Source organism: Camelus ferus, chromosome 2 (assembly GCF_009834535.1).
Source record: "Camelus ferus isolate YT-003-E chromosome 2, BCGSAC_Cfer_1.0, whole genome shotgun sequence".
NCBI lineage: Eukaryota > Metazoa > Chordata > Mammalia > Artiodactyla > Camelidae > Camelus > Camelus ferus.
In genome coordinates, this window is record NC_045697.1 from 110,819,473 (window position 1) to 111,083,941 (window position 264,469).

Sequence of the window (264,469 nt, forward strand, 5' to 3'; positions counted from 1 at the left end):
GTTTTAGATGTACAGCAAAGCAATTCGGATTTGTGTGTGTGTGTGTGTGTGTGCGCATGTGTGTATTTCAGATTCTTTTCCGTTACAGCTCATTATAAGAAATTGAATCTAGCTCCCTGTGCTTGCTATATAGTAGGTCCTTGTTCTTTATCTATTCTCTATATAGTAGTGTGTATCTTTAAAAAGTTTTTTTTTTTTTATCAAAACTATAGTTGATTTACAATATTAGTTGAAGGAGTACAGCAGTGTGATTCAGTTATACATATACATACATCTGTATATTTTCTTTTCAGATTCATTTCCATTGTATGTTATTACAAGAAATTGAATATAGTTCCCTGTGCTATACAGTAGGTCCTTGTTGTTTGAGATGGCTGCTTTTTTTGTTAATTGAGTTATAGTCAGTTTACAATGTTGTGTCAATTTCTGATGTACAGCATAATTTTTCAGTCATACAGTGAATATACATATATTCATTTTCATATTCTTTTTCACTGTGAGCTACTGCAAGATTTCGAATGTATTTCCCTGTGCTACACAGCATAAACTTGTTTATTCTATATATACCTGTAAGTATCTAGAAATTTTGAAATCCCAGTCTGTCCCTTCCCTCCCCCCCCCCCCGCCCCGGCAACCACAAGTTTGTGTTCTATGTCTGTGAGTCTGTTTCTTCTTTATATTTAAGTTTGTTTGTCTTTTCTTTTTTTTAGATTCCACATATGAGTGATATCATATGGTATTTTTCTTTCTCTTTCTGGCTTACTTCACTTAGAATGACATTCTCCAGGGACTTCCATGTTGCTGCAAATGGTGTTATGTTGTCAGGTTTTATGGCTGAATAGTATTCCACTGTATAAATATACCACATCTTCTTTATCCAGCCATCTGTCGATGGACATTTAGGTTGTTTCCATGTCTTGGCTGTTGTATATAGTGATGCTATAAACACTAGGGTGCATATGTATTTTCAAATTAGAATTCCCTCTGGATATATGCCCAGGAGTGGGATTGCTAGATCAGTAGGGTAAGTCTATTTTTATTCTTTTGAGGAATCTTCACACTATCCTCCATAATGGCTACACCAAACTGCATTCCCACCAGCAGTATAGGAGGGTTCCCTTTTCTCCACAGCCTCTCCAGCATTTATTGTTTGTGAACTTTTAAATGATGGACATTCTGACTGGTGAGAAGTGATACCTCATTGTAGTTTTGATTTGCATTTCTCTGATAATTAGCGATATTGAGCATTTTTTCATGTGCCCATTGGCCATTTGTATGTCTTCATTGGAGAATTGCTTGTTTAGGTCTTCTGACCATTTTTGGATTGGGTTATTTGTTTTTTTGTTATAAAGTTGTATGAGCTATTTATATATTCTGGAGATTAAGCCCTTGTCAGTCGCATCTTTTGCAAATATTTTCTCCCATTTCCTGGGTTGTCTTTCTGTTTTGCTTACGGTTTCCTTTGCTGTGCAAAAGCTTATAAGTTTAACTAGGTCCCATTTGTTTATTTTTGCTTTTATTTCTATTCCTTGGGTAGACTGCCCTAGGAGAATGTTGCTAAAATTTGTGTCAGATAAGGTTTTGCCTGTTTTCTTCTAAGAATTTCATAGTGGCTTGTCTTATATTTAAGTCTTTAAGCCATTTTGAATTTATTTTTGTATATGGTGTGAGGGAGTGTTCTAACTTCATTGACTTACATGCAGCTATCCAGTTTTCCCAACACCATTTACTGAAGAGATTGTTTTTACTTCATTGTATATTCTTGCCTCCTTTGTCAAAGATAATTGACCAGAAGTCTGTGGGTTTATTTCTGGGCTCTCTATTCTGTTTTATTGATTCATATGTCTGTTTTTATGCCAATACCACACTGTTTTGATTACTATAGCTCTGTAGTATTGTCAGAAGTCTGGGACGGTTACTCCTCCAGCTTTCTTCTTTTTCTTCAGTATTGCTTTGGCAATTCTGGGTCTTTTGTGATTCCATATAAATTTTAGGATTATTTGCTCTAGTTCTGTGAAAAATGTGTTGGGTAATCTGATAGGGATTGTATTAAATGTGTAGATTGCTTTGGGTATATGGACATTTTGAAAATATTAATTCTTCCAATCCAAGAACATTTGATATCTTTCCATTTCTTTAAGTCATCATTGATTTCCTTAATCAATATTTTGTAGTCCTCCACATATGTCTTTCACTTCCTTGGTCAGATTTATTCCTACGTATTTTATTTTTTCAGATGTGATTTTAAAAGGGATTGTTTCTTTCCTTTCCTTTTCTGACATTTCATTGTTAGTGTAAAGAAATGCCACTGATTTTTGTAAGTTAATGTTGTATCCTGCTACCTTGCTGAATTATTTTATCAGCTCTATTGGTTTTTGTGTAGAGCCTTTAGGGTTTTCCATATGTAGTATCATGTCATCTGCATATAGTGACCATTTTACCACTTCTCTTCCAATTTGGATCTTTTCTATTTTGTTTTCTTGTCTAATTGCTATGGCTAAGACTTCCAATAACCCCCTCCACCTGGCAACCACAAGACTATATTGAATAGAAGTAGTGAGAGTGGGCATCCTTGTTTCATTCTGACTTTAACAGGAAAGCTTTCAACTTTTCACCATTGAGTATTATGCTGGCTGTAGGTTTGTCACAAATACCTTTTATTATGTTGAGATACGTTTTCTCTATACCCACTTTGGTAAGAGTTCAGATCATAAATGGGTGTTGAATTTTATCATAGTCTTTTTCTGCACCTATTGAGATGATCATGTGATTTTTGTCCTATCTCTTGTTGATATGGTGTATTACACTGATTGATTTGCATATGTTGAAACTTCCTTGTGTCCCTGCGATGAACCCATGTTGATCATGGTGTATAATCTTTTTTGTGTATTATTTGATTCTGTTTACTAATATTTTGTCAAGGATTTTGCATCTATGCTTATCAACAATATTGGCCTATTGTCTTCTTTTTTTGGTAGTGTCTTTGCTTGTCTTTAGTGTCATGATAATGGTGGCTTTATAGAATGAGTTTGGTAATATTCCCTTCTTGTCAAATCTTTTGGAAGAGTTTGAGAAGGATTGGTATGAGCTCTTTGTATGTTTGGTAGAACTCCCCAGTGAAACCATCTGGTCCTGGACTTTTGTTTGCAGGGAGATTTTGTTGTTGTTGTTTTTATTGCTGATTCTATTTCACTTCTAGTGATTGGTCCGTTCAAATGATCGATTTCTTCTTGATTTAGTTTTGGCAGACTGTATGTTTCTAGAAACTTTTCCATTTCTTCTAGGTTGTCCAATTTATTGCCATATAGTTGTTCATAGTATTTTCTTGTGATTTTTTGTATTTATATGGTGGTGTTTATAACTTCTCCATTTTCATTTCTAGTTTTGTTTATTTGTGTCCTCTCTCTTTTCTTCTTGGTGAGCCTGGCCAGAGGTTTGTCTCTTGTTCTTGTAATTGGGAGTGGTTCCTCTGCTTCTTCATTTTACTTATATTTCTCTGGCTTTACATATTTAGGAGTACCAGTTATCTACTGTGGTCTTGAAGGGCTGTTTTTTGTTTTTGTTTTATTTAAAGTGGGAGCATTCCTTTGTAGACTCTGCATGTCTAATAGTTTTGCTGCAAGGGTTATTTTTAGTATGGATGGTTGCAATGTCTGTCTTCCACGTGTGTTGGCTGTTATCCTTTTCATTGGGGGTGTGGTTGGTGATGTGGTGATCAGAGCCTGCCCTAATTGTTGTTGTCGAGTGGGGCCTCCTTTTTGTTCTGTGGTTGTCACAGCCCTGACAGGGGTTAAGTCTGCTCCCCTGTTGCTGAATGGCTTTTAGATCCATTTCTGGGCTGCAGTGTGTGGTAGGTGGGGTTGGAGCACTTCAGCTGAGAAGAAGAGCTGCCAAGTATACCTCTGCAGGAGTTGTCCCTTGGGAAATGCCCTCAGTGGTGTTGTCTGTCACTTGTTATGTGGGCTTACAAAGTACTCTTTGTTGACTGTGCCTTTGTCCCTGCCTTAGCCGTGGGAATGTCAGCCACCCGCTCTGGTGTCCCCCAGGTTTCTGCACCCACAGAGCCACCAGTGCAGATCCCCCAATGTCAGGTGCAAGCACCTGCTGTGGCGAGTGTGCAGTCACACACCTGAATCCACAGTGTGCCACAGGGTCAGTGCAGAGCCCAGCCCCACCTCTGCACATGGCACGGTATTCTGGCCTGTTGTAAGTGACATACCTGTACCTGCCTCCGCCGCACACCAGAATTCACACTCTCTGCCTGTCCATCGCAGAGTCGTGAGTCCACAAAGGTACCAGCAGAGCGAATCCAGCCCCTCTACCTGGGGCTGTAAAGAAATCTGAGTCCTGCCTGTGAAGTTGCAGGGCCCCTGGTTACAGAATCAGGTTTCAGCGCCACCTGCACCCCAGAGCCATGCAGCAGTGATGTGACAGCTGTGACCGAGCCACCTCTCTTCTCGTGAGAACGCACCAATGATGGAGCCAAGCAGAGACAGCAGCTATCGCACATCTGTGTTGCGCCCCTCCCGACAATGTGCACCGGCAATGGTGCTTTTTTTGGACCAGCTGTTCTGATCCACTCGCACTCCCAGCCATAGCTCACACCACCCTCCAGTGCCCTGAGGCTGCCTCTGTGCAATGGGCCTCAGCCCTCTCCCCAGGCTTGTTGCTGATCTCCAGCAGCCAGTCCTGGCCCATGCCACTCTCTCCTCTGAGCCTCTGAAGCTCTGCTTCTGTCCCTGCTGACCCTGCTTGGAGAGGAGGCAGCCCAGCATGAGGGTGGCTTGCTTTCTTTGCTGCTCCCTCCCCACGGGACCTGTCCTGCACCGATTTCCTTTTTTATTTTTATTTTTCCTGTCTCCTACCAGTTTTTGTGAGGAATCCTCTTATATTTCAAAGCAAGAGACACTCTGCCAAAGCTCAGTAGGTGTTCTATGCGATTCAGTGGGTCTGTAGATGTAATTCTTGGTGTACCTATGGGAGGGGGCAAGCTCTGAGTCCCTCTACTTGCCATCTTGGCACTTTCAGCCAGAAATGTAAAGAATGACAATTATTCTATAAAAGTATTGACAGTATTAATGGTCTCTTTCACGGAATGAAAAACAAAATCACAAAGCCATTTTAGGTAGATCTTTTTTTTTATTTCTTGCAATAAATTTGTACCTCCTCTGAATGTTAATGTTTCATTTATGTTTGTAGAAAGGACAAACATCTCACATGATACGTTCAGATAAGTGACACTCAATGGGTTTTGTCCCTGCCAAGGCCTAAGCTTGTCCCTTCTAAGGGCAAGTACAGCAGTAATGCAGTGAGCTACACTGACTGGAGCCTGCACTTTCCCTAAGTGCTCAATTCCAATAGAAAGACTTCAGTACTAGGAGCAAGCTGCACCAAGGGGTCCACAGTAGGACAAAGAGATCTACAAAAAGAGTTAATGATCAGCATGTTATGAGGTTTTTTTCAGTTATTAACAATATAAGATAACGTATTGTTTTATGAGTAGTCACTTCAAAGATTTTTTTAAAGTCATAATAAACTCTATCTGAAAATGTCTTAGAAATAATCTAATCAATTTCCTCATTTTGTAAATAAATAGAGGAGCAGAAATCTCAAAGATTTATCAAGGCCACACAGTTTACAAACAGAAGTGCTCGAAAAAAACCACCCCAGACTCCTGGTTACTAGTTCAGTATTTTTTCCACTTTGGTATCTTATTCCAATCCTTGTAGTAATTTGGTTTATTCTCATTAACAATGCCAGCATTAAAGATGGCAAAATGTAATCAGTCTTGCATTAAAAATGAAGGCTGTTCTTTGTTTTCAAAGAAAAGCAGCCATAAATAATGATCAGAAATAAGAAAAAATTATATTTTAGAAAGTAAGGGTCTGCATGCTTTTCCAGCGGTGGAAGGATTTTCCCACCTCACCAAGTAACTCTCTGCCACCAGCTAGGAGTCCTACAAGTCAACTCAAGCTTGATGCTAGCTACCTGCGGGTAGCATTGGACCCACAGGTTAAGGGCTCAGTCCCACACCCACTTCAGATGCCCGTCACAATTCAGGTTATGCTTGTGCTTCTGATCCATCGGCTGTAGATGTGAGGTTCCAATGACACCCTCTTTGGGTCTGATCAGTTTGCAAGAGTGGCTCACAGAGCGCAGGAAACATTTTTACTCTCTAGATTGCCAGTTCATTATAAAAGGGTATAACTAAGGAACAGCCAGATGGAAGAGATGCCCAGGGAAAGGTAAGGGCAAAAGAGCGCAGGAAACCCGTGCCCTCCCTAGGCATGCCGCTCTGACTAAGTCTCCCCTGGGGAGCTCTCTGAACCCTGTCCTTTTGGGGTTTTATGGAGGCCCTATCATGTAAGCACACTGATTAAATCATGGCTCACTAGCAATTGGTTCAGCCTCCTTATGGATATTAATGGTTATGTAGTGGTTTTAGCAGCAGCCAAGCCTCATATCCTCCTGGAAAACTTCAAAGTGTGGAAGAAGGGAGCGGACTCTTGTGAGAATTTTGCAGAAGCCTTCCCTTCGAGCCCTGTGGGCCAGCATGGGTCATATGCCCAAGCTGCAAAAGTGACTGAAAAAGCAAATAGATGGGAGGTAGGCTCTGCCAATAAGAAAGGAGGAGGTAAGAGTAACCTTAAAACAGAAGGAACTGCATCACTACCTGTTGCTTCATAACAGACTACTGCAACATACACTGGATTAAAACCATCAATTACTTACAAAGAATCCGCGGGTCGCATGACCTGTGCCAGGGTCAGCTGATCTTGGCTGTCCACTAGTGGAGCCGCTTTTTGAGAGCTTGTTGGAGGCTCTAGTAGGGGAGCGCAGCTACTCGTACACCCTTGACCGAGAAGAACGGTCCTCTTCTGTCAGGGAAGGTCCTCCTCTTCCACCGAGCAGCGCAGCTTTGGGAGGGACGCACGTGGAGCGGTGATGGAGGAAAGGGACACCCGCCTAGCCAGCCAGATCTGCCAAATCAACCCTGGCGATCAATGGGGTGACAGATGGCACAGCCAGATCACCCTCACATCCGTGGACTAGCTTTTTAAAGCTAGTAGAGAACCACTGGGAGCCCTGGATCAATCTTCTCTGAAGAATTTCTCCTTATTTTTCTTTTCCGTCTTATCATCTGGTGCTGAAACCAGATATGGATGTTGTGTTGCCATGAAGCTAAGAATCCTGGCCACCTCATAACACCAGTCCTGGATGAAGCACTTGGAAGCTTATCTTTAGTTCCGGGGCCTGGCGTTTAGTGGTAGGGTGGCTGTCTTTCTGGGTGGAACAAGCATGGATCAAGTTCACTGCCGAGTTGCTGGTGCGCGTCTGATCGTACTGATGAGTGTGTGAAGGAGGACTCCTCTGGGAGGTCTCTGATGACCTAGTTTGCTTAAAGAACTGAAACATGTAAATAAATTACACCTCAGAGTGGAGGCTTACTATACTAACCACAATGAACAGGCAATATATTCCCCATGAAATACATGCCATTTGAGAGAAAAACTAGTTCAACAGCTTTACTGCATGACTTACTTATGGTTTATAGAATTTTTTGCTCCCTTTGTCAGTACACTCTAGCATCTATGTTTTAGAATATATTCATAGGCCTTCACTTATTAGTGCCATGTGCACCTTTATTTCTGTGTGGTCTCTGTCTTCGATCACCCTGTCTGTAGCAGGTTGGTGTAGTTTCGGTTAAGTTTTACTACTGGACATGGAAGTAATTTGGAGATAGAGGTCTTGTCAAATTCCAACACAGCTGTTCAATTAATCTCCCTTCTTCATAGACAGGAGAAAGCTGAGACTCATTGAAAAAGTCAGAAAAAGGCTAACTGAATCACCTAAGATTCAATAGCCAAATTATGAGAGTATGGGATTAGATTTCAAGAATATCCTGTCTTTTGCAAACAATACGAAAGGAGAACGGCCATCAGTGAACACATTTCTCTCCATGGATATCCCATCCTACTGGTCTTCACACTGTGGACTCAGACCCTAGTCACAGGAGAGAAAAAGGTAGAAGAGACTGTCGGTTGCTCGCTCTAACAGGTCAGAATAAGTGACAGTCTTATAACTTCTGTGACTTCTTCACCAGGACTGAGTTTTCGAAAAGATGATTTACGTCAGGAGAGGCGGCATCTGGTGGGGGCAATGAGAGTGCCGTCGTCACAGGGAGCCGAGTCTTGGGTATATGCTGTTCAGACTGGAAGCTGTACCTTCTCCAGGTTGTCCTAAGTAACTACTTACCTGCTTATGAATTTTAGTAAATAGAACCCAAGTAAAACACTTCTCTCCTCTACAGCCTCATGTCGATGTTATCATAATAAACTGCCATTGAAAACACTACGCTAAGAAGACACTGTATTTGAAAATACTAAGTATGTGGGAGTCTGGATAAAAGGTGTGAGTTTGGAGGAAATCTTCAGACACAAGAGAGCTGATTCTTGATCACTGCTTCAGTGATGTGAAATAATCAGTGCTCTTGTATTTAGCCAAAAGGAAGAGAACTGAGCATCAAAATCATAGATTGTAAGAACAGGAAGGGAGCTTTAAAAATATGCTGGCCCAACTCCTTTCTTTTAATGATAGGAACTTAGGCTTGGAGAGGAGTACAGAACACTCAGTGTGAGACAGGAGCAGTGCCATCGATTGCAAGTGGTTAGCTTTTTGTGTTCATTCATTAAAATATTAACCACTTCCTAAGTTTAAGAGACGTAATCTTAAACGAATTCTGAGGAAAATACACAAGAATCTTCACCTGTCTGTCCAGCCACATATCCTCCATTCCTCTATTCAATCAGCATCACCAAATGTCTCCTCCTATTTACTCAAACCTCTTTGTTTTTGCTTATATTGCTGGTACTTTATAAAATAATTTATACTTTACAATAGCGCAGATGAGTACATGGTAGAAAATTCCAGAGGTACCAAAGGGTATATAGAACGAAAATTATGTTTCTCTTTTCCCTGTGTCCCCCTCACTCACTTCCCCTTTCCGGAGATAATCAGTCCCTAGCGTTTGTGCATCTGTACGAAGGTATTCTGTGGCTTTGTAAATCTACATCCGTGTATCAATGGATAATCTTTGGTTCCTACCAAAAAATTAACATGCTCTGCATCCTGTTCAGTATCTTATCTTCCGGAACTTAAATTTCTGAGTTGAATCCTAAATTTGATAGTAATTTGTTAGATTAATAAATTCTCTCTTCACCTGGGCTTTAGTAGACTCAACTTTTAATTTAACCTGGGTCCTCCCTTGAATTATATTCTACAATCCAATTACAGAAGTTTCACCCGGGCATTCAGGGGTCTTCAGAGCCTGTTTCCATGTAATCTGTAGCCTTATTTCATGCCACTCCCCAACTTACGCTTTAATACCACCCTGACTGTTTCCTTATGGCTCCTTGGAGGCTGAGGCCCATCCCTGCTCTGAGCCTACTCCCCCTGTGCTCCTGAGAGCACCCCCTTCTAATCTCTCTGCACTGTATTCCTTGAGACCCAGTTCAGTTCTCATTTCCTCCATGGGGACTTCACAACGATTCTAGCACATCCTTTTCTCACCCTTCATCAAATTCTCTACTAATTTTTGCATTTTGGGAGTCATTTTTACATACTCACATACTTTCCTTTATTTTTCTTCAATTATGTTCAACTTTTATTCAAAGAGTATTATTAGCTATGTTTGACTGGCTAGTGAGGGTTTTCATAAATCATGTGACATCTCTGGACTTATTTCCACATCTACAGAATGAGAATGTAAGTAGCTGCTTTCCAGAGAAGCAATATGAAGTAGCAGCAATTTCATGGAACTTAGAGCCTGATAGATCAGAGCTGCATTACTAAATTTGCAACTTACTTTATCCCTTGGGCCAATTAGGAAATTGTTCTGAATCCACTTTTTTTAATCTTCAAAAAAATCTTATGAGATAACTGGTGTAAGATATTGATATAAATCTTTAAGTGAAAGGATTCAGAAAAAAGAAAGCAAGCTAAAACAAACAAAAAACCCAGATGGCCCTAAACCAGCTGGGAACCAAGATGGTGACACATTTGACCTCCAACAGACTGTGAGTCTCCTTATACACTGATTTTACTACGTTAGCATATTAAATGGCACACCCTCCAGTGACCAGAATAGGACACCAAGGACCAAAAACGGATAAAAAGGGGGTGGCACACTGCTCCAACAGAAAAAGCCCCGCCCCTTCTTCAGCAGGCAAATGCACATGCCTCCCCATCATTAACCACACTCCTCCTCCCTTTGTCTTTACTCTTTAAAATAAATTCTTCTCAGCAGGTGGGCAAGAAGTTGATCTGTAAACTTTGTTCCTGCTCCGCCATTCTTTGGCCACTGAATAAAGCACGTGCCGTGTCGATCTCAGCTTCAGTTTTATTATTTCACTGCTCAAACCCAGATGGAAAAAGAAACCTCCCACTGAAGCAAAGAGCCCCAGCTGCACTAGGGCCTGAGCAGGGTCCATTCAACTTAATTCTCAGTTTGGTAACAGAATCAATTTAACTTGGAGACCTGCAATATGTGATGGAGAGGGAGCAGTCAATGAGGAATTCTAAGGATCTGGCTTGTGGGACCTGGAGGGGGTTGTGCCAAGTTATTTGCTGAGATAAGAAGTGAGGGAAGAGACTGAGGTCTGGGAATGAATTACAAGGGTAGGTAAGGAAAAATGGGCCTGGGGATGTTACTGAATGCAAGTTCATGTGCCTGACACACAAGCTGAAATGTCAGAGTTTGGAGCAGAGTGTTTATTGCAGGGCCAAGCAAGGAGACCAGGTGGCTCATGCTCAAAACCACTGAACTCCCCCATGGTTTTCAGGGACAAGTTTTTATAGGCAAAATTTGCGGGGAGGGCTGCAGGGTGTGGGACGTTCTTCTGATTGGTTGGTGGTGAGGTCACAGGGCGGTGCTCCAGGAATCTTGTGCTCAGCCTGAAATAACACTTGGCCAGATGATTTTACTAAATGTAAAATAGTTTGGTTTTGATAACACCTTCTTTTCTGGTTTTCAGAACAAATCAAAACACAGCACATCGAAGTCAGATTTATATCAAATCGCCAGCTTTACTGGTGGAGCTAAGCTACAGAACAAGACTGGAATCCGTAGCCCACCGTGCTCATCCTTCTGGTCTGGGTTAGAGAGAGTCATCCATTTAGTCATGATACAGAAGAGTCCCTCCCACTCCCTTTGTGACGCTTCATCCTACCAGTACCAGAGAGGAGTCAGGACAAGAAGGAAGCTTAGCTAGGAATCATCTGACTCCTTTTCTCTGATCTGCTCCAGCAGATTATGGAGGAGCAATGATCTCCGCATACTTACCCCTTCTGAACTGTGTGGTGGAAGTTCTGTAACTGCAGTGAAACAGGGGGCCAAGTGCTCTTCCCTAAAAGCAACACAGTAAACTCCCTGCTGAAATCCTGAAGGGTCACATCTCCTCCCATCCTAGCATATCCCCCAAAACACAGCACAGTGCCATGAACATTCAACACACATTTGTGAAAGGAATAAAACCAAATGAATAAAATGACACTGGCCCTATTATCTTTAGCCATAAATTATACAATTCAAAGATATGCAAATAAAAATTCTTGCGATTAAAGTGTTGTGTAGATTCAAAAGGGCAACTTCTTTTTTCACATTTTACTTTCTGTGAAATTAGATGCATCTTATATATATAATTCCTGTGTGTTTCAGCTTAATCGGCAGTTTTCTTCTTTCTTAGCAGTACATAAAATAATGCTGTATCTTTGCTATGTCTTACAATTGAGTTTTAGACCCAACAGAATATATCTGAAGAAACTTAAAATTATTTCCTTAACACACACGCGCACACACACACACACACGCGCACACACACACACACACAATCACACCTAAAGCAAGGCCTTCTGACATCCCTGCTCAATATGGTGATAAATTCCTCTTTCTACTGTTTTGAGTTGAGTCCTGACTATGAGTACTATTATTTGTCATTTTTGCTATTAACACCATTTCCTAGTGTTAGGAAGCCTTCCCTGATGCCCTCAGGTAAACTTGTGTGCCCACTTTCCTGTGTTCTTATTCCCCACTGAACTGTAATGCCTTTGCTATGGCCTGGATGTCTGTGCCCCCAACCGATGCTTGTGTTAACCCGAAGGTATTAGGGAGTGGGGCCTTTGGGAAGTAATTAGTTCATGAGGGTTGAACCTTCATGAATAGGACTAGTGCCCTTAAAAAGATGCTCTGTGAGCTCCCTTTCCCCTTCCACCATATAAAGTTACAATGAGAGGTCTGCAACCCAGAAGAGGGCGCTGGCAGACCATGTGGGCACTGTGATGTCAGACCTCAGCCTCGGGAGCTGTGAGAAACAGGTGTCTGTTGGTTACAAGCCGCCCAGTCTGCGGTACTTGGTTACAGCAGGGCAAGTGGACTCAGACCGTCCTGGAGGACTGGTGCTAGGTCTCTGGACTGTCGTAGCCTCACTTACCATCACAGTGAAATATATGTTACCCACGATGAATTGGGTGGATAAATAAAATGATCTGCTAAGGAACAAACGCTGAAAAATACAATGAGTAGGAAAAGCATTACAGAGGGCTCAATTTATGCCAAGATTGCTTTGAGCACTTCAGGTACAGGAACTCATTTAATTGCCTTAAACCCCTAGTGGTGGTTCAACTACTGTCCCCATTTTACAGATTAATAAAATGAGAACAGAGAGGGCGTGTGCCCATGGACCTAAACTCTAGCTTGTGGGATTAAAGCAGGAGCACCCTGACTCCAAAATTCATGATTTTAGTCATTTTAATGTTAAAATTTAAAAAAAATACCCTGTAGAAATTACTTTCTACACCCACTACCAATGTGACCATTACCTGATAAAGTGAAAGAGGTGATAATTGTACTTTTTACAAAGGATAAGCAAGAACAAAGGAGACTTTCAGGTTCTAGTGTTTTTGTAAAGCATTAAATGACACTCAGCGATATCTCACCACATTAAAAATATTAAGTTCTAAACTTTGTAATAAAAAGTCTAAAACTTTAGAGAAAGATAAAGCTAAGCTCATGAACCACATTCCTTCTTTCATGAATGGCTCATTCATTTACACATTTATACATTCAAATACTTAATGAATTCTACATGCTAGGCACTAACCAATAGCCTCAACTTTTTTTTTCAACCTGAATAACATACGAATAATAATTTTAGTGTATTTTATACCAAAATTCCACTTCCAGAAGCACTGTCAAGTTTTCAGAAAGAAAAAAAGTAAGTCTACATATTATCAAAGTGCTTTGTTTTATAATCAAATGTAAATGACTACCTATTTTGTCGATTATTTTAATAATACATATACTGAATTGCAAATGGTTAGCAATTGCCTAAAAATACAGTATTGCACATTTAGAATCCTGGTGCCATCTTGTGGTCAAATACAGTATTTCCCTATTTGTTTTAATTTGTCGCAGGTTTTTTAGAAAAGGTATTAAATAGGCAGATTATTGCTGATTATCTACCATAAAGTTCTAATTACATACTTCTATATATATCGGAATAATTTTTAGCTTCTATAAACAAATATATGTATGTATACACATGACTGGGACATTGTGCTGTACACGAGAGATTGACACATTTTAACTGACTGTACAATTTAAAAAAAAAGTGAGCAAAAATGTAAAAAAAATTTAGCTTCTATGATATGCTCACATTTTCTTATTAATCTAATGAAAAGCTTTTCAGAATCAGGACAAACATAATCCACAAAAAGAGGTTTCTAAACTCAATTAGGGCCAAGGAACACTGCCTACTCTATCTTTCTTGAAGAGTCACTTGTGCATATTTCTTTATTAATGGCTCCAAGAAGTTCTCTCATAATCAAATCAGTTTAAAATTTCTATGACTCTGTTTTCTCCTTAATACCAGTGAACAAACCATGGAATGTACTTTGGGAAATGGTGACATACGGAATTAAATCACTGTTTGATTACATTTCCCTTCTCTGCATTTTTGATTCTACTTGGTACACTGGGAAGGTGCATTTTAGCACGTTAATTCTGTTTCTCATTCAGCCTTGTGCTTATGTTTTTGTAGAATTTTACAGTTTGAGACATACTTTAGTAGATTCTTAAAACAATTCCGTAGGAAGGAAGGACAGGACCCCCCCTCCTCATGAGGACAGTAAGGCTAACCCTATCTTTAATTGACATCCAGTGGCTTTTTCCCCACTATCCCTGCTTGCTCATATCTTCTCCCCACTTGAAAGTAGATGGGATAGTGAGAGTGGAAAAAAGAATGGGTCCTAATACATGGATGAAATAAAGCTCTGCCTGAGGTTACCAGTGCTATCTAATACGTAAAATATGAAATACTTACCAGTACCATATTTAATGATGATGTAAAGGAAAGAGATTTTTATTAAGGTTAGCATCAGCTACTATTTTTTTCTATGAAACAGAAAAAGACTGGAAAACCCCCAAACCCTTAAGCTTCCACGCCCTTCTCTCTGCATGGCAGCCCAGGGGATGTCACAGTGCTTGGTGACTGCTTTACGCCATCTCTGCTGCCTTGTGCCCAGAGCTCAGTACAACTGTGGAGAAACTATTGTAATATCACACCAGGAAATTCCCCTCAGAAAACTGAGGTTTAGCAGGTTTTCCTGGGGAACAGAGAAACCAAATGGAGATTCTCTTTTCTTAAGGAAGGTCCAGAGGCTTCAACCGTGACGGCAGCGACAAAACAGCCCCTTCAAATACACAAACGTCAAACAAATATTCTGGCAAATAGTTGCATGGAAATGACTGTTTTAAGGACTCGCCCCAATGCTGCTATAATCCTCATATCTGGAGTGTGAGATGAATTAGAAAGGACTCCTTTGTGGCTCCACTGCTAAAAACAAAAATGGAGCTCATAGCCTAGGCGAGGCTGGTCCCACGCGCTTCGGAGCCACAGCTGTGGATGACTGAAGGTACTGCGGCCTCCCGTCAGCCATCATCTGAGATGACAACACTGAATATACAACTGGACATCAGAATTATGGCATTTCTCTATGGTTCTATTAATTTTGATTTATAGCTGTAAAATTTTAAAAGCCTGATTTTTTCCCTATTTACTAGCTACTATCTAAAAATATTTTGTGATTGATTATCTTAAAATAAATTCTCAAGAAATGCAATTATAGTATCCTAACCAACTACCTGGAGGTGAGCTTTTGATTGGAAGTATTCTGGGTTTAATTTCTGTTTTAATTTGCTCTTTTTCAGGTTCTTGTTGTTTACTTTGAGATTCCGATAAGCGATTCACCGCCATGTCTTCACCTCCAGTGGGTGCCATCTCCTCATCGTTTCTGATGGAGGCTACTGGCTCAAATTGCCTCACATCATTGTTTGATTTCTTGGTTTTCAAAAAAGACACTTTTGGAGAATTCTTTTCTTCATCATCTGATATATGAGAATCATTTATGTTTTTCTTAAGTGAATTTTCATCTACTGAGGAGTTAGAAAAATCACCTAAGGGAATCAAAAAATAAAAGAGGAAAAAATGCTTTCAACAGAATATTTTAAAGTTTTAAAGGTTACATTAATCAAAAAGATTACCTTAAAGACTAGAAATGAACTTACAACTATGAATAGATTTGCAGCTCTAAAAAACAGTTAAAGTAGGCAGTTTTTATTGGCATTTATAAAATAAAAATTTCAACTTCATTCATTTATTCAAAACATACTTATCAAGTGTGAATGGTATGTCAAGCTAAGCAGTGTGTTTCCTCTGAGAAAAGTCATCCAAAGGTTCTTCAAAATAACAGTCATGGAGATTTAAATTAGATTTTGGACTGGAAAGCTTTTATTTGCAAAACTTCATCAAACAAAATCAAGAATATTCATAAATGGAAGAATTTGCTAACTATATGTTTTTCCATAAAAAATTTGGAACTATAATTCCATCTATACCAGAAGATTAGATTTTACTATGAGAAGACTAATAAAGAATGCTAACCTAGCTATATAGCAATGAGTTAACAATTGTTCTGATTACTTTTACAGAGAGCATTGAGTTTTTTACTTGAATATTAAAGTATAAAACACTGAAATTCCAATTTAGAATTTCGTATGTTTATCCTGAAATGCAACATGTTAGTATTTTTACATAATCAAAAGAAATCAAATTAATCACTATAGTACTGATTGAGTTTTTAAAACAGATCCCCTTTCACAGCCAAAACACGTGATTTATAAAAAGCACTATAAAAGAGATTCTGATGTGCACCAAGTTTAGCTCTATGGGCCCTAGTTATGGACTCTCTGTATGTCTCATAGGGTTGACCTTTAAGATGAACTTGTCCTCTCCAGTGCGGTTTATCACTGACAAATCAGTCTGCTGTCAGTTAATTTTCATTTTCATATACACATTCAGAAACAACCAAGGACAATCATACAAATTCTTGAAAATTAAGAGTGGCTTTTTACTCATTAAAAAGTTGGAGATCTAAAACCAGTGAATTCATAGGCATTATTTTAACCTAGTGATTTTCTTGGAGGGTTGGGCTAAATGAAACTACAGAAGCAAAGAGAAGAAATGTGGTTTCCTTTCCCATCTTCTCATGTACCAGTCTCATCACTCAAAGTCATCTGCGTATTCAGAACTCCTTTGTCTGGCCGAGCGAGCTGTAATTGCTTTTATTAGCTCATCTTGAAATGAGATAATTAAAATCAATTTCCCTTCAGATATGGAGGTCTCATATTTAATTCTTGAAACAAATAATGCTTGATTAATATCTGCTTTAAAGCTTAGGTTTCATTCATCTAGCAAATATTCACTGAAAGCCTACCTTATTCCGTGCACCCAATCCCTCAGACTCAACGCAGAACATCACAGACATGATCCCTCCCTCATGGCGCTTACAGTTAAATTAAAGGAGACCGACAATACCAAGTAAATTCATTGAGAAGCTCAGTTCCGACAGAGTTCATCATAAACTGGCATTTTGGGAGAAAATGGTATTCTTTATGATCTTTTGTTTCAACTGTTTTTGTTAGCAGATATAATCAATACTACAAATTTAGAGGCGGAGTTCAACACTGTAGAGACTGGACAGAAAAAGCTTAAATATTACTATGCTATACCAGAAAAAAAGATTTTTAAATTAATATGAAAATAGCAATTTGAAGTTGTTATTCAACTTTTAAAAGCTAATTTAACTTGTAATTTAGTAAGATCCCAGTATTGATAGTCTTAAAGCCACACAGAAGAGTCGGTAATCCTGGAACCCAAATACAGTCAACTGCAGAATCTCAAAAGAAATGTGAGATTTACTCCAGCTTTACATAGGGCAGCTCTGGAATCACTTTCAAGTCCAAAATTCCTAGCACAGTGTTTACCTTGTAAAACCATTCAAAATAAAAACCACTTTACCTGGAAAGTAGTCCTTTTGATGACTTTTGGACTCTTTGTATATGCCAAAGGTGTGCTAAAAACTTCATCAGACAGTGTGTATTTCTTTGTTTTAATTCTCTACCTTTATAAAATGGCTAACAAATGATAGGACTATTTCGTACTCCGATGGTGGCTGAAATATATAAAAACAAATCAGATTTTTTGCATGCTTGAGAATTTCTATTACTACATTTATTGCTCCATCCCCTTTTCAAAAAAAAAGAAAAAGAAAAGCATCATATGAACACTGAACTACATCTTCACTTAAAAATGTAGAGTTCTTGTAAAGAAATAGCAAATTCTACTAAAAACTTTGCTTAAAAAAATTCAAATTGAACTTGTCCTAAAATAGTTTTACAATTAAGGATGAACAAATAAATGAGTGCAATAGATTGTTACCAGTTAAGACAGAAACTTCCTCTGTTCCATTCAAAAAGGATAATATTGCCTACAAAACAGTCATACTTATTTAAATGGCTACCAAGACGACTGTTGTCAGCAGAAAGTATATAACTAAGACCAATCACCACTAAAAGCAAGGGGGAAAAAAAAAAGCTTGCGCACAGCGCTAGGAAAGAAAAAGATTATAAATAGGGATATTCTTCCAGTCACTCTTCCCTCTCACAAGAGCGTTGATAATACTAGATGAAACAAAACGAGGCTTCCGCGATGGGCTGCATTAAAGTCCCTGTACAAACGGTCCCGTGAACGTTTCCAGTGCTGGAGACCGAGCCCAGAGCCCGGGCCCCGCCGCCCGCCGCCCGCCGCCCGCCGCAGCGCGCGCTGGGACCGCTCCAGCCCGACCAGGTGGCGCCGGGTCCCCGCCTGCCCCGCCCGCCCCGCCCCGCCCCGCACGGCGGGCCGAGCGCCCTGCACCACCCAGGCGGATGCACAGCCGAGGGCCGCCGACGCTCCGATTCTCTGCGACGCCCAAGTCCCCAGTTGTATTCACCCCGCATTCCCGCGGACAGCTCCCCACGGCTTGAGAACCCAGCGGCGGGCTTCGGGCAGGAGCCCGTCGCCTGGGCCTGCGCTTGGCTGCTCTCGGAGACCGCGCTTGCAGGCGGGAGGTTGCGGGGATGGGAGGGGGACGGGACGAAGAACAGAGGTGGGAGGCGGTTGCTAGGAAACAGCGTCTCCGGGAGGAAGTGAACTTCCCTGCCACCAGGTCTCTCGGGCACCTAACACCGCCCTACAGCCCGACTAGTCACTGGGGCAACCGCCCAGACTAAGGAAATGATATCAGCCCTCTGGGTCTGGGGAGAGCGATGCTTTATTCGTGGCCTGTGTTTTAGTCGTTGCCTGGGAAACAGGACCTGCCAGCTCCCACCCCGGCGCTGAGAGCTGGCGCCGGCCAGTGGCTTGACGGTCTTCATCCGCGCTGCTGTAAAAACCAAAGCACATCCATCCTTTTGTCACAGGACATGAAGTTCTCTGAATCGGAGTGTGTACTGAAGGAATAGTGCACTGACAGATGGGATAGAATAGCACAGTAGTGATGTTTGCAGGCTCGGGAGTCAAACTGCTTATTTGAATCCTAGCGCCCCTCCCTCTATCCGTGTGATGTCGTGCAAGTTGATGTGCAAGTTAATGTCTGTATACCCCAGTTTCTTCCTCTGTTAAAAAAAAAATAGCGTTTCTGTGAGTATTGAATGAAATCATACAGATGATTAATTGGAAGAGTGCCTAGGATTGCAGTCAGTCAATGTTAGAGAAGTTCTTTTTGATACTCAGCCACAAAGGACCTGGACAGAAGTCATCCCTTGTCGACACAGCGAAAACCCATTCCTAGCGTTTCTTTAATGTAAAGTTTCCCCTTTTTTTCAGTGGAAAGTCTGGCTAAAATCAAAGCAGTCAACAAAATGATCTAGTAGGCAGAGGACTCTGTGTTGCTAAAGTAACCAAAATCAGCACCACTTAACTAGCATAGGTAATCCTTAAACAAAAGACAAAAATACTTCTTTAAAGACTCTAAGATAGCGAGAGGGGAATATAGCTCAGTGGTAGGGCACATGCATAGCACTGGTGAGGTCCTGGGTTCAATCCCCAGTACCCCCATTAAAAAAATAAACAAATGAATAAATAAACCAAATTATCTCCTCTCCAAAAAATAACAAGGACTTCTACTATTTCGAATTTAAAAGAAGCTTAAGCCTAGTTAAATTGTCTGAATGAATTTATTTTTTTATTGACCAGTAATTAAATTTGTTAACAATATTTTTTCCTTATCTCTGAAATTTATTTTCAGTTCAACGATTATTTATAAACAAATCACATTGAGATATATGTTTAATAAATCAACATATTGAAAAACTAAATGTATATAACAAGAAATAAGAAATTTAGTAAAAAAATATACTTTTAACAATATGTGCAATGCAACTTTTTAAATGCTGTGTTCAGTTTATTCTCAACTTGTCCTTGTTTGAAAAACTCAGTTTGATCAACATTTGTTTCATGTTGATGTTTTCAAACATTTTTAAGTAAGACTCTGCATAAGAAAAAGATTTTTCATTCACCACTTACCATTAACTTTCTGACCAGTATAAATTACTACTCAACAAATATGATTCCATCATAGTACTAGTGTTCACCATGAGAGGACAGTATCCACATTTTCCTTATATGTGCAATACTAATTTACTCCTGTTGAAATATTTATATTCATTCAAAAATCTCAACTGTCTTCATTTTTTCCATCCATTTGGCTAATACAGTTTTCACTTAGATATGGTTTAAGAAAATAAAATGCAAAAAAATTAATAAAAAGAGCCTTTAAGGAAGGAGTCTACATTTTATAGAACCCATTAGATTTATATTTTCAAGGTAATTCAAAAGAATTTTACAGTATGTCAAAGCTATGCCATACATAGTTACAGTGAAGACAGCTGGCTCTTTTCTCCACAACCCTAAAGCACAATGCCTTTCCACAGATATCTTAAGCAGCAGAATATTATGCACTTTCTTAATATTTTCAGGTAGCTTCAGTAGAATATATTAGTAGTATATAAAATCTGAATTAATAGTATAATGTTATCTAATGTATAGTTTGCAATAAACAATTATTGAATGAATGAACTCAAGAATAAACAAACATCATTTTAAACCAAAAAATAATTTTTGAAACGTTCCTTAAAAAGCTCACAGATCTTCAGAAAATGAAAACACTTCAACACAAAATTTCAGTAGTGTATGTAACATTTTCACTCTATTTCATTTTTCTGAAATATATTTGATTACAGAAGTATTTACCTAGCAAACATTTTTTAAGTTTAATAATCTTTTCACTTCTGAACATCATTCATTCATTGGATAAGTAAGTATACCCATATCAATAACATTCTAGGTCAGATTTGGTGAGTTCTAAGGTGAAATAGACTTGTTCCCCACACAAAAACTGTTAGAACTGATAAATGAATTCAGCAAGGTACCAGGATACAAGATTAATATGCACAAATATGTTGCATTTCTTTACACTAACAATGGAATATCAGAAAGAGAAAGTAAAAAGAAAATCTTGTTTAAAATTGTGTAAGAAAAATACCTAGGAATAAACCTAATCACAGAGGTAAAAGATGTGCTGAGAACAATAAAACATCAATAAAGGAAATCAAAAAGATTCTAGGAAATGGAAAGACAGCCTACCTTCTTGGACTGAAAGAATTAATATAGTTGAAATGGCCATATTACCCAAAGCAATCTACAGAGTTGATGTAATCTCTATCAAATTACTCAGACATTTTTCACAGAACTAGGACAAATAATCCTAAAAGTTATATGGATCCACAAAAGACCAAGAATTGCCAAAGCAGTCCTGAGGAAAAAAAGAAGGCTGAAGGCATAACCCTTTGAGACTTCAGACAACACTACAAAGCTATAGTAATCAAAACAGTGTGGTATCAGCACAAAAACAGACATATAGAATAATCGAATTCAATAGAGTCCAGAAATAATCCTACACAGCTACTGAACCTTCAACAAAGGAGGCAAGAATATACAATGGAGGAAAAAAAAATCTTTTCAGCAAGTGGTGCTGGGAAAGCTGGACAGCTGCATGTAAATCAATGAGGTCAGAACACTCCCTCAGACAATACACACAAGCAAATTCAAAATTCCTTAAAGACTTAAATATGAGACATGACACCATAAAGCTCTTAGAAAAGAATAAGGACAAAACATTCTCTGACATAAGGGTAGCAATGTTTTCTTGGGTCAGTGTCCCAAATCAAAAGAAATAAAAGCAAAACTATACTAATGGGATCTATTCAAACTTAGTAGCTTTTGCAGAGCAAAGGAAACCATAAATAAAGTAGAGACAGTCTACAAACTAAGAGAGAATATTTACAAATGATGCAACTGACAAAGGCTTAATTTCCAAAATACACATACAGTTCATACAACTCAATATCAAAAAACCCAACAACCCAATCAGAAAATGGGCAGAAGACCTAAATAGACATTTCTCCAAAGAAGACATACAGATGGCCAACAGGCACATGAAAAAGGATAAATTAGGAGTATAGGATAACAGATACACACTGCCATATATAAAATAGATAAATAACAAAAATTTGTTTTATAGTACAGGGAACTATATTCAATATGTTGTAGTAACTTATAATGGAAAATAATCAAAAATAATATAATATTATATATATAATATATATGTATATAACTAAGTAACTTTGTTGTACACCTGAAACTAACACAACATTGTAAGTCAACTATACTCCAGTTTTAAAAAAGCCAGACCGAAAAACAAAACAAAACAAAATGAAATAAAAAACATCTGTGGGATGAAATAATTATATATATTTATATATAATTACACACACATGGTCTGATACATGAATAGATTATCTCTAGAGGAACATAAATAAAATAGGAAAGAATAAAAAAAATCACCATCCTAGTTGTTCTTTGCCAGACAATGTAATTTGATTTTGTCCTTCGAGAGTTGTGTGTAAAGGTGAACAGAATAACCTAGATGTGGTTCAATGTGTGCAAAGGAATAATCCCTTTTTAAGGTCTGAACAATGCAGACACAGTCTGAGCTTACGTTAAAATTTTTCTAGGAGATGGGTTTCACTTTTGGTTCATGTTGTGGACTTCTAATCAACCAAAGTTTTGTGATTTTTCTAGGTGTCATATGATTCAACAAATTCTTTGAACCTAAATGTTGAATTTGCTATTTTAATTTGTTAAATATCATCATCTGGTTTGGGGCATCACTTTTCAGTGTTTTAAACTAAAGAAAATTTTGAGTTTTATTTTGTCATCCAGCAGATCATTTTCAATTTTTGTTTTATCCTTAAACTTAACAAGTATATGTACATGGCATGTTTCTATACAAGTCATTGCTAAAAAAAATAATTAGGATATTTAATTTATCTACATTCATGGATGACATTTTTGTTATTGAGGTATAGTCAGTTTACAATGTTGTATCAGTTTCTGGTGCACAACACAATGCCTCAGTCACACATGAATCTACATATATTCATTTTCATATTCTTTTTCACCATAAGCTACTACAAGATATTGAATATAGTTCCCTGTGCTATACAGTATAAACTTGTTTATCTATTTTATATATACCAGTCAGAATCTGCAAATCTCAAACTCCCAGTTTATCCTTTCCCACCCACTTCATCCCTGGTAAACATAAGTTTGTTTTCTATGTCTATGAGTCTGTTTCTGCTTTATATATAAGTACATTTCTTTTTTCTTCTCTTTTTTTTTTTTTAGATTCCACAGATGAGTGATATCATATGATATTTTTCTTTCTCTTTCTGGCTTACTTCACTTAGAATGATGATCTCTAGGTCCATCCATCTTGCTGCAAATGGCAGTATTTTATCATTTTATGGCTGAGTAGCATTCCACTGTATAAATATACCATCACTTCTTTATCTAGTTATCCTTTGATGAACATTTAGGTTGGTTCCATGTCTTGGCTATTGTATATAGTGCTGCTATGAACATTGAGGTGTAGGTATCTTTTTGAATTAAGGTTCCCTCTGGATATATGCCCAGGAGTGGGATTGCTGGATCATATGATAAGTCTATTTTTAGTTTTTTGAGGAATCTCCATACTGTTTTCCATAATGGCTGCACCAAACTACATTCCCATCAACAGTGTAGGAGGCTTCCCTTTTCTCCACACCCTCTCCAGCATTTATTGTTCATGGACTTTTGAATGATGGCCATTTTGTCTGGTGTGAGGTGACACCTCATTGTAGTTTTGATTTGAATTTCTCTGATAATTAGTGATACTGAGCATTTTTTCATGTGCTTATTGGCCATTTGTTTGTCTTCATTGGAGAATTGCTTATTTAGGTCTTCTGCCCATTTTTAGATTGGGGTTTGTTTGTTCGTTTGTTATTAAGTTGTATGAGCTGTTTATGTATTCTGGAAATTAAGCCTTTGTCAGTCTCATCGCTTGCAAATATTTTCTCCCGTTCCAGAGGTTGTCATTTTCTTTTGCTCATGGTTTCCTTTGCTGTGCACAAGCTCGTAAGTTTAATTAGGTCCCATTTGCTAATGAGGACCTTTTGTGCTCATTTCACTCAGTTCTCTCGGTCAAGGCCTGCTTTGCACAGATCTGAGCTTCAGAGGTTCCCCCTCTGTCCCTGCTGACCTCTCAGCTGGAGAGGGAGCCCCAGCATGAGAGTGTTATTTGTCTTTTGCTGTTCTCTCCTCACAGAACCAGTCCCCCAGTAATTTCCTTTTTTCTTCTTCTACATTTTTATTGTCCGCAATGTTCTGTCAAAGTTCAGCAGGTGTTCTGAGTGAATGGGTGGGTCCGTGTATGTCTCTCTTGGTGTATTCATGGGAGAGGCTGAACTAAGAGTGTCCATCTACTCCGCCGTCTTGGCCACCTTCTCCATTACTGTATCTATTTACTTTAAACTGATAGTTATATAAGTTCAAACACATCCTAAAAAGAATGATAAAATGAAAAAGAAAAAGTCTATATTTTCTTGCTCCCCTCTCCCACCTTACATGGTTCTGATATCCTTTTTTACGTCTTCATTATTTTATGGCAACTGTAGCTATTGTATTTCCAATTATGGTTTTCCCCTTTCCATAGCATCCTGCTTCTTTTCTATTTAGAACAGACTTTTCAAATTTCTTTTAGCATAAGTTTAGTATTGCTAAATTCTTTTAGTTGTTGCTTGTCTGTGAAATTCTTTATCTCTCCTATTCTAACGAACAGTCTTGCTGGATAGAGTGTCCTAGGTTGCAGCTTTTTCTCATTCAGGACTTTGAATATATCTTGCCACTCCTTTCTGGCCTGCAATGTTTGTGTTGAAAAATCAACTGAAAGCCTTATGGGGGTTCCCTTGTAACTATTTGCTTTTCTCTTGCTGCCTTTAGAATCATGTCTTTATCTTTAACCTTGGCCATCTTAATTATAACGTCTTGGTATAGGTCTATTTGTGTTCTTGTTTGGGACCCTCTGTGGTTTCTGTACTTGGATATCTGGTTCCGTCTTTAGATTTGGGAAGTTTTCAGTCATGGTTTCTTCAAATATCTTTTCAATTCCCTTTTCTCCTTCTTCTCCTTCTGAGGCCCCTATTATGCATAGGTTGGCATGCTTTATATTATCCCATAGGTCCTTTATATTGCTTTCATTAGGTTTCACTTGCTTTTCTGTCTCTTGTTCTGATTGTATGATTTCTGTTTTCCTGCCTTCTAAGTTACTTATTCATCCCTCTGCATTATTGTGTATGCTTTTTACTGACTTTAGATCGCCTCTTATCTCAGTCATTGAGTTTTCTATTTATAATTTGTTCCTCTTTATATTTTCTGTTTCCTTTTTACAGTATCCTGCATGTTTATTCATAGTCTCTCTTATTTTCTTCATCCTTTTATCATCCCTTTTGATTTCTTGATCTAATAGACTGTTAAGTTCTATTTCATTGATTGTTGTTTCAGGGGACATCTCTTGTTGTTTTATTTGGGAGTAGTTCCTCTGCTTCTTTATGTCACTTATATCTCTCTGGCTCTCTGGATTAAGGAGTATCAGTTTGCTACTGTGGTCTTGAAGAGCTGTTTTTTAAGAGAATGCATTACTGTGTAGACAGTATGCATCTAATAATTTTCTCATGAGGTCTGTTTGTAGTACAGATGGTTGCCATGTCTTTTTTCCATGTGTGTTGGCTGTTATAGCTTTGATTAGGGGTGCAGCCAGTGTTGTGGTGATCAGAACCTGCCCTGGTTGTTGAGCAGGGCCTTCTTTTAGCACTGTGGTTGGCACAGCCCTCTCAGGGGCTGTTCCACTTTTGCTGGAATGGAGGCTTCCAGATGTGTTTCTGACCTGCAGCGTGCTGTAGGCGGGGTTGGAGCACTTCAGGTACCCTTTGTTGATGCTGCCCTTGTCCCTGCTTTAATCGCAAGAATGTCAGTACTCTGCTCTGATGTCTCCCAAGTTCTGTGCCCTCAGAGCTACCAGTTCAGATCCACCAATGTCAGGCACCAAGGTCCACTATAGTGTTTATGCAATCAGACACCTGAATCCATGGTGCACTGCTTGGTCAGTGCCATCCCCAGACCTCATCCATGTATAGTACGTATATCTGCTGAAAACTCTGCACCTGCACTTGCCCCTGCTGTGTTCCAGAACTCCACTCCTTGCTCATTTTTTCTTAGAGGTGTGGGTCCATAAAGGCACCTGTTCAACAAATTGGTCCCCTCTGCTTGGGGCTGTAAACAAATCTCAGTCCCACCTGTGAAGTTGCAGAGCCCCTGGGTATGGATTCAGGGTTCAACCTCGCCTCTGCCTGGGATTGATGCACCAGCAAATATGATGGCTATAGCTGAGTCCTGCCTCTCTTCTCGGGAGAGTGCACCAGCAATGGTGCCATGGGCCTGTGGAGACAATGGCTATGGCCCAGATGCTTTGGGCACCTTCCCCCAATGAGCACCAACAGTGCATTTTTTTATGGAGGACCATGCTGTTCTATTCTGTATACACTACCAGCCACAGCCCACAGCACACTGCAGTCCCTTGAGGCTGCCTCTGCACAGTCAGCCCCAGCCCTCTGCCTGGGCTCAGGCAGCCCGTCCTGGCCCACCCCTGATGGCTTGTGCCCAGGGCTTGGGATTGCAGGGGCCCTTTGTGCTGGTTTCTCTCAGTTCTATCAGCCAAGCGGCTGCCATGCACTCCTCCAAGCCTCGGAGGTTCCCCCTCCATCCCCACTGACCTCTCTGTTGGAGAAGGGGTGTCCCAGTGTAGGAGTGCTATTCCTCCTTTGCTGCTCCCTCCCCGTGGATCAGGTCCCACACTGATTTCCTTTTTCTTCTTCTTCTTCTTCTTTTTTTTTTTTTTTTTTTGGCCCTCCTACCAGATTTTTGAGGAATCTTGTCTTTTAAAGTAGGCAATGTTCTGTCAAAGTTCAGCAGGTGTTCTGGGTGAATGGGTGAGTCCATGTATGTCTCTCTTGGTGAATTCATGGGAGAGGGTGAGCTAAGAGTGTTCTACTCCACCATCTTGGCCCTCTATACGTTTAGTTTTTTGAGGAACTTCTGTACTGTTTTCTAGAGTGACTGCACCAATTTACAATCACACCCTCAGTGCATAAAGTTTCCTTTTTCTCCACATCCTTGCCAACATTTATTACTTGTTGTCTTCTTGATTGTAGCCATTCTGACAGGTGTGAGGTAATATCTCATTGTGATTTTGATTTACATTTCCCTTATTATGAGTGATATGGACCATCTTCATGTTCCTCTTAGCCATCTGTATGTCTTGTTTGGAAAAATGTCTATTCAGTTCTTCTGCCCATTTTTAAAAATTGAACTGTTTGTTTTTTGTATTGAGTGGTATGAGTTCTTTGTATGTTGTAGTAATAACCCATTGGCAGATATATCATTTGTAAATATCTTCCCCCATTCAGTAGGTGGTCTTTATGTTTTGTTGATAGTTTCCTTTACTATGCAAAACTTTTTAGTATGAAGTCCTATTTTTTTTTTATTTTGCTTTTTCTCGCCTTGCCTGAGGAGACATATTCAATAAAATATTGCTAAGACTGATGTCAAAGGGTGTACTGCCTACATTTTCTCATAACAGTTTTATGGCTTCTGGTCTTACTTTTAAGCCTTTAATCCATTTTCGGTTTATTTTTCTGTATGGTGTGAGAAAAATTTCTAATCCCATTAGTTTACACATAGCTGTCCAGTTTTCTCAACACCACTTATTGAAGAAGCTGTCTTTTCCTCATTGCATATTCTTCCTTTGTCATTGATAATTTGACCATATAACCTTGGGTTTATTTCTGGGCACTATTCTATTCTGCTTACTGATGTGACTGTTTTTATGGCAATACCATACCGCTTTGATTACAGTAGCTTTGAGTATACTTTGAAATTAGGGCACATGATACCTCCAGCTTTGCTCTCCTTTCTCAAGGTTCTGTTTTCTATTTGGGGTCTTTTGTATTTCCATACAAATTTTAGAATTCCTTGTCCTAATTCTGTGAAAAATGTCATTGGTATTAACTTAGGAGTTGAATCTGTAGATTGTCTTGGGGAGAATGATCATTTTAATAGTGTTTATTATTTCAATCAATGAGCACAGTATATTTTTCCATTTGTTTGTGTGTCTTCAGCTTCTTTCTCAGTGTCTCATAGTTTTCCAAATGCAGGTTTTTACCTCCTTGGTTAGATTCATTCCTAAGTATTTTATTCTTTTTAATTTAAATGTAAATGAAATTGTTCTCATATTTTCTCTTTTTTATATATAGTTTTTTGCCAGTGTGCATAGATTTCTATTTATCAATTTTGTATCCTGCAACTGTACTACAATCATTTATTAGTTCTAATATATTTTTGGTAGCCTCTTTAGGATTTTCTTTATATACTGTTATTTCATTTCTAAACAGTGACTCTTCTTCTTTTCCCATGAATTCCTTTTCTTTATTTTCTTTTCTTTTTATCTTTCTTTTTTTCTTTTCTTTTGGTCTCATTGCTATGGCTAGGACTTCCAATACTATGTTGAATAAAAACAATAAGTGTGGGCATCCTTGTCTTGTTCCGGATCTTAGAGAAAATGTTTTCAAATTTTCACCATTAAGTATGATGTTGGCTGCTGGTTTATCTTATATGGCTTTTATTATGTTGAGGTATAGTCTCTCTATACCCATTTTCTTGAGAGTTTTTTTTTTATCATAAATGGATATTTTGTCAAAAGCTTTTTTGCATCTATTGAGATGATTATATGGTTTTTATTCTTCAGCTTGTTAATGTGGTATAGCACAGAGATTGATATGCAGATATTGAACCATCCTTGTATTCCTGGTGGAAATCCTGCTTAAGCATGGTGCATGATCCCACTAATGTATTATTCAATTTGGTATGCTGGTATCTGTTAAGGATTTTTCATCTGTGTTCTTCAGTGATATTGGTCTTGTATTTTTCCCTTTTTTGTGTGTGATGATTTTGTCTGGTTTTGGTATCAGGGTGATGTTGGCCTTGTAGAATTAGTTCAGAAGTATTACTTCCTCTTCAATATTTTGGACTAGTTTGAGAAGGATAAATGTTACCTATTCTTTAAATATTTGATAGGTCTCACCTGTAAAGCTGTCTATTCCTGAATTTTTGCCTATTGGGAGATTTATATTACTAATTCAATTTCATTACTGGTAATTGGTGAGGTCAGGATCTTCCTCCTTTGCCATCTTGGTCACCTCCCTAGGTGCTTTTTATAAGATTATATTGTTAATTTTTGCTGTTAAATGATTATATGAATAAATATCAAAATTCTGTTATGCTATCCCAGCTTCACTTCCCATCTTGAGAATGGATAATTTTGTTTATAAGCTGAAAATATTTGACTGATTCAAAATAAGTTATATTATACAAAAGTTGAAATTTTATAAAGCACAAATGCAAGGAAGAAGACAGTGGATATTGGTATCTTGTCTGAAAGTCTAAACCACACTGTTTGGAATAATTCCCCACAAATGGTAGTAAAATGCACTCAGATGTTTCATATTACAATTATGCCTTATATATGTGAGACATGCTCAGGGCCTTACATGTTTTTTGGAATCACCCTACATTTACCTCTGCACCAGGTAGGTCTCATGGTATTGACTCAAATTATGTGATAAGTCTGAATTCAGGTCGAATACACTTGTGCAGAGTGAAAGGCAGGCTGGTTGAAGGCAAGACAATTAGAAAGCACACATCAAAAGAAATTTTGGAGATTAATAATATTTCACACTGTATAGGAGCCAGCCTTTCCATCATTTCCTAAGCTAAATTTCTCAACGTTATAAAAATAGCACTAAAAGACTAAAAGTTAAATATTCACTAGCAACTGTTAATTCCTAGGTATTTTATTCTTTTTAATTTATTTAATTGCAATTATTTAATTTGCAATGAAGGTAAAAAAAGCTTCAATTTATTCATAGACCATCATTTTTTTCTCTTTGATAAGCTGTTAACATTTTTTTCCTCATAAAACAGAAGGCATTACTTCATTTTAGGTTATATAGATTTTTACATGGCCATTGTTTTTCTTGTTTACCACCTTCTATGCTGGCTTTAACAAGTGGTCCTAAAGGTTTTCCTTCATATAAAATATTCTCACTAAAATAGAATTGTTGCTAAATAAAATTGCCAACCATTTTGATAATTGCTTTAAGTAAAAGTTATTTTTAATGTCACACATGGCTATAGTTTACTAAATCTAAGAAAATATGGAACAAATGTTTCTTAAAAAACTTTTACCCTTGTGAAGAATAATAATTAGATGCTTTTAGAGATTTTTTAATGTGTGAGAATAAAATTTCATTATTTGAGGCTATCAAAAATATAGTAATAGAAACCAAATAAAAGATACCAAGGTATTTAAAAATAAAATTGGACAGAATTTGTATCTGAGATTGTGATATACTAAAGTTAACCATAGATAGCAAAAATCCAGCCAATCCAGGCAAGGGACATTTGGGGACTTTGGAAATAGGATTGCTGTTTCACATATATTTATTTAAAATGTTCTTTTGTGCAGTTATGTTAAGTCATGATCTCCTCCATAAACTAGATTAATAGTCAAAATTGACTTTTAAAAATAATTTAATAAAATCATTAAGTGTGAGCAGTTTTTTCCGTGTAGTCAGTGAGGATTTTATAGGAGTTAGAACTTTGGCAAATAGAGAGCACAACCAAGATGAATGTAGGAGTTGACATAATGGTTAAAAATAAATTTACAAAACTAATAAAATGCCTGGAACAGTAATTAACAGTTATGAACAAAATAACAATGAAACTGTACTTGAATTTAACAACACACTTAAGCCAAAGTTGAATTACTATAAAAATAATATACAGTGAGCTGATATCTGACATAAGGTACAATAAAAATTAATGTTCCCATTGAAGTCCTAATTTAAGACAACACCTCTGTTGTACGCCTTTTAAATACTTCTTGTTTGTATCAAATGCAGCTCATTGTGGCCTAAAAAGATGTCAACCAGAATATCCACAATATTTATTAAAGTAGAACACTACACTTCTCCTACCACACCAGATAAAATAATTTAATGTATTTATTTTAACAAAAGGCCCATAGTTACTAACTCTAGACTATCTAGTAATTTTTTTTTTTAATTTCTAGTACTAACTGTGGTTCTTAAAGATAGCCACAGTTGATATTTGACTTGTCATGCTATTACTGAAAAGAACAATGCTTATCCTGAAAGTTTTACTGCAATGCATCTCTAAACTTGACTTCACCTGTAGAAGTTTCATCACAAAAATATATCTACTACTGATGTATGTCAAGATTGATTCTACTATCTTTTGTAGAACAAGCACAGATTTGTATATCAGACAATCTGGGTTCTAACATCTAACTTTGCACTGTGACCCTGCGAACATTATATACCTTCTTTGAACCTCAGTTCCTAAACAAAGTGAGAGCATGACCACAGTTCTCAAAGGGTGGCATAAAGTTTAAAGAGAGTTAGTGCATGTGCCTACTACTGGGCTGGATACAGTATAGTGGCTAGGGTTAACGCTTTTTTTCACCTCTCTTTCCCATTCCTAATATTTTGGCTAATTGGAGATTAGTGAAAAAAATGTAGAAGTTGTTACTGGAATAAATCAGCTCCACTAAAAAGCTCATTATATTGCAGGCAACGGTTATACATTTCCAAAGTAACATTCAATAAGATCGAAAAATTGCTTTTAAAAATGTATTTACATATTACAATTCATATGCAAGAAGAGCTTTTTCAAGGCAACAATGACAAAAAACAAATAAGCTAAATCTGTGTGTATAGTTTAATTTTGTAAAATGAAGACAAATTCTCAATTTTATTAGATTTTGAATGTTCATGGACAGGTAACAGAACCAAAGCTATTTCAATAGCAATCTATATCAACATCAAAAATATCAAAATAGAGTTTCTCTAAAGGAAGGAGCCTTTTTTTAGATGGGTTGATGATAATTAGAAGTTTCCATTATTTGTCCATGAAACATCCTAAGAAAGGTGCAAATTCAAATAAGATTCTAGTAGAACTTGGCACATAAACTTAAACTTTTCAATCACCCACTACTTTTCACTTTCTTGTAGCTTCACTCACTCAATCTCACATATACAGACATTAATATTTAAAAAAAAAAAAAAACCCTGGCTTTAAAGCAGAAAATTCATCTTCTACAGTAAAAGCAGGTCATCATATTTATATACAATGCTCTCAGTCACAGAAATGGATTTTCCTCATAGAGATGCTAATTAACATAGACTATTATGTTCAACTTTCAAAAAGTGTCTTTTAGGAGGATCTGCTCGATCACGTGACAGAATTCTAAGGCATTATAAGTAGTTGTTCCATAGGACAGGGGCTGCCCTTGCAATGATATCCTTTTGTTACATGTAACAAGTCTTGAGTCTTCAAGTGCTACCATCTAGACAGAGAGAGACGTTCATAGTCTACAGGTGGTTGGCTCAAAGGTCAAAAACTTTGTTTAAAAAATGTTTATAGAATAGCACCATAGAAAGTCTTTCAGAAACAAATCCTTTTTTTCCAACATTGCATTTTTTAAAAAACTGATTCCTAGGAAGAGAAAGAAAGATATCTTTCAATTCTTACAAGGGTTACTTTCGCTTCATTTCATTTCATTTAAAAAAAAAAAATACAACATTAACCATGACAACACCAACAGTAACAACTACAACAGATCAACAACAAAAGAAAGACAATAGCAGCAGTGGAACTTGAGTAGGAGCCATCCAGGCAGTCACTTGGAAGAATCCTGTTCACACCTGTCGGGAGTTTTCTCATCATGTTCACAAGACATCACAAGGCTTCTTGGATTTGGTGGGAAAAGGCAGCAGGGAAAAAGAACTGAGTTTACCTATCATCCGGGCATTTTCCAGCTCTTACGTAAATGACGTCTACAGTTAACTTCAATAATAGATACTACTGACATTTCAAACTTATCAAAATGTCAGTAAAATGAAATGGTCTCAAGATCTTTTTTATGTTGCAAGGAGGTTAGTTTAGCCTGCAAGTGAAAATAATGAAGCTGAAATATTCCAGTTTCCAAACATTGGGCACACCCACACTTAAAGTACAAGCCACCCTGAAATGACTCCCGTTGCACAGCACTTTAGATAGATCTGGTTTACGTTGTCTTCGAGATACCAAGCCAAAGCAATGATCGTAAGATACGAGGTGAGGGTTTTCCAGTTTATGACCTGCAGGGTCATTATATTTCTCCTATATATTAAAAAATTGTCAAAAAGAACACTCTTCAGGGTCACAGACCCTGAACAGAACTGTCTGAATTGTGAAGCATCTATGTTGAGCTGTGAATAAAGGCTGCGAAGTCTTCTTTGAAGCATGAGATGCTCGTTCACCAGATTTATTTATACTTATACTGTCAAGAATAAAGTTCAAATATCCTGGCAATGCTGATCAGGAAACTGGAAACTTCTCTTTTAGTTCATAGATAATTCTGGTCTTGCAGTTTCCTTCTGCTCAAACTTGTCATATAAAACATTTGTGCTAAAATCTTCATTTTAAAAAAGAAATACATCTTCTCTCCATTATGCACATCCCTTTAGGTTCTGATGGAGGTTTTCGTGTTAGTTTTTGGTATGCGTGGTATCTGGATATCTGATGCTTTTGTATCTTATGTGAAATCCTTTCTTGCTGATGGTGTCATCAGTGTGAAAATGAATTAAAACTGTTTCACCAATTGAATAGATCGCTTCTGGTGGCTGAAGACAAAAACAAACAAAGCAAATAAACAAAAGGAATAAATTACTTTTTCTTCCATGTAATTCATGTTTGGGAATTTTTTTTTTTTTGGTATATAATTTAATCCTCCCAACAACCTTGAAAAGCGGTTAAGAGTGACTTTATTTTACAGATGAGAAAAACCTGAGTTTCAGAGAACAGATGATATACTCAATGTCATAAGGCTGATCAGTGATATAGCTGGGCTTCCAACATACTTAAGTCAGTTTCCAAGTTCTGGAACTTGATGTTTTTTCCAAAATGTTAAGCCAAGTTCCTTTGATTTACAAGTACATAGTGTGAAATTCAGAGGGGATCAAGGGACATTAAATCTGTTTCAGAAGCTGCTCCAAGGAAGAGCCACTTTCAGAATACAAATCATCTATTCCTTCTTGTTTTAATAATCTATGTACCGAGAAGCATTTATATTCCATTTCAGTTGCTACTTGGACAGGAATCCCAACTTGAATATTATTCAAGTTCAGTATTATTTAAGCAATATATACTGGTAGACATTTCAAAAATAAGATTAATATCTTCAGGAAAAAACGTATTCAGAAGAACATCTGACCATAATCCAGTGAATCTTGGGGATAAAAAGCACTGAGAAAATCCTAAGCTTTTCTTTTTCTTATTTCTCATGGTGACACCCTCTGACATGTTTCTGGCACTCTGTCCTGTGCACAAGTGACACACTGCAATGCAACAACATTCAACAGTACTGGCTAAGTGGTGGACCCTGCCACTTATCAAACAGATTGTTGAGAGGGGAAGGCCAATTTGAATGGTGTGCATATGCTTTTTCTCCTTTAAGCTTTAATTTAGGAAGTTTACAAAATTGTCAAAGATGTATGTTTAGGTACATTGCTTTTAGATTATTAAATATTTAACTTTTTTGCACAATGAAAACATGAATTTAAAAAGATGTGGACAGTAATTAGAAAGTATAGCTACCAAATTCATCTGCCTTGTTTGATATTATCGAACAAATTCACTAGAGATGGAGAAATAAGGGAAGAAGAGGCATGTTATAATTTGTCAAGCCATTAATAATATGATGTAACTTTTTTTTTGGTAAAAGTACTGCTGATTTGTATATGTTATGCATATCAATCATCAATTGATAGGCATTTTTATCATGTCTATGGTATCCTGTACTGTATTTACCCCTGATCCACAGAATCGACCAAGCCCCACCTGCCGTTGAATTGAGACCGTCAAAGAGCTCAACATAGTCATAGCCACAGTCAGCTTCTTCTTCCACTTCAAAAATCTGGAAGGATAATTCGAGTCGAGAGCCCCGTTCTGACACTAACAGCCATTCACAGTCCGCTTGTCCCGGGTAGTTGTTATCACCAAACTGAGCGTGCGAGTACAGATCTCTGGGTTTTGATTCTGCTCTTAGTCTGCCACCACACTCTGCCAAGGAAAGGAAAATGAAATAAGAGCGCCACGAGCTTTATTTAACAGTTTATTCCAATTTCGCTTTCAATGTAGTCTAACCACTCTCTAAGTTTGGTGTTTATTTCCACCATTAGTCATTTTCCCCATATTGTAAGATTGAGATGGCAGAATGAATACATCACAGGCCCTAGAGAAACTGCGGAGTCGGGATCTCACCTCCCACACCTACCGGCTCGGTGACTTTCGATAAGTGACATCACTTCTCTGATCTGTAGGGTAAAGTGGTCAAGAGTAAAATGCAGATGATAATAACAGTACCAATCTTAATGGCTTTTGAGAATTTAAGTAAAACGTGACAATCACTTAAAACAGTTTCTGCCATATGTAACGCTCAATGAATTTTTTTTTTTATTGTTAGATCTCACATTGTTTTCAGTATTAAATTACTGTTTTCATGGGGAAAAGGTCAATGCCTTAATTTGAGTTTAATCTTAATAATTTAATTGAAGCATCCAGAGGAATAAGAGATAACTTAAAAGCAACAAAATATATAAAACTGCTATATGTGTATACATGTCATAGAGAACTCTCTACAAAGAATATACAGAACAGTTTTACTTTATTTAGAAATATTTATCTAACTTGGTTGGGAAAACATACACACATCATTAATTGTAGTTACCATTGTAGTTCCAGAACCTAGTCAGTTATATGTTGTGTTTTTAACAAACAAAAAATTTAAGTGCTCTTTTTACAGCTTGTTTCTCAGAGAGCTAATAATAAACATGCACTTTACCAGTTACTACTTTTGTCAGTAGAGGTAAATTATACCAAAGAAATAAATACACTTGCATGAAAATTTACATTTAGTGTAATTTAGAGAATAAAATTTTCAAAATTTTCTCAGGAACTGTGTGTGGTCTGAGACCCCAAATTTTACAACGACTAGAGATTAAATCAAAGTAAAGGGAATTTGCAATGCTCCCTCCAGTAAGTACACGTGCAAACATACATGGCTGGGGCGAGGGAGGAAAAGAGGGCTGTGAAGGGTGTCAGGAGAAGGTAAGAGTTTCCTTCTACCCTTATTTGCCAAAGACTGAGGTTTCTGGGAAGCAGGAGTTGCAGTACTAAAACCAGGAAAGTCCCCAGAAAACTGGGATGAGTTGAGAGGAAACAAAAACAAAACTCCAGTGTGGAAAGATTTGGATGGCTAAGCCACTGGTTATCAACACACAACTGTATCTGTGGCATGGTCATCTGTGGCCAGATAGCCCTTGGCAGCCCCCCGTGAGGATGCGTCAGGACAGCTAAAATTCTTAGTTGAGTTTTTTGATTTGTATATGGTATACCCACATTGTGGTTTGGTGATTTTAAATAACAAAATATTTCTGAATCCCAAGGATGGAATCCAGTCCAGCTGTGTCTGAATACACGTCAGCCCAACCAAAACTATGGTCATTGTCACAGACAACTGCACATTCAGAGACCTTTGTGTGGCTAACATATGAAAGGGCTTCCAACTAGGGTTTCAGTCATGAGAATGGCTTTCCTCACCATGTGACATGATGAATCTAAATGTCCCTTTGTCTTCCAGATGGTTAGGTGGGGTGTCTTGCACAATCTATTGATATAGCTACTACTATTTCAGATGTAAACATGTGACAAAACACACGTGCTTAGAACCACTATGGGAAGCTGGAAATCTGATCAGTCTTGGGAATCATCTCATGAGTCCCACAGACTGGAAGCCAAGCATCCTTCCTTTCCCACCATGGTACCTCTCTGCCCTTTCCCTGTGATGCAACTCCACAGCCAAATGGCTTGGATACACAAATCTGAGCTCTGCTCTTCATTAGCTGTGGGACTTTGTCCCCGGCTTCATTCCTAAAGTGGAGATCATACATAGTACCTACATCATAGGGTCTAGGTGAAGAGTGATGGGCTAAAATATGTACAGTTCTTGAAGGACACCTGGCCCACAGGAAAAGCCATCCAAGTGTACACTGCCATCATCATTGATATTTTTTTCTAGTGAGGACATTTAAATGCCATCATCTACACTTTTAGGCATCCACTCAGGTATGAAAAGAAAAGCCAGAAAAATTGAAAAACAATTTCAAGCACTATTAATCTGTTTTTCAGAAAGGAGGGATTATATTTTGGAAGGCTAGTAAAATATTTTGGGAAAATATTTCTGAAGTCAATAGGTGAATGTATAAACCAGTGTAATCTCATTTACAGATACTAAAAAAAAAATCTATTTATTCTCAAAGTTTGATATAATTGAGTGATTTTTTTTTATTTTCAAGTTAAAAAAAAAATGTCAGCACTCTAGTTACTTTTATTTCACAACCCAGGAAGGGGTGGACTGTGAGATAGGACAGGCACTGGTTTCCGTGTGCCTGCTTCAAACAAAGCAGCAAAGCAAAGACCAAGATCCAGAAGAAACGATTCTGTTAGCCTCCGCTCAGAGCAGAAATCAGGAAGGAAATGAAGTATTTGAACAAAATGGGGAAGGAGATTTCACAAAGCCTGTGTGAATCTGAAAATGACAGTGAGGCATCATTATTTGATTTTACTGAAAACTTCTAGAAAATGACAATACTCAAAATAAATGATGTTAAAAATGACTAAAAATGTTTCAGAAAGGGCAGCCTTCATTTTAATTTGGAAATTAAATTTCCTGGTAAAATGTTAAATCTCTGAGAGTGCCAAATAAGTTTAGGCATTATAATTTAAGTTACATCAAAATAGTTTCTTTTTTTGGAACTTATTAATGTAATATTTGATTTTTAAATATCATTGACAAATAGGATGATACTTTATGCTGCAGAAAAAAATCCCACCATACATGGCATATTTTAAATTATTTTCTCTCCACATTTCCCTTCTTTTTCTGTTTTAGCACCATATCCTCTGAAAGAATATGCTATGTTTTTATTGAAAGAGCTGGGTTTTTCTTTTTGGTTGTTACTTGATTAAAATAAATTTGGCTTAGAATTTGGACCTACTTTTAGAGGAAAAAAGGACTCTTTCCAATAGTCTATTTTCCACGGATTTGGATAGTATTACTTGTGAAAAAATAGTCATAAAGCACTGTTAATATTTCTATTTACCTAATTTCAAAATTCATAGTATTAGAAGATTTTCTGGTGGATAAAATTTAAATTATATGCAGAAATATAAATTTACTCAATGTATATTGCAGGGCCCATCAATAACAGTTACATGTATTCTAGAAGGCAGTAAACATTGAATAAATGCTTTATACGTGTAGTGGAAATTGACATACGTGGTACTGGCTTGGCTGTCTTGTTGGTAGAAACTAACTAAAAAATCAGAAGTTCAGAAACTTCTGAGAATCAGAAGTTTAACTTACCATACTATAAGATGCCAACAGGAAGGATTCCTTCCATTTTTTAAATAAATTCCCACAAAATATCTACTTTTTTCCTATGAATTACAAATACTTCATAGCGCCTATTCAAAACAGGTACCAAGTAAATATTTGATGAAAAACTGTGGAATAAATAAACTGCTAAAGAGAAAGCTTTCAAAAGAAATAAACAGTAGGCAGTACAAAAGAATATTTCAGCATGTATGTCTCCTCAAAAGTAACAGTATAAAATGAATCTGCCCAGAAAATTCAAAGACAGCTGGTTAAGTGACGGCAAAAATTTACACATGAAGAAAACAAACAAGCAAACAGATAATGCCAAAAATTTTGACAAGAGCAGGTGGACAGGAGTTGGGAGGTCAGCACTCTAACTCCAACTGTTATTTTTTTTGCACTACTTTGGTTGTTATTTAAGTTTTAGTCTCAAAATCTTCATTTCTGAGATGACAGAATGGGATCAAACAACATCCAAGGCATATTCTGCCTACAAAATGTGACTGAGGCTGCTCACATGGGGATTTGAATGAATGTAAACTGAACAAATAAATAAAATGAGCCTAGTCGGTTGGGTACTTTGGACAAAGGATTTGTTTAAAACTTACATAAGGAGGCATTCAGTCTCTACATGTTGCTTAAATAACAGAGATCCGGTTTTGTATTGGTTTTCTTCCTAATCTAAAGTTTATGTTAAGAGAAAATATACCATAGTGGAAAGTACACGAACTCCGGAGACAGTCAGAATTAGGGTAAAATTCAAGCTTTGATATAATTTTAGAAATCTTTGCCAATTAATTAAGCCTTCAGATTTTTAATTTCTTTATTCTGAAGATGAAGATAGTTCCTACATCATATGGCTCTTTCGAGGACTCAGTATGTGTAGTTTATGTTAAGTAAATGTATGTGCCTGAAATGTGAATATATACCATTGGATTGGATTGGACATGGTCTCTAGGATAATATAATTAGAGCCTACCAATGGATTCTTAATGGTAATACAAACACTGTAAATAGGGTCCAGAGCAGAGGCTGTGCAAATTAAAGAGTCATGGAGTTTTATAGTTGTAAGATAAGATAACAGTTTTATAGCTGTAAGGAAATATATAGCTTGAGATTTAAGGTAAAGGTAAAGATAAAAAGAGAAACTGTAAAACTAAGTTTTTATTAAACTAAGAAAAATTTATAGGTAAGTAATTTAAAAATACTCTATCAGCTTTCACTATCAGCTTTCTAGAGTTCTGATAGCCTATTTTCACACTCCGTTCTTGGAATCTGTGACAGCCAGGATTATTTTAAAAATTATGCCATTAACTCTGTGCTGTCAGAAAAATATTGATGAAATAATGGGATTCCAATTTTTCCATTCCTTCAACACATGACACATTATCAAAAAAAAAAAAATTTCAAGAGTAAATATCAAACGTATGAAAAAATCTTTCAACAGTATAAAATTTTTTTAATCCAAGAAAGATTTTTCTCAAATCAAAATAATTATATTAATCATGAGAAGTAATTATTTTTGTATTACTGAGGAGTCCAATTAATACTAGCATGGATCAGACCAATATCCGGACAATATCCACTTTCTTACAAATAGACTTCAATATAAATCTAATGCTCATAATAAAATATACTAGAGTGGCAAATGATACTGGACTATGGAATAAATTAAAGTTCTGATTCTAAAACAAAATGAAAGTCAAAGAAAAAACAATAATTAGAAAACCATGACAAAAATGACTACACTAAAATTTCTCTGTGGATGAATTTGTAGACTACCATGCTTTGTTTTACAACAAGATAGATTTCTCCTGGTGTCTCAGTAGTTTATGCACTGGAAATGCCACTAGGTGTCACTATAAGATAAATGATTTCAGTGAATACCTACAATTAACTGATTTCTTTTTTAACTAAAAGAAAAAAAAGGACATTTACTAAACATTTATGGAATATATTATTAGATTGGCTTCAAATTATTAAAATATTAGTATACACGTTTGTCTAAAATTTTCCATATTTTTCTAAATTATATTTTATTTCTTAAAGACTTCCATTACAGCTGGAATCTATAAGCATCAAATTAGGGATTAGGATTAGGGAAAATATTGTGTTGCATATTAAATAAAAGGAAAAACAATGAGGCTCTGTAAAACAGAGAGATAAATCCCAAATTTGATTTACAAAAATATATTAATGCAAAATTTAGCTAACCAGGTCAGATTACAAACAAAATTTTGAAGACTAAGCCACAGATTTCTATCTGCTAAAAATAACCTATAAATCAAACCACTAAAGTTAACATGGAATACATTATACAAATATTTAGAGGTAGTTCTGCTTGATCATAATAGCACATTGAACGTGAACCAGATCAAACTTGCATTTTTTTCTAAATGTTCAGCAACTACAAAGATATTTAGGTAGGATGCTATGTGATTCTCAAATATTTCACACCGTGCTTCAGTGAGATTTCTTCTGATTCATTTATAATCCTGTTATAGGATCCCCTGCACGCACCAGAAGAGAAGGCTGGATCTTCTTAGAAAAGAGCAGCACCCCTGATTTACTGACCTGTAGAATGTGTGGCTTGAAAGCCTTTTCTCTGAACTGATGCATCAGAAACAAACCGAACAAACATTTTATTTCCAGTAGCCACAAGGGGCTCTGGTATCTTGTTGCCACATAATCGTCCAAGAATTGGTGATTCTTCCGTTTCTCCATCAAATACTTCCAAGTGATCATAAGCACATTCTTGATGCTGCTCAATCTCAAACTCACTAAAGGCCTATTTTAAAAGAAAGGAAAAAAAAACTCAAAAAACCACATACCACTGAAAATAGGTTCTCTTCTTTGGAGCAGAAACACGGAGCAAAAAACATGTTCAGGCCATGCAAATGATTTAATCCTGTAGTACATTACTGAAAGGGGTGTGAAATCAATAGACTATAAATACAATGAGGAAAACAATGTACTAACAATGTAAAACCGTGAAATTCTACTATTTGACTATTGCAACTAATTCTACTATTGCCATTGAATCTACTCCAGAATTTAGACCAATTATAATAAGAAACTGATATTTTATTCAGAATGTAGTCTTCATGCATCAGGAAAATTTAAACAATTATATTAAAAGATGATTCCTTCTGGTTTTGATGATCATAAACTATTGAACATCATCCTACTTTTGAGCATTTAAACTAAGAAGAAAATCCCATAAAGTAATTTAAAAAGTAATTATTTTCACAAAAAAATAAATGTAGTAAATCTTAATAGAATGCCTAAAACAAAGGGATTTCTCATTATGTATTTATTTATTTAGATCTTAAAGCTCATATTATTAGAAAACACTAATATGACTTTAGGTTAGATTATTTTTAATTAACTTTTCAGAGAGATAGTACACATGTTAATATTTGGAGTCTTGCAAAATTTAATATGTTTTTTCTGTGTAGGTGTTTTAGCAAATTCTTAAAATAAAAATTTATTAAATGTAAAACATTAAATACAACAACAGAAAGTTTAATTGTGATGGACTGAAAATAACTATTACCCAAACTATTAATAATTCCAGAGATTCCAGATAATTTGCCAATTGCTAATTAAGGCTTTTTCCTTTCCTCAGAAAAACCATCATACATTCAAGAAATAGACCACTGAGTCTTACTGAGTCTACAGAGCAAAGCTAAAAAAAATAAAGGAACTAAATTTGTGGAAATATAAAATATGCTTGAAAATGTATTAATTTTGCTACAATCACTGCAGCATAAAATATTTGCAGATACACTTTTTACATACAAGTTTTCTTTAACACAGTTTTGTGAAGTGATCTTAATTCTCAATTTAAGACATACATTTTGTATTTTTGTAAGAAAAAAAGTGACTAAGAATGGTTCTCCCTCAGTGCTGGCCACAATTATCGATTCCGTACCACACCACCACTGGCTCTCACTTTTGACTTTGGAGGAGTAAGGGACAAAATGAAGAAAGCAATTTATATTAATTAGGGAACTGGAAAAAGGAGTGAAAAGACAAAAGAAAAGGAAGAAAGCTGATCTCTCATGTCTCATTCCACTGGGCCCTACTTAAAAGTATAAATTAAAATGCTATAACCAATAAGCATTAGAGAATCATCATTTATTATAATTATTATGAGTGAAAAGGAATATTCACTTCATTCAACCAAAGACACTGGATAGTGCAAAAAAGATTAAACACAGCACAAAAGAATCTCACTGGAAACAAACTAGAGCAGAAAAATACAGTGAGCAGGGAAACTTCAGCAGAGTTTATTTAATCTGAAGCACGGCATTCAAAGTACATCATCACTTAAGGTTTGTCACTAGATTAATCTCTGTAATCTAGTAGCAGAAAGTGAAGCAAAGTAGACATGCAGGGCCTGGAATATAGAAGACCCTGAATGGATGGCTGGCTGGATATCTGAATAAGTCTGTCCATCCATCTACCTACCTACCTAAGCCCTGTTTATGGCCAATCCCATGGATGGGAACACTGTGGATACGGCAAACCGAAACTTCTGGTTTTCTGCCTTTCAGGAGATGCTAACTCAGTCAGCTTTTATTATCTTTGTGTACACATAAACAGTCTTAATATTCATTTATAACTATTAAGAAACTAAGAAGAGAAAACTGGCTTAACTGCACCCAGAGTTTTTAAAATTAAACATGAAACCAAACTTCTGAATAATAAGGTAATTATTGTTTAAAGAGAAAAATAATAATATCTGAAAACCACTGCAAGTCGAATAATTGTCTCTTTCGAATGCGCCTTAGAGTCATTCATCTATAAATATAAAGAGCAGAGAAATCTATTGTGTAGAAGAGAAATTTTAAGAATGATGAGGGTGATGGAATTCTAAACCGTATCCTTTAAGTAAAAGCTGAAACTGGGATCAGAATTTCAGACCACACATGTTCAGTCCACTGAAAACTAAGTGAATGAGCTAACTAAGCGGCTACTTCATTCTCTAATGAAGTGCAGGGTGTCTGGAGTACATCTTAACTTCTGTTTTACAGAACAGAGCGACACCGCACAAAGTGGCATTGAACTGGTGGGTTGAGGGCATGCTGACACCTGGTCTGGAACCAGCTGGCTCCAACATTTTATCAAATTACTAATGGAATCAGACTGATTCTCTAAGAGTCAGATTAGGCAAAGGTTTTGTAGCTGACACATTCTCAAGCAACGCAAATAACTCTCATTCGTTAAAGTTTTATGAATTTTCCTCTTGGAATTAGCAGAATTTTGTTAGATCAGCTGCGACAATTGGGTGGTCCTTTTGAAGTCAGTTTAACCCAAATGCTCCACCATATCCAAGCAAAATGTGACTAATTCACATGCTGAGATCTCATAAATCTGCCCTGTAATATCACATAGAGACACCTCCATACATAGTGACTTGGCCTTAACAAAAAATACTTCTAGGCCACAGAAAGGTATGATAGGAGTCCAAGGGAAAACAGACAATTTTTAAGGACAGTTTTCGGAGTTCCCAAAGATAAGTAAGATACACAGTTTATTACTTTATTCTATCACACATTCTGAGCTATGCCTATGTCTAAATTCCCAGCCACCAAGAACCAATGCCACAGAAATGTTCCTCCAGAAGACACTTACATTCCTAAAAAAGATTCCTCAAAAGTCCTTCAACGTTACAGTGGAGACAGAACAGAAAAGCTGATGTGTGGAGCTGTAAGGAACCTGATTTCGGCCCTCTTTGGGGGAGACTTTTAAATATTTTTCCCATGCCTTTACACTAAGACTTTACAGACATTCTGATATTCAAATATTTAAACCTTATTCACTCCATGATTATATTTCTATGATCTTAAGGTTAATAATCTAGGTTTTAGAGAAACCATAAAGAGTGAATAATTGTACTTTTAAGCTCTAGGGAGAGTAACTATGTTTCTCCAACACCCAAGCAAGCTCACCTACCTACCTGGCCACCAGCCAGGCTTCCCTGTGAGGCCCCCTCCGATGAACAATGGTAGGGGTTCTAAAGGCACTGCCTAGACACCAAGGTCTTAACCTGCACAGTCACCACACACATTCACAAAGGACAAGATAATAAAACCGTAACACTTAATGCAAAAAATAAAATATAGCCAGGCTGACCATGTAAACTTAAAAGAATTAAAAAGATTGATACAATGTGAGCAATTTTGAGAGGACATCCAGAGGGTCCCTCATTCCAGCCATCCTTTGCCTTTTCCTGCCTTCAGTAAGAACTATCATTTGGTTTCCCACAAGATATTGGAAGGATTAGAGGCCCCTGGAAAAAATGGCTACATTTTTTAGAATACAAAGCCCAGTCCTCTGATTCAAAAGAGCTCTTCTTTTCCATGAATCTTCTATAACTGCAATCCAATATACATTTAATAGATTTGTGGTGGAGAATTATATAACACTTGTGGGTGTTTTTGGTTTCTAAATATCCCATATATGAAGCTATAAATTGCAACTATGTAACTTAGCAGAACTTTAGGATATGATAAATCAAAAATGACATAAACATATTAGCTTATTGCTGTGTATTCCTGCCTAGAATTTTATTTGCTTTGTTTTGTTTTTAACGAAGAGTAACTCAGAATATGAAAAAAGTACCAAAAACTTAATGATCAGCTGAGTCTCTCAGAACCAAGATGAGATGAAGCCAGCAATGATAAACCCTTTTCTTCATTCATTCAGAACTTTATCTCCTTTCTAGTAGGAAGACTTTTTCCAAGTATCTTTAGACCATGGTTTCTTTTACTTTAAAGCTATTGTCGTGCAGTCAGCATCCCATGATTAAACACACATACACACACAAAACATGGCAAATATACTAGTTTCCTATTGCTGTTCCAGCAAATTACCACACACTTAGTGGCTCAATGCAGCCCACGTTTATTGTCCTAGAGCTGTGGAAGTCAGTGGTCTAAAATGGGTGAAGTAGCACTGTGTTACTTGTAGAGGTCCTAGGTGCGAATCTGTTTCCTTGCATTTTTCCAGCATCTAAAGGCTGCCCTCATTCCCTGGCTCAGGTCTCTTTCCTCCATCTTCAACTGTGGCTTTGAACCAACCATAACAGCTCTCTGAGCCTCTGCCTCCCTCTTGTAAGGACTCTTATGATTACTTCAAGCCTACCCAGATATTACAGGATAATTTTTGCATTTCAAGACCCTTAACTTAACCACAGCTCCTTTTGCCATGTAAAGTAATATATGCACAGGTTCTGGGGATCAGGGCATGGTCATCTTTGGGGGATGGGGAGCATTATTCTGCCTACCGTAGAAGGTAAGGTCAAATATCTTTATTCTCTGTGATTTTCTGGGGAAATGAGGACAAACATTTATTACTACATAATTTTAAACTCTTTTACTTCTGACTTTCTTAGCTCGGGTCAACAAACTAAGTCCCACAGGAGACATCTGGGCTGAAGACTGTTTTTTGTAATTAAACTTTTACCAGAACACAATCATGTCCATTCATTTGTTATTGTCTATAGTTGCTTTGACACTAAAATGGCAGACTGTTGCAATGCAGACCAAATAGTCTACAAAGTTCATAATATTTACTATCTGGCCCTTTAAATAAAAAGTTTTCTGATCACTAACCATTAGTCACATTTGTTAGGATTCAATTTCAAAGGGATTGGCCAAAATGGTTGAGTAGAAAGACCCTAAGCTCACTTCCTCTCACAAGCACACCAAATTATAACTGTTTGCACATCAACCATCATTGAAAAAGACTGGTGTCTACCAGAAAAGATCTTCTACAACTAAAGACTTAAAGAAGGAACCACAACGAGACAGCTAGGAGGGCCAGACTTGCTAAGATCCAGCTCTGTCCGCCAGTGAGAAGAACCAGCCTCACAATCCCCTAGGCTCTGGCCCTGCCCTCCAGGAAGCCTGGGCTAGCCTCTGGACTGGCCTCACCCACCAGAGGGCAGACACCAGTTGCAAGAAAACCAAAACCCTATAGCCTGCAGACCTAACCTGCCCACAGCAGGCCAGATCCTGCCCTGGGACCAGCTGGGCCCTGCTCTGCCCACTAGCAGGCTTCAGGGCACCCTAGACCCTGTATCTACTTGTGTCAGGGACTGCCCTCCCTGGCCCAGCAATCTGAAACCAGCTCTGGGACTCCTGGGCCCTGTAACCAGACTCCAGGACCTGGTTCTGCCTACCAGTAGTTCAGCAATAACATCAGGACCTGGCTTCACCCACCAGTGGGCAGGCAACAGCCTCGGAATCTTATGGATGCTCAGTGAGCCAGCATTAGCTCCAGGCCTCCTGAGGTTCTGTAGTTAGCCACCTCATGACTAGACCCCACCAACAAGCAACTGACAGCCTCCACACAAGGGAGAGCTGGGTGACCAACCAGATCAGGGCCAACCGAGCCTACCAGACTACCCAAGGAGCCTGTCACAGCAGAAGGTCCCATGCAGTCCTAATAGTGAGAACCCCCTGGAGCATATGACTTGGGTGATGAGAAGGCAGTGCACTGCTGGGATGCACAGGACATCTCCTACAAAAGGCCACTTTCCCAAGACTGGGAAATACAACCAATCTACCAGATACACAAAAAATAAAATAGCAGCTTAGGCAAAATGAGGTGATAGAAGAACATATTCCAGGCAAAGGAACAAGATAAAAACTCCAGAAGAAGAACTAAGTGAAGTGGAGATAAGCAATACAACCAACAAAGGGTTCAGGGTAGTGATCATAAAGATGATCAAAGAATTTGGGAGAAGAATGGATGCACAGAGCAAAAAATTAGAAGTTTTTAAAACGAGTTAGAAAATATAAAGAAAACCAAACAGAGATAAAAAAAAGATTGTAACTGAAATGAAAAATATACTAGAAGGACTCAACTTAGACTAAATGTTAGAGAAACACATTAGTGAGCTGGAAGACAGAGTAGTGGAAATCCCTGGTGCCCAACAGAAAAAAGAAAAGAAAGAATGAAAAGAAATGAGGACTGTTAATTTCTGGTCAAGATGGCAGGGTAGTAGGACCATGAGCTTGTCTCTCCTCATGACTACAAAAAACCACAACTGAGTGCTAAACAAAGATGGAACCTAGCAAAAAAGATCCTCTTCAAATGGAAACATACAGAGGGAATCTCAGTGGGACAGTAGGAGGGGCATGCTTGTGAAATGATCAGGCCCTATACCCCCAGGTGGGCCACCCACAAGCTGAAGAATAATTAAGTTGCAGAGGCCCTCCCACAGGAGTGAAAGTTCTGAGCCCCACATTAGGCTCCCCAGCCCAGGGTTCCACCATTGGGAGGAGAGTCCAGAACAACTGGCTTTGAAAGCCAGCAAGTCTTAACTCCAGGAACCCCACAGGACAATGGGAAATAAAGACTTCACTCTCTTGAAAAGCACACACAGAATTTTGCATGCACCAGGTCCAAGGGCAGAGGCAGTGACTTCATAGGAACCTGGGTCAGACCTGCTTGCTGGTTTTGGAAGATCTTCTGGGGAGGTAGGGGTCACCTGTGGCTTACCCTGGGGACGTAAAAGCTAGTGGTGGACATTTGAGGAGTGTTCATCTACATGAGCTTTCCTGGAGGCTGACATGTTGAAATAAATGATGAGGATATAGGCAACTATCTAAGAAAGAGTTTAGAGTAATGGTGGCAAAGATGTTCAGAAAACTCAGGAGGGATATAGATGCAAAGAGGGAAGATTTTAGCGAAGAGTTGAAAAATAAAAGAATACCTAAACAGAGTTGAAGAACAAAATCACTGAAATGAATAATACACTAGAAAGAATCAAGAATAGACTAAATGATGCAGAAGAATGGGTCAGTGAGCTAGAAGACATATTCGTGGAAATCACTATCACAGAACAGAATGAAAAGAAATGAGGATAGTTTAAGAGATATCTAGGACAACATGAAGCACACTAATATTCACGTTATAGGGGTCCCAGAAAGAGAAGAGAGAGAGAAAGGACCTGAGAAAATATTCAAAAAGATAATAGCCAAAAACTTCTCTAACTTGAGAGAGGAAACAGTCACCCAAGTCCAGGAAGCACAGACAGTTCCACATAGGATCAACCCAAAGAGGAACACACAGAGGTACACAGTAATCAAGTTGACAAATTAAGGATAAGGAGAAAATATTAAAATCAGCAAAAGAAAAGCAACAAATAACATACAAAGGAACTCCCATAAGGTTATCAGCTGATTTTTCAGTAGAAACTCTCCAGGCCAGAAAGGAATGGCACAGTATATTTAAAGTGATGAAAGGAGAAAACTTACAACCAAGAATACTCTATTCAGCCAGGAACACATTCAGATTTGATGGAGAAATCAAAAGCTTCACAGATAAACAAAAGCTAAAAGAATTCAGCACCACCAAACCAGCTTTACAACAAATGTTAAAGGAACTTCTCTAGTCATCACACCACAAGAAAAGAGAACAAAAAGAAGAAAGAGGAAAAAAAAAAAAAAAAGACCTACAAAACAAACCCCAAACAATTAACAAAATGACAATAAAAACAAATGCATCTATAATTACCTTATATGCAAATGGATTAAATGCTCTAACTAAAAGACATAGACTGGCTGAATGGATACAAAAACAAGATCCATATACATGTTGTCTACAAGAGATCCACTAGAGCTAGACACACATGCAGGCTGAAAGTAAGGAGATGAAAAGAACATTCCATGCAAATGGAAACCAAAAGAAAACTGCAATAACAATATTTATATCAGACAAAATAGATCTTAAAATAAAGACTGTTACTAGAGACAAAGAAGGACACTACATAATGCTCAAGGGATCAATCCAAGAAAAGGATATAACAATTGTAAATATATATGCACCCAACATAGGAGCACCTCAATATATAAGGCAATTGTTAACAGACATGAAAGGAGAAATCGACAATAACCCAATAATAGTGGAGGAACTTAACACCCCACTTACATCAATGGAGAGAGCATCCAAACAGAAAATCAATAAGGAAATACAGGCCCTAAATGACACATTAGACCAGATGAACTTAATTGACATCTATAGAGCATTTCCATCTGAAAGCAACAGAGCTCACATTCTTCTCAAGTGCACACAGGAACATTCTGTAGAACTGATTACATTTGGCCCACAAAGCAAGCCTCAGTAAATTTAAGAAAATTGAAATCATACCAAGCATCTTTTCTGACCACAATGTTATAAGGTTAGAAATCAGCTACAAGAAAAAAACTGCAAACACGTGGAGGCTAAACTTTATGCTACTAAACAGCCAAAGGATCACTGAAGAAATCGAAGAGGAAATTAAAAAATACTTTGGGACAAATAAAAAAAAAACCACAATGATCCAAAACCTTTGGGACGGGGCAAAAGCAGTTCTCAGAGGAAATTTTATACCAATACAAGCTTACCTCAGGAAATAAGAAAATCTTAAGTAAACAACTTAGCTTTTTACCTAAAGCGTCTAGAGAAAGAAGACCAAACAAAACTAAAAGTTAGTAGAAGAAAAGAAATCATAAAGATCAGAGCAGAAATAAATGAAACAGAGACTAAAAAAATAGTAAAAATCAATGAAACTAAAACCTGTTTTTTTGAAAAAGTGAAAAACAGTTGATGAACCGTTAGTTAGGCTTACCAAGAAAAAAAAGGAAGAGGGCTTGAATCAATAAAGTCAGAAATGAAAAAGGAGAAGTCATAACTGACACCACAGAAATGCAAGGGATCATAACAGGCTACTATGAGCAACTATATACCAACAAAAAGGACAACCTAGAAGAAATGGAAAATTTCTTAGAAAGGTACAATTTGTCAAGACTGAATCAGGAAGAAATAGAAAATATGAATAGACCAATTACCAGCACCAAAATGGAGTCAGTAATTAAAAAGCTCCCAACAACAAAAGTCCAGGACCAGAAAGCTTGACAGGTGAATTCCACCAAATGTTTAAAGAAGAGTTAACACCTCTCCTTCTGAAACTATTCCAAAAATTGAAGAGGAAGGAACACTTCCAAACTCATTCTGTGAGGCCACCATCACCCTGATACCAAAACGAAAAGCAAAGATATCACAAAAAAAGAAAATTATAGGTAAATATCATTTGTGAATATAGACGCAAGAATTCTTAACAAAATACTAGCAAATCTACTTCAAATGCCTATACACCATGGTCGAGCAAGGCAAAGCAATCAATGTGATACAGAACATTAACAAACTGAAGAATAAAAACTGTTTGATTATCTCAATAGATGCAAAAAAAAAAAACACAAAGCTTTTGGTAAAATTCAACATCCATTTATGATAAAAACTCTCCAGAAAGTGAGCATAGAGGGAACATATCTCAACACAATAAAGGCCATATATGACCAACACATAGCTAACCTCATACTTAATGGTGAAAAGCTGAAAGCATTTCCTCCAAAATCAAGAACAAGACAAGGATGCACATTCTTGCCACTTCTATTCAATATAGTTCTGAAAGTCCTAGCCATAGAAATTAGTGAAGAAAAAGAAACAAAGGGAATTCAAATCAGAAAAGAAGAAGTAAAACTGTCACTATTCCCAGATGACAGGATACTATACATAGAAAATACTAAAGAAGCGACAAGAAAACTACTAGAGCTCATCAATGAATTTGGTAAAGTTGCAGGGTACAAAATTAATATACAGAAATTAGTTTCATTTCTATATGCTAACAATTTAATAGCAGAAAAAGAAATTAAGGAAACAATTGCATTCACCATCACACCAAACAGAATAAAATACCTAAGTATATACCTACCCAAAGAGGCAAAGGACCTGTACTATGAAAACTGTAAGGCACTGATGAAAGAAAATGAAGACAACATAAAGAGATGGAAAGATGTACCATGTTCTTGGATCGACAGAATCAATATTGTTAAAATGGCCATACTACCCAAGCAATATACAGATTCAGTGCAATCCTTATTAAATTACCAATGACACTTTTCATGGAGCTGAAACAAAAAATGTTAAAATTTGTATAGAAACACAAAAGACCCCGGACAGCAAAAACAGTCTTGGGAAAAGAGAACAGAGGTGGAGAAATCATGCTCCTTGACTTAAGACTATACTACAAAGCTACAGTAATCAAAACAGTATTGTACTGGCACAAAAACAGACACATAGATCAATGGAACAGGACAGAAAGTCCAGAAGTAAACCCACACACTTATGGTTAATTAAGCTACGACCAAGGAGGCAAGAATATTCAATGGAGAAAAGACAGTCTCTTCAACAAGGGGTGCTGGGAAAACTGGACAGCTACCTGTGAAAGCCTGAAATTGGAACATTCTCTAACACCACAACAAAAATAAACTCAAAATGGATAAAAACCTAAATATAAGACCAGATACTATAAAACTCATAGAGAAAAACAGGCAGAATACTCTTTGACATGAATCACAGCAATATTTTTTTCAAACCAGCTCCTAGAATAATGGAAATATAAGCAAAAATAAACAAGTAGGCTCTAATTAAACTTAAAAGCTTTTACACAGCTAAGGATATCATCAACAAAACAAAAAGACAACCTACAGAATGTGAGAAAATATTTGCAAATGATATGATCAAAAACGGACTAATTTCCAAAGTATACAAACAACTTGTACAGCTTAATTTCGAAAAACAAGCAACCCAATAAAAAAAGTGAGCAGAAGACCAATGTAGACATCTCTCCAAAGAAGTCATCCAGATGGCCAACAAGCACGTGAAAAGATGCTCAACATCACTAACTGTTAGAGAAATACAAATCAAAACTACAATGAGATATCACCTCACACCAGTCTGAATGGCCTTCTTAAAAAGTCCACAAACAATAAATGCTGCAGAGGGTGTGGAGAAAAAGGAACCCTCCTATACTGTTGATAGGAATGTAAACTGGTTACAGCCATTATGGAGAACAGTATGGAGATTCCTTTAAAAACTAGTGAGAGTTACCATATGATCCAGCAATCCCAATCCTGGACATATGTCTGGAGGAAAATGTAATTTAAAAAGACACATGCACCCCAATGTTCACAGCAGCACTATTTACAATAGCCAAGACATGGAAACAACCCAAATGTCCATCAACAACTGACTGGATAAAGAAGATGTGACACTGGCATATACATACACATATACATATGCATATGTATAATGTAATACTAGTCAGCCATAAAAAAGAATAAAGTAATACATTTGCAACAGCATGAATGGACCTGGAGATTGTCATTCCAAGTGAAGTTAGTCAGAAAGAGAAAAAAAAATGTCATTTGATAATGCTTATATGTGGAATCTGAAAAAGGGGACACACATGAACTTACCTATAAAAGAGAAACAGACTCACAGACATAGATAACAAACTTATGGTTACCAGGGGTTAAAGGGGATGCAAAGGGATCAATCAGGAATTCTAAATCTGCACCTCTTGGGGAGTGATGGAAATGTTAGCTATCTTTATTGTGGCGGTGGTTTCATTGGTGTACACATCTATCAAAATTCTTCAAATTAAACATCTGAAATATGTGTAGTTTACTGTACAGGAATCATACCACAATACAGATGTTAAAAAAAAAAGAAAGAAAGAAAGAAAAGAAATGAGGACTGTTTAAGAGACCTTTCGGACATCATCAAGTACACTCTTTTTCACACTATAGGGGTCCCAGAAGGAAAAGAGAAAGAGAAAGGTGCTAATAATATATTTGAAGACATCATAGCTGAAAACTTTCCTAACCTGGGAAAGGAAACAGTCATCCAAGTCCAGAAAGAGCAGAGAGATCTATATAAGATTAACCCAGAGAGGAACACACTGACACATTGTGATTAAATTGACAAAAAGATAAAGAGAAAATATTAAACGCAGCAAGGGAAAAGTAATGAATAACATACAAGGGACCTCCCATAAGGCTATGAGCTGATTTTTCAGCAGAAGAATCTTCCAGGTAATTCTGATGCATGCTAATACTCAGAAAGCCTAACGTAGACTGTGACTACTTCTACAAAGATCACAAAGTCAAGTACTGAAAACAAAGATCAATAGTTGCATTAAAGCCTTCATTTTCCTTCTAAAAATTACCTTCTTACGATACTAGCAGGTATGACCACTGTTGAACTGACTGTCCTAGTCCTCAAGTGCAATATTTGCCTATAATTTGTGAAGAAACAGACTGTCCTAGAGTTGGAAAGGATGCTCAGAAAGCTGAATGGTATATAACTGAGAACAAATAAATTACTGCCATTCTTCAAATTGAGATATATTAGGAGTTCTATTTCCCCTTGGTATAGAAAGCTGAGACTAGTGTTGCTAGCAAGAAAACCTAGCAAGAAAACCCATGTAAACTAAAAAATAAAAATCACAACTTTGCTGGACACATCAAAGAGCTGAAGTCACTAGTCAACCAAGTAGTAGCAACTCGACTGACTCTCAGGCACAACCAAAGAGAGAGGAGACACGAGCACCTGCTCACCCACGACCAACTACAGTTAGAAGGGATGCTGGGTGCCATACAACTAGGTAAGATGCATTCAGCTACAACTGTAATGTCCTGGTGCAGGTCAGGTGTGGACTAAGGTAAGAGCTGAGAGCTGTAGACACAGGAGTCAGCACCTGCTTGCAGGCTCTTCTCTGTGGATCACAATCTCCTCCTCATGAGAAAGACGGCGGGAAGAGCAGGAGATGGGTAAGTGCCTTCCTTGGTACTGCAGGCTTGGAGGGGGAAGTGGTCACTGCCGGGAGAAAAGCATGAGGCCCTGCTGCACCCCTTCTCTGGAAAACAAAGCCTTAAGTCTCAAAGGGAGAAGCAGAAAACTGTGTCACCACCAGGGCACACGTACAGACACACTGTAGCCCAAGAAAGCTTAAATGAATAAACAAACAGAGAACACTTCCATCCCTGGGGAAGTCTTGGACCCAGGAGTCTACACCAATAACATTAGAGACCTGCTACAACTGGGAGAGGGAAAAGAAATTCTCCCATCGAAGACCAAACAGAGATATAAGATGGAGTCTGGCTTCCAGGAAGAGAAGAGGCAGGACCACTGAGAAAGGCCATCTCTAAGACCTAAAAACACAGATCCCATCTAAATGGAGTCTGTTCTAAAGCAGTAGAGAACCCCTTGCACTCACCACCAGACCACTAAGCACCAAGCAACATGTAACTGCAGTCTGCCACGGTTGAGGGAAAAAAGTGCGGGGAGGGATACAATTTGTGGTAGAGATGAATGGGGAAGCTAAAGATGAAGGAGAAACATTGAGAAAATGCATCTGAAATCCCAGCTTCCAATTTAAGAAAAAGGAATTCAAAGCCGATGGTTCACTGAAGGTAATCATAGGAACAAGACAACCCAAACTCAGCTAGTTACTGACTACATTCACTCAACAACATCCCCTCCCACATACACACATTCACCAACAGCCTAACAGAAGAGGTGTGTCCACTTCCGGACATGAAGTCTCTACTATTAGATACATAAAGTCTGATGTTTAATCAAAAATTACATGAAACACAAAAAGGCAAGGAAAAAAAGCAGAATGTTAAGAGAAAATAATCAATAGAACAGACTCAAACATGACCCTCATGTTTAATCTACCAAATGGAATGTAAAGTAACTAGGATTAATATGCTAGACATTCTAGCAGAGAACACATAAGAATAGATGAGAAATTTCAGCAGAGAAATGATGTTATGAACTGAACTGTGCCCTCTCGCCAAATTCATACATCAAAGCCCTAATCTCAATGTGATGTACCTGGAGACAGTGGCTGTATTTGATTACCTTTAGGGAGGTAATGAAAGTTAAATGAGGTCATAAGCATGAACCCCTAATCCCACAGGCTAATGTTATTATAAGAAGACGAAGAGACACCAGAGTTCCTTCGTTTGCTCTCTCCATGTACACACAAAAGAAAGGAACAGTGATAAAGCTGCCATCTACAAGTCAGGAAAAGAGGCCTCACCAGATACCAACCCTGAAAGCACCTTGATTGTGAATGTCTAGGCTCCAGACTTACGAAAAAATAATTTTTTCTTGTTTTAGCCACTCAACCTGCGGTATTTTGTTATGGCAACCTGAACAAACTAATATACAGGGGAACTATAATAATAAATCAATGGAACTTCAGAAATTAAAAAAAAAAATGACAAGAGAGATATAGTACACCTTTGACAAGCTCATCAGTGGACTCAAGTCAGCTGAAGAGAAAATCATTGAACTTGAAGACAGGTCCATAGAAATTATCCAAACTTAAACTCAAAAAGAATGACCAAAAAACCAAAGAATTCAAGAGTTTAGGATAGGATGAAACAATTTCACATATGTGTAATTTGAATCCCAGAAAAAGAGAAACAATAATTAAGAATAATTTTGAAAAGAATGGTCAAGAATTTTTGAAAGTTCATTTCAGACATTACAATACAGATGCAAGAAATTCAGAGATTTCTCAGAGGGATAAATTACTAAATATACAAACAGACAGACATACACCTGGATACATTATATTCAGACTGCTGATTTAGAAAATGTTGAAGGCAGCCATCAAAGAATCATTACTTCCACAGCAATAAAATTAAGATTTACCACAGAGTCACTAAAAACCTTGAAGGACAGATAATGGAGTCAGGCATTTAAAATGCAGATAGGGAAATAAAATTGCCATCTTAGAATTTTATACCCAGTGAAAATATCTTTAAAAAGTGAAACTGCACAGGTACACTACACTCTACACAAATCATAAAAGGAAATTCTTCAAGGAGACCAGATGTACCAGACAGAACTGGGATCTACACACAAAAAAAGTCTTCAGGAAAATCTGTTTTCCCAACACCCTTAGCTACTGCACTGCTGAAAAAAAAGGCAGCCTCTGTATCTCAGCCCATAAGCTTCCGAGAGTGGTCTCAATCAGGATCTTGAACAGGACTGGAAAGTAATCAGGTTCCTACAGTGTTGTCTCAGCACCTAGAATCCTTCTGAGAGTGGCTGAAATGAACTGACATCTCTATTTGGAAAGTCATTTACTGATATCTTACAAGTATGATTGGACGGAACTCCATAATAGGAAAGTGATGTCTCAGTGACAGTCTCCAATATTATTATTATGATGTTGCATGTGAATAAGACATATTTATTGGCCAAAATAAATTCACTGAAGGAAAGGGTTCAAACAGAATTTTAAAATTAACTTTATGGCTGGACTGGTCTAGTTAGGACTGGTAACCTCACTCTCAGGACAATTTCTTTTCCTTTATAGTAAAGGACCATAATGGTTCTCGCTAACCTATCCTGAGACGTGCTAGTTGACATTCCCTCCTGCTTTTGACAAGAGCATGTTGCAGAAAGTTCTTAAAATGTCTATATTCCCATGTGTCTGTTTGTTTAAGTTACGCTCTTTAAGTATTCTGTAGCTTATAATGAAATTTCGTATATACTATCTGCTTATTAGCAGGAATGTGCAAGACTCAAAGACTACGGGAGTGAAGACCAACACTACATTCATATTTGAATTTGGGAGAAATTGAAAGATATCACTATTCATCTAAAGAAGGCAATTATAGTATGCAAAAGTAGTATTCCATAAACCACAAGACAAAATTATTTTTATTATAAAAAAGAACATATGTTTTGCACATGAAGCATGAGAATGGACACAACCAGTGGAATTTACTATGCTGGGTTGAAGTGAATACTTACTGCTTTCTTGATGAATTTCTGAGACTTTCATTCCTTTGTTTATACCTTCATTTGGAAACGTTATTTACAACACACTGGTAAGTAGAGCCTATGGTTGTGCAGTGATTTTGGTGATGCCTTTTAGAGCATCCCATCCAGCATAAGAGCACTGTAAGAGTGCCATGAGGCCACCAGTGCTATCACCTTGATTTAGGAAATCAGGGATTTATTTGCTATTAGTAGGAAAACAGAGAAAGAAAGTCTCTTCTATCTGCCTACTAATTCAATTCAATTCAACAGATACTCATTTTATTTCCACGGTACTAGCTGTGCAAGACATGGGCAGGCATTTTCACAGAAAAAAGAATATCGTGCTCACTTACTAATTTGACCCGATGACCAGGAGTGGCACTGATCTCCCACGTGCACTCCTTCCTGCTTGGGTACTTGTCCGGCCAGTTGGGACTAGTGATGAAGCCACTCGGACTGTGGATCTTCTGTTCGCACTCAGCTGTGCCAATGACGGTAATATCAGTTAGTGTGGAAATCTAGCCCAGGGTTGGGCCGGCAAGGAAGCAGCCTATTTATCCACTATCCTGCTGAAAGAGTTTCCTGAATAACCAATCATCACTCTAGTCTCCATGATCATATTCATCTGCTTTGGCAAACAGGTTTCAGTGCATAATCATAATCATAATCATAATCATAATCAGGCAATGTTTGTTTTCTGGTTCACATGAAATTAAGTGTTTACAATGAATTAGATAAATGCCTACAAGAAAATGAACTATTTTTAACTGCTGGATCTGTAAGCTCAAATTTTAAAGGAGAAACATCAAAAATCAAGGCTATCAACCCTTGGTATGTGCAAAACATTTAATGGTAATGTCACAACAAAAATCAATGGACTATGCCATTTTCAATTCTTTTTTTTTTCCTATTAACAGAAACATCATTTATAGCTAATTAGAATCATTAAGCCACTTTATGAAACATGTCTTTTCATTTACTCTCTCCCTTTGTTAAAGTATATACTTGAATATCTAAAGCATAATTTTAGCTGCTAAAGTAAATTCTGTAATTTCATGAAAGTGCAGTGAAGCACGAAGGGGAAAAAAATTAGTGAACAGCTACTATCTTCTGAATTAATTTCAAAGAGTGTCTCATTCAATGAATGTGAAATTTCTTTTAGGTTTTTCACAATTTAAATAACTTCATCTTGGAGGGTCCATTCCATATATTAAACTTCAAAAGCATGTAATATCTTCAGATTTTCTATATTCTATACATATATATTCTATATATATTTCCATATAATTTATGAAGCATCACTCTGCACATCCTGGTTTAGACTGGGAATTCTTTGTTTTGCATTGTGTATCCCATTCTAAAATGCAATTAATTCTCTGAAATTTTGCAGCAATACAGTAGCCTTAAAGTTTGGCTACTGTCTTGACAAGGGTTTTCTAAATTCCATTATCCCTGTCCTTGCCTTGTCTATATGAAATGCGGAGTCTCCCAGATCTGGCCTAGACAAAGCCAAGGGGCTCACCACTAAACTGTAGAAGGCGCCTATACTACAGCAGAGGTGAAAGAAAATCCAGCCCCTTTACTGGCAGTAAAAATAAATTTTATTAGGGGTGCCTGAATGTAGCTCTATTTAAAAGGAAATCTATGAGATCCTTTCTTGAAAATATTTGCTGTGATGAACAGAGGCTGGATATCTAAATTTATTTGCTACGTGTGAGTCATAGGCTATATGCATACTCTGCAAAAGCTGTCTCATTTTTTTTCTTCTGAATTACCTTCCATACCTCAAAATATCTGGGCCTATTCCCCAGACTGTTGATTTAACAGAATACCTTACGAAGAATCCTCATTGGTTTATACTCATATATGAAAGTAAAAAGAGAAAAAACCTTCTTGTATATGATTCTGGGCGATGTCATTAACTCAATGAAAAAAAAGAGAGAAAAAAAAAAAAACCCCCAACATGCGACCATATTGGAATGGAACTGAATGGAGCAGGGGTCAATTCAGGGTGTCTGTACTACTGGGATGTGCGTACAAAGAGTCAGTGACCCATCTGTGGTTCCAGTCTACTCTACTCGTGCTAGTGACTAGTTATAAAATCTGCCTGAGTAATACATCCAAGCTAAATAGAAAATTCAGGAGCAGACCCACAAGGGAGGAAATAAGTCCTGAATATATATTTCTTGTTCCATGTATTATGGGCAGAAAGTAAGATAATTGTCTTTATAAAACCTTGGAATATTATAAAGCGTTGGGACCCCAAACTGGTAGGCTACTGTTGTGCTATTAGGTGCTTGTTTGTGTGTGTGGGCCCGAGTCGGGGGCAGGGGGAGGCAGGGGGAGGCAGGGTAAAACCAGGACTTAAAATTTTAAATGGCACAGCATCTACCATTTTCAAATGTCTTTCTTCTGGTAGGCATTTGAGTTTGATACTCCTGGTATTTAAAGTGACATCACTCATGTAACACATATATGAGATATTTTGGGGAGGAAAATTAAACCAAAGGCAAAACATTCAGCAGAAGTTAAGTTTAAATATGGAGATAATTATCAGGTTGGGCAATGAAGATGGAGGCATGATGCTTTTCTGGCTGGCAGATGGCATCGCAGCAGCTTCTACGTCTGTTATACAAAGTTATTCTAATACCACATGTGCAGGAAGTGCAGCACCTTTAGGTAATATGAGATTTCCAATAGTATACCTTGGGCCTTTGCACACTGCATGATTTTTCTTTTGATATTTCAACCGTCAACAATGATATCATTCATTGATATGATTAACTCTACCTGGAAGCAGTGCTTTAACCAAACTGCATGGAATTCTAGATGTTGTCCAAAAAAAGAACACTTCTTTCCTACCTTCCTTGCAATCATGTTTATTTTCATGCAGCACGAATCCATTACGGCACTGACACATGTAGCTTCCCATTGTGTTGACACACTCATGTTGACACCCGCCATTATCCTTAGAGCACTCATCTTTGTCTAGCAAAGAGATAATGCCATAGATTAGTAAGTAGCTTTAAAAACAAAGGATGTCAAAGGAGACTCATTTAGTTTTGGTTAACACTGGCAAAGGGTAAGCTTAGTCACAGCTTTCCCTTTTCCAAAATAAAACACCCCACCCCCCAAAATAAGTATCGTGTCTTAGTTCTACCCACTCCTTGTTTAGCTTGGAGCCTTGTGCCATGAATTGATTTTCCAAGATCATTTGCACTAGGATGACGGCATGTAGTCTTCACTCCTATGCTGGAAAAGTTTTGAGTAGGACAGAGGAAATGAAAGAATATTTTCCCAAATACTTCTAACCACTTATTGCCAATTTTTAAAAATAAATTAAAAATTGTGAGTAGTTTGAATAAACACAAGAAACGGCATTTAAGTGGAGGGAAATCTTTCACTATATTAACCATGGCATATAGACAGACACCAAACAAGGTTCCAAGATCTGTGTGTAACCACTTTTAAAAAAATCACTCAGTATGAATACTGTAGTTGATTTTTTCATTAACTTTGCATTTATGCTTAGCATTAATGAATCTGGGCATTTTATAATATACCAAGACAGAAAAAGGCATCATTAGACTATCCTAAAGAAGAAACCTAATTTATATATTTTAAACTAATCTACTCCAGCAGTTTATTAATAAGTAATTCCCTAAAAGAGCTTTTAGTGTGCTAGCAGTAAAAGTTAGAATAGGATATAAGAGCTTTAAGAAATAGCCAACAAATTTACTGCAGGGAAAAAAAAGCCCCACTATATTAGCAGGCAGTCAATCAGTGAGAGACGTCAGTCACCATATTATGTCACTCAACTGTCATTCCATGACTGGCTTGTCCATTAAAGTTGAATCTGACCTCTGCTCCTGACACAGACATATGATGACACATCACTCAGACCTTCATCACTCCCACAGCACAGAGAACAAAAAGGACACATGGCAGTCACATCAGAGGTTAGGCTGAATTCAAAATTTACAGTCAACTGATTTTTCTAGCTAGAATTTGTGAGCTCATGGTGGGACACAAATAGCAAATTCTATTTTTGCTTTTTTGGTAAATCAATATTCCCTCTATGGAGATAAGTTTAAGAAAGACATTTTTTTTTTTAAATCCAAGAATCTGATAGGAATTTTAAAGGATGCAAGTGTTTTTCCCATTTTGGAGACATAACATGACAGAGCACATAATTCTTCTGGAATATATTCATGCACTGGCAATATCAAAATATTGCAAATATGTACAGGCAGTCCCAAAGCTCTAAAGAACATATCAGCATCAATATATTTGCGATTGGTTTGTTCTCACCTGCCCTCAACACTTCCATCACATTCTTAATACTTAATATGGAGACTAAACAAAACAAACAAACCAAAAACCAAAAAAAAAAAAAAAACCAAAAAATAAAAACAAAACAAGCATAGATAAAAGAAAATTATTTTATAGAGAATTTTAAATTAATTTTAGAGAAATTTATAGTAATTAGGAAGTCTCATTACCATAAATGTATCAACAGTGAAAATTACAGATGATGAGCTGTGAATGACTTTTGCAGAATGGGTGATTGATGAACACCACTTCCTACTACCATGCTGTCAGCTACTTCCATTTCCTAATTCAGACAGTCAAGCAGTACATGATTCAAATGTATTATTTCATTGCACCTTTCCAGAGGCTCTTTACTTAATATGCTTTGGAAACATACTTCCTCATGAGTTGATATAGAAATATTCTTCATCATTATTAAATGAAAGAGCCAATTAAAAAATTTCTGGTGCTAGAATTTCTTACCCCAAAATAGACACATATTTCTATGCAAATGTTTATATAATGATTGTTTGGTGAACTCAAAACCTGATATAGTGAACTTTGGTTGTACTATAGGTCAACCAGATATCTGAGAACTGGTTGGAAATCTAAGAATTGTAAGCAAACTAGTTTAGAGAAGGTGAGTTCACATTTGCTGTGAACTAATAAACAGGTTGCTCAGTGACAGACCTATCAGGGCAGTGAATGTCTGAGTCACCCTTTTGTTTGGATCTGTTTACACTGCTGTACATGAGCGCTATAAAAACGTTAAAGAAAAACATGAACATAAGTTAATATTGCTGATTTTTAAAATCCGTAATCATTTTATAATGCAAATTCCAAAACCTAAAATATTTCTAACATTTAAACTTCATTTTAGCAGAAATCTCAAGTTACCAGGTTATGTTTCTAAGAATAATTATTTTCTTTGGATTTGATAGAACATAATCTGACTAGTGGTAACGGTAAATAAAGTGAAATAAAGTTGAAAATGAAGCCATTCATACTTGAATAGTAGTTTTTTTGTAGCCAATTATTCATCCTTCTATTGTGCTGGAAAAATAATACTTTAAAAATAATTTTTAGAGGAAGAACAAGAAAATGAGGAGGAGGAGGAGAAGGAAGATTTTTATATAGTCATTATTGTCTAAGAATCTATTATTTTTCAGTTTCACAGTTGATTAATGTTTCCTGTCTTCATTCCTACATCTAACATTACCTAATATAATCAATGTCAAATGAAAATTGAGAATTATTAAATACACTGCTAGACTATATGCATAGGCTAATTGAAAGCTTAGCTAAAATTCAAAATTGGACAAGTCAAAACAGTAACTAGAAGCAGAAAAGTCATCATGCCCAGGAAAGTAGCAAGTAAAACTGTGCCTGCATGTGCCAAGTAGTCAATATGAAAAGAGAAAATTTCAGTAAACATTGAAATACTTGAAATTATGCAGACTTTTTACATCATGCAGACAAAGAAAGCTATTTATTTAACTTAATATTTTAAGTTGTCTAGGGAGTAGTGAATACAGTGTAGTTATTTTAAAATACATGCTTGGATAAAGGTAAAAAAAAAACTATTCTAATTAAAGTGAATGCAATTTCAGATTATCTATGTTGATGAGAAATAGCAAGATCGTAAAAGACGAATTCCACAAATATATTCTGGACTTGTTATTATGAAAGGTCATCACACTTGGGAAAAAATTATAGCAAACATGATTGCTTTCACTTTCTTTCCTTTTCTCCTCTTAGGACACGAACTACAAATATTTTGAACAATGAAAATCCAAAGAAAGAGAGAAGGAAGGAGGATGAAGAGTTACAAAATTTTCTCAGAATGTCTGCATAAATAATTCAACAATTGAGAATTCTATCAATGATTTATTTGAAATTTTCTAGCATTTTCATACTGTGGGCATGGATTTTTAAAAACAGATTTTGTTAGTAAGAGAAACAAATGTTTTATTGAGTAGAAATAAAAACATTTAATTTTTGCAGATGGAAATTAGCCTCCTTCTTTGGAATGGGCATATCTGATTTCCATTCCTTCATGTGAGATGAAGGAAAGGTCCATTATTAGGGGAAAAGGAGGTGGCATTTTCCCATCAGAGGCCTGCAGAGGATCTCTGAGGCTATCAGAGGCCATCAGTCTATGAATAATACATACTGGACAGAACTGAAGTGGCAACCTGTATCAAGTTCTTGCAAGATTCAAAAATAAAAATTTTCTCTTTGCAGTAAGCTTCCTTGTCTGTAGGAAAAAGAAGTAAAGGTTCCACGCACCGGAACAGAAACATTTATGAACAGACATACATACAATAAATGCTCAAATATAAAATAAACAGACCACGCACCGCCATGCACACACACATACGCCCCATGCATGTGAGCACGCATACAAGGTTTCAACCCAAAACTGTTGAAAAAATAATCACCTTCCAAAGGGCGCTGATAAGCTCTACTGAATGTTATGACACAGACAATTTGCTCTTTCCAAAATATGCAAATATTTAAATATCATTAATCATGAAACTTGGAATAGGATTCAGAATCATAGGACAGTTTTAATTGTGTTACTGTTTGAAATTAATCACACTAATATTTAAAGTTTTGTTAAAATAATATCAAGTTGAGCTAAAAACATCCATGACCATTCCATGAGAGAAATGGCGTACAGGGCGAGCAACGTAAGAAATGTCTGTAAATAATGAAAGGTGGGTAAGACGAGGAGGAGGTCAGCTGAAACCACCTGAATTTCAAGGTAAAAAAACTGCACAAATGATTTTACCTGACTTCTGTATTTGTTACAGACAGAAATTAACTGGGAGTCAAGAAATCTGGGTTTTACTGCATTTCTGTGACTGTACCAGTCCCTGGGTCCATCAGGGAACGATTACATTACCGTTAAGTCACCCGTGAGGGAGACTGTCATTAAAGAGGTTTATCCTTCAAATCCTCTTTTCTGGCAACTGCAGAAGTCATCACTGAGGCCACCACCATGGGGCTGCCTCAAGGTGGACCGTCTATGCACAGTTCTCACTGCCTGAAGTCATCTGTCACATTATTCCCAAATAATGAACACTGCTAGTTCGACTGTTCCACGCACTGTCAAGTTTCCCAAATGCTAGCTGGTTTTACATATGTAAAATCCTACTAGTATTTCCTTTAAGTTTAATCCATTTTAAGAAAAATAAGTTTGTTCTGAGTAGAATACAGTTAACTTTGTTTAATCACTTAAAATTAGTAAACTATATCATGTTTACCTGTGAAGATTTGCATACTTCTGTTCAAATACAACATCATATAAAATGAAGTTTGGCTTGACTATCATATAAAGTAATTATTGTTAATCTAAAAACTAACTTCCTTCAGTCAAAGAAAATAACAGTAATATATTGTTGGACCACATATCTTTTAGAATATGCTATGCCATTATGTTCTAAATTACCTAGTAAGTTTGACACATAATTTTGTATCATGTCCAAATAGCTTTACTTTGATGTCTTAATTTCCTTATTTGCTTTGATATTATTTCATTATACTACATGATGCTGACTCGTGTAGAGGAGCTGTGGATTTTCTGCTGTATAAACCAATAACTTCTAGATTTTAAGCTATAGCACTTTTCATGGTCAATTTAAGACATTAAATAAGAATTTATATATGATATTTTCATACTTTGATGAACATGGAAGTGACAGAAATTGATATTAATTATTCTCCTAATAAGTTCTGAGAGTCATTCTTCCAATTCCTTTTCTTAGGTCTATAAAGTACTTATTTAAATTCAGAGGCTATGTGCAAAAGTAATTAAAATCTCAATATGATTATTTCATTATGTAATTATATTTTTAAAAATAATGCTATTGCTTGTTTCACTGTATTCATTAAAAACCTAAATATATTTCCTTGTTTTTTTTCCTTCCTTGATGCATCACTTAACTGCAAGAAATCTAGAATTTATTTTTAGGTAGTTTTCCTTTCCAAGTAATATGGAATCATCGAAAATAAATACTGTTTTTTTTTAATTGAATTCCTTGATAATAGTTCTTGGAAGAAGTATGTAGAAAAATAGTTAAATGTTATTTTTCTCGTTATGTTTTCATATATTCAAAACCACTTCTAAAATTTTTAGAACACTGGTTGCAAACAAAGCCACTTAAGAGTAAGTCTCATAAAATATTTCTGGATTACCACACACAATCTAGCAAACATTTGCCAAATTTTCTGTAAGATATTATAAACTAACTATAAAAATAAAAATTATAAAATTTAACTCAATTCAAAACACTTGTATTAATATTTATTAACTAATTAATAAATAGATAAATTTAAAAATTTCTTCATTCTCAGAGATCAAAGTCTATTAGGTAATGTTTTCAAATCTAGAAAATATTTGGGGTAACAGGTAGAAATATGATACGTTTTTCTTCTAAAGCTATTTTTATATTTAAGTTAGATGAAAACTGAGAAAATTGGAGAAAAACTACACTGCACTCTCTTTCCACCTTAACACAACATTCTTGGTATTTTTATATAGCCACTTTCAGATTTGTCCCACCCACATGCTTAGCTGAATGCACAGATAACTTTATACCTGGATTTTCATTAATATTTTACCATATACTACATTTTTACACCATGAAATCATTAAACCATCTTTATGGTGTGAAGGGTCCACACAGTGAATTTGAATGTTATTTCAAATTTCTGTCACTCTCATAGTGTATTGAAAATCTTTCTTTCAGATTTTGAAATATTTCTTAATGAAAGAGTCCCAAGAATGGAATTTCTGAGGCAAATAGAATAGCCATTGTAATAACTCTTAATTCCTATGCTAAATTTATTTCTAAAGAGTTTGTCACAATAAACTCAGTAATGTGTTTTACCAATTCCCCTGAGTGAATTTTAACATAAAAAATCCTGCAATTTTGTTTGTGAAATATTCCCACGATGTACATGCCTACTTCCCAATAAATATGATGAATTATTTGACTTTTAACACATGATTATATATTATACTTAAAGCATTATTAGAGCTCTAAAATAATATTTTATTTTATTTTTTCTAAAACAATATTTTAAATGTGAATAGAACCTATACACTAAAATGGGTGATCTTTTGTAAATTATGATTTGATAAGATGATCATAATCAGGACATTCAATAATCTTGCCCTCTCTCTGTTGTACCACACCAGCTCTGTTGCACAAATATGTTTTTATCTCTCCTTTTTCTGAGCAAACATCTTCCTCACTAACAGAAACTCTCAAGAGCTTAAATGTGAAATAGATCTAATTACTTATCTGGGTCTACAGTATTTTAAACGTGAATTTGAAAAACTGCCAAGACTTTTCAATGAATCAAAAAGAAAACACTGAAAGTTTATACTTAATTATCTTGGACTTTACAAAATAACAATCTAATAAAGAAGTGAAAAGTGTATCTGTTGTTTTCCAGGTCCCAAATATGTTGAGTGTAACTTGTAACTAACACCATTTGCAAAGAGCATGATCAGCTCTTATGGTTAAAACACACTAAGACAAACAGGTTTAAATGCTTTGTGACACTGAGCAGTTTACTTAACCTCTCAGTGGCTTCATCTGTCAAATGAATATAACAATAAGAATATTACAGCTTTAATTTGATTTGTTAAAGTTAATGTATGCATAATATGTTCTCAGGATGACAGCTACAGTAAGAAAGTTTAGGGGGTCAATTTTCCCTTGAACTTCATTGTTCAGTTTACTTAATTACATTTCAGTATTATTGTCTTAAAGACGCAGACAAATAACCTGTCTCTGCAATTTGGAAATCTTTGCCCGAACAGAAATAGCAGAGAATGAATTTCAAATATTTTAGGTAACTTTAAATTTAAGCATACTTTGTCACCAGTATATGTAGCATGCATCTTTTTAAAATCAAATTAAATGAATAACTAAAAGATTCTAACTATTAATATTATGATAAAATTTACATAACTTATAATTTCAATTTTTAAAATAAATATTTAGGTGCTTCTAAGATGAGAAGCCTTATCTCTAACCACTGGATCACCTAAAATTTGTAAAATACATGAAATTTATAGAATATGAAGTCTAAGAAAGTCTTCCTTTCACTGAAATAGAATATTAAAATTCTACTTTAAATAATAAATCTTAAATGAACGTCTGAGAATAATTTTTACTTTTTGTTTTTATTTTTTATTATTTACCTATTTATTTTTATTGAAGTATAGTTGATCTACAATGCTATGTTATTTGAAGTGCACAACATTGTGCCTCAATATTTTTATAGACTGGCTATACTCCCTCTGCTGCACATTACATCCTTGTAGCTTATTTATTTTATATATAGTAGTTTGTGCTTCTCGGTCCCCTCACCCTCACTGGTCCCTCCCCCTTCTCTCTCCCCACTGATAACCACTAGTTTGTTTACTATATTAGAGAATTTTTAAAAGACAATTAAACCTGAGGGACGGAATGAGAACAAGGGAGCCAAAATTCATTGGATTTGGAATGTACTTTCATATATGACTTAGACCTCAATGGAACTTGTGAACCATTAACTTCAATTACCCTGAACGCCCCAAACAAACCCTGGGCATTGTAAATCTCATTAATTTTAAACACATGGGGACTGGAATAAATGGACTTTGAATTAACTCAATCCAAACTACCTAATATTAAAACATAATTGGAATTCAGTTGCTTTAAATTGCTTGCCAGTGTGAAAGGCAGAACAGATTGCTATACTAAGGCTTATTATAATTTTATCTATTTTTGCAATTTCAGAATAATATTTTTTAGAGGCACAATTTTGAAATTGGGAAAATAAGGGAATTTCACTGATGTTTCTATCTATTTTCTTAACATTTAGGGGCCTTTAAACAAATTTCACCTCTTTAAGAGGGAATTTTTACCATGAGTTGTTTCAACTAAACATGAAATTCCAACAAACACATGTCAACTGCTAACTATATCTGATAATATATTGTTTTTAGTAAAATTATAATTTTCACATTTCTAGGTTTCTTGTTGCAATTATTTCTATAGTGATGAGGTAAAGTATGATTTTAATAGCTACCTAATAAGAATGAAAATATGATAAGAAGAAGAATAAGAACCATGTTGTTAAGCAGTAAGAATAAAAAATAGATTGCTAAAATGGGAACACATATTCCAAGAACAAAAAGAAATTATTTTGAAAAAGTCTGGTATCACTATGCCCATCCTCTTATAAAGAGTAAAGTCATTGTATGAAAATATTACCATAATAATTTTGTTATTTTTTACTAGCCTTTGAAATATTTGGCTAGAATTTATCTGATTCAAGTTTTTGACAGCTGCATTTCATTAAGGACCTTATTATTAATATCCTAACTTTAAGTAGAAAATTGTTAAAACTAGGATAAATGTTCATGCATTCTATGCACCTCCAAGTTAATTTACAAAAAACCATAAAGAATCGATAGCATACAATTTAAGCCAATCCACCTTGAAAATCCATAATATACATGTGCAGCAGGAGAAAATCAATACCTGAGAAGAAATGTGCTTTGAAGCCCTTCTTGGATACGGTATTGTCAGATTTGAATTCGATTCTCATATTGTTGACCTGGGATGTGATCACTTCGGGCACTTCAGCACCACAAAATCTGCCATGCAGTTTAGACTCAGAAGAAAGACCACTCCAAATTTCGACATAATCGTATTTGCAAACCTAGAAACAAACATGGTTACTGTAATCACCAGATCTGAAAACATCAGATGACAGACATTTATTTTTGAAAAATTTATCATGTTTTTCTCTCTCTACTCCTGTGTTAGTCAAACTGGGCTTAACAGGTAAAGACAAAAATCAAGAAAAGTGTCCAAATATGAAGCAGACAGCATGAGAGTATATATCCAAGAGATGTGTATACAAATATATGCTTATATATGTGTATTTACAGCAGCCATCTTTTCCAAAAAATACAGAGTTAAGGAAAACTGAGATGAATATTTGTTTAACAATGCATATGACTGAACTCTGGGCATGATGTGTACTTTGCAGTATGTCAACTCAAATGACTGGTTCTGTGATATTGATCAGGTGATAAATAAACTAAATTTTGCCGGAAAAATGGAATACTTTTTCTTTCTACTTGGATAGGATAACGTTACCAAGACTGAAGTTGTTTGATATTTACTTTCCTTTTGGATGTCAATATAATGAATAAGACAATGATGTTATAACTTAACCCAGTATTCTGTAAATCAAGATTTTGCTCATGCGTTTACTTAAAAAAAAATTAAAAAACTAAGACTTCAAACTGTGAAAATACACAGAATTTTGTTAACAGCCTTCCATACAGTAACCTCATCATAAGTGTAAGAATTCCAGGATACGTTATAGAGTTTGTACAGACTCCTTCCATGAATAAAGACTGCTACCATGAGGAAAAGGCTTTCAAACACAATGCTCCACTCATTTAAAACCATCTAGCTCCCTTCCTCCTATATAAAACTTCTACCCTTCTTAGGAACATCTATCGATTAGTGAATCAAAAAGTCATTTCTGGATTTCCAGTCAAGATAGCAGAGTACTAGGACCACGAGCTTGCCTCTCCTCGTGACTACAACAAAACCACAGCTGCCTGCTTTTACAATCATCAAAAAAAAAAAAAAAAAGACTGGACCCTAGCAAAAAAGATCTTCAACTGGAAACATAAAGAGGGAACCACAGCAGGACAGTAGGAGGGGTGTGCTCATGATATAATCGGGCCCTACACCCCCCTGGGCGGGTAACCCACAAGCTGAAGGCTAATTAAATCAGCAGAGGCCCTTCCATAAGAGTGAGAGTTCTAAGCACCATGTCAGGCTCCCCAGCCTGGAGTTCCAGGACTGGGAGGAGGAGACCTCAGGACATCTGGTTTTGAAGCCCAGTGCAGCTTAACTCCAGCAGCCCCATGGGTCAGGGGGAAACAGAGACTTCAGTCTCTTGGGAAGTGAACATAAAATCTCACATGCACCAGGTCCAAGGGAAAAGCAGTGATTTCATAGGAACCTGGGCCAGACCTACCTGCTGGCTTTGGAGAGTCTCCTGGGGAGGTAGGAGATGGCTGCGGATCACCCAGGGACATAAAAGCTGGTGGTAGACATTCCAAAAGAGGCTGTTCATCTATGTGAACTTTCCTGGAGGCTGACATTTTGATTGGATCATTAGCACCAAGACCCAGCCCCATACAATGGCCCTAGGCTTAAGTGCTGAGAAGCCTCAGGCCAAATAACATCCTGGGTGAGAACACAGCCCCACCCATCAGCAGACTTCCTGAGTCACAGACTCCTCTAGACAAGGCCCTACTCACCAGAGGGCCAGGAACAAGCTTCACCCAGCAGTGGGCAGGCACCTACTTACTCCTCCTGCCAGGAAACCTGCACAAGCCTCTAGTCCAGCCTTGTCCACCAGAGGGTAGACACCAGAAATAAGAAAACAACAATCCCAAAGTCTGTGGAAGGAATCCACAGACACAGGCCAGACTCTACCCTGGGACTGGCTGGAACTTGGCCCTTGAGTGACAAGGGAGGCGTGTACTGCTGAGACTTACAGGATGTCTCCCACAGAGGAGAAACGTAACTAACATGCCTAAAGATACAAACAGAAAGACAGACAATATGAGACAGCAGAGGAATATCTCCCAGACCAAGGCACAAAATAAAATACCAGAAGAGGAAATAAGTGATGAAAAGACAGGCAATTTATCTGAGAAAGAGTTTAAAGTAATGATGGCCAAGATGATGGGAGAACTCAAAGGAGCACAGATGTACAGAGTGAAGTTTCTAGCAAAGAACTGGAAAATATACAGAATATCCAAACAGAGTTGAAGAATAAAATCACTGAAATGAGTATATTTATCTTTTTTAATTAACGTTTTTGTTTTTCTCAGATATATGCCCAGGAGTGGACTTGCTGGGCCATATGGTGTTTCTATCTTTAGATTTTTTGAGAAACCTCCATATTGCTTTCCATAGTGGCTGCACCAACTTACATTCCCACCAATGGGGTACAAGGGTTCTCCCTTCTCCACACCCTTGCCAACATTTGTTATTTGTGTTCTTCTTGATGATGGCCATTCTGACATGTATGAGATGATATCACACTGTGATTTGCACTTTCCTGATATTGGTGATGTTGAGCAACTTTTCATGTTCCTGTTGGCCATCTGCATTTCCTCTTTTAGAAAAATATCTATTCAGTTCTTCTGCCCATATTTTAAATACATTGTTTGTTTGTTTGCTTTTTAATTGAAGTACAGTTTATTTTTTTTTAAAAAGTCATTTCTGACACAACTAATAGCTTTAGGGAAACTGAGGAAGTAGAAGCCATTCAATGCTTAGCTCACCTTATGTCACAGAGCTATCAGGAAGATTCCTATTTTCAAAAAGTGTAGCTCATAGGAAAGCTTTTCTAAGATTACTATGAAAATATTTTCTTCATTTTAATATTCCCCCAAATTTCAGATAATTATTAAAGAAAAATGATGTGTCATGTGGGTAACATATGTTAGAAATATAAATTATAGTTTTTCCCATCATAAAACTTACACATGATGTAAAGAAGATCTCAAAAGGTCTGTTGAGCTCTAAACTTCTACAATTCTTTGAAATACAAGTTCATGACACTTCAGACTTGAATTTCCTTTAAGGAAACACAAAAGTCTGCAACATCTTTTTACCTCAAAGCCATTGATAAGAGATGAAAAAAGGCACAGAAGTGCCTTGACTACTACAAGCAGAATTTTCAAAAATTAATTAAAAAGAAAGAAGAAAAAGTAGGAGGGAGGAAAAAGAAGCATAGATACATACACAAAGATCAAATTATGGTATAAAACCCACAAATATTACCAACATTATTGCCCAGACACAATACATTATATTTCTGTTCTCTCACTTCTTTGCAAGTATTCAACAGATATATATCAAATAAAAAATCATTTTTAGAAGGAAATTTTATCATATTAGAAGTTTTGAATCTTGTTCATTTTAAAATAAACACAGAACAAAAGTTGTTGGGGGAAAGAACGTGGGAGAAAAGAGAAAAACAAAAGAAAGTAGGAAAAGCTGAAAACAAACATTTGATACATTTTCTCTGGGCTTAAACCAGTGTTGACCAAGACACATACACGACAGAAAACTGGATCTTTATTACGGCAAATTGTATTTTGTAAAAGAAAGACAGTGTCAACTAAACGCATCTTTTACTGAGGTTAAGAAATTAATCTTTACTTGTAAACCATGAGCACATTCATAGTGAAAAACTACTTATATAGTGAAAATATACCCATTTTCACAAGTAAAATATACCAGGTTCTCCCGAACAGGTAATTTTGTTATGACTTAACAAGTGAATTTTGGTTAGTTTTTTCTAGAAAAGTCTACGTGACATGACCCTAATATTTTCATAGTGCTTTAATACATGAGGAAAATGCTGTATGTTCATACACTAAATAAAAAACTCTCCCTGAGGAATTTTCAATCGCCCAGAAACAGTCTAAAATATCACTCATTGCCAACAGGAATTATAAGCAGTTGCAGAAATGAGAAACAGAGCAAAGAAAGACTACAGCATCTATACGATTGTACTCCTGAAATGTATCTTCCTTCTCTCCCTCCCTCCCTCCCTCCTTCCTTCCATCTATCCATCCTTCCTTCCTTCCTCTCTCTGTCTCTCTCTTTCTTTTTTTCTTTTGAGTTTACCAGACTGCCTTTAGGGATTCCCGAAACACAACATAAAAAATTGCACTTATTATTCACACTTACTTCATTGCCCTCCAATTCAAAAAACTCAAACTTCATAGAAATTCTGTACTGTGTTGGTGCGACCACTTGCCACACACAGTGTTTGTTGGGCGGGTACTCTTTGGGCCAGCCTGGAGTGGTTATGGTGCCATTCAGTTTCGTAAGAAGTCCGCCACAAGCCGCTAGAAAGAAAGAAAAAGCTTTCTCTAAATAAAGTCATCCCCTTCTAAGCACCTTTCCATTGATAATCAAACATCCCAGCATTAAATTTCAACTCTCTTCTGGACTTTTCAAAATCTAGAAAGTTGCAGTCTCTCTTCCTTAGTCTTCAGGACAACTATTTTAATCATCTCATCTCATTTATAAAGGATTATTTTGTAGCTTTGGACCCAAACAAATGACGGCTGCACGACAACATTTTAGATCACTTTAAAGTAGACAAGCAATAGAAAGAAAACTGGGGGTCAGTTTTCTTATCTTTCAAATGTGTGTAATAATATCTGCTCCACATGGTGGTTGTGAAAATTAGTAAAACGATTTATGTAAAGCACAATATAGTATGATGTAGTAAGATTAAAATCAGAAGTTTAGTTCCTCAAACTCTCTTTTCCAAGACAAGCAACTCTTGGAAAGAGTTATTTGAGCTAGTAGGCAAGATAAACCATAGGAAATAGAGCATGTTTGTTATTCCAAATACTCCATTTAACAACTGGTTTTCTTCCCCTTTAAAAGATGTGCTATTGACTATACTTCAATTAAAAAAAAAGTACTATTTATTTTACCTCTCTTTCCTATTATTGATAGTGAAATCAGCAAAATTAGGGTATTCAAAAGCAAGTTAAATGAAAAGAACACATATTGTACACAGTTCCTAATCAATTCCTAGGGAGTCAAGGCTGAGCTAAATAACTGGTCTGCTTTAATTGCCTTTGTGTATATATGGATATGTATGTAAATGTGTGTATGTATGTCAACTAATATAAATATTACCATATTTATGAATATACTTAAAAAACTCTACCTATACTTTTATGTTTTGGGTAAATTTTTAAAATGCAAACTATTTATTTTTAGGAGTCCCACAGAAATAACAGCCACATTGCTTTATTATTATCTGGTTTACAATGTCTTCTGTTTTGAAGGAATTGCATTTTCTTCACAACTTGTGTGCATTTTATTCCAGTAGAGGAGGGAGGCAGAAAGAGAGAATGAGACTACACAAAAGAAAGAAATGGGCAGGGGTTTTGGGCAGGGAACATCACGTGCAAAGCCAGCGCTACCTTCGCAGGTCCTTTTGTCAGGTCCCAGCTCGTAACCAGGCTCACATGAGCACTGGTAACTGCCCAGTGTGTTCACACAACGCTGCTCGCACCCTCCACGGTCAGGCTTGGCACACTCGTCTTCCTCTATAAATGTGGCGACAATTAGAGAACAACTAGAATATTTTGTTTTTATAGATTAATGTGTAATTTTTTGGAAAACATGATGTTTAATAGCTCTGAATGAAACTAAGACAACTGATTTTTTTCAACAAAGGAGCAGGAACAATTTGCAAGCCCTTGATGGATGAAATACAAGAATCCATGTCATTGCAATCTAAGAATTGTTTAAGAACCAGAAAGACTGGGCCAACTGAAGATACCCTTATCTCAGACACAGCATATGTTTTTTCCTGAACTTCATGGCAAAGAGGATTATTAAAACTTAGAGATTTTTTTTCTGAATGGAATAAAAAACTTACAGAAAAAATATAGATTCGCCTGTTCATTTCATAGTATAGTTTGCTAGGTAGTCTAAAAAGTGCTTTTAAAGAAATAATCTTTATTTAAAAAATAGATAATGGTGACTGAAAACTAAAAAGAAAGAAAACTCAGAAACTTACTGGACCTCTTTAAATTTAAAGTATTCAGTGCTTTTTATATAGACATATTGATCCAGAAAATATAATCATCTTATATTTTTATAAACACACATACTATTTAAATTGTATATGAAAACATGAAATAGACATATGAAACATGTATACTATTTTAAAAAACATACATAACCAGATACTCCATAATCTTACTCTTTAGGAATAACCTATTGTGAGTTAGGAAAATAGCAAAGAATATTCTCTGGAGAAATTTTGCATTATCAAAACACTAAGCATTTTGATAACCAAATATATAAACATCACATTAGAGACTCTTATAGCATGTTTCTTCTACTGTAAAACATAGAGAAGATTTAAATGAACATTTTAATGAATACTTTGAATACATATAGTAAAAGCGCCAAATTCTCTGCCTTTCAATTCATATAATGAAAATCTAAGTAATGTTCAGGGGAAATCTATTAGATTGTTGCTCTTCGAATAATAAAAATGTCTAGATATTAGTCACACTGAAATCTGACATACACAACTGAAAAACAAACAAACAAACAAACAAAAAACAGATGGCAGAATACCCTAATGGAGTACCTACCCTGTGCTACAAAGCTCCAAATTTCACTATTTACTGATAATCTTTTCCATCAAAATATCTTTATAAACATACTTCACCGTTCAATATTACTTTACTCTAGTTCTTCCCTAATTCACAGCTAAATACCACATTTATCTTTGACAAAGAAAAGCTTACACTTTACATTATTTCAAAATACCTTTAAAAAAGTTGGCAGCAAATCCTGCCTTGTTCACAGTTCCGTCAGAAACAAACTTCATCCACAAGGTGTTGGAGGTAGATCTGATATCTTCAGGCTTATCATAACCACAAAAACGCCCTATCAAAGGGCTATTTTCACTGGTTCCATCTCGAACTTCTAGGTAGTCATAGGCGCAGTTATCATGCCTTTCAATCTGCAACAGTAAAACTGTGTGAAGATCTACCTCATTAATAGATAAAACAATATCTACAGAAAAAGCATTTTGCATTCTCAGTGCCACAGTACTGACATGGCCATATAACAAATTACTTACACCCAATGAGAGCATTTCTGATGAGTGTGCCTGGTAATACCTACACTTTCTGTGAATAAAGGTTGTATTAATCTGTTAGACAGAGAAAAAAAATCTATGAAAAAGTGCAGCCACATGCTTTAAGATCAACAGAAGTTAACTGCCTTAAAAAAAATACTGAGGAATAATTCTTTGGAAACTAGAATTCAAGAAAATTCAGACATTAAAATTATCATTAGGTATCTGGACTAGATACACTATTTCATCATAGTTCACCCACAGAGCCAGAATTTTATTAATAGAGAAGCTGAACTAGAAATATTGCACTGTTTTAGGTTATACATCTCTTTTGAAGGAAAATCTGATAACATGGGATTACATTTTTTCCCTAGTCTATGAAATTCTTTATCCGTAGTTAGCAGAGCTGTGTGTGGAAAGACTAGTCCATTGCAGAACCAGTACTGGCTGTCCCCGCTCAGGGTAACAGGGCTTGTTTAGATGAACCCTTTTACCTTAACACATTCCTCTCAACCTGTGCAGCCTGGAACTCAATCTCTTTCCTAAACAGCTAAATGCAAATTTTAGCTCAGACTACTGGTCTATAAAACTGTATAACGAAGTGCATGTTCACAGACCTGTGTTTTAGCCCTGAACTTCTACAAAGAACAAACCAAAATTTACAAACTGTTTTAAAAATTGTAAGACCATTTCTAAATAAATTCTTGCTTTTTAGTTTTCATAGAAAATGGGCACTAACCCTGAAGTCTTAATAGAGTCAATTACTTATTAGGTATTTGAAGCCAGAAAGCACTGTCATCTATAATTAATCAGCCATGCACAGTATCACATCTTGTCAAACATCACTCAACATACAACTCACTAATTTACAAATTCTCCTAGTTACAAAAAGAATGTCAAGAAACACATTCATCCCATGAACTAAAACCTATATGCCTGAAACTGCTGGTATTGTTGGTTGAAGATCCCTTTCCTGATTTGTGAATATATTAACAGTGATAGTCTTCAAATTAAGATGAACAGAAAAAATAGATTTTGAAGCAGATTTGATTAGAACTAAGGACTGCCTTTGCTGCTGCCCTTTTCCCAATCACAAATCAGGATTCACTCATTCCTTCAACAAATGTTCACGGCCTGTTCCCTGCTGGGCATCCCTCTCCCCTCTCACTGCTAAGTACGTGTCGCTCAGCCAAATAACAAAGAACCTCACCCTCCCGGAGCTTATCCTGGTGGGTAGAGAGCAAAGGAACAATAAACAGGGTAAATAATAATCATAAAGTACAAGAAAGCAATACATTCTATGGAAAAATACAAGATGAAACAAGACAGGAAGGATGAGAAGTGGATGCAGGGAGTGGAGGTTGCAATTTTAAATTATACTATCCATACAAGCTCACTGTGACTCATACAAACTGGGTTTTTTTCCCCTTAAAATGTATTCTCTTTGTCTGTGGAATTATGGGAAAGAATAGGAAAATATTTAACACTAAAAATATCTCATTTTAAAAGCATGTTTAAACAGGGAGATGAGAGAGTTAGCAGTTCCATTAGTAATGACGTGTCACCGGGGAGGACAAGGGCAATCTGACCAGCTAGAGACATGCCTTCTTCTCTCAGTCTTTAATATACTCCCTTCAAAATCAGGGGTCTCTATAAATATGAGAACATTTCCAGATGACCAAATTCTATTCTCTGGTCAAGGGGACATATAACATCTAAAACTCTTAGGGTACAGAGCTTGGTAAAAGAATAAGCAAATAAGCAAAGCTGAACTGATGACAGGAGATGTAGGGAAAATAACCAAAGGGCTCAGTCAGCCGACGTTTCTTCAGCTGCTTGAGCAGCACAGAATGAACTGATCCCAACTCATGAATCACACTGGGAGAGGCAGGAGAGGCTAAGTTCAAAGAGGAAAGAAAGTGAGAACACACAATAAAGAAAGAAGATGCTTGCCGTAGAGGGTCAATTAATAAAATAAAATCACAGTGCTTCATATTGGAAGCCATACCAGGTACAAAAATAAGAAGGTTAATTTGAAAGGCTTTAAATGACTATTTTGAAGAAATTACTGCTTTAAAAAAATTACAGTAAGAAGAGAACAAGATACAGACTATTGAAAAAAATTACATTTCTTCAGTGATTAAAGAGAAATAGGATAATGGACATTTCCCTGTATATAAAACTTACTCTGTCCCTTTGACAGTTATAGAATAGATCTCTTTACATTTTAATGTATAGCATAGTCACTGCTTACTCAGTAAAATTAGAGGTTCAAATATTTTATAGTGACAAACAAAGTGTAAATAGCTCATGGGTAAATGCATAAAAATGACCAATTTTAGGGTTAATTCCACCAGTACCTATGTATGAATTACCTATTACTTATATATTAAGTATTATGCACGTGGTATTAGGGGTAACACAATGGAAATATACACTATATTCCATACTAGTGAATGTCATTGTTGTTGACATAGATATCAATGACCTGAATGATCTCTGTTTACATATTGTTTCCAGTTTAATTGCCATAATCCTAATTGCAAAGCCAGCACAATAAATCTGCTCTATTGGTGTAAATTATCATTATACCTCTTCAACTGTATCTATACAACAGTATTGATGGACAGCACAAATGAGAGTCTGAGCTATTCTATTTATGTTATTTGCATATCATTTTCTCCAGTGGTATCAATTACTTTATCAATTAGTACACAGAATTGATAGAAATAAATATGGTTCAAGCTAAAAAGTGGAAAAGTCCATTGATATTATGCCAGTAATCCTAAGAACCATAAGAAAAAGAAGAGCAAAATCAATGATTCATAAAAACAAAGAAAAAAAAGCAGTTTCCTCTTGATTTAAAGCATAGACACAGTTCATAGACCTGGGACCTGAATTCAATGTCACGCACAATTACACATGTAATAAATATGTTTTGATAATGATGATGCTGGTTTATTATAGACTTTAAGGTAATCAGAGCATAAACCATATAGGCATGTGGTAAGTTTCTCATAACATAAACAGATCTAATATGTATATAGAGAAAACAATGGAAGGGATAGTAAGCTGTGAAGATCTTTTAGAAAACTGATGTACAAATGATAATGGAAGTAGATCCAAATACACAAAGAAGGAAGAACAAGTACAAAGATTAGCCAGAAGGGATTAATATTACATTTCATTACTAAGTGGGGACTCATGCCTTTACTGGCAGGTTAGAGAGGAAGCATGGAAAAGCTGAGTAATTTTATTTATTAAGAACTAAAATCAGTTAAACATAACCTCAAGTAGTCAAGCCTTTCATTCTAACACTGCCAACCAGTGCAGAGCTTTGGGGCCAGTGCACAGGGGTGAGCTGTAAGACTGCAGGAAAGCCAGCCCTGGAGCAAGAGACCGTGCCCAGGGTTAGGACCCATTCACACACTTGGCCTTTATTTTATAATCAAATTTCCAAATAAATATACCACTGTAAAAACATCTACTGCGATACATAGTTATTTGTAAAGATCTCTGAAAACTCCAAAACTTCTAGGTAATAGTTTCAGTAAAAGCTCTCCCATACTCTCTGAGAAATTGAAAATAAAATTACCATATGATTCAGCAATTCTACTTCTGGGTATATATTTTAAAAATTGAAAGCAGGGTCTTGGAGAGATATCTGAACATTCACGTTCATACCAGCATTATTCATAACAGCCAAGAGGTGGAAGCAACCCAAATGCCCATCAGTGGATGAATGGATAAGCAAAATATGGTATATACATACAATGGAATATTAGCCTTAAAAAAGAAGGAAATCTTTTCAAGTGCCACAGCATGCAAAAGCCTTGACAATATTACACTAAGTGAAATTTTTTTAAGTTATCGAAAGAAGGTCAACTATTGTATGATTCCACTTACATGAGGTACCTAGAGCAGTCAACTTCATAGAGACATAAAGCAGAAGCATGCTTACCAGGGGCTGGAGGGAAGGGGGAATGGGGAGTTGTTGCTTACTGGGTAAATAGTTTCAGTTTTGCAAGATGAAAAGAGTTCTCGAGGTTGATTGCACAGCAATGTGAATATACTTAACACTGCTGTGTCAGACACTTAAAAAATAGTTAAGATGGTAAATTTTCTGTTATGCCTGTTTTTGCCATAATAAAAAAAATACCTCTTCTATGAGTGTTAGAGTGTAATTTCAAAGTATAATTAATGCTACCAACCAGAAAAATGATTAAACTTTTATAGACCATATAACTTAAAATTCTACACACTTGGAATAATGCTCAAGTCATTATTTTTTGCTTTGGGGGAAAATGTTAGAGAAACGTATGACTAGCAAAAACAATCTAGATTAGCATTTTTTATTAAAAATAAATCAATTTTAATATAGGAAAATACAGTAAAGTCTAAGTAATAATGCTACTAATAAAAGGAATTTTGAATAAAAAGGAGAAAAGTTGAATAGATGATTATTTTCAAATGTAACAGTATCATGTTTAATATTTTATTACTTAATATTTTATTATTACTTTTTAATATTTAACAAATATTGATAAATGTGTAACTACAGCTCAAAAATGGAGGAGAAAAAAACAAATATGCACAGCCATGTGAAAATCAAAACCACGAGTCTGGGTTAGATCTATTTTCATATGATTCTGGTTTTTCAATGTTGCCATTTGATTTCTTTTTTCCTTTATGACACAATTATTTTTAGCTCACTCATAAATTTAATAAATATTTACTGAAAATCTACTATTGCCAATTAATATATACTTGATAGTGTATAAACAGTGATGAATAAACAGACATGTCCCTAATTGACATTTAGTGATTAAATGACACAAATGTACAAATGGCAATACTTATGAAGGGAACAAATTTAACTTGCTACCAAGACCTGCATGCAAGAGTGCCAGGCCATGAAATTGGTTTCAATCACAGTGCGACCAATTATGAATTGTGTGACCTTTGGCAAATTTATCTAATCTAACCTTTCAGAGTAGAATGATAACCTAAACTATAATTCTGAAGAGATACTTGTCTTTTATTGTCATTAACCAATATATATTCTTAGCCAAATATCCAAGAACAGGACAGGGCAAGCATAAAATTTTAACTCATTAAGGTCTCCTTGCCTTGGCTTCCTAGTTGATTCACAAAGACTAGTCTACTCAACTGAAACTAATATAAAACATTTAAAGGAATTAGAGGATTACTTTTAATCGGGTAATTCAGAAAGCACAATTGACCCCTGAATAACGTTGGAGCTAGGGGTGCCATGCTGGTGCAGCTGAAAAACTGTACCTTCTATCTCTGCCTCAGAAGCAAAGAAACTGATAAATGACTCATCCAAGGTGGGGAGGCTGAAACAGTTGGAAAGATTCACCACTCAAACCCTAGTTCTTTTGATTCTGTATATTGTGATCTCTAATCAAACAAAAACTTTCACCCGCACTTAGTTAAAGATCTGTAAAATGAAAATAAAGGGTACTCTGCTTATTTTTTTTTCAATCCACATAAAAGTGGGCCTCAGTCGAACTTGTGTTGTTCAAAGGGTCAACTGTACCAAGATAAAAACTTTTGGGGGAGATGGCCAAGATGGCAGCGTAGAAGGACTTGTGGCTCACCCGCTCTCATGAATACCTCAAAACTACATCTAAATAAGGAACAACTCTCACAGAATACATACTGAACTTTGGCAGACTATCTCTTACAATCAGAAATACAAAGAAAATCTTCTCAAAGCTGGGTAGGAAAAAAGAAAAAAAGAAAATTGGGGTGGGACCTATCCCTTGTGGAGGGAACAGCAAAGGAGGAACAGTGCCCTCCCCTGGGAAGCTCGCTGCCCAGTGGGGAGGTCCACTGGGACAGAAAGGGAACAGCGCCCTCCCCTGGGAGAAGCTCCTCCCACTGGGACAGAAAGGGAACTACAGAGGCTTGGAGGAGAAAACAGTGAATAAAAACTTTTGTCAGAAAGACAGAAAACACTGAGAATAGTGACAACTTCTTTTTAATTATATCAGTAATTTCCCAAATAAAATATATAAGCTGTATATTGAAAATATATTATGTAAACAAAAATCAGTTGATATAAACAGATAACTGACTAACTGAAACAAACCACGTAACAACCACTGGACCAAATTTAAAACATACCCAGTAGATTCTACGTACTCGCTCTAGTTGAGTTCTTAAATAAAGTCACTGAAAATACTGAGTTTGTGAATACTGATTCATAGCTCATAGGGAAATACATGGTTGGGTTCTGAACCCCTGGCCACAGAATTTTTGTCAGCCAATCAACACTTAAGCTTGTTTTATGTGTGTTTCTACTTAAAGACACCTTCACACAGTGGACAGCGTCCTCTACTGCCTTCTGATCACTTGGGCAGTGAATAGGCCTTCTGATCAGTAAGGGAATAATCTCCAGTTATGGCATCGGCATCTCTTAAGTCCTACCTGAACCTACTGCCATCACCTCATCATTCCTTTCCACTTCACTTTGGGATCTCAGTTTCTAGCCCGATTCTATTGTTTAAACACACTCAGCAGTTCCTGACGAAGTCCCACAGCTCTTGGCTTCTAATCCCTTACTCAGCTCTCCCCACCACACATAAAATGACTCATGAGCCAGTGCGGCGGTCCTGGACACAGACTTCTGACTGGCCTTTGGTTTATTCTGCCCTCATCTAATAATGTAATGTTGGTGCTGACCTCTCTCTCAATAATTATTTTTGATGAAGACAAAAGCTCCTAAGAATATTTAAATCTCTATTTCTGATATAAACAATTGTCTGCATAAGGGTAAAAAGCTGAAAAAATGGATTTCCCTCAGCAACAAAAGACAATCTACCTTTTAACCTCTTAGTTTACGAGAGAAATAAAAGTTCTATTATTTAATGGACCCTTCAAGCATTCTTTGTGAAAGAAGCCCCTGGGCATTTGTCAAAAGAAACTGTTGTCAGGACTTCAAACACTCTAATTCAACAAGCACAGATCATGTAAACGCACTTTAATCTTCTTGCAAATGTCTGCAGTCAGAGGAAAGAAGAAAAAAATCCCTCCTTGCTCTTGATGTTAACATTTTATAGGCAATCCGTTGCTTCTTCACTGATTAAAAAGCTGCTTCTCTAGTTCTTTGCTTCTTTAATGAGGATCCCCTTAAATGTATTGTCATTTATGGAGGATGTGCCCTGGGAAGGCTGCCTGAGGGACTTTACCTCAAAGGCCTGGAAGGTCAGCCCCACGTAGCAGCCTTCTGTCACTGTGATCTTCCACACACATTCTTTCATCGGCCTGTAGTCATCAGGGTAGTTAGGAGACTGAATCTGTCCTTCATTTTTACGTATCTCACCTCCACAGATAGCTGAGGAAAGCAAAATGAAACAAATAAATAAACCTAGACATGCCATTGCATTTTCACTTTCTTCTAAGAGAACATTTGAGTTCCATGCCTGTAGCTGAGTACCTACAGACCAGGTTAGAAACATCAAGGTTGGCTGCTTATATTTAGTTGGCAAAAAAAAAAAAACCCAAAACAAAACAAAAAAACTCCAAAACCTGGCCACTCAACTATAAATATTAGATAATAGTCAGTAGAGGAGTAATCACTGTTAATCCACATTTTTATAAAAACAAGCTTTTTTTTTTTAACTTTTAAAAAACTTTTTGAGATTTTGTCAATTTCTTCTATGTGAGTTTGTGCTGTGATTCCCCGAATTGCTTCTTTTGGTCTTTCAACCTCAGGTGAAACTGCTGTGCAGAACTCCCTGGGCCCCTGGGCCCCTGGCCCTGAGCAGACCTTGTGCTCAACACCTCTGGCTCCTTCCAATCCAGCTTCTTCACTGCCACCCCAGTTAATCTCGGAAATAAACGCTTCTGTTCTCTTAAAAGTCTAAGGGAAGCAGAAATCTTCCATCTTCTAAATTATCTTAATTTAGATAAGATAAATTAAATTATCTAGGCAGAGGCAGGAGCAAGAAAGGGTCTTCTCCACCCATGACCTGGCAAGAAGGGAGTGGTTTTGAAAGCCAGGAAACACAATGCCAGTTTATTGTTTAAAAGACGTATAGAGCAAAGTCTCTAGGAAATTCTTCTTGAATGCTGACTCTTTCATTTAGACAAAGAAAGCTCCAGAACTGTGCAGTTTTTGTAAAAGAGCATTTCAGTAGTACAGTCATCCAATACACACCAACTCAGTCAAGAGAAGTGGCTATTTCTTCATAATATTTTAATATTATCGTGAAAAAACAGCCAAAATCTAAGAACTCTTGTACCATTTGTTGCCGTTTCCCACACATCCCTGATGAGTTGGTTTTTTTCCCCCACACTTCCCTGATGAGTCCATTTATATGTTACTACATTACTGGTACCAGAAGACAGGCTGTTCTTGCAATTTAAATTTACCGAGGATTTTCATTAAAATCATCCTGCTAATAAACATTATAATACAGGCTTAGAAAACTTCATAATTAAGATACAGTAAGAAGATCATTCTAATGACATTGAGAGAAAGGACACTTTTGTTAAGAGATCTAAGGGGAAGTCATCTCTCAAACTCAGGGTGACTTGCCTTCGTAGGCAGCTGCAAACCCCTTTCCTACCCAGTTACTGCTGCTGCGAAACTCAATCCACATTCTGCTGTCTGTAGAGGTAAGAACTTCAGGCAATCTGTCCCCACAGAATCTACCTAAAAGAAATAAAAGAATAAAGAGAGACTCCTAAATATGGCTCTATATTCTCATTGCTTTCCACTTGGCTACAAACTAAACATGTAAAACCTGATTTGGTTCCTAGCTCTACCCTCAGTACTAGAGCCATAACCAAATGTGTATTACCAAAACACATCGCCATGACATGACCAAAAGAGAAAAAGTTGTAACAGGTATATGAATGGCCAGGGAGTCTGTTAAAATGCAGCCTCTGGTTCAGACAGTCTGGGGTGGGACCTGAATTTGTATATTTCTAGCCTTCCAAGTGATTCTGGTGCTGCCGGTGGGAAGGCTACATTCTGAGTTTCAGAGGAAATAGTGGGGCAAGTGTCCCACATGAACACTGTGGTCAGACTGAGCCAGTCTGGCTGGCGGTATTCCCCGCAGCAGGTGACGCTGATAGAGCTCTCAAGAAGAGTTCTCAACATGTCAGCTTCAGATTTCTTTTTCAATGTGAGTCTAATGAAATGTTCTCTTTGGAACATACATACATACATATATTACAAATTGCTTCATCTAGACAACGAAACTAAATGTTCAAGACAGTGTTTTCCTCAACCTGACTTATCAAATTAATTCAGATCTTTATTTTTCCTTATTTTTAAGCATTTCTAGAGATCTCTTGGACTTATTAAGGCTGCTGTCACCTTTAATACAACAGTGTTCATTCAGCAGGTTTTAGATGTTAAGAAAAAAAAGATCTGTATGACACATAAACGCAACTGGCCAAAGCTACTTCGAAAATAAAGGAAAAGTTACAGTCTCAAAAAATAAAAACCAGTAGAGTAGATGTTCACACACTCACAGTAGCTCTCACCTTTAAGTAAAACCGAGGGCAACAGTAAAGTGCCTCACACCAGCTAATGGTGTGGTCTGTGGTCACCTGTTGGCAGCCGACTTTTGTGAGCACCAAACCTGAGCTACAGTTTATGGCACAAACTACAACCGCAGCTTCTCAGCCGCAAAAACCTGTCTGAGAAGCAATACTGTGACATCTTCAGTAAGAGCCAACATCCTCGGTGTAGGAAGCCAGAGACTGAACATGTTCCTAATAGCTCATGCTCTACTGCCTTGGCCAACAAAGCAAAATAAAACATAACACGCACACGCAATTTATCTGGTCTTCTCATTAAAAGTCTGATCTATAAATTAAAAACACAGATACAGGCGATGAGTAGTCACTAAAAGCTCTCTACATGTGAAAGCTATTCTAAATCATTATGTTCAGATACGAGCACCACCTCATAATTTAAGCTAGTTTAAATCAATCATCTATTTATCTACCTGTATTTTTGCTGTGTTTGGAAAAAAGTATAATACAAATGAAAATGTTAGTCTCATACATTTTAAACTCTGAGATGACTCTTGAAAGAACTGTCTTCAGACAGGACAGACCATTATGTGTAGCCACGTAAGAGCAAATGATCTCTTACCAAGCAGAGGAGATTTTCTCCAGTACCCATCTCTGACTTCAATGTAGTCATACCAGCACAAGCTACTTTTGTATAGGTCCATTGTAGGTAAAATTTAAAACAATCTGCAAAATGGAACAACAGAACACACAGATTAAAAGTGACTGCAACTTCACGTGGGTGATCTGATTCCTGGAGGCTAGGAACCCGGGACTACTGTGAAAATGGGATTCACAGCAAATTCTTTTTATTTTCTTCCTATATTAGTCTCTCTCTAGTGTTTTTTCTTAACAAACATCACAAAAATCCCATTTTCTCATTCACATGAATGTTTAACAATATGGAAGCACAATGTCAATAAGCAAACTAAATATTTTAGCAATTAAACCAAAGTTTCTGTAAAGTTAATTTGCATAATTGTGAAACAAACAGAAATCTTTATTCAAATAGCTTATTTTGAATTTTCTTAGATAAATATTACTTTAAACCATGAAAACTCTGACTTTGCCATGAATTTCTACTTTTTAATAATTTATTTCAGACATCAATAATTATGTTAAAAATAACCGCCATGTGCCATCTTCTAAGAACATAATATCGTTGTGTATGTTGAAATGTTTTAAATACAGCTCTAGAATTCAAATTTGTTCATGTAACTGTAATCAAAGACAGATGTCACTATGCTTCTCTAGATCCAAGAATATATATTTAAAGAACTTTCAAGTTAGAAGATCTTGTACATGAGCCTTTATTCTGTACTTTGTTTTGAAATGGTGCTAATTTTTAAAATAATTCAAGAACAACTTTAGGAAAGACAATTTTCTTACTGCTTTAAAAAAAGACTCTACTTTCCAAATCATTAACTATTTTTCCCTTAATTACACCAAAAGTAGAGTCAGCCTAAGAAATGCATGTATCTGATGAGGTAAAATTCATTTGGAAAATATTTTTATACTCAGAAAGTTATTCTAACTCTATTCTGCTTAAAATATCTAAGATACTTATGGTGTATAGTGAACCTCTTCTTTACTTCAGAAACAGAAATGGACTTTGGCCAAAAGCAACAAATTATGAATATTTGAAATACTTCTAATATAAAACTGTAGTTTGTAACACTATTTAAATAATCCGTTTGTGACAATATAAAAAAAAAACTGAATTTTAGAGGCTTCTCAAAGAATGAAAAAAAAGCAAAAAATATATAATCAATCAATCTTGAAACCATACTTCCTAAAATTACTACCATTTTTGTGTTAGAAAACATATACTTCTCCCATTTCTTGAGCACAATATTTAACAGAAAGGTAAGTAGTAACAGAAAGGCAAACCAATCCTTACCTAACTGACTTCTTCCTAAAGTGAAAATACAGCATAACAATAAACATTTCTCATGGCATCTTATATTTCAGCACCACAATTTTCATTGATAAAATTATACATGCAGTTGGTTTTAATTGCCAGTATAAATAATCATTTCACAGAGATAGAAACTAAGAATTTGTCTAGCTATAATGAAATTCACTTATAGTTTATAATGGTGTTAACATTTCACCGTTAAATTTAACATTTATCAGTTTCTCTAAACATGTACTTTCTTGATTATAAAAGGGTGGAATCTGTTAAGGATGTGAGAATAGAGACATGCTGCTTTTTAAAATGTAATACAGTAGGCGTGGCATAATTTGGTTTAATAAAACTTCTCATTTATTTCTGTCTACATTATTACAGTTTTTCTTATTCCTTCATTTTTCTTTTCCTTCACCTGATTTTATCATGTTAAATATTCTAAAAGTGTTACAAAAATTTCCAAAATATCAAAAGACAAAAGACTAATCCTTTTTTTCCCTGTCTTTTCCAAGAATCCTCAAAACTTGATTATGAAAATGCATGGATTCTAAGCTATCTTCCTGAAGTTCCCAATATGTTTGCTTCTCTATCTTTGAATAACAATGCAAACATCAAGTTATTCTTAGGACATAAGTGGGAGATAATTTCTGGTTCACCCTTAGCTTTGTATTTAAGTCTGCTGCAAATAAGGAATGCTACCACTGTCTGATATTAAGCTTCAGTCTGCATTTGTAGTCTCCCTACAGCAACCACTGGGGTTTCAACTCTGTATGATCATATGGGAACTCATTTATTATAACAGAGATGGCAAAACTGGAAGACAGACACAAACAGTAGACCCTAAGGCTCATTTGTGGCTTTCCTCTGAGATTTAAAGGTGCTTTTTTTTTTTTTTTATAATCGTATGCAGAGTTTCAACTTCCTTCTGGAGAAGGAAAAAAATCAGCTAAATTGGAAGGATGTGTATCATCAAAATTTATTCAAAATTGAAACACTGTGGTTGGATTGCTAACAAATAGTTAATTTTTGAATCTTGGAACACACACACACACACAGTTGGAAGGAGGGGTGTAAATCTAAACAGCACAGTTTCCTATCTTGTTTTTAATCTTCTATTTTAAACTCCAAGCACTGTGGAAGAACAAAACTGGCCCACTTTAATATAAAACACAGAGTCCTTTAGAAGCAGAAAATGTAATAAAGATAGGTTTTCTAAAATCAAATCTTAGGGCTCTGATGTAGATGAAAAATGTTGGCCTTTGACTAAGGTTACTAGCAGAATTCATACTTGAATTACAAATCAAAAGCATTTGAAAAATATCTGGTTGTTTCCTATTATGCTATTTTATGTAAATGCGTTGCATCTTTTCTTTTTTTTTTAAATGATGAAATAAAAACTATCTAGCACAATTATGTAAATGTTTTATTTCTTATGGTTAAGTATCGATTTACCATTTATCAATTGAAAATTTATCATAGTTCCCTCGAAACATGGGATTGAGGGAGTTACAAAGAACAAGTCTAAGATTTCCATTGATCTGTTAGGAGCCTTGGTTGCTAGTCTGCAACTTTTAATTGATACAACTGCTGTGGATTTTGCTCTTTAAAGATTTTGTTTTACAATCCTGCAGAGCGAAGAATCTTGAAGAAAGGCAGATCAACAGTCAAGGGACCAGATGTCTGGAAGTCTCCAGAGAAAGATGTAATCACTGAACTTCTGTCAGCACAATTAAGACATTATTGACTAACCAAATTAATTTCATGAACACCATCAAAAGACCAATTCGAATAATATACAGTTACAGTGCTGGGGACGGGGAAGATACAAATCTTGTCAATTAGGCTGATACTAGTAAATAGTTCTTTAGAAAGAGATATTAGAATCAAAAGCAGTAAAATAAAATAGATGTCTGGGCTCCAGCCAGAAGTAGCTTGGACAAGTCTAATAAACTCTCTGTGGAGTCAACAGTTTTCTTCTCAGAAATCAGAGTAGGGGCAAGATCAGGGCTCAGTAAACTCTTCCCCATGGGTCACATCCAGCCTGCGGCCAGTTTTTGTAAAGAAAACTTTGTTGTACACATTCCTTTATGTACTGTCTAGGACTGCTTTAGCAATATGACAGTAGAATTGAGTATTTGAACAAACTGTTTAGCTGGCAAAGCCAAAATATTTACTACATGTCCTCTCCAGAAAGATCGACCAACTCCTGGAATAACTGATAATTAAGGTTTTGTTCAGCACTGAATTGTATCATGCTAAAGGGAACATTTGCATCTTTTTCTACAACTAGAAGCCGTTTGTGACTGGGAGTCAGAAAGCCTGGGTTCAAGTTCTAGCTTCTCAGTTGACTAGTTTACTTAAACTTTCTGAGTTTGAATGAATTTTCTTGCTATAAAATGGAGATCATCATTTCAGGCTGATCTGGGCAGGGTTAAATCAAAAATTTAATTGGATAATGTGTAGAAAAACACTAAAGTAATCTAAATACATTGTTGAGATTCTCATATATTACTATCTTCAACAGTTATAAAATGAATAAAAATTTTAACCCAATTTACTTAATGCAGCTGGGAAACATAAAAACATTAATTTTAAAGTTCCACAGGAAAATCAACATGTTAAAGAAAGGGATTCTTAATTTAAAATCTAAAGAAGAATGGACAGGTGAACTTGAGCCTCAAGTTAAGCCACTGCTTTATGATAGGCTAATTGTATGACTCGGGGATCTTAAATCCATCAGAGATTCATTATTTGACAGGTGAAAACCAGGAGCTGGATTAGGTCATGAAAATAATTTTTCTGCTTAAACTTATATATTAATATCTGGATTTTGAAGTTTCGATTTGTCACCACCAACTATTCACAGGAATATTTTTTCTACCTGCCTTTCTTTAATCCCCACTCCACCCTTATCTCTAATCAGTTACCAGTTTCCGTAGACACCCTGCGGTGTCGGTGAGACGCCGTCTTTCTCACTGGCCGCGTCCTCCGTGCTTCTCTGGATGAACGCAGCTGCTTCACAAGCTGTGCTTTGGTTTTCAGTCGTGTTCTTCTCCAATTCATCCTCCACGCTTTAGTGGGGATCATTTTAATCCCCACTAAAGTTGGGGTCCCATTATGACGTCGGTGGCTCTACATCCAACTCAATATACATTTCTAAGTCTGCGCGTCAAAGATTGTGGCTCATAACCTCCCTTTGCTGCCTCACTTTCACGATCACAAAGAATCTTCATCTCGCTCACGCCTGACTCCTGCTGTTTGTCCCGACAAAGTACGCCAGTCTCAGTATTTCTTTATTCAGGGTGCACATAATGCTACCTGGGATTCCACTTCCCCCTTCCCTAGTTTTGGAAACTCTTCATATCTTTCAGGGTCTAAATTAAATGCTACCCTTTCTTCAGTTATGCTTGGATCGCCCAGTAAGGACTGAGCTCTCTTATCTCTGCAAATCCATGACGATGTATCTCGTTTTCTTCAATTTTCAGTTTGCCTACTATATTACTAGGCGTTGCCCTTGCTCTATGTTTGTGAGATTCTTGATGGCAAAGATTTCTTTCACACACCAGAAGATGCATTTATTTTAATGAAATAAAAGATTTTTCTACAAAGTAATTGTGAAAGTTAAGCGGGCCCTTTGGCAATATAAATATTATACTATGAATTGACCCCGTATGTGTAAATCATTAGGTTCTGTGAAAAGAAAGTTTTACAGCATAAAAGTGGTCAAATGATAGCTTTTCACTGGGGCTATACAGGAAAAAAATAGAGTTAACTCTATGCACGACATAAGCAATATGCCCTTGTTAAAAGTTCAGGCAGTTCTAAGGGGTGGAAGAATCGATATTGTGGATTTCATAAGCTCAACACAGCTACGTTCTCAGAGGCACATTCTGGACCATTCCCAGCCCGTGCTGTGCACATCCAGGACAGCCTGAGACCGGACAGGACTCTGTCTTTATCTTACGGGGCTCAGTCTTAAGAAGATGTATGTGTCCATTGATAATCTTAACATTTTAAACTGTGGTTTAAAACAAACAGAACATAAAATTTAACATTTTAATCATCTAAGCATACAGTTCTGTGGCATTAAATTGTGCAGCAACACTTTTACTTAAAAAATATTTTCCTGGCTAACACAGTATGTGTTTATTGCAGAAAATAAAAGGAAGAAGAAATAAAAAACTATTTGTAAATCCACCAGGGAGAAATAAGCATTGTGTTCATATATATCCTTTCATAATTTTGCCTCTAACATACGTAAGTTAAAAATTAGATCTTTTCATGCTTGTGATTTTTAACCTGTTTATTAAATTTACCAAAAATTTGAATAGTCCTCTAGTTTCAGGAAATAGTCTTTTTTAAAAAAAATAACATGCGTAACAAAGGTGTCATGATATGTTTAGATAATAACTCATGTGATTATCTTCAGAGAGATAAATTTAGTGATAATCTTATTTTATACCATGTTTCATTCCTTCTTAATAAACATGATTTGATAAGGAAATGATCAAATAAACATTTTACTTTTACATTAGCCATTATGTATCTTTTTGTAACATAGAATATTTAATCCTTAAAAAGTAAACAATCAATGTTATTTTTTGGCTTTCAAAATTTATTTTGCTTTCAATTTTTCATTATTATAAATAACGATCTTTGCACATACCCAGATAATTGCTGTAGGATAAATTTCTAGGATAAAGTGCAGGCATGTTTTGCAAAATATGACACAGATCAACAAAGTTCTGCAGGACATTTCAATATTTACTTCCAGAAGCTGTGTACCCTCAAAATCATTTGATATTATCCTTCTATTCCTTCTTTGTTAATTTAATAGGTGAAATACAACATATTGTTGTTGGTTCAAATCGCATTTCTTTGATAAAGAATGAGAGTAAACAAGTTCATATATTGATAAATATCTGTTTGCACTGATACTTCAATAAATATTCTGCTTCCTTAGTCATTTTTATATGATGTCAATCTTTATTTATTAGCTTACAGCAGCTCTTCATATATGCATAATACCAAAGTTCTCTCATTCGTGCTATAATATTACACATTTTGATTTTTACATGTGTTTTTGCATTCTTATGAGAGATTTTATGTAAATAATTCCGAAAAATTATTTTACATTTTCTTATTTTCAACTTATGTACCCAAGACATCTTTTTCAGAATAAAAAACAAATCACTTATGTTTTCTTTAGAAAAAAAATGCCGTATGAAGTAAAAGCTTAATTGTTTTCAAAAATATTTTAAATGATTTCATTACTATTTATTGAGAAATTATTTTCACAATTTCTTTAAAAAATCATCTCTGTAGATGAGTATATGACAAAGGTCTTCTATTCCCTTACACATAATTCTGTCCTTTTTTAGATTGTTCTACTAATCTAGAAGTCTATTTTGACATTATCATAGAATTTGAATTAGTGAAACTTCATAATGTTTTTCTTACTGTGCAATTCACTCCTTTTTATTAATTATTTTCAAGTTTGCCTTGGTGATTCCAATCCTTTTATTTTAGAAATAAACTCTAGAAATATTTGGTCTGGGTACAAAACAAAAATCTGTTAGAAATTTATTTGGAATTACATTAAAACTGTACATTAATTTTGGAAAAACTGACAATTTATTATACATCTGACAACACAGTCAATTGATCTGCTTTAGATCCAGAGTAAAGTCTTCAGTTCTCTAAAATCTATTACATTTTAATAGATTTTATTTGATCACCTCTAGTCCTGTTTTCTAGTTGGTTCTTTTGAATTTCTGAGGAGGAAATAACATATCCTTCATAACTAAAAACATATAATGCTTAGCTCTGCCAAATGAAATCTGTATGATGTTAGGCAGATTACTCAATTCTTTCTTAATTTCAATTTTCTTCATATGTAAAATGTAGATAATTGTAATATTAAACTCAGTGGGGTGTAAGTAGACTAGAGAAATTTAGTACAGCATCTGGTTTAGTATAAAAAACTCAATAAAGATTAGTTTCTTCTATTTATTGTCTAAATCTAGTCCTAATTCATCTTCTAGACCTAATGCATCAGATTATCATTAAGCATACATAGTGAATTGCAGTATTAACAGCACTTATAGAAAATTTTAAAGAGTTTTTATTGTGATACTATTATTCTCCAAATTAACAGATTTTATAACATTGAACTACTCTCAAATTACCAAATCAAAACACCTGCAATTTTATAAATTATAGCGCTTGATTTGATTATATGTACATTAACATCCATGTGTTTATATTTGTATGTGAAGCATTTCATAATTTTTTCATATGAGTTGTGTGCATTATGCCTTTCAGAATTTTACTAGTTTTATAAAATAAACAGAGAGGCTACACATTGTTTCACAATGCACTTGAGATATATTTTATTAGATGCAAAGTATCTGAATTTTTAGTTTGGAAAAGTTTCTTTGAGAAATCACCTGAAAGTAGCATCAAGTTAAGTAACTTTTTGTCAACTTACTTTATATTGTTATTAATTTATGAATTTATCACGCTTATTATATCAGTTTTGATAGCTTGAATTTCCAGGATTCTGCATTAAGAAATGCTTCAAAAAAACCCTATTTCTGTAGGTTTTGATTTTTAACAAGTTGAATATATAGCCAATGAAACCATATTATTATGAATTCAGGTTTAAAAAAACTTAAAATGAAGTATATCATATATAAATATTAAGTCACTATGTTGTACACATGAAACTAATATAATATTATAAATCAACTATACTTTAATTTAAAAAAATCCACATTTCAAGCAGGAAAAATACCACCAAAACAAGCTAAATTAAAAACTAATCTAAAATATAGGCTATAGTCAGGACAAAATGAGCTTTGATTGAAGTCTGAGAAATGAGAAGGAATACTGAATAAAAATATTTGGTATATCTTCAACAAATGTTGGGAAAAATATCTCTATGTGCAAAAGAATGAAATTAGACTCATCTTAAGCCATATGCAAAAATTAACTTGACAGTGGATCAAAGACCTAAGCATAAGACTTAAAACACTAAAACGCCTAGGAAAAAACATAGGGGAAAAGCTTCATTGGATCTGGCAATGATTTCTTGGATACTCCACCAAAAGCAAAATAAAAAAAAGCAAAAAATCACTAGATCATTAGTACTACATCAAACTAAAAAACTTTTGTGAAGCAAAGAAAACAGTCAATGCAGTCAAAAGGCAACTACAGAGAAGGAGATAATATTTGCCAATTTTATATCTCATGGGGGTTAATAACTAGAATATATAAAGCACTTCCACAACACACACACACACACACAAAATACTCCAATTAAAAATGAGCAAAAAACTTGAATAAACATCTCTTTAGAGATGATGTACAAATGGCCAATAGACATATGAGAAAAATGATCAACATCAGTAATGCATCAGAGAGATGCAAGTCAAAGCCGTAAGGAGATCTCACTTCATGCTCATTACAATGGTGACGGTCAAAAGATTTGAAAATAACACATTTTGGGGAAGATGCAGAGAAACTGGACCCCATGTGCACTGCTGGAAAGATTCTAGAATAGTGCAGCCACTACAGAAAACAGTATGAAAGTTCCTCAAAAAACTAAAAATAGCACTGTCAAATGATCCAGAAATCCCCAAGAATTTATGCATGGATAAGCCTTTAGGCCATTTTACAAAGTAAGATAAGCCACTTACAAAAAGACAAATATTATGTGACTTCACTTATATAAGGTATCAAAAGTGGTCAATTCATAAAAAACAGAAAGTAAATGGTGCTTACCAGGAACTGAGGGAAGAGGAAAATGGAGACTTGTTTAATGGATACAGAGTTTCAGTTTTGCAAGATGAAGAAGTTTTAGAAATCCGTTTCACAAAATGTGCATGCATTTAACACGACTGAATTGTATATTTAAAAATGGTTAAGACAGCAATTCTGTATGTTTTTATCACAATAAAAATGTTATTAAATATCTGCATATAGTTAAATGTTAAGTGTAAAAAACAATGACTAATATCTCATTTGTCTCAGAAAGAAAACAAGCTTGAAGACAAAACGAAAACAATATAATACATGATGAAGGCTATGTGAATCATAATCTTTTTTTAGAATCTTTTTATGGTTTGGTAGGAGGATAAAGGTATTAATTACATATGACTCCATGCAGAGAGTAAGCTAGTAGAAAAAGGTACCAAAGATAGAATACACACTTAAAATTTTCAAATGAGTAGAGGGGAAAAAATGAAATGAGGGAAAATGAAACATAATTCTATACATTAAAAGGCAAAACACAGAACAAAAGAAATCAAGTGGGACATACAGAATGTAAATAAGATGCAGTAATACATCAGTAATCATAATAGATGTAACTGCAAAAAGCACTTTAGTTAAAGACAAAACTAGCCATCCTGGATTCAGTTAGAAATAAAACCAAATTATTTGCTGTCTAAAAGGGACACACATGAGACACAAGATCTCAAATGGCTAAATGTCTAAAGAAGATAAAGATATACCAGGCAGAAATATTAATCAATATTAATCAAAAGAAAGTGTAGATTTATTAACATCAGAAAAAATAATTTTAACCTAAACCGTGACTAGAGATAAAGAGATACATTATAGAATGATAACAGTCTAATTTATTGGGAAGACAATATTATAAACATATATGCATACAATTTATAACAATACAATTTATAATAGTATAGTGTAAAAATATTTTAGAACTATAATCTATCAAATAGTGGCAAATAATATTTTAATATGTTAATAACATACCTTTCTACTATTTGATAGATGAAACATTCAAAAAAATACTATAGAGAACATACAAATAGCACAATTAAAAAAACTAATGCATATATAGAAAACTTGGGACCCAACCATTGCACAAGACACATTTCAAAGCAAAGATTATTTTTTAATGAACACCGGTCAATTCCAAAGTCATACTGCCAGCCTCAAGTTATTTCAAAGACTGACATCATCGAGACTACAGTCTCTGTCCAAAAAGTGACTAAAGGAGAAATTGATAAAAAAGGAAGATTAGAAAAACAACATATTTTTGTGAATAAAAAAACATGCTACTGAAAAATATGTGGGCTTAGAAGAAATAATAAAAGATAAAGAAGATAATTAGAATAGAAAAATAACAAAAATACTGTGTCAAGCTGGTGAAATTCAGATAGACTAGTCTTTAGAAGAAAGCTTATAGCCTTAAATGTTTGCATTGGAAAAGAAAAGATATTTGAAGTTAATGAATTAAACTTACAAAGGAAGAAGTGAAAAAGACCCAAAGTAAAAAGGACCCATTAAATATACAGATCAAATTAAATTAAACTGATTAAATCTCTATCAAAATATCCATGATATTTTTCACAGGACTAGAAAAAATAATCCTAAAATTATGTAGAATCATAAAGGACCTCAAATTGCCAAAGAAATCTGAGAAACAAAGAAGAAAGGTGAAGATATCACACTCCCAGACTTCAGACTATACTACAAAGCTACAGTTATCAAAGTGTGGTATTGGCACAGAAACAGACATATAAAACAATGGAAAAGAATGGAGGGCCCGGAAATAAACCCACACACTTATGTTATGGTCAGTTAATCTAAAGCAAAAGAGGTAAGAATATACAATGGAGAAAAAATAGCCTCTTCAATAAATGGTGCTGAGAAAACTGGACAGCTACATGGAAAAGGGTGCAATTAGAACATTTCCTCTCACCATATGCAAAAATAAACTCAAAATATATTAAAGACCTAAATGAAAGTCCTGAAACTATAAAACTCTTCAAAGAGAACATAGACAGAGCACTCTTTGACATAAATAGTAGCAATTTTTTTTTTGGATCTGTCTTCTAAGGCAAAATAAATAAGAGCAAAAATAAACAAAAGGGACCTAATTAAACTTTAAAGACTACACAGGAAAGGAAACCATTGACAAAACAAAAGGACTAGCTAATGAATTGGAGAATATGTTTGCAAATGCTATGAATGACAAGGAGTTAATATCCAAAATGTATAAACAGCTCTTACAACTCAATACCAAAAAAATTCAATCAAAAAAATGAGTAGAAGATTTAACAGACATTTTCCCAAAAAAGACATACAGATGTCTAACAGGCACATGAAAAGTTGCTCAACATCACTAATTATTAGGGAAATACAAATCAAAACCACCATGAGATATCATCTCACACCTGTCAGAATGGCTATCATCAAAAAGTCTACAAATAACAAATGTTGGAGAGAATGTGGAGAAAAGGGAACCCTTGTACACTGTTGGTGGGAATGCAAATTAGTGCAGCCACTATGGAAGACAATATGGAAGTTCCTTAAAAAACTAAAAACAGCACTAACATATGATCCAATAATCCATTCTTGGGTATGTATCTGGGAAAAAAATGAATTTGAAAAGATGCATACACTCCAGTGTTTTAGCAGCATTAGTTACAATAGCCAAGATACGGAAGCAACCCAAGTTCCAATCAACAGATGAGTGGATAAAGAAGATGTAATACACACACACACACACACACACACACACACACACAGGGATATTACTCAGCCATAAATAAAGAATGAAATTCTGCCATTTGCAGCAACATGGATGGACCTAGAGAATATTATGTTTAATGAAACAAAATCAGACAAAGACAAATATGGTATAAAATCACTTATGTGTAGAATCTAAAAAATAATACAAACAAATGTATACACAAAACAGAAGGAAATGCACAGATATAGAAAACAAACTTGTGATTACCAAAAAAGAAAGAGAAAGGAGAAGGGGCAAAATAGGACTATGGGATTAAGAAATAAAAACTCCTATGTAGAAAATAACTAAGCACCGAGAATTAAACCCATTATCTTGCAATAACTTTTAATGGAGTATAATCTGTAAAAATACTGAACCCATATTCTGTAGACCTGAAACTAACATAACATTGTAAATCAGTATGCTTCAATAAAATAAAAAAGTAAAGAGAAGATATTAAAGAAATAAAATAATGAAAATATAAGAATGAAAAATGGGTTAATATTGTTCATTGGCAACTTACTAATATTACAATTTATTTGTTCATCCTTGTACACAGTTAAAAAATATAATAGAAAAGTTAATGAATTTGTTTATTTCTTCCTTTTTGCAACACTCTAGAAAATACCATTTTATTATGTACAAGAAAAGTGAATAAACTGAATGCTAATGGTATGGGTACTGCAATTAGGTAAGAGAAACTTTTTTCAGATATTATCTTGTTCTTAAAGCTGATTTAACTTGATTAATCTTGTTCCAAAGCTTTCTATATTCTATAAGGCTTTATTTTCAAAAATTACGTAGAGTTTTAAACTTTCTCTGAAGCTTTATCATCTTTTATATCTTTTTCTTCAGTATCTTTTTAATGATTTTCATGTTATATTTTCAAGGGCTTGTCCAAAGAATCTACATAGAAATTTATCAGCACCTACATATTACAATGTAGACTCATAATTCTTAAATTAAAAATAACTATATAAAGAATTACATATGTGTTAATTTATTACAAGTCAGTTGTAATAAATTTCTATGTGTAAAATCTACTTATGCTACACCAGAGTTTCATTTAGTTTTCATTGTTTAAGTATTGCAACATCCTGGACAGCTCCATACCCACAGTAATCATAACAACAGTCAGTTATCAGGAGACCAAACCTTCTTTAGCTGCATTTGCATTCCCACCAAAACTCAAAGTGTATTTGAGTCATTCCAGATGAATTTGCCAAAGGTAAAAAAATCATTTAACAACTAGTAAAAAACAAAGATTAACATCAAGACAATCTCGGTCTGGGGAGACCTTTAAGATTAGCACTCAAGACAAAAATCCAGAAATTAATAAATTTATTTTTTGTTTCTTAATAATTTTAAATTCTATAACCAGTCAAACAAACAATAAAATAAAGGGAATTTTATGACTTCCTTTTTAATCCTTGTGTGTATAATCTCATTGTCTTGCCTTAACAGGCTACTATTTCCACCAAAATGTTAAAAAAAAAAAAAGGAAGGGGAGTGGTGGACATACTTGGTTTTTTACCTAAGTCAAATAAATAATTTCAGGATTTCTTCATTAATAATGGTATTTGCACTAATTTTTGTTGATTCTCTTTATAAAATTAAGAAAGTATTCTTCTATTCCTAGTTTGCTCAAGGTTTGTTGTTGTTGTTAAATCATAATAGATTGTTTTCTTGATTCAGTTGAAATACATCTAATTGTGCATATATATATACATACATATATACATATACACACAAACATATATAAATAATATATAATACATATATACACATTTCCTTGCATCTATATCTGTACTTGAAATACATATATAATGTATTTTATGTATTATTTATATATTTATAGGCAGATGCATATATACATATAGATGCATATGTAGCTGCATTTGGTTTGGTAATTTGGGGAGGATTTTGCATACATATTCAACTGTGAGTCTGGGTTAAAATTTTCCTTTCTTATACCGTTCTTGCCAACAGGATGACTATCAAAATTTTGTTACCTATATAACTAGAAGAGTGTATCCTTTTTTAAATTTCCTGTACATTTTTATATAAGACTATACTTATCTCTTACTTGGCTGTTAGGTTAGAATTCACTGATTAAGCCATCTGAGACTGGATATTCATTGTTGAAAAAAATTAATTAATTATTCAATCAAATAGTAATTTGATTTCTTTAGTGCTTACAGAAGCATTCAGGCTTTTTATTTCTTCTTGAAAAAGAATTTAGTAATATTTTGTAGTAATTTGCCATTTCATTTACATTTTTTAAGTTAATGTTCAAAATATTCTTTATTCTCATTTTGGTGTCTAAAGTATCTATGGTTATAATAATCTTTTTATTCTGAATATTAGATAATTGTGCTTTCTCTCTTTTTTTTTCTTTCTTGATCTCTTTTCATCCATTTCTCTATTTTTCTAAGTTGTTTCAAAGTACCAACTTTGTTCATATTTTATGCTATGTTTCATGCTTTTAACTTCATCTTTCACTTTTTACTTCCTCCTTTATGTACTTTTCTATTTATTTTATTGCTCTTTTTCTAGCCTTTTTACGAGGATGTTTACCTCACTGGTTTTAGTATTTCTTATTTCCTAATGTGAGCAGTTAAGTTTATGAATTTCCTTCTAAGTACTGCTTTAGGTGTATCTTACAGGCTTGATATTCTCAGTATTTTTGTTATAACTGAAAATAATTTATTTTCATTATAAATTCTTGACTGAATTGGATATTTGATGTATATTTTAAAATTTTAAAATGTGAGGTTTTTCTAGTTATCTTTCTGAAACTGATTTTTAATTTAATTTCATTGTCTGAAATCATAATTTGTATTATTTCAACCCTTTGAATCTATTTAACATTTCTTTTAAAATTACATCTTTCAAAAAATTCCTGGAGTTGAAGTAATTTCCATTATAAATGTGCTGAGTTATTTAGTCTCTTATTTGATGAAACAAAGAAGAATTTTTGAAAAAGTAAATTATATTTGAAAAAAAGATGAACCTTTGCTTATATGAGACTGAAAGAGAACTGTTGATGAGATAAACTACCTTCTCCCCTGGGGTCACAGAAACTCTCCAGATGCAGTGTGTGTAAGAAGGGTAGCCATTGGGAAATCCTGGGGAGGAGAGGTTGCCATTGGATTCTTGTAGGGTTTCTCCACATGCTGAAAGAAAAAAAAAAAAAAACAAACATATTTTTGATTTTTTAAAAAAGCAAAAACTATTATTCTTTAATTTTTATGAAAGACATTGGCATCATAAATAAAATCTTGAGTTTTACTAGACAGAAAAGGTGTTAGTCAGGATATATATTTGTATTTTATAAAAGATCTTCCCTTTCTAAATAATTTCTTTCTATGTCTTTCTTACCAGAATTTCAGTATACTTAATGGGATCACTAGAGCTAACTATAAAACAAGATTATGAATAAATAACCTGGCATTCATAATGTTCTTCCTTTTGGAAATCTTTGTCATTCATTCCCAAGAAACCAGTAGCCTACTTATAAATCACCCATAATCAGATTCAGGCCAGTGGATGCCTAGTTGATGTGTCTCTGAGGCCACATGAAATATTCCATTAACATATTTGATGTAGAATGAGGCTAATTTTAATAATGAATACCATATCAAAGTTGAAAAAAAGAAAATCTTAAATAATAACTAATAGCCACTTTTATTGGTGTCAAAATGTCATACACAATGAAAATTTTTCTCAAGATAAAGTGGAAAAAAATTGAGAGAGAAAAACATCATGGGAGACTTCAAGTTTCTAACAAGATACAGACATTTATTTACTCTGTTTTTTGTTGATCACGAAGAGAAATTGCTGGGAAAGCAATTATATTTTTTCCTCTTACTAAGCCTGTCTGATTTCTTGAAAATAATTACCAGTCACGTGAAATAGCAAATAATCAGCTGCACAGCCTCAAGATCCGTGGGACCAATATCTCAAGGGCCATTTCAACAAAGTCAAAAGCAGAGGGTAATTAGCTCATTGGTTCAGCCAAGGTTTGTAGTCAGACACATTCTACAATGGATTTTCTTGCTGCTTTTGCAAGACATGGTAAGAGCCACATAAACCTAGGCTGTTTTAGTATCCTTAATTTGAGAATAATTCCTCTGCTGCAGCCAGCCATCTTTATAACCTTCATCAATAATTTGAATAAAAGAAACAGCTCCTTCCCTCTGAAGGAGACTGAAATAAAAACTCACATATACCATATTATACAGTCATAGCTGACAGCAGGTGAGCTCTTGTCTCATCAAATCAATAAGGTATAAATGGTTCCACGTATCTTGAGTTAAATGAAGAAGCAAAGATACAAAGATGATGACTTTGAAAACACAAAGGAGAGCTGTAAAAATAGTCTGATAAGATAAAAATATTTACATAGAATAACAGATACGATGTTTTCACAACAAATAAACTTAAAGTAATGTTTATTCTGATGAAAAGGCAAATAAAAGCAACTTGAAAATGAAACAAAAATGCTCAAGGTGAAAAACATATTATCAGCACGTTCCATGAATCATCTAAAGGAACTTGATAAATGCGACCTTACAAGAGCCCTCAGAAAAAGGGAAGTTTGTCAAGGTTTGTTAATGCAAACAATGTGCTTCTAACTAGGATCAGTTTAGATGATAGTCATTTAGGAGTTGAGTGTGTTTCAATGAAAAAAGCTGTAATTCACAGCACCTTAAAAGTAAATTCTGTAGTGACTGAAAACTCCACTAAGTCACAGAATTCTGGTACTGGATTTCCGAAAGTGGAATTAAAATAATCAAATATATTTAATCCACAAATGCAAACAACAATATCATTCTGATAAAAAGATAAAACAAAAGACTCTCTAAAATGAAGGAAAAAACCAGAAAATAATTCAAAAATTAAATAAATCTATTATAGAGCACCTACTTACAATGCAAGAAGTGCAAACACCTATTGTCAAGTTGTGGTAATCATTTGTGCGTTTTCCTCAATAAGTGTGGCTGTCCCAGGCTACCTGATCCCTATTACAGAAGATTTTCATCAATTTTCAGGGCCACTTGTTGATTTATGCCCAGATATAAAAAAGAAAACTTTATTATTAAACTTTACTATTAAAAGAATCAAAGGAAGATTAGCAAGGAAAAGATGGTACTAAGGTAAAAGCACAGTCTGTCTGTTTACTCAGAAAGTTATGTGGATGGGAAAATAGAAATTTGAGTCATGGCATTACCCCCTCGTTAATTATGTCATACAAGCAAGTCTCAAAAGCTTCAACTTCAATTTTCTCTTCTGTAAAGTGGCTGTCTTATTAATATGCATGTCATAAGGTTGCTTTGTAGGGGTCAAGTACTGCGATGCCCTTAGTCACGTTTTTAACCCTTAAATACCTCTTTTCACAGGTAGAAAGGCTGTGGTCTTAATTGTTGGAATGTGTCTCTGAGCTACAAAACTCAGTCATATTTAAGAGAAAGAAGGCATTCTGTATACAAAGGCAAATTATTATCATCACTCTCCTAAACTTCTATTTCTCCAAGCAGATTACATAATCTTATATATACAAAATCATAAAAATTTCAAACACTAAAAGATAGTTTTAGAAGTAATAAAAAACTCAATATAATTTTACAATACAAAGCCAACACACAAAAATCAGTTGCATATCTATAAACAACAAACAACATGAAAAGGAAATTAAGAAAACAACTTCACTTATAAGAAAAAAGAATAAAATATTTAGGAATAAACTTAACTAATGAGGCAGAAGACATGTATACTGAAAACTACAAAACATTGCTGAAAGAATTTAAAGACAGACGTAAAGCAATGTGTTCATGGATTGGAAAACAGTATTGTTAAAATGTTATCTATACTACTCAAAGCAATCTACAGATTCAATCCCTATCAAATTCCAAGTGGCATTTTTTGCAGAAGTAGGGGGAAAAAAGTCTTAGAACTCAGACAGAACCACAAACCCTAAATAGCCAAAACAATCTTGAGAAAAAAGAACAAAACTGGAAGCCTCAGACTTCTTGACTTCATATTACAAATCTACAATAAGCAAGAGTATGGTACTGGCATAAGGTAGACCTATAGACCAATGGGACAGAATAAAGACCCCAAAATACACCCACACCTAAATGGTAAAATGGGATCTTCAACAAGGAGGCCAAGACGACACAGTGGGGAAAGGATAGTCTCTTCAACAAGCGGTGTTGGGGAAACTAGATATATACTTACAAAAGAACAAAATTAGACTCGTCTTTCACTGTACACAAAAACCAACTCAAAATGGATTAAAGGCTTAAAAGTAAAACCCCTAGAAGAAAAAACACAGGTGAAAAGCTTCATAACTAGTCTTGGCAATGAGTTCTTGGATGTGACACCAAAAGCACAGGCAATAAAAGCAAAAACAGACAAGTGGGACTACGACTTCTAAAGCTTCTGTGCAGCAAAGAGAACCATCAAAAGAGGGAAACGTAATCTTCAGAATAGAAGGAAACATTTGCAAATCATACATCTAATGAGGGGTTAGTATCCAAAATACATAAGAAACTCCTACAACTCAATAGGAAACAAAAACCAAAAAACAAAGCAAAACCCCCAAATAACCAAATTTTAAAATGGGCAAAGGACTTGAATAGACATTTCTTCAAAGAAGATATACAAATTCCCAGTAGATATGTGAAAAAATGCTCAGCATCACTAATTATCAGGGAAATGCAAATCAAAACCACAATGAGATATCACCTCATAACTGTTAGGATGGCCATTATCAAACAAACAAACAAACAAACAACCCCCAAAGCAGGAAATAACAAGTGATGGTGAAGATACGGAGAAATTGGAACCATTTGGCAGTGGTGGTAGGAATGTAAAATGGTGCATTCACTGTGGACAACAGTGTGGAGTTTCCTCATAAATTATAAATATTGACTACCAAATAATCCAGCAACTCCACTTCTGAGTATTGTTCCAAAAGAATTGAAAACAGAATCTTAAAGAAACAATGTACACTTATATTCACTGAAGCATTATTCAGAGTAGCCAAGAGACAGAAACAACCTAAGTGTCCATTATTGGATGAATGAATAAAGAAAATGTGGTACATACATAGAATGGAATATCACTCAGCCTTAAAACAGAAAGAAATCTATCATGTGCTACAACACGAATGAACCTGGAGGACACTATTCTAAGTGAAATTAGCCAGTCACACACAGAAGGTCAAATACAACATGACTGCACTTATATAAGGTTTCTAAAGGAGTCAAACTTATAGAAGAAAGTAAAGTGGTGGCTGCCAGGGACTGGGCGGAGGGGAGTGGGGAGCCGCTGTCCAACAGGGACGGAGTTTCAGTTTTAGTCACACAAGATGAAAAAGTTCTTAAAGATCTTCTGTATAACAATGTAGATATAGTTAACAGTACTGTACTGTGCGATTACAATTTTATTCATAGGAGAGATCATGTTACGTGTTTCATCAAAGTTTAAAAATAATTGATAATAAAAAAGTTAAACTTCTAAATACTTCATCATATGACTCATCTCACTTTTGCAACAGATAATTCTCATGTATCTTTCTTCTTACTAGACAGAAAATTATGTTTGAGTTGTATAAATGCTACTTGGATTGTGTATGGCTGAGCAATTATTACAAATTCCTGTGTTTTTTAATAATATGGTTAAATTTACAGCTGATTGTATTTCCACCTACAAATATTTTCCCCAGCAAATGTCTACAACATTCAGCAAATATCAAAGGTTTAGAATTCTTTACCCATATTCTATAAAAATATATTTATAATTTTGCTAACTCTAAAGAAAACATAAACCATAAAGCAACATAAATCTCTTCCCAAAGAATCTTGATAAACTCTAAAGGCGGGGTAAAATAAAACTATATTTCATCAACTTAGGCACGACTTAATTAACTTTTTCTTATTTCCATGGATCTCTTAAACTTTTATACGTAATAAATAAAATACAGGGTTAAAGTGATTTTAAGGTAAAGGATGTTAAAAGGAATCCTAAATCATCTGAGCCATAAAGGTGAGATTAATTACTGAAACATTTAAAAATATATTTCGATAGTAACTGCCTAGCCAAGTCTGAATCATCCTTCCAGATGAAACACAATTACCAACTCCAAGGAGCCTTCCTCAGCCAGGGTGCAGGTCAAGTTAGGTCCCCTCTCAGAACTGCTTCAGTATCCTTTACTGAAGAGATTCACTTTCTCAACATGTCACATTGTCTGTATAACCCCGCAGGTGATTGCTATCTGTGTGTATAATCTGTGCTTCCTTCTCTGTGGCCACAATTTCTGGTGCAGGGCCTTTCACATATTAAAGCAACTATTTCATTCAGACAGCAACTACCTATCAAGCATCTGATTTATATCCAATTCAGAAAACCATGAGGAAAAAGCCCAACTCCAGTTCTAAAGAACCTTATACTCTAACGTGGGAAATAATCAATGACTTGATGATTATAGGAGTCAGACATAAAGGCCAGAATCAAACACGGCATTTACCACCATGGAGTCCTGGGGACCGGGGAGTTTTTAAGTCGGAGGTTACATAAGAGCCGGATCCTGAATAGGAGTTAGGATTTAGCCAGGAGTCAGTCATGAGTGCTCTGGCTGGAGGAAGAGGCAGAAAGCAAGCATACAGTGGGGTCAGGGGCTGCATGAAGCAGGGGTGAGAAACTGGCTGTCGGGGAAATACCCAGAGAAGAGGCTGAAGGAAGAGATGGGGGGAGAGGGGAGTGGGGAATCTTGAAGGAGCCGTTGAAAAGGAAATTAACATTTATCCTAAAATAAGCAGAGTAAGACTTCCATATTAAAAACTCACTTGAATAGCAATGTGGCCAGAGAATTAAAGAGACAGTCAGACTGGAGAGAAAGGCTAATGAGGAGGCATTGGAGCAACCTACATCAAAGACCAGGGACCCCGGATGAGGGATTCATTTCCACAACGTGAGATACCGAGACCAAGAAGGTACCAGGCTGACTGGTTGCAGTAAGTGAGGCAGAGAGAGAATGGAGATCGCCCTCCACAGTCCTGCCTGGGTTCCTGGATGACCTGTGTGTGGTACCAGCAACTGAACTACGTGATGTTTTATGGGAGATGAATAAATAGGTCCATGAATAAATGGAGAAAATGGCTAAATTTTTTTTGTGCATGTTGGCAATATATTTTAGCCAAGAAGTGTATGCAAGTACATATAACAAGAATATTCTAGTTGGAGTCTCAGAGAATTATAGCAGGAACTGAGATAAATATTTTAGGTAACTAAAAAGAACCTTATATGAATGAAAAAGTAAATTTAATGAAACAAGTGTTAAAAAGTTTCTAGTATCCAAACTCCATGCACACTGAAGCTGGCCTTCCATCCCTACACGCTCCAGACAGACGTGCATCTGTGTATATGGGTGTTCTGTATAGGTACTGTGTGTTTCATGACACCTTTGAATTTGTGAACGGAGATCGTATGTGTGTTCATCTACAAACACATAAGCACTTTCATATAACAGGGAAAATTCTAATCCTCAGAAGTCCCTTTATTTTTGATGCCAATTTACTTTACATTTTCCCTAGTTTTAATATGTTACTTGACATTTAATTAAGAAGATTTACTGAGTGAATATTTTGGTTGAAAGTTGGTATAAGTGTTAAGTAGTTATAAGCCAAAAAGTCATGGGACCACAGAAAAACTATATTAATAGAAAATGCAAATAAAGACCAGAGACTTTATCAGAAGAGTTAAATTTAAGTGGTTTAGAAGTAAAAAAGGAAAGCTATCCTAAAATTAGATCAAAGTAGAGGCAAATACATTCAGAAAATCAGGAAAAAAAAAAAAAAGGCCCCCAAAAAGAGAGAGAGCAAGAGAACACATGAATCATTCATGGAGAGGGGAAGACGCACCACCGCTCACAGTACCCTGGAGAGGATCTCTTTCAACAGCAGAGTCTTGACTACTGGGATAAAGGAAAGATGAAGACCGTTCTCTGCCCCACGTGGAGGTTTCATGTCGTGACAGCATGTAGGACGCAAGGAATTGTAATGTAGGGCAAGTGGCATTAACAGGTGTCCATTCAGATGCCTTTAATGCTAGAAAGGCATGGAAGCCTTTGGAAGGACATGGGATTGGCCTTTGGACAGCAGTGTCCCGACACCTAGTCAGTCTCAGGGTTGAGCAGCCTTTCTTCCTTCCCTTTCCTGATCCTTTCTGGGTGTGTGTGGTCTGGAAATGGATGACTGGGTCTTATATCATTAGAGTGTCAGGGCTGTGAAGGATTCTATCTTTTCTTCACATCGCAATGCATACAGAGACCTCCCTCATTTGCTTCTAAAAGTAAGAGCAAGAAATGGCAAGGCAAACAATTCTAAACTGAAAGAAACTTATCCTCATTCCACGAGCTTAAAAACATACCTTTATTTCTGTTTGGGGCTTTTTCATGATGCATGTACACTGACTGCACAGTAAGTAACTGAGTTCTCACATACAAATCCAATCTATATATTTGGCACATATAAGTAGATAAATATAATAATGGGTTACAAGTTCTTTATCACCTACAAAGTCCCACAAAATAATAGTTTATATTGTTTTAAGGGAATTGAAAATACACAAATTGTTATTGGTGTTCACCTTCCAGTTGATAAGCACACATTTCCTATTATCACCAAAAGAGAAGTGACAGTATTTGCAGTCTGCCTCCTATTTGTTACCTGCCTATCAGAAACTTGCCCTTTGGGACTCAGGGTCCCACCTGACAAGTCACATCCTTGTACATCTTAGTGTGAACCCAGTCAGTACTCCTTTCAAGATTACGTTCTAAGGAATAGCTTTATAAAAGACAGATTAGATCTTAACAGAGCTTTGAGCATAAACCAATAAGGAGTAAAATATTGGAGTAAAAAGTAGCCAAACACCTCTGACTGGCTGTATTCACCAGCAATTTCTAACGAAAGGAAATAAGCCAAACTCAAAAGGAATATTCAGTTGTACAACCCTGTCCTCTCTGCATTAAAACCAAGATACCCCAGATCTTAGTTCAGAAACTCTTACTCTCTTTCTAGGTAATCCATCAATGATTGGACCAACGATCAATGAATTAGATGTCATAACCCATACTGAATTGTCAACTTCCTAGCTATTTTCTGAGTTTATTCGACCAACTCACTTTTTTTCTGCTTGCACTTGAGTGTTAATTTGCTCAGCAAAAGGGTTTTATACTGTATGTCAACGAGCAAATATTACATTTTTGTTAATGAATTAGTTAGCCCCCTACTGTACGCTACAAAGATAGTTTCCTGGACTGATACCAATAATCACAGTAAACTTAATATAACTTCCCAATAATTAAATGCATGGAACTAAATCTTAAACATAAGAATCTATGTAAAACGTCAATGATTAATATACCCATCATATCTCTGAATTAGAATAGCAGCCAATAACCTGGAGATCGTCATTCTAAGTGAAGCAAGCCAGAAAGAGAAAGAAAAATGCTGTATGATATCGCTTATATGTGGAAACCAAAAAAAGAAAAAGGACACAAATGAACTACTTATTATTTATAATTTAGATGATTGATTTCTTGAATATGTGTAAGCACATTTGACTGTCCTTTATGACTGGATTACCGCATTCTGTTGATTCTTATTTTGTGGTTGGCTTTACTCCTTTGATAACTATGTAAGTTTAAAAAGCTACAGCTCTAAACTGTTCTTAGAAACAGTATATGTAACCTTTAAAATGGTTTTAATCTCCTCAATGAGTTGCTCTTCCTAGAATAAACTTTGTTTACCCTCCACACACATGCACACAATAAAGAATGGCAGCCAATTAAAATTTTATAATTATTTTACCACTTGTGATCTTAGTACCTGGAACAACATTTCCGAAAGTGAATTCTACAGATTAAGTATCAGGTAAAAAGAGGTTTCCATGGACAGAAAAACGGAGGAAAAGCTGTGTTAAGCAAAGTTAAGCGTGTATCTTTGATACAAGCTATTTCAAAGCATTTTGAGTACACAGCAGGTGCATAGAATATGCAGTATTTCTAATTTGGAAGCAGACACTTTTCTTTCTTGGACCAGTACAGCATTAGTGTTCCTTGGAACACTGTATTAAGACCTTCTTTTAATCTTTTTTCACAACTTTATCTAGTAGCAAACATACTAGCACTGTGGTTAGAACTAATTTTTTTGCAACAAAGTTATAAATTCCACCTAATAAAATTTAAATTTATATACTGTTAACGACGGTACTTGCAAGAAAAGAAATCATTCAGGACTCAATTCTGAAGTTGAAATAAAGTTCCAGAGTTCTCTCTTATTTCATTTTATGATTAGTCACTTTGAACTGAATATGTCAGTCCCTTGCCAGAATGGAGAGAGACAAGTACACAGCTGAGTAAACTGTGGCTTATTCATCTGGAAGAGCACAGTCAGGCACAGCTATGCTTCTGAGTTTGGATGGCGCAATACCTGGACATCTATACAGCTTTCTTGCCTGTGCAATATCTCCTTTGCTCAAACGCGTTCGCTGACCAATTGCTGGACGTATGCCATTATCATCACGAGAGGGGAGAATGGTGTCCAGAAACATCCCCCTGGAAAAAATCAGAAGCAAGCCACATATAAGTCACCACATTGACATGTATATTCCTTACAAATAGGTTATTGTTTTCAAACTGGAGTCAATCAAAGGAGAAACATATCAGAGTTGAGATTTAAACAGTATATCAGACTTTCAAAACACTTTCATCAAAGTAGAAAAAAACTGCAATGTTTAATGTGTATAAAGTCAGTGACAGCATTCACTTCTTCCTTAGAAATGTGTATTATATGTTTTTTAAAAATCTAAAATTCTGTATAATCCCCCATCAAGTACACTATGTTTTTTGTTTTGGTCTCTGAGGATCGAAAAAGAGTTACATTACCAATTTGTAAAACAATTCTTCCTCATAGAGATCTATTTTCTTAAAAACAGCTTATAATAAATATTTTTAGATTACTAAAATTGTAAAAGTCAAACAAAATATGTCTATTGATATTTTTTAATTAAACTGCTAATTTAACCTAAGTAGTTTTAGAAGTCCACTAATTACAGTACTTCTTAAAAGAACAGGGAAAAACAAAGTGTCAAATTTCAGAATAGTTTAAAGCAAAATAATTTTGTGACACATATACACACTCAAACACACACATATACATACAATGTAAAAACTTCATGGTAAAATTGATAAGCAAAAAAACAAAGCAAACCAAAACAACACAAAAAAGGCAAAACAACTGAGTGATGCCCTGACAATGCTAAGCTACAGACACTGGGTTGTTCTGCATCCAAGGTTGTGATAGAAACTTGCCCTTTTTCTTGATATGCATGACTGAAAATTCTGAACCTAGTTTACTAAAGATACAGTCTAATTTTGCAAAAATATCAACATTTATAGCTCTAAGGAAAGTACTGAGCTTAAAAGTTAAAAGTACTGGGAAGACTATTCCAGATGGTGAGGATGGAGTGTGTATATGAGGATTTTCCCCAAAAGAGATACTTTTTATAAAAGTATGTTAAATTAAGAGACAACAATTATTAAAAAGTCTTTTAAATTGGGATGAACGACGTGACAGGTTCTTTCCAAAATTTATACATGAACAAACTGTACTTAAACTGCAGATTAAAAGAACAACATTTTAGTTCTCCTTATTTCTTCCCTGAAGAAATACTTACTGAGTGTCGTTATAGGCCTGGATTTATAGCAATAAATAAAAGAAACAAAAATTACTCCCCTTCTGATTTTCACATTCTAACGGAGGGAGAAAGTTATTAAACGAAAGGCTGATAACTGAGAGAGTGACAGGTACTATAATAAGAAAGAGAAGATGGATATTGATTATCCACTGATGGGACAGCTTTTAAATAGAGTGATGAAGGGAAAACTCCCTTGGAAGCAAACATTCAGCCAAACATGAAGGAAGTGAAGGTGAGGGAACTGTGGGTAACTGCGAGTTGAGCGTCACAGAGAGAAAGAACGTTAAGAAATACGACACCCCTGAGATGGGAGGACCTGTAAAGGGTCTGAGTGCCAGAGAGAGTTCAACTTTCCCAAGGAAAACTCTTAACATGTGGACGATGGTAAACAGAGGTGTGACATGATCTATGAGTAACTTATGTCTAACCGCCCTAGCTTCTAGGTAAGTGCAGTGATCTTTATACAAAATCCAATAATTCAGATAGAGATTGGAACTCTTTAAAACCAAATCTAAGTCTCTAGAAAAGTCCATATGTATACTATCTGAGATGAAGGGAGGGAGGCGGAACTAAAGATTTATGGGAATTGACCATCAAAAGTGAGAGTTTGCACATGCTTAATAAGATGCCACTCCAGCCAGGCCAACGCAACTGAAGGGCAAGGTGAGCTACAGGGGAGCATTGAGAAAAGCCATTCTTCACCTTTGCTGCACAAATCAACAGATACATTAAGCAGGGAAGTTCAAATTAATGGAGCGTTACAATTTCTACAGTACTTCAGTGCCAATGAAGTATTCATCATTTTCTATTTCTACTTCTAAAAAAATATTGTAATCTGTGAAAAGTTTTGGTTTTTGCCTGGTTTTCAAAAAAGATTCCATTTAAAAAGGTCAAGGACATCTTGGGGTAGATATATTCAAACTCAGACAATAGAATGATGAATTTTGGTTCATTCAATCTACTGAGATAAGCTGCCTTCTATTTGTATGGGGGTCAATCACCCAATCTTTTGATCTTTCTGTATTGTCAAAAAATTAACCAGTCTCTCCCTCCACATCCAGGCCATTAAGCAATGTCGGCTCTTCCTGAACATTCTCTCAGACAGACCACAGATGGGGTCACTTACTAACCTTCATTTGTTTTACCAACAGTAGAAGAGTGAATTAACTATGCTTTTTATGAAACTTCATAAAATTTTAGAACTCTTTTATTAATTAGAAATGGGCAGTTCCAGTTTGCAAGCATCTATGTTACAAATTACCCATGCATATAAAGGCCCCTGTATCCAGGCCTGGTCTTCTCACAGTAAGTGGGTAAATCTGCTTGTGGTCAACACTGATGAAAACAGCTAAAACTTTTATATACTATTTTGGTTCGGAATAGAAGAAACTATAAAACTTTAAATACGTACATAAACAGAATGAAGGACAAAAGCCACATGTTCATCTAATTGATGCAGAAAAAGCATTTGACAAAATTCAGCATCCTTTCATGATAAAAACACTCAACAAACTAGCAATAGATGGAAACTACCTCATCATAAAAGGTCATGCGTGAAAAGCCTTCAGCTAACATCTTACTCAATGGTGAAAAAGTGAAAGCTTTCCATCTAAGATTAGGGTATTTGCACTCACTATTTCTATTCAGTACAGTATTGAAAGTCCTAGTCAGCACAATTAGGCAAGAAAAAGAACCAAAAGGCATCCAAATTGAAAAGAAAGGAAAGTCATTTCTGCAGACGACATGTTCTTATACATAGAAAACCTAGTCCACTAAAAAACTGTCAGAACTAATAAAGGAATCCAGCAAAACTGCAAGATACAAAATTAGCACTCAAAAACCAGTCGCATTTCTATACAGTTAACAGTGAACCATCTGGAAAGAAAAGTAAGAAAACAATTCCATTTAAAATAGAATCAGAAAGAATAAAATATTTGGGAATAAACCTAACCAAGGAGGCCAAAGACTTGTTACTGAAAATTACAAAACATCCCTGAAAGAAATTTAAAAAGACACAAATGAGTGGAAAAACATTCTATATTTATGGATTGGTTGACTTAATTTGCTAAGATATCCACACAAAATGAGCAACATAATCCTTACCAAAACCCCAACAGCATCTATTGTGAAAATAGGAAAACAAATAGTTCTAAAATTCATATTAATTTCATAGGACCTTGAATAGCCAAAAGTTTTTTGAAGAAAAAAAAAAACAAAGTTGGACTTACACTCCCTGATTTCAAAACATACCACAAAGCTAAAGTAACTAATACAGTGTGGTATTGGCATAAAGACAGACCTATAGGCCAATGGACTAGAGTAGGAATCTCCCAAATAAATCCTAGTGTATATAGCAAGGGACCTTTAACAAAATTGTCAAGACTATTGAATGGGGAAAAGACAATCTTCCAACAAATGATGCTGGGAAAACTGGACATCCATGTACAAAAGAATAAAATTAGACCTTTAGCAAAGCAATACACAAAAAATAACTCAAAATAGATTAAAGACCTAAACATAAGATTCCAAATCATAAAACTCTTAAAAGAGAACAAAGGGGAAAGCTTCATGACATTGACTATGTCAATGACTTTTTGGATATGACACCAAAAGCAGACGTAACAAAAGCAAAAATAGGTAAGGGGGACCACATCAAACTAAAAATCTTGTGCTGAGCAAAGGAAACAGTCAACAGAGTGGAAAGGAGAGAAAATGTTTGCAAAATACATATCTGATGAAAGGCCAGAACATATAAAGAAATCCTACAACTCAACAGCAGAAACATGGAATAATCTAATTAAAAATGGGCAGATTTGAACAGGCATTTCTTTAAAGATGATATACAAATGGCCAAACATATACAAAGATCACTAATCATCAGAAAAAAACAAATCAAAACCAAAATGAGACAAGATGTCACACACACTAGGGCGGCTACTCTCAAAAAAATAAAACAAACAAACCAGAAAATAAGTCATGTTTGTGAGGATATGGAGAAGCTGAAACCCTTCTGCACTGCTGATGGGACTACAAAACAGTCCGGCTCCTAAGAAAAAATTATGGAGGCTCTTCAAAAAATTAAAACTTGAACTACCATATAATCTGGCAATCCCACTTCTGTGTTTATATTTTTTAAAAAATGAAAAAGAGCCTGGAAGAGATATTTGCATGACAGCACTATTCACGGTAGCCAAGAAGTGAGAGCAACTCAAATGTCTATCAGCAAATGAATGAGTAACAATGTGGTATATATATCCAATGGAATATTAATCAGCCTTAGAAAGGAAGGAAATTCTGTTACCTGCTATAACATAGATGAGCCTTAAGGACATTATGCTGGGCCAAATAAGCCAGTCACAAAAAGATAAATACTGTATCCAAAGTAGCCAAATTCACAGAAACAGAAAGTGGAACGGCGGTTACCAGCGGCTGGCGGAGGGGAAAGTGAGTGCTGCTGTGTAATGGGGACAGGGTTTCAGTTTTGCAAGATGAAAATGTTCTGGAGATGTTTCACAACAACACAAATGTACGTAAGACTACTAAAATCTACTTAAAAATAGTTAATACGGCAAATGTGATATTGCGGTTTCTTTACCACAATAAAAAAAAAAAAAAAACTTCAAATACTTCGGAGGTGGTGGCTGAGAATTATGCCAAATATTTCCTCTCTTAAAATTCATTTATTTAACTATTTTTATGAGCTAGTAAACATCCTCTTTAAAAAGCAGGACAAAAATATAATGTGAATTGGATCAATTCTATTAACAGGTAAATTTCACTCTAGGAACATAGCTTTACTTGGGAAAAGTGAGGAGGAACATTTTGAAACAATAAGAAAAAAGGCACTACCAACACCTAAGTCGATATAGGGGGCGATAAACTGCAAGATCCCTGTGGCTCATGGCAAAGAAACAATTTAAACATGTAAAAGGAGTACAGAATAGGGAAATATATGTTTCAGACTTTGGTTTAGCTTCATTGTCTATCAAGGAGAGAAAGAACACATTACTTCTTCCCCTCTCCAGCACCTCCTCTGTTCCAAAGAGTCAAAATTCACTTTATTTCTAATTAATATAATTCAATAGTATAAAAGAAGCACTTTGGCTAAACTGGTACCCAAATCCCCATTTTTCGCATGTTTCTAGGTAAAACTCAATTCCAAACACTGACCTAAAAACAAAGCTTTGTAACTCTTTAGGTTTAACTTCAGCCCAGATTTATGGATGTATTTTTACTAAAACTTAAATTCAATTCCAGAGATAGTACTTGGGTAGTTATTATATTGGAATAAATATATATAGTATATATTTCAGAAGAAAATGATTTTAAAAATACGGTTACCACTCAATTATTTTAATAATCAAGTTTGGCCTTAAAAAGAAAATAATTTAAGAATGTATCCAAGTATTAAGAGTTTGTTTACACCTTTCTCTTTACCAATAATTTTTTTATAAAAACAGGGGAATTAATTTGAGACTTTAGTCTCCTTTCTGACCCTGCCTTTACAAGCACACATTAATGAATTGTGAAATGGACATAGTGATCCAAAAAAATTGAGTGTAATAGACATACGAGTATAAAATGGGCATAAAATGGGAAAAAGAGATGACGTCAACGGTTTTAGCAGCTCCGAACTACTTACCTGTGAACTACCTCCCTGATGATCTCTTCTTTAGAGTGAAATAGATCAAAACCCAAATTTATCAGACTCTTAAAAATTAACATTCGGTCACTAATGAAATAATTTCAAGGTTAATAAATGGCAAAATTCTAAATTATATGAAGTAAAACATCTTCCTAAAAACATTCTCTGAGAATTATTTACTATAGCAATTTTTGAGTATGACTAGTACTTGAGCAACAGAAAACACACAGCAGAAAAACGTAAGTCACATGGAGACTATAACATTCCAGCTCAACAACTGAGTTCTCTATTTGACTTAAAAGGCCTAAATTTCATTTAAAGTTCTTTGCCAGTTTAACATCCTGATGGGTTTGGTAATCATTTTAATTGAACTTTTTCATGATTTAGGAACATTAAATAATTTAAATAATTCGTATCATTTTAATTTTTACTTTGAATCTATTCATTTGATAGGAAATGTGAAAATGTATTTTTAAAAATCTCAAATGCCCAGTGTCGGTTATAAATGCCAATCAAGTATTTTTGGTACCTTCTGGCAGCAATATTTGAAAGTGGTTCTAGTTGTAAAGTTAAACATAGTTTTGTGAGGGGCCACACAGAGGATAGGAATTAAAAGTCAAAAGGTATAACCTGAGACTCCAACCTTGAGAAGGTGTTCCTGGCATAGTGCATGATACTGTCAAAATCATATCTTTCTCCGAGTGAGTTCACTTCTCCAGGCTCCATCTTCAGAAAATTGTACTCTTGACCTAAGGATCAGGCACAAGAAACCTTTCAGAAGCCTCTTAACAGACAGAAAAGAGAACAGAAGAGCCCCTCCTGGCCCGTATCCGCTCTCGACTGAACACTGATCTTCATGTGGTTGTATTTACACACTAACAGCCAGGTACATGCAAAAGGGCACATCCTGTGCCACTGTGTGCAACTGAGTATCATTCTGAAATAGTAATAGTGAATTTCATTAATAAGTTAATTTCAGCAAAAAGGTAGATTGCCAAAGACATATGATGGTTTTTTTTTCTTTGTATCCTCTTTCACTTTTTCTTAATATTTGTTCCTTTAAAATTTTACTGTTTTTTTTATGATACTGTGACTATAAAAAGTTACATTTTTACCTAATGAGTTTCCCACCTTTCTCTTATGACTACGTTTGCCAAGACCAAAAAAAAATGCTTCCTATGAAACATTAGGAAAAAGAAAAAAAACAGTATTTGTATGTACACACAACATTGCAAATGTTTGCTATGTGATATTATCCCTAAAGATAAAATAACATCACTAAAATATACATAAAAATAAAAAACTTAAAAAATTTTTTAAATTAAAAAATAAAATAAAATAAGAAATTCACATATCCTTAGCACAGGAAAAAAAAAAAGATAAAAAACAGCAGCAAATTTCACTCAAAACTGAAACAAGATTCTCTTTGATGAAAAGGAGGCTCTACTCGGAAGGCTATTTTGGTTAAGAAGAATATGCCTCAGAACTTAATAATTCTTTTTTTCACTTTTCACAACTGTTATTTTAACTTCTGGACATCTTTGTATTAATAGATTTCTCAACTGCCTATTGGTATTTGTATTGTAATATTATTTCTTGAAATTTGGTAATAACATAGAGTTAAGTACATAGATCCACATCAGTGGTTCAGAAGCAGAGTGTTTCCTGAGGTTTAGTTTAGGTTTCAGGGAGTCATGTTTCACAATTTCAGTAGCCAAAGATGGCTACTTTTATAGCTCTTTTTGAAACATCAAAATGTATCAGTGAGCTATTAGGATTTCAAATTCAAGACTGGAGTTCAAAACAGGACCATTACAACACTTAACCTATTTTAATTTTATACCAACTGCCACATTACTACCAAATATAAAAATATCACATTAGGAAAAAATTTTCCAAAAGGCAATGAAGACACTGAGTGATGCCACGGAGTATAATATCCTTCCTACATGTGATAAGGAAATCTGATACACTCACTTGGGCATTAAAGACAAAATAATCAGCCTGAAGTTACAGAACCCAAGTCCCAGAGTTAAGTGTGTCAGTCCACCTTACAATGAATTCACACAATAAACAGTTTTCAATGAACTTAGCAGACCATACGGTGAAATCTTATGTTCCACAAATCTCTGGTTTGTCTGTCTGTATTACAGCCTTTCTCAGGAAGTACTTTGCATTATCTCAACCTCTGACAGAAGCAACTGTTTAAACTCTTCTTCATAAAAAATGGTAAGTATATTTTAGCATATTCAATTCTAAGGTGAGATTTTCATAAAGCTATGGAGTTGATTTTATAACTATTAATCTAAATCTCACTGGAGAGTTTAACTTTCAAGCACAAATATGGGAACATATTTTCTAATTCTTTAATAAAGCAAAATGTTTCATAAAAATTTCTGAAGGCGGAACATGAAGCGGAACCATGTATATGACACAGTGTTCTGTGCTGGTTAAAAAGAACACGGCCACATATGGTCCAAGGAAAGAAAATCAGACTTATTTTATGGAAGAAGGGAAGAGCTATCAGGAGATACAGAGCACCAGTGGAACTCATCCTAAACAATGAAAAGAAAATGGCAAGCCTCCTTCTTGAAGGCATGTTTCAAGATGGATTAAAGTAATCCGATCCCTGTACCAAACTGACTTCTATCAAGGTCACAAATTTGCATATAAATGAAAGACAAGGTCCACACTTATTAGACATTGCCCTTGAATAACACTTGATCTTAAGCTTCTCACCCAAAGCAAGTCACAAATTTGTTGAAGATTATTCTCCATCACGAGCTCTTTCATACTAGAATTACCCTGCTGTAGTACAGCCAGCCTTTGGTATCCACAGAGGATTGGCTCCAGGACCCTCTTCGATACCAAAATCCATAGATGCACAAGTCCCTTATATAAAATGGCTTAGTACAACACCTAAGAAATTTTGATTCGAACGTTGGTTGATTCCACGGATGCAAAACCTTGTGAATATGGAGGGTCTAGCTGTCCACAAATAATTGCGGATGAGAAAAGTGAGAATTATGTTATGTGTTGAGAGTACCATCAAGTCCAAACAAGGGGTGACAAAATGTGCATAGAGTTCTGAATACTCAGAAAATCTCACTCAATAAAGTATTGTTTTCTATTAGCCTGAACATTAAGTCAACAGAAAATGAAAGGCCATAATTTGCTTAGCACTGTGTTAAGAATTATACATTTACATACTAACTATATATTTCTTACTTGTTTTAGGTACACAAATTTATGCTGAACCAGAATCCTACTTTTAAGGGCAAGAATAGTTTCTGAAAGTCACTTCTTTTGTAAGTTGTTTTTGTCCACATAATGGAGGAAACGATAATTGTGGTTAATAGCAGACTTCTTCTCATTTAATTGGTATTTGGAGTAATTTTCAGAAATGTTTTCTCTTTCTCTCCCAATGATATAAAGTATCAGAGGAACCTTGATACCTGGCTCAGGTGTCAGAGTCTTCTACATTGGGAGTATATATTTAATTATTTACTTCTCTTTGATATTCAACACTTTTGATTACTTCTTTATTCTTGAAGTGATCTCTCTCCCCTGGGACATCACGTTCATTGATTTTCCTCCTACCTCTTAGACCAAACTTCCTCAGCCTTTTGAGGGATTTTCTACAAAGTGATGCTTAAATATTGGTGTTCCCCCTATTCTACCCTCAATCTTATTTTCTTCTCCCTCCAGCATTTCCCTAGACAGAAAAAATCCACTATCAAATTTCTCTCTCTGGATATAGCCTAAAGTCTGGACTCACCTTTCCTGTCTACTAGACATCTCCACTTGGATCATCTAAAGGCTTCTCACACTCAAGGATATGCTAAGTGAAATTATTATTTGTCTTTCCCCTTCTTAAAATTATGCTGTTTTATCCATAGTTCTCACTTCATTTGATGATCCACCATTCATCTCCTTACCTAGAAATAAAGCCTTAAAGATTTCCCTTCACGTGATGCTCCTGTTAAAATATTTATGAAAGATTACTCCCTCTTCTTCTTCTTGGCCTACACCACCCCAACTAAGGACTCAGACACCTCTTATAAATGGCTTATTTATTTAAGCTTCTAAGAGGTTTCCCTGACTTCACATTCATCCTCCCCACCCCCACGTCCCCATTCTCAGTTAATGATCCCTACAGCTGAATTCTTTCCTGCTTTTTTAAAATCTGAACCTGCTCTGCTTTCAATCCTCTGACTAGTCTCCAGTAGTTAGAGGATAAAATCTAAATTTCCTAGCCTCATGTAGAAGATCCCGCTGATCTAACCTCCCTGGGTAACTACCAACCAGTCTTCCACTTGTAACTCACCATGAAACAAAATGATTCAATTAAACGTAATTGTAACTTTGATCATCATGCTTTTTTCTCACCTTAGAAATTCCATCACTCCTCTGCACAGTCAGAATCCCTTTAGTTCTAAATTTCAGTTCCTTCATGACATCTTCCTTGACTCACCAAGGCACATTCCGTCTCACTTTTCTCACTCACTTGCAATCATTTATGTCTATGAACATACCCAACACTCCTTTGTAATTTTCGTGACAGGCTCTCCAATATCCAATGATGCCTCAATAAATAATTGGCAACAAATATGTTATGAGCAAATAAAGAGATCAATGCTGTTAATCACAGGAAATTCTAAGGAATTCAATGTTTGTAACTTAAAACTGGCCATGAATAAGGAAATAAGGACACATTTCTACTTTGCTTACACTTGAAATACACACAGCCTTACAGGATTTTTCTTTTGGCGATGAAATGGACAGATCTTTATGAATTTTTGAAAAGTAAAACAAATAAGAAGCTTTAAATGCGGTGATTATTGCACACCAACTATTAGAGAAAATTAAATTTTAATTATATATTAATTACTGAACTACTAAAACAATTGAAAACATTCTTATAAATTTGTCTTTACAGTAGTAAAGTTGAAGGAGAAATCTTGAGGAAATATTTGGACTATGCTGGAAATGACTCACTTCCTTAGAATTTTCTCCAGAATTGTTCCTGGTATAATATAGATTCCTATGGAGCGAGCACATTTTGTAGCAAACCCTTGACCCTTTCGAAGTCCCTACAATATAAATTACAGAACTAAGTATAAAAAATACTTTTTTTTATTTGTTGTGGTTTTTTTGTTTTGTTCTGGTTTTTGGAGGGTGGAGGTAATTAGTTTTGTTTATTTGTTTATTTTTAATGGAGGTACTGGGAACTGAACCGAGGACCTCCTGCATGCTAAGCACACAATCTGCCACTGAGCTATACCCTCCCCCTCCCTTTTTTTGAGGATTTTTTTTTTTTTGGTGGGGGAGGTAATTAAGTTTATTTATTTAATTAGTTTTTAATGAAAATGTAATCATATTAATTTATGGTTCAATAGCCTACATCTACTCTTAGAAAGCACAGAAGTTTAGATATAAAACAGTTAAATCTTAAGAAAAAAAGGAATCTAAAAAAATGCATAAGATCATTTGTTCCGTAGGAAAAATTTAAAAATTAATGCCACGGTGGGTACCTTTTAACTACGCAAAGTGTTGATTGACAATATCAACAAAGTCAGCTCACATTTTTCAAGAAGTTACATGATAAATAGTGCAGTTCTATTAAAAGATATTCAGTCCACCTTAAACCCACCACATTCTGAAACCTCTCACCTGGCTGGATGTTTTCTCTTATGATAGTTACATGGTTATCCCGATCTGGCCGTGTGTGTTCATGCCAAAAGCCTATCACATGGCCCAGTTCATGGACAACAATTCCAAATTTATCACAGTTCTTGCCAATAGAGATCGCCTGAGGTCCATTTCCCCGCCGACCTACATAGGAGCAGCATCTGGAATAAAGCAGAAAGTGCAGATGGTGGAGGACAGGAAGATGCTGAGGGAATCACAATAGGGTGAAACTTTAATAAAAAATTCTGATGAACTATAAAGTCCAGCACATTCAGAGGAAGAACAGTTTTTCATTAATAAATAGAACTGATTTCTTGTAATCCTGGTAAATTTATCTACGATTAGAATCTCTGAATAATCAATTGAAGTGGTTTTGTATTAATTCATTTATTAGAAGATGTGCCTTAAGTAATTTTTAGGAGTATTCAGAGTATAAATCAGAAAATAAGATACTTATGATAGTTAATGGCTATTACACATACAGTTAAACTCAAGACATCAACTCACATTTATTTCTAATACATTTTTTTATTCTCACAACCCATGTAAATCATTTAGGTAACTACTTTGTCAATATGGTTATCTGGCAATAATCCATTATTTCAGTATTAAATATAAATTAAAGTTTATTTTTCCTCTTTGAGAAAAACAGAATTAAATTTGTGAAAGATGTTGTTAATTAAAAAAGGGATTACTTTTCCTGCTCATGGAAGAATTTCCTTAAAGAAGAAAACTTCTAAAAGAAGTCAATCAAGGAAAATTCGTTTCAAAGGTGAATTATCTAGGGTTAATGGTTGACTGGCGAAGGAAAATCAACTGCTAGAGTTATGAGACTTATGAGACTGTGTCAAATCATCAGGCAAATATTCAGTGTGACAGTCCATTTCACCTTCTGAAAGAATCTCTTGGACTGTCAGAATGTGAAACATCCAGAGTGTCTTCCTGCAAATTTCCCTCCACTTACTGACATTTATACTTACCAATGATGTTTTTCTATGCACAATACAGAAGTTCCATTTACTCACTTTGTGTGTGTGTGTGCATGTGTGTCAGTGTGCAAGAGTGTGCACACACGCAAGGGTGGACACATAGGGACACTCACTTTAATCTTTAAATGGTATAATAATATACTAATTACAATCACAATTATAAATAAAATTAGGCCTAAAACTTCAATAATTAGGGTTTAATTTAAAATAGCTTATCTAAGGGCCACCCCTCCAGACAGCAATAGAGGGCAGTAAGTAATTGTCTTGAATAGATGGGAATTATCACGGTGCCAGCCACCAAACACATTTTCTAATGTGAAAATTACCCAAAATTAGTTGCCCAAATGATTAAAATGAATTCCACTAATTTCGTTCTTCAGAGTAAGCACATCTGGCAGTCCTGTTGATTGTTCACAAATACAAATATTTGTCATTCCAGTTATTTCTGTAGGCTTTAAATGCCTAAGCATTTTAACCTATCCCATGCCAATTTGAAAGAGTAATTTGGTTTATTATTTATGAATCTATTATGATGGTTAATTAAGCTTAATAAATCAATAATAGAGAGAAAACTGAGGAAACGGACAGGGAAAAATAGGGAACTGTACTTTTGCTCCCAGGTAGATTTCTTAATAGCACACTTTAATTTATACATTCATAGTTATTGATTACATGCTGACATAGTAAAGTATTAGATGTAGCAAAACACAAAATTTTGGAGAGATTTAAATGGAAATATTTGCTACCATAAAGCAATAGTCATGAAACTGAAATAACTGATTGTATGGCAGCTAAATGACCCACACTGAGTCATTCTTGATGATATATTCAGAGAAGAATGTACTTTGCAAATCAAAATCCAGGAGCTAGTCAAGCAATATGGTCAATTCATTTAATCTAAAACATCCTTCATTAGCATTTTACGCATAACAATTTCCAATAAATAAGATGGGGTTTCATAATGGAAATCAAAAACACATCTCACACTGACTGTTACAATGGTCCTGTGAAAAAAGAAAAATGTGGTGGTTTGAGCTCTGACATATGTCAGGTCTAGGGACAGACGAATTCTAGGTGCTCAAATGACTACAAAGCTAAATATATGTACATATAATTATGTCTGGAATGACAGGGTGATACGCACAATTTATAAAAACATGGTTTAAACATGTCTAGGTATTATCTTGGTTTCTTTCTAACGGCATCCAGGTTTGATACTGTTTTCTTGTATATGGCTTTTGATTTTTTGTTTCTAATTTGGGTGTTGCTTTTAAAGCTTAGCCATTATAAGATTGATCTGCCCTCTCAAGAAAAACTTTCATCATCTTTAGAGAAGCCTCACTTCTCCCTAAGCCATAGAGAGTAACTGAGTAATCCATAACCTGTTATTCCCTACTTTGGCCTCGGATTGGTGGATCAAAGCTTATAAAAAAAGTTGCCTATAAGCATAAAGATGCCCTCCCCACAGCAGTCTTTTCTCAGCACAGAGATAATTTCTAAACCGTAAAGTCAGATGACGTCACTTCTGTACTAGATATTCTCCGATGACTGTGTGGTAAACTGTGTCAATGTTCAAAAATATTCATCACCTCTCTCTAGGAGATCATTATATTTCCCTTCCCTACTAGGTTTGGTCATGTGACTTGCTCTGGACAATGTCATGTGAGCACAAATTGAAGTTGGGTTTGCCCAAAGATACTTAAATCTGTAGTTGCATTCCTGAAATTAGGCTTTTTGAGCATTCATGTGTACATTTGTGACTGTTAAGTAGTCATGTTGCATTTTGGTTTGTTTTGGTGCTCACTTTCCAGTTCAGATTTACCCTGTGTTATTTTTTTTCAATGATAAAAAGGGTGATACTTCTTACAGGAATTGATCTTTGGCCTGCTCATCACTCCAATCATTTCGTGGCTTCTAAATTTATTTGAAATTACCATAATTGGCCACAATTTCACGAAACAATTATTTTGCTATGATAATGCTGTATTTACATCTCATAAAAATTAATTTAAATTATTAAAGACTTTGAGTGTTGGTATTGCACAAAATACTGAGGGCCATCTAGAATAAGATATGTTTTAAGCTAAACACTTAACACTCTGTTGGAATTGGTATTGGGTCTTTGTCTTATAAGAGCTGTGGCATATAACATATCACATTTAACAAGCCCTAGTGTACATCTCCACTGCATATGGAGACGTGGTAAATGGTGCCATTGATATGGATGGCGACCTTCCTCAGTTCTTTGACCTGGAAGACGAATGCTTCTTACCACTTCCTCTCACTATCATCACTTTGATTGAGCTTCCTCACTGAGTCAGACAACTTGGAGCTCTTGCCATTTTTTAAAACCTCTAAATTCATGAAGTACATGTTCTTCAAAACCCCATTAAATTCTTACCTCCTTTTATCTTAGGATTACACACGATGTACATTAGCTGATGTGTAAATTGTCAATACTTTCCTGATCACCTACTTACAAAGCAGTGTGCTGAGTGTCATGAGGGACACAGAGGTACGCTCCCTGCCCTCATCAGTGACGAAGGCAGACATTTGCTTGGACAGTGGAGATGGAGCTATGACAGCTGTTGCAGGGCAGAGTCCCACTGTGGGAAGCTCAGAAATGGATGAGAATAAAATATGGGAAAGATTTCCACCGATGAGAAAGGAAAGACTTTCAAGTAACTAAAATGTCACAAAAACAAACATGAAGATATGATAGTAAATAGGGAAAATTAGTTTAGTGGGATAAAACAAGTGAAATGGAAAACTTTGAAAAGAGTCAAGTTAATAAAGCAATATGAGTATGCATATGAGTTTGTTACAAACAGAATTTGAGCAATGAAGTAATAAATGATTGGGGCTTTGGATGCATTCGTTTTACAAAATTGAAGAGTGGGAAAGAGAAAACATGTATTGATCTGAATACATTATATATTTAGCAATATGTAAGCTGAGCTACATCCACTCCTTTTAGATAACCAGAGGAAGGAAGGACAGTCTAGCTTTGGCCTTTTAAATATTAAATACACATAAAGAACTAGGAGGGACTTCAAATGTAATCAAAACTTGTCAAGCTAAAATTAGAGTAATTCAGAAGGAAACATTGCTTAAATAAGTCACAGCTAAAAAATTATGGCGCTATCCAAAAATATATAGAAAAATGATCATCTGTATTTTTTCTTAATGTCACTTAGGGTTAAAATTAAAACCCATTACTTTTCTGTTGAAATACGGTTGATTTACAGTGTTGTGTTAGTTTCAGGTACATAGCATAGTGATTCAGTGATACATATATATATTCTTTTTCATTATCAGTGATTACAAGGTATTGAATATAGTTCCCTGTGCTATACAGTAGGACCTCGTTATCTATTTTATATATAGTAGTTAGTATCTGCAAATCCCAAACTCCTAATCTAGAAAAAAATATGGAATTTGCATGTAATCCTTATGCAGGGACCATGCTAATCTCTGCATCCTTCCAATTTTATATATGTGCCTCTGAAGGAAGCACAAAACCCATTACTTTTTAGGTTAAGTTAAATGTTCTGGGAAAATGTGGTAGAAACAAAGCCAGATGTTGTAATTCCCCAATACCTAGTGAAATACTTATTTCCCCCACCCTCAAAATATGTGTCACTAGGGCAAGAACTATTTCCTCCAAAGGACTTGAGCAGTTATTTTTACTTCCCTAAATGAACTGTAATAGAAGGTATTCAAATAGCTGTAGCTGATTAGGGAAAATTACTCTATAGAAGAATTTCAGCTAATAAATGTAGAAGGAATGAAAGAAAAGAACATTAGAAAAGCACGATTTTGCAATGAGGAGAACTTGCACAACGCAGGGACCTGGCGGTCACCACCTGAATCCACTGATCAGTCACAGTGTCACTAAAGTGGTAGGTCCAGGCACTCGTACCTCTTGATGTGATGCAGGGTAGAGTAGACAGCACACCATATGTTCTTAGCAAACAAATAAACAAAAATGGAGGCTAAATTTAAATATGCAGATGTTTACATATAGGTTTCAATTAACTGGAAATACAGAGGGACAAGCTTGAAAATTTTCACAATGAAAAATATTTTAAAGTATCCATCATTGTTTGGAGAACTGCTGTTACTGTAACTTGGCTAGATTATGGGATTTGTGGGAGGATGTGGCAGCAGAAGAAGTGGAGATGGAAGCTGTGGTAAGTTCATGGCATTCCTTAAATGCTACATCAAAGAAGTTAGATTTTGTTATCAGGCTAGCATTTCCCAAAATGTGTTCTGGGTTATTGATACACATTCTTCACTATTAAAAGGGTGGGATGGTGTTTCATTTTTTAAATAAGTTTAGAGAACACTGTATTCTGTATTCCTTTCAACTGGCTGAATACCAGTAAGGTTTAGCACACTGCTTATAGAAATAATCTGTTGAAATTTAACACAGAGTTTTCACAACTTACAGAATGGTTGTTTTGGAGAGAGTACTGTTATCATTCTGTAGGAAGCAAATCTAGAAAACACCCCTGTAAGAGGAAACAGTGAGGAATCTCAAAAAGCATGGTATTTTTGCTCTGATGAGTATTTTTTTTTAAGATAATTCTGGTGGCACTGAATTGGCGAGGCAAGGCTGGAGAGCAGCTGGAATGCGCCAGTTGTAAAGTGACAAAGACACGAATGGACCAGGGGGCTGGCACGGGGCAAAACTGGAAACCAGAAGACATAGTGAATATCCACACAAACTCTTCGTGCAAATTTTAGAGGGTGCACAACAGAATCACTAAAACAGAGAATACTGAGCTTTCCAATTCAGGTGAGTGGGAGGTTGGCAATGCCACCACGTAGCTAGAACAGAAGGAAAGGCAGCTGAGGTGGTGACGGAACACACTTGGAGCAGATGCACAGAGGTCTGTGATCAAAGAATACATTTACTTAAAATATAATATTTTCTTACATAAAATTGATACTTTCTCATGGGCAAAATACTAAGCAAATATTAAAACACGAATCTTACCTATGGGTCTTTCTCCCTCCTACGTAAGTCATTCCCTGGTTCTACTCACCCGCAAGGCCTGTAGGTGAAAACAATGTAACTCTCCTCATCGGCTCTTTCAATGAAAGTCACACATGTGTGCTTTTCCCAGTGCCTCATGGCCTGCTTGAACATGGCTCGCTGGCTGCCTGGAAAAAGGTGTGACATTAATAAAACAGTGCCTTCCCCAGAGAGGAGTCTGCACGCAGCTGCTCTGTCCCGAGTCTGTCTGCACAGGTCAGACGCCATCACTGTCCTCATCCAAGGAACACCCGCCCCGAGCCCCGCAGGGAGCCCTGGTGGAGAGAGGACGCTGCCTTCACGATTGGAAGGTTCCAGCTTACTGTCCATACAGGTATGTGTGTACAGGGCTCCAAGAACGAGAAATACATTCTTCCTGTGAGCTGAAAAGAAACCAGCTTCCAGATTTGATGGGCACATTTGAAACTCAATTTAAAGCCCAGAACAGCTCTTTAGATTCTTAGAACTCAAGACTAAATATATTTTTAAATTTAAGACTTCCTGACAACTAAGGGAAATGGAGTATTTCTCAAGTTTGATTTAATAGTATGTTATATATATGAATATTCTATAAAAATATACACATAACCTATATGATAATTATTTCTTAATCAAGATCGACCCTCTGGGAATGTCTTACCAGTGAAGTTGCCTCCTATAACGTAAGGAATAACACCTCCAGGCCATACTCGTTCAGTTCTTGATGTAGCAGCTCTGGGAACGCGGTTTTTCTCATTTTGCCCTGAGAATTTTAGAGGTACTTTTCCCTTAACTGTGTTGTTTTGCTCCAAGCCTGCGGTGACATTTAAAACATTCTGTGAAACAGAAGTCCTCGGACAGAGAATCATTTACCTCTTAAAGGACAAGTTAAAATGTCTTATTTACATATTTATATAAATATGCCTGCAGTCAAAATGCATGAAAGAAAAACTTTAATTATATTACATACTTTAAAAAAGCCTTAAAATATTTAAATAATTCATGTCAAAATACTATTTCTTAAAGCTTTGTGAGCAAATTTTGATGAATTTCCATACAATAGCCAACAGTGGATAGAAGTCAAGTAGACTTTGTAAGGCACAAAGTCTTTCACGTATTTAGTATTCTGCTTTGTATCATGTATTATGTATTCTGCTTTATTAGATCACTAAGAAATTCACCATCAGAATAAAATAGACATTTTTTAAAAGTCTTATGATGTTCAAAACTCTTACTCCTGCTAAATCCCTAATCCTTTAAATCAGAATTGATATTCCCTAATATAGCCTAAATTTGTGAATATCATACTGTAGATGCAGTAAATGAAGGATAAGATAGACATGGTCTCAGATTCTGAGACAGTGGGCTACCTCCATTCCAGTTTCCCTGGGATTCACATCCAGACAACAGCATGGTTTAGAGATCAGCACAGAAAGTGAACAGGCCAACAACACAAAATGTAGTCTATTCTGCAACAATGTCGGGTCAGTATTTACTAACTTTTCTTGGTAGCCTTTTGTAACATTTTTTCTTACTGTTTTATTTTTCCTAAATTTGCGTGATTTTGTTTTTCTTATTTATATATGACTGCTGATATCAATATCTTACAGCTTGCACACACTTCAGAAAACAAATATTGAATGTGTGCCCCCTGTGTGTGTGTCCCTAACATGTCTATCTTTTTAATATCCTGGAGTAAAGCATCTTTGCTTTGGAAAATTAATTCTTGAAAGTAGGCACTTTTAAGTATTTTATTAATAATCAGTCAATTTAAGGGATATTAGGATATGAACTTTGAACAGAAGACTTTAAAAAAAAAAACCTCTAAAATCTACAAATAGTGATTAATAAATACAATACTTTAAACTAATCATGAAGCCAGAAGGCAATTCCTCTGAATGTTTCCTACATACATATCTTTGGAAGGATCAAAAATATTTTCAAGTATGTTTAATCTAATGAATCAGTTTGCCAATTTAAGTGGATTTTATTTCAGAACAAACAGCCATGATATTTTTTCATTTGATTAAAATTTATGTAGCTCCATGCTTGATAAAATCACTATAGTGTGAAGCCAATGTACTGGAAATAAATATCAACAATCAAATAAACAACTAATATAATTTTTTAAAAAGGAGAAGCTGAAAATAAGTTGAAATATTTCAAATGTTCCAAATTATGTTCTAAAAAACTTACATCGAAAATCAACTAACAAAATAAAAACGAATAAAGGACTCTCAGAATATATCCTTTCCATACTGTGCATCTTAATGGCAAACTGAACTGCTGTAATATTCAGTGTACATCAAGTCAAGCGTCTGCAACTTTAAACATTGATATACCAGCGCCAATTCTTCTTATCCTCTCTATAAGTTGATAGAGGGCCCCTCGTTTCTTTGACATACCATGGTCTCCAAATCCACCTTAAAGAATAAAGGAAATGGTTAAGTTAAACTCACTGTAAATTAAAGTTCTTTTAAATAAGCAATAGGAATAGGCGACATTGATTCTTCTTTGGACATCTCTTTGTATGTGGTCTTACAGGGTTAGAGTCATGAATATCCTTAAGTCTTGGAAAAGGGTTAAAAATTCTACAATAACAAATTTTAGCAACTAAAACTAGGGGGGTAGGAGAGACCCAGAGAGCAATCTAAATGACTTTATTTGGGCATCGTGGCAATTGAGTCATCTATTGACAATTTCAAACATTTTTCTTCACTGTGACCTTGACATCGCATAGTATTGTATAGGATGACAGCAAGTTGTTCTGCCCTGTGGAGTGCGTTCCAGCTACCTCCCCAGTGTGAACTAAAAGTTTTCAGATACCAAATCGGCAAATGGGAATAAAAACATTAGAAGAGCATGCTGTATGTCAATTACTCCTCAATGAAACTGGGGAAAAAAAGAGCAAGTGTATAGTGCAAGTTTTGCTCCAAGGCTTCGATTTCTAAAAGCATATGATGTTTTATAACATATTCAAATAAATTTTGAAAATTAGCTTCTGTAATTTATAAAAACCAATAATATCTAATTAGAAAAAAGTCACAAGGTGAGATTCCAAAGGATGTCTGGCTGCAAAATACATTGTTACACTATGCAATTTGCAAAAATTATTTAAAAAGATGTAGAGAATTTTATAGCTCAAAAAGTAGAGGAAAGAGTGGGGATAAGAAAATGTGTCTTCTTGTAATTTTAAGAACAAAGTCATAATTAGAAAGTAGATCATTTGATGAAAATCCAACTCTTTTTAATTCTCATTCCAGGGCTTTAATAAAATGCCTCAAATTTTATCTCCTGTTTTGCATTCCCCTTGAATTTTTGATTGATTGGCAAATAATAAAGAGGTATCATTGAGCGGATAACTAATATGATCACTAATGATGTCAGAACAAGTGGTTCATGAGCGTGTGGACACTATGGAAGAGGACCAGAAATTCACAGAAACGACGAATTGTTCCTACACTTTGAGCTATTTCCTTCCAATATCCTTTCTGCCTTTAATACTGAAACTTAATTACCTAGATTGACGCTAATGAAAAACAATAATAAAAATTATCACCATATGAGCCTCATAGGAAAAATCAATTAAGTCCTTATAAGGCAATTAAGTCAGAGTGCTTGTTCCCTAACTGATAATCTGCTTAATTATGTGCATTACACAGTCACATTTTTTCTGTGCCCCTTGAGAAAAGCTTTTGAAATTTTTTCATTGAACATTTTAGAAAGATGAGGTAATACTTAAATGTATTCATTCCTAAGTAGTTACAAGAAACATTTTTAAAGGATGGTAAAAATGGATTTGAAATGACCATTGTGTAAAAATTATATAGCAAATTAGGCCTGAAACACATATAAATAACTATAGAATGAGGCTAATCCTGAGGAAAAAAGAAATGTCTTAGTTAATATTAAGGTGATTTTAAGGATAAGAGTAATTATAGACTAGAGAAAACATTTCAAGACTATCAAAGACAATAATGTTTTTAATAGTTTAGTAATTTTGAATAATTTTATAGCAATTGAAATAAAATTTTGTGTAGGTAGTTCATTGAAATAGAAAAAAAGAAAATTCATAGATGATTATTTCTCACATATCCTAAAAATTCCAAAATGAAAATATACAAACCAAATAAATATTTATGGGAAAGACAACACATTTTGAAATAAAAAATATAGTCAGTTCAACACAAACTACCAAGGAAGGGAAAAGATAGAGCAGGAAAAAGCTAACTGACTACTTCTACAATGATTGAAATCCAACTGAATAGTGCAAAATACTTTGAAATACATAATATTCATATATATATATATATAATATATGTTTTTTAATGATTGATAGTGTAATCTTATTTTATGCTATTTATCTAAAATAATGGTATTTTCTTCCAAATATTACACTTTCAGAGCTTAACTATAAATGAAATGACAAAATTATATAGTACTAAAATGTTCTAAATCACAGAAAATAAATGCCCCTAGTACAAAGAGAGGAAAATGACTTAAAGAAAAGTCTTGAATAAAGCTTGAATCTAACCAGTTTTAATAAAGACTAAAAATGGAGCATGGTAAGTCTAAGCTTTTGTTGAGTTGTATCATTACTTTGTTGTCCCAAATCCACTGTCTCTGTGTCAGTGTTAAGTGTGGTTGAAGAGTCTGTCGATAAACACATCCTACAGGAATGTGCTGTCTGTGATTACACTGCAAAGCAGCTTTCCTCCTATATTTGGTCTCTGTTTTAGAAAAGCCTTTCATGGCTCATACTTTTCACTATAACTAAGGCTAAAGCATATTATTTTTAAGTAATGTATTATTTTAAATCACTTCCTTAAGTTCGATTATCTTAAATAAATTTCATACATGCAATAATTGTATTTTGATTATAGACAATCATGTCTTTATCCTTAAAAAGTGCATGCTAACCTACTGAATGTTGAAAAGCTATGTTGTCTGCAATTAACCTCAAAATATTTTATACACCCTTCTGCATGTATGCGTGCACACACACACACAAAGCAAATTCAGTAAACGTAACAATCGTTGACTCTTAGAGGTGTATGGGTATTGCTTGTATTATTCTATTAACTTTTCCACACTTTTGAAACTTATAATAAAAAGTCTTAAGTCTAAAATGTCCTTGTCTGCTAGATACCACAGAGGGATGATGTATCTTATTTTCCACAGAATACAAGAAGAAAATAAAAATAGCATTGAGCATGAGGAGAGAGTCAATAAAAACAAAAAGCACGACACTGAATCAATGTTTCAGCTATAACAACAAAATGAAGTTTTACATTTTTAACCTTGCAATGTTCCTCAAATAAAATACAGACTAAAAAGTTGTATCAAAATAATATGAATCTTTTTTTTTAAATTTTAATTAAACTATTTAAAAATGAGAACCCAAATAATTTTTTAAATATTACAAATCTCATATAGGCATAATTCAAACATGTTCAAACAGTTAAATTGAAATTATCTTCCAGGTTTTCATAAAAATTATAAAGCTAGATCAATTTCTCTAATAAGCTTGTGTGTAATCACTCTAAGAATAATTTATGTTTTGTAACTCAGTATCCAAATAGAAGGCAACTGAATATAATGCTCAAGAGGATGAAATTTGACATTTCTAAGAACTGAATTTTGGTCCTCACTCAGCCATTTCCTGGCTACGTGACAATGAGAAAACTATATAACCTTGTAAATCTCCTCACTTGTAAATCACAATAATATTAGCAGCTACCCTCATGGGGTCATTATGAGGATACAAAGAGTTAATGCTTGCAAAGTACTTAAACCAAGCCTGGTATGAGGTAAATACATTGTTATATACATCAATTAATAATATTAAAACTATGAACAAAACCTAAATTTCTAAATAGGCTCATCCATATCAAGGGAATCAGAGTTGACCAGCAAATATTAAAAATGATCCAAAGAGTATTTTAACATTTGAAGAGTAGATGAATGCAAACTGAATCAAATAGTAAACCATACCTGTGGTGTGTCCAAATTTTCCAAAGGGGTTCTGTGTAAGGTCAATTGTCCTATCAATTTGAAAGATATTTAAGTCTTCATCATCTAAGGCAATGTCACCCCAAAACACAGCTAAAAGAGAAAAGTTTAATTAAAATGTAAATTATTTAAGAACAAAAATCAAGGCAAACAAGCTAACAAGAAAAGTATTGCAAAAATATGGAAATGTGGTCCTTACAGATATAGATGTATTTCAGAAAGTAAGGGTAACCAAACATACTGGACCTCTTACAATGTAATATGAGCCACCTGTGAAAGGATGTGACCTACGTTTTTCACTTTGATGTTTGAGGGCAGGAGGAGAAAGTCATTTCTTTGAATGGAAGGGTCTCTGATTTGTGGAGGATCCTAAGGAAAGAGAATTCAGCAATCATGGCTAATTTGAAAATAAGTCAGAATCTGATAGGAATGCCTGAATTCACAGTGCATACCCGTGATCAGCAGCAGGTCAGGAAAGAGAGGTAGAATTAACCTCTAAACCATGTGCTATTACAACTTCATAAAGTGCAATTAAGACAAAAGACTATTGTGCTGTTACAGCAACTCATTCATTACATTTTTATACAGTTATAATACACTTTCTCTAAAGACCACATTGGCTTGGACTCTCTATAAAATGTATAAATAACTAGCAAAAGTAATATTTAAGTCAACATTTTTTTAGGCAATGACTAGATGCTGGACTTTGATCTTTGATGACAAATAAGACATTGTCCTTATTTTCAGGAGCTTCAAAACCATTACCCTCATCCTGGAAACACTCTGATTCTATCTTTTATAACCAGAAAATTTATGCTACTTAAAGTAAAGCTCTACGAACCACTGCGAATTTATTTAAAGCCAGTATGTGAATTCTCTACTAAGGTCAGAAATATACATTTGCATAACAAAAAAATGGCCTCCTTGTTTATTTGAGTCTAAAAGTAGATTAATCAATCCCTTTGTACTGCCAGAAGTCAAAATATAATAACTCTAGGAAACATAACAAACTTAAGAGAATAAATTAATCATGAAATAGTAAAACATTGACAAATGCTTTGGAAATTCTGGGATATTTGTTTCTTGATACAGGTTACAAATTTTCTTTTTTTAAAATTTTTCTTCAGATTTTTCTTCTGCAAAACCAAAAAGGCGAGGAGGAACTTATATTAGAAATGTAGAAAATGACAAAACCCATGCTTTTCAAATCACTCTCTTTTACTAAATCCAAATCTTAATATGTATGAATTTTCACTAAAAAAAAACTAATAAAGTTAGTTAATTTAAAAACTTTAAACTCCAGTCTTGAAAGCTATCCAATGCTTTAGGATTTGAGCAAAGGTTTATCAAATAAAATTGTATACTTGGTTTAGTTCATGTATACAAAACTGATATAAGGAGTTTATTTATGAGTAAACCTAGAAAGGAAAAAAATAGGAATTAGCTTAAGGTGAGTTATCAGTTTTTCATATGAAAAAATAGTCGTTAGAATTCTCGCATTAACCCTCCCTTCTGCCCCACTCTCAGTGAAAGGGCGGTCTGCAGAAGGAGAGCGATGCTCACCATCTTTCACTATCACAGAGACCAAGTGCGATGGGTCCACAGAGCAGCTTACAGTGCTGGCTAAGGTGGTGGTCTTGATGCCTTAAATTGAATCCAGATTCTAACCAACTTCATACGCACGCAGCAGAAACTGCTCCATATCCACCCTCCCGAAAGCCAGACGCCCTAAGAAAATAGATGGCCTACCTAAATAAAATATTTTGCAATTATATAAAAGGCTTGATTAGTTCTTATAAAAACAAATTTTGCACTGTCTTATTTTATTCAAGATTTTTCACTACGCTAAGCAAAAATCAGTTTACTAGTTATTTAAATCTTCCATCGTGAGTATTTACTATGCAAATCATTGTATAGTAACTCAGTGACTCTCACTCTGGCTCTTCCTCCCCTAGTGCTGGGGGAAAACTAGGGACAATGGATAAGTGCTTCTATAACATTTATTTGCCCAGGAATCATAGTGAACCTGGTTAAAATGCAGGTTCTGATTTACTAGGCCTGGGGAGATGCCTCAGATCTCCATTTTTAACAAGCTCTCAATACTACAAATAATTAGCATTGTCATTATCGTTATTAGCATTACATCTTTTCTGCAAGAATAAATTTTACTCTTCTCTGAATCAGCTAGTTGATTTGAAAGCTTAGCACTCAACCAAATAGAATGCAGTTTTCAGTACTACCTTTATATAATAAAAGCAGTAAGATAAAACTCAAATGTGTTTTAGATTTTTATTTTCTTGTAGTGACTTTTTACGTGGAATATGGTTGATGTCTTGATGGGTTATTTCAAACAAAGGTCAGGAGTCTAAGTTGATAAAACACTTCACAGAAGGAAAACATTACTCCTGACCAGATAATTCTCAACAGGAGACAAAACTGCTCTGAAGCACACAAGCCTGCTTTTTATTTAATATTATTATTATTATTATTATTATTATTATTATTATTATTATTATTTTGGTGGGGAGGAGGTAATTAGATTTATTTATTTATTTACTTTAATGGAGGTAGTGGGGATTGAACCCAGGACCTCGCATATGCTAGGCAGGTACTCTACGCCTGAGCTATACCCTCCCCTAACTGTTATATTTTTTTTTCTGAGCTAATAACTTCAGTCGTAGCTTTGTGGTTCTGAATATACAATGAATTGTTTCAGGAGAAAACAAATATTTCTTTAAGAAGAAGCGATAGTGAGTGACTAAGCCAATTCATTTATGTGCAGACTTCATATACTGCAGGCTTTGTATATCTTTAAATATTGATACTATTAGCAACAAAAATGGACATCTTAGAATTTTCAACCTATCACATAGTTTAAAATGTGCAATTTCTTTTCTTTTCTTTTTTTCTTTTTTTTTTTGCACACATTTGAAGGTTTCCTTAACTCATCTCCTACTTAAGTTAAAGTATTTTATTCCTGCATGCGAAAAGCTTTACTTATGCATTGGCATAGCAAGCTGGATCATGACAATTTATATTAATATGGATTTAGAATTTGCATTCCAATCAAACATATGTTTTTAATATAGACTCCAAGATATTTATAATTCTCAAATCCACTTTGGAGCTTTTTGCTTTTCTTTCTATATGGTATTTTAAAATTTATTTTATACCAAAAGAACAAAAATTACAGAGAAATAGTTTTAGAAGTATGAATTACCAGTCATTAGCCTCATTCAATGCAGCAATATGAGTTTAGTGATATCAGAACTGACAGCAGTATAAGAAACTGGTTATACACGACAATACTAGGGAAATGCTCACTGCAATTAGAATATTTACTGTCTGTTTGGAATTCTGCTCAGATTCCTATGGTCAAAAAATGGGGTTGGAGCTAACCGATAGGCCAAAATAAAATGTCAAAAAGAACAATTTTCAAATTACATGGAAAACCACAAGTTTTGTTTTTTGCCTAGAGGCTATTTGCATTCACTGTACTACAAAAAAAAAAAAAAAAAAAAAAGATTAATCAGAGACCAAAAAATGGCAGAGTACTTTTCTGTAGTAGACAGAGCAAACATATTCTGTAAAAGAATCTATGGTTAAAATACGACTCGCTACGTTCTAACTTTAAATAATGTCTCTTCCACCCAATTTCTGATTCCCCAGTAATCTTTAGTCCTTCAGTTCTGAAGCTAGGGTCCATGGACCAGCTTTAAAGAAACTTCATGTCTGTGATTTTCTAAAAGTTGTACGCAAAAAGTATGTATGGGTTTATAAACAGTCACCACATGTTTTTCAGGGAAGAGGTCCACAGTGGATTGTCAGAGGGATCACACACAATAAAGAACCACTACTTTTGCCAAAAGCAAAGCTTTTCAGTGCACTCCGAAGAAAACATTTGCAAACTTAATATCCTCAAGAAAATAAATACATTTTCTTGAGAGCTGATCACTACTTGGGAATACGCTGTACTAGACAAGACGGTTGAGTCTCCTCAGGCATTACTTACAGAACATCCTTCCAGAAACCCCCTCTCCCCAACTAACCCCATCAGGTGGCTCATCTGCCAAACACAGGATTTCATAACATGTTTTCAATTGTCTGATTCCTCAACCTAATTTTGAAAATACTGACCACAGGAAGCATGTGTTGCTCATCTTTAAACACTCACTGCCAGAGTGCCCAACATAAAGGAGGTCCTCAGTATACATTTTGAGGCACAAAAAATGTGAATGAATAAATGGATAGAGGTATAGTTGTTTATAACATGAATGAGGCTAGGCATGCCACATACTTCACAAATCTGCCTGAAGACCCTAATTATTCAACCATTGCAAAGAATATTTCAAACCCTTTCAATCTAGAGTGAATTACTGTTACATACTTTTAAAAAAATTAAGAGGCAGCTGCCTTTCTTTTTTATTTCAATAGTAAATATTATTAAGTGTAGATATGGGAATTGAATCCTCTTTTTTCTTTTCTGAGCACGATTCTGATATGCTCAAGAAATGCATGACTGAACTAACAGATTGGTTATCTTGAGATTTATGGGATTTGGAGGGATCGTTTAAAGATTCCCCAATAGTCAAGAGGACTTGCTTATTATACATTTTCCAAATACAGTTTAAACCTTATGTTGTTATTGACAGAGGATTTAGGGAGGAAGAATGATGTCATGTGAAAGCCTGACAAAGCTGCATTGGCTGCTCTAGGCTACAATAAAAGTGAAAATTCCCTCAGACAAGGGAAATAGTAGGAGGCTTGAAAGTCTACTGTTTTTACATTACTGACAACCGCTAAGCAAATTCCCAAGGAAAAGTAAGATTTGGCAAAAGTTCTAATATATACATTTTGGAGATAATGTTATATTACTTAAAAGAGAAAATAATATTCTCGTGGCATTTCATATGCACAGAATAAATTTCCCCCCCAAAATGACAAGCATGAAAGTTAAGTTCCAAGTTTGGGAAACAATTATCTAACATTTTAAAAGCTCTTGATACGATACAAAAATAAAGATATATTTTTATATACATTCTCAGAAATGATCTTTGAAAAAAATAAGAATAAGAATTTTTTCATGTAGTACATTTCTCTCTTAAGTTTCTAACAACAAGAAAATATTGGTAGCCCAATTATTTTAGTGGTTGTTCATAAAAAAGCATCATATGCAAAGTTTTATTTAAAATATTTTATAGGATTTTTCTCAAGATCTGCTTTTTCTTTTTTTTTTCTTTTATCTTTTTTAAAATTGAAGTATAGTTAATTTACAATGTTGTGTTAGGTTCTGGTGTACAGCATAGTGATTCAGTTATACATATGTATACATATTTCCATTTTCACTTCTACTGTAGATCTCACATAAATTGAACAAAGTCATCCAATCTGCAAAAAGCATGCATAGAATGAAGCACAAATGATGAGTTAAATAAAAAGGTTTATTCATCCTTCCCTGATAAGCTACATTGAAAGGTGCTCATAGGTAACATGACTGTCATCTGCCACATTAAAACAAGATGCCTTTAATATACCAAGGACAAGTTTTTTTTTTTTGGAAGGAGAAGGTGTGGCACAATATAAAAACCTAACTGTTTGGATCATTATTTAAAAAAAAAAACCGTCCTAACATATTCCAAATTTAGAGGTCCCTTCAAAGAACAAAGAACTGCTGCTAGTATTGAACACAGGCTTCTTTGATTATTTCTTGAGTCAGGACACAAAATATAATCTCAGTACAAAAATCAAATATTCAATCTTAAATGCAAAGCAAATAAATATGTGCATATACATATACACCATGCAAGCATTATTATTCCAGAATATGGAGACATTTGATGATAAAGTCACTTTTCATGATATTAATGAGTTTCAAGATGAATGTAAATTGATCGATAGATTCTGAACACAACAGGGGCAGCAATTTTTCTCTATTTTAATGCTATTTTACATTTTGGATTTGAGAAAATACTAAATTTTCAAATAGTTGTATCTTTGTTTGGAAGTCAGTCCATCAAAGTACCATATCAATCTGTGTTTATAGCCCACAGTGCCCATGGATAGGGTTTTTCGGGACATTTTTAAAATGTCACAAAAGAAAGAAAGTCACTTGCAACACAAATACTCATTTTGAACTCTTTGACTCAAAAGAGAAAACACTGACTAAAAATATATTGATAAAGAAATATAAAAATAAATATTTAAACTTATTTTCTGTATGGCCTAATAATTTCCATCACAAGCTTTAAAAAACAGATTATTGTAGTTCATAAGATTTTAAAAACTGCTGTTCTTATACTGCTCAAATAATGAATATATCTACCACTACCAAGATTTGGTTTATTTATATTCCTCATATCCTGCATCTTGTAACAGTAAGCCAACACCTATTTTTTCTTCCCTTAGGCTTGTAATTGTCTACATTTGTGGCCATTGTAGAAGTCACCTCAATAATTCTTTTTAAGTTAATTTAAAAATTTAGATTAAATTGGCTTATATTCTAAATATTAGCATTAGCCCTTGAAGTAATTCTTGATGCGTTCCTGGAAGTAAGACCGTTCATGAGAATTTGCTATTTTCTGTATTCTAGCTATGTTTTATCCACTATCTGGTCACCTTTTCACAAAAACAGAAGAATCTTTTTTTTTTTTTTCCTCACTTTTTTCCATTTGTATTGAGTCTACTGTTATGATAGATTAAGAGAGAAAATGTTGCATTCCAACTTTTCTGGCTATTCACCTTTGTAAAAGGCTTCCTCCAAGGCACAAGTCAAAGATTATATTATTTTCTCTTGGTTAATACATGCCACTGCACAGTTCTCAAGTCAACACATGCTCAGTGAAATAACCATTACAAAATTTAAAAACTCACTGACATCCTGAAAACTTGACCCCACATACTGAGTTCTATTTCTCCTCTTCATAGTCTCAGAGACCTTCAACAACTGGAAGGATAATTAGGGAGAACTTTCACACCAAAACAAGTAAAAAATTGAAAGATCTTTGAAATATCCTTAGTCAGTATTATTTTCAACACTGTAAAAATTCCATAAAGCGTCAGCAACTTATGTTGATATTAAATGTATGATGCTTGATGTTAATAAAGTATCCTCATCAACATTATCCCAGTTGAGCCTTAGAAAATTCTAGGATATAGATTCATACTACTAACCTGTTGACAGAATTTGCTTTTTAAAAAACTTAGCATCTCTTACTGCCCGTCACATTATACTATCTCCCTTTACTTGATTTGGCAGTTGATTGGCACCAACTTTTTAGATCAGTTTTTAGAGATAAAAGATTCTTAGTTAGAAACACTGTCCATCTAAGAATTTCAATTTAGGTAATGCTGGTGACCCATCTGAATCACATAAGGATCTCACACTGCAAATGAAGGGACAGGTGACTCTTTTCCTTTTGGATCTGGAGAAACAAAAATGGCCTGCATTGGCATATGGGGATGATACACTTCACTGACAAATAGAAGTGACCTACAAAAGAGGTAGCACTACTGCTAAAGAAAAATAACATGAATCATAGTTTGCATACTGGAAGGGAAAAAAAAGACTCTGCTTATTATCTAGTTACAGTAGTGTTAATATTTATTGAATAATCTGCCAGTAATGTTTCAAGATTTGTTTTAGATAATAAATTAGAAGGAAACAGATGATAAAATAAAGACATATTAGATAAATAAAATCTTTATAAATATCAGAAAATCATTATTTAAATTTAAATATTTAGAACTGACATAAGTCTTAGCTAATAGATATAAATTGGAAAACTGATCATTAAATCCTCCAATTTCTTGTAACCTTACTGACGAGTCTTCCACCTGAAGACAAGGCAAGAATCCCATTGAAATGGCCATCATTCAAAAATCCACAAATGGCAAATGCTGGAGAGGCTGTGGAGAAAGGGCAACCCTCCTACACTGCTGGTGGGAATGCAGTTTGGTGCAGCCACTGTGGAAAACAGTATGGAGATTCCTCAAAAGACTAGGAATAGACTTACCGTATGACCCAGGAATCCCACACCTGGGCATATATCCAGAAGGAACCCTACTTCAAAATGACACCTGCACCCCAATGTTCATAGCAGCACTATTTACAATAGCCAAGACATGGAGACAGCCTAAATGCCCATCAACAGATTACTGGATAAAGAAGATGTGGTATATTTATACAATGGAATACTACTCAGCCATAAAAACTGACAACATAACGCCATTTGCAGCAACATGGATGCTCCTGGAGAATGTCATTCTAAGTGAAGTAAGCCAGAAAGAGAAAGAAAAAGACCATATGAGATTGCTCATATGTGGAATCTAAAAAAACAAAAACAAAAACAAAAAAACAAAGCATAAATACAAAACAGAAACAGACTCATAGATATAGAATACAAACTTGTGGTTGCCAAGGGGGCAGAGGGTGGGAAGGGATAGATGGGATTTCAAAATTGTAGAATAGATAAACAAAATTATATTGTATAGCACAGGGAAATATACACAAGATCTCATGGTAGCTCACAGAGAAAAAAATGTGACAATGAATATATATATGTTCATGTATAACTGAAAAATTGTGCTCTACACTGGAATTTGACACAACATTGTAAAATGATTATAAGTCAATAAAAAAATGTTTAAAAAAAAATCCCATTGAATTTTAAACTATGACTGTTGCCTGGTCTCTTTGTGCCGAGGGACTAGCAGGCAAGATAAGGAATCCATCCTAAAAGGATAATTGACCCTGATTATCAGAGGAATTGGGGCTGCTGTTACACATCTGGCAATGGAGAAATACATTTGGCAGCAGTTAATTCCCTTGGAAAACTCATGATATTTTCTTGACCAATTTTTTAATGTAAATGCAACAGCCACAGCCTGAGAAGTTAAGTGGTGGTCTGGAGCCCTCAGGGATGTAGGTGTAGGGAAAACCCACTAGATAAGCCACCCAGAGTTGCCAAGAATGTAAAACTACCAACCCATAGACTGAGACCTTGGGAAAAAAAACTTATGAATTTACATCTGTTGCATGTGGTAGATACTGGATTACTAATAAACCAATTCAATTTTATATACAATATTTATTCTTTAACAGAATAACTATAATTACTTAGTATGTTAGTTTCATTTTTAAGAGGCATACTCTAGTGTAAGAAGTTTGAATAGGTAAAAAAGCAAAAGTAAATAGTCTCAAAATCTAGTTACACATGGTCAAAACAATAATGTCTATTTTAAATGCTAACATTCTTGCATTTCCTATTTAAAAAAACTGAACCCAACCTCCTTCTAAAGTTTTCATTTACCAAAGGAGAATAAGATTGAGTATGAAAAGTAATAGTCTCAAATATACCTTAAATGTCTCAAATAATCCATCTGCTTAAGACTATTATATTTGGTCATTCATATATCAGTTACTGGAGAATCCAAAGTAGTGAATTCCCATTGTGTAATTTCCAAAATCTTTATGAAAGTGTATGCTTGTATTCCCTCTTTCATACACTTAGAAGTCAAAAAGGGAGGGAGATAAAGATGGCAGAGTGAGAGGACATGGAGCTCCTCTTACCATCTCCCACAAACACATCAAAAATACATCTATGTGTGGAGCAGTTCTCATGGAAAACTAACTGGAAACTGGCAGAAGGGCTCCCATACAACCAAGGCTGTAGGAAAGGTACACATGTAATCGGGTAAGATGAGAAGAAATATACTGGGTTGGCACCTATGCCCCTGGGAGGGGAATCAGAGGAAAAGGGAGATCACATGGACAAACACTTGCCCTAGGGAGTGAGTAGGACAAGCAACAGACGGGACCTCCTAGTCCTGAGGTCCTCCATGTAGGAGGAAAGCCCCCTTGGCTGCTTGGAGAACTGCTGGGACAGACAGAAAGGCTGGAGAAGTCCATCTCCACTGATGAGGAGTGCACAGGTGCTGCCGTAGACGTCTGCCCTAGCGTCTGCTGCTGCACCATGCTCCCCAGCCCAAGCCAAGTGAACACCCAGCCTCATCCATGCCACAGCTTGGCAGTGGACCTTGGACCGCCAATACCTGGGAAAAGACCTGACCTAGGAATGCAGGAGTGACCCGCCTGGGACAGAGCACAGGTGGGGTGATGGCCATTGTTGGTGCTTACTCAAGCAGCGCCCCAGAAGCAGCCCAGATGGCTGCCAGAAACCCCAAAACTGCCTTGCTGTGCACCCCAGCCTAAGTGGAGCAAATGCTCCAGCCCCACCCACTCCACAGCACTAGACCTAGAGCAGCCATGATGGGGGGAAAAATGCAAACTTGGGCTGCATCTGAGCAGAACCACAGATAACTACACAAGTGGAGCATTGGACATCTGTAAGCACATGAGCTCCACTTGCTTCAGCACTCCCCTCCTTTGGGGAAAATGCCCCTGTGAGGAGAGAAGGGAAACACACTCTTAAAGGGAACAGAGCCAACTCGAGCCTGACCCTCAGAACTTCCATGCTACAACTTGAGAGCAGACTCCTCTCTTGACAAGGTGGTGATGGCTACCGAGCAAGGAAGTCCTGCCTCACCACCTGCACAGACTCTAGCTCCCCAATCTCCAGTCAAACCTCCTAATAAGTAGCCAGCACACCCTGAGTAAAGATATGACTCGCATCCGCATCAAATCCAGTCCTCCCACAACAGGCATTGGGCAAATACTGTTGACATAGGGACACACCCACATAAGAACACCCCTTCAAGACCACAATAGGTAACTATTTCACCTAAATTTATAGCGACAGAGAAAGTTAAGTAAAATGAAAAGGCAAAGGAACTACTCCCAATTGAAAGAGCAAGAGAAAACTCCTGAAAAAATAAATGAAACATAAATAAATAATTTAACAAAGAATTTTAAACATTAGTAGTAAAAATGTTAACTGAATCTAGAAGAGAATTGATCTAAACACAAATAATTTTAACAAGAAACTAGAAAATATAAAGAAGATCCAATCAAAAATAGCTAATTTAATATCTGAGATAGAAAGCACTCTAGAAGCACCCTAGAATAAATGGCACAAAAGGATACATAAGTGATATGGAAGGTAGAATAATGGAAATCACCCAATCAGAACAGCAGAGAGAAAGACAAATGAAAAAAAAAAAAATTAGTGCAATATATGAGATCTGTGGGATAGTATTAAATGTGACAACATTTGCATTGTAGATATTCCAGAAGAAGAGAGAGATAAGGGTATTAAAAATGTATTTGAGGAAATTATGGCTGAAAACTTCCCAAACGTAAAGAAGGAAACAGATATCCAAGTACAGGAAGCACAGAGGGTCCTAAACAAGATGAACCCAAACAGACTCACACCAACACGTATAATTAAAATGACAAAAGTTAAAGATAAAGAGAGAACTCTAAAGGCAGGAAGAGAAGGATAAAGAGTCATTTACAAGAGAACACCAGTTATTTTCTGGTGATCAGTTGATTTCTTTGTAGAAATTTTGCAGGCCACAAGGGAATGGCATGATATATTCAAAGCCCTGAAGGGGAAAAACATAGGATACTCTACACAGCATGGTAATCATTTAGAATAGAAGGAGATAAAGAACTTCTCAGACAAGCAAAAGCTTAAAAAATTCACCAGTATTAAACCTATGTTTACAAGAGATGTTGAAGGGTCTCCTCTAGATGGAAAAGCAGTAAGAATTTTCCAGAAAAGAAAAATTCCTATAGGAAAGGCAAGTATATAATAAAGATTGAAGGTCACTTAAATAAGCCAGTACATAGATTAAAAGACAAAAAATTACCAACGTAACTATAACTACAATAAACAGTAAAGGAATAAGCATGAAGATGTAAAATATGACGTCAAAAACATGAAAGTGGGGGAAGGGGAGTAAAAATGTTGATCTTTTAGAATGTATTTAAACTTAAATGACTACTAGTTTAAAGCAAAAAGATATAATTATGGGTCAATGTTTATGAACCTCATGGAAACCACATATTAAAAAACTAAAATAGATACACAAAAACCAAAAAGAAAGGAAACCAAGCATAATATAAAATATTATCATCAAACCACAGTGGGAGAAACACAAAGAAGAAATGAACTGAGAAAACTTAAAAAACAACTAGAAAACAAATACTAAAATGGCAGTAAGTACTACCTATCAACAACTACATTAAATGTGTCAATGGGCTAAATGTTCTGATCAAAAGACATAGAGTGGATGATTGAATAAAAAGCCAAGACCTTCCCCATATGCTGCTTACAAGAGACTCACTTGAGGGCTAAATACACACAAACTGAAAGGGAGGGGATATAAAAGGGTGTTTCATGCAAATGGAAATGACAAGAAGGCAGGAGTGGCAATAATCATGTCAGACAGAATAGACTTTACAACAGGCAATAACAAAAGACAAAGAAGGGTGTTATATAATGATAAAGAGATCAATATAATAAGAGAATATTACACTTGTTAATATCACACACCCAATATCAGAGCATCTAAAAATATAAAACTAATACAGACATAAAGGGAGAAATGGACAATAATACAACAGTAGTAGGGGAATTTAACACCCCACTGACATCAATAGGCAAATCATCCAGACAGAAAATCAATAAGGCAACAGTGGTCTTAAACAACATAACACAACACACATTGGACTTCACAGATACCCAAAGCCATTACATCCAAAGCCAGCAGAATACACATTCTTTTAAGGTTCACTTGGACCATTCTCCAGGATAGACCACATACTAGGTCATAAAAGAAGCCTCAACAAATTTAAGAGGCTAGAAATTGTATCAAGCATTTTTTTTGAACCACAACAGTATGAAACTAGAAATCAGCTACAGAAACAAAAATGAGAAAAGAACAAATACACAGAGACTAAACAATATGCTACTGAAAAACAAATGGGTCAATGATAATATCAAAAATAAAACTAGAAAATACCTCAGAATGGCCATCATCAAAAAGTCTACAAGTAACAAAGGCTGGAGAGGGTGTGGAGGAGAGGGAACTCTTGTACACTGTTGGTAGGAATGTAAACTGGTGCAACCACTATGGAAGACGTTATGGAGGTTCCTCCAGAAACTGAAAACAGAACTACCATATGATCCAGCAATCCCACACCTGGGTATATATCTGGAAACAATGAAAACACTAATTGGAAAGATTCGTGCACCCCAATGCAGTATTATTTACAATAGCCAAGACATCTGTGCCCATCAACAGATGAGTGGATTAAGAAGAGTGCACACACACACACACACACACACACACACACGCAATTGAATATTACTCATAATGAAATACTGCCATTTGCAGCAGTGGGGGTTGACCTCTAGAATATTACACTAAGTGAAGCAGATCAGACAGCTAAAGGCAAATACTGTATGATATCACTTATAGGTAGAATTTTAAAAATAATACAAATTAATGCATATGCAAAAGAGAAATAGACTCACAGACATAGAAAACAAGCTTGTGGTTACCAAAGGGGAGAGGGAAAAAGAAAGGGACAAATTAGGGGTATGGGATTAACAGATACAAACTACTATACATAAAATAGATAAGCAACAAGGATATACTGTATAGCACAGGGAATCATAGCCATTATCTTATAATAACCTATAATGGAGTGTAACCCGCAAAAATGCTGAATCACTATGCTGTACGTCTAAAAATAACATAATATTGTAAATCAATTATACTCCATATAAAAAATAAATAAAATAAAGGTCTCCTTAAGCAAAGAGCAATGTTTAGAGTATTTTTTAAATATTTCATGTCTAATGTCTCTAAGCACAAAAGTAGTGAATAAGAATAACAATTATCTGATTTTAAATATTAATCGGCAAAAGCAAGGAATAAAAATTTCTGAATTTTATTTTTATTCAAAAAGTGGTCTTCTATGGTCTTAGAATACTTTATTTAAAGTCCAATGTTTATGTTTTATAAAGTAATAAGGCGTTCAGAATCTGTCTTAGCTTGTGTATTTAATGTTAACAAATTCCCTTAGAATTATGCAGAATGAAAGTATGTGTTAGAAGGGTAGATTTCTGTAAAATTATATACACAACATTACATAAATGAAAATTCTAGCTGGGACTAGCAAGTTCTCATCAGCCCTCTGATGATAAGATACACAAAACAGAATTCTTCAAATGATGATAGTGTTTTTAATATTTTAATATGGAAAAAGTCCTTCTAAGTTCACAATAATTCTGTACATGGGCTCTGTTGTTTATTTTCATGACAGCAAAAATGCCACGCATCCATGAAAAGCAGACTCTGAGTAAATTCTGCTAGGTCATCTCTAAAACAATAACCAAAAAAAATTACAAATTTATGATTCTCTCTGCTATCATAAGTTGTATCCATTTGGGGATATTTTTCATATATTTTTCTCAGAATTTGGGTTAGAGCTAGAATTTGGAACCTGTCTGAAGACATGCAACATACAAGCAGGGTTTTAAAAAATGTATGTTCATATGACTATTTACAACGTTGTGCCCTCCAACTCTCCCAAATAAAGTTATAGACAATCTTGACGCTTAATGGCTTAGGGTTCTGAACTCTGTACATGAATGTCTGCTGAAACACAATAATAAAGGTAAAACTACATATGCAATGCTAGGGTAGACTTAGCATTTCAATATAATTAAACACAAATATACTGGGAAGGAATGGAGATAGCTGGCCAAACATCAAGGCACAAATGACAACTTTAAACTGAACTCAGGCATCCTGGTTTCGAATACAATTTAAACATTGACAATGCAAAATTTCCAGGTTCAAGAAAGAAAGTCCCATGGTTAATAGAAATTTCTCATACAATACTGGAAATGAATCAAAAATAAAAATACTGCTTAAAATACCCAGAGTTATAAATGTAAGAGAAAAGGGAATTCTCAAAATATGTTTTGAGTTTTGCTAAACATAGAACATTTTAATGTGAAATTTAATTTTGCCAAGCTCAGAACACTTCCAGGTTCTCCAAGGCTTTTAACGTATACAAATTTATATTCTTTCTTTTCACCACCTCGGCAACAATGAAAGCAGCTTTCCAAACCCACATTGATATTTCTTTGACCCAGGGTGTCACAGTTCCCTATGCGGCTCATTCCAATGTTGCTACAGTCACATGGAGGGAACAGCTCTGACTTTTAATTTTAAAAGATCAGCTACTAAAACAGTTCTGATCTCATGGGTTGAAAAATAATATTTTGGTAGAAAATACCACATTTTGAATCTTTTTTTCTTAAAAAATATTGGCAAAACCTAACTCATTTCTCTCTTTTCGGCTATCAGTGTGTCTAAACTGGTTTCAGTTGTCTCTGGGAGGAAGCCAACAGTTCCCTGTTCACTTTAGTAATCATATATTTAATACAATAATATTAAATATGTTAATAAGGAAATAATGCTCTTCTAAGACATATCCCAAAACTGTAAGGACTGAGCTGGAGACTGACAACCTCTTCCCTAAAGAGCAGTGAAAAGGCAGCATTTTTCACCATTCACTTGCTTGTCTATGTTTCCAGACAGAGAGCTGATGAATCAGTAACTGGGGATAAGAATTCAGAATTGGAAGTGGGCACAGAAAAATATGCTTTGAAATCCTTTGGCCTAGAAGCAGTTTATTTACTATTAGAAGCACATGAGTCTTTTGGGTATAAGACAAGCTATATGATGGCTACTAATGTAAGATTTCTTCAGAAATAATCAAAACAATTCATGCTTCTTGTTTAGAAGTTTTGGGTTATGAAAGAATGTGTACACATAAATTAAAATTCTTGCTCTGCAAAGAGTTTTGGGACGAAAGGCAGATAAAGTCCTCACAGGTAGCTCTTGCCTGCTATTCACAGCTTAGAGAAGGGATGCAGACACATCTTGCAGACACTTATTTCTAATAACCACTCTGTGAAGTTGGTACCCTTGCCCAGATAACATAACTCAAGTTCAGTGAAGGAAACAAACTTGACTGAGTCAGGGGTAGAACACAAGCCCAGGCATTTTATCATTGTATTAACTTACAAAGAAACTGAAGCCAGATTACTTATAACTAGATATAAACCCAACAATTGCTTTAAAAATTGTTTTTTTTTTCCCCAGTGACAGCTTAGTGCGTTGCTTTGTCATTGTCTCTCCCTCCTGTCTTCCCTGTACTTAAGTGTGGATCGTCACATTCTGTTGACCCTGTCCTCTACAAATCCCTAGTAACGTTTCTGTCTTTTCTAATGTTTCTGTCAGCCTGCCAGGCTAGGCACTCATCACCTCCTCGCTGAACTAATTAGGAGCTTTCATGTTGACCTCTGACGTGCCACTCTACCAAATTAATCTTTCTGGAACACTTTCAACATGGCTTTTCTGTGCAAAACCTTCAATGGATGGCTGCATCTTCCCTGGTACCATTTCTCAGTGTGAGTTTTGGATTGTGCACATTAGAATTAGTGAGGAGTGAAGAAAACACACTGCAATATATTTTCTGAAGATAGAGCCATAAATCTGCATTAAACTAGCCTGTTTAATTCTTACAAGCCCCTACCCCTCAGAGTCTGGCTCCATCCTTGGCTCCAGCCTTGTCAGCCTTCTCGTTGTCTCATGACCTCAGGCTTTGTTCTACCTCCTTGTCTTCATTCATGCTGTTTGCTGTTGCTCCCTCTCCCCTCATCCTTGTACTTTCTCATTTCAAATCCATGTCTTTCATCCTGCCACTCTAACTACCGTAATGCTTCTTAGTATTCTGGGCAAGTGAACTTTCCAAGTCAGATTATAAAACACACGTATCTACCGTCATGAAGACCCAACATTCTCTCTCAGTGACTCACAGTAGTCACTATGCATACAGGTTATGGGGAACTGCAGGAAAGCATCCTCATGCCGACATTAAGGTCACTGTGTCCTCCCCAGATTATATGGGGTCACCTCCCCAGCTACTGGTATTCTCACTCCCAAAAGATTTTGCTGGGTCCTCTTCGAGTTTTCAGATTCAATACGACATGGGTCATTAAAGCTGATAAGTAAGCTTATTAAAAATCCTATGCTAAGAATGAGTCAATAAGGCTCTGGTAAAAATTTCATGAAATAAAGTGCCCAGTTAACAACAGGTTTTATGCCAGAGAGTTGTGTCCCACGTTGGAGTCCTTCACGTACTGCAAGATTCAAAGCTCTGCTCTCCAGGATTGAAAAGCTCTAAGTTTGAATTCGGAGTAAACAGGTGTTGATAAAATCTTTTTGATTGGTTTTAATATGTAGGATTTCTTAAAGGTAAGTATAATCTAATCAAAATTATCCAAGCATTTCTACAAAGAAACATATTAAGCCTTTTCTGAGTCTATATATTATCCCAACAATGGTACATCTATAGTTAGATTTTCATCATTTTAGTTTAACACAGAAATAAAGTCATGGACAGAGTAAAAATGCAGTTTTAGAAATCTAAACGATCTGAACATAAACAACCAGGTAACATCAATCAACATAGTTTTCACATATTAAAAAAGAAAAATATAAATACTCCAAATTAGGCAAGGGTAATTGAGATGGATGGATTTATTTATATTTGATCGAACCTTTAGAGAGTCTCTTTAATACCCACACCACAAGCCTTGGAGGCAAGAATTACAACCTCTGAGAAGACTAAAGAGGTAATGAATCATCAGAGTCAAAAGTAATCAGCATCAAGGCGAGACCTGGGGCCTGGATCTGTGTGACAGCTCTGCAGTCAGGGCTTGCAAGAGCGTCGTGCCCAGACGACACACTCAGAGACACACAGACACACTTAGACACACACACAGATTTTTGATGCCCTATAGTATTTTATTCATCATTACTCTCCTAACTAGCAGACTGGGTGTAACAAGCACTAAAGACAGTATGTTGCAAATATTGACAATTACTTACTAAATAGTCCAGTTATTTTCTTCAGGTTTTAAGAAACTGATGAAGAAATTCAGCCTTAGAAAAATTCAGCCAGCAAATCACCAAACAGATTCAAACCCAGACAGTCTGATTACAAAGCCCAAATATTTAACTAAAATCACCTTTCTAGTATCTTTCTTTTACAGCACTTAATTCATTTTAATGTGTATGCTAAGATATGTCTCCCAAGCAGATTATAACATCTTAATGGGGCTCTACCATATTTAGCTTAAAATCTTGAGATTCTGGCACACAGTCTGGCACATAGAAGTTCCTCTTTAAGTGTCAATGACAATACAATTCTAGCAAAGATATCACTTAACACATGTAATTTGAGTAATCAGTGGTATTTTAAATAATGTTCTGCTGCACTGGCATCCCCTCCTTCCATTTCTCCCCACCTTACTTTCGCACTTAATCCATTTTCATGCTGAATGCACAGCGGCTGTGAATCCGTAAACCGCAGCGCCATCACCATGGAGACATCCTCTGCTACCAGATGCAGATAGTGACTCTTATCTATTGAGCTTTCACCCTGGCTCCTCACAGTTTATGATAAATTACAGACAATGATGATCCTTCCAGTCTTCCAATAATATGCATTTTTCCCTTCACCTAGATTTTCTTTTCTTGTTTATTATTCTTCAATCCTCACTATAAACCTCTTAAAACTACAGAATCAAAATGCAACCTTCCCTGAGCTTCCAGGAGAATATAATGCCCCATTCACCCTGACAAAGAAAGAAAATATGATACATGACAAGCATAGAAGAGTAATAAGATCATCATGAGAAGACACTAATCCAAACATGTGCTCATTTAAAAAGGCCTTTGTAACACTGAATCTTAAAAACCTACCTCTCAAAATTATTATTTTTTCCTTTTGCTATCGCACCCCAATACTGTTTTGGCTGGTTGTTTTTTCTTTCAGTTCTTTTATTAAGTTTGTGGTCATAATTTGTTCCATTTATGTTTTTATGAGTCCACCAATATTTTCCAGATCCTTAAAAAAAAATCTTCCTTTTGAAGAATCCATTCTCCCTCTAAGTGTATTCATCCCTTTCACTCCTCTCAAATGTATAGCAGGTATTCTGAGTATTTCAGACAAACACTTATGGTCAGCCCTACTCAGACATTCTTAAAATCCTCCTCTCCTGGTTCACTTGGCACCCCCACTGGTACGGGGTCATGTTGTGCAGCCCTTTGCAACATTCCTGTACAAATACAATGAGTGAATATTGGAAAGAAGCCAGCAATTATTTAAGGAGTTAAAGTAATAAAGATAAAAAATGAGATATAATCAAAATAAATTTTGAGTTTTAAAGTAAAAACTCTAAAATAATTAAGAATTCCGGCCACAAGAGTAGGGCTTGAAATAGGTAAGTTAGGTGAGCACTTGTGTTTGATTCAAGGGAAGTGAAAATTCAAGGAAATATTGTAATTTTTATAAGAGATTCTGCCACAGGACCCTTTCTTAGGCCTAGAACTTCACAATGACTCTCCAATGGACTTTAGCTCGATTACAAAATTCCACATTCAAATTCATAAACACCATCTCCCTAATAAAGTTATATTAAAAAAAATTTAAAGGGAAATTGCTCTACTGTTAAATAGAGAGAAGTGTATAAATGGCATTATGTCCTTGACTAAACTGAGTGAAATTCACTCTCTTAATCTTTACCAAAAAAAAAACCATGACAAATAGGAAATGGATGACCTATCTGAAAGGTGTTTTTTGATGATGAATAAACACCACTGCAGTTAACATCTCTGCAAACGGAAAGCAACAACAACAAAGCCAGCTGGGTGCTGCAGCATGAGGTGGTGTATAAATAGAAGCTCCGTGGAGGGAACACAGCAGTGGAAAGGCAGGTGGAAGTTAGCTCCTGGTGCCGCAGCGTTGGCACAGTCAGCCAGACTCCAGATGGAGAAGGGAAGCTTGGGGGAGCCAGGTATGTGAGGAGCACAGGCTGTCCATCTGGCACCCCCTCACGGTTCATGAAAACTGCAGGTTGGGTGAGAACTTGAGCAATGACAATAAAAAACAAAGGACGAATGCCCTACCCACTCACTGGGACCTGTCTCTAGTACCCAAAGCCATGGGTTAGAGTCAAAATGTAGAAGTCACTCATCCTTTCAGCATGACACTGGTAGTCATGATGTCAAATCTAATGCTTGTAGCACTGTGCCCTGACAAGACAGCAACTGCTTTTAACTTCTGATTTTGACCTTCATTTTGACTTTACGCCTTTAGACATTTTAAGTCTGTTTGAAAGATTGGCAAAAAAAAAAAAACAAAAAACAAAAAAAAACCCTGCCAGAATTATAATTAAGAAAACATACCTAAGTGAAGTTGAACATTAAACAAATATGTCAGCAATAAAATCTATATAATATCTCAAGTTTTCTTTCTCTTTTTAAAATTGTTCTTACTTTTTAGTGCGGGATACTTTGTCCAGGCTAATTTGGAATACCCCCCAAAAAAGATATTAGTCCTATTTGGCTTTTTAAAATATTTATTTTTTTCCTCCCTACACATATGAATTGGGGAGTTAACGTAGGTATTTTGGCAGAGAGTCAATTCTATTGTGCCTTCCATTTACTATTAATGTATTAGAACCATGAAAACAATAGCCCTGTACGTCCTCAGAGGGCACTCCACACCCTCTACATATCCTAGGATTTTTCATTTATTTATTGACTCGTATTTTCAAACCATTCAATCCATCCATTCTCACCAGTCTTCATGAGAAACCTGTAAAGTGGAAGGGCAATAATTGAGGGGTCTCAGGTCACCAAAAGATGAGCGATATCTTAAGTCAGGCTTTTAATTCCTTGCCCCGTGATCTCCCCCACTTCACTTCCTCATTATTCAAATCACTGTTTAAAATATTTAAGTTAGTGTACAATGTATAATTCACTCTCGTGCAAATTTTCTTCAAAACCAGAGTAGAGAATCATTTAAATGTTCCAAATGTTTTCTCAAGATTGTACAAACTTCTTAAAAAATTATGTCTGATCCATAAGATTTCATAATTTCAACAGAGGACAAAATGAACAAAGTAACCGTGCAGTATTAAAGAAATGAATTAGGCATAATCGGTTGGTATGTTTCGTGTTTGGAGAGCACCATTTCACATTTTCCTTGACTTGGCCAAAACTGTAGAGTGCATTAGAATAGTTTGATAAACAGGAAATTCTCCAGTTTGAACCACAGAAGAAATATTTTCTAACAGGTACTACTTGTAACTGCAAAAATCAACCTTTTTATTACTACCTATTCTTAAAACACAATAGAGCAGTTGTTCAGATTTATAACAAAAGTATAAAAGAAGCACAAGGCTACACGAAATGTAATGCAAATTTGATGATCAGTGCTCTAGTACTGTGCTCTTTGAGATCAACAGCACAGCCTTAAAAGGTTGAAAATGCGTTAACACCTGAAACTAGGTTGACTTGGTGGAAATGGACCAATGACTACGACAGAGTTAAAACACTTGCATTTGTCACCTAAAGAAACTTCACTCCAGTGAAGAACACGGTGGCTGAATAGGGAGCTCACGGAAGCACCCAGTGCTAAACCACAGTCACAGTTTCAAAGCAGTTTTAATATCTAGGTAGGAAAAATAATTAAGTTTCAAGACTTGGGAAAATCCTCTTTGGCTCTTGGTTCTGCCCTCTAGGATTCCAGTCTCAATCTTTGGGCTCAGTACACCTTTTTTTTTTCTCTGAAAGGTTGCACCTATTTGCAGTTGAGTGATTTTATCATTAGTTTTATCCACCAGTAGAATTTGGGGGATCAAACAGCCAGCCTTATTTCATTTCATACTCTCTGTCCGTCTCTGTCCAAGCTGGCAGTGTTTGTACCAATATAAAATTCTCAAACTATGTGTGGGCTTTTTGTGAATTTCACAGGGTTTCACTCCATTAGATAAGATGCCCTTCTACAGATCTCTCCTGGATAATCTCTTCTCTGGTTTTGGCTTCTGCTGAGATGGCTGAGGAACACCACCATTCAGATTTGTAGAAGCCCTTAGTTTGAATGAGGCAATCTGTTAATCACACCCTTATCTCTTCAAAGACTCTTCTATGTACTCAAAACTTTGATCTTTCTTAGAGTCACACCTTCAGCCTTTTCTCCACAGCACACTTTACCAGCAATAAATCTCTTAATTTTAGAGACTTTTCCCATCTGGATAGGTTGAGAACTTCCAAAATCATTAAGTTCTTATTTCTTTTTGTTTAGTAATTTTTCCCTCAATTTATCTTTCTCTTCTCACATTTTACTATAAGCAGCAAGAGAACCCATATGTTATGGACTGAATGTGTTCCCCTAAAAACCCTAACCCCAATAAGGTTGTATTTGGAGTAAGAAAGTAATTAAAATTAAATGACTCCCTAAGAGTAGTGTCCTGATCAAATAGGATTAATGACCTCATAAGAAGAGACACCAGAGAGCTCACTCTTTGTCTCTCTCAAACATAAGGAAAGGCTATGTGAGCACAGAGCAAGACGGCAGTCACCTACAAGCCAAGAAGAGAGCTCTCAGAATGAAATCTGCCTTCCTGACACCTTGACCTTGGACTTCCCCATCTCCAGAACTGTAAGAAATAAATTTCTGTTGTTTAAGCCTTCCATGCTGTGGTATTTTGTTATGGCAGCCTTAGCTGACTAATACACCAGGTAACATTTTCTCTATTTTGATTAGAAATATCAAGTAAATATCCAAGTTCATCATTTACAAGTTCTACCTGTAACATAACTACAGGACACAATTTCGCTATGCTCTCTACCACTATGTGACAATGATCCCCATTCCTTCAGTTTCCAGTAACATGTTCCTCACTCCCGTCTAAGCTCTCATCAGAAGCATCCTTAATGTTCACATTCATATTCAAGGCACTCTAGGCTTTTTCTATCATATTCCTCAATATTCTTCCAGCCTCTGCCCACAGCCCTAAGTGTGAATCCATTTTCACATTTTTAAGTATTTATTACAAAAACATCCTGCTTCCCAGGTACCAAAATCTGTATTAATTTTTATTGCTGCCCTAACAAATTATGGCAAATTTTGCGGCTTAGCCCAACACAATTTATCTCACAGTTGCTGTAGGTCAGAAGTCCAGGCACAATGTGGCTCAGCTGGTTCCTCTACTTAAGAGTCTCATTAGGTGCAAACTGAGGTGTCAGCAGGGTGACATTCCTTCCTGGAAGTTCTGGAGAAGGATCCGCTTCCAAGTTCATTCAGTTTGTTGGTAAAACTCATTTCTTTGGGACTACAGAGCAGAGGTCCCCCCAGAATCCCTTTTCTTTGGGAGCCTCTTACAGCTCCATGGGCCCCATGCTTCACCTTGGGCCTCCAGCAACAGCAGGTGGAGCTGTTTTCCTCACACATCCGTCTCATACTTCAGATCCCTGACTTCTCACTCTGCTGCATCTCTCTGACTGACTCTTCTGCCTTCTGCTTTCAAGAGCTCATGTGACTACAGTGAACTCATCTCATCTTTGAGAATCTCCTTATTTTAAGGTCATCTGTTTAGTAACCTGACTTCCATCTGCAAAGTCCTCTTAGAGCAGTGCGTGGATTAGTGTTTGACTGAATGACTTGTGGGCAAGAATCTTGAGAGGACATCTTTAGAATCTGCCCAACAAATTAATGTTCCTCTGATTTTCCTTCCCTCCCATCTTTTGATATCTTTGAATATTTTTTAGAATTCCATTTTAATTTTCTTTTGGCTTTTTTACTTTTATACTATTCTATATAGACTTTATATAATCTCTTCAGTTGCTTCAATGCTTACAATGTATAGTTCAGTTCACACTTTATACCATCAACTTAGAATTAAATCATTTTACCACTTCCAGCAAAAATAAATAAACAAACGCTACAGGTCCTCTTCCATCCCCCCCCCCTATGATGTCATCACATGTATCACACTGAAAGCCCTATCAGTGAATTTCCTCTGCTCTATGCTGGATCACCAACCACTAGATGTCTACTAGATGACGCCTGTCAACACACAAACTTGCTCCAATACCTATTATGCTTTCTAAAGTCCTCTCTTGATCTGAAATATCCCTTGTGCTATTATACCATTCTCTGCTTACCATTCAGAGCAATTTTAAAAAGTTGTCTGTACATGCTGTCTTCAGTGCCCCCTCTCCTCTTTAATGAACTTCTGCCCAATTTTTACCCCCACGACAACACTAAAAATTCTCTTGCCAAATTAGTCATATTCCAGGTGGTTTATTTCAAACTCTCAGGAGCATCAGGCAGGACAGAACATTCATTCTTCTCTCAGCCCCTCACAAGCCTACCTCTCCTCCCACATTATTCATGCTTCATCCTCAGTCTATTTGCTGACTCTGCAAAATTCTGCTTCCTGTAGGGTTTCTGAAGTATTTCCTTGGACTTGCTTCCTTCTCCGCAGTGCATCCCAGTTCTTTATATCCAGTTCTGTGTATCTGAATGATGGTTACATATTGAAGATTGCCAAATTCTTGTATTCAGCAAAAATCTCTTTTCTGAGTTCAAAACTCACATCCACACTGCCTAGTTGACATCTTTACTTGAGTCTCAGATATCTTCAACACAGCATGTCCAAAATCTTTTTGGTCCCCTCCCCCAACTTATAACACCAATGCCAGAATTACACGTCTGCAAAAAATGCACCGACATTATCCTCTCTCAATTTCAATCTTCTTTTTTTTTTTCCCACTCTACTACCACTACTAAAATCCAAATCACCCTTTTCCCGAGATGCTGCACAAACCTCTTAATGGATTTTCCCAGTTTTACTCTTTCTTACATCTAATTCAATCTCCAAGAGCAATGAATCTGAACTCCTTCAAATTCAGACCTTTTCATCCAGTGCTTTAAACCTTACAGGGATTTCTCTTTATACTACGAAATAAATCCAGTTTTGTTTAATACTACCTTCCAGTCCATGCTCAACTCTGTAACTTCATCTCATGTCATTATCTTGCCCTCCATTACACTCCAGCCACACTGGACGTACTTCAATGTCAGGGACACATCAGGTTCCTTCCTGCTTCAGGAAATTTGCATAAGCTGCTCTCTATGTGTGAAGAAATACATTCTTAATTACTCATTCTTAACCTTTCTTACAATATCAAGTGTTGATTATGTGCTAGTCATGGTGTTGGATACAAGGGATCCTATTAAACAGTATAGATAAATCCTTGGTCTTCAAGGCCTACCATTTATGGTAAAGAAGACAAACAACAAAAAAGGAAATGAAATATAATATATGTATAAACAAAGTAAATAAATAATATTATGGCAAGTAACATGGGGGAAGGAGTAAGCTGGGATTGATTGAGAAGGCCTGACTGAGAAGGTACTATTAAATTGGAGGCCTGTATAATAAGTCAACTAAGTAAATGAGCCAAGAGCATTCAAAGCAAAGAGAAGAGCATGTGCAAAGGCCCTGAGCCCAGAAAGAGCGTCCTGTGTTGGAAAAACTGAAATATGGCCATGGAGACTCAAGCACTTTGAGTCAGAGCAGAAGGGCCTGCAGTTAAGTAGGAGGGCAGATAAAGGCCAGATCAGGCAGGAGTCCGGATTTTGTAAGTATATTGGAGAGCTTTTGGAGTTGTTCAAGCAACAGACTGACACGATCTGATGTACAAAAGTAACTTTAACGTAGTGCTTTTTAACACTTCTCTCTGTAAGACATAGCTGAAAATCCACAGTTGAGATCACCAATAATAACAGCATCTGCAAATAATGAATGTCCTCCAAAGGGGCATTTTATCCTTTTATTATGAAGTTGTAGCAGAAGACAGCTTATTCTCAAAGAGCTGAGTTCCTAAACAGGAGATTATTTGAAACTACTAAAAATATATACACAGAAGTATAAAGAGGTCAATCCCCAAAAGGAAGGTGGAATAGCTAAACCAAATAGTATCATGACGGGCAGAAGCCAATATACAATTGTGCTATTGCAGCCGCAATAAAAAAAAACTATAAATGTTCAATTCAAATAAAATACACAGCAGAAAGTCATAAATCAAAAATGGCTCCAATCTACTTTAGCGGCTGTATTTATATAGTGCATGCATTTTCTTTTTCATGACTTTGCCTTTACTATGGGTTTAATGATGAGGTCAGTAGTAAGTATTTTGCTTCACATTTTCTAAAGAGCACATGTGGCTTAGGAAGACTATAGGAAACAATTTCCAAATAACCACAGATTAGAACTCAGATTCATGGTTTGCTTAATACTTCCTGGCGTGACTGATTGTAAAGGTTCAATTTTAAGGAGATAAGCAGTTTTCTTTTAAAGATAGCTTTCTCTATGATACACATTTAATCTCTTCTTGAGAAAAATCATATTGGGAACATCCAAAAGAAACAAAAAATGTAAAATACTACCAAGAAAGAAGAGTTTATGATCTTTTAAAATTTGGAATTTGCAAAGCTCTCTAAGAAGATTTCTAAAAGCATAATTAAAACTTACATTATAGGGTATACAACTAATAAAGTAAGGTTTTCTTAAATCAAGGAGTTTCTAAGAAAATTAACATTTTGCTTCCTTGTATGGAAGCCTAAAATTTATCGTTTTGAAAATAAGTTTTTAAATTGTCAAATAAAAAAGAAGGAAAATCCATTTAAGCAATCATTCTATTTGCATGAGTTAGCAATCCTTTCTTATATGTTGAGTGTAGTAAATAAATGCGGAAGTTCATCTTGCAGTGCAATTCATTTTGGTTTAAAGTACCCAGACAAACACTGCAAATTTAGAGAAGAGTAATGGGAAATTGAATGTCCTATTCACCTTTGATAACTGAAAGATTCTTTCCTGCTCTTTTCAATCTTTAAATGAAATACTCTGTCAGAGAAAATACTTGTCTGACATGAAAATAAATGATACTCAAGAAGATAAACAACATAGTTTGGTGTTCTAAGAAAATCTACGTATGTGAACAATCTAGGACACACTGATAATAATCACAGAAACAGCTCTCACTTACTAAGAAACTCCCTGTAGCATGTATGCACTTAACATATGTTATCTCAATTCTCACAATTATCCTGTGAGGCTGGAAATAGTATTGGATCCATTCATACAACTGAAGAAGCAAAAGCTAAAAGAAGTAACCTATTCAAATCATAACAACTTATAATTTAAAAAATTATATTTTTCTCTCAGTTCCTGTACCATACTGAAAGATATTCTGCTAGACTCTGAAAGGCAACAGAAAGACGGGATGGAATTTCTGCCTCAGCCTGATCATGGAGCTAGACAAACAAAGCAGTAACCATAAAGCAAAGTGAAAAGGTAAAGCATCCTGAATGCCATGGGAGCCCAGCATCAGTTTTTTAACTCAGCCACAGGTGGACAGAGAAGGAAGGTTTTCTGTTAGAGGTGATGCAAGGGTTCAAACTGAGTCTTGGAGAAGAATAAAGAGTTAGCCAGGAAGAGAAACGGGCAGGGCAGTGGGAAGTACCTCGGAGATGAGGTCATTACAAAGTCACACAAATACGAAATGATAACTACAAGTGCCACTGGTGTTGGGAGCCTAGGCTTGTGTTGAAAAATGGCAAAATATAAGTGGAAAGACACCAGCAGATGTCCCTGGTGAAGAAACTATGAATTATGTTACCTTGGGAAAGCTACTTAGTTATTCTCCATGATCCCATTTCCTCATCTGCAATATGGGTTAATAATTCCTATAGTTTTGCAAGGAATAAGTAGGTTAATAACCAAAACTTAAGAGAATGACCAGAACACAGTACATAGTCAAATATTTGCTATTATTAGCTAACAGAAGAAAGGTAGCTGGGCCCAGAAGGTACAGCTAGAGAGCATCCTAGCTAAGACCCAAACTCAGATCAGAGGAATTCCAAAGCCATTGGTTCTAACGCTACATAAACTCAACACAATTCAAACGACAAATGTTGCTTTCCCTCATGTTTTCACTTAGGTGCTCTCAAATTTTTTTAAAAGCCAGAATTTTTTTAAAAAGTCAAGGAGACAAGGAAGGAGAGCAAAATAATGGGAAAGAGAGCCCAAAGCACCGACTACTGTCTCCATATCATTCAAACTCTAAGCTCCATGAGGTCAGGAACTGTTTGTCTTATTCACCATTAAACCTTCAACCAATAAATACTTGTTGCTTAACTGGAAAAAAGTCATCACTATGTAGCACACTTGAAACTAACTATATGTCAATTAAAAATAGAAATTAAAAAAAAATTTCCCAAACTGAAGAACAGACTTTCCACATAAAAATGTTTTCACCTGGTGCCTAGCACAATGGAAGAATACTTACACTAAGGCAAATGCTTGAGAAATTTCATAACACTAGGTATGAAAAGAGTCAGAAAAAGGAGAAATATACAGTAAAACAGGAATCAAAATAACTTCTGAATTTTTACATAATATTAGATGCTAAAAAACAGTGAAGCAGTACTTTCAAAATAATAAAAGGAAGTTATATCCATTCTATTATTTTATATCCAGTCCCTGAAGGAAACAAATAATAAAAAGTGTAACTTTAAAATTCCTAAAATAAACATATTTGAAATTATATATTAAGAAAGCATATAGTGTGCCTGAAAGTATCAAATCATAACTACCAACATCAACAGATAATCTTGAGGATTTCTCATCAAGATGGCGGAGTGGTAGGACCACAAGCTCGACTCTCCTCATGACTACAACAAAACCACAACTGAATGCTAAACAACCATTGAAAAAAAGACTGGAACCTAGCAAAAAAGATCTTCTGCAACTGGAAACATAAAGAGGGAACCAGAGCAGGATGGTAGGAGGAGCATGCTCATGATATAACTGGGTCCCATGCCCCGGGGTGGGCAACCCACAAGCTGAAGAATAGTTAAGTCACAGACACCCTCCCATAGGACAGAGAGCTCTAAGCCCCACGTCAGGCTCCCCAGCTTTGGTTCTGGCATTGGGAAGAGAAGGAGACCCCAGGACATCTGGTTTTGAAGGCCAGCGGGGCTTGGTGCCAGGAGCCCCACGGGACTGGGGAGAATGGAGACTCCCTTTGCTTGGGAAATGTACACGGAGACTCACGTGCACCAGGTTCAAGGGCAGAGGCAGTGATTTCACAGGAAGTTGGGCCGGGCCTGCCTGCTGGATTTGGAGGGTCTCCTGGGGACCTAGAGGATGGCTGCAGCTCACTAAGGGGACATAAAAGCTGGTGGCGGACATTCTGGGAGTGTTCCTCTACATGCGTTTTCCTGGAGGCTGACATCTTGCTTGGGTCATTAGCACCAAGACCTAGCCCCACCCAACAGCCTGTAGGGAAGCCTCAGGCCAAACGACATACAGGGTGGGAACACAGCCCCACCCATCAGCAGACTTCCTGAGTCACAAAGGCCTCTAGTCACAGCTCTACCCACAAGAGGTCCAGGAACAAGCCTCACCCAGCAGTGGGCAGGCACCGGCTCCTCCTGCCAGGAAACCTGCACAAGCCTCTAGTCCAGTCTCATCCACCAGGGGCAGATACTAGAAAAAAGAAAACAACAACCCCAAAGCTTGTGGAAGGAATCCACAAACACAGGCCAGACTCTACCCTGGAACTGGCTGGACCCTGACCCTTGGGTGACAAGAGAGAAGTGTACTGCTGAGACATATAGAGTATCTCCCACAGAGGGCCACCTCTCCAAGGTCGAGAAATGTAACTAACTGACTGAAAAATAAAAATAGAAAGATAGACAATATGAGGCAGCAAAGGAGTATCTCCCAGCCAAAGGCACAAGATAAAATCCTGAAGAAGAAATAAGTGACGAGGAGACAGGCAATTTATTTAAGAGTTTAAAGTAATGATGGCCAAGATGATTAGAGAACTCAAGAGGAGTATAGATGTACAGAGAGAAGATTTTAACAAAGAGTTGGAAAATATAAAGAACACCCGAACAGAGTTGGAGAATAAAATCACTGAAATGAATAACACACTAGAAGGAACCAAGAATAGACTAAATGAGGCAGAAGAATGGATCAGTGAGCTAGAAGACAGATTAGTGGAAATCACTAATGCAGAACAGAAGAAAGAAAAAAGAACGAAAAGAAATGAGGATAATTTAAGAGAACTCTGGGACAACATGAAGTGCACTAATATTCACATTATAGGGATCCCAGAAAGAGAAGAGAGAGAGAAAGTACCTAAGAATATTCTTGGAGAGAGAATTACTGAAAACTTCCCCAACTTGGGAAAGGAATCAGTCACCCAAGTCCTGGAAGCACAGAGAGTACCGCACAGGATCAACCCAAAGAGGAACACACCAAGGCACACAGCCATCAAATTGAACAAAAATTAATGGTAAGGAGAAAATATTAAAATTCACAAGAGAAAAGCAACAAATAACATACAAGGGAGCTCCCATAGGTTATCAGCTGATTTTTCAGTAGAAATTCTACAGGCCAGAAGGGAGTGGCACGATATATTTAAAGTGATGAAAGGGGAAAATTTACAACCAAGAATAATCTATCCAGCAAGGTTCTTGTTCAGACTTGATGGAGAAATCAAAAGCTTCACAGATAAACAAAAGCTAAAAGAATTCAGCACCACCAAACCAGCGTCACAACAAATGTTAAAGGAATTTTTCTAGTCATCAAACCATAAGAAAAGAGAACAAAAAGAAGAAAGAGGGGGGAAAAAGACCTACAAGAGTTTGCTTTGGCTGTTCGGGGTCTTTTATGGTTCCTTATAAATTTTGGAATTGTTTGTTCTAGTTCTGTGAGGAATGTCGTGGGTATTTTGACATGGGTTGCGTTGGATCTGCAGAGTGCTTTGGGTAGTGTGGCCATTTCGATAGTGTTGATTCTTCCAATCCAACAACACAAGAAATCTTTCCTTTTCTTTGTGTCATTTTGGTTTTCAGAGTATAGGTAACCTTCTTGGTTAAGTTTGTTTCTAGGTATTTTGTTGTTTTTGTTGTAATGAAAATGTTTATGCCAGTTATAAAATTCTGGTTTTTGAAGTGAAAAAAAAAAAGTGAATGAAGGGTTGCAAATGGCAAAATATCCTTCTTTCTTATGGGTGAGTTGTATTCCATTAAATGTATATAATATATATATATAATATATTATATATATTATATATATGCTGTATCTTCTTTATCTATTCAACCATTGATGTGCACTTAGAATGCTTCCATATCTTGGCAATTGTAAATAATGTTGCTGTTGATAGCAAGATGTATGTATCTTTTTGAATTAGTAATTATTTTGTGATTGGCTTTATTCCTTTGATAACTATGAAAGTTTAAAAAGCTAAAGCTCTAAACGTTCTTAGAAACAATGAACAGTACATATAAGCAAATGTAAAAAATTTATGTGCAGTAAAAAAAAAAGAAAAAAAAATGAGCTATCAAGCCGTGAAGGACTTGGAAGAAACTTAAAAGACATATTACTAAATGACAGGAGCCAGTCTGAAAAGGTTACAAACTGTATGATTCCAACCAAATGACATTCTGGAAAAGGCAAAGCTACAGAAACAATAAAAAGATCATGGTTTCCAAGGGGTTAGGGAGAAGGAGGGAGGGATGAACAGATGGAGCACAAGGGATTTTTAGGGCAATGAAATTATTCTGTGTGATACTACAGTGGTGGCTACATGTCATTATGCATTTGTCAAAACCAATAGAATGTACAACATCAAGAGTGAACCCTAATGTAAACTGTGAACTTTGGTTGATAATAGTGTGTCCATGTTGGTTCATCGATTGTACCAAATATGCCACACTGATGAGGGATGATGAGGGTAGGGAAGTATATATGTGTGGGTGGGGAGAGCGATGTGCGAACTCTCTGTATTTTCTGCTCAGTTCTGCTGTGAACCTGAAACTGCTCTAAAAAATAGTCTATTAAAAAAAAAAAAAAAAAAACACCAGACCAAAAAAAAAAAAAAAGAAAAAAAAACGATGGTCTCGTAAAATTCTAACTTGAAAGGAAACAAATCCTGTGGGCACTGAGATAAAAGGAGTATATGACATATATGAAAAAAGGAAACCATGGTCTTTCAGAGCATAAATAAATCAATAAATCAGAAATAAATGGAGAGTATAATTATGATGCTCAAAGAAAATGAAAATGTGAGCCGAGGATTTTTACCTAACAAAACTGGCTTTTCATATAAAGGATACAAACTGTTATCAACAGGAAAGAACTCATAGAAGGTGGTTACTATTAGCCCTTCTTGAGGAATTTATTAAAGAACGAACTTCGATCAAAATGACTAGAGGGACGTCAACAGAAGAACTTGCATGGAGCATGAAAGGATGTTACTTGCTGAACAAAGAGAAGTGAATGTTGGAAGGAAGAAAATATTATGTTACAGCTACAAGCTCCAACAAAAAATGGAGGTTCAAAGATGTGTCCTATGCAAAGACACTTTGCTTTGTTTTCAGTAGAGTTGGTAATAACTGTCCTAGTATTGTTATTCTGAGACTGTGGTGTGTGATATGTGGGTTGGAATAATTAGGGAATATCCTAACATCCTCTGTGTCCTTGAGAACCAAAGGGAAATAAAGAGATAAGTGAAAACCACAAGATCCAAAATTAGAACTGGCAGTATGAACTCATCAGGTATTTCATATTTAAAAATATATATTTCCTAGTTTTTCCAGCGAATTGGCCAAGAAACAATGATAAATGACAGATGAAAGGACCTTGGAGCAGGAGGAAGGAAGAACAAGAGAAGGAGCAGAATCTGGGGTGCACACAGTAGGACCTCTTCCTTGTGAGCTTTATAAACCATATTTGATGACTGAAATGGAAATTATAATACTACCTGTTACTCAAGACAATGATATTTATTTTCCCCAGATTTATTGAGATAAAAGTGACATAAAACACTGTGTAACGTTAAGGTATACAGGTGTAAGATATACAGGTATAAAGGTGTTGATTTGGAACCTTCACATACTGAAAAATGATGGCCACTGTAGATTTAGCCAACACTTCCATCACGTCATAAATCACTATTTCTTTTTTTGTGGTAAGAATATTTAAGTTCTACTCTCTCAGCAACTTTGAAGTATATAATATAGTATTATTGACCATAATCACTATGCTGTACGTTAGATCTTAAAACTAGAAGTCTATACTGTTGGACCAACAGCTCCCTGTATGTCCCACCCATCAAGTCCTGGTAATCAGCATTTTAGTCTCTATTTCAATGAGTTCAGATTTTTTAGATCCCACGTAAAAGTGATGTCATACACTATTTGAGACAATGATATTTAAATTTAAATACTTAACCAGGGGAAAGGTAAAGAGACCTAAATGCAGAGGAGGTTTTCACACTTCCTTTAAAGAAGTAAAGTGTTGAGACCAGTAGACAATGTCACACGTGGATGTTACATACCCAGAGCAGCCACTGAGAACTGTACCAAAAGTCACACTCAAAATCACTGTAAAGAAAGCAAGACAGATTCCTAACTTTATGTCCCCACAGTGGACTAACACACATCGAATATGTTTGAATTAGTCAGTTCATAATGGTTTTTAAAAATACTAATTGGTCATATTTAGAGGATGACAGGGAATGAAATTGTTGCCTTTAAAATTGTGTAACTAAAGGGAAGGAACCAAATCCTGCCTTTCCTGTGTGAAGTAATACCTCTCTGTGGGTAATCAAAAAAAAAAAAAAAAAAAGAAAGAAATGGAAGAGGGGAAGGATTTCTTTCTAAAATTATTTATGCAAATGAAAAAACACAGCAGAATACCATCATTTTGTAACTCTCAAGGAATTAGTAATCATTATAAGCATTAAGTATCAACAGCTGCTACTATTAAAAAAAATGGTTAAAACCAGACATAATATGCATCCTGATAAAAGAACATACCACCAGCAGAGAGATCTAACTCCAGTCTGATTACATGTCTGGATCCAGCTGCCAAGTACAGGGAATACAGAAGGCAGAGTCCCAGGTTAATGCATCCAAGTTTCCAGATCAGCAAAACCTAGACTATGGTGAACTACCCCAGTTAAAGGACACAAATTCTTCCTCGGGTAGATTATAAGGAAAAGAAAGAAACTGAAAGGAAATCTGTGAGACTAAAAGAGACTTGAAAGATATATCACATTTTTAAATGGGCCAGACTAAACCATGGTGTCTAGGAATGCACTCTTAGCTGATACAACCATAGGGAAAAGTGGCTGTTATAAAAATCAGGGTGGGGGTTCCATAGGCAAAAATGGGACAGCCCCTGACAGGGGCTGAGCACGTGGATAGCTTCGGGGGCCAGTGGGAAAATCCTCTATTTCTTGACTTGGGCAATGATTACAAGGGTATTCACCTTACAACTCACCAAGCTGCATGTATGCTTTGTCTGGTTTCCTACAGCCAAGGTTTTTTTCCATTTTTGTTTTTTTTAATACTAAGATCTAAAAAAGGTTAAACTTAGACCATGTGCATTAAATTAGTACTACATCAACTTCATATATTTCTAGAGCAAAAGAGACTGATGTCAGACAGGTCATATTGACTCCACCAGCATAACTTCCTCAGTGTGTTCCAAAGATAACTAAGCATTAAACATTATTTGTCACAAGATTTTTTTTGGTCACAGAAGTATTTCTAACATAATCTATTTACCAAAGCTTAATGACTTGGAAAGGCATGGGTGTTGACTTCAGACAGACCTAAATTTCAGTCCCAATCCTACTTGTTTTTTAGTTTTGTGACTTAGCCTTTCTGATTTTCAGTTCTCTTGACTGCACAATGGGAATAATTACTAATACTATTGTTTTTTAAGGTTGGAGTTTTTTTTTTAATATAAAGTACCAGAAACAGTTCAGGTACTAAAGAAATATGATTCCTTTTATAATTCCAATATTCACTTTCACAAAATAACAAACCCCCAAATACAGACTATTACATAGCAAAGAAAACAGAATTTTGGTTGGGATTGATTAATGCTAACATTTTTATTCCATTTCCCATTACTAGCTTCCATGTATTTTTGAACCAATAAGAAATACTACCTTTTTTTAATTAAACTGGTTTTTTTTTATCATTATTACACCTTTTTATTACGGGATACAGTGGCCATGGTGTCAAACACGTTGAAATGTACCAGACTCCTGGGGGCCACTAACAAGGGGATGAGGCCACCAGGAGACTGGCTGGAGGTGGCCCGGGGTGGTTGGAATGAGCTCAACCAAGGCAGTAAAAAGGCACGTGGTGCCAGATCTGAGGAAAGTACTCATGTGCTTCTTGCCTTTTCTTTTCAAGTGAATCTTTTTCTCACTGCCTTCAGCTCCCTGGGACATTTTTCTAAAGCCAGACTCAAGGTCTTTCTGTCTGATTTGTAAACACCACTTTCTGTGCTTAAAATCCACTTGACGGGGAGGCCTCATCCTTTTAACTCCTAGTTGCCAGGACAAGTGCAGTCTGTTTGAGTCACGTATCAGAGGGGACAGAAATGATATTCTGAAGCATCGATGTGTTTTTCTCTATGGCAGAGCGTTTCCCAGCAGGCATTTTGCACTTGAAAAGGGAAGATAAACACCACCTTGAGAAGGAGGTAGATATGACCTATGGGATTTTCCAGCAAAACAGAAGGGAGAAATAAAAGAAGCTCAGAGAAATCTGAAGGGTAAGAGAGGCAGCAGGAGACTCAGTCACAAAGAGCATTCCAACTCCCACGCCAGGTGTTCAAACAGCAAAGGGTACAGGGGAGGGGCGCGGCTCGGGCACACTGAGAGGATGCTGAGGGCAGCGGGCACTTGGTGATCTGAGAGGGAAGTGCCCGCCTAGTGGACCTCCTCCAAGGTGGGGCCAGGCAAGGCAGTGCTCCCAAGCCCTCCCCAACCCCTGAGGGCAAGGAAGGCCATTAGGATATTTCTCCGAGCCCGGTGCAGGATGCAAAGGTAGCTGGTGGCGCTGGGTAAGATTTCCAAGGGAGTTCCTGCAACAGAGCCAAAGTGGTCCTGACATGACAAGCTGAAGGACAGACTACCAGGACAGATGGAATGCACTGTAGACCTTGGGATTTTCCACTGTGATATTGAACTCCAGGGGGTTGGCGTCAGCAGGGACACAGGTTGATCAGACCTGCTTTCCACAGTGAGCACCAGCCAAAAGGAGACAGTAGCAAGCCCCAAGACCAGCAGGGTCACCCCTCAGCAGAGGCCGGCGAGAACCCAGGGCCAATGCTCAGATCGGAGACTTTCTCTCACCCCAGACCACGATGTCCAAACCAACCCTCTCCCCTACTCCCGTGCACCCAGATAACATCCCAGGGAGTGTATGAGGTCAAACAGATCAGACAGGGAGGTGAACAATTATGCAAAATGAGACTGAGAGAACCACTTGGCCGTTTAAGTACCTATTACCACATCCAACACCACGACCAGCATGCAATGAAAACTTGAAAAATTAGACAGAGAAAAGAAAAATGCTCAGGATTTGTTTTTGGTTTGTTTTGTGGGGTGGGGGAGGGAGAAGGGGGTTTTGGGAGCACATAGGGTAGAGTATAAACTTGTGAAGTCTTAACAAAAATGTTTTGGGAGTTTGTATAATTAAGGCAACTTTAACATTCCAATCAAAAGTGGTACACATACCCAGGTAATGTAAGTGTCTTACTGTGTTAGGTAGTTAGAGTAAATGTGGGCACCAGGCAGGTAGGTAGAGGAGAGGGAGGCGGGTCCGGAAGATGGCGTTATGCCCACCTGCAGCATAAAGGGGCTTTATCTTCTCTAAGTGAGAGCCAGCAAGAGACTCGTTAGAACCCAACAGCTGCAACTGTGCAGTAGCGAGAAGAACTTAACCAGACACACCCTAGGGCTCATTGTAATATAATTAGCATTGCAGTTTAGCTCCCCCCAACCCCCATGGGTTTTCCTGTGTGCATCATGGGTACGGACATGTGCAAAATGGGATGAACATGACTAAGCACTCCAGGGGCAAGAGCTGTCAATCAATCAAGAGACCACCTCTAAATGAGGGTATAAGAGAAGGGGGCAAACAAAGACCATTGCTATCCGCCCTTGGATCAGCCCGCCTCCCGTTCTTGGAGGGGTGCTTTCCCTTTGCTAATTATAAGACCTTTAAAATCTTTCACTACACTACGCACCATCTCCCATCTGTAATCCTATCTTTCAGGTATGATGGGAACTGGGGTCTTTTCCCTTCTCCTTTTAGGGTAACAGTGGTACAACTGATAGCAGCAGTAGTATCTAACCAACACTTACACTGTAGCTTTCACAGATTTTTTCCATATATCAAACAGTTCAAATTCAAAATTCATTCCACAGTATGACAAAGCTTTTCTCAGAGGAAATCTAAATTTTCAAATCAATGCATACAAAACGGACAGCTTTATTCACGGAGTCAAACGAACAAGGAACACATTACTGATTTTAATGTATTAAAATGAATGATTAATATATTAATAATTTAATAATTATATAAATAATATAAAATTACAATTGATTTATAAATTACATAAACAAAATAATTTAACTATAGGATTATTATTATGTTTTCATGCTTTTAAATGTTTTTCTGACCAGTAAATCTGTTAAAGAACAACAGATTACAAATAAATTCTAAAAAACAGGAGAGAATCTAAATTAAGACTTTCAGAAAATCCGGTTACACAGTCTTCATGTCGAGCCTGGTGGCTGAGGTCCATCTTCCGAGTTACGCATGGTTACTGCAGACTCAGATGAGGTAAGGTTTATAAGTTATCCCTGTTTATGAATCTGCCCTTTATTTTGATGTAAACAGCTATACAGATAGAATTTTATAAAGATGATAGGAATAAGGAATGAGGAATACTGTTAGGAATACTCACTTTCTACCCACAAAATATTTCAACTGAGTCTCCCAGTAAAAACAAACAATCTAGAAGAGATGGTGACCAGAGGAACAAGTTAAATAACATTTTCAGAGTTAAAAGCATATGGCAACATGCCAAATAGCTGAAACAGCAGTGTGATGGGTTCAAGGGAAAGGGGATGTGTTGGGGGGCTCTCACGAGCACGGACGAAGCAGGGAAGTTTCTGATCTCAGAAGCCTCTGACGGCATTCTTTCCCTTTGCTTCTCGTCGCGTTTCATTTCATTCATTCTTTGTGCTTCCCCAAAATAAGTGCCAGAGTTGGCAGAGATAAGTGGCATGAAACACTGGACTGGAAACATCTCACCTATTCCACAATGTACAACCCCTGTCTGAGTTTCACGCAAAGTCAAGTCCCATTCGGTGCTTCAACTTGCATTCAAACTCGTAACAGTCGCTCCTCCAACACGCTTAACGATCAGCTTAGCCTAGCTTCTGCTTTACTGCTAAATGCCATACAGGGGGTCATACCCTTTGCTCGTCAGTTACCCAGCCATCAGCTAAGAACCTGTCTTTGCCTCAGGCCACTGCCTCTTTAAATGTAGTTATCTCAGAATGAACTGCTGGGTGAAGAACTACCCTGAGCAGAGCACGAAGCCAGTCACTGCAATCTCCAAGACAGGCTCACTTGAAGGACTTAAGGCTGGAGGAAGAGGAAAATAAACCCAGTAGAAACCTAACTGTGTAAAAAGTGAAATTAAGTTTAGAAGAAATTAAAAAAATTAAATTAAGCTCAGAACTGAAAACTACCAAGTTACAATTCAAGATAACTCTCCTACGTTATTAAAACGATTCTCCGTTGATCTTAACACTTGAGTCATGGAATACAGTCAGATCCTTAGCTTTACAGTCTCAAGAAATATAACAACTCATTTGTATCAATAAACCCATGAGATGTATTATAAATTATATTTTATTACTTTTTTACAAGTGAAATTCTTCAATTATTTATGACTAAAAGATGTCATTTATAAAATAAGGATAATTATCTTATTTCAAAAAGTTGCTGAAGAAAGAAATTTAAAAATACTTAGAACAATGTCTAACACAGAATAAGCACTTTATAAACATTTGCTATTGTAATTGTTAATTCTTCAGCCCCCTAATATAACTGGTAACATATTATTTAAGTTCACTGCATATGTTTCCTTTTGGAGTGCTTATAGATCATAATAAACATATTTCCTTTCACACATTACTTCAATGTTTGCATTTTAAAAGAACTTCTCAGGTATTATAAAGCAGATAAGATAAAAAGAAAATATTCTGGTTTACCATCTACCCAAAAGAGAATCATTTCATTTGTCGAGGTGAATAGGACCCTGAGAGAATTTATGTATAGTTTTTGTTTACCAAAGGTATTTCTTGAAAGCAAGGGTCAGCATACTTTTTCTGTACAGAGCCAGACAGTAAATATTTTATTATCAGTCTTTGTGGGCCATAAATTCTCTGTTGCAACTCCTTAACCTGCCATTGTCATGCAAAAGCAGCCACAATCTACCTGTAAATGAAAGAGTGTGGCTGTCTCTTAGGCAGCAGATAATTATTTACACAGAAAACAAAATCTAATAGACCATAAAAGAGCATGCACCTATGGCATAATAAACCATCTTTAAGAACTCAAAACATTTTAAATCTCTTATGTGACACTTAGGATGACTTGCCCATTAATTCTTTATATAGTTCCTCTGCAACTACGACGGCTGGTCTACATACCAAATGGGGACATGCTGGCCTTGAACACTGTTACTCCTCCTCCTTCTCCGCGTACCAACCTGGCTGACAGCTGAACTCCATTGATTCAACCTGGGAGAGTGCACCCAGGCCTTGATTTCTAAACATTTATAGTTTTAAAAGTACTGGTTTAATTTAGTGGCCAAATTAGTAAAGCTTTACTGATTCAATTTCAGCCAAGTCGACTCTTTACTGGGATATTTATTAGGTTAAGTGAAGTTGTGGCAAATTCATAATGAGCAGCTAATCTTGATTTTTACACTCCTTTTGATAGTGGTAGAGGGAGAAGATTGCCAAATGTCAGACTGCAGATAGAATTTAATCATACAAACAGGGAACTGACTGATACAAAGGGTGGAAAAATACTGAACTGTGTTATAGAACCTTTCTCTTCTCAAATAATATACAGACCATACTTCATAAGCCGCGAGCCATGAATAGCAGGTACTATTAGATTCATTTCTAGAAGGAGATGTTCAGATATCAAGAAATTAGGTGTAAGAGAAAGTCAGCTGCTTGGCTGGAAAGAGAAGACAGATTTCCTGAACTCTCAAATCACTGTGGTGTCTACTACATAACTGCTTTCTTTCTGATTGAAATACAGTCAGTTACAATGTGTCAGTTTCTGGTGTACAGCACAATGTCCCAGCCATGCATATATATAAAACATATATTTTTTTCATAATTATTTTTCATTGAAGGCATAACTGCCTTTTTATATCTGGATAGTTCCAAAGAAAATCAGCAAAAGGAGTTATTCCACTTAAACTCTCTTCTCCTGAAAAAAGTCAGATTTGCTAAAGGGAAACTGATGCAAAATTTGTCTACTTCTTTCCAGCTGATAAAAAGATTGATTTCTGCCAGAATACTCTCATTTCCTTTTATGACAGATTCTAAGGGAAGATACTGATTCTCACGGATGCAAAAGAAAATTGAGTGTGATGGTGGCTTAGGCCGAGCTGAGGACCACTAGCTCAGCACTGTTGACCAGCAACTGGTCACCAAGCCAAAAACTGGCGTTGCCTGTTGTCCACATGTACCAGAAGCCTTGGCACCATTTCTGTCATCATGCTGTCTGCTTGTTTTAGAGGAGCTGAATGGGATAAGACTACACCTTGTTCACCTGCACTTGTGAATTAAATCAGCAGTTTTATTTACCCAAGTCCATTGTCCCAAGGGGGTTATTCAAATTCTAGATTATTTCGAGGGAACTTGATGGGGGGAAGTCAGGCACTTTTTGAACAAACTGGATGTGTTGTTACTGACTTCTCTGCACCACAAGCCACAGCTTTAACAATGAAGCAGCAGATCAGGCACAAGTTAAGACAAGTACATTAGGCGGGAAAGCACCTGACAGGACCTTCAGAGTGTGCTCCAGGCTGTCTGTGCTTGTGATGCACACGTTGGGCATGAACCAATGGCTCCAGTGCAAAAGGGCTACGCGATAATATTTACTTATCACAGCTTTGAAATTCTGGGGGGAAACTTTTGACATTTTAAAGCAACATAAGAAGAGCATTTTTATTCAGTGATGATGTCCCCACCACACTGAAACTTCTCAACATTACTTAATGTACCAGGGCCCTCAGAACTTAAGCTTTCGCCTGTGCTGTTCCTTTTGTCTGTGATGCCCTTCCTCCCCTTCAGGCCAATCCCTCCTCTCCACAACAGTGATGTCAGATTCTCCCTTCTGTCTGCTCTCTTATCACAGGTAATGGCTGTCCTTCCCTGTTCTGTAGACCTTTTGATGGCACTTTTATTAGAACACTTATCACACTGGTCACTTCTGTTTACATGTCCATCTCCCCAGTTAAATCACAGGCATTTAGAAGTCAGGAACTACATTTCCTGGTCTTCTGTGGCGGTTCACTCACAGCACTTAGCATCACTCACAGCACAGAGGAGGTGCTCATGTCAGGTTGAATAATTGGTTTAGTAAATTATTTTGACTTTGTTGGGCTAGAAGAAACCTTAGATCTCATTCGGTTCTGACTTTTAGAGGTAAATAAATGAAAGCATGTAAGCGACACGTCCAAGGTCATACAGCCAAGTGCAGGCCTCCTGACCCACCTTTCACTCTGTACAAGCCATACCTTAGAACATAACTTTAAAAAAATTGCATTTAGCACAAAACAGACAGCCCCTTACTCTTCTCCATCAAGCTCCATATAGCTATTTAAGTAAGAAGAATGGAAAAAGAAGAAAAAGGAAAGAGATCAGGAAGAAGACAAACTGTCACTACTCCTAGACCAGGGCTTCTCGGTCTTGGCACTCCTGACATTTTGGACTGGGTACTTCTGCTGTGGGCTGTGGGCTGTCCCGTGCAGCACAGGACACAGCAGCACTTCTGGCCTCTAACTAGACGCCTGTAACAACCCGCCTCCCTGATTGTGACAATCAAAAATGTTTCCAGATGTTGCCAAATGTTCCCTAGGGGCAAAGCTGCTCTTTGGTTGAGAATGACTGCCCCAGGTGAACAGTCTCAGAGGAGGTAATCCTCCTACATTATTTCAAGCAAGTGCCAACAGATTAGCACGTATAGTACACTGGCTTCAAACCAGTACTCTTACATTCAGCACAGAAGCCAGACTCTGAAATGCTTAATCCTCTTACATTTTTATTAATCCATTTTATTAAAAACAATGATGTTGTCACTTTGTCTATGGCTGCTAATACAACAGCTAGAGCAGGAAAATGAAAACAAGCTAAAACGTCCAGTCCTAAAGGGACTAACACCCTGAGCATGTTCTAGAGACAATCTTAATGATTTTTATTTTAGTTTTACTTTAAATTTAATTAACGGTCCCTTCTCAGTATCAAATATAAGAAATCACAAATTCAACGGTCCTACAAAACACAGTCCAAGAAGATAGAAATTTGTGAAAGAGTAAGCCAATATCCTTCACTTGATTTTAGTAAATATTTTCCAAAAAACCTGCCTTCCTTATGGTAGCAAAAGTTCCTGATTGAGATTTTTTAATATACTTGCTTTTTTAATGGTTTTAATTCTTAAAGGTAGCTCCAGTAGTTAGACTTCTGCTCTAGAGTCTAAATAAGCAGCATAACATCAAATTCGCATTTCAAAGCTGTAATACCAAGCGTGAATAGTCAATGGCCAGAGCTACTCAGGTTTATTCTGATCAAAGAGCTGGGATTGATTTTAAAAAAGAGAATAACATAATTCTCCATTCATCCAGTGCAATGCTGACTTACGGGCAATGAAACCTTATGATGACTTCATAAGCACAGTCCAATACTGCAGTTGCTCAAGCGTACAAACCATGAGGTTCCAATGCAGCAAACAACAGAGTGAAACAGCCGAGTTGGCCCGTGCAGCGATCTGGCTGGGAGCGCCCGGGGTCTGGCCTCCAGCTCTTAGCCCTGGCATGGCACCCCTGGGTAGCAGCTGTCCACTCTGGCGTAAATATCACCGAAGACAATGCATGGCACAAATGCCAGCTGAGATGTCCAGAACAACAGTAGGAATCTCTAAACACCAGGTGATTGCATCACTAGGATTGTGCAAATTGGGCCCCAAGGATACTCAGACTCTCCCTCTGCCTTCTGCTTCTTGAGACAGAGGAGCCTCTATTTCCCTCCCTGCTTCAGCCTCCCCAGTAGTCTTTCTACCCCCTTAAGAACTTCAGCCAGAGGATAAGAGCAAACTGCCAATCACATTATTTCCAAATTTCATTTACTCTGGGGTTTTAATAGAGTCATATTTCTTAAATGCATTTCAAAGGAATATTAGAGCTTTAAGTTTGAAGTTTTTAACCAGAAACCTTTCCCATCCAGCATGCTATCTCCTCCATAAGGTCTTAAAACTTGAGTTCATATGTTAAAAAATAATTAAATAGACACAGATAAAAAAGATAAGTAGATAGAAAAATCTACAGACAGACACACACAGGGCCACAATTTGTTATTTTACTTCTATTGCAACCAATAGGTTTTCAAGTTGTCTGAGAATCTGGGATGCTACTGGGGCTGGCAGATCACAATTACTATCACCAACTCTCTGGCCCATGATATTCAAAATTTAATCTTTCGTTTAAATTGCATTATTTTCCTACCCCAAAGCCTCAATAAATAAGATAGGAACAATCCTCATATTTCAGATTGACTTTTCTAGTAATTAGTATTATATGACTCTACTTAAAGTACTTCATATAATACTTTATTGAAAAGTTTGAAAAGTGACAGATAAAATATTGATAATCTGTTAATTCCAAAAGTCTGTGATTTCTGATTATTGACTAGAGAGTGAAAAAAGGTTTTGCTATGTTTTGGGTCTTGATAATTTATCAGGCATCATCATGTTTAGAGAAAATTTCTGCTTTTTCCCATTGCCCTGCGGCATGTGATTGTACTATTTATACATATGCAACGGTTCCTAGGCCCACGGAGGCCCAAATGTTGTCCACTCTCAGCGCCAAGCCACATTTGAAAGGGAAAGTGGCTTACTGCAGTTCTGCTCAGAGAACACACCTTTTTGTAATTTATTCAAAGACAAGTACAAGTTAATGACATCCCCACCTGAGAGACAGAGGTACATACAGCAGCTCGAAAATCACTCAAATGCAGAAAACCAGGCACAGGAAGGAATCTCAAGAGACCAGAGGCTGACACTCAGATCTGCTGGCTACCAGATCCTAACCCTCCGAGAAAAGCAGGCTCTGTCTAAAGATCACAGTCCTAAATTTTCGGTTTATACACACATATAAATTCTGAAAATCATAAGACATTGCTAACAAATAGTCCAAATTATGGAAGTCATGTTCTTTTTTTTTTTTTAACTTCTTTGTCTTTGTAAATATCGGTCTTTTTATGCAACAGGGAAAAATCGAAAAATCAGCGTGGCACATGAGCCTCCTTTGAGTTGCTGGTGCCTGTGTATTGATACGTTTGAGGGAAGCACTTCTGAGACGTTCCAGTGTCTAATGAGCACCTGTTAAGTCTGAAGAAGTCATTCTAAACTCTCGGGCTGGGAGACCTGACAACAAGGAAGGAGAGGAAGCAGAGAGACACGGGAGGAAAGGCAGGGAAGGAAAACTGTAATTATAAAAAAGAAAGGGAAAAAGAGCAACGAAGAAAAAGCAACCCCAGTTTTCTGCCTCAGGGTAATTACAGAATGGTAAACAGTGTTCATGCAAATATTGCTCTTTTTAAATCGCTCTTTCAATTGCAGGCTTCAAAAACAAACAACCAATAATGAAGGATCACAGAAGTATTTGACGCTAATACGTTTAGATAGTTTCAGAACAGTTTATGATGTTTAAAGTACGAATGCCCAGAGAAATGAATTCCTCACCTCCTGTTACTCATTCATTTTGACTTGTTTCTTCCTCCCAGTGTTCTTGGGGTGCGCTGTCCCCCCGGTTCCAGAGCCCCAGTAAGCTGTCCTGAAATCAGCCCTGACAAGCCACAGCAACCCTGGTATAATGAGTTCTCTGTCTTTCCCTTTCATCGACAGCCTTCCAGAACTCATCTCCAATGAAAAAATTCATCTTTGACTGCTATCCTGTTTATACTGTTCAGGCTTCGATGTATTTCTTCTCAAACTCTGCTTACTTTCCTTTTTGTGCATTACTTTTATGTTTCTGTCCTTCTTTGAGTTTTCATTCTAAACACGTAGTATGATTCAATAATTTTTTCTTTAATTGTAAATGGTAGTGACAGATACAGCTAAAGAGTTTCAAGCCACGGAACTGTGTCAGTTGAAGCACGGTTGTACACACCTGTCAGCACTGCCTGCGGTTTTATCACTCACTAGGGCCAAAGACTACTCTTCTTTCTCTGGTCCACAGCTGACAGCTTCACCTTGTCCTACTTCAAAGCACCAAGGGAAGGGTGCCCAAACGCTTTCTACAAAACCTGCCAGGATGTCTATGTGATGTGATACCTACAAAGGGTCCACAGGGCATAACACTTAAGGTCAGGGGACAAGCAGGAAAGTCTTACCAACCTTGGGAGTAGGGGAGGAAAGAGAAAACAGAGTGGAGAAAGAGAGGGGAGCAAATGGAAAAGTTAGGGAGAAGGCAGGGGAGAGACAGAAGGGAGGGCTGACAAAGACGGTCTGATTCCAGGATGTGCCAATATGCCACAACTAAAGCTGCTTTTCATAAATATTTCAGTATTGTGTTGTTATTCTATGTATTTCAGCCCACATAATATTAATTCCTATGTTTCTTACTCATTTTTTTTAATAAAAGTTTTGTAAGGAAGACAACCTTCTCTAAAGTTGTTGGATAAAGTACCTAGATTATTTTAAATATTTTGTTCTAAATCTTACACCCAAAAGGTTAACAATTTTTTTACAGTCTGTTACAGTTAACAAAGTACTTTTACATATTTAATCTCATTTGGTCCTCACAACAACCTAGTGGGGGAGACAGCGCAAGGAATCAGATCTGAAGCTCAGAGAACTTAAATGACTCTCTATTAAGTTGATTACAGGGAACCCTACAATATCCGGGGGCTTCGTGCTCTGTATACCATGCTCTTTCCAGTTCTCACCATTTTAATATGTTATGGAGTGGATTCAATTAAAGAAAATACCAATACGTGAAACATTAATTTATATGATATCAGTTCAAAATTTGTTTACCAGAGTTAGATACATGCCATTAGATAGAAAAACAGAAACCAGTTTGAATCTTTACTTACTGTGGAACTTTGTTGTCCCTTCTATATAATGAAGTATTATAATTTTATTCAAGAGAACTAGGTTCAGCTGTACAAGAGAGATCACCTTCTCCTGATCTGCAAACACCATAACCTTATAACTTACAAATAGTTAGAAAAAACTATTTGAAAGGAGATTTAGATCCCCAGGATTCGATGAGAATCAAACTTGATGGTATTATAATATTTTCTATTATTTCATCACTTTCTCCTCTTAATCTCTGTTGTTAACAAAACTCTATCTTAATAAAAGCAAATATAATGACTTCACTGTTTTGCCCTAAAGGAAAAATCCAAACCTCGTCCCCTGTAATTTATCACAAAGGAACGTTATTTCTACTGTTTGTATTATCCATTTGCACACATCTGATACAATTTACTGAGTTTTCTGATACAATTTACTGAGTTGTTCTCTTTGGGAATTCCTACATGGTTGGCAATTCATGAAGTAACATCATTGAAAAGAAATAAATCTGTACTGAACAACAATGCTCAACAAAAATGCTCAAATTATAGCAAAATTGAAACTATTCTCAAATATAAAAATTCTGCAGCTTTGCCCACTTACGCATTTCTAAGTACATTTATGTTCAGCTTTAAAGTTCACGAAAACTTTAAATTAGACTTTCTACGTTTTCTCTAAACTTTATTGATGAAAATTTTCAAACAAACTCCAATTTCCTTAAAGTAATCCTAGGAAAACAACAAATTGAACATTTTATATCTTTGTACTATGCTTGTCACCAGAGATACATAAGTATTAATACTTGAGAAACATTTCCATAGATTTATTTGAGGTCAATGGCAAGATTGGGGGTGACATTAACCACACACGGGCTATAACCTTTTATATGGCTGACTTCATACAGACCTCAATCAGTGAAGGAATTTAGCTGCCCCAATTAGGAAGTCACTTACATTGACACTGACCTCCCATCATGAGAAGTCCAGGTGCTTCTTCTTGAACTTCAAGGGCTCGGGCAGCCCAGGCATTGCCCCAACACTGCTTAGAGCAGTGGTCAGTCTGGAAGTAAAGAAGCACAGTAGTATCCCAGAGTGAGTGTTTTAGACAATGCCTTCGAGAGGCACCATGACTGCATCCATGTTTGGCCACATGTCATTTGAGACTATAACATTATACCACCACAGTGAGATAGGATGATGAACACCTAGAATAAATTGTATTTTTCCAAAGGATATATCATAAAAGGTTTATAAACACATTTTCCCATATTGCCATTCATTTGGAAATTAGCTTTAATGGCATGACAATATTATAACTCCATATTTAAAAGAATTCTGGAACACTGAGAAAGCCAATGAACTGTAGATAGTATATGAATCATATTATTGTCTATAAATTGGTACAAAATCATAAGAATTAATATAAAACATGTAAAATTACTTTAAATGATCTTTAATGACAATATATGTTTTTTATTCTACCATCTTTAAACTTTAATTATATCCCATAATTAAAACTAGCCTATTACACATGTATTACATTATTACTGAATAAAATCAAATATAATAAATATGTAGCATAAAATTTAGAGTCACAAACTAAAAACACACTGTATTTTCTCCTGGCCACAGATTTAGGGAACAGCTTGGCCAGTCCAATTCAGGAATAGGGGCTAGGCCAACATCTTCACTCACTCCCCAGTGCTTCACAAAATACAGATGTACAATACCTCTGAGACTCATCCATCGAAACAAGAGCTGACTACACATGGTAGGTCTATCCCAAGGTTTCTGGGGACCACAACCTCATTAAGAAAAACACAATCAGGAGTAACCAAAGGAGAGCAGTGTGGGAGGGTAGAAAAAGCACTGGTTTAAAAGGAGACCAAGATTCTTTCCCAATTCTGAAGGCAAATATCTCTATGACTTCACTAAAATCTAGAGCATTTTTGTTTCCTTCCTAAATGTTGCCAAAAAACAAAAAAAACAAAAACAAAAACAGATGGATGATTCTGACATTGACATCATGGTAGAATCACCAGGGGAGCTTTTGATAACTAGGACTGTTCAAGCACTATTTACAGAGATTCTACTTTAATGCATCTGGAGTCTGGCAATAGTAATTTTTAACATCCCTCAAAATAAGGATCAAAGCTTACAAATTTAGAATTCCAGATGATCTCAAAACTTCCTCCCCACCCTCCAAATTTTATGATTCTATACCATACCATAAGCTTATCTGTCACCTTGAAAACTGTGAAACATCACAAGATTAAAGAATTTGAAATGAAACACCAAAAAAGAATTACAAAACTAGTGAACTATAGTAAATAGAACTGACATTTGTTTCTCCTTCAAATGATGCACTATTATATGTATATGTATGCTAGAGTGAATAACATATATTTAATATTTTAGAAGAAAATACACTTATTTTATTTATTTATATATTCCAGCTAACATTTTCACTAGTCTGAAATGGCGCCTACTGTAATTAAGAATACCTTAATCCATTTAATATGAAAAAGTAGCATCTTTACAATGCGATCTTTTAAAGTTACATTAATGACTGACATTTCAATTTCCCACTCTTTAAAATTCTACATTCCTTATATTTTGAGTTGCACAATCAACGATTCTACAATTCTTACATTTTGAAATTTTAGGGAGAAAACTAGAAAGCAGTAATCAACACCAAAATCTGAGAAAGCAGAAAGAGTCTTTTAAAGGACAGTGATGTTAGGGAATAAATAAACCCGGTTTTAATGTACTTTATAGATGATTCAGGCTTCCGCGTAAGAAGTTATAAGGATTATAGTGTGCATATTTTATTGACAGGACAAGAGAAGATGTAAATCTTATAAATATTCAGAAGCGCAATCCCTTATTAAGATGAACACAAGCTATAAGTAAAATGTCAAATAAATAAAACAAGATATAAACATGAAATGTTAAAAACAAGTCATTCACCAGGTTACCACGAGTGACAGTTGTAATAACGGATTTTATTAAATACTGTGATATATATGGTGTGATGATTATCCTTATTTTATACCCAAAGAAAAAGGCTTAGAGAATTTGAGTAACTTTTCTAAGATCGCACACTCAGAAATGTCACAACCAGAATTAAACCTAAGGTAGTCTTAACTTTAGCGATTCTTACCCTCTAAGTGTTCAAGCAGAGAATAAGAGTAAAGGAGAATCATTTTTAGGTAGTCCTTCATTATGACTTATACCTTCAAACACCAGAAGCAAAGCCATTTTTTTCCCCCAAAAAAAGACTTCAGGAGAATCTACATAAAGTTCATGGACCTTTTCTAAAGAAATTGCCTTCATGTCTATACTTTCAAAGGAATACATTGATCAAAAAATGCCATTTCCATTCATCTGTATGTGAATGGAAAACAAAATGGAAAGTTGGCCCAGAAATACCATAGAATATATAAATTCATGATTGATTCTAATGCACTAAACTAAAAGAAGTAAAAAAACTGCCTCAATGCTACTAGCACAAAAAATAAAAACAAGGGAAAAATGGTACTCTACTGAAATTATGAGTTTCAATAATCTCATCAAATGCCCTTTTTTCACCTTTGATTAACATCCATGATTCTTCTGATATTTATGTAAAGCAATCTTGGGGCAAATTGCTCAAATTTGAAGCAGTGGAACCAGTTCTTTGAGGATTTTTTTTTGGTTCTAATTGACGCTATGACAATGACTTAAATTTATTCGCCCTGAATCTCACTTTCCTTATTTAAAAACTGAGATAGCTGGACTATATTGGTGAGTTTTCTCCCAAATAATTTACTGAGAAAATTTTAAATGTACAACAAAATTGAAAGAAGCATACCTAATAATCCATATATCCTCCATCTATATTCTACCATTAACATGCTACTACATTTGCTTCATTGTACATCCACCCATCAATCCAGCTTATTTTTGGTGTATTTCTAACTAAATCACAGGCATTAGAATCTCTCCCCTTAAATACTTCAGCATGGTTTAATTGAGATCAATAATTATTTGCAGTTTTTTACATAAAATCCAAATATAATAAAACACACAAATCTTAAGTATCTATCCACTTAGTTTTAATAAATGCATGCATCCAAACTCCTACCAAGTTATGAAATATCCTCAAACTATTCCAAAAGTTTGAAGAAGATGGAACACTTCCAAATTTATTCTGTGAGGCCACCAATACCATCATATCAAAACCAGAAAAAGACACTAAAAAAAAAAAAAAAAAAAGGAAAGGAAGAAAATTACAGGCCAATATCTTTGATGAATACAGGTGCAAAAATCCTCAACAAAGTATTAGAAAACTGAATCCAACAACACATAAAAAGGATCATACACCATGATCAAGTGGGATTTATTCCAAGGATGCAAGAATGGTTCAGTATTAACAAACCAATTAATGGGATACACCACATTAACAAGAGATAGGATAAAAATCACATGATCATCTCAATAGACACAGAAAAAACATCTGATAAAATTCAACATCCATGATGAAAAAAAAAAAAAACAACTCATATCAAAGTAGAAATAGAGGGCCCATATCTCAACACAATAAAGGTCATTTGTGATAAAGTCACAGCTAACATAATACTCAATGGTAAAAAGCTGAAAGTCTTTCCTTCAAAGTCAGGATCAAGACAAGGATGCCTACTCTCTCCACTTCTATTTAACATAGTCTTAGAAGTCCCAGCTACAGCAATCAGAAAAGAAGAAATAAAAAGCATCCAAATTAGAAGGAAAGAAGTAAAGCTTTCACTATTTGCAGATGACATGATTGTTTAAGTAGAAAACTCTAAAGTCTCCACCAAAAATCTACTAGAACTACTAAATGGATTCAGTACTGTTATAGAATACAAGATTAATATATAGAAATCTGTTGCTTTCCTATACACTAATAATGAACTACCAGAAAGAGGAAGTAAAAATAAAATCCCATTTAAAATTGCATCAAAAAGAGTAAAATACCTAGAAATAAACCTAACCAATGAGTTAAAAGACCTATATTCTGAAAACTATAAAACACTGATGAAAGAAATTGAAGATGATATAAAGAAATGGAAAGATATTCTATGCTTTTGGATTGGAAGAATTAATATTTTTTTAAATGACCGTACTTACCCAAAGCAATCAACAGATTTAATGAAATCTCTATCAAAATACACATGACATTTTTCATAGAAATAGTACAAGTAATCCTAAAAGAACAACAAAAGACCCTGAACTATCAAAGAAACCTTGAGAAAAAAGAGCAAAGCTGGAGGTATAACCCTCCCAGACTTCAGGCTGTAATACAAAGCTATAGTAATCAAAGAAGTATTGTGTTGGCACAAAGCAGACACAGATCAATGGAACAGAACAGAGAGGTCAAAAATAAATTCACACAGTTATGGTCAATTATCTACAACAAAGGAGGCAAGACTATTCAATGGAGAAAAGACAGTCTCTTCAATAAGTTGTGCTGGAAAAACTGGACAGCTACATGTATAGGAATGAAATTAGAATATTTCCTCATATCATAGGCAAATAAAACCCTGCAAAATGGATTACACTCCTAAATGAAGACCTGAAACCATAAAACTCCTAGAAGAAAATACAGGCAGAACAGTCTTTGACATAAATCATAGCAATATTTTTTGGATCAGTCTCCTAAGGGAAAAGATACAAATGTAAAAATAAACAAAAGGAACCTAGTTAAAAAGCATTTGCACAGCAAAGGAAACCATCAACAAAATGAAAAGACAACCTACTGAATGGAAGAAAATATTTGCAGATGATATGTCTGATAAAGGGTTAATATTCAAAATATATAGACAGTGTCTACAACTCAATATCAAACATTATTTCCAATAGCCAAGACATGGAAACAACCTAAGAATCCATCAGCAAATGAATAGATAGGAAAATGTGCCATATATATATATAATGGAAAATTACTCAGCCATAAAAAGAATAAAATTCTGCCACTTGCAATAATGTGGATGGACCTAGAGAGTATTTTGCTTAGTGAAATAAGTCAGACAGAGAAAGACAAATACTCTATGTTAGCACTTTTATGTGAAATCTAAAAAATAAAACAAAGAAATGTATGTAACAAAACAGAAACGGACTCACAAACATAGAAAATAAACTAGTGATTAACAGCAGGGAAAAGGAAGATAGAGGGCAAAATAAGGGTAGGGGATCAAGAGGTACAAGCTATTATATATAAAATAAATGAGCAATAGCAATATACTGTACATCACATGAAAATATAGCCATTATTTTTAATAACTTTAAATGGAGCATAAGCTATAAAAATGTTGAATCACTATTTGTACACATGAAACTAATATAATATTGTAAATCAACTATATGCAAAAAAAATTATATATCTAAACTACTAAACTAGTGAGTTTTAAGTTTGTCTTCTAGATAACATAAGCCAAGATGTGAAACAGGTTAGAGTGGCTCTAATAGAAGTAAAAGAGTGGGGGGCAGAGCCAAGATGGCAGAATAGAGAGACTCACAGCTTGCCACATATACACCAAGAATTACATCTACAAACCCATCAGATCACACAGAACATCTACTGAACTCTGGCAGAGTGTCTCTCATTTCAAAATACAGGAGGATTCTTACAAAATCCAGTAAGAAAAACAGGTAATTAAAAAAAAAGTTCTAATTGAAACGTTCATAGCAATTAGGCCTTCCTCAAAAAAGAAGAACAACCTCAAATAAACAACCTAAACTACCACCTAAAATAATTAGAAAAAGAACAAACAAAACCCAAAGTCAGCAGAAGGAAAGAAATAATAAAGATCAAGGAGGAAATAAATAAAACACAGATTAAAAAAAATAGGAAAAAATCAATCAAACCAAGAGCTGTTTTTTTGAAAGAGTAAACAAAATTGACAAAAATCTGGCCAGGTTCAACAAGACGAAAAGAGACAGCACACAAATAAACAAAATAAGAAATGAAAATGTAGAGATTACAACCAACACCATAGAAATACCAAAGATCAAGAGAATACTATGAATAACTATATGACAATAAATTGGACAACTTAGAAGAAATGGATAAGTTTCTAGAAACATATCATCCACCAAAGCTGAATCAAGAAGAAATAGATCTCTTGAACAGACAAATCATTAGAAGTGAAATAGAATCAGCAATAAACAAAACCTCCCTGCAAACAAAAGTCCAGGACTAGAAGGCTTCACTGAGGAATTCTATCAAACATACAAAGAAGAGTTCATACCAGTCCTTCTCAAACTCTTCCAAAAGATTGAAGAGGAGGGAATACTCCAAAACTCATTCTATGAAGCCACCATCACCCTGATACCAAAGCCAAAGACACTAGCAAAAAAAGAAAGCTAGAGGTCAATACTGTTGATAAACATAGATGCAAAAATCCTCAAAAAACATTAGCAAACAAAATCCAACAACACACCAAAAAAGTTCACACACCATGATCAAGTTTGATTCATTCCAGGGACACAAGGGTGCTTCAACATATGCAAATCAATCAATGTGATACACATCAACAAGAGAAAGGACAAATATCAAATGATCATCTCAATAAATGCAGAAAAAAGCATTTGATAAAATTCAACATTCATTTATGATAAAAACTCTTACCAAAGTGGTATAGAGAGGCATATCTCAACATAATAAAAGCTATTTATGATAAACCTACAGGCAACATACTGCTCAACAGTGAAAAGCTGAAAGCCTTTCCACTAAAATCTGGAACAAGACAAGGATCCCCACTCTCACCACTTCTACTCAATATAGTATTGGAAATCCTAGCCATAGCAATTAGACAAGAAAAAGAAATAAAAGGGATCCAAATTGGAAGAGAAGAGGTAAAGTTGTCATTATATGCAGATGACGTGACACTATGTGCAAAAAACCCTAAAGGCTTCAAACAAAAACTACTAGGGCTGATAAAAGAATCTGACAAGATAGCAGGATACAAGATTAACATACAGAAATTATTGGCATTTCTTTACACTAACAAGGAAATATCAGAAAAGGAAAGTAAAGAAACAGTCCCTTTTAAAATTGCAACCAGAAAAATAAAATACTTAGGAATAAATCAGACCAAGGAAGTGAAAGACTTACATGAGGAGAACCACAAAACATTCACTAAGGAAATTAAAGATGAATTAAACAAATAGAAAGATATCTCATATTCTTGGACTGGAAGAATTAATATTGTTAAACTGGCCATATTACCCAAAGCAATCTACAGATCTAATGTGCTCCCTATCAAATTATCCATGACATTTTTCACAGAACTAGAACAAATAATCCTAAAATTTATATGGAATCACAAAAGACCCAGAATTGCCAAAGCATTACTGAAGAAAAAAAATGAAGCTGGAGGAATAACCCTCCCAGACTTCAGACAATACTACAGAGCTACAGTAATAAAAACAGCATGGTACTGGTACAAAACAGACATACAGACCAATGGAAAAGAACAGAGAAACCAGAAATAAACCCACAGCTTTTGGTCAATTAATCTTTGTCAAAGGAGGCAAGACCATACAATGGAGTAAAGACAGTTTCTTCAGCAAATGGTATTGGGAAAACTGAACAACTGCTTGTAAATCAATAAAGTTAGAATACTCCCTCACACCATACACAAAAATAAACTCAAAATGGCTTAAAGACTTAAACATAAGACAAGACATTATAAACCTCTTAGAAGAAAACATAGGCAAAACATTATCCAACATACACCTCAGCAATGTTCTCCTAGTGCAGTCTACCCAGGCAATAGAAATAAAAGCAAGAATAAACAAATGGTACCTAATTGAACTTACAAGCTTTTGCACAGCAAAGGAAACCATAAGCAAAACAAAAAAACAACCTACAGAATGGGAGAAAATATTTGCAAAAGATGAGACTGACAATGGCTTAATCTCCAGAATATATATACAGTTCATACAATCTGATAACAAAAGAAATAAACCCAATCCTAAAATGGACAGAAGACCTAAACAATCAATTCCCCAATGAAGACATACAAATGGCCAATAGACACATGAAAAAATGCTCAGTATTGCTAATTATCAGAGAAATGCAAATCAAAACTACAATGAGGCATCACTTCACACCAGTCAGAATGGCCATCATTCAAAAGTCCACAAACAATAAATACTGGAGAGACTGTGGAGAAAAGGGAACCTCCTATGCTGCTGGTGAGAATGTAGTTTGGTGCAGCCATTACAGAAAACAATATGGCGATTCCTCAAAAAACTAAACATAGACTTACCATATGATCCAGCAATCCTACTCCTGGGTATATATCCAGAGGGAACTTTAATTCAAAAAGATACTTGCACCCCAATGTTCATAGCAGCACTGTTTACAATAGCCAAGACATGGAAACAACCTAAATGTCCATCAACTGATGACTAGATAAAGAAGTTGTGGTATATTTATACAATGGAAGACATGGAAACAACCTAAATGTCCATCAACTGATAACTAGATAAAGAAGTTGTGGTATATTTATACAATGGACTACTACTCAGCCATAAAAAAGAATAAGATAATGCCATTTGCAACAACATGGGTGGACCTGGAGAACATCAGTCTAAGTGAAGTCAGCCAGAAAGAGAGAAAAATACCATATGAGATCGCTCTTATGTGGACCCTAAAAAAAATAAAAAGGAAAAAGAAAGATGAACTTATTTATGAAACAGAAACACACTTGCAGACATAGAAAACAAATTATGGTTACCAGGGGGGAAAGGGGTGGGAAGGGATAAACTGGGGGTTTGAGATTTGCGGATACTACCTAATATATACAAAATAGATTAACAAGTTTATACTGTACAGCACAGGGAACCATATTCAATATCTTGTAGTAACCTATGGTAAAAAAGAATATGAAAATGGATGTATGTGTGTTCCTATATGACTGAAATACTGTGCTGTATGCCAGAAATTGACACATTGTAAGCTGATTATACATATATATACAAGTAAGAATGCAGATCTTCACCCTAAGTGAGTCCCTCTGTCCTGCCTCAGGGTTCCAAGAGCTTGAGGCTCCTCAAAGGGAAGAAAATCATCCCACCAGATGCCAAGATTCCTTCCAGCTCCATATGGCCAATTCCTCTGACTACAGATGAAAGCAGTTAAATCACTCAGAGATTCTCTGCCTTTCACCAAACATGAAACATGGCCAGTTTCTCAAAGCTTGAAAGCTTCACTGGTAAATTATAATTGGTTTAATTGTTTGCTTATTGTGCTTAAGGCAATACTGTATTTGCGTCTCAGATACTCGTCTTTTTTAAATGATTTTGAATGGCAATGAATACTTTTCCACACTAGGGCCAAGCTCTAGTCATAAACTGAAATGCACCTCTGTACATTCGGGCAAGTTCCCAAATACAATAGTAATCTGGGTAGGTATTTACAGAGACAAGTGGAGTTTTCTATACACAAAGGATTAAACGCCTGCTGAGATCAGTCAGTCTCCATCCCTCAGTCTCAGTCTCCATCTCTCAATCATTTTTCCCTTGAACAGAATGCACCTCTTTTGAATAAACAAATAACTTCCAGGAATATCTGCTCCACCCTCCTGTGTAACTGCAAGCAAGTCTGCCAGATTCTCTGGGACTCAGTTTTCTAGTTGGTAATACTGATTTGAAGGGGGGTGGACTAAATACTCCTCAGCACCAATAACCTAAACCATGTGATGAGTTAACACAAAATTTACCTCAAAAGAGCCACCTTCCTGCAGGTAATTAAGTGCCTGGCCCAAAAAAAAAGAAAAAAAAAAAGGTAGCCTCTAGTTCATCACATCACTCCATCATCTTAAACACTCAGTTCTAACCACATGCTGTAACTCCAGCTGTACAAAGAGAGAGTTCTCAATAGTCCTGAATGTTGCAGAAAAATGTGTTACAGCCCCGTGTTAACAGCTCGGTGTTACAGCTCAGTTGTGACAGCAACCTGGATCCAGGCAAGAGACCAAGCAACACTTGGAGAGTTGGAGAACTCAAGTTTATTATGCCAGTGGGCCCGGAGATGTTAACACTCCAAGCTCTGGACCCTGTCTGTAGGTTTACACAGGCCTTTATAGGCTGCCAGTTTTACACTTGGCAACATCATATGCAAATAAAGTATAACAGAAGTTGACCAACCAGAAACAAGCTTTGTAGAAATAGACCAATCAGGAGAGCAAAATAACCAATCAGGAGTGAGCTCCATGTGACGAAGTACTACAAATGGACCAATCAGAAGTTAGGGAAGTGGACCAATCAGAAATGAGAGTAACAACCAATCAGGAGTGAAGGAAATAACCAATCAGAAGTGAGCTCAGGGAACCAATATAATTTTAGGGGTAAGTAAGCCGTTTCAGAGGCAGAAAGTGAGATAGAGCCTCTGGGCCAGGGAACCGGATGGTGCCGGCAGGAGAGCAGTGGCCCTGCTTGGGGGTCCTGCTGGTCTTTTTATGGGGCTTCGCACCTCATGAATAGCCAGTCCTCATTTCTCTGACATGTTTTCTTATTTCCTTCTTTTCCCTCAGACCGTCTTCCTTAAAAGGCAGTTCCCATTTGGGCTGTTGCTATTTAAGATGTTTCCTAGACCCCACTTGCTTAGAGTTCATGTGTGCGAAAGGGGGAGCTGGTCTAGGAGGAGGTGCTCTTCCCTCTTCTGCGCTCCCGGGTATTATGTTCTACCCAAGCTGTTAGTCATCAATACTGACTATGATACAAGTGCTATAAAAACATACACTCTAAGGTAAATTTGGGTAACCAGAATCAGTAGAATGGGTAATAAGTTCTGATAGGAATAGTTTAAATCACAAGCACATTTGTTGCTCAGGACTATGGAGAGGCAATTTTCCAAAGGTCTCCTGTGAGCACATCTTTTGATATTACTGATGTTCTCCTCCGTTCTAGACTGTCTTTTCAAGAAATGTTTATAGGGAGCAGGCTAGGCAGATAGGGCAGAGGGCAAATCAGTCCGCTGAGCAGTGTAACATCTCTTTCCAGGGCAGAGTTTGGACTGGCCTGGCTGCAGCCCATTTGAGGTCCGTAAGCTCGGGGTCCTCGCTTGTGACATGGTTTCTCCACCTTAGCGCAGCGCCGTCCACCCAGCCCCTCCGGGGGACCTGGGGTGGGAGAAGAACTCCCTCCCACAAACGTGAGGTTCATACTGTTTGCTGTACTAGGTGTTGTCTGTCTCTGAAGCAAAAGCCCCTGCCAGCATCTGTGAAACGGCAGCAGGGTAACCCTTCAGCCTGCAAGTTGCCTTCCGGAATCTCAGGCCGTCGGCGTTGTGCACGCTGACACCGCGGACCGTCCCTCTGTTTCAACCGAGGGGGTCACCGAGTCTCTTCTCAGTAACACAGAACTGGCCTGAACGTCAAACCTGCAATAACTCTCCTAGCCAGAGTACTCTACGAGTTTTACTAGCAGTACAAGTCGCATTTTTATAGAATCAAAAAATTATTCAGGTTTATTTAGAAAAGAAAATCTGGGGGAAAACATGCATCAGTTCAAGACTTCTCCAAATTTGCATAAATGCATTTTTACTGGATCCTGTTGTTCTCTGGGGTAGCCATGGAAAAACAAACCTAGGAACATTTTACACATGGTCAAAATGAAAGCCAGGCACAAAACACGATCAAATGAAGGTAGTGAATATAAAAAAATAAACATTCCTGAGAAGAGTTTAAACATCTTTTCTTGTTGGTGCTATAAACAACTAAAAAAGGTGAAGGAGGAAAGGATTATGGGGAATTTGCTGCACTGACTTATAGCTATGGAACTTCCCCAGTGTACGCTGTAAATAATTATAAACTGAAATATAAATGTTAGTACCTCCGTTTAAATGGCTACTCTGAGACAGCTGTTATTTTGCACAACTGCAAATTAAGGGTAAGATGCAGGAGGGAAGGCTCTGTTTTGGAACATAGTTGTAACCTATTTTCAACCAGACTTCCATACCCAGGCAGAACCAGCTTTGCCCTGAATTTCTCAGGTAAAGAAATTACATATCATTTTATTTGCTTTAAGCAGCCCTTTGTAATTAAGCCATAGTTCTGCACGTGCTGTCTGAGAGAGAAAAGTAACATGAGATGCCAAACAAGAACATTTGGCTCTGAGAAGGCTTTTTTCATTCAACAAAAATAGGCAATAGTCAGCAACAGGAGAACATAAGTTGTGTTTGTCTCTAGTACCTAGTAAGATTGTTTGCATTTAGTATACATTTATTAAATATTCACTAAGGAAATTAACATAAATAAATCAGTGATCTGGACTTGTTACTCAAATAAGAAAAATATCCACTGGAAAACTGGCTGAAATCTCTTATTTCAAAACTATTTGCAATAAACATGTAATTACCTCACATTTCATATGTTATGATGATGATTTTTTTAAAAAAAATTGCTTGTCAAATCCAATGCATGAACTGTTTTATATTTCATTGAAAAGGTAAAAGAGAAAAAAGAATTTAATCCAAAATGTGGGGGGGTTTTGGTTTGTTTTATGGTAAAATAAGCACCTGTATAGGTAATATGATTCTAAAAATAATTTACTATAATGTGCTGATACAACTTTTTCACAGATTACAATGCTTTCTTATTATAATTCTTAATTATAAAGTTTCTAATCAAGGTGCCATGACAAAAACGATAGCGAATTCTTTAACTTCCCACAGCTAGGAAAGAACCCAGACCACTGAAACAGGAGAAACCTGGCGAGGGCACCGGCTTCAGGTAAAGATATCATGTGGGCAGGAATTCCCAGGCTGAGTATGCACGAAAGCATCCCTTTTCAATATAGTTTTCCAGCTCCCAACTCAAGTGATTTTGCACTTCTGATACGTACTTCAGAATCCGTAATTTAAACACTTCTTTGGGTGATTCTGGTGCTGACAGACAGGTTCAAGAGCTGTTCACAGGGGTCACTCCTCTGAAACTGAGCAGGAGACCAGAACGAGTCGACAAATCAAATTAAGTTTTGGGAAGAGGATCTAGAAGCAGCAGACAAGCGGGTCAGACCTGGGAGGGCTCTAGGTCTGACAATTAAGAGAGAAATGAAGTCAGAGACTCAAGCTGGAGGTCTGAGTAAGGTGGTGTGTTAGGATGGGCAAGACGCTCAGCGGGATGTGTGGGCCCCTCGGCTGTCGAAGGGGACAGCAGCGGTGCCAGGATAAAGGCCACTGTCTCACATCCTGGGTTCAGAGACAATATTATCTTTAAGAAACTATTTGACTTTAATTTTTCTGTAGAAAAAAAGAAATACTGTCACATCAAACAGACTCATACCTTTTAAGGCATTTGTGTTTCAGAAACATCAAAATTTGAGCGATGCACTTTGTGACTGAAGAATGAGGGTCGTTACAAAATGTGAGGCCCAGGAAGGAGATGTGAGCAGTTAACCGAGTTAACTTGAAAACTTACGGAAAACTTAACTTGAAAGAAAAGGCATTCAGAAATGAGGCACTTGACAAAAATCAAGCTAAGTGGTCTTCCTAGTCTGTAAACTAAAATAAAGCATTACTTCCACATATCAAGGGAGGTGTACACCCATCTCCCTGCACCCCCTCCTCACCTCCCCAAAAAAATTGAGAGCAGATGTGTTTCATGGGTAAGAGTTCAGAGGTAGGACTCAGGCTTGGGGTTCGCTGCTTAGCAGCTGTGTGAGCCTGGGCGTGTCAGCTAATCCTGATACGCCCCATATGTGAAATTAGAGGACTGGCGATAATGCCAGCAACTCTTTCAAGTTGTCATTACGGTTATGTGCAATAATGTATTATTTTACCAAATTACTTAGTACTCATCCACAGTACAGGTTCAGCATTTCAGTGAACCAGGGCATTCTGCTTCCCTGATTTTCATGAATATTTTAGTTCAAAGATTCCGTTTTGTATAGTAGTGAGGAAAGGGCCCTGTATCTTAACATTTGTAGCTCTCTGCAGGATCCCAGGATGTTAGAGCTGAAATTGGTTTAAGAGACTAGACAAACTCCCTAATTTTACAGGAGAAACTTAGAGATCAAGTGGGTATAAACTACAACTTTCTACTGATGTCTAGAAATTGCTTAACTGAATTTTGTCTTAGTTTTTTTCTAATTTTATTTTATTTTTTTGATGAAATTTAAGGAAGCAATACACGTTCATAGTAAACAAATCAAACAACACTGAAGATGAAAGTAAATCTCCCTTTGCGTCCCTCCAAGCCCAGTCTTCCCCCCAGAAGTAACTCCTTGGTACGTGTGTCCTTCCAGACCATTCATTAATGTGACTACAAATCCTTTCTTACATGAAAGTCAGGATCTCAGCAACACACAGAATCCTGAGAAATTGGTTTCAAGGCTTTCAGAAAGTTAAACAGCCAGAACTGGTCTCCAAATTTCCTGACTCTCAGTCTAGAGCATTTTTCGGCACACCGTGATTCCTTGTGTCCTTAACAGATCATGTCACCGTGTTGTAAACGTTTTTCTGTTATTTTCCCTAACATCAGTCACTTTTCTCTACTTTGCTCTGGTCTCTCATTGGTTCCTGCTTATAAAACACATCACTCTAGAAAATTAGCAAAATCTTTGGCGGCAGGGCTATAGTAGATATTGAAATATGACTTGACTTTAATAATCCCTCCAAAAGTGGTATTAGTAACTGCAAAAACCACAAGCAACTCCTCTTCTGTGATCTGTTTTCTCACGTTAAAAACAAAGAATAGGGAGTCATTATCCCTATTACTTACTTCTTACTCTGTTACTGTGACAACTAAGTAAGCATTGCTTCATCCAATAAATGAAAAAAAGCGTTTAATCAATGCAGTGTTTAAGGATAGACTTTTCTTGAAGTATTCATTGCCTAATATGGCATTAGGCCCATAGCATGGTCTAGGAAAAAAATCTCTCCAAGTTGCTTTTAAGCTATGTTTCAGTGTGCCCTTACAGCTCTTCCCACACCCAGTGGCCTCGTCTCTGCTTATTCTAAAGCCACTGCATTAGTCTCAAGCTGCTCCTGGCTCCTCCTTATCTCCAAGAATTCAGAATGCTGGAGCACCCAGAACTAAGTTCTCAGACCTCGTCCCTTCTTTATCCACAATCATTCCACTAGTGAGTTCACCCAGTCTCACCGCTATAACACCATCTACATTCTGATGGTGTCCAAATTCCTATCTCCAGCCTAGACTTCCCACCGAACTCCACACTCACGTGTGGAACTGCCTATTCCATACCACCACTTGGATGTCGAATTGGCATCTCTACTCTATATGTCTGCATATCTAAAACTCAACTGTGACCTGCTCATCTCTCAGTGTTCCCCATCACTTTTTCCTTCCAGCTGCTCAAGTTTTAAACTTTGGAGTCACTTTTGACTCTCCCTTCCTTTCAAACCCCCACATTCTGTTCATCAGCATATCCAGATGGCTCTATCTTCAACACATACCCACTATCTAAACACTTCCCTCCAACCTCATTACTGACACCCTGGTCTGTGCCACAGTCATGCATGGCCTGTGCTATTGGAATGGTCCACTCATCTTCCGTTTCCCCACTCCCTCCTCAAATCTCTTCTCAGTCATCTAAGGAGCTTCAGAATCTAGACCCTCTCTGCCTCCCAGCCTAATTTCCAACCTCCTTTACCTGAATTCCAGGCATAGTGGTCCTACTTTTGTGCTTTTCACTCTTCTCTAGTTTAAGGGGTGGTAAAATACAAAACTTAGAGGATTCAGGGTTAGAAGAACTGGGTGTGAGCAGCACCTCCACCACGAACCAGCTGTGTACACACAAACCACTGAACCTCTCTAAGTTTGAAATCACTTTAAAAATCAAAACAGCAATACTACTTGTTCTATTAGGTTGCTGTGAAATCAGATTAGATATATAAAAGGGTTTTAAAAAATTAAGTGCTATAGAAATATTAGTATTTTTATAATCTAATCCTTCCTTTCTACTTAAAACCCAGTTCCACCTCTTTGTAAAGCACTTCAAAAGTGAACTAGTAAATTAGTATCTCTTCCTTTTCAAGTCCTATAGCATGGTTTGTTGCAAAGATTTATTGTATTTCATATCAACTTACATGATTGTCCTGAACAAGTATTCAATATTTTAATGCTATTTAACTTACCACAAGTTTATAGTGTCTTATATGAAACTGACCTTATCTCTGCAATTTTTATTGCAATCATCTGTCTATTTTTCTATTATTCCCCACCAGAATATAATCTCTTGCAGGACATGACATTCTCAACAAAACACTCTGTAATTCCTCACATATTCCGCAGGTACCCAGTAAAAGGAAATGCACATGTGTTTGTGGCTGATGTAGCTGTTTGGATGTGATAAACAGGGATCACTTTACCACCTCATGATGAACAAAATTCATGCTTTCTGTGTTGAAAGAAATATCTATCATAACCTTAAAAGAGAAAGGACATTGTGACTTGAGTCAAAAAAATGGCATGATGGTCTTTTAATGAAAAACGTAACTCTTAACTCTGATCACAAGCATAATCTCCATAAGGAGAAACAGTTACCACATTGTAAGTTTATAATTTTTAAACTTTTTTGAGACCATTGTGTTAAAAAGCCAAACTCAAATAGTTTCAAGAAAAATAAACAAGCTGTCCGAATCTCTTGAGCCTGTTTCATTTCACATGTTTTAGTTGCAAACAATTACTGAAATAAATGCTTACTAGTTTCTGTATTACACTGATGCAGAAAATATAAAACAGGTTTTAAACTCAAACTTACGAAACCAAATTTTGGAAACAATTTTGGTTTCTTGATGAACAGCTCCACTGATATGACACTGAACCAAAAAAAAAAAAAAAAAAAAGACAAAATAGAGCAAAATGAAGAAGTTGACAAAAGGAGCTTATCGTCCCGTAAAATTGCTATACTGAGATAGAGGCCTAATTCAAAGAATAACTTACTAAAGGTGAATAAAACTAATTTTTTTTTTAAATTGGCTCGTCACACGATCATTCTTTCCTGGATAAGCCTGAAGAAACTGCAATAATTAATCCTAAACTACATATCTCTTATCTTCTTTTGTATAATTTAAATAATTGCCTGCCTTTCACCTAACTTGGCTGGCTGTCCACCATCAATTCACCATGTAATCTACATGCTAGATTTTTTTTTTAATTCTGTATTTCCTTTATTTCTTCAATTGGAGCAGCAGTATTGAGACAGCTGTTAAAAGCCTAGACTTTGGAATGAAGCCACTTTTGTTCAAATCCTGGCTCTACTCCTTCTTAGCTCTGTGACTAAGGACACACTACTTAACCTCTCTGTGCCTCAGTTTCCCCAGTTAAATAAGTACTGTAACGGTACCTGCCTCATGTGGTTTTTAAGTTCATTAGAACTAGTATTTTTGCTTAATGTATTAAAATAACCTGGCGCAAAGTAAGTGCTGTGTTTGGTGTTACTGATTTTAATTAACTATAGGGGTCAGCAAACATTTTCTTAAAGAAAGTAAATAATTTAGCTTGAGAGAAGGCTTGCAACTCAAGTGGCTCCAACTACTTAACTCTGCTATTGTAGCGTGAAAGCCATCACAGACAGCACGTAAAAGAACAGGCACGGCTTGTGTTCCAATAAAACATTTTAAAATAAAACTTTTATTTACAAAAACAAATCAGCAGTTTTCTGATTCCTGAACTATAATTTTTAGAAAACTGCTGCTATGCTAGAAATGAGCTGTGGTATTAATACTCTAGAAAAAAAACAAACCAAGCAGAGTCATTCCCCTGGAATATAATGCGGGTACCTGCCTCGGTGGATATCTGTGGGGTCTCTCATTGGTGAGTGGTTGAGGTATGAGTCATAAAAGTAACTGAAGCTGGTTTTAGAAAACAGATTAGAAATCATAACATTGGTTTTAACACATTTGGATACTCTCTTCATTTCAGCCCCCAGTCCTACCACTTCTAATATTTATCACTCATAACTATTCCGTGACTTCTTCAAAGTTGTGTTTGATGCTAATTTTAACCAACTCTCACCTCTAGAAAAGTAGGTGTGTGTGTGTGTTTAATCCGGGGGGGGGGGTGGTGGTGGTGCAAGCAGAGTGTGCCAGCGAACAGAAGGATAGTGGGGAGAAGGTGACAAGGTAGGTATGGCCCAGAAGATAAGAACTAAATGGAGTATGGAAAGTCACAATAAATAGGAGAATTTAGTACACCAAGTCCTCTGAATCAGACATGTAATACAGGGCAGAAGGAACGCCTTAAACAGTAAAAGAGATTTAAACAATAAAAAAAAGTCTTTGTTTATCAATGTAGTTACTGTTTCTCATGGTAGGTTCTTTTGGGTGGATTCAGATCTGTTGTCATTTGCCATCTACTTAAAGGATTTCTTTTAATCCAGTTTTATTGACGTACAATTGACATACAGCATTGTATAAGTTTAAGGTGTACAGCATAATGATTTGACTCATACACTCATACACATTGTGAAATGTTTATCACAATAGGAACATCTATCATCTCATATTGATACAAAAGTAAAGAAATGGGAAAAGATATATTTTTCCTTGTGATGAGACTTCTCTTAACTCTATTATTCTCTTAAAAAATTTCATATATAACATACAGCAGTGTTAGTTATACTTATCTTGTACTCATACCACCCCAGGTAACTTTACAAAAACTGATTTTCTGGAAGCTTGAACCCAAGTAGAAGGGAGAAAAGCTAATATCCTCTGGAATTTCATAAGCAAAAATCATCCCCAAAGTAGCTTTGCATTATAAATTTTTATTACTATTGTAGTCCAATAAACTCAAGCAAAAAATTGAGTTTAAACTTGTCCTGAGCTTTTAGTATTCCCAGACACCCACCAGAAACAAAGAGAAATCTTTACAATTCATTAGAGGAACAAATAACTCCAAACTCCCACAAATTATTCCAGAGTGTTTACAAGGCCAACAGACCTTGACACTAAAACCCAGTAAGAACAGTAAAAGAAGAAAAGTTTTAGGCTAATTTAACTACTGAACATAAAAAACAAAAATTTCAAACTAAGTATCAATAAACAGGATACAGGGATGTCAAAAGAATTACAGATTGTGCTCAAACTGGGTTCATCCCAGAAATGCAAAGTGGGTTAATATTAGTAAATCAATTATTCTAATTTACCACATTAAAAGATGAAATGAGGATAATCATATCATTTCAGGAAAGGCAGAATTCCTTAATCTGATGAAAGGTATGTATTTTTTTAAAAGACACCAAATCGTATAACTGATAAATATTTGAAAGTATTCTCTGAAACTAGGAACAGCGTAAGCTAAGCTAGCCCTTAGTCATCACTTCTATGCGACACTGGAAGACTCTTAACACATGCAGCAAGATAAATTAAATTAAACTGAAAGGATAGAATTGTAAATGAAGAAACAAAACTACACATTTATTGCAGATGATTTGACTGTCTATGTGAAGAATATACAGATAAATTATTAAAATTAATGAGAGGTTGGAAAAGATTTTGGATAAAAAGTAACTACAGCAAAAATCAAATACGTTTCTACACAACAGCAGAAAATGTCTTAAAAGAGAAAGCTTCATGTAAATGGTACATCAAAATGTCATAAAAATAGAAAATACATATGAATACATCTATCAAAACATGCAGAAAAAATTTACAGATAAAAATATGAAAAATCTGTTAAACAGTATTAAAGAAGGCCTAAAAAATGCAGATATATACCATGTTCATGGATCAGAAGATTCAATATAATAAAAATTATTCTCACGACACATGCTTAATTCTCGCTCACATGTGTTTTTTATCCTGTTTCTTACCTGGCTCATCTGTATCAGTTTCTCATGCCACTCAAGTAGGCAGCCATGGAGACACTGTCTTGGATGCTTCCTTTTCTTCCCTGTCTCTCACCCTCCACCCCAAGGCCATCCAGTTGCTGACTGGTCTCCTAAATAGAGCCCCTCTTTTCTACAACTGCTGACACAGTGCAGCTGCAAGCACTCATCAACACTTGCCTCCACTCATACTCCAACCAGTTTTCCTGCTCCCACTTGCTCCTTACTTCCTACAGCAACCACAGCTGACCATCCTTTACATCCTCACTTATCTTTAAAAAATATGGCTGTTATCAAGCCAATGACCTGCTTTAAAAGTTAGTAAGTCCCCTTCCTACCTGTAAGGGGATCAAATTCACACCTCTTAGCTAGGCATTAAAGATCCTTTACATTGTACCTAACAGAATCATTTCTTGCCAAAGCACAAACATTTACATACCCTCTGCCCTCCCCACATTAGACTTAGCACTTCCTGTGCTTTTATCAAAGTCCATGAGTCATCACAGCTTCAGTTTTTATCTTAATTATTTCACTTTAAAGTTTTGCACCACATTTTCTCCAGGAAAAAAAACTGCAAGACTTCAAGATCCACCTCAAATGCCACTTTCCCTTAGAAGCCTTCTCTATTCCAAACATAATTAACGAATTACTTCTTCTGTGTTACCACACTATTTTGTTTATGCACTTTCATACTGATAACGGAAACGTGTTGCTTTTTTCCAGGCAGATATTGAAATCCTTATAGAAAGGGAATACATTTGTGTCCTCAAACACCTTCCTGAAACATAATCAGGTGCAAAATATTGGTTGTATTAATTTGCATCTGTACAGTACATCAGTTTACCAAAACCTTTTGCATTTAATTCTTACACATTTTATGGACTAAGTATCACTACCCCCATGTTACAAATGAGAGAATTTAAGTTCAGAAATGTTAAGTAAGTAGACCAAGATAATGTAATTAAATATAGAAGAGCCAAGACTTGCACCTAGGTCTCCTGACACACGATTCAGTGCTCTTTAAACTACATTACCTAGATTTATGCTATTAATTTCTATTGGAGTTCATTCTTTACTGCTATGAAAGCTCAAGAATGAAAACTTCCTTTGGCAAAGACTTGGTTGAGAATTTGAGACTCTTCATATAAAAAATGATATATAAAATAAGTTAACTTATGATGAAAAAAGTCATTTGTTACTAGACATTTCAGTAAATTGGAGGTTTGTGAAGCTGAATTTTATGAAGATAATTAATAATACACACTTGTGCCAAGTGGAAGAATGTTTTCAAGGACAGATATAAATGATTAATAGAATGTATCTTTTAATGTGTCACGGATTTAATAAAATGACTTAAGCCAGAAAAACTTTCCTGCAGTTTCCTTGCCTAAATTTCTTGTTCTTTCCATTATGAATGTTGACCTCAAACTTGAAAGAATTGGATTTTTCCCATCCACTGGCCATGTTCTGCTCATCCAACGTATAAATCTTGACTGAACAACATTCTATTCTGATGCTGATGTGAGACTAACATGCTCTGATAAGCACATACGTAATACCCACATAACTTGTCATTGTTTTGACAGATTTTTACTGATGGACTGAGGTTGGAAAACAGGGATGGGAAATTATGCATAATTTCTCCCAAAGCCAATTTTGGCAAAGTCAAGTCAAGGGATTGTAACTGCAGCCTGCTGGTTGCCATGATTTGGCTGGAACCACGAGAAACCTGAGGCTTTGGCAAGACTGACCACTGAACAGGTATAAAATCTTCCCTTTCCTCTCAGTGGACAGTGCAGGTCATTGGCCCTGAGACTTCCTAGAGCCACTTCAGAGGGGCTCTTGTTCTGACATCAGAGACTCCAGGATTCAGAAAGCTTTGGAACTTGAACAGCTTTAGAGATTTCTAAGCCTCTAAGACTGAGGTTCAAGAAAATCAAGGGATGTCCCCAAGGTAACACACAAATACAACAGCAGAGCCAGGAGTGGAAAAATTATATTTCTTGACTACCAGTCCAGTTTATTTACCAATTGCTATACCACTACCCACACAGAATTATGTAAAGAAATAGAACTTACATTTGCTTTTCAAAACCACAGTAGAGTAGCGTAAGTAAAAATACTACATTTTCATTTCATCTATTTTATGTCATTTGTTTTTGCTTCTCCTGACTTGTAAACAGGGAAAAGTTAACCATGTATTTTAAATGTATTTAAGAATAAGGATATTGTGTGGAGGACAGAAATGTACTCTGGTAGCTAATGTGAGGAAATATAACAAAAAGAAGTTGAAATTTTTAAATCAAGATACTTGAGGAAAGAATAAATGGAAAGCATGATTATCAATACACATGACCTTCAAGTAACTGCCTGCATCCTATCCCAGCCCACTGCCAAGTAATGAAGTCTACAAAGTACTTAAAGTTGTTACACTGTCCACAAGCTTTATTCCTCATATGTCATGAGTAAAGAAAATTCCAGGAATAATTTACAGGAATATATATTTTGATTATCATAGTATACAATAGTATTTACTTTCAAATGCTAAATTGAAATAACTTTAGCATACAAATCTGTGATTAATAACATAAACAACTATTTATACATAAACTTTGATCTACCTACAAATGGTAAAGTTAAGACTACACCAGGTCAGGCACTGTATCATTTTCCATACTTTTGCAATCCCAGGGATAAATCCATTCTTTATTCACAGTAAGTGTTCGATAAAGGTTTGATGGATTTACGACTATTTGCTGCTTAGAGCCATGTGTAAATTTAGCTCTGTGTAAACGTAGGATTGTGAGTATGTAAGTTCTTCTAACTAATCCAGATAGCAAATAAAATATGGACCAGAAATTACTGAAAGACCATATAGCCAAGATTCTATTCACACATTAGGGAAGTGAATTTAAAACTGTCAATATATTTTGAGTGTTTTAGGCACCTGAGCAAACAGCCAGGAGAACACATAGAAAATGCTTCTGCTGGTTATCTCTGATATCTTGCCAAACAAAAAAGTCTACTTGGGGGAATAAACTCTCAGTTTGAAAGTTTAGAGGACTTGCAATATGAACACTTTTTTATATATGTCAAGAAAAAATGATTTTACCCCACAAGTAGTTTTATAAAGATTGTCTTCCTACAAGTAAGTAGTTGCAATTTTTTAATCTAATCCCTATGTATTTATGCTACTGTGAATACAAATTATAAAGTGTTTACTACATTTCAGACAGAGTGCTTTTTACTTTACATTCATTTGACTTTTATAATAGCGCCTTGAGAATCGTGACATCATCCCCACTTTATAGATCAGAAAACTTAAGTGTAAAGGAGTTAAATAACTTTGCCAAAAGCCACACACAGTGACTGTGTGGTGAGTCAAACATTATTTATTTTATTTATTTTTGAGGGAGAGGTAATTAGGTTTATTATCTATTTACTTTAAGGGGAGGGACTGGGGATTGAACCCAGGACTTCCTGTATGTTAAGCATGTGCTCTAGTGCTTGAGCTACACCCTCCCTTCAGTAGGGCCATTATTAGAATCTATGTCCATGTCACTCCAAAGCCCAAGTTTTAATAGATGCACTATTCTGGCCTCCCTGAAATCTTAAAAAATTAATTTTTAAAGCCATCCCCAACTTGCAAAATTGTACCCATACCGAAAAAAAAAAAAAAAAAGGAGGAGGAGAAAGAGGGGGAGGGAGACACATCAAGGCAACACATGGAATCCAGGATTCTGGATTCAAATTCTGATTCCATCACTGGGTGACATAAAACAAGTGGTCTTAAAGCGCTAAGCTACCAGTCCCATTCAGTGCAGGAGAAGGGTGTGTTACAGCGCACTTGTTTACGTAGTATACAGTTTTGTTTATGATGCTCCATCCTACCCTTACATACACTAGAAATCTGTTCTTATTATAAACATTTAAATCCTGGGACACCCTGGAGACGTAGCCTATAATCAGTATCCTCTTTCTGTATTTAACTATTGGTCACTTGTTCCCCCAACAAACTACTCACAAATCTCTTTCCCCATAGAAACATAACATAAAACAAAGCCCCTGATTTTTAGGTCATTACCTCTGTTACCCATTCCAGATGGCAAATCCTAATTATTCTTCCCCTGGTGACTGCCTGCAGGCCACACTCCAGGCAGGTCCAAATATATACTCCTTCTTCTCCTGGGACTGAAAAAGACATATGAAAGGAAAACTCCCCTTGCGCTTAGGTTTGGAAAAGGAGACAGAAAAGGAAGCCTGTTTTACCAGTTTTGTTCTTACTTATTTGTTAAGGTACAAACAGAAAGTCTTCCTCTTAGAAAGCATGATAATTTGCTAAAAGTAATATGTTTTCTTCAAAGAGATGGTAATATAGTAAATACTACACAGAGTACATACTTTGAATGTGCCAGACTTCCCACTTCCCAGACTGGAGATCCAAGAAGTTTAGTTAATCCTATGATCCCTCAATGCTTTCAGTTTTTGACCTGAGGGCTTTTAGACAAATTGGGCTCAAAAAGATAAAGTTATTTAAGTTCTTTCTCACAGCATATTTGTTTTCTCAGAGGCATTCACACGTCATTTACATACATAATGTACACTGTAAACCACTTTCCTGAACAGCCTGCATTTGAAAGGCTGTTCTTCGCACTCTTTATGGGCTCCTAAGCAGGAATTCAATGAATGTTCAGAGAGTAATTGAAAGTGTGAAACAATTTAATGGGTACCACACAAAATGCCAGAGCCTGTGCCAAGAACAAGACACTGATGACTGAATTCTACTCAAATCCAAGTCAACTACTGCCTTAAACAACATGGAAAGCCTGCTGTCACAATTTATATACTTGGGGCAGCATGTAGCCATTTCTCCCCTGCACTACTTACCACTCAAATGTATCTCTATTGGAATTACTTGTATGCATTTTCATTTGTCTTATAGATAATTGGGGTATTTCATTGTAACTCTACACTTGGACAATACTCCCTTGAAAGGGAGTAGGGTCTACTCCACATTCCATGCAATTGAAAGTATTGGCCTTACTCTGACCGTACAGTATATAGCTTGTAAAATGCAAGAATGTTGAAGGCAAGATGTGTTCCCACTGAAGAAAATCACACTGGAAGGATGCCCATGGCACAAATACCATCCCTTCAATTATGAGCTTTAATACATTTGTACTGGCTGGAGAGCCAGCAAAGGAGATTCAAAGAAAGGAAGGAATCCGGAATACAGAACCTGGGTTCAAGTTCTCACCATTTATTAACTGGGATGACAGCCCAGTCACTGGACCTTTCTGAGTCTCAGTTTCCTCGTGTATCCAAAAGGGGTGACAATAATGTTAATTGGTAGGGATATGATAAAGACAGGAGACAGGTGCAATGTTCACTGTAAAAATATGAGCTGCGCTGCTTTGACACGAGTCATGAAGGCGATTCCTAGATATGTGGGATATACAGGGTCCAAGGACTCACTCTCTAGAACGTTCTCCATTTGGCTCTTTTCCAGTTATGTGTGACACTCTTCCCTGGGGTATCTTAAAGGTTTAATGACCATGCAATGAGATGTGCTAAATCACACAATCATTTGAGTATGAAACACGAAACCATAAACTTCAGCTAGGAGGCATGTGGACCAGAAAGATCAGGGCAGAGGAGGGGAGCGCCATCCTCTCAGGATAGTTGCTCCACTGAACTGATGCCAAGGTGGTTCTAATGCTGCACAAGGGCTGGAATTACCTTAATAAATACTCCAAACCCACTCATAGCCAAAGAAGAGAGCTCAGAACATGCTGATATCAGCCACCAGGCCAGAGACCATTTGAGGTGCCCTCAGTGCACAAAATCCATGTCCTGACAGTTTAACATAAATGAAAAATGTAAGGAATACAGAAATGTAAGGAATTCCAGCTCTTCCTCCCCCATCACACAAACTAAATGTCATCAATAGGAAGTTCATCAGCACAGAAGATACTAAATGCTGATAGTAAATATATGGTTTGTGTCTCCATCTCTGTCATGATCCTGATTTGTAAAATGATTCAGTGTGTTAAAAACTGTTGAAATGTCTTTTTTAAACATTGAGATGAATGCTTTAGTAGCATACGAATACTTAAAATTAGATTTTGTTTGAGAAAACTAGTATATTTGGAAGGACTTCTACTTAATGCATCGTTTCAATTTCTTAGAACGATTATCATTTATGAAATTTTTTTTTAAATATGGTCAGTGGCAAATATTTTCATTTAAACTATAAGTGTAACTTGCCAGAGAACTGCTGATTAAGGCAAACATTTCATCGGTTCACTTTCTGAATTTCAATTAACACCTAATTTACGATCATTCTTAATACAAATACATAGTTGAGCTCTTTTAGAACAGCTTGACAGGATTCGCACACATTTTGTAAAGAGCTGACAAAACAAGCATTCCATTAGCCAGCCCACCATGTCTCCAAATGTAATAGTCAATATTCCATTTTTCAGGGCTGCCAATGGCAAGAATGAAATAAATAAGCAAGGAGTTCCCCTGATTTGAGTAAGAACACATTCTATATAACTCATTCCATAGCTTTGAGGCTATAACTTTTTTTTTAAATGTTCTTCCCCAAGTATCATTTTTCAATAGGTAACTAAAGGAAATAAACCATTAAAGCCATATTGTTTAATCATTCTGCTGTACCCGGGGTTGCGGAGAGGATTCTTTACTTCTTCATTTAGGAAGGGTACGTCCACAATTAATTCCAGATCTTGGAATAGGAAAGAACTCTAAGAGTCCTCAAAATTCCCCTAGTAGGGGAAATCTCACATCCCCAGGAATCTTGCCAGGCACCTGAGCCCTGGTCCACTCCAGGCTTAGCTGTGGGCTCAAAATGCTGCCGGGGGAGGGGTGGGGGGCCTTCCCTACAGTTTGGGGGAGCAGCATAGCCCCCTTTTCCCCACCTCCCCAGACACCAGATGGTCCCAGCAGGATGTGCAAGGATGCATTTTAAATGGATTATTTGCCTCTATCTTTTCCAGGCATTTTTAGAAAAGCTTAGGGAAGGTCCTAGTTTTAAATATTTGAAGCAGATGGTGCTAAGGTACTATTAGAAACAATAGATAATATTCTAAAAAGAAAAAATAATTAATGATAGTGAATCAACGGCATTTGATACTATCGACCTGAGTTCTAGAAACATTTAAGGGTTAACCCCTGTCAAGTCGTACACTCACTGACTGAGAGGCCTAAAAGATTATTAACGTGACTAATATTCTTAAGGTTTACAAAGAATATGGTGGTAACTACACGCAAGTGAGTCTAAATGTTAAATTAGGAAAGGTTGCTGAGTTGTACAAAAATAGGATTTATACATATATGATGGGGGGAGAAAATACATTTTCTGTAGAAGAAACTATGCATGGTATATATTAGATTTTTGTAGAAAAGTGAGCAATCATGGAGGGCAAGAGAAAAGTTTTGGAATTATATATTAACTTCCTCAAAAAGCTTACACTAGGCTCTTCTTACAGACTTTTAACTGTTCCACGGAGGCTAGGGAAGCCTAAATAGAGAAAAGAAGGCTCAAAGACCACCTACTTGAATGGAAACCATAAAGGTTCTGTGAATTATTACACCAACTACCTCAGAGAAGGAATGCCAGTTAAATTTTGAATTTGCAAAGGACACTACCCTCTTGAGAGACAAAAAATGGGAAGACCTCAGGAAGCTGTGAAAACAAGCAAACAGAAAGCAGTTTTAGAGCTGGCTTAGTCTGAGAGGATATATTTAAGAAAAAAAGAATCTATTTTATCCTATCTGGTATCAGTAATCACCATTTGTGGACCAAAAAAAAAAAAAAAATCAACACGGGACCTCAGGACAAGGACCTTAGAGAATTCTTATCGGCAAATGATAAACAGAATTCAACTCTATGGAATTCTTATCCATCCCTTTTGCAAAAACTGTATTTTGGCCACTTTTGAGTTGGCACCAGAGGCAGGAGGAGAAGAAGGAAAAAAAAAAAAAAGATCTGATGAATGAAAAGTAAAACAGAAGAGATGGTTAAGAGAAGCGGGTCTATGAAGGGCACTTTTAACATGAGGTTTGGCAATCTAAAGAGATGCCAAGCAAGAAATATTTGTTTGGATATTTAATATTATGATGGACTAAAGCAGACAAGGGGTTGAACCTCAAATTATAAACTGCCATACCTAGGAGGCTGCCAATGTAGCTAGAAAGCACAACACTGAGAATCAAAAAAAGGTGAGATCTTACTGAGAGATTATAAATTATGAAAATTACCCCAAGAGTTAGTGTACCAGGACACTAAGACCCTGGTTATAAAGAAAAGCTGACAGAAGAATCCCTTCAGGATGTCAAAAGCCCGTTTCTATATAAACAGGCTTGCATATGCCACTCTAAAGGCAAATGTAACCTTGCAAGTCACTGACCTTTAATCATGCTTGGTTTTTTTTTCCAAGAAAAGAAGTTGTTTACTGAGAAGATTAAAGGTAGAAAGTCTTTTTTTCAGTGTTCACACTGTGTTAAGAGGATAAAGATGCCCTTCTGGACAAACATTATACCTCACTAGTTTTAGCCTCTACTCATCATTCAAAATTCTAATTTCTTCAGTCTCCCTTTTTCAGGTACTATATTTTCAGTTGTCTGTGCTTTCCTGATTTCTCCTCATATACAAAAAGAGAAAAGACAGGAGGAAGGGAGGGGAGGGAGGGAGGAGGGGGAGGAAGAGAACACTGCGCTGGTTTACCAGGTCTCTGCTTTCCAGGTAATCTCTAGACAAATCTGAGAGATTAATTTGTGCACTGAATTTGCCCAGGCTGCTCACAGATATTCACAGATACCTGGATTAAGACCCGTTGGTACTGTACAACAATGAAACAGGACACCTCAGTCTCTGTTCTGGAATGACTTCCTGCAGCATCAGCTGCCCAATGTCCCTCAGGACCCTTCTGAACTAGAGAGAGTAAGAGACATCCGATTGCAAATGCAGATGACTATGTACTGTGCTGACATCTTTATGTGCAAGACAGACATTCCTTTGAATTATCTGCATCTTTGTGTCTGCCTGCTTATATAGAGAGATGAATTACCGATTTTCTGTTCTAATGGGCTCGGCTATACAAATATATCTGAGGCTGGGCTACCGTGACCTACCTCCTTTCTCTTATACTAAAAATGCCTTTCTAAATCACAGTTAAATTAACACAAGTCTTCCTTCTTGTCCTATAGCCTCATGAACTTGAAATCAGAGTTCTGAAAGGTGTACAAATTACACTGTCTCACAGATATATTAAGGATGACACCATTTTAACAAGTTCTAATGAAGAATATTTCTCCTTGGGTAACACGTGATCTTGGTTAGAATAGGAGTTTGGAAATGAGGGATGAAGATCAATATTAATAGTCTATAGAAACTGAGAAGGTATTGAGAACTTACTAGATATTTATCAGTGGTAATCCATCCCTGTGATAAATATTAAAAATCAGCTATGATCTCTGTCCTTTACGTTCTAACTGCGTTTAGAAAAGATAAAACTATGTTCTTAGTCATTTCACTCATGTCAGATAGTGAAGGTAACTGCATTTCTATTAGTCTATTCGTCTAATAACCTGGACGAATTTCTGTTGTTTGGATTTCAAGGAAGACCTCCAAAAGGCCAGCTAAGAATACAGTGTAATTGTTTAATTTGTACGAGCAGACTTTGTAGCCAGGAGACTTGGAACTGAGTTCTGGGTAGTCTTATCAAATGTGTTTGACCTCACAGAGCATTTGTTTTCCTATCTGTGTAATGGTAACATTAACAAATTCCACCATATTGGGCTGTTGTATTGAGTTGAAATGATGTAATCAAAGTGTTTTGAAACCGTGTTAGTCACTATGACATTAAGCCACCGTATAGTTTCAGGAACTTTAGGACCCCTATTAGGGAAGTTCAAAAAGGGCATTTTATTCAGTGGGCTATGCCCTCCACTCTGTTCTTGGGAAAGTGCAGATCAAAGGAACCCCAGAATCTAGAGGGCACACCGTCTTGTTTTCTTCCTGGCTATCTTTCACATATCTGTCTTCATCTTTTTTATTTTAGTGACCTTTTATTGACTCTTGTTTGGAATGTTGATGTATTATTTAATACTTTTCCCTTTTATTACAATCTTTATTTGTCTTACACAGTGCCAAAAGGATGCACTAAGATTTTGCTACTCTTGAGCCAGGATGGTAAATCAAAGCTTTTCATTTCACCAAGTTAAAAAAGCAGGGTTGATCATTTAAAAAGAGATCTCAGGTTTGGGGCTTACATCTCAGTCTTCCACGTGGACAATTCTCATTCCTCTTTCACTACACACATGTAGAAGTTTGTTTCTAGTATGCAAAGATAGGGAAGAAATAAGGTTAGAGTAATAATCCACTCAAACTTGTTTTTGCTGTTTTATCTTCAACAGCTCTGTTCAAAAACAAACCAGCAGTAAAGGAAAAATAAAAGCAAATGCTCTTAGTTTTTTTTTTCCTTGCCTAGACGATCATGTGCCAAGGAAAATAAACATTTATGCTTGAGGTGCGTTTCAATACACAAGGTACAATTAAATTTTAAAATTGCAAACACTCTAAAATAGAAAAAAAAAAGCACATGTTCACAGAAGCCTCTTCTAGACAATTTCTAATGCTAAGATAAGCCTGAAACAACATAACGTTTGAAAATGTATTAGCTAACTTTGGACACTTCTTACAATATATTCATATTTGAAGTTAACGGTTTTTCAAGGCATAAACGTTTACCTTAATGTATATAGAAAACTACATTTTCCTGAAATCAAACCTATGTATACATATCCCCTGGTTTTCTCATATTGGTAGCTGGTTAAACCTTTCACACAACAAAAGCATCTGAATGGGTGTTTTCCTAGACAGTCTTTAGAAATAACTTCCTTCATTTCTACCTTACCTAAAACAAGAGCGCCCTCAATTTTCACCCAGTTGCAAACATTATTCAAAACAAATTTCTCAGTAAAAAGTAGATTTAGGGAGTTGTATAGTACTGAATTCTGGCTGCCAGCTTCTACTCATGCACCGCAGCAGAAAGATGTCTTGTCCTCTAAACCAGCAAGAAAGGCCCAGGAAACTTCTGGTGGAATGGACTGTGTTCAAGGTGATGAGAAAACTTATAAACCAAATTGAATGAAATCAGAATTCTGAATTCCAGACTGACATGTTTCTGCTAAGCTCCTCCAAGTTTTGAATAAGTATATGCAGTAAGAGTGCCCCAAGAAAGATCTGATAAGGCCAACACTTAAGGCTCCTTAACGCAAACACATCCTCCGTGTCAGAACAATGTGTCATCAAAGGTACATGTTAAGGGAATTTCCAGCACTTCCCTTCATTTGCGTCCATCTCTCCTAACTTCAGGTCCAAGAGAGATGGGAAGAGGTTTACCTAGCCACGGAAGGGGAGAAATCGAGTCACACGCAGACCACCCGCACAGAATCCGAGAGGCAAGTCTACCCTTGAGACTTTGCCCTCCCTTCTTCTTGAGATGAGGCAGAGTGTGCCTTCTGTTTACAGACACTCACCTGATCAGCCCCAGCACCCTCGTGACCACTTTCCTTGCAAGGTGAATGGTGGGTTTACCGAACCCAGGTCACCTCGGCCTCAACTCGGCAGAGCAGGGCCCAGAGCCAGGGCGTGTGGCTCCGACCTCAGGCGGCGGGGGGAGCTCCGGGTGGGGCGTCCCACAGCAGGTCCCAGGGCGCAAGCGAGGGCAAGTTTGAAAGCGAAGGGGAGTTTGAATGGAAAGGCAACTCGGAAGTGTTTAAGCTTTCTTGAAATGAGCAAATGCACTCGAATCCATCCGGCCGGGGAGCTTTCGAGGGCGTCGACATCCCCCTGTCGCCTAAGACCCACACCAGACCCTGACCGAGAGGGGGCGAAGGTGTCCCGACGTGGAGTCGGCTCGCCAGCGAGCGGGATCCCCGGCGTCCGGCGCCCGGCACCCGGGAGGCGCCGGCCGAGACGCGGAGGGCCGCAGGCGCTGGGCTCAGAGCCCTGGCGGCGGCGGCGTCTGCGGCTGGTAGCGCCGCGTCGGGGCGGGGAGGGGGAGGGTCGGAACTCCAGAAGATCCCCAAACTGGGAGCCGGAGCTTGGCATCCGGTCCTGCGGGCGCGGAGCTGCGGCAGCGGGGGCGGCGCGGCCCCTCGGGGTGGGGAGGGGGTGGGAAGGAGACAGGTGAGACCCGGCACTCTCGCCGCGCCAGCCGCGCCCCCGCCGTCTCGCCCCGAGAGGGCACTCACCGGCTTTGCACGGGTCCTTGTAGTCCAGCGCCTCCGCCTCGTCCTCTCCGTCGCCACCGAAAGTGTAGTCATAGTCGAGGCCGGCGCAGACCTCCAGCTCCGCGCAGAGGACAGCCCCCGCGGCCACCAGCCACGCGAGCATCCCCGGGGAAAGCGTCTCTAGCCCCATCTTCCTCGCGAAGGAAGCAGGACACCGGCGCCTGTCCCCGCGGGAGGCTCCTCGGCGCGGCCGGCGCTCAGGTGTCCGGGGACATGGGGCGCCGTCGGGCGGAGAGAGGGCAGGGCGGCCTGTCCCCACGCGCGGGCGAGGTGGCGGGCCGCGGGCGAAGTGGCGGGCCGCGGGCGGGCGGGCGGGCGGGGGCAGGTGGGGAGCGGGTCCGGGCGGGCGCGCGGCCAGGCTGTCTCCAGGCGGCCGTCCTTCCCGCGGCTGTCCCGGGCTCAGGACCCCAGGCTTGGGTCCCCGGGCTCAGGCCCCACGCGCGCCCCGCACCCGGGACCCGGAGCCGCTGTGGGAGGACGAGCCCCGTATGCACATCAGCGCGTCTGAGCTGAAAGTGGGGACCGCGAACGCGGGTGGGTGGCGGACATTCCTTCACCGCCAGACCTTAAAAGCCGCAGAAGCAGCAAAGCAACTGACTGCGAGAAGAACGAAAGTGGGAGGATTTGGGGATGCACTGTTTGCCTTTCCCCCCCAGGCTGTCTTTTTACCCTCTTCCTAACTTGAAAAAAAAAAAAAAATTCTTCACAGCATCTAACCCAATCACTTGCATCCTGCTTACTTATTCATACAATCAGGGTCAGGATCCGGGCCACAGCCTCCTCTCCGCCTCCTTTCGGTAGCCCTACACGAGCAGACAGACGCGAGTGCGCCGAGAATTCCATTTCTAATTTACTAAAGATAAAAATGAATATATCACGCACTGCGTCCCGCGAACAGCAGTTAATAGATGATGTACGTGCCAGCCGACAGCGCCAGACCGGGGGTGGGCGAGGGATGATGACAACTCGGCTCCAACCTCCACTTCCCCCCAGTAACAAGGAGCTTGCGTCTCCCCTTTGTTGCCTCTGCCTCCGTACAGCCCCGAGGGGAAGAAAAGTGCCTGGGCCTCCACCCCTCAGGTAAGGAAACGGACTGCTTTTCAAAGTCCCCCAACCGACAAAGTTTTGCTAAGAATTAAGATACTCAGAACTGCAGTTTAAGAAAAAAAAAAAAATCCAAAATCCAGTTACAGATTGCAGCAGCAGGAAACGCGAAGACCTCGCCAAGGGCTGCATTGTGGCTCACGCCGGCTCAGGAAGGGAAGTTGGAAGGAACACTTGGGAAGCAAATTTTCTGTGACAGCTCTGGCGCCCATGCCCAGAGTTGCTCAGTATCCTTTGGCTTCAGTTGTTTTACTTCAGAGGAGAGTGTGTAAAACCTGGCAGCAGGATTAGCGAGGTAAACCACATGTCAGCCTAGCAGACGCAGGACAAACACAGGCTGTGGGAAATTGGGGAAGGAAAAAAAAAATCAGAGGAAATCTCTGCAAAACCCCTGTTGTGAGCAATTCAGAGGTTTCCCCACATCTGCAAGTAGTTTCCAAAATAGGTGAGAGGACTTCTCCTCCCCCCAAATTTCCAAAGGACTGATGATTGGGAAAAAGCCTTCCCTTTACCAACTAAATCTTGAACTGTCGCTCTAGCAGGGACTTGTAAAAAAAATCTTCTGTTACCGTTGCATCTTAATTTAATATTTAAATTGTCCCTCCTTTTCTGAGTTACCATCAACATACAGTCTCATCTAGAGGGAAATAAGGTAACACCATATACACAGGCATACACACACACACACACACACACACACACACACACACACACACACACCCCTTTGACAGGTAGACCCAGTCTTTGGCTAGGTTTTACGTTTGTTAAAGAAAAATCAGAGGCTAATCTTGAAGAAATACCGAATATTTCCAATTTAAACTGAGAGTAAAAGGATGTGAGGCCGGATAGAACTGACTGATTCCATGTTCCTGGCAAAAACTGGGGCTTCCTCAGAAGCCACTACAGTGATGGAGCCTCTCTTCCATTGATCTCTCAAACTTCTAATCCTAGATCATAAAACAGACAGCAGATCTGAAAAGAACACATTGAATAAGCAGGTAGAAGTATTTGGTTTTGAAATCTCTTGCTGAGTCATTCTCAAATTCTTTTACCCATCAAAAAAAAAAGTGTTTGCATAATTAATAGTGGTGTTCCTCTAGTGCAGGGCTAAACAAGAATGTATTTTGCTTAGCCTATTTGAAAGCCCTGGAAATGCAACTTTCCTTTAGAGGATCCTCTTGAGCTGCTGACAGTGTCCCCATTCCCTACTGCCAGACCTTTAAAATGTCCCTTGTTAACCGAAATGACTGCAAACATCTCCTTAGACTATTTTATCATATGAGGGTTTGCAAGAGTTGGTACCTGGGGTTTGCCTAAACATCAACTTACTTTGCAGTGATGAGTATGTTTCATACATCTGTCCTGAAACATATGTTACCATATAGAGACATCTGCCTATTCTGTTTTCCTTACAGAATTTATCATTGCTCAGTTTTATAGTTTTATAAATCTGTAATCCAGAGTTAGAAAAATAGACACAGTAGAGCCTCAAACCAAAATATAGAAATGTTTCTTTAGAGCTGAAATACTTGAAGAGAATGCTGAAGGGACCTTACTTCTAGCTGGCAGCTGCCTCTCACCACCGTTGCCACTTGCGGCAGAACCCCATCGCCCCCCAGCAATCTTAGGGAGGAAGCCACCCAAGATAGCTGAAGCAAGAGGTGCTTTCTATGCCAATTGGTATATCCTGTTTACTATCACAGTAATTAAAATAAACTTGCCTTGGAGACAGTGTCAGTTAGAAATGTCTATTTTCTAATCTAGCCAATTTGAGATCAGCTAGTTGTGATCATTTTTTGCTATGAAACCAAGGAACATATGAATATATTCCCCTTCATGTTCCTTGTAAGAAAAAAAAAGATAACTCAGACATATATGCAATAAAAAATGTCTCCCTCTCTCCCTTAATCTCGCTCCTGGGAACACTGTCAACCTGCTAACCAAATAGTGTGCATATAGACTGGCTCCATGAAACCATCTAATCTGTAGATTAAAAATAGCAAATATTGGCAATTTCATGTGGCGCAACCTATTACTTCAAGGCTTTAAAAAAAAATCCTACTTTGTACTAATGCTGCTGTTCTGAATTAACCTATATGCATCTACGTCAAATATTTTCAGATGAGTCTCTGGGTCTCAATAGTGTTTGACTCTCACATTTTCTTTTCTTTTATAAGATTTTATAAAAATCTTACATTCTATGATTTTTTAGGTCACATTATTTCATATACCACCACTGCAAGATGTTCCTAACTCTTGTTAATTAGAATGATACTACATTCAATAAAAATCTGTCCCTCATTGCTGTGTTCTAAGTAGCAAGTAGAGGAAGAATGAAAAAGTGAACAGAAGGCAATATTTGTTTCACAACAAAAGTTTTATGGAAGATGTTCGTTGAGAAAAAGAAACACACCTCCTTAGGAAATAAAGACAAAGAAAAGAGCCTGCCTTTTGCAGTGGATTCTGGTCTGAGCAGGGGCTATTGATCTAAAAGTCTCTGGTCATTTCTTGGTATTTGCTGACTGGATGCACTGCCCTTGTTACCAAACTGCCCTTTGTGTGGGAGAGACACCCTTAATTTTTATGGCTTTTAGCTACTCCAGACCTTTTTATTCCCCTTTCACCCCATTCTCATGTGACCCTCTACAGCATACATAAGCTTTATTTTACCTGCTTTCTTCTAAGGCTCTCTCTCAGCCCTGAGCAGTTCTTCACAGCACCTCTTAATTTTAATTCATGTCCCAAATGCTACTGATGCTACAGGAGATCATTTTGGGTTAACACAGTGATAAACTTAAAAAAAAAATTAAGGAGTTACATATGTTTGTGCATATTAGAAAAAATAATCAACAAAATTTGCAGTTGCATATGTATTTCTTATAATGATGCTTAGATTAAAAAGCAAGTTAGTAGCTAAATGAAATTAAGTCAATAGTATAGTGGCCCATGAAGGTTAACTGATGTTTGATAAGCACTGATCTAATTCAGTTCTTAGGTCCTCGGACCCCACACTGTCTGTGGACAGCCGTTTTGCCCCTTCCACCTCACCTGTATTGCGCTCTGTTCCTTCACCTACCTGCTTATCACCCATTCGTGTTTCCAGAGCACAACACAGAAAGACTATGCTTGGACACAGAAACTGCATGTATTTGCTGTCAACACTTTGGTCTGGTCTCTTATTTAAGCATTACTTGCTGTGTAAGTCTCAAGAAAAGCCACTGACTTGTTTGTTCAGAAACCACGTACTATTGCCTAACGACGTCTGGAAATGATTGCACTCTGTATTCAGGCATCAGCTTTGCCAAAGGGAAATGGGGGGAATGGAAGGGAGCAAGTAGGGCTCATCGCATTTCCCACCTGCTGGGACTGATAGGTTCGAGTCCACCAGATGGATGCAACTCTACAAAGTCTATGCCTGTACTGAATCCTCACTGTTGTCCCCGGAGCACATAGCCAAGGAGGCACAGGTCTCTCACATGCAAGTAGTCGCTCAGTCAGCAGACTAACTTTTCTTTTTTAGAGGGGTAGGTAGTTAGGTTGTATTTATTTATTTTAATCGAGGTGCTAAGGATTGAACCCAGGATCTTGTGTTGATTACGCAAGCACTCTGCCACTGAGCTGTACCTCCCACCTTAGTCTCTCAATCCAGATTCCATCCCTCTGCTTAATAGCTTGGTAACTTTGGACCCACCTTTTTAACCTCATGTGCCTTCAGTTTCCTCATCCACAAAACAGGGATAATCTTATTCCATAATATTTCACAGAGTGTTATAAGAATTAAGTTAGTTAATCTATGTGATGTGCCTACAGTTCCTACCGCAGAGTGCACTTTCGGTATCTGTTTGCTGATATCATCTTAAATAAGTTGTAAAATGTCAAACTATTTCCAGCCCTTTTAAATACATTGTTTGAAAAGCGCCTTCTCCTTCACTTCAACCTAAATGGTGTAACTTTAAGGCAGAGTGATTCAAGGTTATGCTGGAGAGAAGCACTGGTTAAGAATACAGAACTGGTTAGGCATACAGGCTTCATCCGCAGAAAACTCAGGCGTTCTAAGTGACTTTGCCACTGAGGAGCTATTTGGCTTTGGGCAAGTTTCTCCGCTAGCTCCATTCTCCTAATTTTTTGAAATAAGAATGAAATACCTGATAGGGTTGAGCTAAGATATAGTAAGATCATGCACGTAATGTACTTGCTGGTAGGCGTGAGCACATTACCAAGGGTGGTTATTATTATTGATTGGCATTTTCCTAGTGATCTGTGGGAAAAACCTATACACTATAAGCTTTTCCACCATCACGCAAGAAGTTCAACCCACACACAAACCTGGTTACAAATTAAATAAAGCTAGGACGGTTTTGTTTGAAAATTTCACTAATATAAAACCTATCAAATTGAAATAAAGATTTAGGTGACATTGCTGGTGTTGCTTGTAAATTCCCCAATTTATGGAAGTATATTTACCTCTCTGACTGACATGCAGAATACCATTCATCTGGCCACTTTCTGTCCCCTTAACTTAGCTAACATGGTCTTGGGTTCATATTTTCATATTATAAGCACAAGGTAGGTCTCCCAATTTTTCCTACACAATTTTCCTATCAAATAAAATCTGTACTTCATTTCATTCTACCTTCCTCATGAAGATTAAAAAACAGATCTCGAAGCCTTTTATAAAACCTACTATATACTTTCAAGGCAATGAAAATAATTTTAAAAATAAAATAATGAAGTAGTACCAGCCTCTTGTGAGAAAGAGATGCCTAAACTCCATAAGGCCCATTATCTGGGTCAGTCACCTGCAAACATTTTTCTGATCCCATGCTCTTCTGAAGATAGGGAATGAGTTAGAAGGACTTGAGTCATACGTGAACATATTACTGTCACCTCATAACCTCTGACCCTCTGCTGGTTCCTACGGCTGGCTGTTCTTTGGGGGCTTGGAGCTCTGCTAATCCAGTGGACAACTGTTGGGCAGTGAAGACCTGCATGCCTGACAGTGGCCAAGAGCCTCTGGTCCTGGTGGGAGGCTACAGTCTTCCTACCATCTCTGGTGAAGCCTCACTTTGCATTGTTCCTTCCTGACTCCCCAGATGATATTCTGGACAGAAGTGCCTGCTCTGCCTGCATCCACGTCATTGTTCTCATCAAGGCCACATCTTTTCCATGCATGAACCCTACAAAATACATATTTTGCCTGTCCATATGTCCTAGTGCAAAATAATTTTTTATCTGACAAAAGTAGAATTGAGTTTATTTCAACCATCTAAGTAATATTCTAATAGGCCACCACTGGAAACATTTAACCCTAGAATAAAAGTGAAAATTAATTTTAAAAATCTATACACTTAATACAAAAGCAGAGTTTAGGATTAGAAAATGTCTTTGAATCTTTGCTCTAATTGTTAGATGTCTTTGGATACAGTCTTTCTTAATTTTTCTTACCTTTAAAATGAAATGCTTATCTCATGTGGTTATCTTGTGATGCAGATATATTCGGTACATAAATCATCTAGCATGGAACATGGTATTTGACAGGAGCTCCGTGGCTATTAAGTCCTCACCTCCTCCCACCCACAAATAACAAATATCCCTGAGAGCACGAAAAATCACATCAGAGACCCTGAAAAGAAACTTGTAATAAGTATTTACAAAATAATTGGGAAATGCAAGATATTCCTTCAAAGGTAAAAGGAAGATCTGGAGGGAGATTGAAAAGGAACAATGCCTGCATACTTAACAGGACTCAGTGACTTCAGGGTTTATCTCTCCTTTCCATTTCCTACCTATAAACTACTGAATGTTCACATAGCAGGAGTACCTTATAGCTGCTTGACTGCTTCACCTTCTCAGAATAAATTTCTGACAGCCTAGATTTAGCAAAGCCAACATCTTTGAGTAAGACGGGAAGAACTGTCTACCAACCTCTAGGATAAGTTGCTGGGTGATTGGTTGGTGTATATTGAAAATTTGTTTGATAAATAAAGAATGGAAGGCAAAATAATAGAGATTATGTGTAAACCATAGTTTTTGCAGAATTATTAGGTTATCATGCATGACATTAAGTAAAATAACCTTCAAAAACTAAAAAAATAAAACTTGTTTGACATCAGTTTTTACGATGCATTGTAAAATCACCAAGTTATTTTATAACTTACTTAACTCTATTCACAATTTGCAGCTGCATTTGAACACTGGTTTTTCTGTATTTCTGAACTCTCCATCATGCTCTGGGTCTGGTGCTGGGGCCAGGCCAGATTTATTTTGTAAGCTGCACTGGGCTCTCAGGTGGCAATAATTAATGACCTTGGCCTTCAGCTTCAGGCATGGTAACTCACTTTGGATCGCTCTTCCAACCACTAAAGCAAAGTAAAATAGTTTTGCGCTGTAAAACCAACCCCCAATCAATACGAAGCGTCTGAGGTGTGTTTATTTATATATTTATTGCTTTTCATCTTCAAAGCACTTTAACAACATTAACTGACGGTCCTTAAAATAGGTGAACATGGTTTGATCATTAACTGATACGTGCATATCTAAAGAGCCTGGCAACACCAACTTGAAAAACCTAAGATGCGGAAGTGGCTACAACTCAGAGAGAGGACAATTTCCTTCGTATTTTCTCTCTTCCTCACTTCTGGGGAAAGGTTTTATTTGCATTTACTCTATGTCTGACAACCAAAACGAAAACGAAAAAAATCTTGTCAACAGAGCAGAGCACAGCTGGGCCAGGGACATGGGCTGCGTGGTGGATTCTGATTTCTTCAGGTCAGTAGTGCCCTGGAATATTCACATTGCTTTGCCAGAGTACTCAGGAGAGCTGAGTTATCAAAAGCTCATTACTCAGACTAGGTTTTTTTGTTTGTTTGTTTTGCAGTTTTTTAACATTGCTTTTTTTTTTTTATTGAAGTATAGTCAGTTACAATGTGTCAATTTCTGGTGTCAGACAAGCTTTTGAAAGCACCCCTCACCCTCAATTATCTAGCTATTTTAGATGAAAATGGGTGTGGTGCTTTCATTTTTTTGCTAGTGGAAAAGTGCTGACATTTCTGCATAATTTCCTCCTTTTCCTACTTTAGTTAGCATGTGTTTGATAGAAGGTTATCCCCAGTGTTTTCCAAATTATTACTCTAAAAACACCATCTGTGATTGAGGTCGCAGTTCATTGGTAGGGCTGTGCTTCGTACAAGTCCTCACTGTTTAGTACTCTGAGATTAGCAGGTTGCTACCTTTTTTTCCCTCTCTCTTACTTTTATTCAGAAAGAGTAAAAAAAAAAAAAAAAAAAGTCTGCTCATTCATATGGTTCCAACATCAAAATAAAAAGTAATTAAATTACCTTGTGAGGCTAATTTCTAAGTGCAGCTCTCTTTTAAAACAAAATGCTTTAACAATTTCAAAAAGGGGTAACAACAAATTTGGAACATTTCTTGATAACCTGTAAAAATAAGTGGGTTCTCCTTTGTTTTCTTGTTTTCTAATAACAATTGCTGTGAGAAGTGGAAACTGTCATGTGTTTGGCTTTAAAATCAGTGCAAAGTTTATGGCTTTCTCTTTTAAAATCATTAGGCCACATGCTGAGAACTTGAGCTGTTTGCTCCTGATTACCAGTGAGACAGGAAAGCAATTAGTAGAGCAATTAACTCAATATGTAGTGGGACCTTCCATTAGCCACTTTCAATCTAAGAGCCCAGTATATAAATGCCTCAGTTCACAGGACACGTTTCCAAAGAATAAATAAAATGATCATGAAACAAGAGGCTCTTTAGATATGCATGTATCAGTTAATGATCAAACTACACAAAAAACAGTATCAGAGCAGACTAGTTACTAAATGGTGTTATTCTTACCCCCAAAACTCACTTGCTTCTAGCTAGACCTGTATTTGCTCTTCACCTCAGTGATCTGTTATTTTTAATAAATTACTTCTCAAAATAATAAACATTAAAATGAATAATGTGGTGATAAATTCTAATTTAGCTCAATAGGACTCATTACAAAATTAGGGATTTTTTTCCACAAGTCCAATATTGTAGGCTGAAGTGATGACTATTTTTTTGGCGGGGGGATCTGAAAGATTTCCTGTGGGTTTTGAATTTCTAATCTTTAAATTTCTAAGTTTGGGGGATGAAATCTGTTTTTCTCCATTTGTCGTAATACATTTTCTCATAAGATTAATCCTTTAACCATATCACTCATAAGTTTTTTTGAATGATTTTTACATTTAAAAGTTCTCCTGAGGATTTATAATTGGTACTTTTGTACCACAATGGTGATACACTTTTGTATCTATTTGAAGCATTATTTTGTTTTATTAACACTCAGGTTAACATGACAGGCAAATAATGAAGCACAAACTCCACATCAGAGTTTGAATACTGAAAGTACTGCATGTGATGAAAATTGAAATCTGAGGTTAGCAGAGGCATGTCTGCCCGTGGAACCTACTCAGGTGTGCTGTTACCTCCTTCTCCTGCAACATGACTAACGTTCTTAAAGAACTATTGATTTTGTAAGAGTTGAACTTATAACATTGATTGTGATACTAATTAAATATGTCTAACACTTCATTGAAGAGAGAAAATATAATAATCTAAGTCATCAGACAGTCTTAACTATACTGAATCATTTGCTCTGAAGAATGCGATACCAACCCCTTGGATCCTGTTTTTCTGCCAGGTCTGCCAAGGCCACGTAGCACTGAAGCTCTTAGTTTCAAAGACAGAAACAGTGCAGGAGTCAGGCACTAATTGGCCTTAATGTGTTTCAGAGTGTAGTGTTCTAAATGGCATGCTATCCGAGGCATTACCCAGATTGTACAAAGAGGATGCTTTATGCAGACTACCTTTGGCATCTGTGTCCCTGTTGCCTGGTCAGTTATTTGACATCCAGTGACCTCTAGTGAGAACCAGAAGTTGTTAGCCAACATAAATTTCCTTGCCCAGTTTGAGTCCCTATAGGAACTCCAGAAAAAGACAGAAAAGAACTTCAGCAAGGCTCATAGAATGCTTTTTATTTTTTCAGATCACAGCATTAATTCAAGTTTGAGAGGGTGAAAATATTAATATATTTATACCTCTTTAGAAAATCTTCAAATTTTCTAGAAATTTCACTACAGTCATTAGAGTACCTTCAATCACTACACTAGAGAAAATTTAAATGCATACAAATAAAAGGAAAAGCATGAAAAATTCAATGATAATATAAACTGAGTATCAAAGGAAAAAAGAAAGTAATGTGCATCTTCCATATGTCACAGAGAGAAGTGGACTTTGTTTTTAGCAAATAGTTTTGCAAATTATATGGTCAAATTTTAGAATGATACAACTATACTATGGTTTAATTAATCCTAGAAGGCATAGCATTATTCCCTGAAATTGAAATATTGAATAATTAATAATTAATGCTAATTAATTAACAATTCAATGCTAAACATATAAGCATAAATAAATACATAAAGTATGAATATCATGGCCTTAATTCTCAAAGCACATAGCATAGCACCTAGCATTCTGAACAATTTAGTTATAACAACTATAACTTTTATAACGATGATTTGAGTTCAATATATACTTCTTAACAGGATAACCTAGGCACAGAAAGATAAATGACACATGGGCACTACTCTGCCTGGTTGTATAATGTAGTAGGGTGGATGGCAAAAGTAACTTGATGAAATGTGATAAATACCTTATATGAGGAACAAATGAAAACTTACAGGTGTCCTGTGAATAATGATCACTTTCACTTTAGGAAATGAGGGGAGAGTTTTCATAGCAGTGTTGGATCCTAATAGAGCTTATGAGGGAGAATGAAAGAGGAAAAGGCAAGCACCTTTCTGCCTCTTTTGATAGTCTCTAAACCTTGTTTATCTTACTCTGCCTTATTTTAGCCTTTACTTAATCTGTTATATGAATATAGAAAATATTCTCTTTTACATCTTACCTTGCATAATAATCCCCTATTTTTCTTAAATTTCACATATATTGTATAATTTTCCATATTTTAGTATTTCTATTTTTAATAACAGTGAACATATTAGTGCATTGTTTCCATCAGGGTATTTGGTATGAATAATACACATTTTAAAAGGACTTTAACTTAACACTTATATAAAGTTTTTCAATGTTTCAGAACTACAGTCCCTGTGGGAATTATAAAATTTATTCTCACTTAAAAAAACTGGAGCACTCCATACCTCGTCAGTGCTGTAGCATTTAAATATGTTCCCAGGAACATGAGTTCAATCCAAAATCCTTCCTCAGTCATAGCCACAGCAATTGGACAAGAAAAATAAATAAAAGGTATCCAAATTGGAAGGGAAGAGGTAGAATTGTCATTATATGCAGATAACAGGATAACTATATATAGAATACCCTAAAGACTCCACACAAAAACTATTAGAACCGATAAATGAATTCAGCAAGGTAGCAGGATACAAATTTAACCTACAAAAATCTGTTGCATTTCTTTATACTAACAATGAAGTATCAGAAAGGGAAAGTTAAAAACAACCCCTTTTAAAATTGCATCAAAAAATAAAATACTCGTGAATAAATCAGACCAAGGAAGTGAAAGACTTACATGCTGAAACTATCAATATTCCAGTTTTATTGAGCTATAATTGACATATAGCACTGTGTAAGTTTAATGTGTACAGCATAATGATTTAATGTACATATCAAGAAATGATTACTATAATAAGTTTAGTGAACACTCATCTCATATAGATAGAAAATTAAAGAAATAGAAAAAAATATTTTTCCCTTGGGATGAGAACTCAGGATTTTTCTCTTAACAGCTTTTACATGTAACATACAGCAATGTTAATTATATTAACCAGGTTGTACATTACATACCTAGTACATATTTATCTTACACCTACAAGTTTGTACCTTTTGATTACCTTCATCCAATTCACCCTCCCCTCAAACTCTGTCTCTGGTAACTACAAGTCTGATCTCTTTTTCTATGAGTTTTTAATTTGTTATTGTAGTATATTTGATCTACAACACCATGTTAGTACCTGTTACACAGCATAGTGATTCAATATTTCTGTACATTTCAAAATGATCACTGTAATAAACCTAGTTAACATCTGTCATCAAAGATACTGCATAATTATTGACTACAAACACATTTTCTTATTTAGTCAATCGAGCATAAAATTAATTGATTGTATTTGGCCATATTGTAACTTGTTTGGTATGATTATCTTTTATCTCTCTTTTTCTCTTTTAGGTAGGGAGTTTAGTCTAAATAGTCGTAGATCTATTCTTATGGATCTAGCTTCCGAAGATCCATATAAGTTGGCTTTTAAACTAAAGAAAATTATAAGACAAGATAGACATTTACATGATTTTTTGTCTTCGTCCTATTTGGCAATACTGAACTAGGATCAAATTTTGTAATTAGTAATTTTGAAAATGTAATTTCAATTAATCAACCAATATAATTCAACTATAAACAAATGTATGGAATGAGACGACAGGTAGTTAGAAAATCTGTTTTAATTTTTAAAACATCAGCTGTTAGAATCATTTAAAGATACTTGGTTGGCTTGGATCATCAGAATCCTAGCAACTGAAATGATCACAGATCATGTCCACCTCCCTCATTTCTAAAATAATTGAAACTGTGATTCCCTTGGAGATTCGCATGAGTGCCAGGTAGCCAGGAAGACTCTAAGTTGCAGTCATTTTGTTTGGGTTTAGTCTGAATTTTCTCTTTCAGTTTCTGATTCAGAATTTGAGTCAGATGACTGAATTCTCACAAATTCTTTGAAAAGTATGTGAGTGTTAGTACTTTAGAAAATACTTGAGATACTACAGAATGAGCATTGCTTAGCTGTGTCTCCACATACAAAAGGCAATGGATGAAGGCATTTTCTTCTACGTAGTGGATGGAGGGGAACTGACCAGAAGCATCCACATCACTCTCCTGGGGTTCTCTTGGCTGTCATCTGACACCATCAACAGGCACGGTCACTCAGATACTCACTAATTACTCAGAGAAAAATTAGTACTGGGTTAAATATTATCCACAGATTATATGGTAGAATTTATTTTTGGTGATGTTGATATTGTGTTTTTTGCTCTCTGAAGAACCTGACTCAAAAAATAAACCAATGCAGGGAAATAAATTCAATTTTATTTTATTTCCAACTCAGTTCAACCAGTATTCTGTTATATACTCTAGAGAACAAAATGGAAAAGACATGATTTCTTACCTGAAGCAAAACATGTTTTTTATAATGTGAAAACAGTCACCCGGAAGCTGATTCTTTGGCTGCCATGGAAATTCAAAATTGGTGCATAACCATAAAATGATGCCTAAAGAAATAAGTCTAAATCTTTTGACATTGTACATTATTTTGTATTTCTGCTTTGTCACCCTTTCATGAACACAATGCTGGATACAATAGACTCTGTATAATGACTTCTTTAGTAATTCATAAATTGCATGCTAGATAGATTCTTCTTAGGTAATATTACCATCTACTTTGTTGGTTAGCTGAATTGAAATGTACACTTACCTTGGCAGTGCCAGTAAGCTGGAGAAAGACTGTGCTGCTTTCAAAATGTTAAACATTATCTACCCATCAGCAGTAACTGTTTTTCTGTATCAATACCCAGTTTGCTGTAAGATACATCATACGTTCAGACCTTTTTGATTACTTAGGTCATACATTTTATCACTGAAATTTATGGTTTTTCCCTGCTAACTTTTATGAATGTTTCTGAATACTGCATGCCCTAAGCTTTGGAGGCTTAGCAGCATGCAACCTAAACAGGTTTAGAGTCTCTAGAGTCTCTAGTCTCCATTCAGCTGACTTTTCAGTTCTTTCAAATTTTTCCGAGTGGTACATCTGGTACAGGGATTAGAGCAACTTTTCCATTAGTGGAAGCTCCTTTGTAGAAAGATGATTATTTTTTCTTCTGAGATTCTTGATTCTTTCATGGATATTCAGGTTTTTACTATATCTTCAGTCAAACTTGATAATTTCATTTTTCTTAGAAAATTATGAACTCCATTTCATTAGTTTGATTAAGATTTTAAAATTTACAAACGTTTACATAAACACAATGTTTTATTATAATCTTTAGCTTTTTAATTGTACAATGCATGCTCTTTTTGGTTTCAATTTTACACATTTCCAATTTAACTTTTACTTACTTATTAGACTAGTCAAAAATTTTGTTTTTGGTTGATTTATCTTTTTCTTAATTGATTCCTTTTACATTTTATATTCATTTTATTGAATTTTTTTTTAAACAGTTAAAAATCCTCAACACATGTAATTCTATTTTTTAAACAGAAGATTTATTATACTGTGTATATCACTTGGAGTTTAGTTGCAGGAGGAAAAACGTCCTGTCAGTTTTAAGCAAAAACAAAACAAATTTAATGGAATTGAACACTTAGAGAGATGTTAGGAGGCCTGAAGAAGCAAGCTTGATTCTGATGCAGCTGGAATGACCCCGGAAGAAGACCACAGAACTGGCCTATTAGGGAGATACCATGGTTGATACAATCAGAAAGGGAAGAATTGTGATGGCATTGCTGGAAATATTGACTTTAAGAACACACCCCTTAGCTTTGATCCAGAAATCAGGAAGTCACTGGCACCACCACACCTATTTCTGATGCAACACTGAAACACTGCTGCAAAAAACCCAATTTCTCTACCACAATGTCTACCAGGAGAAACTGCGTCTTCAACAGGAAATTGCTTCTCCCTGTTTCCATCTTTTTAAAAAAAATTATTTGTTTATTGCAATATAGTCAATTTACAATGTTGCATCAATTTCTGGTGTACAGCATAATGTTTCAGTCATACATGTACAAACATATATTACTTTTCATATTCTTTTTCATTATAGGTTACTATAAGATAGTGAATATAGTTCCCTGTGCTGTACAGTATAAACTTGTTGTTTATCTATTTTATATATAGTGGTTAGTATCTGCAAGTCTAGAACTCCCAATTTATCCCTTCCCTCTCCTTTCCCCCTTTGGCAACCGTAAGTTTGTTTTCTGTGTCTGTGAGTCTGTTTCTGTTTCATAAAGAAGTTCATCTTTTTAGAGCCCTGCTGTCCACCATTGTCGCCATTAACCACATGTGGCCACTGAACACTTGAAATGTGATTAGTACAGATGGAGATGTACTGTGAGTTTAAATTACACACTAGACATCAAAGACTAAATGGGAAAAAAGGAATGTACAACATCCCAATTTTTAAATATTGATTATATGTTGAAATGACAATATTTTGAATATATTGGGTAAAGTAAAATGCATTATAAAATAATTCCATCTGTTGACTTTTTGTAATGTGCCTATTAGAAGATTTTAAATTGCATATGTGGCTAATATTAAATTTCTACTGTTGTTTTCTAGTGCTGTTCTAGAACACAAGAGTGCATCTCTTAGAATAACCAATTTCACATCCAAAAATTTAGTTGTAAGGAAGTCATGTAAAAGTCAGGTTTAGCTTTCTAGCTCCTGTCATTCAGAAAGCCCCCCAGCTGAAAGCTGAAATGGATATTAAGCAAGCTAAGTCACTGTATCTTCCACATGAAGTATTATTTAGTGAAGAGCTTAGGCAATATGTCATAAAATTTAAAATTTACTATTCTCATTGCAATGATTTTTGATAGTATGTAGTTTTATCCTGATTTTATTAAGTTTTATTCAAAATTAATTAGAAATTTAATTAAAAAACATTTTTTTTTAAATATCAGAGTACCTGAATTTTTCTTTTCTTTTCTTTTGCCAATATATTATTAATTTGTATTTCCTTTTATTTTTTACAATGTGATCAAAAGAGGTGAACTTGTGTATTTTTTTGCTGTTTGGACTGTATTAGGATTTTTTTCTGTGTGGCCAAAATATAACCAGTTTGCAAAGGCCCCATAGGCATGAGAAAGGAACAGGTTTTCTCTTGTGTAACATAAGAAACTAATTTGTATGTGTTAATAGTCTATTTGTATTAGTCAAACTGTCATTCCCTTGCTTTTTGGGTTTTTGTTATTGTTACATTTTGTTTTGTTTTAAGTCTGGCAGTTCTGTCAAATATAGGGATGTTTAGAAGTCTCCAATTTTGCTAAATATAATTTAGAATTAGGAGATGAAGTAAAACATTTCACAAATGTGCAAAATATAGGCAACTATGGGATACGTGTAATCTAAAATGTAAAAATAAGAACCATGAAAGGTTCAGTGTGAGGCAACTTTTTGTTTGTGGGGGTTGAAAAAAGACACCATGGAGGACAAGACATTGTATGTGATTCTTAAAATATGAGTAGGATTTGGTGTTATAAAAGAGAGGGATAGGTTGAAGCCCATGGGAACAAATAATCCAAGGCTGGTCTTCTGACACCACAGTGAACGTTTGCTAAAGCTAATGATACAGATTGCTTGGAATGTGAGTTACATATTAGGAAGAAAAGGAAAGGAGCCTTAAAAGAAAGGTGGTTCAGGCTGCAGGGCTGTTAATGTTATAGGCAATGAGGAGCCATTCAAGATTTCGAAAAAGAGGGAAACATCAGAGAGTTGATGGTTTTGGAAGATTAATCTGGTGTAGAGTACATGGAGGGGTATATTGCCACGGCGCATGTCAGTCATGACAGTGAAGATGTCAGTCCGCTGAATGGAGTATTAAATACTCCATTAAGTAAATATATTGCTATGAAGGAGTAATTCATAGAATTTGATAAGATTCTTTTTTTTTTTTTTCCCAATGGAAAGGAACAGCAAAGGAAAAAGCAGAGTCAACCCGTACCCAAAGAGTTCTAGCCAGAATGACCAGCGATGCTAGGAACAGAAAATGAAAAGGCTGAGAATATGTCATCTCCCCAGTTTATATCTCTGTGCTCAAGTTTCACATATTCAGTTCCCAATCTCTGTTTGGATACTTGTTCAGCTAAAAGTTAGCACATTCAAGTTAAATTCTTAACCCAGACAGCTCTTCTCCACTCTAACTCTACCTGACATTGTAGCCATGTTTCTCATCTCAATGAATTTTCTTTCTTACATATTAAAATTTATTTGAAAATATTTGCTTAATAGCTACATAATATTCTACCTTATGGAAGCAGCAAAACTACCTTTGCCATTTCTCAATTGTTGGACATTTAGACATTCCCAGTTTTGTGTTGCTTCAATGAACGTTCTTACTTGTATTTATATCTTAAGTTACTTTTGTTATTTCCTTAGAATGCATTTCTTAGCATAATGCCATAAGAATAAAAACATATAGTGAAATTAATGTCAAAATTATGATCATTAATCTTATATATTATCTTCTCAGAAGGTTTTATTATGTTAATATTCTATTAACAACATATGAGAGTGTTCTCCCTATATACATAACATACCTACCCAATAGTGAATATAATCTGCTTTTAATCTTTGACAATTTTAAGATGCAAAGAAGTATTATCACATTAACTAAAATTTATTTGATTGAATACTAGTGATGTTGAACAATTTTTTAAATATTTATTAAACATTTGTATTGGTTTTTCTGAGAATGACCTTTTCTAATCCTTGCCCAGTTTTCAATTGGACACTTTGGACTTTCCTTATGGATTTTTTTGTTTTGTTTTTCACAATCACTGTAAATATTTTCCCCAGTTTTGTTATTTTTTTTTAATTCATGTGACACATTTATGACTCACAGAAATTTCTACTTTTTTATGGTCTTAATTCAATCACTCTTTACCTTTTGATTTCGTTTTAGTTTATGATGTCTTCATTTATACCTAAAGATCAGATGATGTATGCAATTTACTTTCTGCATATTTTGTCTGTATTATTCCTACTGTAATAAGCTGGGATATCAGTTTTCCTAACACCGTTTTAATGACCAATTCTTCCTTTCACAATAGTTTGTGATACCAGAGTCTACTTACAAACTATAGATTCTGTTCTCTTGAAGTGTCTGCTTATATAGTTCTGGATCTATATTGTTCTAATTATTTTAACTTCATATTATATATGCTTAATATGGCATAGCGCTTATATTATGGTATATACTTTTCTTTAGGCACCTAATTATTTGCTGACACTGCTGTGAGTCTCCTTGCTCAAAACAGGTCTTACCCATGAACATCTGTGATGGTTAATTTTATTGACCAGGCCACAGGGTGTCCAGATATTTGGTTAAACATTATTCTGGCCATTTCTGAACAACATTAACATTTAAATCAATAGGCTGAGTAAAGCAGATTGCCCTCGCCTATGTGGGTGGGCCTCTGAGATCTGTGTACACGTCTCCTATCAGTTCTGTTTTCCTGGAAAACCCTGACTTAATACAATTTCTTATAAGTTTAAGCAAATAAAACTCCAATGAAGATTTTTTGGAATTATATGAACTCTACAAATTAATTAGGAGATACCTGACATCTCTAAACTAATCTATGTTTTCATTCAGGAAAATCATTCTTACATTCATTTAAGTCAGCTTTATTGTCTCTCAGTAAATTTTCTATTTTTTCCTTCATAAAGTTACTGAACTTTAATTTGAAGTTATTCTTAGATATTTTTATTGCAAATAAGTGGGTTATTTTCTATCAGAGTAGCTAGCGTTAAATTGGAGTTAGTGGACTCTGATTATCCGTCACTGTAGGAGCCTGATTTCTCCCACGGCAACCAAGCACTCAAATGCTTGTTTAATAAAGAGTTTGGTTTTTGCCTTCCTTTGGGTAATGTTCATTAAAGAGAGTAGTGGGTTTTGTTTACCTGAAAAAAAACATTTATTGGACCAAGTTCATATATGCTTTAATTTTTTTTCATTCAACAAACATTTATTATTATGCGGACCTGGCTCCTCACCAGACCCAGGGGATACAAGAGGGGACAGACGGGGGCACGGCCGATACAATTCACACATACATGCTTTAATTTGAAAGAAATAGTTCTTCTACAACATGGAGGTGAAGGGCCAAGGGAGAAAACAATAGATACTGGCCTCCACGTAATAGATTTGGGAACAGTCTATCTTAACTCTCCCGGAAAGAGGAAAATAGCTCTCCTTTTCCTCATTAGAAATACTACACATGAGATCACTCATATGTGGAATCTAAAAAAAGAAGAGAAAGAAAGAAAAGAAAAAGACAAATGAACATAGAACATAAATACAAAACAGAAACAGACTCACAGACATAGAATACAAACTTGTGGTTGCCAGGAAGGAGGTGGGTGGGAAGGGACAGACGGGAGTTTGAAATTTGTAGATACTGACAGGCATATGCAGAATAGATAAACAAGATTATACTGTGTAGCACAGGGAAATATGTACAAGATCTTGTGGTAGCTCACCGTGAAAAAGTATGTGGCAATCAATATATGTATATTCATGTATTAGAGAATTTAGTAATGCTTAGTATACTCAAGGCTCTGGAAATTCAATAAGATCCTGAAGTGTGGGATCTGGTTTAACAAATGCTTGTATATCTGAACTTGCACCCATAAGCAGTCTTGCTATGCACAGCCTTTGTCATCAGAGACTTATTTAGTGTCTACACAGCTTTCATTCTCTACTGCACTGTGGATAGCAGAAGCATATTAGAATTACTAAGAAGGGTGTAACCCTTACCAGAGACCCAAATCACTTGAATAATTTCAAGTTTGTCTTCAGAAAACCAAGATTACATGTGTTTCTAATCGTAAATGACAGTAATATCGTAAATTGTAAGGGACTATTATAATTGTAAAATGTTACAAAGAAAAACCAGGATCTTAGATAGCCTACAGCCAGGTGGAACAATTGAGTGTGGAAATCATTTCAAGCCAGACAAAGAGACATAACAAAGCTTTCTGTTCACTCGGTTGCTTTCTTTCTTTCTTGCAATTTTATTTTTTTATTCTTTTTTCAATTAAAGTATAGTTGATTTACAGTGTTTCAGGTGTACAGCAAAGTAATATCTTATAATAACCTATTTGTTTATTTTTATTGAAGTATAGTTGACAGCCATATTATATCAGTTGTAGGTGTACAACATAGTGATTCAATATTTTTGTAGATTATACTCCATACAAAGTTATAAAATATTGCCTATATTCCCTGTGCTGTACAATATATCCTTAACTTATTTTATATCTAGTAGTTTGTACTTCTTAATCCCCTTCACCTATTTCACACCTCTCCAAACCCCTCCCCACTCTAGTAGCCACTCATGTGTTCTCTGTATCTGAGTCTGTTTCTGTTTTGTTAAATTTGTTTGTTTTATTTTTGTTTTGTTTTTTTGTTTTACTTGGGAGGGAGGTAATTGGGTTTGTTTGTTTGTTTGTTTGTTTATTCTTTCATTCATTCAGTGGAGGTGCTGGGGATTGAACCCAGGACCTTTTGCATGCTAAGCACACACTCTACCATGGAGCTCTACCTGCCCCCGTGTTTGTTTTATTTTTTTAGATTCCAAAAGTCAGTTGCTTTAAATGATACTCCAGTAACTAGCAACTTTAGTAGCTTCCTTCTTTTACATGTGGTGGTGTGATAATATGTTAGTAAATATTATGCATTTTTTCTCCAGTAAATGATACCAAAATAATTTTATAATCATTTTGCAGCTCCTTTCTAAGCAGACGTTCTTCAGAACATCTGAAATAGGATGGTTCAGGTGTGAAAAAAATCAAAAGCAGTTTCTCTTTAAGTTCCACACAACATATGGAATCTCACTTTGGCTGGCAGAGATACTATTGGGGGAAAAAAATCAGAACTCTCCTCCATATCTCTCCAGAAAGTGAATCCTTCTGAACCAACTTTGATTATTTTCTCATGTAAAAGTGAAATAAAAATGTAGCTAAAACACACTACCTAGAGAATGCCACTATGTGCAGCTTATCGCCAACATGAGGACATTTAGAGGGACTCTATTAAAAAGGTATATACTTCTTAGAGGTTAAAAATCCAAACCAAAAGTTTCCCTACCATTATTTATTTAAATACAGTTAATTTTTTTATGCATTTCAGTGAAAGCCATTCTCACACATAAGCACTTACAAGGTCAAGAGGAAGATTAATTGTCAAAAAGGTTTGGTGGTTTGAATCACTGGGACAGCAGTATAAAATGTCACAGCTGGAAAAGACCTATCGTGCAATCTAATTCCGTTCTTTCATTTTTATAGGTGAGAAAACTGAGGTTCAGAGAGGTTTCAGCACTCACTCACGGTCGCTCAGGACCAGTGCCACCAAGTCAGGGCTCTTTGTTGTGATTTCAGTGTTCTTTCTTTGATCCATGAAACCTATAGGCTGATTTTGCACTTGGAACGTCTAAACAGCCAGACTGTGCCACTGCATATAACTTGTTCAGCTTTTTAAACTAATTTAGTCAATTAAAGCTCAAAGTAAATATATGTATTTATTAATTGTCCTCGATCAAAAAAGCTGGCTGTGGAAAACTTTACATTTTAGTCAAATGCCACAATTTCACATAAAAGCAGCCTTAAAAAAGAAGATGGCCAACTGAGGGAAATGACTAAATTTAGCCTAATTTTTTGTACTTACGTGGATTGTAATACTATTTTCAACACAAATTTCTTTTTACCTAAAGAATGTCTCAGTATTACTAGTTGCGACCACTCCAGCCTTTAGACTAGATGTTAGTTATAAACATCTTTCCACAAAACAGAAACATAATGGAATTCCTATTTGAGGAGCCATTCACATATTTTTATCAGAATTTCCACGCTACTCTACAGGTACTTAAAACAAAAACTACATTCTAGGAATATTCCATGGATACACCTACATTTACAACAATGTTTTGTATCGTATTTGCAATTCATGCATGAGACTTCAGTTCTGATATTTCCTAGACCGTGTCACCATTGTCTGTTGTGTATGACTTTTAAAGCGTTGTGACTAAAATTTGGATGAAACTCTATGACTTCTTTCTCCTGACAACAAATCTCAGTATTGACCAAAGTTCTCAAGTTGAACTGGTTTATTTTTAGATTGTGCCACAAATAATTAGAAGCTCTTGAGGTTCCAAAAGGCTCACACTAGTGCATATTCTACGGTGATAAAATCTCTTCATCACAAATACATTCTTGGGGTGACCGAGCACCCTCACATCCTCATTTCCTTGTTTCTCCCTTGTTAGTGCCGGTTTATTCCTGTGGCACCAGCAGTGTAATAATATCTCGCCACTCTCGAAAGTGTCTCAGTTTAGGTGATCAATTTTATGCTTACTATGGTGATGATGCAAGAAAAAAATACAGTACTTACAGTCCTTCTAATATACCCAAAAGATAAAATATGGGGGACACTGCTTAGAGTTGTCTATGTGCCCCTGATGTTGTTGCTATAATTAAAACTAAACCCCTCGTGGCCTCGGACCAACTGCTCCGTGTTGTTCACGGTCACGTGAGGCCGTTTTGAGGGTCAGCGTGTTATTTGCTCCACAAGGGCTTCAGTTTAGCCTTAGGAATGATCACACTGGATTGCAAGGTCAGTGTTGCTAATGATCTTTGTCTCTTCTCTGCCAGAAGCTCTGACTCTTTTTAAAAATCTGTACGCGGTGGTTTCTGACCTTCCTGCATCACGCGGCACACAGAGCTGCCCTGCTTCGTCCTTTTTCCTCGTCGTGAAAGAGCATCCGAGGGGGTTCGAAGTTGAAAGAGCTTTCAGACGTCGGCCGGAGTCTTCAGACAGTTCAGCTGGCAGGAGGAGTAGAAAACCTGCCTTGCTTACGTTAGCTTCAGTGTCGGGAATATGTAAAAATTAATGCTAGTTTAATTTTCACATATCATGTTACTTGAGCTTGTCATAATCAGTCTTGAATTAACTTATGGTTTAGAGATGATCAAAGTTGACAGTATAGAATAAATTACAGAACATATGCAATGACACACTCTTCACTAGCAAATAGGAGAGAAAAATGAAATCTATTGCTGCTGGATGTTACATGACTGCTGGTAATATTTGCAGTACTAACGCGCTAACTGCGCTCTGGCAAAGAGGCATTGTTTCTTCTTATGTGATCGAGGTGCACATTTTAGGAGTCACGGTAGTCCTGGCACAAAAGGTCATGAACAAAAATTCATTTTCCTATGGTGGGCAGTCCAAAGACGCTAACACCTAGAATTCCCCTGAATCGCTGCAGATTAATAGTGCTTTTCTGTGTGCGTGTGTGTGTGGTATGTGGTATGTGTGTTTAGTTTGTGGCTGTGTGTGGCTGTGTGCATGCAGGAAAGAGAGAGAAAGAAAAACCAGCTTTTAACCACATTCATACCTCTGGAATGGTTCTTGCCAACTTAACCACCACGACAGCTCACAGGGCAAGAATAATTTAAAAGGCCAAAAAAAAAAAAATCACTTTTGAACTGGAAGACACAAAGTTTAAGACAGAGGAAATTAATCCAGTTAAAATGTTAAAGTAACATATAATAATATTCCTGGTATATATCCTTAGATAAGAAAAAAAAAAGAATCAGTGTGTAATTTTTCATATTGTTTAAGAAAACTCACAATTAAAACATTCCATTTGACTGGCATCATGTTAATCCAACACAAAAGGATCAATCTGAGGTCTGCATGAGCTTTCAGAGTTCAATTGGAAACATAAAAAATTAAATTTCTCATAATGAATACTGTCATAAACAAAGTATCAGCTCTTTGTCAAGTCATAGCACAGTGATTAAGTCAAGCACTAGAGATCATATGAATAAATGAAAATTAGAGATGAAAGGAGAAGATAAGCCTGCAGGATTTCCCAGCTTAAAAAAAATAATAATGTTGAGATTCAGCCTCCACAATAAATGAGAAGGTTAAACAAACAAACAAACAAACAAATGTCACTGAACGGTCTGTGACATTACCTTCATTGTTTGGCCCAAAAGTTATGGCATCAGACAAATGACCAGGCGTCTTGCAAGTGTAGCCTGTTTTGAAATTGTTGCCCAGTATTGGGCCTGCACCACTTTTCAGTACGCTTAACGTCTGATAAAGTTTTTTAAACTCTAAAATGAATTATGAAAATGAATACTAATATTAAAGAGCAAACTCTATTCTGGTTAAGTGTCCAGATTATATACGGTACAGAAACCACAAAACAGGATTATTCTGGCACTAAGAGGTTATTGAGTACTAGCTGTGCAGTTAAATTTTCTTGAATATAATATTAATATCATTATTGCCATTTTACGATATTTCAAAACACAAACACATCTGGCCTTCCCTTGCAGCTCCACCTGGTCTCCTTGGGAAACGGAGTCCTGGCATAACTTGGGATCAGCCAGAATCAGCCTTCACCTTGAATTCCTGAGATCCACGCAGGTGTTACTACCCTTTTCTGGTCTGGGGGCTGAGCCTCCAGGCGGTGGCCCTCGGGCTCTCACTAGGCCACAGGGAGAAAGTATGTCGTCACTTTTGCCTTCCTCGGGGCCTCTCAGGGACTCTGACACCCCCTGATTGTCTGGAGCCCTTGAGAACAAGTTACTGCTTAGCCCAGAATTAGATACTACGGACTTGGGAGATGAGAAGGTGACCTGTTTTCAGAATTCTCCCCTAAGTAAGGTGCTTTAAGCCTACATTTTCCTGGACAATTAGGCAGTTATGGTTGTATATAGTCCATATATTCTATTGGCATTAAACAACTCTGCTGCAAATACGTTGAATAGCACCTTGCTCTTAATAGGCTGGTTAAAAAAAAAGGATTAAAACACTTCCTCCGACATTTCAGAGAAATGGGAATTTTTCTCATGGTTTTATTAATGTGTGTGACAATATGTACTATATTCATTGTATGTGCATCTTATATTAATATGTATATCAAAATAGTATTTAAATGTATATTTATATATTGAAAATGTCTCACAATTTGTTGTAATTTAATAGCTTAATAGACGAAAACCAATCTTGTTTTAATTTAACTTAATGAACTTTAATTTAACTTTAATTTAACTTAACTTCTTTACTCTGTTGTTCAGTCCATTTGGTCCATCTTGGAAAAACGGGGACTCTTCAAATAATTGTTCTCGACTTCCACATGTTTTGCTAAGTTCTCACTCAGAAAAAATTTTCTAGCTAATATATAAGTATCCAGTAGTAAATATCAATTCATCTCCACAGTTTGTCAGATTACATCACTTTTCTTTTTTAGATTATGATAGAAATACACTGTTTTCTGGTGATGAAAACTGACTAAATCCCTTTTGGAAGAATTGATACTAATGATTGCTCCAAAACTGGCAAATTTGAAGCCACGAGCTTCTGACGTAGGTGAAGACAATGGCTAATTCAATATGTGCATGCAGAGAAAGACAGGGACAAAGACAGATTCAGGCACACAGAGACAAAAAGAGATACAGAGACACAGAAGGAGGATCAGAGAGTGAGACAGTGGCACAGAGAGAGTGAGTTTTGGCATAATAAAAACACATTTTCAAAAACTTATTTTTTTTAATTTGTGTATGACAAAATAGAGAAGATTTAAAAATTGACAAAAATCACTTGGGATTCCTGAAAAAGCCCAAGTGATTCCAATTCAAAATTAATTGCGATTTTCCTGGGAAAAGTTTTCTCGAAAGAGTTATCACTAATTGGGATTGTTTGAGTGAATATTATTTTGTTTAGTTTTTAATTTGTTTATTAAATTTTGAAGGTCATCTTAAGAAACCACAGCTGGGAGGAAAGTAATTTATAATAATGTCATGTGTTTGGTAGACACACAATAAATACTGACTGATGATAAATCCATACCATATGAATTTGGTTGAATTGCTGAGAACAGAAAGTCAATTATCCCTCTTTCTTGTTTTGTTGTCTTGGCTATATGTAATTTATTGACTTTTTAAGGAATAACAGCAAGCCTAACTTTTCTTTCCATGTAGGAAAGCAGACTTTTTTTGCGATCTGCAGAACACAGAACATCCAAACAGATTCACGTAACTAGCCATCCCCGTAGATTTGAAAGTGTATGTGTTCACTTGTGTGTGTGCTTGTGTGAGTGCATGTGTGTTTGTAGTAAGTAGCCTCGTCAGGAAGAGCTGTGTGGCTGACATAGAGAAGACAGCCAGTTAATCTTCAGGCAATTTTCAGAAACTTCCTTGTGCTCCTCTAGGGCTTTCAAGACGATGGTTTTGTTTTGAGATCAATGGCTACATTTTGGTCCGGGAAGGTCTAATAAACAACACATGATCCAAATGAATGTATGTGCCTTTAAAAAATATTTTGCAATATTCTTTTTTTTTTTTTCCCCTCAAGTAGTCAAGACACAAATGATTTAAACCAGAAGTTAACCCTGCAGATGAAACCTACTGAATATTTGGCTCTGGATGACTTGAAAATACAAAGTTTATCTTGTGAACATGGCCAGTGATAACAAATTGATCTAGGCAACCCAGGTAAGGAAAGAAAGAAGACAAATGAGAGGTGTCACTTGAAAAATCTTACATAGCAGTTACTTCCACCCTTCCCATCTCCGCTCACAAAAACTTTTTTTCAAAAATGTGGGCTTTATTTAAAATTGTTGAGGACTGATCAGTATTGCAACAGGAAAACTTTTTTTCACAAATGTGATTGGAGCCCTAAAGCCCAAATGGAGGTGATACCACAGAGTACAGTTCCCTGATGCTACTGGAGAAAAAAGCAATTGATTTTAAAGTATTTTTTTTTAATCTTAGTATCTATGACAAAATGTCAAGTTTTATCAAATGTTAAATGTCACTTCTTTAAACCTATGGCTTTGAATTGTTACTGTTTTATTAAAAGTTATCAGTGTGGCCTAGATTAGTGATATGAATTGTTATTTTGCATTATGGTTTGACAAGTACCTCTATGTCTTATTACTTAAAGAAAAATAGATATTGTTTAAATAGCTCTTTTATTAGAATAAAAATGTTAAGTAATAGGAGCAGTAATTCATCCAGAGTATATTTTATTGATTAATAACAGGTTCTTTTCCTTTTTTAAGCAAGCCGTTTCCTTTTAGATTAAAAGTATTGAGTTGTTTTTCTTTTTTAAATAAAGCCCGGTGCTTTATTGCAGTTTTAGTCTTTTATTGCTTTTTGTAAATGACCATCCCTGAATTAGTAGTTTGTATGTCAATGTGCTATTTAGATTACATATATGTAGTATCTGGGATTTCTCAAAGAGATAATGAATTAAAGTTGTTATAGGAGAAAGAATTTGGAGTTTCTGATAGTCCTCAAATTTGAATACAATTTTAATATACCTTTTCTCTTATTGTACTTATCTTTCAGAACTCTGGTTGACAGGTAAGAAAGCAGTGGTGAAAGAGGTAAATTAGAAAATTCTATTGCTTGTGACTTCTTAATAAATACATTCTTGTTATGTTTCTAAAGAGCTTAAACACTGAAATCTAAGTAAACTTAGTTTTTTTGTCCTATTGCATGTTTTTAAAATAGAACAAGTTATATTTACCATTTTATAAACAAGTAATATATTTTTAATATTCCAAAACCTCAAATCTGACACTCCAGAGACAGAAGCATTTTTGTATACAGGCTGAGCATAAACAAGGAAGGATACGGCTCAAATCTTTGCCTTCAAGGGTAAGCAGTTTGCACAGCATGTAGTTCCAACAGATCATATTTGCATGTCCCCTGGGAGAGAGAAGTCAGTAAATGGTGTATCTCAGAAGTCTCCATGTATATGTTGATAATTTTACCTGTTGGTATATTGTTTCAGTTTCAAAATTTTAAGTACAAGACATTACACACATTCCCCTGTGTCATTCCAATCTGGAAACATGACACCTTAATTCAGTGTCTTTGGCAGCTTTTAGAACTGCAAGTTTGCTCACATGTTTGCCTACGTGGCTACACACTGTTCCATAAGGTAACATAAGATGTTTTACCCCAGGGAAATCTTTGGGTTCTAATTCAAAATAATACATCTAGTAAAGTCCTGCATTTAGTTGTAATATTCCCAGTACCTTTTGCTAAGAGAGAAAACGTTTCACCTTGTAAAAGAGAATTTAAATATTTTTATTCTCAGACAGCACATAGCCTTTTTCAAACTTAAAAAAGAATCCAAGGCTATGATGTCCGTCAGAGATACTGAGCTATGCTCCCATCTACTGTAAAGCCTGGTTAGAATTTCCCTTAGTGGCTATAAATATTTCAGCAATTTTGAAAGTTAAAATATGTCTAAGTCAGTTGAGATTGTTGATCACTTTTAGCTGGGTTAAAATAGATCACACTTAATTAAAGCCCATAGCTTCATTATGGAGGTAACCCCTGTAATTTCAATCATAGCTACAACAGTAATAATAATAACTACCATTTACTGAAAGCTTGGACACTATGCTAAATCTCAGTTCATCGATACGACAGCACCATTAGGTGGATGCTAAAATGTTCCCATTTTCTAGATAAGAAAACTGAGGTTTACAAAGGTTGAGTAATAGTCCTAGTCATAGAGCTACAGTCATATAGGCTGTAATTGGTTTAGTCATGACCCAAGTCTTGTCCATTCTGGAGCCTGCACTCATCACCACTGCCCTATACTGCCTATGTTCCTCATTGTAAAAAGGTTTTAAATTAACCTACAGTTCAAAATTATTTTTTAAAGAATATCTGGGTGAGTGAGAGAAGATATACTGAGAGTTGTCTGTATCTCTTATGATCAGGCATGGAAGCTGAAGAGAAATTAAGCAAGTTTTAATGCTTAAATACAATTTAAAGTGGAGGATTTGGAGAGGAAGAAGGAAAAAAATTCATTTCCAACAAAACCATTCCAGAAAGACCCCTTTAAACCCCCGTTTTCTGATGCGGTTTGCTGAGTGAGTGAGTGAATGCATGTGTGTGAGTGCGTGTGCATGGGTGTGTGTGTATGTGCTTGTGTTTATAGGCTGCTCAGTGAGCAACAGAGATTAAAAATTTGGCTCTGATCCATCCTGGGACATAAATTGAAACCTGGTGGGAAAACAAACTCCATTAGAGTACAGAGTCCAGCATGGTTTTATTCGCAGGGCCAGACACAAGTCATGGCATCTTTCACATTAAAGAAAGAGGGTGCACAGAAGCAAAAATCTGAAATTTAGACAATTGTTTACATTTAATTGAGAAACGTTCCAAAATTGTCCATGTGTGAAGGAAATCACTACTCAAGCAATATTTGTATAATACAAATAAATTAATGTCTAATAGAGATAATTCTATTTTAATTAATCTATTTTAATCCAGTATAAATTTTAAAAAGGCCATTATTGGAGGCTGGATAGTATATAGGAAGGAAACCCAATGGGGTAAAACAAAAAGTACAGGATATTCTGAGTAGATAAGAGCTTGAGGTTGAAGTGATTCTCTGGTACTCCAGGCAGGAGCAGGGCAGGATAAAGGGCTGGAAATACTAAATATTAATACTAAACCAGAAACTAATTATAAATACATTTGTCAAAATTATTATATTTACAAAAAAAGAAAGTTTTGGTATTTATTTTGACATTTTGATATTTATTTTGAAAAATTTGATATTTATTTTACTTTATCAAATAAGAAAATGATGCCCATACTTTGCTGTTCTCCTAGCACTGTGTAATCCAGGGCAGCGCAGGTAAGGGGACTCTGAGGATCAGAATGTCCTGGAGGACTGCAGGCTCGCTGTTAGTGGCACAGACCTCATGTTACCCAGGAGTAGAGTTTGTCCGTAGATAGGATCTTGCTTCTATAAGAAAAAGTGAGATGGAGGGCTGTGAATCGTTTGATTCTAACTGAGAAGGTGTTTGTTTGGTCATGGTTCACAATGGGGTGGATGGTATATGAGATGTGGAAGAGGATGTGTTTGTGTATCTAAGGAGTTCTCAGACTATTAAGATAAGTCAAGCCATAATTCAAAAAATACACTATAAATTCTTTCTATGTCCTCAATAATAACTTCCATTCTTAATATACTAGTTGTTTTGTGGTTTGGTTTGTTAAAATGAAGTTTAGTGAGCCTAAACAGAAGAATTTTCTTTGTTTAAAAAAAAATCACTTTACCTACTACATACCACACTTGAAAAAATACAGAGGGGAGAAAAAGTGTTTAGTTTAATAGCATTTTCAATATGAATATTGTTACTATAATTGATTTGTTTTGGGAGAGGGGAAGTAATTAGGTTTATTTCTTTCTTTATGTTTAGAGGAGGTACTGGGGGTGAACCTAGGATCTCTTGCATGCTACGCATGCACTCCACCGCTCGAGCTATTCCTTCCCCCATAACTGATTTTTAATTATAAACTTTTACACAAATAAAAAGAGAGGTTTGAGTTTTACCAGGAACTTTGATCCAAACATGGTATTATATGTTTAGTTTTACTCAGAATGCTCCTAAACAGAAACTCTGTAAGATTGCCTGGAAAACGCTCAGCATCATTTGTCTGCTGTAGTGAGAAATCTGACACCCTCTTTCTGTCCTGGAGATAATTGAGTTTAGAATAAAAACGGCTCAGGACAGCTAGACTGTCAGCCTCCAGGAAGGCAGTGATGGAAGAGTTCTCAGTAACTCGCAAGGCGTTAACCTCCCGCTGAGCTGACTCGATAGTCAGAAATGAAGTCGATCTCAGGACAACATTGGCTGAATAGGTGCTATTTTGTTGTTCTTTTGGGGAGGAGGGGCAGGGAGGAGACAAGATTCTGTGAAATGTCTTTTAGGAAAAGGAAACGATATAAATAGGATCTCATTTTTTTTTTTAATTGATGGTCAGTTTACAACGTATCAGTTTCTGGTGCACAGCATAATGTTTCAGTCATACGTACACAAATGTATATTCATTTTCATATTCCTTTTCATTATAGGTCACTACAAGATATGGAATATAGTTCCCTGTGCTACAGCATAGAAACCTGTTGTTGATCTATTTTATATATAGTAGTTAGTATCTGCAAATCTCAAACTCCCAATTTTATCCCTTCCCACCCTCTTCCTCCCTGGTAACCATAAGATTGTTTGCTATGTCTGTGAGTCTGTTTCTGCTTTGTAGATGAGTTCATTAGTGTCTCCTTTTTTCTCTTTTAAAGTCCACATATGAGTGATATCATATGGTATTTTTCGTTCTTCTTTCTGGCTGAATTTCTTTTTAGTGTTTCATGATGATACTTTTAAAAAAAATGGGCAGTAAGGCAGCAGAGGCCTGTGTGACTTGATTTATTTTATTTAAAAGGAGAGGTAAGAGCAGGCATCGGTTCTCGTGCACTTTGCTTTTTTCGGTCTGTTTTTGCTCTCCTTCCAGTGCCTCCACTGACTAGGTGCACGAATCCAGGGGTAAGGTTTCTAATTCACAAAGGAAGTGGGACCAGTGTCCCTTGGTGTCAGAATTGTCTGGAGAAATCATCTAAGAATTTATTCAGCACAAAGTTAGCTGGATATTAGGCACTGATTTTCTAGTCCTAGAAAAAAATGAAATTACCTTAAAAATTGAGGTATACTTCTCCAGCCCAAATTTTCTAGGTAACTCAATTTCCTGTCTTTTGAATGTGTTTTTCTCCCTGAGGAATAAAAAAGTAAACATCGGTTTTTAGATTAAGCAGGCAAGAGGAAAAAGAACTTACCCTTGAGCACATCCTTCGTATACCAGGCATCGTGGTACATGCTCCCTGTATCTCACTTGATTTAATTCTCAAAAAAGAAACCTATAAATATTATAATCTACTTTTTATGGATAAAAAAATTATAGGAACAGTTGTTTGTGTAGTGTCACACGGTTAAATTCAGAAGGCTTCTTTCGGAATCCACCTGATGGATTTCAAAATTTCTCTCAACTGTGTCATATTTCACAGACCAGAAGAAACAACCATTTGCTGTTTATGGACCACCGTGAAGTGACCTGCTATAGCTATGACTTAACAGAACGAGCATTAGGTATGTGAATAAGGTTTTCTGCATTCCGATGCTAGATGTGAGCTAAATTTGCAACTTAAAATGATTTGATATTTTTGGCTAAATGGACATTTGAATAATGTTAATTTGATGAGAATGTCATTATTACATTCTATAACATTGTTAGACGAACAAGCAGAACTGAAATGTCACCGCAATGCTATTTTTTTATAATTGCTTATTTCTGCCACTGACTTCATTGTATACATTAAAAATCAGATTCTTCCAAGGTTATTCTTTTTTTGCGTATACTTTTTGTGTTTTTTCTCTTTATTGAATGCAATGCAATCACAGCTACTGCTAATATATTGTTTTGCCAACTCTTTCCAGAATCTAACCTCAAAGGGTCTATCAGGTCACTCTTAAGTGACCCGTTAAATGTTCCGTAACATACAAATATACTAAGAAAGCAGTGTTCTCACTAAGAGTGATTCTGTCACCAATTATTTAAATAGCTGCTTTTCCCCTTCTACCACAGCATTCTGGATTTTTCTCTTCCCTTCTCTCTTCAGAGCTTTCTCTCTTTCTTCCTTCCCTCATTCCCCTTCCCCTCCCCCTTCCCTCTTCTTCCTTCTTCTTCTTTCCTCCTTTTCTCTCTCTTCTCCCCATCTGTCCCCTCTCATCTATGTCTACTTCTCTATCCCTGTCTCCTCACTTTCCATCTCTTTCTCTCTCATTCCTTCCAGTGGTTAGGTTCTTACAACCCTGCTTTTTCCTAATTAGCACCTACAATGGGCCAGGCATTGTCCTAGGCGCTGAGCACATAAACTACACAGGTCAGGCTTCCCTATTTCTTCTAGTAAACTTCCTCACTCCTTGAATCCTGAGCTAAAAGCCCTCTGTGAGAGCTTCCCCTGTTTCTCCCAGACAGATATAATCCCTTTGTACTTCTTTTGAAGGAGTATAGTAATTATAGCATTTAGCTACAATGAAATCATATTAGTAAAATGAAGTTGACAGTGGCATGATGTGTGCTCTATCATAGAGAAATGAACACAAGATTATAATTTTGTGGTTGAAAATTTACAAATAGAATCTGTTAAATGTAGTTAAGAAAAAGCTGACTGTCATCAAACCCATAACTACTCAGTCTTCATGGAGAACAGTGTTTAGGCATGTAATCACGTCGGGGGTGTTAGTCAGAGAATCCGGGGATCCCCGTCCAGGCCTTGGCTCTGTCCCCTCCCCTCCGAGCTGCTTCACCCTGGGCAATGAGGTGATTCCCTTGGATTCTGAGTTTCTGTACATCTGTATTCTGAACATCTGTAAAACTGATAAGTTGTCTATGAGCTAGGCAACCCCTAATGTCCTTTCCACTTGTAAATTCTATGATTTCAAGAATCTTAAATGCCCTCAAGAGAGTAAATCTTGATGATTTATCCACCCCTATCTTATAAACTACCTTACGTCCGAATACCACCAACGTTTAGCATACCCAATTTTGTAAAGTTACTTTCTCTTACTTATTAGCTGTCTGGCTGTGGTAGGTAAGGTTTTGTTTTGCTTGGGTTTTGTTCCTGTTGCCTCATACTGTGCCTTGAAAACAATACAGTAGTTTGAATGAAGTGAGATGAAGATAAATATTGTCCTCAAAGCAATGGTAGCCAAAGTTCAGCAAGTAGAGAGTGGGATAATGGCCCATTTCCTCTTCTGTGTAAGCATGGGTGGTAGCCAGAGGTGCTCTGTTGAATGTTGCTTCCTGTACACACTGTGTATCATTGCATGTGCTGGTCGGGCCAAATTTTAGAAAGTATGCCAAGTGGAATTTCACACCAGGTATGGAGGAATGGAAAGACAACAAAGTGCATTTACCTCCCCGCCCTTCACCCCATGCTCATCCTACAGCAAACGAAGACATATAGAACAAACATCTTCAATGGAATGCAACTCTGGTTTGCCAAGCAGATGAATCAAACATCAACAGTGATTATTTTTGCCATGTATCCCAGCAGGAACTCTAGGCAGCAATAATCAAAGCTAAGCTCCATGACTGGGGGAGTGTGTTTTCCTGCCCTCTACTGACAAAAACCCTCGTTATGACTCATCTCCCAGCTCCCAGTTATCTTTCCACCTCAGAGCACCCTTACAGGTGTACAGCGCCTCTGTACCCCCAGGTTTAGCCCTGACTCGCAGGTAAAGCTTAGGGATTTACGAGGTGAAAAGGATCTCGCAATTTAAATGGAAGAGACGTTGGGAAAGAACTAAGCCTAACTACAGAATCATGTCAGGAAGTCAGTGCAAGAGATAGACCAGGAGGGGCCAGCAAAGGAAAGGGAGCCTCAGGAGGTTGCAGAGGTTAAGAATCACCATTTAAAAGAAAGCTCTGGCATTAATCTAACCGATGAGCAGGTGAACTGGAAAGCGACCGAAAATGGGGGCTGCATTTCTTACTCTCCGTGCCTCAGTTTTCTCATCTTTACAATGGTATCCTCATGAGAGGGTTGTTATTAAAATCCAGTAAACTAATGCAAAGCAGTTAGCATTACACTTATTAAGTCATCCAGAAATATAAATGGTTATTATTAATGTGATGATAATAAAGGATGGGTGATTATTTCATGAACAATGTAAGGAAAAACAGTTATTGGGGACAAGTGGCAGAATGTGGAAATAAGGAGTGTAATCATCTTAAACCACAGAAGACAAACAGTTTGGGGTGAATCCTAGTTTGATAACGAAACAGAAAAAAGTTTTCACAAATATAGCAAAGGATAAAGTTGCTTTGATAAAGAGAAGTGAAAAATGGGAATTAGTAACAAATCTAACAATCTAACATTTTTAAGCTAAGAATTTAAAAATAAACTTTAAAAGAAATCTAAGCAAGTGTCAGAGCAACTAAAGAAAAATAAATATGGAGGTAAATGCCAAACAAAGAGAACAGGGAAATCCTGGAAACTTCTACTAGCCTGCGTAACTTCCTTCCCAGGGTTATACTCATGGAAGACATATTAGAAGAACAATTTGTAAACAGCCTGATATAGTCCAAATCTGACTGATCACGGATGGCATTTTTAAAGCCAGGTCATCCCTGTCCTCACCAGAGATACCAGTATCACTATGTGAGAAATTTCCAACGGCTGTGGGGAGAGAATTCTCTGGCAGAATCAGCTGGCTGCCTTCCATGACAGCACATCCTCTCCAGACTGAGTAAAAAAAAATTTTTTTTTCATTTCAATGAACTGAAAGTGAGTTTCGTTATGAGTTGGAGCTCTAATGCACAGTAAATAGTCAGTTATTAATCAGATTTTGTTTTTCATGAGCTTTAGAAGTCTACTGAAAAAAGTGGGCAAGAAATACATACACAGAACGGAGTAGAAGCATCTTAGAACGCAGTGTGTGTTGGGGGGTGTCTAGGCACATATATACATATATATCATAATAGTAGTTGTTTTGGTGCTTTTGAAAAGAAAAATGGAAAGTTGGAGAAGAGGCTGAGAATAAATTGGGGAAATTAGGATTGAGAGTAAGTGCTGTCCCGTATCCACAGATATGAATCATTGTGAGAAGTGAGCTGTTTTGTTTTTCTTTTTTTACAATTTTTCTCCAGTTTTATTAAGATACAGTTGGCACACAGTACTGTGAGAGTTTAAAGTAGACAGCAAAATGACTTGACTTCCACATGTAATAAATGATTGCCACAATAAGTTTAGTTAACATCCATCATCTCATCAATAGCAAAAAAAGGGGAAATTGTTTTCATCCTTGTGATGAGAACTCAGAAGCTACTCTAAACAGTTTCCAAGTATATGGCAGTGTTAGCTGTAGTCATCATGCCTGTGTGCGACACCCCGGTCCTCACTCATAACAGAAAGTGTGTGTGTTCTGACCACCTTCTGATCACCTTCATCCAGTCAGTTCTCTACTCCCCAACCCCTGCCTCTGGTAACCACATATCTGATTTTTTTTTTTTTCCCTATGACTCTGGGCTTTTTTAATTCTGAGAAATGAGCTGTTGATGGAGTTCAGGTAGCCTTTCTACCTTCTACTGAAAGATGGCTTACAGGTGAGACTGAGTAGAAAGGTGAGCTTTAGTCCATAGCTTTATGAAGTCCTGGTGTGCTGAAAGGCCCTGGATGCCCTCTAGGGTGTTATTTTAAATATTGCACGCTTTCTAGATGGGTTTAGTTACTGAATTTGTAGACACCAGTGTGTTCAGCTCATGGCTGGTTGGATTCTGTGTTGTTTGATGACTGGGATTCCTCAATTTGTTATTTTCCAATGTAGAAATTATTCTTTTATCCTGATTGAACACCCTATAATTTATGTATTTTTATATTCCATTCTTGTGAAATAAGTAACAAATGCTCTCCGTGCAATTATGCTTTTCTTATAGGGAAAAGGAATCATGATATTAGGAAAGAAATCCCTCTCATTTAGGGAATGATAGGAAAATGTCACCTGTGTATGTGTACATTTTATTTGAGGAGATTAAAAACATTAGCATATGAAATACTGCCTCATCCAATCCTGAATGTGTTGGAAGCCTAAGAAAAGTCTTTCATTTATTAACATGCCTGTTACCATTCTCTGTATTTACCCCCCCAAATTGTTGAATCTATGTATGCTTATCACAGAATCCAACTGGAACCCTGAGCTAAGCTGTACAGGGGTCTTGAATACATGTCATGAGACACTAAAACAGATCAGTGGGTCAGACAAACAGATTCAGGGAGGATAGTGGTACCTAAAAGGTTTCCTCTCCTCCTTTTCCCTTCGTGCACTATGCTCATTCCCACACATAGAGCATCTGCAAAAGAAAAGCTAGCAGTTTAGAGAAATTTAAACTACTTTGGAAAATACTTTAACACTTGTAATCATTCTGCTTTAAGAAATATTCTCCAGAAGCATGAGTCTTTTACTCTGGTGTTACAGACACAGAATATCTCTAACAGGTACTTGTTACTTGGCTTTTTCATATTTAGAATAGTTTTCTACTGTGGATAGAATTCAAATGAATGGCTCACATACTAACAAACTGGTAGGCTGGAGAGGGCAAATATAATGTAACTAAAAATTAATTATTTAGAACAACTTAATGAAAAGATGAAGAGACGTGAAGAAATGAAGGCAAGTTGGACTACTGAGTAATCGGATAGAACCAGAGTGAAGGACTTGGGAGTACTAATGAAACATGAAGGGATGATTGACTAGGTGCTGCTAGAGGAATCAGAAGGACCTAGTTTTACTTAAATCTAGCTAAAAAAGTAAGTAGCATCTTAATAAAGTCACAAATAATACTGAATTAAGAGGTGTTGAAAACCCTCAAGGTTTGCAGCTTTCTTTCCTCTCCAACTCATGATGCAGACAGCTTAAAAGGGCTATTTTCATAATTCATATTTGACTAATCTAAATTCTAAAAACAGAAACATTTTATTGCCACAGAAGTTCTCAATTCTGTAGATTTCCTTTCCCCAAGGATTTACCCCAAGTTATGTAGAAATAACCAAATCAGGAGACTCTGATAAGCACCTTGGAAAAGCAAACAGAAATCAAAACAAAGGAAGTTACAAATATTTATCTAAATTAAACCAAATATAGATAGAAATTGTGATCCATTCAGAAAGATACATATTAAACTTAAATTACATTTAAATATCTGTCTAGTAAAGGCACTTTTACTAGTTGCTTATTAGGCTAAGCTTAAATTCACGTAAGACATTAACAAGGTAGTCAACATGAGCTACAACACAAAAACAGTGAGTGCAGATTACACTGACGACCTCTCAGGGTGAGTAATCACGTCTTTAGATAGGTGAAGCTGGGTGTTTATCCCCATTCTTAGCTGTATCACATTCCCAAAAAACAAAAGAAACTGCATGTCATCTGAGAGACTTGAAAATACTTCACAAGGAAATCTCCTTCACAAACTCGATGTCCCTCAAACCTAAAAGATTCATTATCACACACAGCGTTGTTGTAAAGCCAAGACAGAATGATGCCCAATACATTTTAAGTATCCCACATACTTGTGTCTGTTTCATCGAAATCTAGTGATGCTTATTCTACTAAATCAATACATTTAGCAGAGAAGTCGCATCGCAAACAAATATTGGGAAAAAATACGTATTTTGAAACAAAGAGAATTCATTATTTCCCCAGTGCTCACAACCAATACAGCATTTTTATTATTGGTAATATTTTCACTTCCTGAAGACAAGCTTTGCCATATGGAAAAACAAAGAAGTATGGTCAAAGCACAATCATCTAAACACCTTCACATTCCTAACTGGTTTACTATCACCTAAGCCATTTCCAGGCTTATGGAATAATAGGTTTCCATCCTTGAGTTTGTAGGAATTTTCACTAAACCATAAAATAAGTTAATCCCCCACCAAAACTTAGAAACTTTAGTACAGAAACCCAAGACGTATTGAAGAAAAAGCGTTTTTTAAATTGTTGGCAGACTCAGTCACTGGTAACTCTGAAAAACAGTCAGCTTCTATTTCCTCCTGCACACGGCTTTGCTCTCTGAGTCCCATTCATTCATGCTGTCCCTGGTTCCTAGAAACCTTCAATCTCCCAGCAGCTTTTCTGATCACTTCACCCTCTTCAAAATGAACCAAATTTGTCCCCCATTTCTCTAGGATCTGCTCTCTACATTTCCAGGAGTTAACTAGTTAATTCACTAAGCAAATCTGTAATAAACAGACACATTTGTATGTGTATAGTAGCTTCGGTAGGCAATGTTTCAACCCAAAAGGATGGCACTTGAAGACAGGACTCGAGGTTATGAACTGATCTATCAAAACCTTTCAAATTTTAACATTTAGCCTGTCCAGTAAATCCTAAAGCAAAATACCACTGAGACATAGCAGAGGTAAGTTTCATTCCTACCACATGCACTAACAGAATCACTGCCAGGTACTCAGGTGGATTTCATGTGATAGATGTTTATGCAGGGAGTTATTTCACTGGATACTTGAAAAAAAAAACTTTCTTGTTTAAAAGATTGAATCCCTATTACTTTTGTAACATGTGGCAGATTTGCTTCCCTTTCTCTCTCTCTTCGCCCCCTCCCCCCCCCCCCCCAGTCTCTGCCAGCATTGGCACCCTGGCTATTTTCAAGCTGCTTTACATAATTGGTCTCTGAGTACATGAAGCTGCCACCTGTTAACAAATATACAAACCATTCTCCTCTGCAAGGATGACTTAACCAAGTCATGACAGAATAATGAGCCCAGACAGCAGTTTCACATCTGTATAAACAAGATTCACCTCCTACACTCAGTCTGATAATTTCTCATAATAGAATAAGGATTATATTTAAATGAAAACAATGTAATTATTATCTTGATCTTATTTTGATTTTAAGTAATTCTTCCACTTTACCCTTTCCATTTTTTTTTCTCTCTACACACTTAACCTCACTTTCTCTGAGAATGTGCTGTGTCTAGATTATCCAATCAAAAGCAAACATGGTTTTCCTCAAAGACATCCCCTAGTACAGAATCAAATATTCAGAATATCACATTTCTGGACTTTAGTTCTTCACCTTGCCTAGCTCAAAGAATACAGAGCTCACCAAAAAAGTACTTTTACTCCTTTTTAATATATTGGAGTCATCTAAAGGTTTTGAACAACAGGAATAATCAGCATTAGTACATAGCTGGAAATATACTGTGTCTTTTCATTAGTGCTTTAGAAGATTTAAAAGGATTAACTGTCATTATACTATGCAGCCAGATTAACTGGCTAAAGAAAATCTCATAACTGCAAGGCTATTTCCAACCATGGTCTTGGTTGACACTGTCTTCTGTAAAAGAGCATCTGAAGAAAATTTACAGAGTTTCCTCAGATTGAAGACATGCTTGCATATGTAACTTTTACTTTAAATGATTTAAGAACTAATTCAACCAGATCGAGTTATGCCAAGATATCACCATATTTTCTATTAGAAGCATTTCCAGTGCTACTTGTAAGATATATATTAGGAAAGGGTGGAATTTAATATGATGGTGAAGTTGATACGTCGAGAAATTACAGATACCTGACAAAAATATACATAATATTCATATTTCCGTGTCTCCTAACATCATCCTAATTCTTGGTTCCTAAAATGAGGAAGGACAATATTTTCATTCAAAATCTCAAAAATTCGGAGGAATTGTCTTTTAACCATATCTGATTAGCAAGTGACAATTGGTTTTCTACTTCCCCCCCATATCCAACTTTTCATAATATGACTGTCATATTTTTACAACATAGGATCTATGAAAAAGCATGTATGTATCATATTTACAAATAGGTAGTGTATAAGTTAGTTCATGTCTCTAATCTAGGTATTTCATCTTCTAAAAGAGATTCTGCTTATAAATCTTCAAAGTTTTAAAATTGGAAGGAGGCTATGAGATCATATAATCGAAACCTTTCATTTTAGAGATAAGGAAATTGAAATCCTATAAGAACCATAAATCCAGAGAGTGGGGGTCCATGAGACAGGAATCACGTCTGTTTTGTTCATTCTTGTATCCATAGTGCTTTACAAAGTGGCAGGCAGGAACTAGATGTATATTTGTTAGATGGATGTTTGAGTGAAAACTAAGACAAGAAAACCAGGACTGGGGGAGGGTATAGTTCAGTGGTAGAGAGCGGGCTTAGCATGTACAAGGTCCTGGGTTCAAACCCCAGTCCCTCCATTAAAAAAGTAATAAATAAATAAGCCTAATTACCACCCCTTGCCCCTCAAAAAAACCCATGAGACTGCTCTATATAGCTTTAGCATTTAGATCTTCATAAGCAACATCTATCTGGTCTTTAGCAGATTCAGTTCAATAATTAGTAAGTACTTTTTATCATGGAGTATGCAAAGTAATTTGGAGAAAAAAATTCGTTAAGATGAAGGATATAACTTTTGCCTTTATGTAACTAGTTATGTATAGTTTACATTAATATCATTACAATAAGGTATTTGTTAAAAGATAGTTATGAAAAACTGAGAAGGGAGAAATTATTTCTCACTGGTGGTGGTACCTGAAAAGTCTTCATGAATGAAGAGGTATTTGGCCTCGACCTTGAAAAATTGCTAGAAAATCAATTGACAGAACTATTAGGAAGGCCCCAAGAATGTTCTAGGAAGAATAAATTTGAACAAAAACACAGAGGCAAGAAAAGCATGATTTGTTACAGTAATAATGGGTGGTTGGCTAAGGAGCAGTACATGAAAGTAGTTAGAAATAAACCTGGAAGAGACAGGCAGAAGCCAGGCTGTGAAGGGCTTTGAATGTCTGCACTTACCAGGCAGGCAGGAGGCAAGGAAGGCTCCCACCAAGGAGTCACATACTAAATAGCTATTAATGCTGTGTTAGCTGCAGGGTCCGGAAGAAGGTAAAACTCAGCCTTTCCTTTTGGTCCTTAGGTAAGGGGCTGACTTGCGTGTTGGATTGTACAGACAGTAAATGTTTCCCTTAAAACATCCAATTTGTTTTTCTGGACATAATTCTTTTATTCATTTTGAAGTGACTATTTGAGCATGGAGGGTAAGAGAGACTCAGACGTGGGTGGATGTGAGCAGGAAAAGGAGAAGAAACAGAGAAGTAACTTTGTATTTTGAGGACATTTGTTTTAAGAAAAAAAATGTTATATTTTCTATAAATGCCTTCAGAATTAAAGCTTTTTTGAAATATAAACGTTCTCTCTATGGGAGACCAGGAGAAATTATAGGAAATTGAAATAGACATGATGCAAAAAACCTGATAAATGTGGAGAAATATGTATGACTTCTCTCCTTGTGAATACTTGTAACAGCCACTGCAACTGGTTATCTTCAGCTGTATTATAGTCCTGTTTACAAAGCACCAGATGCCAACACCTGCCGGGTGATTTTCAAACATGCAATTATATATCTAAAAGTATGTTTATTTTGTTTTGTTTTGTTTTGTTTTAATACTAAAGCAACTTCAACCTGATTGTGAACTCTTAATTTACTCCATTTCCAGAATTAGGAAAAAATACAGGATTGCATGTGATGGAACTTTTAAACGCTTTTAAATTTCATCCGCCAACTCCAGTTTAAACAATGTCAGAAGCCAACGGCATTAATGGTTAGACAAACTCAACATTAGGTAATATTGTTGACACCTTTTTATGTGTATAGTATGTCCCAAACATTGTAAGCTAAAACTGAGACATATATGGTAAGTTAAAATAGATGTTGATTTTTTTATTTAATGGTAGTCTGTTTAATATCAGTGTATGAGTGGAATGCTATCCCTTCTTATAAACAAATGTATGTAAGAATCATTATTGCTTTGGCATAAAGAAAACACAATTCACAAATTACCTTTCCCTCTCCCCTGGCATCCAGGAGTAGTCTCCCATTGAGATTTAAACTCAGGACCTCCAGAGAACAAATGGTAGAGACCTTATCTTCTTGCTGATCACAGCACGGGGCAGCGTAACTTGGTCTGATAATCCAGTCACTTGAAATATAATGCTCCTTTTAGTCTTCCACTTGGCCTCTGTTTTTCAGATAAATACTCTATTTTTTTAATCAGTGATAAATATTTCATTTCTACTTGGCCTGCCCTCACAAACTGACCTGGAGCACATAAAACCAACAGAAATAATCTCTTTTGTTGTTAGATTTAGGTTAGGCTGGTAGCATGTAATCAGTGATCCAGATTTCTTCCTTCTGGTATTTTTTTGTCAAGCAACTTTACTTCAAGTTGCACATATAAGTTTTGCTGAGGACAAAGTAAACAGAATAAATGCGATGGAGAAACACTAAGATAGATGCTATGATCTAAATTAGTCCTCATTTTCAACAAGAAAATAATGACTCTGCTAAAAAACGGTAATGGATTTTTTTTCTTCTCATTTTTCCCTCAGACTTCTTAGGGTGTCTTGTGCTGATTAAGATCAAAGAGTGGATATTTAATTGGCACTAGTATTTCTCTTCATTCCTTTCTCAAGCACATAGATCTACATTCATCATGCAAGTGCATATTTTAAACTGCGATAGAATCTCCTTCTAAAAGGCAGGGGGTTTGAAAACAAAATAGAAACAGAGAACTATAACAACAATGATCATAGAAACTTGTTATCACTGGATGTTATTAAAACTTCGCCAAATTTTCAGCCAGTTCATAGTATGCTTGGAAGAAAGATATAAAAAGGTGAGAAAGAAAAAAAAAAATCAAAGGAAGTCTTTGGAGAGTACCACTTGACTTACACTCTTCAAAGAACATTGACCATAGTATGTGAAAGAAAACAATCATATCAGAAATCACATTATTTTCACTCAGGGTCTAATGAACAACGTGGGAATGATCTACCAAAGAAAAGAAACAAACATAAAAGTGAGCATTTAAACAATTATCCTCATTAATTCAACTCAAAGACTTGATAGAGCAGAAGTATGTTCAGATATGTCAGAGGATGCTCACAAATGTGGCACCTGGCCAGAATCCTTGCTGGAGGAATATTATTCACAGTTGGGGTCAGGGGAATAGCTTAATCAATGTACAAAGAGAAGGTGGAGAGTAGGGATCCACAGACAAATGGTATGAAGAAGAAAACATTACTTTTGACTTGTTTATTCTTACATTTGCAGAGACTATCCAATTTTCATTAGCTATTTCTGAAAGAAGCAATGGAGGCAATACCTTGCTGCTTCTAGAAAGAAAATGTGTTTGTAGTTGTCTCATGGTATGTTATTGTGGTAAATGCTAGTCAAGTGGCCTTTGTGAGTTATGTTTCATTCACGACGCGTTAGAAACAATGTACAGATTCCATCTAGAAAAAATAATTTCTATAGGCGAGCTCTCTTCTTTTTCAGTTTCACTTTTGGTAATAAAGATAATCAAATCTATATATTAAACACCTTTTTTTAAACAGGACCATTTGGCCAAAAAAAATCAGAAACTTTTCTAAATTAATGTCTCTTCATAGATGCTAAAATATGGTAGGGATTCTGTGCTTCACAGTAAGTGACTTGTATCAAACATGATTTTTAAGGCATTTTTAGGGTTAACTTTTCACTGTGCTACTTTTAGGAGTTTAATTCATAATTGAATTAATATTTTAATACTTTAATAATAACTACAGCAGCCTTGGAAATCATCTATTTCTATTCAATGCACATGAGTTGAATTCTCCTAGACAAAATCTGACTTCATAAGCCCTTCAGCTTTGCCCTAAAATTCACATATCACGTCAAAATATTGCAAGCAAAAATTCTAGTTTCAAAAACAGTCTCTTAAAATCACACTGGAATTTTAACATAAGACAATGATATAAATATTGATGACATCATGATAGGAAGCAACTGTAAAGCAGATAATTTTATTTAAGAAGTAACACAGGTCAAAATGATTTATACAGGTAGCATATCACAGATAACACTGAGCATAACTCCTGTATAAAACAAATACCTACTGTTGTCACAGCTGGGAGAGTGACCTTTTCAACTTTCTGAGGCTCCGCCTTGGTGAATTATTGGCAATTTCCTCACTATTGGGAAAGCATCCTCTTCCTCAGCCCATGTTCTTTCTCCTTTCTATATCCGTGTATGCAGTAACCGAATAAAAACAGGACTACTGGCTCGTGGAATGTTTCTGCTGTGCAAACCACAGTTTTTAACCAAAATCTGGAATCTTTAAGTGGCAATTGTCTGAGAAGTGCCCTGGAAAGGCTTTTGTCACATGCTTGTTAGAGGACCATCTTGGACAATCATGGGAAAAGAATGGATAAAAAAGGGCATTAAAATGAATCTATTCCATTTGTAGGGGAAAAAAATGATAGCCATTCCTTTTTTTTTCAAAAAGCATTTTTAGGAACTAACTCTTAAACTTATCCACCTAACACTCCCAGTTCACCAGGAAGGGCAACAAAAAAAAAAAAGCCAGGAAGATTGGAAGCACTTCAGGCTGTGAGGGGGAGCTGTCGCCCTGGCTGGGTGCCCAGTCACCCTGGCGCTCGCCGAATTCCTCGGGTACCTACAGTGGCTTAAGTCTCCAGGACAATGAAGCTGGGAGGAAAAGTCTCAAAGGATTCCACTTACAATTCTAACAAGTCTTGTGTTATTTTGCATGTCCACGGCATTTTTTCCCTTTCCAGTGTGTTTCTATTTATTTCTTGGGAGGAGGTAATTGATTTATTTATTCATTATTGGAGACTGTCCTGGGGATGAGCTCAGGACCCTGTGCATGCCACACAGGTGCTCTGCCACTTGAGCTATGCTCTCTCCCCTTTCGGAATGTTTCTAATTGATTCTTTTGCTTGCTCCTTGTAACAAGTCTGTGGAACAAATGAAGAAATGAAGGTAAACTGATTTTAACTTTCCCTGCTTCTTAGCCCACACTATGTTTGCTATTAGACAATTCTGCCTCCTTGGAGTTCCCAACTAGTTTCAAGGCTTATTGTTTCTGATGGGAACCTCAGAAATACAATGAGGCCCCCCCCGGACTGAATTTATCAGGGCTTTTCTAAGTCATGATGAATTGCCAAGTAATTGGAAAAACTACCAAGTTAACTTCTCTGAGTCAGTGCTTTCAGGAATAGCATCTTTATTATTTGCCAACTGCTAGGTTCCTGGTAAATATAAGTCAAGGTGTTTACCACAATCACATTTGGGGGAGTCAGTCTTTTGGGGAGATCATTACCATTATTTTGAGAAAAACTTAAAAAGAGACCTCCAATTCTCACAATTGGGAGAATTAGAGTTCCTGAAAACTTCGTCAGCAAAAGCACCTAAAATTGATAGTTAGGGTTAAAAAAATTAACAATAAATATGGCTCATTTATCAAACAGTGCGTATCTCATAAAACTGAAACTGAAAACAGGAAGAAACAGGGAGCGAATGTACATTGGTGCACACGTCGCTACATTCCTTTCCTATTTCAGTGTAAATAATTGCCACTATAAAAATTATAGGCCATCTTGGGAAACAGAAATAAGGATTGTGTTAGTTTCTGTTTGTTTGTTTTAAGCAGCATGTGTTCCTCTGGCTGGATTAGAGCCACTAAAACGGGTTTCAATTGAGATCTAGGCAAGAGAATAATTCTTGGAGCTAGAGGTCTGAGAGAGTATGGGGGTTGGGGGAGGTAGGGAGGAACATTAACTCTAAATAATGAATACAATACAGAGGCTTAAAACTTCCATGGGGCTATTAGCATCTCCACCTCCACCCCCACCCCCATCCTTCCTCCACCTTGGCAGACCTAACAGTGCAGGGCTGATGGGGAGGTGGGGATGGTGGGGAGTAGAGGGGAAACAGGCTTTGTCGTGGCTCCCAGAGATGTGCCCCAGGGACAAGATAGGAGAGCAATGATAGACAAATCATGTGAGTCTCATGGGTGCAACAAAGAATGCTCGGAGAAGCAGACCAATGCCACTCTCCTGCAGGATATTCCTCCGCTGCGAAATGGGACAGATTGCACACTTGATATTTCACAGGCATAGCCATAGTAACAACAACCAAACACATTTTCCTTTGGTACTTCATCATTTTGCTTCTCTGGGTGGTTAAATTCTTCTCTGGAATGGAAATTTGCCTCTAGTGTTTTCCTTTTATTTTCTTTCTTTCTCTCTTTCTTTCTTTCTTTCTTTCTTTCTTTCTTTCTTTCTTTCTTTCTTTCTTTCTTTCTTTCTTTCTTTCTTTCTTTCTTTCTTTCTCTCTCTCTCTCTCTCTCTCTCTTTCTTTCCTTCCTTCCTTCCTTCCTTCCTTCTTGCATAAGTGATGTTTGTGGCAAACATTTTTAAAGTATTTTAAATTCATTGCTAAGCCAACAAAAAGAAAGGAAATCTAAGAGGACAAAAATGAGGTAAGGGCAGGAATCCAGAAAGGTAAGCTAGCACTGAAGGTAGTTTCTAACCTGAGGGCATTCACCAAAACTTCAAGGTTTTCAGGCAGATTAAATGTGTCCAAAGCTAAGAAAACAAAGTCTACAGACTTTCCAGGGTGGTGGGAGGGCTAAGAGAAACACCTAACTAGAGTGAGGAATGCAGAGTTATGCCCTTGGTATGAACGAAATCCAAAAATAAAGCTAAGAACAGAAATAACATAGCAAGAAGACTTGCCTGTCTTATCTGGGCAAAAAGAAAGAACATCCTGATAATTAAAAACTATAAACTGAGTATCACCTGGCTTTGTGGCCAGAATGCACTAGCAAGTCTTCAAAGCTTCAAACTGAGAATTTATTCACTCTTGGGCTGAAAGTACCCTCAAATACTTGATATAAATACAATATTCTCAGGAAAAACATTTTCAGACAAGGTCTTAATTCCCACAAACAAAGTCTCAAAACATGTGAGCTCACAGTAGAGTATTACAAAATTTCCAAAGAAGCAACAGAAACAAAAGATGAAAGACACAGATTTTAGAAACTTCAGGTACTGCAGTAACCAGATAATAATATAAAATAGTAGTATCTACTATGTTTAAATAGTTAAAAAGACACTGAAAATATATACAAGTATTGAACAAAAACTATGAAAATGGAGCTAGCAGCTTGGGAAAAATAAAACTATAATAACTAAAAATTTTAATTACCCCTTACTTTAAAAGCAGATTACACAGTAGCAAAAAGATAATTAGCAAACTAGAAGATTTCTAACTAAAAATTGGCACTTGCCATCTGCCTCTACAAGGATTGGATCACATTGGCACTTGCCATCTACCTCTGCTTGGATTCAATCATGAGCCGCTGCAGCCACTGACATTCAACACACCCTGAAAACTCAGGGTGGAGATCAGGAATGAGGTGCTCTGTGCTCTGGGAAAACTGGCTGAACACGCCTTCAGATAGTTAGGTATTTTCAGGAGAAGATCTTGTGAGCCCAGTTCTTGCGTCTTCTCATATTTAGAAAAGCACTAAAATCATTACTGGCCACATCTGCTCCTCATGACTAACAGGAAGCCTCTGCCTAAATATGTACTTGACTCCATGTACCTCCCTTCACTGAAATCATATGTAATACTGAGTTCTCCCCCTGCCTCTTTGGAACAATTCCTCAGAGCTATCTGAGGAGCTGCCTCCCGAGCTATAGTCCTCATTTTGACCCAAATAAAACTTAACCCACAACTCTCATATTCTGTGATTTTATTTCAGTCGACAAGATAAATATGAAGAAATTGTTTAGAATGTGGCATAGAGAGACAAAGAAATAGGAAACATGAAATGTAGTTTAAAAAGACATGGAGGATAAAGTAAAGAGAGAAAAGAAAGGCAATCTTGAAGTGCTAATGACAGAGGGGTTTCCCAACTTGTTGAAAGACAACAGATTTAGTTTCAGAAAGACCAGCACATTTAAACAAACACATACTTAGGCATATGACAGTAAACTGCAAAACACCAAAGACAAAGAAAGGATCTTAAGAGGTGCCAGAGGTGAATAGCCAATTACCTGCAGAGAAATAATATTTAGGCTGATATCTGTCTCCTCAGCAACTACTAACATCAGAAGATCATGTAATAATATCCTCAAAGTGTTAGCAGATGGAGGGAACCCTAAGTTAAGAAGCTCACCGAAGTATGGGTCCTTGCCACCTCCTAAGAAAGAATTCACACAGCAGAGGCAGAGGGACAAAGTGAACAGCTGCTTTATTGCTCTGAAGAAACGGAGATAAGGTTCTCATGCCGGGAGAAGGCAAGAAGAACATTCAAGCGAGGAAATGGTGCTGGAGAGGGCAGCTGTCAGCCAAGATGTTCGGTAGAGACAGTGCCTGCCCAAGTCGGACCACGTGGACTTCTGTGGGAGGCTTCTGTCATCATTTCCTCCTCCAAGTGTGCTGGGGCCGACCAGTCCTTGTTTAAGTTTTCCAGTTCTCGTATGGGCTTTTCAGGTGGTTGTCATGGCAATTGTCAACTGTCATGGTGTATCATTTTGCAGCCAATACATTACAGTGAGCATATAATGAGGCTCACGGTCCACTGGAACGCAAGCCCTCTGCCATTTTGGACTGGATTCTAACCAGTTCTTATTTCTCCTCCTCCCCTCCTGAGACTTAGATAAAAGCAATTGGTTTCTATTTGAGGGAGGGGCAAGGATATGATCCTGGGGGCAACAGCCTCAGTAGCAAAAAGAAAAGTTGTTTTTAATCAGAATGCCTGCAATCTAGTGGACCCAGCATCACCGCCCCCAAAAATCTCCAAAGATTCTGTGCAGCCCTGAAAGTTTGAAAGGGAAATGAAGGAATAATCTCAGCTAATCATTGAGGTAGGTGGTCAGAGTCATCCCATCCCCCAGGGCAGTGCCTGCAGGCTTGTCCTAATCCGCTGCGTGAGCCTGCTCTTCTGGGACCCAAACTGGCCTGGGAGACTTGAGCGTTTCCATCAGTAAGAGGCAGGGGTGGGGAGGGCTCCTGCTGTCTTTCAAAAGGCCTGAGACATTTCAATTGTTGATCGAATAGTGAAATTGCCTTTCAATAATGAGTATAATGAAACCACATCAAACAAACAGACGCAAGTTGATACCAGGAGAGTCTTATTAAAAGACACTTTTAGGATAACTCTAAGAAAATAAATCTCACGGAGAAGACCTGAAATGCATAAGGAATGATAGACATGGAAGTAAATTGTTCGATGAAAATTTCTACATAAAACTTGATAATAATGCCTAATTTAATGATGTGTAGGATTAAATATGGACAAGACTAGCATGTGTGATGGAAGGGAGTAGTGAGAGTCAAACCTCTAAAGTCCTTGTATAATCTAAAAATAGGGTAAAATTAAACTTTTTAAATGTATGTATGTGAAATTGTATAATAAGCCCTGAAAGGAATAAAAATAAATTCAAACTTTCAAACTACTAGAGGGATTAAAAAGTAGCAAGGAGAAAAAACAATCCAAAAGAAGTTAAGGAGAAAATAAAATAAGCATTATCATCATGTTGTAACATCTCTACAGTTTTTGTCAATTATATCTCAATAAAATTGTGAAAAAGATTAAAAAACAGCTATAAGAGTAATACATAAAGAATATATATTTGCCCATTTTCTTTTTTGTTTTACTTTTGATTATTGTTTAAATATGGAAAAAAGATAGAATAAGTAAATACTGAAAAAAGAACCCTTGATACAATATTAATATAACACTAATTGGACTTTAAGACAAAAAACATTACTAGACATACATACCTATATAAAATATTTAATTTAGAAGGAATAAAGCTATTTTAATTTATAAGGATAAAGCTATTCTAATTTTTAAAAACAAAAAATTAACAAAAGTGAAAGAGAAACTTGACAAAGCAACCATCATAGTGAAATACCAAAGATCTCTCTCAGTAATTGTCACAGTAAGCAATAAAAATTATTTTGTGAAAATATTTCAGATTTTAATAGTACAATAAATGAGCTTTCTCTAAAGATATACATATATATTATATGTAACACTTAAAGGAAAAATACATTTTTTATACACACAAATATTAAAAAAACATAATAATTGATCATTTATGGTGCTAAAGACCTCAGCAGGAGTCAGCAAACTATAGCCAATAAATCCAGGCACACCTTTTCATTCACGTATTGTCTAGATTGCTTTTGAGCTGCAGTTGTGACAGTATTGCGTGTAAGCCTACAATATTTACTCTTTGTTCATTTAAGAAGTTTGCCAGCCTACTCCTTCCTAACTCCCAGAAGAGCGTTTTCCTCCTCTGTTGCCTCTGAGATTCAACATAGTCTTCAAGATCAAGCTCAAAGTTCTTCTTAGGAAGCTTATCCAGAACTACAACCATTTCTCTCCTTTTCCCCTGACCACTGCCATATCATTAAGGTTGATCCTAATACACATCTAGAGTAATCCTGTGCTTTCCAACAATTTTATGATTCAGGGCTCAAACGGTAACACAAGTGTATACATATGTCCAAACTTACAAAATTGTACACATTAACTAGTGCAGTTTTGTTGTATAACAATTATACCTTAATAAAGCTGGGAAAAACCCAGAGAGTAACACATGTTGGTGGGG

General features: G+C 36.3%; 1 protein-coding gene and 1 pseudogene across 1 annotated transcript; both read right to left on the reverse strand.

Moving 5' to 3' along the window:
• Window positions 1-29,602: 29,602 nt before the first annotated feature.
• Window positions 29,603-213,787, reverse strand: TLL1 (tolloid like 1). The gene is given in 23 exon segments (XM_032465439.1): window positions 29,603-33,673; window positions 34,860-34,889; window positions 34,891-35,111; window positions 41,062-41,275; window positions 57,528-57,655; window positions 60,037-60,162; window positions 69,033-69,213; window positions 73,293-73,453; window positions 74,552-74,677; window positions 75,918-76,113; window positions 83,445-83,590; window positions 84,797-84,913; window positions 86,369-86,453; window positions 86,455-86,472; window positions 101,301-101,416; window positions 110,738-110,862; window positions 117,293-117,398; window positions 122,323-122,501; window positions 128,381-128,498; window positions 129,011-129,163; window positions 130,692-130,772; window positions 134,344-134,454; window positions 213,586-213,787. Coding segments are annotated over 23 exon segments (3,042 nt in total). The 5' UTR covers window positions 213,755-213,787; the 3' UTR covers window positions 29,603-33,538.
• Window positions 126,753-126,845, reverse strand: LOC116659343 (annotated as a pseudogene).
• Window positions 213,788-264,469: the final 50,682 nt, after the last annotated feature.